Source organism: Anarrhichthys ocellatus, unplaced genomic scaffold, assembly GCF_004355925.1.
Source record: "Anarrhichthys ocellatus isolate YVR2014 unplaced genomic scaffold, GSC_Weel_1.0 scaffold18, whole genome shotgun sequence".
NCBI classification, from domain to species: Eukaryota; Metazoa; Chordata; class Actinopteri; order Perciformes; family Anarhichadidae; genus Anarrhichthys; species Anarrhichthys ocellatus.
Genome location: NW_022280048.1, coordinates 1,989,578 through 2,240,177, shown reverse-complemented (window position 1 = coordinate 2,240,177; position 250,600 = coordinate 1,989,578). Strand labels below are relative to the sequence as shown.

Below are 250,600 nucleotides of genomic sequence, written 5' to 3'. Positions count from 1 at the left end.
TCTCTCTCTCTCTCTCTCTCTCTCTCTCTCTCTCTCTCTCTCTCACTGTGTGCACCCACGCTGAATGTGTGCCAGCGCAACTGCAGCGCCAGCCCTCTTCTTCTTCTGCTGCTGGAAACCTAAATCTAGTGTTTTATCGCAAAGATGGAGGTGGCGGAGGAGAGAAAAGCGTATCTCCTTACTGTGGATGAGGACCACTGAAAAGGGCCAGAGAGAGCGCGAGAGGGAAGGAGAGAGAGAGAGAGAAAGAGAGAGAGAGAGAGAGAGAGAGAACGAGAAGAGGGAGGGGAGGGGGGGGGGGGGGGGGGACGTTTATCAAACTTGGTCTGACGTTGAATTATAATAAGAGCAGCCTCACGTCTTCCTCCTCACGTCACTGCAGAGTTGGTGTGTGAGGCGGTGCAGCCTTTGCTGGGTTTTGCGTGTGTGTGTGTGTGTGTGTGTGGTGCAAAGGCAGAGCAGCACACGCCAGCATCCTCTTAGTATGGACCGATAGTACACTGCTGACTTGTGAGTGAGTGTGTGTGTGTGTGTGTGTGCGTGTGTGTGTGTGTATACTGGCCCTGTAGGTCTCTATATATTTTTTCTTCTCAAATACATCTCGTCTCCCTCCCTGTTGTGATCAGATGTGTATCGCCGCACTCTTGTGGCGGTATAGTCCTGCACACCAGCAGCACAATCTTAGGCCGTCCCCTGCAGGTGTTTGAGGGCAGAGAGTGGGAGCTAATGAACTGATTTATCCCTGTTTAAACTCTGGTTGCCAAGTGTCCTGCCTAATGCTATATTAGAATCTTAATTGACTTACTTTTGTTGAACTACTCCGAGAACCATGATGATGTAGTGGTGTGTTTCTCAGTGGTAAAAAATAGTGGCATAAAATAGTTTTTCTCAGCTATACATGCAGCAAATAATCTACGACTTACTTCATCATTGAGATATAGGAGTATAGGTCCATTTCTTCCACTGACAAACTGGAAACAGAAGCTACTTTCTGTGGTAAAGGATCAGTGCAGTACATGTGATTTTCACTGTCTGCCAATTTACATACATTCAGGCACTGTGTCGTATTGTCGTCAGTCTGAAGGAAGTATTCTTTAAGCCAGCAGGACCCTGACTCACAAAAGACAAAACATGATGAGATGCCTGAATATATCATTAATTATCATACGATTAGTTGTTTGTCTTTAACAATTGGCTCAATCTGAGAGACAGTAGAGAGTCTACAAGGGCGGGATCACGTGCAGATGGATGTTTACAGCGAGTAGAGACTTAAACTGTTTGTGGTTTAACATGATCCATCCGATTATTAAACCATGAACATGACAAGGAAGTTGTGCTCCGCCATGGCAGTCATGACTTGCACGAGCGTAATTGGAAATCACAAACCTCAGCCGCAGTCATCTCCATCGCCTAACGAGTTGATTGCCAGGCAATCTGTAGTCTTAAAACTTAACAATGTCAGCGAACCGGCAGCTAATCTCAAACATGCTACTAAAGCAGGTCTGCCTGGTTTGGCTCTTTACTGCTTCTCATTTAGAAGGCTGCAGTTATGTTTACTTCTGTCTAGATCAATATAGATGGTAATGTCAGCAGCCTGTGCTAAAGACTGCATGTAGGGTTTTACCAAACCACACCGCTAGAGTGGCTTTACAGCTGATTTTCAGTTTTTGACATTTCATAGTGCTTTTTATGTGTAATTTAAAGCATTTTCTGTGCATCACGCTGCAGTACTGTACAATAATGTGATTTAAAAAGTTGTTGAACTCCATTTTCTTGAGGACGACCACTCTTCTGCCTGCAGTTCATTCTCTTTAATCATTTATCTATTTCAAGACATTAAAGTTAAATCACTTGACTCCCTTCACTATTGCTTACTCACTGTGGACGACTCTTACATCCCATTAGATTAACTGAGCAATACTCTATCAATTATGCTCACAAAGCGAGATTTGTTGGAACAAGAGTGTATGTGTGTATTATATATATATACAGTATATATATACACAATATATGTGTGCTGGAGTGGTAGAAATCATTGCAGCTTCCTATTTAGGCTGCTGAAAAGCCAGCACAGCAGAACAGATACATAGTATGTGCTTATTGATCTGGATGTGATTTGATGCTTGGCATACAACTCTCATCTTTCACAGGACACAGCGAGTAGTAACAACTGCACTATTATTAAGTTAAATTCCACGAGTGAAAACAATGTCTGGTTGGTATGACCTTTTCGCAGACATACACCGCTGTTTGTATGTCGGTTGTGGGTACGATCTCCCCGCCACTTGAAGAATGATCCAATCTGTTTCAGTCTGCTTAAATATGAACTCTGATTGTTTTTAATGAAATCAATGCAAAACACAAGATGTGTCGGTATAGCAGAAAGTGCAGCCAGCAGTAAACTGCTCTGTAGCAAGTTCCCCATGCTGTTGAACCAGATAAGGATTATACGGAAATGATCGGTGTGGTGAGAGGGGCTAAAACTTGTTTCACAATAAATGCAAAAAGAGTTTCTTTAAACCCCTCTTTTGACTTCGAAAAATAAAAACGCAACAACCTCACTACAACCTGCTAAATGTCCAACATTAAACCTAAATATCTTCGTGGAACATCTCATTAAACCCTGAAACAGAGACAGAACTGTTGTCCTCTACATATGGAAACACTTTGATCAACCGTGGCACAAGTCATAGTTAAAGCTAATAACAAAAGGAATACTAAAAGTTAGGACGACGGGAGTAGTCTCCCCAGCTACCCCCAAAAAAGTCAGACTCAGGGCCTGTGTGCACTTAGAGTCTTTTTCTGCCAGAGCCGGGGAGCTCATCATCCCAGCGTTCCATCAAAAAAGTGCCATGAGAACTTTTTGTTATGTTTCTAGACAACAATATCGTGGCAACAAAACACCACTCTAACCACCGACTAGCATCACCCCTTTTGCTTGTTGTTATTTGGTCTACTATCTATTTGTTTGACAATGTTTTTTTCACCATCAGCACCAACTGGAGAAGTCTAAATGAGCTTGTCTCCGCTAAATCTGACAGCCGTAACAGCAGAGCAAGGACGGGTGATCCGTCAGAGACGAGTACGGGGAAGAACGCACACGCTCACAAACACTCTGTTGTTGTGTGCCCGGCCCATCCGCTGCCACAAATGGTCTTATGGTCTTATGGTCTTTGTTATGATAGTGTCTTATGGCATATAAAGCTCATGATAGACAGACACGGCCAAAACAAGCTTCTCCTCAATTTTCTTCAATAACGTCAGCAGCATTTTTCAGCTTGAAGTGCTCAGAAGGGCTGCACAATAAAATGGTGCAGCGTCTTTTCTCTATAGGCTACAGCACACACTCGCTCATCATTGGAAACAATTAAAAGAAAACGCTGGTGCTCAGAAGAAAAAAAACCCGCTAACTTACCTTCAACCAAAACAAAAATAACAATACCCCCGATCATGAACATGTGTCACAGTCTGACACAAGCACATTTCTCGGCAGGGAAAGTAACCTAAAGGGAGAAATCACTAAACGTGTTCAGAATGAAGATTATTTAATTGCCTTTTTTTTTTTATTATACCTTCCTTAATGAGTTGGTTTGATGGTACAGCATTTCAGTAAGTGCTAGATAAGTCTTTAGGAGAGCATTCAGGTTACTGTCGCACTGCCTCCTCAGCTCACCTTGGGCATGCTTCCCACTCTCCATCGTGGCAAATGAGATCTGCTCGGGGAGTCTCTCACTCTCTGATACACAGCCTCTTTAGCAGGATTCAATTGAGTGTAAATGTCAGCAGGTCGTTCCAGAACTTCATATGGAGTTTAAGTAAAAATGGCATTTATGAGGCATCGACCATATGGTGGGTGCAATTAATAGCATGGTGTTGTTCTGGCACTAGTCCAAGAGGCTAACCATGTGAGCAATGTGATGACAAGCCACAAACCCCTGCACTGCTATAAGCGAATCTTAGGTTGGATTTAAAGTAGAATAATGTGTCTACTGTGACACCAACCACCGATATCACAGAACAAACCTGTTCAATCACTTGTCAATCTATCAACGTCTGTGAACTTAACCTTGTTTTATATATAGCGATGGCTTGTTATAACCCACGGAATTATGCACACCAGTTGTCGGCCTCAGGGAGCAGAATGGCCTAAATACAGACAGTGTAACACGTAGCACTGCTAACAGAGAGCACAAAGTTACCATCAGACACATCAGACATCCACTGTAATTAAGTTATCAAAAAGACAACTGATTGGAACTCGGTTGTAATTATTCTTTAAAAGTCAGTGTGAACGTTCCTCAAACAGATGGCAACATAAAAATGAAAACCTATCAGGCTCAAGTGTCTGTATCTCTACATTTCATCATTTCTGAAGCATTTAGCAAAGCTATAGGTGTGTATTTTCTGCTCCTTTTGTCTAACAGTTCATTAATTCATCTAATTAGCGCTTCAGGGATTGGAGCTCCCCCTGTTTGTTTAGTAAAAGTCCCTGCTTTAGTGTCATTACTCAGAGCTGGAACCTGTGAAATTGGATGTGGATCTTTGCAGCAACATGCGCAGCTCTGCATTTCACATTTAAGACGACATTAGGGCCAAAGCCTGCCGGGAGAATTGAAAAGTGCACAGCAGAAGTGCTTTGATGCATGCGCCGCCTCATTTTCCCGGGGCAGATAACGTAAATGAGGGTTGGCATTGGATAATTAAAGATGAGAGCTCCAGTTGTAAACAATGTCTTGAAAACCAAACAGTGAACTGTGTAAGTAGAGGCATTATTTATTCTTGGTCAGGGATCAAGAGGGAGCAAATACAATCTAATAAAGTGGGATGTACGTGTTGATCTACTGGATGCTCAGCAGATCAGACTGCAGCATACTTTGCGATCACAGTTTTCATTGGCCCACTATTATACAAAGAGAGATGACCTGAGGAAATAGTGTTCAGTGGATTAATTAGGATTAATAATACATGAGCCAGAGCCAAAACCAAAACCATGGACAGTATGCAACATGCCTGCAAAGCGGCTCCCAAGAGAGATTTTACGTGTAGCTCAACAATAAAGCAATGCGATGAAATAATGATATCGTACTTTATGTTATGGTTCCCAAGGTCAGGGGCCAGGCTGCAATAAGAAGTCTTAAGCTCCCCAGAAAGGTCAGGAGATTAAAAAAAAAAAAGAAGCAGGCTGAGTGCTATAAAAATGCGCGATAAAACCTTTCATGTTTCAGGCTTCCTGTAAATTGCTCATATTTATGGCTCAACATAGAGTTTCAGTTACAGTGAGTGCGCCGGGCCTCACAACATCTTACAGCACATCATCATTTTATCGCTCTTCTCTTGGAGATTGTCCGTTTGATCTTCACCGTTCAATATCTTATTTAATGATATACGTTTTCCTTCTCATCATGAGAGGCAGTTCTGATACCGTTATACAGTGGGTACGGAAAGTATTCAGAACCCTTTACATGTTTCACTCTTTGTTTCATTGCAGCTATTTGCTGAAATCAAAAAAGTTCATTTTATTTCTCATTAATGTACACTCAGCAACCCATCTTGACAGAAAAAAACAGAAATGTAGAAATTTTTGCAAATTTATTAAAAAAGAAAAACTGAAATATCACATGGTCATAAGTATTCAGACCCTTTGCTCAGTATTGAGTAGAAGCACCCTTTTGAGCTAGTACAGCCATGAGTCTTCTTGGGAATGATGCAACAAGTTTTTCACACCTGGATTTGGGGATCCTCTGCCATTCTTCCTTGCAGATCCTCTCCAGTTCCGTCAGGTTGGATGGTGAACGTTGGTGGACAGCCATTTTACCCACTGTATATAAATGTGCAAAATAAATGTGTTCATGAGCGGAACAGAGCAAACGCAGGGCTCCAGAGTGCGACTAATCATTAGCATTGGTCGCAGTGGGGCGCCTGACATTTAGCAGGTCTGTCCCTGCGTGTGTTTCTGTTTGTGAAACCGCGCCCTGTAGCACTACTCCTCCTAGAGCAACATCACAACCTTAAAACGTACCGGTAATTCAAAATTAAATTAACTATTGATTGGGGGGGTTTTTTATCAAGAAATATCCTGCAATGCCCGTTACACTTGTCCCCAGCCTAAAAGGCCCAGCCCGGAATTATCAGAGGCATCATCGTCAGAGGTAAAGGCTCCCCCACCTGTCTCCCCTGTGCACAGTAAGATGCCTAATCCTGACCAGGGGCGCTTGGTCCTTTCAAGTGGATAGGGGGAGCAAAAAGACACTGTACATTTAATAACAGACAACTTTACTGCTAATTTCTTCTCTACTTCCATATTCAACTGCTGTCTGCTCTGAGTTCATCCACCATCACACACTCTCTCCACCATACAGCTGCTAAGCATATAGTAGCCTTGACTATATTCACATGGTAAAGTGGACCAGGTCCAACATCTTCAGCGGAGATGGCCTGATCTGACTCCTAAACATGTATATGAACCTGTATTCCTGTTTACTATCATTTAGTTACATAATACACTTAAAAAGTATTGTTGTAGCGCCAAAAGGTGCAGTGAAAAAACTTGGGTTGCACCTAAATAATGTGCTGCTGCCCCTAAATGAAAAAGTTAGGCGCATTAGTGCAGCTAATGTTAAGTTAGTGTGGAGTCCTGAAATATCTTTTAGAAAGTGCAAGCTGACAAACCACGTGTGATAATGATGTGTCCAGAACCAGTGACACCAGTGTTACAGTGTTGAGTACAGAGGCTGCTGCTGGCAGAAGGAAGCCAACGTATAATATTTCTGTGGAGCAGCAGGGTGCAGATGTGTCCTACCATGACTCCAGTTTTAGCTGGCAGCTCGGGGCAATCGGTCCATTACAGCGTGTCCACAGCAGCAGACGATGTCTCTGTGTTTGTCCTTCAAGTGATAAATACAGAACCTCCTATAGATGGGTACCTGTGAATATAATGAATGTATAAATGATTGTACTGTCTGTTTCTTATCTTTTCCTTTTTTTCAGTTCTCTAGATCTCAGCTCTCTTGAGATAGAGGTAATAATAATAATACATTTTATTTGTATAGTGCTTTATTAAAAAGCACTCAAAGACACTTTACATGGTAAAAACAGAAACAATAAAAGCAATTATAATAAGAACAAAATAGATGACATAACAGTAAAGAACAACGTGAAAAAAGAAACATACATAACTGACTTTACAGGTTAAAAGCAGATTTAAATAGATAGACATCACTTTATATTCGGGGTTTACAAGATCTTCTAACACAACTTTACAAAACTTTTTCCTTTGAGGTTGTTTTCATTTCTTTTCCATTTTCTGTTGGTTTAGAAGACCAACTTTGGCAAGGATTGCATGTGTTAAATGGGCAATTTTGGTCAGAAAGAGACAAATCTGTGACTTATATAATTAATTGTTCATGTATCACTGCATACCTAAGAGTTTCTCTGTGTGACTATACACTCCTGGGGAAAAAATTGTGTGACAATTAAATCTTTAGCCGAGCTAGCGGCTCTGTGAGGCTGTGAAGCTAAATGTGGATGTCAGCGTGCTAACACGCTCACAATGGCAATACTAACGAGCTGATGTCTAGCAGGTGTAATGTTTATCATGAGTGCTAATGAGCACATGTATAGGTGTATATGCCTTCATAAAGTATTCAAGCCACATTTCGCTTTGCTGCATTCTTAAGTGTTGAAGCTTATTCAAACTGTGAATCTGTATACATACTGTATCTTGTATACACACTATTTAGGAGAATAAAAATGGGAGCTCTGCCATGGAAGCACTTATAGATAATTAACAGGATTTTAAAATCAATTTGAAATGTGCAGAGAGACAGCGTTGAGAGGCTTTAATTAAAAAAAAAGTCTTCGTAAGGAGACTTTGCTTGGAGGCTGATGGCAGAATTTCAAGCAAACTGAAGAGGAATTTAAAGGTGACGGTGCTACGCAAGTAGAAAGTGCATCAAAATAATCTAAACAGGCTGTGACAAAAGCATGAGCAGGAATGAGGAAATAAATAACTCTAATAAGATGTTGACTGAAGACGTGGCATGACTCACGAGATACTGTAGCCGATCACTCCCCAGCCATCGTCACCAAACTGGAGCAAATCTGCAACGAATAATGGGGCAAAATCATAAACTGCAAATGCACAAAGCTGACCCAGACTCAAGACTACACTCAGAGCTCATGCTCATTAAAAAAGCAATTCACAACTGAACATGTATCTGACTGAGATACTGTACTTCTGTATTACTTTTCAATTAAAGGCCAAAACTGTGATGAGCCAGGAAGGACCCATCAGCGACTGCATTCATGCCAAGTCAGAAGCTGATCTTGCTCTCCAACGCAGTGGGAATATTGGCTGCCACTAACAATTATTTTCACTATCGAATAATCTGCTGATTATCTTTTCAAATTTTTTTTTTTTATTATAATTTTCAACAGCCCAAGGTGACATGAGTCCAAAACCCCAAAGTTTTCATGCACGGAGGACGTGTGAGCATCAAATCCTCACATTTGAGAAGCTGGAACGAGCAAAAGTTTTTGCTTGAAATCAATTTTTTACATGACTATTTAACAACCAAATCGAATAATTGACTAATTTATTTTGAAAAGAAAAGTCATTTTCTTTCCGCTCTCTGTAACAACACAAGCTTTCTCTCCTAAGCAGTTGTCCCAGTGATGCTTGGGGAGTATGATGTCCTAGATTTATATTTGTTCTACGTTTGCTGCAAACTTTAAATCTCCACTCCCTTAAAACCACTCGCAAAGTATATAAATACTGATGCAGACAACACAATCTGTTACGATCTACTGCCAAGTTTATGCTTCACTCCCTAAAAGATCCTACTGCAGCTTCACATAACCCAGTTTAATGCTACCTGTTATGATGTATATGAGTCTGTCTCAAGGGCCACTGGGAGTAAAATGTATTTAGCTTTTTACTCGAAAACCTGCGTACGCTATGAATAGTTTTTCAATGAGATAATCTCATTAAAAAAAAGATGTAAAATCACTTTTGATGAGTTTATCTTCCATCTTATTTCCTAATACCTATTATTATAGTGTATCTGTTGAACAACGGGAAGCTAAATGCAATGTTTTTATGTAGAGGAATAAATTACAGCGCTTTGTAATCATCGGGCTCATTTCTTTAAGTCAAAAAGTTGAAAGGTGTTTATTGTTTGCAGATGGCAGAATTGATTCCGGCAAACTGCTATTTCCTTTCTTCTTTGCATGGTGAAAAACTGTGATAACGTAATTGAAAAGATTCTATTCCGCTGGGGTTAAAAGTCCACTTGTCCATTACTATATTGAGTATGTAATTAAACTGTCACATATTAATCCTCTCAAACGCAGCATCAACTGAAACAAATTATATTTTGTAGAACAAATTTCTCGCAAATGGAGAAAAGAGTGAAATGAAAGTCTTAAAATCGGGTCATTACGAAGTCCTATTTGAACAGCGTGTCAGTAACCAGAGGGAGCTAAGGTGCAGCAGCACAGAATATTAATGGACATTTGATTAAACATTCCTATATCTTTATGTGACTATCCCTCAGGCAAAGCGCTTACAGAACAAAACAAATGAGCCAATTATAATTATCTATGTTATGTTTTCTCCTTTTCTGCCTGATGTGATCTCAACAACAGATGTTTTAAAGGACAGAACTAACATTAGACTTTCTGCCCTTCGGCCGACTTTCCACTTGTGTTCTCCACGGTTGATATTCCCTCTAAATCTGTGGAGTAAACACAGGATACGTCATGTGATAATCTAATGTTTTCAGTGTTGTGGCAAATATTCAACGACAATTTTCAGAAAACAAATAGTGAAAATGGCTCGAGAGTGCTGCAGTCCCCCCCCCCCCATTCTGCTCATGCAAGTAGTGCCAGTAGAAGCTGATCCCAGTCTAAATTGCTTGTAATCTCATCCAACAGCAAAGCACTTTTTGAATGCAATGTTTACTGCCAACATTTCTCAATGCTCCAAATACAAAGTAACCGGGGACCTCTAACTGTATTTTAAATGCATAGTCGATGCTCAGAGAGGTTATTTAAGCATAAGCTCATTAAATACTAAACCAAAGTGGTGAACAGACGGCTACTGTGACACTGATGGAGATACTAAGATACTGATGCCTGATGAAGTGGACAAAATATGATGCTAATTGAAACCTACACAAATACAAGTACATTTTATATTTAGTGATTCACACTATTTTTGTTGTACAAGATAATCTAAGATATTTTTAGGTGGGCTGCAAGTCCGCAGGGTAAAAACAGGTAACATGTTAAAGGTTTTTGATATCTGAACTAGCAGATGAGCATGTTTATGGGTTATTAAAAAAAAAACTGTGGCATTAGTAAAAAAAAAAAAAAAGAAAAGGGCATGTCAAATAATTCTAACGTTTGTTGACCACATAAGTCAATATACAGTATATGTCAAGAATAAGGAATTGCACACCAATTCAAATCCTAATTTCTTAGCAGATCCAGGCCTGCATTGTTCCTGTGCAGGTGTTTCTCTTGACATGCGTTTCAAAAGCTTCGTTTGCGCACACAGTGACGTGCAGACAACTGCATCACTCCTTCCAAATGAGTCACCAATTACAACTTCAATGAAGTGATTCCACCTCAGCAAAAGTGTCATATGATCATGACGTTAATCAAGACTTTGCCGAATTGACTTTTTTTTCCATTTGAGTTTTTTGAGCAGCTAAAACACATGCAGACCAAGAGCCTTTTTTCTTTTGCCGCAGTATGTGAACAAAAGGTGAGACGTATCCTTTACAACAGATGCTCATTCATTCATGCGTCTGGTGAACACCGCCAACATTTCACCGCTGTGTTCCAAATTACACTGATCATCCCAAAGGGAAACTGCAATTACAGCCGCAAACAAGATGGCTGATTGGCACAGGTGGAGACCCCATCATGCATGGATGACACCATGTTTACCGGCGCTTTTTTTTTTTTTTTTTTCTTTTCAAGAAAAGAAACCATGTGCGGAATCTTGCTTTTGACCTTTTTCCATAGAAGAGGCCTGGCTTCCGGCTAATCTTTTTATTTATCTGAACATTTTGAAATGTTCACTGTACTCATATTCAGTGCAGTATAATGGTTATGGGTTTTTTATTCCATGAAAAAAATCTATAAATGATTCACTTCAATCACATTATATTATATACACTTGCATCACAACAAAAAAAAAAAACAGTAAAATTCTCTACTACTACTCTAGGAAAACAGTGTAAATACTGTTGCTGTAGTTTGAAGATTGGACACTTTAGTCCACTGCAACCCTCCACACAATGCCCCACATTGCCTGCAACTATAAATAGGGTTACTTGGCTGCCCTTCCTCACAAAGCTCCTCCGTGGCTCCTACCCTGTAGCATCGCCTGCCACAGCACCAGGCTCTGATGCACAGCATGCAGCGCTGGTGGTCGACACCCCTGACTTAATGGATCACATCAACCTCACGCACTGCTTCAAGTCGTGCTCTGACTGACCTCCGGCCTGCAAGAACTTTGCTGACTGAGGATGCGATGTTCTTTGTAGTTTGTAATCCTCTAATCTACACTGAAAGCAAACTGCACGCAGGAGTTAGCATTCCAGAGTGCTGGTAATGTTCTAAACAGCATATTTGAGGAACAGCTTTAATGTCCTTGAGAGAATATACAGTGGTAAAAATTGACCAATTTGGGGGGATTTTTGTCGCATATTCCAGTCACTGGCTGTAGCAAACTTGAATGAGGACTGGCCCCTAGAGGACTCGGCTTTGGGGACATTTGGCAAAGTGTGACAGAGAGTTTTTCGCAGGAAGAGGATTAAGTTTCAGACGTAGGGTGAAGTTTGACTTTGACTTTGGCCAGTTAGCAATTATGCAGAAGTTTGCCACATGAGCAGCACAGATAGAACACCTGAAGCAACAAGCTATGAAGTTGTGCCTTGAAATATCATCAACATAATCTAGCAATATAGGAAGCTGGTCATCTGGACCATGGAGAATAGTACCTGACCTCTGGCAGACGTTTCTCAATGTGGTGCGACACAGCTCTCTCTTTACAATCACATTTGTAATCATTTGGATTCTATTGTCTCATAAATATCCAACACAATAAAGTTTAGCAATAATAAGGCCATTCATAATTTCTTGAAAGTAAACCAACGACATAAAGTGAAAGGGCAAAATTATTTCCACAGCATCCGAACGGTGGAAAGAACCTGCAGGTGTGGGCGTTTTGTTTACACCAGAAAAAGAATCAGAACCGGGCTTTGACGCAGACACTTGATGACAGACAGATCACCGATGACAGCAATGTTCGGATTTGACACACTCTGACAGCACAGCATCAGCCTCAGAACCGGGGAGACGAGGGTTCATACACAAGCACACAACAATACTTTGCGATCTATCGATAGAAAGACAAACACTAATTGTTTTGTAGGCAACCCCCCCCCCCACCCCCCACGTTAGTGCTGCTTGGAGTCAGATATGTAAAAACACAGTTGGTTGGCACTCACTTGTTTGTTTGAACCACTCATTTTACATGCCATTAGATCTGAATTGTTAATAAAAATCCGTCTGGAGCTTATTGATTGGTTTTTATTACCTCATTTATTTCATGTCTTGTCTGGATTGCAATGCGCTACTAAATTATTTATGAGGTTAACCACGGTGTTCATTTGCTCTCTCCACACTGCTGAGGCAGTGAAGACGTATAAATGCATTTATTCAGGCTGTATATCGTGACATTCACTTTTGCAACATGCGTGGAACGGAGCAGAAAGGTTGCGTCGTCCTGAAAGTTTAACACCAGAATCCTGTCCTCATGCTTGTTTTGCCATTTATTTGGTTCTGGACAGGTTTACTGTTCAGATTGATTTAATAATTAAGTTAAGTTCAGATATTACAGTTAAGATTAATTTTCACTACATGTGCGCATAGCCGGCCACGCTTACTGCCATAGTTGCTGGTAAGAATCACCTGTATAACCAATAGAAATCACATTGTTCATTGCCCTCTTCAATTATATTGCAATGAATGAACTGCACTTTGATGCTGGAAATCACTGCATGCTCTGCTCTCACCTTTGACAACATCGCCCTCTGCTGGTTACGAACTGCACACGAGGACATGTGATTTGTTTAACGTAATTATTTTTCTTTCAGCAGTAGGCCTAACTGAAGATTTGCTATCATGATTAACAATTATTAATATTAGTTATATTGCCATGGCTTCTGATTTGACTGTAAGATATTGATGCATATGATATGATCTAAAGTACACAAAAACACCAATGGTCAAAGATGGAATACTACATTGTGATGGCACATTCCTTTAAAATGATCCATCATGACGCATTTAGGTTTAGACCATACATTCCTTCAGTGTGTCATCAATGATTGTATCAGAGGCTAAATATACAATACAAAATTGTGCTGTACTGCAAACTCTTAAGCAGCAGTTTTAAGCAATAGTGCAGTGCTGAAATCCAATAATCTAATTTGATGCATTCATCCTCTGCTTGCCGTGATGAATCACCTCTCCAGCAATGAGTGTGTCCCTGCAAATTCATTTTTGATGCGCTTGGAAAATACTAATAAAGTCCAGACGTTCCTACTCCATTTTTTTCTCTGCTCTCCCTCGGTTCTCCGTGAGCTGTTTTTACCTGGAGGCTTGAAACCTTGAACTATTGCAGAATTTATTAGCACTCGTGACAACATGACAAATAGCACAATTATCTGGTTCATCATAATGTTTACCATCATCCATCCTACAACTTCTGCATCATTCTAGAATGGACCACTCTAAAAGGATGAACATGTTGATTTCTTCAGCAGGAAATCTTACGTCTTCCAAATCTTCTGTGTGTTACATAAAGAGGGCAGAAGCGCCAATTGCATTAAACACTATTCACCATAACAAAGGGACCTTGCTACTGAAAATTAGCACCAAATAATGACTTGCTTCATCAATACCCAACAATTAGAGTATAAAATACTTTATTAAGTTGCACTGAAAAGTAAAATACATGTCTCTGCATAACAAAGAAATACTTCAGATAGACTTCAAAAAGGACAACATCAGAATTAGCCATGTTTGCTCAATACAGGTCTCTCTGCCCTCTATGTGTTTTTATTTGTACAAATACATATCAGACAGCCTACTACGTCTTATTGTCTTGTTCATAATTCATTTTGTATTTTTATAATTTATTATTGTATTTTCTTCTTTTTTTATTATCAACCATTTTATTTTACTGGTGAGGAGATTTAGCCGGAGCAAGAGTGAAAACCCGATAACGGCTGAAACACTAGATATTCTCATAAATATCTAAACCTTTCAGTCCACCGCAGTTTTTGACTTAAATTATCTGTCCATCAAAGTATTTCCAGTATTCTCTTTAATTAAAAGTCATCCTGGAGATATACTTTGAATCACTTGAATTTATATCCCTGTTAAATTCAAGCATACTGTGTCTACACTCGACAGCTATCACTCCTCTTGTACACCCAGCAGCAATGTGACATGCGTGGTTTTCTGATGATTGGCTCAAACAAATTGTTTCCACCGACTGTGTGTTGTTTTTTTTTTAACGCTGCCCACCTTCCGTTCAAATGTAAGGTGCGTTCACTGGCTCCACTGATTCATCATCACCAGGTATCAGCTGTGCGGTTGATGGTCCCACGCTGTCATTCTGTCCCTCTCTTCCTCCTCCGCAGAGTCCTCAGAGCTGTTTACCACAGCAGCACTAAGAGAATGGAGCTCCTCCAGAACAGACAGGAGTCTCCCTGACAGGATGCAGACGGGCCAGTGTTCACATTAGTCACGTCTGTGTGAATGTGAGGCTGTGTACTGATGCATGAGGAGTTAGGACACTGCTTACCGTCTGCAGGTACCCCAGAATGACTCCTCTCTGAGGGTCTTTTTCGATGTTCTCTGGCTGCTGCGTGAGCTCTTGTATACTCACTGGTCAACCCTCTCTCAGCAGTGACAGTGGCCTGCAACAGATTCGGGTCATAAGAGGTCGTCAGCAGACGTTTTTCTCAACTGTCTTCACGGCTTAAAGAAGTCTTACCAGCAGTGGTTGTGTGTCTTTCGCCGTCTCCTTCAGTTGTGTATTCTGGACTTCCCTCTTTGTGTGTTGTTGGGTTCCTGTCATTCTGTCCCGTTTCCTTGCCGCCTCTCTCTCAAACTGCCGCAAAGTCATAACTGCAAGAGACAATACAGACAGATTGAAAGCCGCAGGGAAATGCTGCTCGGTACTGTGTCAACAACTCCCATCATATCAGATCACAGTCTGCATTACAGATATGACTTCACCCCCTTATGTTAAGCTGCTGCCGGCTGAGGTAGCATGGTGCTAATCCCGCTACCTGCTTTGGTGTGCGCTCTCTTGGCAGTATTGACTTGAAGCTCCATCTCTCTCAGCTTCTCAGCACAGCAGTCCTCGATCTCAGACACTCTCTCCTGCAGGGCTGAAGGGGAGCAACAAAAGCACCATTCCTCAATACAGCCTCTCTCACACACTGAGGAACAGAATGAGATGCTGTATTTATATGCACCACAGGGTATGAACTGGATTGATTTGCAAATTTTCATTGACAAGCAAGACCACCACAGATCCAAGGTGATTGATTGAATTTCAGATTTCTCGATTATTGCGATGCAACCACATCAAGCGCCGCAGCACAGCAAGGTGGCAGTAGCCTAAAGGTCAGAAAAAGCTCCAGGGAAACATTTGTTCATGTTGTCGTTCGATAAAGTTCCCGCAATTTCAGCCCTGAAATGTAAAGGAAATAAAATCTAATAGTGCGGATTTGATGTCTGCATCATTAAAGCTGCTATAATCAATACTTCTACATTACCAACGGATCCCACGACGACATGTATATGAAAGGAGTAAATCATAATAACAAACCCACAGAGAAAATAACCACCGACTCTACAGTTCCCCTCTACTTTCAGGTCATTGTTTGTTTGTTTTTGGCCCACAACTTTACTGTTTTGGGTCACCAAACGGCAGACGGACACAGTTAGCGACTTGCTAGTGGAAATAGTGGAGCGTTTAGCAGCTAAAGAGACTGGTGGAAATCAAGTGGATAAGACAGACTTGTCCTTTAATGCAGGTTTATAGCTAAGAAGCTGCCAAGTGGCCCCTGAAAAAACAGTAATGGGAAAACTCAGTAACACTCCCTGATCAACTACAGCCAAGGTGCTCTTGAAAATGTCACTTAATCCCTAACTGCTCCGGTGAAGCTACCGAGGAGACCGGAGTGGCCAGGTGTGGCTATATGGAGACGGCAACGAAGGGCATTTCTGAAATAGATCAGGAGTGCTTAGTCTGCTTTCCGTGGATAAGTCGGAGCTGAAAAACACTCATGCGTCTTACAGCAGCCGATGCCTCACCGCGTTCGCTGTGCTCCTGCTGGCTGAGCAGCTCAGAGCGGAGTTTCTCCAGGTTGACCTCGCTCTCCTCCAGCTGGGCCTGGATCTGCTGCAGGCTGCGCTCGGCCTCCTCTCTGCCAGCAGAAGCCTGCTGCACCTCCACCCGGCTCTGCTCCTGCTGCTGCTGCCCCCGCCTCCTGAGTTTGCCTTCATCTGAGGGGGATGTACAAAAAGGTGAACTGAGACACATTCACTGCCAGGACACGGATATACCCGACAGATAATGTGGTATAATAAGGTGTTGGGAGTTGTAAGGGTGCTGCTCACACTGTTCTTTCAGATCAGCCAGAGCTTTCTGGATGAGCTCCGGGCTTCTTTTGAGCTCCTGTGTGAGCTCGTCTCTCTCCTCGCACACCGCACTGAGCTCTGTCTGAAGGTTTGTGATGCTGCAGGGCAACAAAGACAAGATGGCAGCGCAGATAACGGAGCAGAGAGTCAAGCGGAGCATTGGTGTATAACAACGGCAGCCCTAAAACGAATGACTTTGCATACAAATTGTGATGTATTGATGCAGTATATCAGAAAATTATTCTTATTCATAACGCAATATTGATTTCAACCACATTAACCTCCTCTTTAGCCAACCTAACGAAGCTGAAACTGATGTTTCCTGGTTGTATGTCTGTTTTGTAAAGCAATGAGCCTTTATTTGGACAGTGTAAACATTAAGCTTATAATAACAAGTCTTACTAATTCTCTGAATTAGTGCTGAAAGGGTTCTTGGATTCAATGAATATAATTCAATAATAATAATGAATGCTCACCAAATCTGACCAGTAATGATTCATTTTAAATCACTTCACACTAAAACATCTGCCGTTTAAAGCTTTAACAGTGCAAAGAGATGCTCGACTTGCTTCATGTCACAGTAGAACTAGAGGACATCGGGCTGTTGATCATAAGAGGTAAGCCCTTTTAAGAAATCACGTGGGCTCCGAGAATATGCTCATGGTGCATTTGGCTTTATTTTTTGCCATTACTGAGTAAATTAGTGGGGTCAATTCATTTAAAAAAAAAAAAAAAAAAAAGGTAATTGGCAGTTAGTTGCAGAATAATGAAACACCTCATTGCAAAACCTCTTTTAAAGCACACATAGTGACAAATACTGCTGCAGCTATTTAGAAATGATTTGCATTCAGCCTCATGTGAGTACTTTGATTAAAAGGCTATTTCTCTAATGTAGACACTAGGACATAAAAAGAAGGCGTTCTTGCATTGGGTAAAGAGTGTTTATGTGAAACCTCGTACCTGTCAGCAGTTTCCTCCGTCTGTTTACTGGCCTGCTTAGCTTTCTGCAGGGCCACCCTCCTCATGGTCAAACCTGAAAAAACAAAACCATTGTGACTTTATTTACAGGAAACATGCAATTCAAACTGAAGCACTGTGATTTCCCCCCCCCCTCCGTCAGCCTCCTCGTATGACTGCACCTTGTATTGTCTCCACTCGTCTTTTAGCAAACGTTAGCCTCTGGGTGAGAGTGTTGAGTCTTGCTTGAGCTGCGTCCATTTCTGCCACCTTGCTTTCAAATGCCAAACTAAACCTGTGAAGCACAAAAGAGATGTGTGAAAATGAAGCATCGACTGTAATTACACTTTCAACATTGACAAGAACAACAGCTGTGTTTTCCCCTTTTGCTCGTCTGATTTACCAGCTAATCCTGTCAGTTTTGAATTCAGATAAATGCGTTTACCTCCGAACTGCCTCCGTCAGGACTTTTCGTTCAGCCTCTTCTCTCTCGCTGTGGGACTTTAGCTGTGACTTTTCTCGTTGCGTCTGGGCCAAGTCCTGTTTCAATGTCTGGGAAGAAAATCACACGTAAGAAAAGCGCATCGTGACCAGCTGCTGTTCTTAAAACCGTCACCGGTCTTGGAACCCAGCAAAGTTTTCATATAGTCAGCAGCCTGCGCTGTGGTAAAAATGCATGAGGGTTCATCCAAACCCTAAGCAGCACCAAATTTATTGTGCATCATCGAAATTTCGGACAGCCGCGTAAATCACGTCACTTGCTCTCTGGTACTAACCTCCTTTCCCACCCTCTCCAGGTCCAGCTCAGCGATCCTGTCATCTAGACCGTGTTGGAGCACACTAGCGCGGTGCTGCTCCTGCTGGAGCTGCTGCTCAAGGAGTTTGACCTAAAAAAAAACACAGCACACCAGTACCACACTTTAAACACAATGGACATATTTCTTTTACCGTGGTATATAAATAGATGACGATTTTCATACTTTTGAAAGAACTTTATCCTTTTCTCCTCTTAGTTCAATGTCCTTGGAGCGAAGCTGGACGCACAACTTAAACACTTTGTCTCTCCAGAGCCGAAGCACTTGAAGGCCTTCAGATTCAGTCCTCACAAGCGGGTCTGTGGAGGCCTTCAGAAACACATTCATGTACAGTAAATGCACACACACCACTTCAGCAAATGCTTCATACGAGCATGGGGAATTATTGCACGCCAATTAGTCTGGTTTTCTAATGCTTTTTTTTTTTCTCCTTTCTTCCAACAGCTATATTAATAAACCATCAGAGAAGAGTTTTCAAGAAAGTCTGTGCGCTCAAATTCATCACCGTGCAACGAAAACTAAACAATATAAGATCTTTGACGATTATCGATCTCAAGTAATCTTCAAGTTTTTTATTCAAAACTAACCAAAACGCATGAAAAACACATTAAAAATGGGGAAAAACGAAATGTATAAGTCACCTGCAGAGTGCTACTGTACATTATATGATCGGTAGCTGCTTAGTCTACATAGGAAGCCTGCAAGCAGCAGTGCTACTGTTCATCATGTGTCATCAGCGTATGCATGTACGATGTATTAAGTGACACTCACCTTCTTCACTATTTTCTCTTCTTGGAGGGCGAGTATCTCACTCACAGAGTTAAACCTGACAGTCAAAAGCTCTGCGGTCGTCTGAAGAGCGGCTTTCTCTCTGTTCAACCTCTACAAAATGGATAATGTTATTTAACAAACATAAATGGGATGAATTGCTATACTGGGTATATTAACTCGTTTGATTATTCCTTTAACCTGATTTAAAGAACAAGAAATTCCATTTTTTTCCTGTGCAATTACTTCACAGTAGGCTGATTGCAATCAATACGGTTTGGATTGTATTCACCTGAACTGCCTCATTTAATTGTTCCTTCTCTCCTTTCTCCGGGGCAAGCTGGCCGATGTAATTTCTGAGGCTGTGCAGTGTAGCTGATTGTGTCTCAAAAGCTTGTCCCATTTGGCTGAAAAATAAACATCCCCCGCCAAAAAAAAAACACAGTGAATTTGACATCAGAGTGCAATGCATGTGTAGCTCTCCTCAGTTTTAGATTGAACGTGGCACCTTAAATGTTCTTTCAGCCCATCTCTCTCAGCAGATACCTCCACCAACGTGCTTTTCAGCTGCAGCACTTCTGTGGTCATCGATTGAAGTCTGTCCTGTAGTTCCCCGTTTGTGTTTCTCGCTGCACCCACCTCTGCACAATGGGAAGCATGCAACTGTAGCAGCTGAAAGTGAGGAAAGCCAAAGAACAGACATTTTAAGACACAAATAATGATACATTCTCTCATTGACATGGATTCTTGGATGCAGGGCCTTGAGCCGACATCACTTAAATCAGTATGTACAAAGTTTATGAATTTGCCACAGACCTGCACCTCGTGCTTCTTCTGCATTTCCTCCAATTGTACAGACAGTGTAAGAATCTGTGACCTGCCCGTTTGAGCCTTTAGGGTGAGCTCCTGGGCTTCCTCTTTGCTCCTCATTACATCTCTTCTCAGCTCGGTAATTTCTTCCCCAGACTCATTCTTTAGTCTTTCAAGCTGCAAGAAACACAACATGTTTAGAATATATTAAACTAATCATCTTAAACTTACACAATGAAAAGTGCCAGGTGACTGTAAGCTATTATTAAGACTACCAGACTGTACTAAAAACATCAGACTACAGCCTGCAAAAACGAGTTACACGATGCAAGTAATTCTCAGATGATCTCTGTCAACATCCGTGTTGAAAATGAAATGTTTTGTTTGTAAATCGAATTACCTGTGAGCTTATTTTCTCCTTCTGTGCACTGCTGTGAGTGAGCTCCCTCCTGATTTGGCTGAGTTCAGTCTTAGCCCGACATAGCTCTTCCCGCATTGCTTCCAATTCGTGGCTCGGTCTGTTGTACGAAGATGATGCCATGTTAAATTTATTCAAAATAAATGACTCATCATCGTTAATCTCCGAAATGATTAGTTACGAAATGTAAAATGACTCGATTGTGTAACATCTTCTACCTGTTCAGGGAGCTGTCTCTCATCTCTTCCCTGTGTCTCCCTGCAGTCTCCTTCAGCGCCTCCACCTGACCCTTTAACCTCTCAGCTTCGGCCTTGTGCTTCTCTGCCTCCAGACGCCACTCAGTCTCCCATCTGGACCACTGCTCTCTTCTCTCTGCACATCTGTGTTTGAGGGAATGGAGCTTTTTAGGCAAGTTACCCAACATGCCACTCAACTGTTGGACAATAATGGTATTTCTGAGTATATAAAATATATTGTGGGATACCTGACCCTAAGGTATGACTCGTGATCCACAGGGTTCCTTCCTCTTATGCGGTCTCCTTGTAACATCGTGATCCTCTGATTTTCCCTCCTCAGTTCCAAGATTTCCTGTTGGGCCTGTGTGATGGCGAGCCATGGATTGGTGGGACTGGGATCCCCTGGTTGTGATGAAGTTAGGCCTGGGTTTATCCAGGAGATGGGTGGCGGTGTCCCTGCGACTTGAACGCCTCTGTGTGCTCCAGCAGACTGCACACTGGATGCAAAATGCGATGGTGGTACCAGGTCCTCCTGGAGATTCCCTATAAAGCATGACATGTTTAAGTGTGTGTGCATGCCTCACCTGAGCTAAATGTGTAGTACTAGCGTCTCTGTGTCCTGGTTCGGTATTTTACGGCGTGACGCAATTTCCGGTCTTTTCGCAGTCATTTTCTTCGGCTATCGCCATCAAAGTGTAAGTAATATTAATTAATACATATTAAATAATATAATTTTAACAATTAAAACGATATTTAGTTCGAAATGTAATTAGTTAAACTTATGTTTATAACTTACACGATCATTTTTAAATCAGTATTTTAAGTGCATTTTTATTGAAATGTTAGCAAAAAAAACTGTCCGGACCAGGAAACAATTCCGCTATACCAATGTAATATTCATGTTTACTAGTTAACGTTAGTCTTTGCAGACTGGACTTTTGAGAAAGTTACCAAACCACATGACAACTTCCCTCTCCTAGCGTTAAATGCAACATACAGTATCCTTGTTGATAATTAACGTGGGTTGGAGAGCTGACAAGTGCAGACTAACTTAGCGGTAGTTAGTGTGAAGTTAGCTAGGTTAGCGTTACATTGTAGGCTAACGTTAGCTAGCATTATCTTGAACTCAACATCTGACTTCAGGTTAGGAGCAAATGTAACGTTAAACCAAAACTGCAGTGAGAAGAATAAACTTACTTGAAACCGTGGATGACGTAAAATCATCGGGAACTATAAACCTTTCTTTTCCGACATTATGTCTCTCCATGTTCAAAAGAGAAGCTGTCACTGGAAGACAAAACTTGTAAACAAGACAAGGTGCTCTTAGGTGCTGCTTTACGTTTATTATCCCGCTAAACAAGTTGATGGTGGTTGCCTTAGTTAGGTTACAACCACAGGTTACAACGGTTACTCTCTGCTTTAGGCTATTTCAGGAGGCAAACTTCTGATGCTCAATTTACACGTCGGTTAAACTGCAAATACCATGTTTATATCTATGAACTTAACGCCAATGAAATGATTTATCGCGCAAAACTGCCAAACATTACAAACGCGCAGTGCATCCTGGGAAAGTGGAATGTCTTGACATTATCCTCCCCGAGTATTGTCTTGCAGGATGTTATTTCCCTCAGGCTTCTCGTGTCTCGCTACCGTCACAAGAACCCTGCGTTGGCCTTCATCATACATATCGGCTGTCGCCCAGTTTGCGGGAGCGTGTCAAGTCCACTACATAACCAGGGTAACAGCTTAACTGAAAGACTGAACTCAGGACATTAAAAGTCCAAAAGCAAAGAGTATTGTTGCACAGGGGTGGAGCACGTGAGTTTGATTGACACACGGTATTCTACAATAGGAGGTGTGTGATGGGTATAATTTCACACATATGTCAAATTGTATGTCAAATTAACAATGGGGAATGTAGCACTTTATTCTTCTGAATGTGGTTCCATTAGGCATTTTACTAAGAGATATTATTGTGATGATTAGTGGGAAAGAGACTGTATAATTGCACCTAATGAAGTTATTGAAAGTAAGCCATTCCTTCTTTGCCTAGGACTTCCTCACCTCATGAACACCCAGGGGTATCTGACAACCAGACCATTTGTGCTTAATATTCCAGTCCTGCAGAAATGGGAGCACAGAGCATGCGGGGCAGCGAATAAGTGCAGCTTTAAATGGTAATTGGTTATAATTTGGTTATGTAACTGAATATGTTGTTTGAGGTGCATATATAAAGATCTTACCTCCAACTCTAAAATTAAAAGCATATGACAAATTTACATTTGCATATTTTGACAGATTTCTGTCCTGCAGTGATGCACATTTTGCGCACACTGCCTTTGTGCTGTAAATCTATAAACTGCAAACATGAGCTCACCTTCAAGCAAAGGAATGCATCTATTGCTTGTTGTACGATTCAGAAGACTATAATCACATGTTTTATATAGTTATATCTTTTATTTTACTCTGTTGCCTTCAGGAGTCACTTCTGTTTGTCTTGCTGTATATCCTCCTCTCCACAGCTGCCATGATCCACATTCCCCCTGGGGTTCATTAAAGTTTCATATATTATAATCTAATCTATTTATGGTGTATTCAATGAACAAAGACACATTTTAGTTTGATTAATTCACGTAAATTACCATATATATCGATACAACCTGACAAAACAATAACATAAAATAAATAAAGGATAGAGAGGTTGGCTATATAAATACCTCAACAAATAACTAAAGATATAAAAATGCAGGTACATTGCCAAGACAGATAACCAATGGCATCATGAAAGACTGGACCTTGTAATGTAGTGAAGGGATTGTTGGAGGAAAACAGTGGGAGTGCTGTGCATTATTTGGGCATATATTTTATCCTCTCAGCTCTCCAAAGACACTGCAGCAGTCCTGTAGAATAAAGCAGAGGAAAAGAAGGATCAGAGCCGCCGGGAATCCAGAAAACAAAGACAATACTGACCCTTTTCAGAGAGAGAGCAGAATTAAGATGCAGTTATGTTGCTTTGAACAATACTTAAGAGCTAATCAAGGCGGACCGTTACTGCCTATATAATCTGAATCAGCTTTATTGGCCATGTCTGCGTACGCATATGGGAATTTGACTCCGGTTTTTACATTGCTCTCAACGTTCATACACAGAATATACAAATAAAGAAAATTAAAGCGCTTAGAACACATGGCAGATAAAAGGAGCATTTTGATAAAGGCAGAACTCGAATTGAGACAGGTTTGTGAATTTTCAACAAAAATGCAAAAACAAAACGCTGCAACAGAAGCTCATTTAGGCCACTTGTAACAGCATTATTGTTTCAGTCACTATCCAGTACTCATGACCACACGAGGCCATGTCAGTAGAACATCTTTGAGGACAACTAAAAGTACTGCCCTGGCAGACTGATCCCTGACCACACACACTAGCTTTTTGTACATGTAGCGGGGCAAATATATGCAGAAAGTACATAAATGATGCCTGACAGACTAACAAGACTTTGCTATGCTCATGGGAACAGTCCTCTCAACAGTCCTGGCCATGTCAGTTAAGGTGTGAATCTTTTAATTATTACAGACAATGAAAATATATTTCTTATCCTCACTTAAGAGCAGTGGATATCCTGGCACACCGTGGCCACGGAAACTGCAACATCTTTGTCCCTAATCAAGCTGACTCAGCCCACACTTACTGGTTTAAGTGGAGAAACTGTCCATGACTGCAAATATGTGGACTGGAAATTGTGTCTTTAATTAAAATGTCTTCCTCTCAAAATGTGCTTGTTGAACTCTTCCCATGCCACAAGGGTAATACTGGTAAGTCCAGTACACACACAGAAATATGCCCTCATTAAAAAGCGTAGTGGATTCATAAAGGCCCTGCTAAAACCACAGGTGACCTGGAATGTATTATCCAATAAGACTAACTTGCTTAAAGGAAGCTAATCATCTCCATGCATTTACATAGGAGCTATATTTGTTTTAGAAACCCATTTTGTGAGTGTATCAAACAGATCTTGTTTCCTGAATGAGCGTCATGAGACAATGGGCTATTTGTCTCTGTAAAAGTGTTCCTTGCTTTGGTAACCCAGCTTGAAACAGACATCACGAGGCGGCATCGCTATACTGTAAAGACGATGCCTAAGCTCAAAGCACAGCAGTTCAGCCATCGCCACTGGGCATTATACAAAAAGCGTATGTGAGAAAAAAAAAAATCTTTGCTCTGTCAGCAACTGTCTGGACTTAACCTCATAGTGTTAGTAGATTTCTAGTGTTTGGTTGGGGCAGATTTCAGTGTGACTTTCACATTTTGATTCCAAGTGCAACTTAAGAATGCAACAGATGAGCTCAAATCCCTAAATAAAGAAATGTACTTTATATTAGCAGCTAGTAGGATGTAGAAAGGAGCACAGGAAGCAACAGAAACAACACAATCATCCCAATGCTTTTCAGATTCTAAGATAGATGTGTTTCATAGAGAGAGAAGCAACTTTCGCTTTCCTGCAATGGACTAATTTCCTGCCACTTGTGATCATTTTTGTCTCAAAGCAGTTCCCTTTTGTGGTTTAATAGGGATGGGCTTTCCATACCAGTACAATCTGCTTGTTAAACAAGTGTGGGTCTGATGCTTCAGAGCTGACATTGCAAGGCTCTTAGCAGTGCTTTTTATTCCCACAGTGATTAGAGAGCAGACTTTTCATTAGTAAATCCTCATTGTTTAGACCTTGCTACAAGGAGATGAGTTGATTATGAATCTAATTTGAAATACATTTCACTGCCTGTGGGAAAAACATATTGGAGGATGGTTTGCAATTTTTGTCTTATGGTTTGTTACAGTTTGCTTAAATGCCAATTAAATGAAGCCTAATATATTCCGAGTGGACATCTTCTCTCCACGCGGGCCTGCACACTTCTTCGCCTCACTTGCTTATCTGGTGAAAGGTATAGATGGGTTTTCGCTCGAGCACAAAGCGCGTGAGTACGTGAGCGCTGTCCGGTGTTACGGTGGTTACTTAATGGTTTCAAAATTGGGATTTTGTCGGTGTGTTGGAGGGTGAATTTAATGCACTGGCGTAACCCGGTGGTTGCCTAGTAACGCGCTGGCAGTGGGCGCCGTAGGGAGAGCTCTATGGTGGGCGCTCCATTAAAACCGTTGGCGCTCCTGACCTTGGCGTCGTATATGCGCAAAGCACACAAGACCGTGCAAAGCAGGAGATAAGAGTACAGATCCGTGTGTTTGATACCGAAACCGGAGGAAATAGATTCACACTCGGCACAGCCCCCCATTGTCTTATAGCGACACCGACGGGCATGGTATGGAGGAAATCTCGAGATGGAGCGCGCATCAGCCTCTGTAAAAGCAGGTGAGTTAACCTAATGATTGTGTGTTGTGTTGGTTTTTTTTTCCGAGGGACGAATCTTTGTTCAGATTGATTATACTTAAACTGATTGTTTCATTGAACGCGAGGCTATTGCCCGCTGATATACTGTGGTGCAGAATGTGTTGGCTCGCTATTATTTTAATTTTATCCAATATTACACCGTCCTAGACCCAGATTAAATAATCTTCACAGTCACAACGTGAGGCAGTACACACACACACACACACACACACTATAGCACTTTGTCGGTGCTATCTGGGCTGTGGCTTGTTTTTTTTTCTGTGGGTCTGGGTCTTTGCATCCATTTATAAAGGACTAACCATTATGTTGAGTGCTACCTGCAGGTTCCCTATAAGGTAGTCTCCTCTGCGTCAATCCCTGCTTCTCTTTATTGCACTGCTAAATTAGGGGGATTTGGGGAATCCACCGAAGCGGTTTTGATCCACACCAGTCGAAATACAAGGGCATTGGAGCCCAGCAGCCTATACTGTTGTCTGACATACTATAGGCTCCTTCTCAAATGCTTTCATGTCAAGGGCCCCCAGGCTACCAGAATGTAATCGATAAGATGTTGTCCCAGAGATTTTATTAGTGGTGAATTGGTGTTGAATTGTGTGCCTGTCGATGATGCAATGGCCGGAGAGAAACATGATTATATAGCAATCATTCTAATAGGTCTGTAACCACACCAATTAAAGGATTTGGTCCCAGAAAAAAATAATACTTTTGACCCAAACCACCTCTGTGATGTGTAAATATCTGTCTAAATAATATGTTATTATAATATGTTATGATTGTAAAACATCTTGGTTTTTGCACTTATCAATCAGTTACTGAGTTATTGCAAGCACTTAATTGGCAAGATATATTTCACCCATGTTTCTTACCTGTTGCTGGGCATGTTGCCAGTCTAAATTGCCCCAAAAACTTGCAGTGTATCAAACTCAACTGAGTGATGGCTCATTTTTATTACATGGCCCATTTGGTGTAAGCTATAAAGCTTTTATCCACATCTGTCCCATCGCAGACCACAAGTTGGAAAAAGAATACTCTGCAGCCCAGTTGAAGGCAGTATTCAGCTGCTTTGGCAGCCTGCAGAACAATCAGTAAAACTGAAGTATATCTAAAGATTATACCTCAGCTTTGCTCCGATTATTTAAATTAGAACTTTGTTTTAATGTCCAATAGCAAAACATCAACAAAAAAACACATTTATTGATACTAATATCATGAATACATGTGAAATTTAAAAGGAAATGCCCCTCATTTAATGAATTCATTATTAGATTCTTTGATCTACAGCAGCCCCAGTGACAGGGCTGCTTCGTAAGCTACAGACAACAAACACAGTGTCATTGGTGTTGCCCACTGTACTGTAACTGCTAATTTGATAATTGACGATTTCACAGCAGGTTTTGTGAACAGTGAGGATTCATACCTCCAAATGATTTATTATCATTGTCAGTTCCAAACTAGGAGATGTGCTCCGATTTATTAAAAATCTGGTTCTCTATCTTTTCCATTTGAATGTCTCGGGAGCCGTACATCATTGTCACATAACAGATAGGGGATTGAACAAGCCTTGTCCTTTTTCCGGCTATAAGAACATTCACAAGTGTTAATTAATACAGACGAAGCTGGCCTAGGGCAGCAATGTACAATATTTCTCAAAAGAACCAGTGTGATATTACTTTCATGTGTCTCAGTCTTTTTTTTATAAAAAGGACAACTATGATTGTGTCCATATCAGGAAATGTGTTACACCTAGGAAAGAGAGGATGAGCAGCCTTTATTTCTGTGTACTTCCTGGTGATGTAAAGAAAATATTGCAGGGAAAGAGAAAAGCCAATGAACCACATCTGTGCTTAATTAGTTTCTCATATTAGGAGGAACAAATTGTCCCCCTGTCTTCACAGATAGGTTTATCAGACTGACAGAGAGCTGTTTAGCTGCAGTCGTTGGCAATACTTGAGGCAGCGCTCGTCAATAGATTTGATTAGGTTAACAAGCTTGCTTTTGCCTTGCTCATTGACGAGCCAGTGAGAACCTGATGTCGAGCATATTATGCTGACTGCTATCCCAGACCATGAGGACTGAGACGGGATGCATTTTGGATAACAAAGTAGTTAATTGGAAGACGCACAACACAATTTGCTCTGTAGTTCTCCGTGGGTGAGCTTAGATTTGAGACCTTATTTGAATACAGTATGCACATGTGATTAGGGGTGAATGTTACTGAGACGTTTACACTTGTGAACCACTAACGAGACAAACTATCATCACACAGAAGCTCTGGCGACTGCCGTCGGGTTAGAAAACAGTTTATATGTTTGTATCTAAATAAATATTACTGGAGTAACGAACCAAAATCAAGGGATTTTTTTCACTTATAATAAAAGAAATCATTGTGGAATTAACAGGAATTTATTTATGACTGCAAATGGATTAAAAATCCTATATTTTATTAAAAGACTAAGCATTAGTGTTGGTCAAAAAAAGTGAGAAGTGGGGAAAAAATGGATTACAGAAGATGAAGACTACCGCAAATCAATTTCTCAATACGATGTCAAAGGATCCTTTTCTTCTGATATTGAACTCAACTGTTTTATGCTGCCTTTAAGCCTTCCTCAAGTCCGTCACTTAACCTTACTTGCTATATGAGGACGGGTTGGGGCTTGCGGTCCCATTAGACATGTTTGTTCTGGGACACTTCCATTATTCATCTTCAAGTTAGTGGTTGACAGTGTTGCTTACATGTAAGACACAAAAAGATACAAATATTGATAATGTGAGATATTTGGTGTTTTAGAAATACATTAAACACTGAAACATCAGAAGCCAGATATTCCTTAATCTTTCTTCAATGCTCATATTCATCTTTCTTTGCTGTTCACTTTGCCACTTTTACATTAGAAGAGGGGAGCTTAACACCTTTTATCTTGAGATGTTTTCGCAGCATTACTCCAACATAACAGCAGATGGATTTTTCAGATTCCTCCCATCTCCTCCCACACTGATACACAGAGATCAGTATTCAGTGATTTGTACATGTCAAAGCATAAATTTGCTCCTTTGAGACAGCAAATTGTCCCAAAATTATTAGCATCGATGCGTTACAGTGGATGTGGCATGCTGATTAAGCTTGTATAAAAGTGTGTATTTAGAGCCCCAAGGTACAGCAAGAAAACACTTTTATCACAACTTAGTCAATTCTTTCTGATCATCTTGTTTTCAGATTTGTGTGCACTGCAATGAAAAACGGAAGTGGGGGCGGTCCATACCTGGCTGTCGTGTATTTGGATTTGATAACCGTCGCAGCTGAAGGCGCAGTGAGTGATGTCTGTCTGAGAGGGTCGGTGCAGAGGGACTGAGCGGTCACTACATTGTGCATTTGTGCTGTGCAAGGGCACTGTCCTGCCCAGACCAGACCATGTGGCTAGCTACGTTTAGAGACCATCTGTTGCCCGCACACCTGCTACATCATCAAGGGACTGTAACCATCACCCACTGTGCTCTTCTTTGGTGGATATTATGTTCCTGCTGGTCATTCACCAAGGCAACAAGCCAGAAATTCTATCCGACCGTGACCACCCAGTTTGGGAAACTGCGAGGCCTCAGGGTTCCTGTGCCCAGCGAGGTGCTCCGGCCCGTTGATCAGTATCTGGGGGTCCCCTATGCTGCTCCGCCCGTGGGCGAGAAGCGCTTCATGCCCCCCGACCAGCCCTCCTCTTGGTCAGGTATCAAGAATGCTACCCACTTCATGCCTGTGTGCCCTCAGAACATCCACAACACCGTACCGGAGATCATGATGCCCATATGGTTCACCTATAACCTGGACACAGTAGCCACATACATTCAGGATCAGAGCGAGGACTGTTTATATCTAAACATCTACGCTCCGACAGAGGATGGTGAGTTGGTGTGGTAAAATGGACAACAATAACTACCCATTTCTACCAATCATTATTATCCATGTCGTCCTGTTATCATCATAAAGCATGTGTGCGACCACTTCTCATTTCATCGCTGCCACCAAGTGCTGATTTACCATCCAAAGCAATGCCATTGTTGTTTCACTTGTTGCAGTCATATTCCATATGAAATAACAGTCATTTCTCCATTAATAAGTAGGAATTTATTCATATATTGGTAGTTGTGGCAGCTGGAGATACCCTGAGGTCACTGAATGTGTATGGATACACACAGACTCACCGAACCAAAGAAATTATTTGCAGCATTTATTAAAAAGGATGAGCCCATAGCATATTTGGCTGTCACCGCTGAGGATCAAAGGTAATCCTGAAGAACCACTTTGCAGATCTAGTAAAGCTAGCAGTGCCAGCTTTCCATGTTTTGGGGGGAAAAAAATACTATTTCGAATAGAATATGTTCAGAATAGATTACCTCCCTCACAAGCATTCAGTATAACACAAAACATTCAGCATTCAAAGTTGGACCGTGTTCAGCTTTTGTATGTAACCTGCTGCTCTTTGGCAGACTTTTCCATGGTAGCGTAGCAACGGATAAACAGCCTGCTTGAGAGGTAGCTGTCCAAAATGGTGCAGACCATGTTTTATAAAGCTTCTGGTCTGAGTGCTGCTGCCGAAAGGCTTCCTTACCCACCACCCAAACAGGTTAATTAAATCTCACACTTGCATTCACATTTTAAAGGAAGGAACATAACCCATCGGGTTTATACAATTTTTATTTCTTTGGAGATTTTTTTCTTTCTTTATGTCATTGTTTATTTAAAATGCACCTCGGGCATTCTGTTACTTTATTATTTGTTTCACTGATGTGAAACCTGTGCTTTTTTCATTTTTATAGATCTCCAGTAGTGTGTTGCCAAATTAAAAAGTGGTTTATTGAGATTTCCACTATTTAATATTTGTTTTTGTGGCTTGTTACCTGCTCAGTCAGAGTTTATTAGTCATTGATCAATAAACCATATACCTCATATCTTCAGTAACTATCCTGCAGTGCTTAACCTGAAGAATCAACATGACAGTTTGTTTGAAAATATAATTGTACAGCGAGATACAATGAACCAAGAAAGATGTATTACTGCAGTCAAAGCTGAGGCAGCTGGATCAATATAACGACAGATAATAAACCATTCAAAGGAAACAGTGTGTCTCTGCATGTGTGTGGGCGCATACTCACACTGTCATTTCCTACAAATATCTAACAAGAATTGGTTTACTCGATGGAAACAGAATTACAAACACTGATTATTTTGTATCTCTACTCTAACTTATAATGTAATTGTGTCACACAGCTCTAGATTTTGCATCTACATTTAGTCAGAAAGCAATTGCAGGTAAAAGTGCAACATGCTGCATGTAAATGGGATGATCTTCTCTTTGCCTATAATGTCTGGATCTTTTGTCTCCTGATTCTGTCAGTTGGATTGGACCGTATATAAAAATAAGAGGCACAGTCAACCGTGATGTTTTCAATTTTGTACTTTTTTTTTTCCTCATGTGAATCCCAGGGAGCCAACACAAGAAAAAGGGGGCGGCTTTCTCACATGCTGAGACTCATATATCTGAAGGTATTTTTTTAAGAGCTCAAAGTCTTGATGCATGGATTCTTTCAGCTTGAGTTTGGTGGATGAAGTTACAATTCTTCGTCTTTCTTCTTGCCTGAAGAACAGTACGAGTTCTTTTTATCTGATTTATGATTACGTACCTTTTCTGTTACTGCACCTCGTGCCTTGAATTGAGCTTTCAGTAAGAGCTACATTGCTGCTGCCATCCACATTGATTGCATTATCTACTTATCTGTCTGATAGTCTCTTTTAAAGACAGTCGTTGGTCAATGTAACAAGTTGGTGTCCAAGCACGAAGCGTAGATTTTTTATTTTTATTGCAAAAATGAAGTTTCTATTTTAGCTCGTACTAGTAGATAACAAGAGCTCGGTGCAGTGTGGGACTTATAAGTCCAAGTCTACACATATGAAACGTTTTATTTTTGCTTGTGCATGCATATTATATGTGGAACTGTGAAATCACACCATTACAGAATATTCTTCTCCACTGACATCGAACCACAAGTCAAATCAATGGGTTTTCTTCTCTTTCTTCCTCTCATCAAAATATTTCCGATACGTTACCGAGGCAAAGCATGCTCGGTCGTGAGCTTACCTGCACTGTAAAATCTGGTGTTAATTACAGTTGACTCTTTGATTCATAAACCCCTCGTCAGAGTGTCCATGCATTTTCTAAATCTCATTACAGCTTCCAAACCACAAGCATATCACTGCATCGCACCTTTTCCAAGCTGTCTTTACTCATACCTCATACTGAAAAGTTGATATAACGTTTTTAATAACAGTGTTTCATTACTATTGCCTCGGCCGTTGTTTGCTCAGCATATCTGTGTGTGTGTGTTGCAGATATAAGGGACTCCGAAGCTCGACCTGTGATGGTTTACATCCATGGAGGCTCCTATATGGAGGGCACCGGGAACATGATGGACGGCAGCGTGCTGGCCAGTTATGGGAATGTTGTTGTCGTCACGCTCAACTACAGAATCGGAATATTAGGTGATGACAACAAGTCTGTGTGGTAAAATTTAATGGTATTTCAAATGGGGTATTTAGTTTAATGTGGGAGAATAAACATAATGCTCATTAATTCCCACTTGTGTTGCTGTTATAACCTATAAAAAGAAGACATGAGAGAAAAATACAAAGCAGTTCGAGAGAATATAGGCAACGGGGCTCTCGATAGCATGGCATAGCTTGATTTGCATAAATATGTTGTCCTCAGAGGAAAAGTGCTGCAAATACTTATCATGGTCTGTCCAAGCTGTTTGGACTCATTCTGAAAACACAATTTATCTTCTTTTAGATAGAAGTATCTAATCTGTGCAAGATCATCAGCCTTTGCAATTGTTGAAGGAAAAATGATTAAAACACAGTATGGAGCAATGCAGCGTTCACAAGCATTCGCAAGGTCAAGAGTTTCCCTTGCGTTTAACATTCAAAACACAGTACGTTGTTTAGATGAGACTAGACAAGGGAATAAGTAATAGCATCAATTGTAAGAGCACGGTGACCTCTCTGGTTTTATGAAATTCATGTAGAGAACTAGGCAAAAGATTTATGCACATTGAATTTTATGAAGTCACAAGCGAGGAGAGAATTCAGATTCGCAGAGCCTGATCACTTCCTGAGGGGCGCCGCTGCTTGGAGACTATTACGAGGAGTTGACTAAAGTAGTCAAGACACTGTGGGAGAGAGCGAAGGAATATTTGCACCTGAGGGGAAACGGTGTCAGCTCAGTCAGATGCCCTGCTGGGCTACAACTTTAGATCAAAGCTGTGACATACACTGTAGATCTCTACTTCAGAACTGGCTCTGATGTCTTTCTGTGTACTTCAGGCTTCCTCAGTACTGGTGACCAGGCAGCAAAAGGAAACTATGGACTCCTGGACCAGATTCAAGCTCTCCGTTGGATCAGTAAGAATATCGGTTACTTTGGAGGAGACCCGGGTCGCATCACAGTTTTTGGATCTGGAATCGGTGCTTCCTGCGTCAGTCTGCTAACTCTGTCCCACCACTCAGAAGGTAAGGACCACCGTCTCAGTTATCTCTGACTTTGATCAATACAGGTTTGCTCAGTTATTAATGCCATCACTTAAAAAAAGCAACGTCAAAATCCACAAACTTAACATTGCAATCATGTTCATTTCTTATCTTTGAAGATGCCAGTTACTTTTGGAACAATCATTTTTAATCTTTTTGGAATTTTGGTCTTTGTTTCAAGCTTGGCTCTAAATGGTCTGTCAGGGAGATGAAGTGTTATGACATGGTAGTGTAGGGTAAAGGGGGTATTTGTTAAGTAAGTGATTGCTTTTGTTTCCCTCTACTCAATCTAATCAGCCTAAAAGCTTTGCCTCTTAAAATGGGAAGCTCTTAAAGAAGCCTACTGGCATTCTAAAAGTTTCCCCCACGCCATCATGTTCACCTGTGTCCATCACTTTTTACCATTCTATCTGACTAATATTTACATCTTTCAGCGACCGTTTTGTTTTACCCTCATTTACTCAGCTACATATACAGTGTCTATAGTGGAAAGTTTCTAAGCTTTACTAAAAAATACAAAAAAACAATCAAACACCATCTTCCTTTTCATTGGCGTTCTGTATTTGCAAAGCCTTGATTGAAGACACTGTTTACCAAAGACAAGGCTGGTGTGAGAATGAAGCAGGACCAAAAAAAAGAGAGACCACATTCTTTAGATATTTTCTTAATTCATCTATTTGATCCCCCCCACACACACATTTATTGGCAATGCTTTATTTAATTGAAAATGTCACATTCTAGTCCAGCTTCAACTACAAATCCATGCTATCAACATTATTATTTTTGAAATGACAATATAAATCAACATGAATTCAATTAAAATACCTGTTTAAAGAGTATAAATTACCCACAGGAAACCGGTATTTGTTATCACTGACAAGGAAAACTGTTTTAATCTACTTTTCTTTTTAGTGGATGTCATGCCATTTGGTAAACACTTATCCAAAGCTCCTTGCAAGAATCAAAGGGGCGTATTTCAATATGGGTGGCCCACCCTCTTATCGTTGCTGTATTATTTCCCCGACCGTCGCATTGATGCTGGACAGAAACACAAGGGCACAAACTGTGTGTTTTCATCAATGCCAGGCAGGCTGCGGCAACTGTCCTTTGTGAGCTTTGTATTTGATGCCCTAGCTCGGCTGCAGCGAATGCACAAAGACCTCCGGCTGTCTTTGAAGTAGACTAGCTGCTGCCCTAAAAAAATTGAAATAAATGACAGCAAGGCAAGACAAAGTGACACTGTCCCCGCACTCTTTTTCAAGCGACGGCTATGCTTTAACCTCAGCAGAGTACTTTTTGACTTGGTACATATCACTTGTCATTTTTAGGTGGTAGATACAAAATCCCCAGAGACAGAGGTGACGCACTGCATATAAACAATTCAACAGAGCATTGTGTTTACTGCATCAACATTGAAGGATCAGGGTTACTGCATATTCATCTCCCCGCACAGTCCCTCCACTGCACACTTGGCATCAGAAGCCTATACGAAGCTATGCAGCTTGTTAGACACATAGTATTAACGATTATACGGTTGCAGTGCGCGTGCGAATAACTGGCGTCGAAAGCCTCCTCACTGAAACAATGCTGCCAATTGATCATTAATTTGACTTGTATTCACTGTCATCCGCATATAGTAATGACACCACGAGAAACAAATAAGGGGATCAACAGAGAGAAGCAAGTCTTTTTTTTAATCATTATAATAACAATGGAACGGGACAGCATCCTATTAGAAGCTCATTTCTTCCACCAGCTGCTTTACAGAGCAGCTTCTCATCAGCAAGGCTCAATCTGGCCTGTTCACTCTCTTTCACCCTTATGCTTTATCTCCCTGGCTAATATTCAAAGTACATCACAAGCGGGCTTGTTTGCTTTTATCTACCTAAATGTTGTGTGTCAACAAACCTTGGATTTAGTTACCAGCCGTGACAGCGACCGTGGTATTATTTTCACCATGTGTGTGTGTATGTGTCTGTGTGTGTCATCATTGAAAAAGTGGTCCTGGAGACACCTACTGTAGTGGGAACTACCACAACGGCGGTTTTGAGTAGGCCTACTTTGCCAGGTGTTGACAGATTTTGTCACTGTGATAGCATCGCAACCGTGCAAGGTGCCGTCACGAAACTTTACAAATGTGTTGTTGAGATCAATAGGGAGGATGAGTTTGAAAATGGGAGCGGTACAAGCAAAGGGGGCCGGAAGTAGGGGGTAGAAAGCGGGGCTCAATTTGGCGTCAAGGCTGGTGTGATATCTAGTTGTGATTAGCAATTTGTGCAAAATGGATCATGTCAAAAATGCCTTTAAGGTTGCTGAAAAAGAGAAAAAGAACACTAATACTAACCACTGTTCTCTGGGCTTCTGTTGTCTTCTGTGTCTTTCTGTTGTGAATTTTGTGTCCCAAGGTTTGTTCCACAGAGCCATCATCCAAAGCGGTTCAGCCCTGTCCAGCTGGGCTGTCAACTACCAACCAGTCAAGTACACCCGCATGCTGGCCGAGAGGGTCGGCTGCAACGTGCTGGACACTGTGGACATGGTCTCCTGCCTGCAGAAGAAGAGTGCAAGGGAGCTGGTGGAGCAAGACATCCAGCCCGCCCGATACCGCGTGGCTTTCGGTCCTGTCATTGACGGAGATGTCATCCCGGATGACCCGGAGATCCTGATGGAGCAGGGCGAGTTCCTCAACTATGATATAATGCTGGGTGTCAATCAGGGAGAAGGGCTGCGCTTTGTGGAGAACGTGATGGATCTGGAAGACGGCGTGTCTGGCAACGACTTTGACTTCGCAGTTTCAGACTTTGTGGACAGTCTGTATGGCTACCCGGAAGGGAAGGACACACTGAGGGAGACGATAAAATTCATGTACACAGACTGGGCCGACAAGGACAACCCGGAGACCAGGAGGAAGACCTTGGTGGCCCTCTTCACCGACCACCAGTGGGTGGAGCCCTCAGTAGTGACGGCTGACCTACACGCCCGCTATGGCTCGCCTACATACTTCTACGCCTTCTACCACCACTGCCAGAGCCTCATGAAGCCAGTGTGGTCAGACTCAGCGCACGGAGATGAGGTGCCTTATGTGTTTGGCATCCCCATGGTGGGCCCAACTGACCTGTTCCCCTGCAACTTCTCCAGGAACGACATCATGCTCAGCGCTGTGGTCATGACTTATTGGACCAACTTCGCCAAGAGCGGGTGAGTAAGAGCAAATCCAGGGACAAACCAAAGTACATGTTAACATTAATATGGCTTCTTTACATATAGTTGCAGTGCATTCAGTATCCCATTTTACAATCCTTTCGTGGCTTATGGTATAACATAGATGACCTTCCTTGTGCTGCAGACTTTATGTATGTTGAGATGTTCAACCTCTAACTTCGGCTACATTCGCCCTTCTGTAAGATTCAGCCTTAAGTAGTGCCGCCTAATTAAGTGCAGCCCGAACTCCCACTGCCATGTCGTCCAGCCTTTATCAACTGTTCTCCTTTGCTCGTTCACAAGAACACTCCCATGGAACGCGTTGCTACAGTTTTTATCAATTAATATGAATTCCTTAACATCGAAAGTCTATAAATAATCTTCATCTATCATTAATGGTCACTTCTTACTGTAAATTAGGTCTGCTTTACACTCATAACATTTGCACTCACTGGATATTTAATTGTGTACACTACCAGCAAAATGCTAAAAAATGTGGTGATGCTTAACTGCGCAGTCTCATTAAATGAGCACACACCATCTAATCTAATGGAAGCTGTGTCTTTTGAAATGCCATGTTGTCACTATTTTAAAGCTTCCTTATAGACTCTATACGCACTTCGGGCAGACTTCCGGAAGGTGATGGATCTCAAAGTGTACAGCTTAATTCACATAAATGTTCAAAGCAGTCACTCACTGTCTGACAAAAAGGTTACGTTGAAGAGAAAACTTGAGAAGGCTGTTAAGATGTACGCCATAAACCTCTGCAAACTTTACTGTGAGTTGTACTTTCTAGTAGGATTGGCAGAAATAATCAGTAAAGAAATATGTATATGGTTGTTTGCAATACTCAATAGTGTTACACTGGAACCAAATGTTGTTGCCTTTATTGAAGGTACTGTATAGATTTGAGTATGAAGTTACTGACTTTGGATTATCATCATTATCATTAGAAGCACTGACATTTCAAAGTATTTCCAGGATTGAAAGGAGATGTTTTCAGCTTATGAAGGTTTTCCAGTTTCCTTCCGTTGACCTGCACCAACAGTGACTCAGCATTTAAAAAACATGCTTGTGGAAGTGCAGCTTCTGCACCTACTGACAGCTTATTTTGCAATTTGTCAAACAGAGGCACAGGTTTGCGTGTCTGTGAAGATAAGTGAGTTGCACTGTAGTGGAGGACTCCGCTGCTGCTGCCCTGCTGGAGTCTTCCTGCATATTGAACGCACAGCAGCAACGAGTCTTAGCGGATGATGACGAGCAGTAGGAGGAAGCACAGCACAGGTCACTGTAGGCTGCTGTTTTTACTGTGTAGGAATGAGGGAATGCTGAGCCCTTGAGGAGAGATGGTGATATTACATTGTGTTGACATGTCGATGAAGTTCTTCTCCTTTTTTAAAATTTAACAAACAGGCCTTTTGTTTTGATTTGCATTTGTAATGGCAACATAGCATTTATACCAGCAAGGGCTGGGCTACGGGGTCGAAATCATTATCACAGTATGAATGAGGATATTTTCCCTATAATGATATGCATTATGGTATGGCAAATGTAAGCAAAATTTTAAATACCCAAACTAATGCTCAAAGCAAATAACTGTGTGTAAAACTAAAAACATCTTCTGCTCTAAATCATTCATTTGGACAAAAAGGTTTCAGGAGCGATATCTTGATAATTATCATTACAATATGATGATATTCTGGAAATTGATAATGCTGAATTATTGCCGAACCCAAATACTACCATTTAGCTTTCTTCCGTCGCATTTATTTCTTATGACTTAAGTTTTCTGTCTTAATGTGTCTGCAGGGATCCTAACAAACCAGTGCCACAGGACACCAAGTTCATCCACACCAAGGCCAATCGCTTCGAGGAGGTGGCCTGGTCTAAGTACGACCCCTACGACCAGCTGTACTTGCACATTGGCCTGAAGCCTCGTATCCGTGACCACTACCGCGCCACCAAGGTCGCCTTCTGGAAACACCTGGTGCCCCATCTCTACAACCTCCATGACATGTTCCATTACTCCTCCACCACCACCAAGGTCACCCCACTGGATTCCACCCAGTCCAACGGTAAGAAGTCGGGCAGCACCGGTCGTCCTCCCTTATCCACTGCCCACAAAGACGGCGAAGAGGGGAGGGAGATGGGCCCTCTCATCATGCCGAACCCGAGAGATTACTCCACAGAGCTCAGCGTCACCATTGCTGTGGGAGCGTCACTGCTCTTCCTCAACGTCCTGGCCTTCGCCGCTCTGTACTACCGCAAGGACAAGCGCAGTCGGCAGGACAGGTCCCAGCAGCCCAGTCCCCAGCGTGATAGCAAAGGCAACAATGTGAGCCACACCACCACTATAGACGAGACCCTGTCCCAGCAAAGGAACCAGTGTGAGGCCCTTCACAATCCTCTTCACGTCTCGCCCAGCATGGACTACTCACTGAGCCAGCGCCGTTCCCCTGACGACATCCCTCTGATGTCCCCCAACAACATCACCATGATCCCCAACTCCCTGATGGGCCTCTCCAACATGAGTCCATACAGCACCTTCCCAGCTGGTTACAGCTCTGCAGGCCTGCCCAGCACCCACTCTACCACTCGGGTATAGCCTGGCAGGAGTTGAGGGAAGGTGGGGAGGAGAAGCGTGACATACATAAAACATGGAAATGTAAAGCTATATTTAGGATGTGTAGGTAAAATAGGATTGAATATGTTCGTTCTGTCTTTTCCAAAGGTGTACAACCGCCAACATTCTGCCTTTGCTCTCTCATAATAGGAAGTCTAACTGCAGAGTCATTTTATAATACTCATTTTCAAAGGCAGACAAAAACAAAAAGCGCATTTCATTTTCCACTTTAGCTTTTTTGGAACTTTACCTAGCAAGAACTTAGTATAATGTTTCTACAGTTGGATTTGTATGGGAAGCTTTTTCTTACTCTGTGATATCTATTTTGATCTCGTGGAACGAAGTGACATTATAACTCGTGGTGGACAGAGATGAGATCTGGTAAAAGCTGAAAAGCCGTATTATTATTATTATTATTATTATCAAGCTATTTTATACATATTTCTCATGGTGCATTGCTTATTATGGAAATGTATTTTTACTGTAATTACTTTAAAATGCCTTGTAACTCGCTCACATTACTCTGGAATCATAACAACAATGGATGGAAATTTTACTCAAATACAGGTCCCACATGTGGAAAAAATGTCCAGTTTATCCAAAAATATTTCTATCTGGTAGTGCAACACTTCTGTGTGTGTGGGTGTGTGCTGAGAAGTGCGCTACAAAAATGTAAATTAGGCATTGTTTGAAATTAACCATTCAATTTGTAGTGTTGTATAATCTATTGTAGTCTATTTGAGTATCCTTGCTATATTTTTATTTCACGTGTCTACAATTTTGCTTTATGCATTGTAGGAATATAACTTCTGCTTTACTATAAAAAGAGAATTGCTTAAAATGTGCTTTCCCACTCCAACCAACTCATGGTTCTTTTGGCTTGGCTTCTTTGTACAGAATTATCTTAGATCAACATTTCATTGGTCGTTTGTTTAAGAATACTGTAAGGTCTTCAGAAAGATAACTGTAATTACATTGTAATTGTATGTATACCAACTCTATTATTCACATTTAAAGAAGAGTTTGATGAAACTTGCAGATTATTGCGCCTACTCCAAGTGGTTTGGACCCCGTGCGTACCAAGATATATCCAGGGGTCAGTCTTTACTGAATGGACATGATGGACATCAAGCTTTGAGATTTGATTTATTTGAACCTATCATAATGTTGTTTAATCTAAATGAGACGACTATTAAAAGATTTTTGGAACTAAAAATGAGTCTTGTCCAAAGTTGGGATATTAATGAGTCCTTAAAAGTCTACAGTGTTTAAAGGGATACTCATAACCGTGTGAAATGTAGACCAAAAGCTATACAGTGCCTGGGTCGGTGTTAGAGTTTGAGGTTAAATTAGCCCTCATTCATGCATCTTAAGTATGCTAATGCATGAGAATTAAACATCAAAGACTGTTTACAGTTCATGGAGAGTCCGACTGCATTTGTAAAATATGTTGCATCAAGCTGTGTGTGGATAAAAAAAACTCATGCTAGGTTCACACTGTGAGCAACAAAAGCAACAAAATGGCCAAGTGTGGCCGGCTACATTGTAGTAACAGCAGGCACTGGGAACTGGGTAACGGCTTTTTTTTTTTTTTTTTTTTTAGATGGAACAGAACAGGATAAAACAAAAACATATGATTGGTTGCCGCTTCATTGGACCGCCAAAAACATTTAGATCAGCTTGATTTGTGGCGCGTCACGCCGTGTCGGGCACCAGTTTGTAGCTTCATGTCACTGGCTTCCATTAAATTACTTGTTGAATGTCGCTGTGTCGCTCGAAGTGTGAACGAAACATTACAAATCTGAGCTGAAGACTACAACTTAGAAATCTGTGGGTTTTAAGGTTAGAAAGAAGGGAGCTTAGCAGACCTCTGGCACCTGCTCCTCGTCTCTGCATGACACTAGCAGTGACTCGAGGCTACATTAGCTGCAACTAGCACCCACACATTTTTCACTGAACTGTCTGCGGTCAAGTGGCATTGTTGGTAATGTAGGCACCAGGTTTTGAGAAAATGGAAGAATGCATGGAATAAAAAAAGATGTCTGATTCAGTTAACTGTCCATCACGAATCTGACAATGTTACCGGAGTGCAATGAGCGGAGCACTCTTTTAATGAATGAGGTTGGGGGGGGGGGGGGGGGGGGGGGGGTGGGGGTTTCTGGGAATAAAGTGAAGTTGGATCAGGTTTAGTTTAGGGTCCGGGTTAAAACGAGACTACGTAACTTTTGAAAAGAGCTGTTATACATTCTTCCTGTTACAAATTTAACTGATAAGCAATAAAATAAAACTTCGATCAATTCCATAAGGGTCTGGTATGGTCATATTAACTGCCTTTTCAAGGTATAATGTTATGTTACTAACATTACTAAGTTATATAGCCTTGTTTTAAGGCTATCAGAGAATGACTTCACTTTCCAAACCTCACTCTTTCTTTGCATGTTTTCATTGAGTTTCTCAGCCATAATTGCTCATCAGTTACAATCTCATGTTTACCTACCTCCAGCAATAGCACAGTCCTCTTTTTCCATTTTTCCTTAATCTTCCACTTGTGCCTCTAACTGCTGTTGCTCTGGTCCTCCTGCAGTTTTAGGGAAAATCTTTAAAAATGTTGGAACACACACAGCGCCTGGTTGCAGTTTCCCCAAGCTTCAAACACACAGCCAGCAGAGTCTGAGATAAGCTTGAAAGACAATCAAACACGCGAGCAAATAAACACCCTGTTGGAGAACACAGCTCAGTCCTCCCTTTGCTTCATCATGCCGTAAAACAAATAATTCAGGCACTCCCCGCGGGAGGTCATTGCCACTGAACTCACTTCTGACTGACGTGTTTTTGTCCTCCAAGTTCTTGTTTGTTTGTTTGGTGCCTGTTTGTTCGTTTTGTCACAAGATAACACACATTACCATAACAGGGATAGAAGGTGGTGCAATCAACACATGCGTATTACCACTTGCAGTGCGTAAATATTGGTAGATAAAAAATATCTATCACGCAGCAAACAATTATAAAAATGACTCAAAGATAGAGCACTGTGCCACATCACATATACGAACTGCACACACAGTCACATACATTGATGTATAGTACGCTCACAATGTAGTCACAATGCTGTCCATGGTGCTGATCATGATATAGGTACAATTTTCTATGTGATTATGCTAAACATATATTGATATATGCACCATGATAGCATTTGCTACTTGCTCGGAGAGAGTAATGTGCTAGTTCAAAATCAGTTCATGCATTAACTAATAACTGTTAGGCCGTCTCATTAAGAGTTACCCAATAATTCATCATCTGAGCTGCTCGCATCCCCGACCACCATCTGCATCAGTTTTTGTGGAATATAGTTCATTCATAAATTAATGAATCGCTCTCTTCATGCCACCGAAGCCACCAAGTCTCCAAAACGTGTCCTCCTAATCCCGTCCTTTAACTTGTCAAAATCATTGCTAATTCACATCTCAAAAGTAAAGCTGACAACCATTCTACACTCCCATGTACTGTACCGAGGTTAATTAATGCTACCCGTCTCTTTTCTCTCTCTCTCTCTCTCTCTCTCTCTCTCTCTCTCTCTCTCTCTCTCACATGTTTTTTCTCTGAGATTTCAAAGGCATCATTCCTCTCCGCTCTCTCACTTCCTGATCTCATTACTCCTTTTCTACATACTAATTACTTCATGTGTCATTATTCAGTTTTTCTTGGAGACAAAAGGCTACAGACTGTAAGCTCACACCAAGCAATTCACCAATCCACAAGGCTATTATTTTGTTAACAAATGTCACATCCCGGTCCCTTGTGTGAGTTAAGTTTTCTTATTTCTTCAGTATTTGTCTCATTTCCTGCTTTATTTCGGCACTTACTTGTCGTCTCTCTCGTTTCAGTGTCTTCACTTCCCGCCCTTGTGCGTTTCCCGCCTGTGTGATTAACTGCCCCGCCTTGATTGGCTTCACCTGCTCCTGATTACCCTTCCTCCCTTGTGTATTTAGTCCGTTCTCCCCTTTATCTGTTCTCTGTTCAACAGTTAGTCTCTAGTGTTTGATCTGTTTTGGGATTTTTGGACTTAGACTCAGCCTTATGATTTGGTACTTTGGCCTTATGCTGACTTATCCCCTGTTTACCAAACCCTGCTTCAGTAAACTGTTTTTACCTACGACTGATCTGTCCCCCGAGTCTGCTTTCGAGTCCTTTTGCCCATTGGTTTAATATTGACACCATCTTAAGAGGAGTGAATCCATGTTCAACAACAGATCAGTTGCTCAAATGTGATTATTTGCAAACAGAGATGATTGTTATTATCTGGCCCAATTGGTGGTATGATGGTTGTCTGTAGCTCCTTTGTGGTTTTTAACATTTATGTCCATTTTGTCATGGGCTTCAAATGGGGGAAGCAAAAATAGGATGAGGGACTTCTCCTAGAAAAAAAAATGGTGTTTTCTCCTGCTCCACACTGGCTCCTTTGTACTGAACCCGGCTTTGACATCAACTGGGTCAAACATGAGGGAGGGAGGGAAGGAGGGCAGCAGCTGGACCCGACCGTCAATGTCACCCTTGTTGGTCAACTTCATCGATGTCGGTCACCGGCGATACGATTTATTTCACTCTTTTGTCTGTGCGTACCTCTCATCACTGTGTGTTTCTCAGGACGCTGCTCTGAGGGCCCTGAGACCTGCTTGTTGTATCTTGCTGACATCTAGCATGTGCGTGTGCAGACAGACAACACATGCATGTTGACGATAAACAGATGAGCCAATAAGAGTTAATGAAATACAGCCTTCAAATCAACATGTGCAATAATTAAACACCTCTGAGGTTAAGACATGTAAAGATGTAAGGACAGCTGTGGTAGATCATTTGTGTTGTATATATAAATAAAGAAAACTGTGCAACTTTGCACTTAAAAATAGATTGGATGTATCAACTGATATCTTTGTAATCTTTGTGTGCATGCAAAAACTCCCATTTCTACTAAATTACCCATATTGTTTTGCGTAATCAAAAGAATTCAAGCAGCTCAAAAACAGTAAATATCACCAAATACCAAGAAACAAAACTCATAACAGAATTTATAACCCACTTTCTGGCCCCAGTTCTGAACCCATGGCTCCATAAATAATGACTGGCAGTTGAAATGGGACTTTGTGACTTTAAGATGTGAGTCGGGGAGATGTGGTCTATCTATTGTTGATGAGACAAAAGCGCGAGTCAGATTCATATAGGAGTGGCGGGGAATAACTTCTCATATCCTCATATCACAGTCACAAAGCGACCCAGCAAAACTTCAATAACCCCCACACTTCTCTCTGGACATGGGTGAGTGCACAGAATCTTTAATAACTCTTATCATCTATTATTAATGTGATTTGAAAATGTGAATTTCAATAACTTACTAATGTTGCATTTAATATATCATTTCTGTCCATGTTGCCCTTGTCCACTGTGGGCAAGATTTGCTGCAATTTAATCCTGTTTTTTCATTTTGAGATCCACAGATGGATCACTGATTCAGCACTGATTGTATTTAATATGCTGTAATTTAACATACAATGATGATTTCATAAGACTGAAAAGGAAGGCTCTGCTCAGGATTGCTTGCTTTTAAATAAAGACGGAACTCCCCGTTACCTCTTCTAACCCCTTTTAACCACAAACAATGAGTGGAATCAGAGTGGCTGACAGAGATGGGCATTGACTCTCAACATGCCAAGGCCATGCCAGGTCAAAGAGGTGAAAAGAGGTCAGAAACTCCCACATGTGTCATGGGTATAAATTAGTAGATTTCCATGAGAGCTGTGGACCCAAATAACCTCTGCTGACCATTTTTTTTTCTCACTCACAAACTATCGCTCAAGCTCAGAAGATTTTAGTAGCATTTTAAGTCGTGATTGGTGATCTGACATCTACTGTAAATGCCTTTTGCACTGAGTTGAAATAAAGGCCATGATGGCCTTTATCACTTTATCACTGTAGTCACTGTTGCAGGGCACAGCTGAAGCGTGGGCGTCTGCAGGCACTATCATTTTTGGGGCTCTAGCAGTCTTCCTTCCTGCTGTTACTATTTATACTTTTGTAGCAGTTTGTTGAACTCACAGCCTCTTCCAACTAAAATCCAACAATTTGTGAAATTGGCACGAGAGAGGATGGCGGTTTTATCTCAGACTAATAACTGCATGTGTGCTCTTATTTAATGTGTTTTATTGTAATGTTTGGTTTTGAAACCAAGACAATTTTCTCCCACGGGAGACAATAAAGTAACAATGAGCTGAAATGATCAGAATGTTTTATTGCACTAAAATAGTTTGGCCATCTAAGAATTTCAAAATGTGTAGCGACAAAACTAAGTGGAGTTGTTGTTATTGTTGTTGTTGTTGTTGCAGATATTCAAATTGACCCCCCCTCTCGTTCACTATGCTTCTACCCACTCTTTGAACACTTGAACCCAACCCCCGCCGGCATTGACACTCAGTGCCATGGTACCAGTCTCAGCCAGCTGTGGAGGGAGGATGGCCTGAGTAGTGATATTGACTATGGTGTAGAGACGGTCCTGGTGACCCTTCTGCCACCACATACTACTGTGTGTGTGTGTGTGTGTGTGAGTGTGTGTGTGTGTGTGTGTGTGTGTTTTGTGGCACCATGGTCTTTGTTTATTTAACATCGCTGCCCTTTGTTCCTCCCTGATCATGGCAAAGACAATGGATATTGTATCTGCAGCCACAAAGAGAAGCTCTTTCTTCAGGCCCCTGAAGTCAGAGTTTCGCCACCATCTCTCTCTCTCTCGCCTGGTGACGCCTGTGACCGCTGGACAAAGAGGGCAGGACCAGTGTTAGTAGGGGCCGAGCTGTGAGGTGCTGGTACCAGCAGAGGAGCTTTAACATACAGATGAAGTCAGCGCAGAGACTTATTTTCCTTTAGCAACAGCTTGTAGACAGCACTCTACATCACTGGTTGGCACTGGGATCTCTCTTGATTGTGGAGTACAGGATCAGAAGCAGCAAATGTTTCCGGTCAGGCAGCCTTGGCTTTGCAAAGCCTTAGGTGCTTCCCTCTATCCCATTTCTGCCAATGCATTTATTAACACTGGGGATATTTGCTACCTGCTTCAACAGAGAAGTGCATGAGGTTGTCGTGAAGTCAGTGGTGACTGCTTTTGTTTGGACGCTTAATTGGGAATCGCTGCTTGAACTCTTGTTTGTCACTAATTTTTTTTCTTTTTTCTGTTGCTTTCTTGCCTGTTGCCGGGGTCTTGGTGTATGCTCATGGATTTGCAGACAGAGCGAGTCCTTTTTCATAGCTCCCCCACAGGGTGAAAGAGTTCCCCACCGTGGCGTAGATGTGTTGTGTGGTTATATGTGCGGTGTGTGCCGCCTGTGTGCTGATATATTATGCCCCCTCAGGTTGTTATGATTGCTGTATCCGGTGCATTGGGGCAGTGCCCTACCCATCCCTGGTGGCCACCCTGCTGTGCTATGCCGGCATGGCGTTATTTTGTGGCTGTGGGCATGAAGCGTTGTCCCAGACCGAGGTCCTCGTCGAGACTTACTTCGCCCGCAACGTCCAAGACTTTGTGGTCATGGCCTCCTTGTGAGTGATGCTTCAATGAATTCTCTTTATTGTGACTTTTGGCCTCTGAAGAATGGTTTCTTTTTGCTGTTTGACCTGACGTCTCTCCCTGTGACTGTCCCAGTATCAAATACTTCCAGTACGTGATCTATGGCCTGGCATCGTTTTTCTTCCTCTATGGTATCCTGCTGCTGGCTGAGGGTTTCTACACCACGAGCGCGGTCAAGCAGACGTTTGGAGAATTCAGGAGCACCCACTGTGGCCGCTGCCTCAGCCTGACGGTGAGAACAAGGAGATGGGACGGGAGGGGGAGTAAAGAGGGAGGGTAAATATGATGTCATTGTTAAGATGCTGAATGCTGGTTTTATTCTCGCTCCTAAGTTGAATGAAATGTTCTTTATTTCAGCGATTTCTACACAGATTCATGACTTATGATTAATAGCTGAATTTAATGACAGCACATTCATCACACTAAAACCTGGGCTCCTATACGCCACATCTCTGTGACCTGACGTCCTGCACTTTCTTATTTTTCGACAGTTTATCATAGTGACGTACATCTTGGCTTTCATCTGGCTGGCAGTGTTTGCCTTCTCTGCTATCCCAGTCTTCTTCTTGTTCAACATGGAGCAGACCTGCCACAACATAAACATCCTGGCTGAAACAACCCCCAGCATTAATCAGCACGGCTGGATTTGCATGGATGCCAGGCAGTATGGTGCGTTGTCCTTATAATGACTGACTGGCACATTCTCCGCCTGACGAGAATGCTAATGTGTTCGTGAAAGCGAAGGAATTCATCATTGGGGAATGGATGCAAAACTGCTTGTTGAATAAGTTATGAAAATAATGAAGATAACTGCAGCTTTATCTAAATTTCTTCACGTCTGTGTCTCTGACATGCTGTATGCAAGCAGGAACTTAAATGCGTCATAACTCATCAAGATTCAGCAATTGCAAGAGACACTTACGTCATTGTCTTCATTTAAGGTCTGCTTCCTTGGAATGCAATGCCAGGCAAGGCTTGTGGAATGACCTTGGCATCTATTTGCAAAACCAGCGAAGTGAGTAGCCGAATTCAATATTTCCTTTCGCACAGTTTAGTCTTGTGTCAACATCCTCACGTTAAAATCAATGTGCAGAATCAGTGTAAATTCTACTCTGGAATATGAATGCATATTGTGTGGTGTGTTAGCAAATGATTTAATGCAATGCTTCTGAATGTAAACTAACCTGTGTTTGATATGTCTTACAGTTCTACGTCACCTATGACTTGTACATAGCTGCATTTGCTGGTGCCGGGGTCACTCTCTTGTCACTGGTGAGCAATTGCTTTGGCAATTTGCATGCTTTCTGGTCAGATTCAATATTTCATCTGAGATTGCTCTTGTTAACACTACCAGTTGAATCACATGTAAAGGGTCAGTTTGCCCAAATTTTTAGTTGGTTAAGTTTAAAGATATGTGTCTCTTAGATTATTGCAGCCCCAATGCAATTGAAGTTAATGAAATGTGTTTTGTGGTCGTCAAAGCATGCAATAATGACTTTCAGCTGCAACATCTCCTTCATGGGCCTTGCTATGAGCAGTTTTCAGTGGAAATACTTTCTTATTTTACATTTTATTTGTTGACTCATTTAATCCATTCATGTACTTTATTCTCTATGAGTTTCATCATACAATATTAATGAAAAAGACAAAGAACATGATATAAGCATCATTTATAAATCCAAAGGTATGGAAAGAAAAATTTCAAAGAAATAGTTCTAACAAAATATGCAGATTATCAGGAGTAAAAGTCAGTTTTCAATGTGGGTACAATAAGAAAATATCTATTGGGTGGGCAGCAGAAATATCAAAAATGAATTTGTCCAACCCTGGACAACTCCAAATCTGCATGGTTAGATACCCTTTGAGGCAAGTAAGAAAATATGTTTGTTTGTTTTTTGGGGTGAATCGACCCTTTAAAAAGGTCACATATGTTAAAATGTTTTTCCCTTTCTATTCTTCCTACCTCCATCTCAATGTTTTCCTTTGCAGTTTCTGTATCTGGCTGCCACCACCTACAATTACGCAGTCTTGCGGTTCCTGGGCAGGAAAGGCGTCCGCTAGGTGCAACACCTCGGTCCCAGTCAACAACATCCTCTGGCTATGAAATGGAGAATGTCAACACTGGACTTCCATCCATCCTCTGGGAAAAAGCATCCTCCGAACGTGGATCACCTGCTATAGTATTTCTTTAGACGTGTCTAATAACAGACAAATGTTTCTCATCGCTGTTTTGTATGAACAACAGACAGAGAGATGAAGATAATTCACATCCAGCAGCCTCGTCCTCAAGTCCTCCTCTCAGATGATTCTCTTAGCTTTGTTGTTCATTCCCCTCTCGCAGGTCGCGTCTCTCGTTGTTTTTGCGAAGCTAAATTGGTGCTGATGCTGTTGTCAGATTGTGATGTATGATGTTTCATGAATAATTAAGAGCAATGACAGCTTACCTTGCAAGTCATAACTGCATGCCTGCCATTCAGTGTTTACTGATGCAAAATGGTTCTGAGTGTGATTTTGCTGCTGCCTCATTATCTTGCGTATCTTGTGTAGCAACATTGTGTGAACTAAAGCAAGGGAGGCTGACTGTACCAAAGTTCTCTGCATGGGTTTGGTGTATCCTCTCATCTCTGTGCTTTCACTCACAACACATGTACTTTGCATTCACTCATACTGCATTTTTGCTTCGTTTAAATGCCACTGTGTAGGAGGGAAACAAAGACATGTATCCATTTTTTTCTGGATGTTTTTGGGTTGCTGCTTGAAATAAGCTGTTTTTATGTTGCTGAGGTGTTGATGCTTCAATAACCAGTGACTCATGTTTCAATTGTAGCCCTGCTACTTACTGAGCTGGGTTGTGTGTATGCTCATTTTTAATTAAGGCTGAATAAACAATTTTAATTGGAGGCAGTCATTTGTGATTATTTAAACATATACAGTATGTCACGATAGAAATCTTTCATGTTGATTGTATCTCATATAATCATCTTTGGCAATTACTACCAGATATAGTATGCCGCCACTTCTTTTCATAGAACAATTCTTACAATACATAATGTTCTAAAAAAAACTTTCAGGACAGAGTACAGGGTGAGGACAAACACAGTGAATTGCAGTACACTTTGAGTGTTCTCGAGCAACATATTCATCCCAGTTAGGTTTTGGTCTCGAGAGCTTCTGCAAAGCAGCCACCACAATGACCACTTGGTCATGCAAGAACATGGCGGTCATCAAATCTCCCAGGGCCTTTGCACACACACCACACTGCAAAAACATACTCAATATTAACATTATGCAATGACAATAGCCCGTCACTCAATAATAGACATGAACCATTTGTTTGGTAAGCGGCAGAACATACCTTCAGACAGTCAGGGTGGCAGGTCACCGCAGGTTCACTGAGGTAGATCTTGACTTTTCCATCCATTATTGTCTCACAGAATGAACAAACATTGCTTTTCGTGCTGTGGAGAGAAAGTGTTAAAAAGATTATCACCAATGTTAACCTTTGTGTATGAACTTTGCGTATGTATCATAACTTAGACAATGTCTGAATTTCTACATTGCTTATGCTGAGTTTGTGTGGATTGTGGATCCTCCTTGGACTTTTGAGACACGTCACAGCTACAAATAAATAGCCATAAGCAAACAGTAAAGAAGTGAAAACATGAAAACTAGAAAATATGTGCTGTGGTTCATTTTTATAAGAGCTTACTTACGTGTTGGTATCATCAGGGTGTTGGTTCAGCTTGGTCTCCTCAGTGTGGGATGGTTTTGGATCCTTCAGAGGCTCAGGAGCAGTTTCAGTTGTCGGTGGCTCCACATCTAATGCTTCCGACAGTTCAATGAGTCTGCAGGAGAACGTATCCTGAGCAGCTTCAGCGTCTGAAGATGTTACAGGTTCCACAGCATCCTTCATACTCAGCTCCACCACATGATCTGCTGCTCTCTCAGGTGTTGGCTCAACACTTTGCTCGACAACAGGGTTTTCAACAGGCTGGACTTCACACTTAACTACCTCTTCAGCTCCAGTCCTGAAAACCAGCTCTGCGGAGGCTGCAAACTCGACTGTAGACTCTTCAGGCTTAACTGCAGTTTCGGCTGCAGCTTTGGTAGGTGATTCAGATGCAGTATCTGCCACTAAGTCAGGGACTGGGTCCACACTCACTTGGAGAGCAGCATTCTCTCCTGCTGCACCTGTCACGTCAGGTGTCTCAGGTGATGACTCCACAGCAACCTCAGCTACAGCTTCAACACTTTCTTCTGCAGCATGTTCTGTAAGACCTTTCTCAGGAACAACAGAGGTTTCTGCAACCGGATCTTCCATATGAGCATCCACTGAGTCCTTGGCCTCATTGTGTTCTACGTTTGACTGGTCAACTGTTTTATCAGTTTGTTCTCCCTTGTTTTCGGGACTTGTGTTGGCAACTGTTTGCTCAACTGGCTCCACAGGAGACAATGCTTCTGGATTTTCCTCTGTTGAAGAAACTGGCTGTGGTTCACCATTTGGGATTTGTTCTGCAACATGAACTTCTGCAGAGGCGTCAGCAGCCCTGACATTTTGTTCAACATTTGACTTGTTTTCTGCAGTTGTGTTGGCAACTGTTTCTTCTGGATGTGCCTCATCCTTCTGGATACCTTCTTCTGTGGGTGCTTGGGGCCTGTAACAGAGGGAGTTACTTATTCCCAGCTGTGCAGAAAAGACATAGGAACAAAAATCCCTCGACTCAGCAGTTACACTCAATGTAGAGATACTCCAATACTAACTTTGCATCATCTGAGGTCTCCACTGTTGACCCCTCAGGCTGAGCATCTTCTTGGGGAGGAATAACTTCACCATTTCCCTGATTAGAAGAATCTCTAAAACATAGAGCAGAAAATAACAAACATATACAGTACATCTGGCACAAACATTCAATATTTGGGGTTTTAAATGTTCAGACTAAACTTAAGATAATAATGCAAACCTGAAAACAAGTTTGCATTTGTGGTTTCTCATTGTTTGCAGTCTATTTTCAATTAAAATTCAGAACATCCATACCCTTCAGATGGAGAGAACTGTGTATTTTTCGAGAGGAGGGCTTAGTGGCGAATCTGATCTAGGGTAAGATTTTGAAACACGCTTTGAAAAGAACCTTGGCATTTACAAGCATAAATCAGACAACATGCAGTAGCAAATTATATTTTGGTAATTAATGCTCCACAGTTAATGAAACATTTCATCAACTTTAAACTTTGGCTCAAAATTGCCAATCAAAGCCAAATGCTCCATATTGAGATGATGAAAAGCAGGGGATAATTTAAATGTACAATAATACGTCAGGTAACGTACACTTTCTTATGAATAAAGTGTCAAAAGATAAAACCTTATCAGTGAGGGAGGATAAGATGTAGACGTGGCAGTTTCAGAATATCACTCATTCTTCTTTTATATAAGTGACAGGTTCATCTATAACCTTCACATAAAAAAAATGTTGTGCAAAAAGACCGACCTGCATTACTTGATGGGCACAACAAATCACACAGGAGAAAAGGGGGGAAGCTACAATGATTGATGAAGTAAAACTGACAAATAGCCTTAAATGTCAACACAATGTTTACTAATCATGTAAATATCACCAAACATGTTGCACTGAAGTGAGGGGATGGAGCTGTTTTCTTGAACAAGGAATGTGATCCAATTACATGAATTAGGCAATTTGGTCCTGTTTGTGTATCTCATCTGTTGACATTGCTGATAATAGGCGAGATACACACACAATTGAACTGGATCAATTATGCTTGTGGTAGCAAAACATCTTGATAATGATGTAACTCTTGATAGATTGTACGGTCATGGTCTGAACACACTGAAAAAAAGGCTTGTGGACCTTTTAATTAATTATTAAGTGAGTGGAACTAATTATTCAAATACATTTGCATGGTGTTGTTAGGAAATGGTAATAGATAAAGACTTATCTTAATCTGGCAAGGAAAAGTACATAGATATTTTGATATTGAATGCTCTATATCTAATTTGGTAAGATGATGTTGAAATAAAAAATATTCAAAACCAACCAAAAGAGAAAAATACAACCATTTTGCAGTGATACAGAACTGTTTCTTTTGTGGAAAAACTTTGTCTTATTTTTTTTGTGGTTCTTTATTTGAGTGCTATTTGTAAATGTATCTGCATTGTGATGCAATTTATTGATTGTATCTGAAATCCGTACAATTGGACACTTATTTTTGTAACAGGAACTTGGAACCTTTATTTTGAAAGAAACCTTCCTTTAACTTCCGGTTATCTTCCTCAGGCTTGTGATGCTAGGCGGTTCATGCTAGGAAGGGAAGTGTGCAGTCCTTACTAAACATAACCGCCTAATTTAAACTTTCTAAAAGCGAGAGACATGTAGCGGCGACTCTAGTCTAAACACTGCAACTTGGTTTGTAATTTTAAGCGCAGATTTGTCTCAAAAACCATTAGGCTTCACACTATTGTAACGTAAGCTAGTTTATAACTGTAACGTAACGGTTCGCGAAGTCACACAACCAGCACAGGACGAGTCCCCCACTAACTAAAACACCCCAAGACCAGTAAGTCAGTTGGTATTCCAACAAGTTTACCTACGGAGAAAGTGCTTTGTGACAGATAGTTCAACTTCATTATTACTTAGTCTTAGTCAGTGCCTGTGTCAAATGACAGGAACCTGCAGTCAGTTAGTTAATTAGAGAAGTTAGCTACTAACACGCGAAGGAAACGTCATCATAGCTAATATTTCTCGGCTGGTGTTACACCACTAATTATCCGATTTGAAACAACTACCAAAGTGCAAGTACGTTTGCAGTCGATTAATGTGGAAACCGTAGAGACAGATCAGGTCGTAGGTAGAGAAATGAAAACTGTAGAATCTCGTTGTTTTTTTTGCAATAATAAATAATATTTTAAGAGATTTGAATCAGGATCTTATAAACTTCTTCATACACCATTTTTAGCAAATTCAAACTTGACTAGTCAGGTCTTTTACATCTACACCTTGACTTATGTGGTCTGGATGTAGGAAGTGCAGCAATAAAATGCATTTTTTGTTTTCACATATTAAACAGGGTGGAATGCTGATTGAACTTGTTTTCGATCGAGAGCTGGGTTGTGTATTCTGGATGGACAAAGAGGAGCACCGTGACCCCTTTTAATGCCCTCATGGGTTGACTAGAGATCCATCAACAAAGAGCCCATCACACGGCTGTTAATGCATGAGAATTTTAAGTGAACAAATAATCTGCTGAGGGATTGTATAACTTTAGTTTCATTCATATTCCCCTTTAATTAGTGAATCCAAATACAACTTCAGCCTTGTGCATCCATCTAAGTGGTGAACTTGAATGTTGGATGGAGATTCTTTTGCTCTGGTTCTTGAGCTTGTACACATTAACAGTTGGGACAGCGATCTTGTAAAATAAACTTGGATCAAAATAAGGAAGGAATGTAATCCCCTTTACCATTAAGGTTATTAAAACATAGTTTTTTGTAAGATAACTACATAAGTAGGCTGATTGTGTGTATCATATTTGTTGAATGTGTTATTCATGCTTGTGTTTCCTGTGCCATCCCAGAAAGAAATGCCATCGAGGAATCATCTTGACAAAGTCGGCAGGAAGAAGAAGAAGAAATGGACCGAGGAGGCCATGGAACGTGCGCTGATCGAGGTGAAGTCGGGAAGGTGTACGGTGAGACAGGCCGCCAAAGAGTTCGGCGTCCCTAAATCGTCACTGGGGGACAGAGTCAGTGGACGGGTGACACCAGGAAGTCGCAGCGGGCCGGCTCAGCTCATAACATCTGCAGACGAGGAGCTGTTGGTGGAGTTCTCTTTACACATGTCCAAGCATGGTTTCCCACTGACAAAGCAACAGCTGGTGTCCTTTGCCTCGTCCATTTATAAGCGGCAGCATCGGAGGGTGGCATTTTCTAAACTGGGCCAGACCTGGTGGCTCAATTTCCGAAAACGTCAAGAAAAGAACATCACCATTCAGCCAGCGGACAACGCTGTCCGTGGGAGGACAACGTGTGTGAGAAAAGAAGCAGTGGATCAGTTTTTACATTTGCTGAGCACTGTCATGGACACTCGCGGGCTCAGAGACAAGCCTCATCAAATCTTCAACTGCAATGAGACAGGATTTCAGCTGGGCAGGAAGAGGGTGATTCTCCCCAAATCTACCAGTCTGGGCTACAAGCCAACGCCAGGCTCGAGGGACCACATCTCCGTCCTGGCTTGCTTTAGCGCAGCTGGAGAGGAAATTCCCCCATTTATTATCTACTCAAAGGCCTACCCAGGGGGAGTATGTTACAAGACTCAAGGGCCTCCGAATGCCCTCTATGGGTGGTCAGACTCGGGGTATGTCAACTCTGACCTTTTCAAGAAATGGTTCCTCAAGCACTTCCTCCTGCACGCACCGAAGGGCCGTCCGCTGCTGCTGATTTTCGATGGTCACAGGTCTCCCCTGAACTTCGAGGTGGTGGAAATGGCTCGTAGCGAGGACGTCGTCCTCCTGTGCCTCCCGCCTCATTGCTCCCACATCCTGCAGCCGCTCGACGCCGGTCTCTTTGTTCTCCTGAAGCAGCGTTTTGCGGCACTCGTAGGTGACGGTTGCGCCACCGACACTCACTTCGCAGTCAGCAAAAAGGAGTTCTCGGGCGTGTTTAAAGAGACGTATCAGGTAGCGAAGGAGGAGGAGGGTGTAAGGATTGTGAAGGAAGGCTACAGGAAATGTGGCATCTACCCGCTGAACCACTTTGCCATCAACGAGGGTCATTTAATGGCGTCGCACAGCATGTGCCCAGCAGCTGGACCCTCCTTGTCCACATCAGCACAGGGACTGCACAATGTAGGAGAGCTCACAGCTGCTGGACCCTCCTCCTGACTCCTGACTCAGCAATCTGTACTTTTTGAGTGACTGCATAATTGAACAAAACCTGTGTAGTTCTGTCATTGGATACTGAATGGGGGTACACTCCAGCTTGAGTATTGAGCACTATCGGGGTCCCCAAGATAAATCTAAAGGAGTCAAATGTTTTTTTAATGCAACAAGAAAGACAAAATGAGGGAGATTCTCTCATCATTGTTTGTTTCTTGTAACATATCGGTAACTTTCACCTCTTCGGGCCTCTAAACATCATTCACATGAAACAAGCGGAGACGGAACATTCATGTCAAAGTCAAGGCCGTGACGTGTGGAGGTTTCTTCACGAGCCAAAAGAACTCCTGCTGTACGACAAAGTTACTCAAGCTCAAGAATACGGACAGTAAGTTCTGCTTGATTTCTATTTTAGTGGCGTAAGCGTTGGATTAGTGTGCGAGGTGAGCGCTGTGAGCTAGCTAGCTAACTCTGTTCTGGACTGATCGAAGTGGTTTAATGTGTGTTCAGCTGACATATTAAAGCATGAGAACAGATTAAACAGATTACATCTTAGCCACATTGTCAAATGTTATCTTGTTTGAGACGTAATTACAGGAACTAGGCCGTTGTGAAAACTTAATAAGAACAATGTTTTTTTAATACTGATAGAAGTTAATTCATTTGTGAATTATATTATTCCTTTGCTTGAGTATTCTGAATGTACTCGGCCCATTAAGTAGTTATAAAAGGAATGTACTGCCTGAATAACGAACTATTGAGGAAAGTTAAGCCTTTTTTTTTTATTATTTGGGGAGGGGTGTCTTCAGGTGATCTCAGGGAGAAAATAAATGTATTTTTTAAATATTTTTGCATCACAAATCTGTCCATAAGCTTAACAGGTAAACACTAAAGGGGTTTTTAGATGTGTGTGTGTGTGTGTCATGTACGTGTTCAAGTCAGGTGATGTAATGTCACTGCAATAGGTACAGCTGGCAACAATACACAGCGGGGAACACATCTTCATGTATTAGTAATTATGATAACTGTGTAAACAGTCAGTGAATGTTGCAGAACATATTTCGATCTATTTAAACAAAGTAAATTAATATGATCATTGAATGCCGCGTTACAGAAAATGATCCTCGCCTTTTTTTTCTGCTGAGCAAAACACTGAGGTTAGTATTTGACGCACTCGATCACTAAAAGTTGATGGCTGGTAAAATATTTATACGGCTCAAATTGTGATTAATGTTCTTATTATGTTCATTAGCCGAAAAGAACCCTTTTGGTATGGAAGAGCAAACATGCAGCTGTAAAGCAGTTCCTGTGGGCCTTTAGTAGGAATACTCAAGTAATAACTGTATTCAGATCAATGCTTCATCAAGCAACTAAAGCACTGGTCTGTATGGACGGAGCAGAGCTGCCCAGGGCTCAGTTAATCTTTATGTATGTAAATATCACACATAGTGGTTTATCACTGAAGCCGTTATACTTTTTTAATGCACTGACACAACAGAGTATTTCAGTTTAAGATGTTGCAGACTGCAGGACTAATATTCAAATATCATAATGTTTTGTTCAACCCCAAATAAGCTAGTTTGTTAATGACGTCTAGAAGATCTCATGCATTCAGTCATGATGGGGAAACAGAAGCTTTCTGAAGCTCTGGTGTTCACTGCTTTCAAACACTTGATACTGTCAGAAATGGCGACATCTTCTGGCCAACCCGTGGTATTGCATCGGTACGGATGGATTGACAGGTAGAAAAAAATGTTTTTACTGCTTTCATTTCTCCCGTTGTTGTGAATGCAATGTCGACAACACCTCGAAGAAAATCCGCACACTGCGTTAAACGCCCTCAGCTATTTTAACTATGCAACGTTTCGGTCGAACAGAGATCTTCGTCAGGCGTATTGCTCTGTAGCTCTGAGAGATCTAGATCTCAATTAATATTTATGTGAGCTTCTGATACAGTGTGCGGATCTCTTGTTTAATTCTCTCCTTTTTTAGATTGTTTTTGATCCAGTTCCTGTTGAAGTTTTTGTTGGGATGTGCGTACCCTACATACACCACCCTGTACATCTCTCTGATACTCACTCAAATTTCTTGGCTGTGGACAGGACGTATGAGTGTGTGACTGAAGAGGGTCCGGTCTCCACAGCACGGTCCGTCCTGCAAGACAGAAGAAGCTGTTGCACCATTTTTCTCTCAAGACAGTTCGTGCTTGTGATATAACAATTGGTAAATGCAGGAAAGCAAGATAGCATCAGATTTAGATTTGTAGCTTTTTTTTTTTAATTGAATTTACTTATAAATTATGACTTTGTTTTGAATGTTGCATCTTGATTTCTGAGAGTACCTCGCTTCTTCTTGCTTCTGCTTGGATTTATGGATCCAACAGCCGTCATTTTTCAGTGCATTCCGCACCCTGGTGGTTTGAAACACCGTGTTTCTGTTAACCTCTACAACACACACACACACACACTTTCTGTCAGAACTGGGTACCATGAATACATGCATAACTCTTTAAAAAAAAGGTTGAAATGTTTGATTGAAGTGTGACTTACCCTTTGACATGATGCTGGTGTTTTTTCAGATGTTCAACCTGATCAAAGTATTTAATGACATTTTTTCCAGGTTTGTTTTTAAGTTTCCATAGAAATAAAACAAAACGGTAATAGCAGTGTACACAAATGTAATATATTATATCTGCCTCTGTTGAGCCTTTTTTCCTGACTTCAGACACAACCCGTCACACCTGCATTCTGCAGCACAACTCACTCAGGATGTAAACATGACATCAAAGCATTTCTTATTTATGACCTAACCATTCTGAACAACTATGCTCCTTTGAATCTGAATTAAGGAGCATTGATAAGCATTGAAATTACATATTTACACTAAAGCTCACCACATTTGTTTAAAATGAAACCGGTTGAAAAATGTTCTACTAGAGTAAAGAAAGTCATCCTGACAGATTGTAATAATGTTATTCTCCATATTTGCCGAGGATCTTAACCTGCCCTGTGTGGACAGTGGTCCTGTCACACTGGGCATCTGGTCCGTATTCTCTTTGAGCTCCACTTAACATTTTGACCTCCACTTAGTGTTTTAATCTCCTGTGATGAATCTCGCAGGAGATGTGCCAGCACCAATTAGCCAGGTCAAATACATTATGCATAGAAAATTAAAGCAACTCTGGCTCCGTAATGAGCCCTTACCCCTGCATAGCCAGTGGGGAAAAAACAACTAGTGTGCAGCACATTCTTGCACCAAATTGTGCTCTCACCTGTTGAGGTCAGCGCTGTCAGAGCAGAGTGGTGTCGAGCTTCCTCCGGGTCTCTTGTCTCATACGGGCGAGCAGGTATGAAGATATTTCAACCTGAGCCCCCCCCCCCCCCCCCTTCTGTTGTTTTAGATTCCTCCCACTGATAGCACCTGGATGCTGTGCTATGCAGGTCGATCGAGGGGGTGGGTGGGTTGGTTTCCATGTAAATCAAGGGAGTGGGCAGACAGGTGACATTGTTTTTTAGTTCCGTGTTTCTTGAAATGTTACATCGCAGAGTTGCCAGATCCACACATTCACATTTAATTTCTAAGGTGTGAGACGACCTCTTTAAACCAACAATTTAGTGCTTAGTGCTTGTTTGTCTTTTTCATACTGTACTGTAAATGTGGCCAGAAATGAAACCTTGCAGCTCATGAAGAAATTTCCCAAGAAACCTTTTTAGTGTTGTTTCCTCTTGGCTCCAAAGAAAGATGTTCCTTCACAAACAGGCCGTTCCAGTTGGGGGAAATCATGAAATACTGATCTGAAGCTACATGGAATTTAATCTACTCAGCTGTCTTATCGTATCCAATCAAAAATGTGCAACTTTTCCAGAGAAACTAAAACAAATGTTAAGTAATTTGACATTGTAATCAACTGAAATGTTCACAGTGTGGTGTGTGGATTATTCACAGTATCTGGGACACTGTCTCTGTAGACAGACGTTTTTTAATGTTATTAAAAATAACATGGTAATATATAAAAAAAAACCTGCAGCCAAAATGATCGGCATGGCTTGATACATAGGTTAGTAAGAAAATATTTGGGTGAACGTATCCCTTAAACATAGTTAAAAAGCCAATAGAACTAGCACACTTTATCTTTTTTCCTCTCACACTAACTTACGCACACAAACACAGGTAGCTGCATAAATTCAGCATTGTGTCATCCCTTCTTTGATGCTGTGTCTCCGGTTGAAACATTTGCACTTGACAATGTCAAACAACACCTTTTAGAGACAAAATATTTGAGGAATCCAGCAGAGCTTCCTCTGTTGGTTTGCCTCCTTGAACCTCAGCCAACGTTATCGTCAGTAAAAATTCCTCCTGCACATTATCAAAACAAGATGAGTAGTAGTTGTAGGTGTATTGCTCAATGAAAATTGTGGTGGAGGAAACAGGAGGACATTCTGTCCTTAACTGCATTTTTGTGTCATTAAAACATATTCCATAAACAACAAAAGGGACAAAGTGAAAAGAGGAAATTTCAGTAAGTTTTAAAACCAAAAGGTATCTTTTGTTACTATCTAATTGGATGCTCTTCTATAAGTATTGTCACTACAAAGCCAAATACAAATTAAAATGTATCATGGCGTGTGTGCTTTGTCTTTGATGTTCAAGTATGTGTGTTCTGTTTCACCCTGCTGCAAGACCAATCTCCCCTTGGGGAAATTTACCGACAGCCTTGTTTTTCTGTGGCCATTTTGGCTTGGCTGCTTACATTGTCATGTATTTCCATTTTAGTTTTCAAAAAATGGCCTTCAAGAATTGATATTATAAGACTCATATGCCTACTACTTCAGCATTGTATAGCTTGCACATTATGATGAAATATAACCACAATGCAATCTTGAAAATCTGGCCATTATGGATGCAATGCAGCCATAACATGATATGTGACTTTCAAGGCATTCGAATTACTACAAATCAAAGGCAAGTTTAATTTTGATCATAATGTTTTGATGCATCTGATATGTTCTGCCTCCTGTATTCATCACTACAACGCTGCACATTTGTATGAAGGCACTTCACTTGTTCTTGCAAGCAAAGGTAGAGTATATGAAAAACATTCAGAAACTGTAGAATGTTTGTTCAATAAGACTTCTATTCTCTGATCACAGCGACAGTTGTGTTTGAATAATATTTAGATAAATATTTCAAAATAAAATATGAAGATTTAGTAGTCTTCTAATTCCCGAGTGTTCTTGAATGCATCTTTTCCACCATAGTTTCTACAGGAAGTGACGTCACACGCTGTGTCGGGTCTTCTTTTTGTCGTGTGGTAGCAGCAACGTAAGTGTTATTTCTCTAGAAATAATTGCTAAAATGCCGATGATTTGAATTTGAATTTTATTTAGATAAAACACCTTTTTGAAATAGTTCGTGTCTAATTGTACACACTAGGCAGGTGAGGCGAAGGAGCATTGTTTTCCTCAACAGCGTTGTCAAATCAGGCTAGCATGCTAGCAACTTATTAGTTAGCTGCACTGGCTAACTAGCTAGCTTGTTTTCTGTCCTTTATCAATAACTAGTAAACAACTTATTTGCCTAAAAACAGAGATCATATGATTCACAAAGACAACAGCCTAGATGTTAACCTTTTTCATCGTATCAGTTAAAACGTGTTTGGTAATTTCACTAACTTAGCTCATTCAGTTTCTCTCAACCATAATGAGTCATAAATGCTTATATTGTATACAACTACATCTACACAACCATATTACCTGTAACGTTCATTTATAAGATATTGAACACTTCCCCTGCAGACAAGATGTGGATGGTGGATTCTTAGCTAGACAATATACGTCCTCACTTTTAGGTTAAGACATTTGGAGTAGCATAAAATATGTTGTTGGTGTGCACTGTTCTGAACATCACTTGGTTTTCAGTTCACGTTTGTTCTCCTTCCATGTCCTACTACAGCAGAGCCATCAAAGATGACTACAGCTGCCAGACCAACGTTTGAGCCAGCGAGAGGAGGGAGAGGTAAAGGAGAAGGAGGAGGGGATCTGAGTGCCCTGTCTAAGCAGTACTCCAGTCGAGATCTTCCAGGTCACACCAAGATCAAGTACAGGTCAGTTAAGCGAGCACGAGTGGAATTGAGTCTTGGGTTGTAATCGGTGTGTTGCTGAGTTGCGCAGATTTACATCCAGTACGAGACTTTCTGAACTGTTTCATGCTGCACCTTCTGTCCACTCACTCTGAAGGTGGATGTATGCTGGAATCAAAAGATGTTTTTTTGTGTTGATAAAATGTTCTCCCGTCATAAGGCAACCTACCCAGGATAACCCAGAGGAGGTACGTGCCCGTGACTTCCGCAGGGAGCTGGAGGAGAAGGAGCGTGTAGTTGCACGTGAAAAGATCAGAGAAAGGGGACCAAGAGGTTGGTCTGTCCGTAGGGACTTGTTAAGCATCTTCTTTAGTTAATATTTCTGACCAATAGTTTAAACCCATGAAACACCAATTTTCCAGACCACACCACATCGTCATCATCTTCGTCATCATCTTCAAAGAGGCCCAGACTGGATCAGATCCCAGCAGCCAACCTCGACGCTGACGACCCTCTCACTGATGTAAGTGCTGGCACTGCACACTTGGGGGTGATTAGCACTCATCAAGCTCCCTCACCAATGTTGCTCGGTTGTTTTATAGGATGATGAGGACGAGGACTCTGATGACGACAGTGATGACGACGACACTGCTGCTCTTCTGGCAGAACTGGAGAAGATCAAGAAGGAGCGGGCTGAAGAGCAAGAACGCAAAGTAAACTATAATTTCAGATTGACGTGTTTGAACCCGGCTGACGGCAAAATCTGCAAATTAAGACATGGGTTTTGTTTGAGAGGAGGCAAATGCCTCATTTAGTGACTTTGTTTCTTCTCCCATCATAGGAGCGGGAGCAAAAGGCAGAGGAGGAGCGGATTCGCATGGAGAATATCTTGAGTGGCAATCCATTGATCAATTTGGCAGGGCAGCAGCAGCAGCAGCAGCAGCAGCAGCAACAACAGCAGATAACCCAGACTCTGAATACCTTCAGAGTAAAGAGAAGGTATCTTACAAACACAGATATGCCTGCACAACATGAGTGTCTCATTTGAAGAAAGAAGTTCCCTTTTACTTTCCTCTAACCAACAACATTCAATTTGTCATTGTCTTTCTAGGTGGGATGATGATGTTGTTTTCAAGAATTGCGCCAAAGGAGTAGACGATGCACGGAAGGAGAAACGCTTTGTCAATGACACACTTCGCTCTGAGTTCCACAAGAAATTTATGGAGAAATATGTAAAGTAAAGGACTGTCTGTTCATTTTGTTGTTGTTTTCCCGTCTCATCTCTTTGGTCTCCGCCCGACTGTTGCCCTCTGTCCCAAGAGTGATAGATGGTATTTAGATACATTCTGTACTCAAATGCATTAGTATTTGTACAGTCAACACATAAAAGGTTGTATATAAAGAGCTGGTGAGGACTGAAATTGTTAGATTCAACATCTGTGTCTTTCTGTATTTTTTTTTTAAATATTGATTTCAATAAACATCTTTAAGGCTGTGTTTAAAATGGCTCGCAGGAATTTATTTTAGAACAATGGATGTCATTGTGGGGAATTATTTTAAATTTTTTTATCACAGCTAAGTTATTCTCCCTTTTTCCCAATGGTATCTAGTTTTGGTACAGCTCTAACAGAATGGGTTTATATAAATCCAAACTTATGGACCTTAAAAATTTAACTGACTTCAACATGGTACAATATATTTATAAGAACCGTAGTTCAGAATCATTTCTTGGGAATTGTTTATACAAAACAAATTATTCTACACATCCACACAATTTAGAATCACATAATTTCTAATTCTCTAATGTCATCTGAGGGGCATGTTTGGATTTCATGTCTGCCATTAGTCTTAAAGCGAACCGTATATTCAATAGTCGTTTACAAAGTTTAATTGCTCACATTCAACATTTATTTGAATATGAATAACATATAAATGTTCAGGAATGAAGCAACATAAAACTATGTTGCAGTGAGTGCTGTCGTTGTTAAATTATTCCAGCAGCTGCAATCAGAAAAATAAAACTAAAACAATGAAGTTACCGAGATGTGGCATTTATGGGACAGGAAACTCGGAGAATGTGCAAAGACGTCCAAAGCAATGTACGTGCACGTATGTTTTTCCTCAAATAGTTCAAAAATATTATACTATGCACTTTTTTAATGCACAGCAATCTGTGGTATTCCTTATGAAATATACCCCACCGAACGTCTGTTACAGCTGTTTCAGAACGAGTCGTACACAACAAAAACGTCCAAAGAGCAGTGAAGGCGTCACGCAACACGCCGCCAGGGGGCGCTCCGTTCAACAATCGCTTCCTTGTGTCAGGGATTGGGAGGCTGCTGGGAAAACATGGCAGCTTCCTTTTGTTGGTGGGGATTTACTGAACTCCGAGGGGGGATTTAAACGCATTATTCGGTGGACAGACACATCTCCGGTCGCGTACACACCGCTAGAGTCATCCAAACACTTGAAGCAGGAGGAACATGGAGAAGAGTGGCAGCATCGACAGTTTGGGCTCGAAGCGCTCCTCTTCCCGACAGCCAAGTGTTGATTCATTGTCCAGGTAGCTGAACCCACCACAACACCGCGCTGTCTAAGCTAGCCTCAGCGAAAAGTTTTGAAAGTAACAGTAGGCTTCGTGTGTGTGTTTAAACGTGAGCTAACATGTCTAATCCTGATGCACCGTTCGTGACATTAGCCGTTCAGAAGTGACCCTTACACCACAGATCGTGTCGGTTGATGTGGTGAACATATTGAAACCACTGATGACTAATCTGGGTACCAATTAACGGCGGTTGTCATTGTCGGCTATTAGGATTTATAATGAGAAGGTGGAATACTCATTTGTACTGTGAGGTGTAAATGTAAGAAAATGTTTATTAGAAGATATCAGAGTCCAGAATAATGTATTTACATACTCAGTCTGACCAACAGTAACAGTTAACGGTGGTTACAATAATCGACTGAGGTGTTTTTGATTAATTACTTAAAGGCTAGGGCTACAAAACCTCTGAAAATATGAAAAGAAATGACACTGTCACTATTTCCTAGAGCCCTCTGTGACTCATACTAACTCAGTCTGACTAACAACTAAAACCCCCCAAGTTGAAAATACAACATTCATAACATTAGTTCAATCCTTTTTGTTATTTGGCCGGTTTATTTCATCAAATATTGGTTCCAGCACACATTAAAATGAGACGAGGCTGTGGTTCCACCATACTGAGACTGAAAGTATTTCCAGTATTTCATCACTTGTGTTTTGTTTTTTTTACCCGTCACCAGTACTTCCACCTCTCGCTCTGACCGGTCTGCCCAGGCCAAGCCACCCTTTGCCATGTCCTCCGAGTCTGTGGCCGCCTCTGCAGACCTCTCCCCAGAGTTCAGGGTGAGTAGCCTGCGCATAGTTCACTGACGTCCTGCTGCTTCATTATTTACTAATGACAGAGACTGAAGCGTGACTCTCGTCCTTTCTGCACCCCCTTTCAGGTTAAGCCCAAACCGGCTGCCAAGGTACGCCATGGCAATGCGTTACACACTACCCAACATAATAATTAATATGATTACTCCGCATATGTCATGGGTTCAGGTCAAGGGGCCGCTCCACTTTCAGCTCTAATTTGTATGGAATCTCTCCAGCAGGTGCTCAGAGATTCAGACAAAGAAGAGCCGCAGTTACTTCCAAATGAAACTGTGCAGGACATGGGTACGTTCTCTCTTCGCTGCATAAAGGAAAAGGTTTTTGTAATATATTCGATATAATGGCTAAATCTTTTTTTTCTTGTTTTATTTTATAGCCCAAGATGTGACCTATTTCTGTCCTTTCATTGGAGCACTGAGGGGAACAGTGATAGTTACCAACTACAGACTTTTCTTCAGATGCATGGACAGGGTATGCTTCATGGGTTTTCACAAAAAGCACTTGAAGCGCATTATTTTGAAGGATCACACTGTTTTTTTGTAATATATGTTGTTTGCTTCTAGGAGCCATCATTTGTGCTGGACCTGCCCCTTGGGGTGGTGAGTCGTGTGGAAAAGATTGGAAGTGCATCAAACCGTGGTGACCTGTCCTACGGGCTGGTTTGTAAGGTGAGTAAGGTGGAAATGTTCCGGAATCACTACACCTGGTTTACAGGTTGCAGAGCTAAGACAGCACAGTAGATGACAGTTATACGGTGCACAGGCTAAGGCATAGAGGGTGATCCTCCTCTCATCCCTGCTGTGCCAACAGCACTGACAGAAATCATAGTTAAGAAAGAGTGAGGGTATGAACACGCTCCGTGTCAGCAGTATCATGCAAACATACAGCTGTTGACCATGACCTGCTTCTCTGCCTCTCTGCAGGATATGCGTAATCTACGATTTGCACACAAGCAAATGGAGGACACACTGAGGAAGTCCATTTTTGAAGTGCTGGTGAAATTTGCGTTTCCTGTTTCCAACGGGCTGGTGAGTGATTGTCGGCCACGCTGTCGCTGTAGCTCTGCACTGTCTACTGGTGGATGAACTTCTCTCCCACTCTCCACAGCAAATATACGCCTATGAATATGGGCAAGTGTTCCCCGAGAACGGATGGAAGGTGTATGACGCTCTCTCGGAATACAAAAGACAGGTATTTTTAAAAAACAACATCGGATGCTTAGCTCAATGTCACAGAAAGCCTATTACATTGGTTGCTTGTGTGTTTTTTTTTAAAAGGGTATACCCAATGAAAGCTGGAGGATAACGAAAGTAAACGACCACTACGAGGTTTGTGACACTTACCCGTCGACTCTGGCGGTGCCCGTCAACATACCGGACGAAGAGCTGAAGCGAGTAGCTGCCTATCGAGCCAAGGGAAGGATGCCTGTGAGTGACCGGCCTTCCTCATGGATCTAACTGTTCCTCTCCTGTGCAGCTGGATTGTCGGACTGTCTGTGGTCTTATTCGGTCGTACGTACGTTGTTGTATAGGTGTTGTCGTGGATCCATCCAGAGAGCCAGGCGACAGTGGCGCGCTGCAGTCAGCCCATGGTCGGGGTGAACGGGAAGCGCAGCAAAGAGGACGAGAAGTACCTCCAGGCGATCATGGACGCTAATGCTCAGTCGCATAAACTCTTCATCTTTGATGCAAGGCCTAGCGTCAACGCCGCTGCGAACAAGGTTTATTACATGTGTTTAAAAAAGGAAACCCAGGCTCTCCATTGTTAAGTGGATGAACCATCGCATCACCAACACTGTCTCCACTTTTTCTCTCTCTCTCTTTTTCAGATGAAAGGCGGCGGTTATGAAAGCGAGGACGCGTATCAGAATGCTGAGCTGGTGTTCTTGGATATTCACAATATCCACGTGATGAGAGAGTCGCTCCGTAAGCTGAAGGACGTGGTCTACCCCAACATTGAGGACTCCCACTGGCTCTCCAACCTGGAGTCCACTCATTGGCTTGAGCACATCAAGGTGAGCATATACTGACGCATCACTGTGATTGCAAACTTGGAAAGGAATGACTTGGAAGATGAGCCATCTCCCAGGCTAAATTGTTTGTGTGTGTTTGTAGCTGATCCTGGCAGGAGCGCTGCGCATTGCAGACAAGGTGGAGTCTGGGAAAACGTCCGTGGTGGTGCACTGTAGCGATGGTTGGGACCGCACGGGCCAGCTCACCTCCTTGGCCATGCTCATGCTGGACAGTTACTACCGCACCGTCCGCGGCTTCGAGGTGCTGCTTGAGAAAGAGTGGCTCAGCTTTGGTCACCGCTTCCAGCTGGTAAACACGTTTTCACGCACTCATCGAGTTTAGTAGATCACGTGAGTGGCCGTCCCAGTTCCGTCACCAATTGTGCTTTTCCTCTTCTTTTAGCGTGTCGGTCATGGCGACAAGAACCACACAGACGCGGACCGCTCGCCTGTTTTCATTCAGTTCATCGACTGTGTCTGGCAGTTGACTCGCCAGGTAGGCAATAACTGGTGCTGATATGTGGAAGAATAAAAAAATATCCTCCGAATAAGACTTTGTTTCAAGGACACTAATGAAGCTGTTTTCATTGAAGTTTCCTGCGGCGTTTGAGTTTAACGAATACTTCCTGGTAACCATCCTGGACCACCTCTACAGCTGCCTGTTTGGGACCTTCTTGTGCAACAGCGAACAGCAGAGGTTGAAGGAGGTAAGAGCATTTTGTTTCACACGGCATTTGATTTTACTGTTGCAAAAATGAGACGTTTTAAAGTCGAGCACAGGACCGAGTGGAACGTCTGGTACTGTGCATTCGGTGTCATGACAGCCACACCTTTTTTTTTTTATTTTACAGGAGATTCCCAAGAGGACAGTGTCGTTGTGGTCATATATAAATAGCCAGCTGGAGGAGTTTACCAATCCGTTGTATGTGAACTACTCCAACCATGTGCTGTTCCCCGTAGTCGGCTTACGCCACCTGGAGCTCTGGGTTGGCTACTACATCCGCTGGAACCCTCGCATGAGGCCTCAGGTATGTTGAGAAACCCGTCTTTACTTGCCTTCAGTGTTTTCAAGCGTAATTGTTTGCACTCCATACATGCTCCATTTTAGTTGTTGAACTCCACACATTGTTTTCGATGTCTTTTTTTTTTTTGCCAGGAACCTGTTCATCAGCGCCACAAGGAGCTGCTGGTGAAGCGGGCGGAGCTGCAAAAGAGGGTGGACGAGTTACAGCGCGAGGTGACCAATCGCTCAGCCTCCTCTTCCTCTGAGCGTGCGGGCTCCCCCACACGCTCCATTACCCCGGTGCAAACCTTCGTCTGACACAACTTTGACAGCGCAGACGGTCGCAGGAGCTGAATCCTACCCGAGAGAAGTTGCCATACAGCAGTAGTCCGTTGGCCACACCTGGCGCCACAAAGGACCCGTGTGCCAAACCGGCGTTAATACACTACCACCAAAAGCCTGATGCGTTTCCACCTCTCACAGGTCATGTAGTGTCCCAGACTGCTTTACTACAGCTATATTGTACCCTTCCTCCAGGGTTGAGAGGACATGTAACCAGAATAGTGAGAACACCTACAATCAAGTGTTGATCATTTTTGAAGTACACTAAAATATTCCTTGGGTAAAATATGTATGCCTTATACACTTCATAAGGAACACTCCCTTCATTCTTCGACACTGCAATATTTTAGATATTGAAAGTAGTACCGCTGAAGCATTTGTGAAGATGTACATCGCTGCAAAAAATGATTTTGTGCTCTAGTACTAAAAACGACTAAATGGCTCGGGGGTTGTTGAATATTCAAAATGTAGCCAAAGGGCTGTAACGTTAGCTTCTTCTAATGTTAAAGAACATATAGACGGAGCGCATTAAACAAGTTGTCGGGTTGTCTTCTCAAGTCAGTGCTTTTAGATGGTTGTGACCAAATATCCATGTTTTTTTGTTTTTTTCCATGTATACAAAATGTGTCATGTATGACATTCCTCTCAGTTTTGTTTTTCTAACTAGATATTTATTGTCGTTAGTTAGTCCGGACTGTATTTATGGTTCACAAACACACGCTGTCTCGTTGTCATAAATTGATTAGAGATGTTCCCATGCAATATTAATAAGCTACACAGAATATGCAACCAGTTGATTTGTCCCAGTTAATAGTCGACTACTGAGTAAGAAATGTACACACATTAACATTTTACAAACGCTTTTTAAAGCTATTATCAGACTTTTTTTTTTATAGGCAGCAGAATGTGTAACAACTAATAATTTGCTTTTGGATGTTTTTCTAATGTAATGAATATCTGTGCCTTGCTCTGAATGACTGAATGGGAGAAAAGAAAAAAGTGTGCACAAGTTTTTTTTTAATTGCCAAGAGGAAACAGTAAATACAGTTAGTTAGCCTTTTCACTGTGTATGTCAATACTTGCAATAAAACCCAAAATTAAATTTCAAGGAGTCAGTCTGGTTTGTTACATTAGTGTTCCGTGAACAAAAGACCCTCCAGTTTATTTCTTGCCTTTACCTACTAGTGTTTCAAATCATAGCAGAGCCCCAATGGCATTAATTATCTCTTGTTATGATTATGGTCTTTCCATAAGATATAAGAAAAAGTAAACTTTTATCATAATTTAAGTCTGGCATTTACAGTGTGAATGTGCTTCAGGGTAAATGAAACTGCAGAGGCTCTGAAAACAGTATTCATAATCAAGCTTCACTCTTATACCTAAATATTAGATGACTCGCCATGAATTAGCTTTAAGGCATCTTTTACTTATTAACAGGCTTATTATTCTCTTGATATTAGCTTTTTAGTCATGCCCATTACTTAAAATTAATTTAGATTGCCACTTAGATTGCATTGCTCCCTCTTTAAAAACGTATAGTTAATCTACTACAATAGTTTTTCCACATGATTGAAGGTAGGCTGCTGTGCTGTATGCACTTCATTGCTTCAAAACTTGTTACACAAGTGTCAAAGTGTATTAATATGTTTGTTTTTGGAGGAAACACTATTTGCATATGTTCATCGGCTTCTTACAAGTTTTCATTGTGATGCAGCAAGGCTAATTCTATTTATTTACCTGGCTGTTAATGAACAAGAAACTGATTCCAAGGAGTCACACAAGGACATGAGAGAGGAGAAACGAGGAGACAGTAAGTTGGACTGATTCGGGGGACAGGAAAGAGACCGGAACTGGAGCTGATGGGTCTATCTCATCTCTCCATCCATCATGGCAGCTGAGGTAAAGTAAAGTAAGGTTTACCTGCTCCTAATTTTACCATTACAACTTCTGATACCACACCAAATGTTAAAGCTGTATTTTATTAAGTGTTTTGTTTTTAAATAATAAAATGGAACTTAATGTCACTGCTGCACCGAATTACACCTGAAACCAGGTTATCCAGGACCCCCTCAATGGATTCACTACAGAAAACAATTGGACCTGATAGAAACTACTCAACCCGCAAATAACCTCACTCTGACAATGTTTATGGAAATGTGAGATCTAATCAGTTGGAATAAGCACTGAGTCACACATGACCTATGTTGGTATGATGCTGAATATCATATAGTTTGTGATATCTTGTTGGGTCAAACTGATATTTACAGATGCTCTGCCATACACTGTACACTGTAATAATCTGAAACCTATATATTCTAAATTATATATATTTCCAGTATAAACTCCACCTACCTTATGGACATAAAGTATCCTGTTTCCAGATTCCATATTTATTCAAGCACCCTTGCACTCTGCATCATTTGTATCACTTTTATCTCCATTTCATGGGCATTGTGTTTCATGTTAATATATATATATTTTGTATATTTGTTTGTACATAGTAGTACATAGTAGTAGTATGTTTATGCTTAACTTTGTTGTCCTTGTTTTTGTTTATTTCTGTGTATGTACGTTGAAATTCCTTGTATGCATTACGCATACATGGCCAACAAGGCTGATTGTGAATGAACAGTACATGTATCCATCATGTACAGAATGAACAGTTACTTGTGACGGCACAGCCCCTGTAAGAGTCCCACTGATAGTTTGTTTCAGAGCCTGAATTGTGATTATCTTGTGACTCTCTAGAGCCCCGGGACCTTCACAGTCACACTGCTGCAGCGTGGTTGACTACACCGGGATGAGTTCAGTTTATAGCCATCTACAAACATTTTGTCGAAAATTGATAATTAGCAGACTTCCAACGAGTAGCGATGATTTCCATTTGAGATGATGCAACCTGTCATTACTGACTCAACAGTGACACTTAAATATATCTTCAGACGGTGGAATAATAGCAATGATGCCCAGTGCTATTGTAGTCCTGATGTTACTATTAAACTAGTTATAAAATGCTCTGATTAATGACATGACCATACAGTATGTGGAGCGTGTCGGGTGAATCCAGACATGTGATTGGCTCTGCGCATTTCAAAATGTGAATCCCGCGGACGGATGTTGTGTCGCGATAGGTTTCCTTTCTTCTTCTGCTGGAGCCGTCGACCTCTTCCGGTTACATGACGACGACGGCGTCGATACAAAAAAGAGAGAAGGAAAACAGGAAAATACCTTTCTAGGCGAGAACAGCGGAAACTTCATTTAAATAGACAGATACGTGTGGACGGGTTGCTTGTGTGACGGCATAACTAATGATTGATCGGAAGTTGGTCTGGTTGGATGACGTATGAGCGGTGAAAGATCACAAATATTTGGAGTTTATTGTTCTTCGCCTGCTGCCTCAAGCTAAGCTACTTCTGTGTTGCTCTACGCTACCTAGCCGAGCTAGCTAACGTTAGCTAACACTGGACGCCAACACTGTGTGTGCTAAATTAGCGAACGGCTTGAGAGGAAATAGCGCCGTTAATCCGTTCAGTTTGCAGCTGGACTCCGCTAACCTCTTCTAGCTCGGTGACATCAGTTGGAGGAGAATGGCAACGTCGGCTCTGTACGCCTGTACGAAGTGTAACCAGCGGTACCCCTTCGAGGAGCTGTCGCAGGGCCAGCAGCTGTGCAAGGTACCTGTGTGTGTGTGTGTGTGTGTGTGAGTGTGAGAGAGAGAGATCGAGGATGACCGCCAACGAGACACAACAACAATCCCGAGTGTGGATGTTTGCTCGAGTGTTATTTCCGACTTGGTGTGTTGGTGGTGTTACAAGTTAAGCGAGATCAGATTATGTAACATCCTTCCAACCTGGAAGCGCTAATGCTGTGACTGTAATCTTGTTTAGATCATCCCCGCGACAATCCTGTTTATGAGATGAGTAATAACACAATCATAGTTCATCTTTACCTGCTGAACTTTAATTCTCGGGGCATTGAATTAATTATACTTGTGAGAATTACTGTCTGTGTGTGCACATACTTGTTGCTCTCGCAGACATTTTTTTTTCTGTCAGAGGAATGTGTTGTGGTGGCCTAATGTTCCCACCTTTCTTTACTTAACTGTGTGCACTGATTAATGTTTTTTTATTTTTTTTTTTAGAAACAATGGACAGTGTTATCATTTTGTACACTTCCTTCAAGCACTAAAGTCGTTTCCCTGAATATTCAGAGAACTTCTGTTTGCACAAGATAGTTAAAGCACAAGGTCAACGTGTGAATACTATAAAGTAATCAGTTAGATTTCTCTTTCTTTTATTTTAATATGTAAGAAAGCCACCCACAGTTATCCAACAATGGCTCTGGTAAACGGTGCCCTACTGCAATAACGTGTTGGGTTGACTAAATAAAGTTACAATACAAAATCATTTACAGTACACTTTAGTCTCTCGTATGCACCCACATAGTCAGGTGTTGGTTTCACAGATGTTGTCGCCAAGAGATGTTGCGTAACAAACGTCAAGGTGTGTTGCCAAACACAGCGAGTTGCGTCAGTCTCGTCTTCTGGTGTGTTCATTGTTTTTGCACAGATTCATTTTCGCACTCGTGAGAACATTTCTTTGATTTGTCGCCATAGGAGTGTCGCATCGCACATCCAATAGTGAAGTGCACATTCTGCAGATCTGAGTTTCAGCAGGAAAGGTGAGATAATGTGCTACTTGTGATGAATTTCAGTGCTTATTTGTGGCGTTAATAGTTGAATGTCTTTGCATTTTTTTGCATTTATTTTGGGCCGTAAAACCCCACGTTTTATTCTTTACAGTAAAACCAATACAATCTGCAAGAAGTGTGCTCAGAACGTCAAACAGTTTGGAACGGTGAGTAACAGGTTTCTTAAGCGCCTTGAACTCCAGTTGTATTCCTCTAGTTGCACTGAGTGTACATTTATTATTTTCATGTGTGAATACACTTTTAACATTGTTGTCGTTTTTTGTCCGTCTTTACAGCCCAAACCCTGCCAGTACTGTAACATCATTGCAGCTTTTATCGGGACAAAGTGCCAGCGTTGTACTAACTCAGAGAAGAAATATGGACCTCCACAGACCTGTGAGCAGTGCAAACAGCAGTGTGCTTTTGACCGTAAGGAGGAGGGCAGGAGAAAGGTATGAACCCTATATACCTACAGTCTACTTTGACAGTGAATGCGTAACAGAATTTCTTATAAACTACTGACTCCTACTTGTCTCGCAGGTGGACGGGAAACTGCTGTGCTGGCTCTGTACTCTGTCCTACCGCCGTGTCCTGCAGAAGACCAAGGAGCAGAGGAAGGGCTTCGGCTCCTCCAACTCCTCATCCCTGAATGAGAAAGACCACCACTCCAGACCTCACCATCACCACCACCACCACCAACACAGACACAGCACCTCCCATCACAAGTACGTCCTCTGTTGTGTAACTGTTGAGAATAGTGAAACAATGTAAGTGTGGTTGCTGCCACTACATGGTTAAATTGGGTCCAGCCAACTGACGGCTTACTTATCTTTTGCAGACTGAGTGGGAGTTTGAGTCCTGAGCAGGAGCAGGGACTGTGGAAGCAGAGGTGACACTTTCCTTCTCATTTGAACTGCATAATATATCAGAAAACAATGTATTGATTTAGTTTTTAGGCCCAAGATGTACATTGTCATTTTCTTCGCAGCCATAAATCGTCTTCAATCCAGAAGGAGACTCCAAAGAAGAAACCAAAACTGGAGATGAAGCCATCCAACGGGGACAGGTATGATAAGTGTTGTAATTGTTTGGGGAAAGCATTAAAGAGATTCGAAGTGGGGTTTTACAAAGTACTTATACGTAGTCAGTGTATCACCTACAGTAGATGGCCGTCGAAGCAAAGCAATGTACTGTTGTGGACGGGGGAAGCAACAAAATGTATTTTAGTCACCTAAAAGAAAGGCTCATCTAAACAACAACATCCTGCCTATGTTTTTCCTTCCACTTGTGCCGGTACTGGCCTCATGCTCTTTCCTTTCTCCCAGTAGCAGTTCCATCACCCAGTCGATGGATTCCGGAGGAACCGACAACTTCATTCTCATCAGCCAGCTGAAAGAGGAAGTGATGTCGATGAAGAGACTTCTGCAGCAAAGGGATCAAACCATTCTCGAGAAGGAGCGAAAGGTAGGTCATGAGCCTCGCCCGACCTCCTGCGCCAATGAGCCAAAGTCACATCACTGCCGATTGCTTTTTTTTGGTTCATGTATTGATTATTACATTTCCCTCCAGCTCACAGAGATCAAAGCAGACTTTCAATACCAGGAATCCAACATGAGAGTCAAGATGAACCAAATGGATAAATCGCACAAAGAGTCTATGGAGCACCAACAGGTGTGAAACTATCGCCGCACAAGTGACATGTCACAAAAACACTCGCCAACGTCAGTCCATTCTTCAGTGTCAATGCCACACTTGGTCTCTATTCACATTTTTCTAGGTTCTTGTTGATTCATTTAATCTTTTTTTCTATTTTCCACCATCTTAAAACTACCTTCAGCTATCCTCAAAAAACGTTAACACTGTATTCAGTATATCAGTTTGTAATTGCACTTTGGTGCATTGATAAATATATTTATATATATACTTTATACTTGTTTTTATACTTATTGTTTTGCATCTAAAGAGGTCATATGGGTTTGAAGAGGTTGACAGAGTCTCAATGTTCTGATGTGCAGGAGGTGTGATAACATAATCCTCACTAAAGCGTGTCTTATATTTTAGTCCTGTCCATTAAATCTCATCAGTTCAAGTACCAGCTTTATTTATCTCCCTCTGAGAGCCAAGTAGAAATAACAAAGCAAAACCAGTCCCACCTGAATTTCCATTCCCGAGATTATTATTGTTTCAAGTACGTCTTTAATTTGTTCTTAAACCCCTATTTTATTCTTATTATTTGGATATTAAAACATCACGATTGGAAATGTAAAAGTGTCTCCCGTGTACTCGACAGAACAATGCGTGGGAGTACACATCACATTCTTTGTCATTTTGCCAACCAGTCTGTTATTGGTAATATTGTTGGAAGCTATCAAACATCAGTTTGTCCTGCACACCGGTTCAATCTAAATACTTTCATACAATATCATTTTAGTTTATAGGCATATATATATATATATATATATATATATATATATATATATGACATTACATATGACATTACATGGAGGGCATGTTGGAGAAACACTGCATGCTGATCTTATCTGTTTCATATAGGGGTGTGCATTGCACCGGGTTAAATAGCTATCACTATTGGGAATGAATTGCTTAGATTTGCTAATCAGACCCATGTTGTGTCTGTGTGTCATATATGTGCCCGGGATGATTCACTTGTTGCATAAGTGTGCCTGTTGTTATGCATACGATCTGCAGTTGCGCCATTTCCTGTCAAACTCTGGTGGTGGTGTTATTTTGTTATGCTGTTTTTATAAGTGTGACTCTGGCTGCTGACGTGTTTGGTGCACCAAAGGTGTTTTTATCAGTACAGTCCAAACAGTTGAAGGTAGCCCATGTTGAGCAAAACCCTTTAGCTTGTAGCACCAGACGAATGATGAGTACATAAGTAATAATAGTAAATGCTTTGACACCACTGTGTCCTAAAGCCAGCAAGTGTGTTTGCTGCCATAAAAATCAAAATCCAGATTTCAGGTAAACTGCCATGTAAATGTGCAGTGTGATTTCCTAAATGCCTCCACTAAGGTGTTTAAAAAGATACTAACTCTCTATTGTTTGTTTCCACAGGGCAAGAACAGGGAGTTGATGAAACAAGTGGCAGCCCTCTCCAAAGGAAAGAAGTTTGACCGGACAGGGAGTTCTCTGCTGTTGCCCTAACAATAGGCCGACCGACGGGTAACGGCACAGAGCGGCTTCATTGTTTTCACTGTGAAAGTCTCCCTCCTGTGTTTCCTCATTGCCATTAACATCGATAACTTCTTAACTGATAAAGCCAGCGACCATGTTGCACATGGAGGTCAATTGTTGAATCGAAAGAAACCCTTCTCTAAATGTCAGCATATTTTAGATATTTTATGGCGACTTTTCCACTGGCTCATAGGATGTGACTTTGGAGTGGAGTGGAGTGGAGGACAGAGCCCTCGTTTTTAACACTGCCGGGCCAAAACAAAAAAAAGCATGGTGTGCATATGTGGAAAGCATTCTGTCAACTCAAATGTATCCACTTACTTTTTATGGATGTAATGCAATTTATTTATTCAACTGTGTTTCTTAGCTTTTTTTATTTCCTCACAACATACTCAGAGAATATCCCACATTTTAGGGTTTTTTTTCTCTTCAATAGCAATTAGTTATATTTTTCTAAATTTATGCGATCGTGGAAGAAAAAATAAAGTTCTCCTCAATGGAGACGCTGCGAAACTTTACAATGTATGCAAACTGGGGAAGGGGGACCACTGAGCTGCTGCTCAACAGTAGAGACCCCCCCCCCCCCCCCCCCTCAGTAACGATTCATAAAACAACCAATGAACACTTAAAAAGTCTGTCTGACGGAGAGACACCTCTTGGCTGCCCTCTTTCTCACTGTGTGACAGCTGTAGTGCTTTGCTGTTTCTCTTTAGTGGAACAATTGTAATACATGCATGATTTTACTGCCAGACACCGGGTGGCATTGTGGTCAGACTTCTTTTGCCCCCCTCTCCCTTTTATTCGTTTTTTAAGAATCACTTGTAAATGTATTACTGGGGTCAGCCATTGTATTTAAACTATTGCTTGTATCTGTTTTAGTGAGTACAGTATGTGTATGGTAAGGCCAGTTGAAATTAACATGTCTGTAGAAGATGCTTTTTAAAGGAACTCACCTATCAACTTGCATTATTGGGCTGGTTTCATACTGTGGTGTCCAGGATCACTTTTGTACTTTTTCCAAACCAAGTGTTTTAAACCTATTAAACTGGCTAAACTGTTTCTGTGTTAGCTTCTTTTTTTCTTACCATAATAGTGTTTAACTTTTCAAAAGTCAGTTAGGTCCCCACAACCTAATTTGGAGAATTGATGACATAATCTGTGAGGTAAAATAATGTTTTAGCCTGTTTTACCACTAAAGGTTGTCCACTACGTATTGCACTTTATACTATTGGTATTTTACAATCCATCCTGTCATGGGAATGATGTTTGTTTGAAGAGTGTAAAAAAAATCCCCCCTGATAAAAGTCAGATTTTGGGATTCATACTTAAACCTGCTGACCAAAGGGAACTGGAGTGGATGGGATGAAGCAAGTACTGAGATGCATACAGGCTCCATAATAGAAGCCCAATCAAGAGGAGGCCAGCATAAGAAACAGAATGTGTCTATTCATATGAACAATGCATGTAGGTTAATAACAACATTGAACATGAACGGTTTGCAAATACAAGGAAGGCATCCAGCAGTACTGCTAGTATATAATAGTCTAATAGAAAGGCACCTGCGCTCTGTTATGCATACTTGCATAACGACTGCCACATATTTATTTCTGGATAATGAAGATTCCGCTTCATTTTGCCAAACACAACAGTTAACCACGTTACAGGGGGTGCCTGAACGCCTCACCCTGTACATCCGGGTGATTAGGTCGTTCCGCCAAGTAAATAGCTAGCTAGCTTAGCTAGCGGTGCCTGTTCCACAAATAAAAACAAAAGTTTTTTACTGAAGCTGGCTGTGTAAAGACTGAACTAAATGCATTTTTGTGATTTCTTTTACCCCACATTGATGGTACAGGCACACGTAGAAATGATCTTCACATGGATATGAGTTAGTTAACGCTAACGTTAGCTACGTTGCAAGTTATTTTGTCCAGCTAACATTAGCTAGCCTACTGTTAGCTTGTAGCATTCACTAGATACAGCAAGCTGGCCGAATCCTAATTTCACCAAATTTGAAGTTCGGGAACGAGAGGTAAGTGCATATATGGCATTTCCAATATTTTGTTTTCATCATATTGCTGGCGATATAGCTAACGTTAACGAGCGCAACTAGCTAACGTTGTAACGTTACTTTATTGTAGCATCAGGTTAATCTGATACAAAGCTTCAGCGCAAAATTGGAAGTTAAGCACTTTGTTGTTATTTATTGTATTAAGAATAGCATCATCACAAGTATTAAAATAAGAGCATGATTGGCATACGCCTACTGAAAAGAAAACAAATAGACATTTGTACGTGCAACGTCGCAGCACATCAGTTGCGCATATTTAAGACGTAGATGTTTACAAATACATGTCAAAATCAGTCAAAAGATAATGCATCTCTCTTGTTGTCCATTTAGTATGTCGGACTCAGACAGTGACGAGGACCAAGACCGGCCTTTCTCTCTGACTGGCTTCCTCTTTGGAAACATCAACGAAGATGGACAGCTGGAGGATGACAGTGTTCTGGACAGTGTGGGTGTTTCAAGGATTTCTACTTCAATAAAGAGCATATCATTTGAACTAAGTTTATTAAATGAATGGTGGACATTTTATATGATATATCATTTTCATTATTAACTTTTAGATCTTAGTTATTTTGTATTTTTTTTTTACTGCTTATTGCAACTTTCTGTTGTGTTTCTCCTCACCCAGGAGTCCAAAAAGCATTTGGCTGGTTTGGGCTCACTGGGCCTGGGCTCACTTATTACAGAGATCACTGCCAATGAAGAGGATGATCCAGAGGAAAGCAGAGAGACTGTTAATGTGGACGAAGACGGTTGGTTTAACTTTTAAAAATGAACTTTTTTTATTATTAATTTAGCTAGGAACAGGCTGTAATGACAGCCTTTCAACATTTCTCCTCTTCCAGGTTGGGTAAAAAGTACAGAAGATGCCGTTGATTATTCTGACATCAGTGAGGTTGCTGAGGATGAGACAAAGAAGTACCATCAGGCCATGGGGTCTCTGCAGCCCAGCAGGAATACAGGTGATCAACTAACAGCGCCTTAGAGTCATATTACTGTTTGATTGTTGTTAGACTCAAGTCAAAATTATACGTCTAACTTTGTTTTTATTTCTTTATTGACATTATTTCTTAAGATGTATAAAATTGATCTCATCTTTATGAATAAAATTATTTTCTATTAAAATACTTGGTTATTTTTTCCATCATATAGCTTTTACCACAATTTTCATTCAACCCGACAAAGGATTTGAAAGTGGTTTTGGACTGTTAAATGACAAATATTTTTCAACATTTTCAAATTCTTTAGACTTAGATGATGACGATGACTATGACGCTGACTGCGAGGATATTGACTCAAAGCTCATGCCTCCTCCGCCACCACCAAGTCTTCCTACAGCTGCTAAGAAAGAGGAGCCGTCCGCTCAGAGCACAACCGGTAAGGACATGTTCACTCATAATGATTGTGTGTGGCTTGTCTTCTTCCACAGAGGTTTAAGCTGCAACTCTGGAGTCTGTAAGCAGGTGAATTTGCTAAGGGTAGTTCATGTTATTGTGAGTTTTAGATTGTCTCTGAAGAACATATAGTGCACTTGATCAGATGGTAAACTCAATAGCAATCCAGATTAGGTTCAAATGTTTGTATCTCAAATATCTCAAGTGAAGTTTGATAGTCTCTGATGCTGATGTGACCTGTCACTATCTCTCCACACAGTTGGGGAAGAGGGTGATGGCATCATCCTGCCCTCCATCATCGCGCCATCCTCTACGGCTGAAAAGGTTGACTTCAGCAGCTCCTCAGACTCCGAGTCAGAAACTGACCGTCCCTGCCAGGGTTTGGGGGCTGGAGGCCCCCCAGATATGCTCAACCTCCCTCTTGCTGGCATCATGGAGAAAGATGCTGCCAAAGCACTGCCGGGTGTTACAGAGCTCTTCCCAGAGTTCAGGCCTGGAAGGGTAAAGCGTCTTTACAGCCACTGTCTACTGAGATTCATCATTACACATCCTAAAAGTTTATTTTATAATCATAATTTGTGTTCACTGACACCCGCTGTCTGCCGGATGTACTTCCAGGTGCTTAGATTCTTACGGCTGTTCGGTCCTGGAAAGAACATGCCATCCGTTTGGAGGAGTGCCCGCAGGAAGAAGAAGCGGAAGCACCGCGACCATCAGCCGGGGACACCTCCTCCAGAGGGAGAGCCAACAGAGCAAAGCCAGGAGCAGAAGTCCGGATGGCTTTATGAGTATGCACCACCTCCTCCCCCAGAGCAGTGTCTCTCCGACGATGAGGTAAAACGTCCAGTGTTGCGGGGTATTGAATGCGCTAATGTCAGCTGGTAGCAAGTTATCACTTTATCCAGCACTGAACATGCATTTCTGTGCCACCGCCCAGATAACAATGATGGCTCCAGTAGAATCCAAGTTCTCACAAACGTGTGGCGACGGGGACAAGGAGGCAGAGTCTCGACCTAAAGTAGCAGAATGGAGGTATGGTCCAGCGCAGCTCTGGTACGACATGATAGGCGTCTCCGAGGATGGAAGCAACTTCAACTACGGCTTCAAGCTGAAAGAAGAGCAGACCAGTGAGCCTCAGCAGCAGGACAGGCCTGAAAAAAGAACAAATACTGCTCATGAGGTACGCAGTGGATGTCCGCAGCCTTAACATGAAAATCATACTTGTTGTTTTACTTATATTGTGTATGCTATATCTCTAGTTTCCGAGGCGGATGGACGACGACAATGAAGACAGCGACGATGGCGATAAGGAACGATCAGCCCTTGAGAATGAGCTCTTCCTGATGGTCACGCAGCTTAAATGGGAGGACGATATTATCTGGAACGGGGAAGACGTAAAACACAAGGGCACAAAGACTCAGAGAGCCAGCCTAGCAGGATGGCTGCCCTCTAGCATGACCCGCAATGCTAATGCTTACAATGCACAGCAGGGTAAGACACACAACAAATACAGAAGTAGCTCTTGCGTGTGATGCAAAGGCTGTAATATTTCATGTGTGTTAAAGCAATATAATAGTATATTTAATTTGACAGGTCTCACAAGAAGTAATTCTCAGTTGGTGCCACCTCCGCCTCCACCCATGCCCAAAATTTCGTCAATCTCTGGCTCTAAGCGGGAAAAAACCATCCACGATAGTCAAGGTGAGTTTTTGAGAATTTAGGTCACAATACAAATAATAGATTCCCCAGACCTTTTTATCCTCATTCGTGCTTGTTTCTCCGCAGCCTATCATGAAGAAGACTGTCCGTGGTTCTCCATTTTCCCAATTGACAACGAGGAGTTAGTGTACGGTCGTTGGGAAGACAACATTATCTGGGATGACCAGGAGATGGATCGCATGCTCATGCCACCTGTTCTTACACTGGATCCCAATGATGAAAATATCATCCTCGGTATATTCAGAATTCCCGTCCGATTAGGCTTCATAATCACAATAACAAGGAGAAAGCAAAATATCTGTTATATGCATACATGTTTCATACATTTGTGTGTAATTTATATCATCTTAACAGAGCATCCACTATTAGTTTGTCAGTAAATCCTGTAAACCAGTGTACGATGTCGTCGGTGCACCGAGGCAGATGGTCTGCTTATTTTTGACAAACGGCTGTCTCTTGTAGAAATCCCGAATGAAAAGGAGGAAATGACTTCCCACTCCCCGTCAAAAGAGAATAAGAAGGAAACGGCAATCAAAAAGAGCCGCATCCTGCTGGGGAAGACTGGGGTGATAAAAGATGAGCCGCAGCAGGTAAGCTGCCTCTTCAGGGCACGCAAAGGCGCACATTTGATTATGTGAAATGGAAGATTACACGGTCTGCTTCTACAGTGGAGATGTGAGTCATTTGAAACAGAAAATGGTAAAATAAGAAAGCTCAAGGCTACATAATTACGGATGAAATGAAAGTGACCGAATACTTACACCTGAGGCTGCAGATTTCTTGCAAAGTGCCATTTATTTGTAAGCTGTAAGGACAATGGTCTGCTCACATTTCAGTAAAAAACAAAATAGTACGGGTTTAAAGGACATTACTTTTAGTGGGCAATGTGGTTTCTCTCATCTCAGAACATGTCGCAGCCTGAAGTGAAGGACCCCTGGAACCTCTCCAATGATGAGTTCTACTATCCTAAACAGCAGGGCCTGAGGGGGACGTTCGGTGGCAACATCATTCAGGTAAGCAGCAAAAATACAGATAAAGCCCACTGCACATGAGCAACATGGATATGCGTTAAATTTTATTTTCTACTGAATATCAACCATATAAAGTAGACTCCTAACCTGTGAAATAAGCTCAAAACAACTGAAATGTAGAAATGTTATAGTTTAAGTACATTTTGTGTCTTTAACAGCACTCCATCCCGGCGCTGGAGCTGAGGCAGCCCTTCTTCCCCACTCACATGGGGCCCATGAAATTGCGCCAGTTTCATCGCCCGACTCTGAAGAAGTACTCATTTGGAGCTTTGGCTCAGCCAGGTCCCCACGCTGTCCAGCCACTGCTCAAACACATTAAGAAGAAGGCCAAGGTGGAGCCCTGTTCAACACAAGCACTACTACTCTGTGAACACTCACATGACCTTTCTAGTGTTTTGCAAATTTTTGTACGCGAGTGAATTATCGAGTGCATATGTTTTTTTTGTATAGATGCGAGAGCAGGAGCGGCAAGCGTCAGGAGGAGGAGACATGTTCTTCATGAGAACCCCGCAGGACTTGACGGGTAAAGATGGAGATCTGATCCTGGCAGAGTACAGTGAAGAATACGCCCCTCTCATCATGCAAGTTGGCTTGGCCACGAAGATCAAAAACTACTACAAAAGGGTGAGTCCAGCCTTTGTTTTCCGCTCCTGACTTTGCATTTTGTTAGCCAAGACATTTTGATCATCATATTCATTTCAATTTGCAGAATTGTTTGGTATTTCTTCATGGTGTTAATTTCAGATAATGGCAGACTCCATATTGTCTACTTTGTTGGATAGTAGTAGCATTATGACGTTGTTCCTTTTGTCCTTCAGAAACCTGGAAAGGATCCCGGAGCACCGGACTGTAAATATGGAGAGACCGTATACTGCCACACGTCCCCTTTCCTGGGCTCTCTTCATCCTGGACAGCTGCTCCAGGTCAGCACCTTCCCACTCAAATATTCAGCACTCAAATTAGGTAAATATATGAAGCATCACTGCTCTGTCATCATGCCAAACAATATGATGGTATGTCTCCTTTTCTTGTAGGCATTTGAAAACAACCTCTTCCGTGCTCCAATCTACCTGCACAAGATGCCAGAGACGGATTTCTTGGTTCTACGAACTCGACACGGCTTCTACATTAGAGAGCTAGTGGACATGGTCGTAGTTGGTCAGCAGTGCCCCTTATTCGAGGTTCCAGGGCCCAACTCCAAACGAGCCAACACTCACATCAGAGACTTCCTGCAGGTATATATTTATTTGCCTGAACTCTCCCAGAAACGTGAGCTGCTGCTGTTGCAAATGGTGAAGTGTCACGTCTGTATTCTGCAGGTGTTCATTTACCGCTTGTTCTGGAAGAGCAAGGACCGGCCCCGCAGAATCCGCATGGAGGATATAAAGAAAGCTTTTCCCTCGCACTCCGAGAGCAGCATCAGGAAACGGCTAAAACTCTGTGCGGACTTCAAACGTACAGGTAGCCCACGCTCATTCATTACCCCTGTGCGCCCACCATTCAGTGATCATCATCTTTTGTTGGACTAACCCAGTGTGTTGTGTCAGGGCAATGTTGAGGTTATACAGATGTGTACTGTGCATGAGCTCGGGAGTGTGTGTGCCTTGAATTGACAGACAGGAATGTGGACAGGAAAAGAGCTTTTTACACCAACTATGGAGTTTACTCTGAAGGTAAGATGTAGTTAAAGGACAGTATAAGGACACAGGGTGCAAATGCTTAGTATTTACAATCAGCAAGTCATGGTTTTCTACAATGTCTAACATACACATACCTACAATGGAAACTCTGACATTTTTGCTTATGATACTGCCTACTGTGTTTCGAGAGGTTGCAGATGCGAGGAAATGTCTAACAGTGTCCCGTCCTCGTGCCAGGTATGGACTCTAACTGGTGGGTGCTGAAGCCTGACTTCAGATTGCCCACAGAGGAGGAGATCAGGGCCATGGTGTCTCCAGAGCAGTGCTGCGCTTACTACAGCATGCTGGTGGCAGAGCAGAGACTCAAGGTAACAGTATCTGCCTCTTAACAACTTCAGATGGTGAAAGGGATAGTTCGGAGAACTAAAGCCGCTCTCCACGCTCTCTTCAAAGCTCTTTTACAGTAGTTTTACCTGCAGAACGTGGTAGTTTGTTTGTGTTATTGTGGGACTTTGATGAATCCACTAAAGTCACACTAAGACAAACAAACTATTCTAAATGTAGCGTACACTTAAAACGTTTCAGATGTCAGCAGTACATCACTTTTCTTCCGAGCTGGTATTTCTGTCTGCTTTTAAACTAGAGGCATGCCGACAGCCATCCACTGTTAGTGACACACTGACTATGGATCAGTAGCTCATACAACCCCACTTTAAAACATCCAGTCTACCCCTTTCACACAAGCGACTGCTGTGGCATGGCTTCACTACAAGTTATTTTACACCTTTTAGGATGCTGGATATGGTGAGAAGTCCTTCTTTGCTCCAGAGGAGGAGAACGAAGAGGACTTTCAAATGAAGATTGACGACGAGGTATGTGCCTCCTCATAATCAAGTTAAGTGCGTATGACTTGAGAAAGACTTTTCAGATTTACACGATGCTGATCCTGTGTAACTCATCTTAGGTGCGGACCGCTCCTTGGAACACAACGAGAGCCTTCATTTCTGCCATGAAGGGGAAATGCCTGTTGGAGGTTACAGGCGTGGCGGATCCTACAGGCTGTGGAGAGGGTTTCTCCTACGTCAAAGTGCCCAACAAGCCCACTCAACAGAAGGTCTGACTGTCTAAAAGCAACACATTTGCCACCCCATGTTCTGCGTTGTGTAAATACATAGAGGGTGAAAACTTTGAACCTGTGCGGTGTTTCAGGATGACAAAGAGCCACAGCCTGCCAAGAAGACGGTGACGGGGACGGACGCTGACCTGAGGAGACTCTCTCTGAAGAATGCCAAGCAGCTGCTGCGCAAGTTTGGTGTTCCAGAGGAAGAGGTAAGACCGTGGCTGAGGCAAGGACAGCCTAGTGGTCTACAATAAACATTTGGTTGTCTATGCTCTTTTATTCACTCTAACTGGAAAACCTGCAAAAACTCTGCTCGGGTGTTTCCTTTCAGGCTTGTTAATGTCATTGCACGTCTGTATGTGTGTTAGATCAAGAAGCTCTCGCGTTGGGAGGTGATTGACGTGGTGAGAACCATGTCCACAGAGCAGGCGCGTTCGGGCGAGGGACCCATGAGCAAATTTGCTAGAGGCTCTCGTTTCTCCGTCGCGGAACACCAGGAGCGCTACAAGGAAGAGTGCCAGAGGATCTTTGACCTGCAGAACAAGTGAGACTCTTATTCAGGGTTATATGTGTTCTTCGGGATTCTGTCCGAGCACACCTTGAGTCCTTTTCCTTGTTGCACCCTCGTCACAGAGTGCTGGAGTCGACAGAGGTGCTGTCCACCGACACAGACAGCAGCTCGGCGGAGGACAGTGACTTTGAGGAGATGGGGAAGAACATCGAGAACATGCTGCAGAACAAGAAGACCAGCTCCCAGCTTTCCCGAGAGAGGGAGGAGCAGGAGAGGAAAGAGCTGCACAGGATGCTGATGGGCGAGGAGAGCGATCGTGACCATAAGGGACGCAAGGAGCGGCGGAAAGGCTTGTGTGAGTCTACGTTTCTGAAAGTCGGATATCTTTATGGTGCTCTGAGGACATGTCTGCATTAGCTTTGTGAGGTTGAAAAATGTCTCTAAACTTTACTTCCCTTCACTCTACAGCCAGCTCCTTATCCACCAGCTCCCACAAGGACGATGACACGTCCTCCGTCACCAGCCTAAACTCGGCGGCCACAGGGCGCCGTCTCAAGATCTATCGCACCTTCAGGGACGAGGACGGCAAGGAATATGTCCGATGTGAGACCGTACGCAAGGCTTCCGTCATCGACGCCTACACCAGGATCAGAACCACCAAGGATGAAGATTTCATGTGGGTCTCACCAATCAAACTGTGTTCTTTCACGTCTCAGTGTGTATTTGATCCATGTCACCATGTCAGGCTAAGATTATTCACATCTAAGGATGTTGTAGTTTTTTGAAATATCGTAGAAATGACCCTTATTTAGGCCACCGCCATCATCACAACTGAACCAGCGAATGTGAAACGAATGTGTATCGTTGCGGTTACAGACGAAAGTTTGCCCTCTTCGACGAGCAGCACAGAGAAGAGATGAGGAAGGAGCGCCGGCGTATTCAGGAGCAGCTGAGGAGGCTAAAGAGAAACCAAGAGAAAGACAAGATCAAGGGACCCCCGGAGAAGAAGGCCAAGAAGGTGAAGGAGAGACCAGACCTCAAGGTCAAAGTAAGCTCACCGATTCAGTACTCTTCTCTTTTACTTTCCTTTTCCTCACCAGCTAAATGCAAACCAGTGGCTTTCCATTGGTGTAGATAATGTGTACGTTCTTCTTCTATTACGATCATACACCACATGCAGATTAATTGTCGTGTTCCTTAATGTCTTTTTCCTAGTTAAAGTGCGGCGCATGTGGAGCCATCGGACACATGAGAACCAACAAGTTCTGCCCGTTGTACTATCAGACCAACGCCCCGCCTTCTAACCCAGTTGCTATGACAGAGGAGCAGGAGGAGGAGCTGGAAAAGACCGTCATCCACAACGACAACGAGGAACTGATCAAGGTGGAGGGCACCAAGATCGTGCTGGGCAAGCAGCTCATTGAGAGGTAACTGATCATTTTCTAAATTTGGGTCTATGGGGCAGCAAGAGACGGTGCTTATAGATGAATGGTCCGTAGCCTCCACCCACTGCAGTTCATGACATTTCTTCTCTCCTGCAGTGCTGATGAGGTGCGCCGAAAATCTTTAGTGCTCAAGTTCCCCAAGCAACAGCTCCCACCAAAGAAGAAGAGACGCGTGGGCAACGCTGTGCACTGCGACTACCTCAATGTAGGCAATGTTGCACAGCTTCTCTTAAAACATGTTGTACTCGGCGTGCCTTTACCTGATCCTTCTGCTTTTGCTTCATAACATTCACAGAAACCACACAAGGCCATCCACCGCAGGCGCACGGACCCCATGGTGACATTGTCCTCCGTGCTGGAGAGCATCATCAATGACATGCGGGATCACCCCAACGTAAGATCTGCAGGCACCCACCTCAACAACATTTCATTGTGTCCAGTCACCTGCTTTACTGCCCCATTTGTTTACTTCTTCTGCCTCTTCTATGTAGACGTATCCATTCCACACACCAGTGAATGCCAAGGTTGTGAAGGACTACTATAAGATCATCACGCGGCCCATGGACCTGCAGACGCTGAGGGAGAATGTACGTAAGCGGATGTACCCATCAAGGGACGAGTTCCGTGAAGCCGTGGAAGTTGTCGTCAAAAACAGCGCCACCTACAACGGTAAGTTATACGAACGTGTTTAACCTCCTCTCTCGAAAAAACAGACTTAAGTCTTACTCTGGTTTCAGTTAGACTTTCATTTTAAACCCACGTCAAAGTGTTATAAGGCGGCTCTCTGTTTTTGTTGCACTAGGGGCAAAACATCCAATAACGCAGGTAGCGCAGTCCATGCTGGACCTGTGTGATGCTAAACTGAAAGAGGTGAGTGTTAAATATTTTGTCCTATTTAATCATCTTCCTGCCCTTTTTGCCAATTTTCCTATTCACTATTAAACCTGTGTGTGTGTGTGTGTGTGTGTGCATGTGCGTGTGCGTGCGCAGAAAGAAGACAGGCTGGTGAGGCTGGAGAAAGCCATCAACCCCTTGCTGGATGATGACGATCAGGTGGCCTTCTCCTTCATCCTCGACAACATTGTGACCCAGAAAATGATGGTAGTTCCCGATGTGAGTCCACACCCGCTTGTCATTTTCTTACCCCTCATCAATATGGGAGCACTGATCAGTTCACATGCAGGAAAACGTTAACAATCTCATCCCTTAACTCCTCCCCCTCACTATAGTCATGGCCGTTTCACCATCCCGTCAACAAGAAGTTTGTGCCCGATTATTATAAGGTGATTGTATGCCCCATGGATCTTGAGAGCATTCGCAAGGTGAGAGTCATACAAATTGTACTCATTTGATATTTTGAATATCAGCAATACTCGTTTTTTTTTTACAGAAACTGAGCCTCTTTTGTGTGTTTTTATTTCATGGTTCAACAGTACATCTCCAAACACAAATACCAGAACCGAGATGTGTTCCTGTCAGACGTCAGTTACATCCACGCCAACAGCATCAAGTACAATGGTAATTGTGTTAACGTCGCTGTTTTTGTGACCGTCGCTAGTTCAGTAAAGATGTCGTCTGAAGCACCGTTACACACACATCTCTCTGCGTGCCCTCCACAGGTGCAGAAAGTCCTTACACCAAGACAGCCCTGGATATTGTCAATGTGTGCAAGCAAACCTTGGCAGAGGTATGTTGAGTCTTTGCCTTTTAAAATGTAGATTTATAATAAACCTTTTCCCCTCTAATGAATAGTTTACCCTCCTGTTTTGCACACACACCCTATTATTGTAGAAAATAATTAAATATATTCAATATAAGCATAGTGTAGAATCATACATCACTGCGTTATTCCTGTACATCTTTTATTAAATTGCTGCCAAATTGTTTCAATCGCCTGTTTCTGTGCCTCCAGTATGATGAGCACTTGACCCAGTTGGAGAAGGACATCTCTACCGCTAAAGAGGCCGCTCTAGATGCAGCCGACTTGGAGTGTCTGGACCCAATGACTCCGGGGCCGTACACACCGCAGGTAGGAGAGCATTCAGGGCCCAGTTTTGTTTTACTTGCTCGGTAAATGGTGGTTTCCTGGGTATCTTGTTACCTCGACAAAAGACTTAAGGCCTCCACCTGTGTGTAAAGTGCCACTTCAGGTAGTCTGAACGTTTCTCCGTGCCGTTTAGTCTCCTTTCCACTCCTTGTAGTTCTCCTAGCCCTTGTATTCCTTCACTCGTTCTCTGCACTAACTCTCCTTTCCAGACTTTCACGTTTCATCTTTCTACTCTAGTTTCTTCACCGTAGTGTCTCTTTTCTCCCACCCTGTTTTTCTCCTTCGTTCCTGCCGTCTTGCCCCCGTCTCTCCCTTTGTGTGTGCGCGCCGCTCTGTGTGGCGTTGGCCAGCCGGCTGATCTGTTTGACAGCGGGGCCTCAGGGAGTCTGCCCAGAGAGACCAGCAGCCTTTTCTCTGAGGGACCTCTAGTGGTTGCTCCAGAGAAGAGAGGGGGGCAGGTACGGAGAGAGACAGAAATAAGGCTCGCAACCACATGCCACCTCTCCTCAAACTACCCTCAGAGCACCCAGCTAGATCACAGGCTTCTGTTGTACCTCAAGTTAAAGTTGTTCCTCACACCAGACAATCACAGATAACATTACAGCATAAAAGTGAGTGTAGTTATTTTGCTTCTTGGCTCTGTCTTTTGGCAAGAGATGTCAAGACTTTTATCGTACTGCCCCCTCAGGGTCGCCACGGCAGAAGACCCGGGGAGGAAGAGTCAGATGTGGACATTGAAGGCTTTGAGGAGGAGGATGATGATGGCAAACCCAAAACTCCTGCTCCTGTAAGAAAGACAGATTTATGAAAAAGATTATTAGATGATTGTGAGGTCACTGCGGCTGTGCATTTATGCACAGATGAAAACTAGTACCAACTAGCGAACACAACGGCACGACCAATTTCAGGTCATGCCATTGTGTGGCCTAAAATTCTCATTTTACAAACTTTAAGAACATACTTACGATTCTCCTGTTTTCTTGATTTTAGTTGGATGGCCTGGTTGCGTTGAAGTGGGGTGTTCTTTTAATTCATCGTGGATTTATTTAATCCTCACACTGTTTTATAAGAAACAGTTGTCAAATCTTTCCACACCTTTATCTTCTCAAACATTCTCCTGTACTATTTGATTGTACAATTCTTTGTAATGTTTGTTGTTCCATATTTGTAATTTTATGTATTGTGTACTTCTTACTTAGTTAACTATGACAAATCTTGTCTGTCCTGTCTTTGTAGGCAGAGGATGCGGATGGAGACCTAGAGGATGAAGATGATGAGGAGGACATGCTGCTGCCGCCTCGCAGACGGATGCACGACCAGGAGGAGGAGGAGGAAGAGGAAGAGGACGGAATATCTAACCGCCCACCTCAAGCCAGCGTGCTGTACCAGGACCTGCTCATGTCTGACGGAGAGGACGACGCCAGTGAAGAGGAGGGCGACAACCCTTTCTCCTGTAAGTCCAGCTGCAGGGATGCGGTCGGCTGCAGAAAATGTTCACAGCTACACATAAGAATGAAGCAATATATACCAAAAAATAAGCAAAAGGATTCACATCAACACAAGAAGATGTTAAGAAGAATGCATGAATGTAGAATACAAGATGACAGCATTATTGTGCTGCAAATATTCACTTAATGGCAAAAACATTGTAAAATGTGTAAATCTGATGTTCTTTCTATGTGATATAACTGACAGTGAGCAAACATTGATCATTAGTCTTTTGTGTTGTGTGTCCCCTCCAGCCATACAACTGTCGGAGAGTGGTAGCGACTCTGACAGAGAACTGGATGTACGACCTGCACCTCCACAGAGAGTGCAAGAGACGGCCCGCATGGGCATGGAGCAAGACGAGAGCATGATGTCATATGAAGTGGAAGGGCCTGATGAGCCTCACATGGAAGACAGCAACATCAGGTACAACTGGCCCAGGAGCCAATATACTATATATATTTATATAAAGCTTCTTTCTCACTAGACAAAAACACCCATTAACATCCATAATGAAACCGCAATGGTGCCTCGCCGATCGTCAGAGAACATCATTCATTCAAACTCAACAGAAACAAAATATAAGTCTCCAGCAATCACCAACTCTGGTTGGAGAGTTCGAAAGAAGTTTTCAGTCCTGGTGGTACCAGAAAATGCAGTTTAAATACTACAGCAAATATTCCTTGAGCAGCTACACAGACCCATTCATCAGTAGATTGTACTTAATGTGAAGCCGCAGCAGCAGGAAATCATCCCATTGTATTAGCAGTGACTTGATAGAGCTTTAATACGCCGTTAAGAGTGGAACAGTAAACAATGAGGCTGACATCAATGAGAAAAAAGAAAACACAAACCGTGAGGCTGGATTGCAATTATTGTTTCCTATGAATCCCAAATGTGTAGGTAGGTGATTTGTATCCAGCGTGTGAATCACAGACTCCACCACTAACAATAAAACTACTCTAGAGAGAGTTAATTATAGAATGTAAATATATTGAATGGCTGTTGCTTAAAAATGCCCAAAACAGGATTTGATGTTGTAACTTAAAACACATTCTGGGCTTCCTGTTTGACTTCCCTCTCTTCTGTCTCAGTTACGGTAGCTACGAGGAGACCGAGAGCCGGAGTCAGTTGCAGCCCATTAGCATGGGAAACGGAGAAGACTACGCCATCAGCGAGGAAGAGGAGGAAGATGAGGAAGATGAAGCACGGCGGAGAGGCCCAGCTGTTCTCTCCAAGGTCCAGCTCAGTGAAGACGAGGAGAGCGAAGAATTCCGATCTATAGGGGGAGACAGCGACATGGACTCTGACATCTAGTTCAATTTTCTTTTTTTATCCACAGTATTTAGAAAACATTGTTAATAATCTCAGTTTTAAAATGCAAAAGGAAAACATATTGTACATAGTTATTTTGTAAATGACTGTTAATGCTTAAAGCTCTGTTGTGACACACAGCACATTGTAAATCTCAGTTTGCCTTTTATATGTTGAATCAAGTACCGCGATGTTTTTTGACATGGAAGTATGTGTACAGATGTTTTGTACTGTTTTAACTCATGCATATCCTGCACTCATAAGTAGTTCAGCAAGTCTGCCTTCCCTATCCCACTTCCTGATTGAAAAATAGAATAAACACCCTGAATGATAACAGACAGCTCTTTCTTTAAAACAAACAACATAAAATCATATAGTTAGAGATCATAAAACATGTTTTTCTTTCTCTGTTGAGATTTACCATCGGTGAGAAGATTAGTTTATTAAAACATGAAAGCAAATTGAAACAGATGCTTTGTGTGCAGGTGAGCTAACAAACTACGATTAAAGATTAGAGGTTAAAACATGACTGCGTTGGGTATTTAGGATTTTTATTGAGTTTGGTTTGTGGTTGAAAATCATGCCCAATATTCTGACATGACATCACAGGACAAAGCACAGGTGTACGTAATAGTGTAATGAGTGGCTGCATTTCATTTAGATGAACAGTGATGTTATTGGGTACACACGAGCTTTTCTTGTGCTGATTATCATCACTTTCTTATAAACTAATAGCAAACGGTAAGTGTAGCAGATGTTTCTTTTCCAGTGTTTTCATGAGTTTGAAGTAGTTTTATGGATCACTGAATCAATTCATAATCAAAACTCAAACATGTTCATAAACATTATGAACAGCAGAGGGTACTCAAACACCAAACTGCACTGCTGGTATACAGACTATCAAATCTCTGTTGTAATAGTATTCTGCACTGAACACATTTGAGTATTATAAGTTACAAGTTGTCACATGTATCATCTGAACTAACCCACTCTGATTTCTTTACCAATTCCCCTGAATAAACATCTGTACAATGACATCATTGAACATTTCATTTGTGCTGCATGTTAATGGATCTCATTCAGGCACAAATAGCAGACGAAAGATCAAAGAAAGCTGAACAAATACGGACTTTTGATGGGTTTGCTATGAATCAAAGAAAGGTTTATGACTACAGCAAAGTGAACAGCATGTCACATCAACACGTGATGCTGAATGTGTAATTAGGAAGGAACCAAACACACACCTCTGTCTTTTTCTTAGTAACGAGCACGCTTCCTATTGTGCAGAAGTCACCTGTTTCGTTTTATTTTTATGATGGCAAACTGCACACTTCCTGTTGTGACAACAGCCTATTCTGCAAGCCACCGCTGTGAAGCAAAGTTTTGACTGCACTTCCACATTCAAATCAGCAATCGAAATCTGCAAAAGTCACTTTTATGACCCACACTGTTAATCTTTGAGTTCTCAAATTGTGCCAATATGCTTGCAAAGCTACTGGCGTCTTATGATTGCTGATAGTACAGAGAATTAATTTTCACTCCCATTATTTCAGAGTATCTCAGATGGGTGGATTTGTCTGCACAACAGGCAAAGATCTCCTGACATTTTTACATTCTTCAACATTTACAATAGTCAACATTACTTTTTGTTCAAGCACTGTCGCAGGTGCTCTTGGCAATTTAAATTCCAGCCCTGCAGGATCTGTCAGGTGTTGCCCACAGCTACACATTCTGCCGTCTTAATCTGCAATCTGTTTCAGACGATGATGATTCAGATCCCAGCCCATCTGATCAGCCTTCGCCCAGAGGAACATGCCTTGCTATAAACGACTCTGATAAAGACATTAATCACAATTTAAAGCTATTTATAGGATTATGCGGGCAAGTGAATATGCCATAAAATGTCTTAATGTTTTAATTCTAGCAGATCATTATAGTACTATCACAAATTCACTGGTGACACATTTCACCTTTGAGTGAAAGGAACATTTCTGCCCCAAGCTACGCTGGTTGATCGGTCAGTTGAGGCAAAAACACGTCCATGAACAGGCAGGTACCCCTTAGCCGGGTGAGGGATCCTGCTGGGGCTGAGGGACTGAGACCTCAGCACGGCCGTGGTCCTGTCGGAGGAGACTCTCACTGAGTTCAACAACCTGTTGTGGTTCATGGGCGCTGCAGATTGTGATGGAGACCAGCAAGTCGACCCATTATTGACAGATGATGCTCCTGAGAAAACAATTTAGGATCAATTTGTACTTCTAGCACTGACATATAAGGTGTTCAAATTATAATTTTCTTGGTATTCTCTTTTTGTTTAATGTTAGGAAACAGACCGGATGGTGGGTAAGGGACTGGGTCAGCAGATTGGCAGTCGTCAGTGTCTAGACTTCGGCTGTTCCTAACAGCCTGGAGGGAGCGGAGGCTGGTCCTCATGGGCGACCTGGTCCTGCCTGGTGATGTTGCTGCAAAACACATCAGGGTCATGTCCAGTTCACACACACAATTTTAATTGCAAGTACTGTTGATGTGCTGCTAATTAAAAAAAAACAACTTTTACATTTAATATCATGTGTTTGAAAGTGATTTATCTATTTCTACTGACGAACAGAAAGTTCACTCTTCCTCACATTATAAGATATAGATAAAACATAAATAAACGTATCATCAATGTCTGTAGCTGTCAGACCAAACACTACAGATAAAGTAGAAGAACTGCTGTGAACCTTGATTCTGAGCGAGTTTCAGCAGCTTGAACTGGGTGACTTGCTGGTGAAGTCTGGCCAGTTTGGGACTTTGGCAGCCCTGCTTAGCTGCTGATGTTGGTGACTGGCGAGGGGAAGAGCTCAGTGACGGTTGACCAGGCTGCCAACAAGAGGAGGATGAAGCCTCATTTGTATTTCCTGGAGTAAAGTCCCCAATACTTTCAACAGTGTTGTTAGAATAAGACGGAAACATCACTGAGGACTCGGGGCTTCTCCCGGCAGGCGTTGAAACATAGTCCTGTCTTAAACCTGAAAAACATGGACCACGGTTATCTCAATCCATCTTTCACTGAGCACTATGCAGTGTACACTGGATCATTGAAAACATTCCTCTCTACTCACTGGCTTCCTGTAGACGAGCCATAATGTGGACATCTGTGATGTTCTGCAGTCTGTAGCTTGTGGTTATGGAGTCATCTGTGCAGATTGATAAATATATAACAAGTGCTTCTAAATATCTGATATTAAAGATTTGTTTTAGGGGAGGGGGGTGAACATAAAGGTTGTCATAATGTAGAAGTTATTTGGCTTTAAGAAGTATATTTCTACAGGAAGTTGAGTAAAGCTTGCATTATCATATTACCTGGCCTGTCAGAGACATTGTGTGTTGTGCTGACAGATGTTTTGTCCGTAAAGGAGCCGATATTATGATGGAAAACTGCAGGAGCTCTGTAGAACTGACAGATTGATCCTGACAATACAGAGGGTGGGAGTTAGGGAAACCTGTGACCAAACCAATCACGCTCAGAGGAATCTGTGAGTGAGTCTGTGCTGCTTGCTTACTTTGATCCAGCCTATTTATAAGTGAGCGACAGGCCGCCTCCATCTCAGGACTGGGGTTATCCAGGACATGTCGGCACCATCTGAGAGCAGACTCACTTCTCTCCACAAACACCTGTTTCTTTGAAGACTCATACAACCTGTGAGGAACACTTCGCTCGCTATGAACATATCTCACGCCTGCACTATGGAAAGAACAGACGGAAATTCTTCTTTCTAGCCCAAAGTCACACTCTCAGACATTATTTCTGTGGATCTGATGGCACCTACCAGCTCTCTTCATCCCGCACATCGTCCTCTACATCAAGGAGCTCCACCGAGTCCAAAGCAGACTCTTCCTCCTCTGGCTCTTCCCTGTCCCAGAGGTCTTTTTGACAGTTATAGTTGTACAACATCCCATCTGTGGCACAGCAAGGCAAAAGTGAATTACACCCTGACTTCAAATTATTGAGTCTTATTCTAGCGTCCATGGCAAATGACCGACTGTTACAACTCTTGACTCTTGCTCGCTCTGCGTCTTTCCATATGCTGCAGTATGGATCTGAATTGTCCTCCAGCCTGACAGAGCTGCCTCTCAACTCACTGCAGAGAAGATGACGGTTTGCACTTGCGTCAAACCCCACTGGTGGCTGATTGGAAAAATACGAGCTCCAATCGCCTGTCAATTGGTTTTGGAGATCCATTTTTCTCAATGAAATCAATCCTCTTCTCACTTCTTCAAGCTCTCGTCCAGTTATGTTTCTATTCCGCCTCACTCCTCCATAATGAGAATGTTGGCTGGTGCCAAACTAGGATCCGATCAAAGTGGGCTAAATCTTCATCGTCAACAATGTGATTCTTTAAAGTTCCAACTATGGTCATTTTGCTCTGCACCAGCAGCAACAGTGTCGCTTCGCTACACTATCCATCGACCCAGATTTGTTGAGTAGGGCTGTTAAGTATAGACACCCAACAGATTGGATGGATTTAGAGAAGCATCAGGAGCTTATGTGGATTAAAGAGTCCACGAGTTGCTCCTAAGAAAGAAAAAGAGCCACTCAACATCACACCATCAAAACTATTGTGGACAACAGGCTATTAAAAAACCTTGGTTGAGTCATGTAAAATGTCTCCCTCTGTAGTGTTAATTGGTAGATTAGATGTGTTTTCTCCTCGATACGGCCCTGACTATATCAGTTTATGTTCATTTTGGTGGGAGGAGCTATTGTTTCCTGTGCAGCGGATCTCATATGAAATGCTATTGCTGAATGTCTGAGGTTGATTGTTCTCAAATGTGAGCCAACCTGACTCACTCATCACACCCAAGGAAGTCGTACTGAGAAGTGTGGTCAGAAATGTTTCTCTCTCTCTCTCTCACACACACACACACACACACACACACACACACACACACACACACACAAACAAGCAGATTAACACAAGATGTTGAGCTTCCCTTTCAGCCATGTGAAACCTAAAACTCTCCTCCTTTCTCGCCCACACCCCATCAAGTGCAATGCTGCTCTGGTTTTGTTTTGTTTTCAGTAACCACAAACATAAAGTTATATTGAATCCATTGACACTAAACTAACTGACTGCTGGACAACTGCAGAATGTTGAGCATCTATAAAGTTCATGTACTTTTCACACACGAAGTCTGGCATTTCAGGCGACTATTAAAGCAGCAAAATCATGAAACAATGGCACAGGGCAGAGGGAACAATTGTGCCTGATTAACTCAAGTGTTCATTCACCTACTGTTTAGAACTAATAATAATGGTCAAGAATGAACTTTTAGGTATAGCGTTATGTACCTGTTCATGACCTCAAAGTAGGTCTATTTTTAAAGTAACATTATACCTGGTAGAATACTAATGTTGTTGATTCTGTTGGTGGTGTGACCCAGGGTCCATAAAGATTTCCTACTATTACATACTTTTATGATACAACAAAACATTACACTTAATATTATTTTCATAATAAAATGTATGATTTAGTTTCAAAATAAATGGAAGACAGCCCTCCTAAACATGTCTGAGTCAACTCTGTCGTCATCTCACACAAAGCAACGCAGGTAAGGGAGGAGGTGTCTCCTCACCCTCCCTCCCTGCCTGCTCGTGCTGCACTTGCGCCCTGCCTCCCCCGACATTCACCGCCTCTAGTGTCCTCGCCGCCCACCGGCCTGCTTCCTCATCTCGTCATCGCTGACGTCTCCCTGCCGGGCAAACACCGACTGTACTTCTTAAACTGCCACTAAAGAAACCACAGCATCATGGAGCGCTTCTCAGAGGACTCCCCCTTGTAAAACACAAAAAGAATGGATTAACGAGTGGCAAATAAACCAGTAAAGTAAAGTACTGCCCGGGCCGGCCGGGAGAAATGCAGGACGAAAACGGAAAAGCGGCGCTCGGGAGCCCCGCTGTACACAGTGCGGCCACAGCGCAGGTAGGAGCGGAGGTCCTCAAAAAACATATCAACTCTGTGTGTATTAAGACTCGTCTCGTGTTTGACTGTGGGACTCCATTGCGGGGGAATCTATGTTACCCTCCAGGGGTCCTATAGGGGTGTAGGTTACAGGTCGTCTCAGGGCAGGTAAGGTGTATTTAGAATAAGAAGCGGTCCAACCAGTCCGCCCACATCGCGCGCTCACCTTTCAGGCTAGTCTTCCTGCACCGATACAGTCACACTGTAGACTGTACTCAGCAGCAGATGTGTTTGCCCAGACTCTTCTCAAGTCTTTACACAACAGACACACTTGCATTTAACACTATAAGGCATGTTGGCATTCTGGATTTGAGTTTTCTCTCGGGCTTTGTGCCAATTAGATTTATAATGCTGACCCAAACCTCATTGGCAGTATTTGCGTTCCTCCTACAAGATTCAGGAGTTTGTCATTTTTTATTTTATTTATTTTTTGCAATTATAGAAAGTCCTCAGTAAAAGGAATTTTTCATTTTTTTTTTTTTTTTTAGAGCTGCAACGATCAGTTGTTTAATGAGTTAGTAGGGATGCAACAATCTGACTTTTTCCAGTCCCGATACCGATGGCGATACCTGGGCTTTGGGCCTCGGATCGGCTGGTGTTTAATCAATAAACTGTGTCCCTCACTGTGTGGAAGTGACTGAATAATTACTATATGTAAGGCATCAGGCTTGACGTAAACATTGCTTTCCTAATATAACAAATAATCAATGAATTGAATTCAAATTCCAGTTTATAATCTGTATATTATTCAAACATATCAGTGAATTGATTGGCCCCATTGTCACCGATACCCGATCCAGCTGTTTGCGTCAGTATCGGCCTGATTGGTTTTGGTGCATCCCTATTGGTTAGTTAATATACAGAAAAGTAATAACCAACAATTTATATCATCGATTAATTGTTGCAGTTGTTTTTCAAGCATTAGTACCAAACATTATAGTTCCAGCTTCTCAAATAAGTACAAGTCTGTGTTATATGTTTTGTAAGCTGTTTAGCACAGCCTTTGATGCTGTTCGTTGAATCATATTCAGCCCTCTTGGTTTTCTCTTGTTACTGCAATTGATTTGACACATTCCTCCTTTAAGTCATCTTGTCAACACAACTGCATGATGCAGCATTTTAACTTCCTGTGTCCTACTTTGATGTCTCTATGCCTCCATATGTCACACATGTTAACATTTTCTTTTTGTGCATTTGAAAAATTGGGATAGAAACAAATCTCAGAAAGACATCACAACTTGGATGACTAAAAACGTATGCATTACTTTTGATGAAACTATGGTTATTGTATTTGTGTCATTGGCGTAATTGATTAACTATCTGTAAACACTTAACAATGATGGTAACAGCACATAAAGCAGAAGTCCAGCCGTTATCTGTCAATCAGACTTCCTCCCTGAGTCCTGACATAAGAAAATAGTTCCTCTCTTCTTTAGAGATGGACGACCTGCGGGAAGGAAGAGGAAGAAGTAATCTAGTTGATGTCATACTTACATTCTAACCAGTAAATGTTTGGTGTTTTTACTTGGTAATGTACTCAAACAATAATAAATCATTCAAATCCTCATTGATTCATTTCCCGTTGCTTGATTTATTTTATTTACTCTAGAATTCAGTCCACTTGAACGGGTATACCGTCACTGAAAATGGCCACAACGCGACAGCTACGCCTTCACCTCAGCCAGAGTGTGACTCCAGAGCCCCGAGTCCTGTTCACGCTCCAGTGATTATCCCGAGGGAGCAGTGGGGAGGGAAGTACGAGTTCCTGCTCTCCTGTATCGGGTACTGCGTGGGACTGGGCAACGTGTGGCGGTTCCCGTACCTTTGTTATCGCAATGGAGGAGGTGAGCAGTCTACAAGCACGTTCACTGCCCTCTGAAGTCTCAAATGCTTTAAATTCCGTATGTCTGTAATGATTTGTTACACCCATTTAGGCAAGAGGCCCTCTCTGCCCTGCCCTTGGGTGTGCACTGTCTTCCTAATCATGCCGGCCAACTTTCCACACTCAGTCTAGAGCTCTCCATGGCAGCCCAAAACATTTGCTAATCCTTCAGGTTTTCCTAGATTACACCCCAGACACAGGGTCCGCCTGTCTAACCCAGCCCAGTGCGCTGTGCATCCCTTTCTGAAACATGTTGGAGCTTGACTAACAGTAAAGCTGAATAACATCGGCCTGTGAAGCGCCACCTAGACGGATGGTGTTGTTAGCGAACCTGCCTCTACAGCCCGTCTTATATGTTGCTGCACTAAACAAGCCATTGCTGTGGATGTCTCCCCAAGCACCGCCCTTCCTCAACCTGCCGTATTTTGTATTCTTTCGCAGGCGTGTTTCTCATCCCCTACTTCATTATGCTGTTCGTCACGGGTGTTCCACTGTTCCTCATGGAGCTAAGTTTAGGCCAGTACGGAGCGGCCGGCCCCATCACTGTGTGGAAATGCTGCCCTCTGCTCAAAGGTAACACCCCTCCTGTATCATCATGCTTTTGAACCCATGTATTCACCCCACTTACAGACGCTGTAATTCAGTGGCACAACCTTGAAGCCTTTTGGAGATAATCATGTCATGGTGGTGACTCGATGTAATTAGTAAGATGGTGTTAAATGTAATAGAAATATTGCATCACAGTTCTACATTAACTATCCTGGAATCTTGATCCTCCAGTTTGAAGTGAGCAGGATCTCAAGTTGACGTCAATATGCCCGTGACACCAGTCAGCTCAGGCTAACGTATAGTCAAGGAAAATAACTGGCTGAGTCACATCACGTCATCGCCTCACTAAAATGCATCATGTGGCCCTAACAATGCCTGAGAGCTCTGCAGCTGCTAAAGATAGACATCTGATAAAGAACTCTCTTAGAACCAGAAATAGTGCCAGAAAGTTTTTTTTTATCATAAGCAGTATTTTTATTTTCAACTGGAAGGAGTGATACACTCTGAGGTGTTCATTAAATATATATTTTTTTGTTTCTTCTACCACTTTATACAACAGGGGCTTCATAGCTACATGTATACTGAAACGGTATCCTTACATGAGAGTGCATATCCATATTTTTTCTGAGATATTAAAGGCTGCGTCTCTCCCTGTAGGTATTGGCATTGGGATGCTCTGTGTGTCCACGCTGGTGTGTCTATACTATAACATCATTATAGCGTGGACGTTTTACTACCTGGCCAGCTCGCTCCAGAGCCCTCTGCCCTGGTCCTGTGACGCTGTAGTCAATGTGGGTCTCTGTGGAAACGCCACCACAGGTAACAGCTCCACCGGTCACAGACTCAGCCCCACAGAAAAATTCTGGAAGTAAGTTCTTATTTGTGGAAAAGCCTCCTCTACAGGTTTATGCAAGCTGTTGTGAAACAAATGACCCATGCAGCTTCATGTTTATTTATATGTAGTGTTATTTTATATTTCACATTTGTCCACTGCTTTTTGACAGAGTTGTAAATAGCTCTAGCATGCTGTGTACACGCCCTGATCAAATACTACAAACACACGTGTTCTTTACAATGAATGGACTCTTTCAAACTGGTTATTTTGTCACCTTTTCAGCTGTTAGTACTCAGGACTTTGCAGCAACCCCCTATATGATGCCTGGAAATATACTGTATTTCATCACACAGTCATAACACCTACACTGTATATATATTTCAAACTTCCAATTTGCCAATTTAAATCCTTGTGTTTTTATAACAACAGTTGTCAGGCCTTATGACCTTAATAGTTAAGTATCACAGTTACTCCTCATATCTCTGAATACATTTAGCAGCCACAGTACCTCAAAGGTCTGTTTCAAGTAAAGGTAAGGGTCTATTGATGTATGGCAAACAAACCAAATGGTTCATACAGAGGCAAGGTACAATATCTAGGGCAGTTTGTTGACCCCATCAGATGTAGCGGCACAAAGAGAACAGAAACCACAGGCTTGTTGGTAGAGCATCTCAAGTGAATTGCGTTTGAATGCTTCTAACGACAGAAATACCTGACTTCATGGCTATCCCTCTCCTCCCCTCATAGTGTATCATAGTCCGTAAAGCACTGTGTAATACATGACGGTGTTCATGAATATATATGTAGAAATCTGCCAAGTAATGGATAATATAGAGTGCTATGAACAATGGTCTTTTTCTTCAGACAGATGCCTTCACTCCCACTCAGTTATTAATAAGTCCAGCTTAACGACCGGGCCCTGTTCACTGCGCGTCAGTCAATGCGTTACAATGTGTGGCAATAGGTATGGTAAGAGGTGTGCTGTTTTACATGTTTGTGCTTGACTTGTGTGTCTTGCAGCGAGCAGGTGCTGGGTGTGGTAAACAGCGAGGGCCTCCACGACCCGGGCCCTGTCCGGTGGCAGCTGGCCCTGTGCCTCCTGGCTGCCTGGGTCATCATCTTCCTGTGTATACTGAAGGGCATCCGCAGCTCTGGCAAGGTGAATCAACACAAAGTTGTTATTGTCAGCTCCCACAAAACACACACTCACACACACACACACACACACACACGATCCTGCCCTTTTGCTGCCATATCGTGTCTAATGTGTCTGTGCTGTCTGTGTTTTCAGGTGGTTTATGTAACGGCTACCTTCCCGTACGTTGTGCTCATTGTTTTGATCATCAGAGGTGCTACACTGGAGGGCTCTCTTCAGGGCATTGCCTTCTACCTCACACCAGACTGGAGCCGATTAGCCAACGCACAGGTACTTCTGATGGTAGACGGGCACATATGAGGCTGAACAGTGACAAGGATTTGTTTATAAAGAACTAGATATTTTCGTTGTTTAACGCATATTTCTGTCTGATGCATTGCAGGTGTGGAATGACGCGGCCTCACAGGTCTTTTACTCCTTAGGTATTGGCGTTGGAGGGCTGCTTTCTATGGCCTCCTACAATAAGTTTGACAACAATGTCATCAGGTGAGTTTGTACTCTGACGTACCATTTGCTCTGTTGTTGCGGTCATGACGGGTTCAGTCTCTTAATTGTGGTTCGTTCGACTTTCAGGGACACTTTGATTATCACCGGAGGAAACTGCGGCACCAGCTTCTTTGCAGGTTTTGCCATATTCTCAATCCTGGGTCACATGGCATGGAAGAAGGGAGTGCCCGTCGGGGAGGTGGCAGATTCAGGTAGTTAATTACTTAAAATAATTTCATGCATTTTGTATTAAACTTCTGTGTTACGCATATATCGCCTGCTTGACCTTGATGTATTCCTATTTGCCGTCAGGTCCTGGGTTGGCCTTCGTTGCTTACCCAGAGGCCCTTGCTCTGCTGCCAGGCTCTGTGTTCTGGTCCATTATGTTCTTCCTCATGCTCTTTATGCTGGGGATCGACACGCTGGTAAGGCCACATACCACACGCAAAGACATTAGCAGAAATAAAGATGTACGAGTCCCCGTATGTTTCAAACCTTCTGCTCTGCTGCTTTCACAGTTTGGCAACATGGAGGGCATCACTACGGCTGTGCTGGATGAGTTCCCGCACCTCAGAGCAAACATGCTGCACAAGTCTTTGTTCTTGGCCGCTCTGTGTTTTTGCTTCTACCTAATGGGTCTCCTGTTAGTGACTAATGTGAGTGTGCTACGCTGGAGTAAGTGATGCATGAAGCTTTAAATGCATCTTCTCTGTGATGCCTCTCCCAATTCACCTTTGCTGTCTGTGTCTTCATAGGGAGGGATTTATTGGTTCACTCTCATTGACTCCTTCAGCACTAGTTTCGGCCTCATCATCATCACCCTCTTCATGTGCATTGGCATCTCCTTCTTCTACGGTAGCCCATCACACACCACGAACCTTCTCATCAAACACCTCTAACACCACATCATCGCTCCGAGTGCCCTTCTATTCTTTTATTTATTGTATCAGTGTCCACCATTTTGTCAACACATTGAACACATGATCCGTTATGCTCTGTTGTCCTGATGATATCTTCCAGGGTTCCTAACACGCAACTCTTAATGAACATTTCTGTTAGGAATCAACCAGTTCTGTCAGGACATCATTGATATGATCTGCCCCTGCCCTGGCTGGTGCATCAAAGTGCTGTTTTACTTCAAAGCATGCTGGGTTTTCTTCACTCCATTTCTTCTGCTGGTGAGTAAGCGCATGAGTATTAATTGTGATATTTGTTGGTAGTAGATGCAGGAACAATGTGACATCCACATTGGTTATCCATGATTAGTATGACAAATGCTTTTCACAATCTATCTATTAAGACATCATAAATGCAGTTGGCGTATTGTGTTATCTGATCTCTATTTCTAAAATCCAAATGCACTGACATTAATAGGTTTTGTATAACATTTTCAAAATCAAGGTTCTTTTGCTAAAGTAAGAATTATGACTAAATCAAAGCGATGACCTTTACTAAAGCTCATATTCTAGCCTTACTGTATTGTTGGTTTGCGTCAGTTGCGCAATCCATGTTACGTCACTCCCTCTAATATTTCTGCCGCTCTAGAAGCAGGATTACCATTTACAGCAATGCTACTTGATATAGAAATACCTTTTTGATGCAACCTATAAATGTACTGTATTGTTTCACTCACAGTCAACGAGTAATTTGATAAGGGGTGAGACCCTGTGCTGTAAAAACATCCCATTAAATGACTAAAGAGTTTATCGTTAACACAGTTACGATAACTCAATTACCAACTGCTACAAAAGTTCCACCAAGAAAACTTAAATAGCATCACTACGTTGAAATGAAGCCAACTGTGCTGGAATCTCCACAATAGCAGTTGTGAATAATTCAAGAGGAGAAACTGACATTCAATCTGAGTCGCCCCCCCCCCCCCCCCCCCCCCCCTCTGTAGCATTTCTCTGTTGGCCTTCTCATTCACTCTTCTGCTGCCATTGTGGCTTTTTTGTTTGGATGACAACATTCCTCTGCTCACCCTGTGCCTTTTCCCCTTGCGGCTGTAGTTCATCCTTACCTACATCTTCATTGAGATGTACAACACATCACTCCACTACGGGTCCTATGTGTATCCACGCTGGGGTAAAGCGCTGGGAGTGTGCATGGGTGCGACCTGCTGCCTACAGATCCCCATCTGGGCCATTGTGGCCATCGGCAAGGAAACTGGAACACTGAAAGAGGTCCGTAGCAGCACTATGTCATTCTGTCACTGGGAGGTCCGGTTGCACCTCTGCCATGATCACACCTACTGTCACTGTCACTGCTTGTATCCGTTTAAACATACAGTGCAACGCTGGTAGGTGATGAAATGACCTGTGTTGGAGGGTTTATGACCGCCGTCTCTTGCCTCTCTTTTGCAGCGTTTCCAGAAATCGATTCGACCGCTGAACTCCTGGAGGGTGAACAACTTGAACAACAGCAATAGAGCAGAGGAGCACTTGGAGCCCGAGAGGGTGGAGGCTCCGTTCACCGTCACGCTCACGGATATGGACTTTACTGCGATGAACTGGGAGATGGGAAGCCAGCCGTGACAGCACAAAGAGCTGTGATGAACAAACTACGTTGTCAGGAGAAAGAAGAATTTATGATTTTTTATGTTATTGGCGCCAGCTAGGCTCTGGTTGCCGTGTCTGAACAGACTGTGTGTCCTGCAGGGCAGTGTGGATTTTTGCTTTATTTATACTATTATGTATGTTGGAATTATATTTTTGTAACTTTTGTTTTTACAATGTGTAGAATGTACGGTTACAACTGTAAAGTTTGGATCATCTTTATCTTAGATGGTATAATAGGACTCTATCAGGACATTTGGATGTAATGATCCTGAAGGGTATCTGTTGGTTATATTTATTATCATAGTAGCATTGTACAATGAATTTTCACTGACGGCAGTCAACAGCAGCTGGAGGGACCAGACATCATATCCTCATGTACAAAGAGGAGGGGCAAAAAAGTGCAGTGTCTCTGGACTGTTACCTTCAACAACCACGATGGACGTGGAAAGGTGACCACAAAACATGGGCCTGCCAGAATAAATGCTGCACCGAGTCAGGAATATTTTTAAAAAGGAATGATTAAAGGAACTATTAGGTACTGTCCATGCTTCCATACGCCTTCGCTGAACATCTGGATTTCAAATTGCCAGTTCCTGCAGAAAATGCAGCCATCGGTTGACTTTGTTGCTCAGGATACATCGATTTGATCACATTTAAAACTACCTTCTATGTTATTAATGTAGACAGGCTTTTAAGTGGGACTGTCTAGCTATCCTTTGTTTTCCTTCAAAAATAAATTGATGGAGTCAGTGAGTATCTACAGAAGGTTTTTGTTTTTTCTATGTTTACGGGAACTTGGCTTTGACAGTTCTTCATTGTCAATTTCCCCTCTGCTATAAGCACAAAGCCCTCCTTTAATCATTGTTTAGCATTGGTTACATGTATTACTTGGAGGGACACTCATTGGTTGAATGTATTACCCATTTCGAGGACATGATTATTGCCATTGTATCAATCTTTCTTACATTTCTCACAAGTTTCTGAAGGCGCAAATGTTACTCTGATTTGAGGACCTGCTTCCAGAAGAAATCAACATCAGATTAAATGTTATTTATTTTGCAAATTACCCAAACTATTTAATTTATAAATGTTATTAGACCCTATGTTAGAAAAGCCCAATGATATTAAACTTGGGACATAAAGAAAATAATATGATAAAAAGATAAGATAATCCTTTATTAGTCCCGCAGCGAGGAAATTTACAGGATTACAGCAGCATATAGTATAATGCAAATAAGACAAACAATATCAAAACAAGTATTATAGATAAGTAATGAAAATAATATGAAGAATTACAAAAACACCTCACCCAGATGAGACTTGGATCATCAGTTGCATGAAGGTGTTTATCTTTTGAAGTGTCACCAGATAAAACTGCTTTCTAGGGCATATGCGCTCTCTTTTGTGTCTTGTTGCAAATAAGTGGACGATGACTGACAAAAGAAACCTGTCGTATCTGCAATACCTGCATTTTTAAAACGCTTTCAGTCACATGGAACTTTTGATTTGTGTGTATTTATAATAAGCATCATTGTTTTCTCTCTCAGAGCTTATTTAAAGCAGGATCACTACTTTTAAACCTTCGATTAACATGTTAATATCCTTTGTTTTAGGATTGTATGATCACGCCATGAAACTCCTCTAATTTTAGTAAATCTCTTTGCCTTCATACACATTGTTGCCATTCTCTTGCATATTGATATGCACAATGATTAAATATTCCTTTTTTGTGACTTTTGGATATTTTTCTTTCAAAGATGTCTAATAAAAACTAGTTGTGAGATGATCGTATGACGTCAAGATCAGTTTTATTTATTTTACATTGAGTTTGCAGAGTTCCCTATATAATATTAGTTTTGAAACAATACACTAATGGTGATCATACGGTGGCCTGCTGGTGAAAGGATACAGACAACAAATACTCTCAGGGAAAAATTGGCTATTTTAAATGGAATTCAATTGAGGCAACAAAGAGGATGTTTTCTTTGTCTGTGACCCAAAGTGTGACCAAACCTTACAATTATTTGAAAAAAAAATAGTAACACTAGTGATTATTACCACAAGAGGGAAATGGTTGCACAAAGATTAAGGTGCAGAGTAGGCACATTTAATCCAATGTGTTTTAAAGAACTGATTGAAGCCTACTTGACAATGCTGATATGAATGTTCCCTTGATAAATGAAGAAAGTTAAAACATCAGTGCATAATAACATGTAGAAGGAAGTGAAAACAAACAACAAAATAAAATGGGGGCGCAGGGGCAGTAGAATAGACATGTACGTTCTACATCATCAAATAATAACTATACCTACATTTAATTAGCTGAAATTACCGCCTACTTTCCATTTACAGTATGGGTAGTGGTTATGGCGGGATAAATGCTAATGAGCGGATGTTGCGTAGATATTTTCCCGCGTTTTCATCTGGTGGGTTTGGGTTCGTTCGATTGCGGTGTGTCACGTGATCCATGTGAAAGGACACTCACAGGGAGTTTAAGAAAAGTATAACGCTATAACCCGGTTATCTAATAAAACTGTCGACAGTGCCCGGTTTAAACAGACTCATACGAGCATATACACTCAGTGGGCTGGTCAGTATACACGGAGTAGTAAACACTGACGGGTTGTGCGTCTAAAACCTGAGACTCTGGCGGCCCCGACACACCGCGGCGCACAGCTGTGAACAAAACGAACATCCACTTCAAAACGCTTTCAGGAAGTCAGTTAAGTTTTGTTGTATTGTTGCCACGGAGCTCCCGCACTGGGCTTTAAACTCAGAAAACCTCATCTACTGCCTTCAGAACATAATTCCCTTTTTAATAAATATATTACCTATAAGGTGACCGTGCACCAAGATGCCACCTAAGAAGCGCAACTCTCAGACACAGAGCAAGGAGGTGAAAAGTGCTGAAAGTGTCTCTCCAGACAAGAAGGAGGGTCCAGAGTTATCATTTAAAAAGTAAGACGTTATTTTTTGCCGCATTACAATCTCAGCAGTCAGTGAATTAACGTGTGTTGTTTGCTGTGTAACGTATGTTTACACTGAACCCCGGTGTTTAGCTAGTTTGAGCTAGTTTGCTAACGTTAGCTTGGCAAGTGGCTGACTAGCTAGCTTATTTGAACTAAGTCAGGCCTGTAACGTCATTTAGAGCTAATACTAGTGAGCTTTAACGTCTCGAGTACAACTAGCGTTATCTAGTCTCGTGTAGAATGAGCTGTAATGCTGTTACAACATGCATCTCTGAGTCTGACACACACGTTGGCTAACGGAGGAATTGTTTTGATGTCCTGTAAACGGTGCTGTGTTCTCCATGATGTTGACGTATGGCCTCCATCCTCCAGACACAGAGACAAGGATGCTGAGTTTGTGACCCTGTGTAAGAGCCTTCACGTGACGGACCTGGTGTGTGACCGTGCCTGGGCGCTGTGGAAAACCGTTCAAGAGTCTATGGATGAAATCGCTGTATGTATTTATAAGTTATGAGTCAGTTCATTTGCAATGTTGTGATCCTGTTGACTGTCCTGCTGGAACAAAGGAAATGGCATGAGTGGAAATTGAGAACACAAGTGTCTCTTTTTGAACACACCTCACTTTTCTCACTTCACTCTGTTTATACTGCCTGATCAAAATGAAATGCCCACTTTGGCATCCAGGCCACAACCATTGAAATGACCATGCCCTCACTCATTTTTTCAAAGGTGCAATGCATTTCTTTCAGATGCATTGCACATAATAAGCATTGTCACAAGAGAGATCTGTTATTATCTTTGTTAGTGTTGCCAACGTGCCAGTTTATACTGTTCTGGTGATGTGGCACAGTGTGTAGTGTGTGATGCTCTTGGCATGTGGTGGTTGGACAAAACGCTCTTTCTGCAATTCTTAAAGGGAAAAATCAAGCTTGTCTTTAGCAGACAGTCCAAATGCTATTTCAGTTTTATTTCTTACCTTCTGTGAAAGGACATTTAAACTATAACAAAGGTGGACAGAAGAACATACATGCCTTGTTATCTATTGGATTTATGTTTCAAATATAGTATTAGCGTTCCCTTCCAGGATAACAGTGATTCAAATAATATTGCATGTTGTATATAAATTGTAAACATTGTCTGTGGTTTTCATTTTATTTCAGGACAGTCAGAAAAGGGTCTGGGGGGCGTGTCTGTTTGTGTCGAGGACAGAGGTGGACGTCGCCTGTTTCACATTAACTCAGGTTCTGAAAGCAGTCCGTCTGAAGTGAGTACTGCTGATGCATGATGCACGTTATTGGCAAATACTCTCACACATCAATGCATGTGGTATGAGTCATTTGAACAGACATGGCTGCTCTTTGGACCATGGTTCATATACAAGCTTTGTTAGAAAGAAATTCAGATTTTATTTTATTGTTGAGTTCCATGCATTTTTATTTTCTATGTCTCACACGTATGAACTTGTTTTTTTGTAGTGTAAAGCAGTTTGTGTCTCTGGTGAGGAAGTTGGATGTGAACCTGGACACCATAAGCACCAAGGTGAACTCAGCACTCACACGACTGGAGAAGAAGTACGACGTGTCACTGGCTCTCTACCAGCGGTTTGAGAAGTGAGTGAACTCATCAACACAGCACAGGTTCTTCACTCACGTCGACCAGTTTAGGGCAAAATCATAATCGATGACAACATTTCTTTTGTTTCAGAACGTGCAAGAATATCTTTGCTTCGGCTTCTGATGATCAGTAAGTTGGAGACTTCTTTAACCACATGTGTGAAATGTGCCTGTCACTTGTTTTAGTGCTTGTTATAGAAGATAGGATGCAGCTTCATGACTAATGTTTCAGTGTCTCTTTTCCAAGGCAGAGGGAGACCATGCGGCGCTGCTGGACAATGTTTCTTTTAGCGAAAGGTAAGTTAAAGGATACATTTTGTTACATTTCAACCTGGACCCAAACTAACTGACTAATAGGGACAACACTTTCTGAAACTAGTCCAGTATTGAGCGAGAACACTTCAGATGGCAGCTGCTACTGGCCTTCAATGTAATCCTATTGGGGCAAGCTGGCGCAGTACTTTATGTCTATTAACAAACAGTGCTTGTTTTTGGCATTGCAGACATTTTCAGTGACAACATTATGAAAAGAGTCTCGCTCAAGGAGAAGTCTTGCGAGGTGGCGTGCTGCTGTTGGAGTTATTTAAAAGATTTTCAATCTCACGGCTAAATATTTAAAGTATTTCGACAACGTGGATGAAGACTTCTCCTATAGCGGGACTTTGATACAGTAACAAACAGACCGGATCAAGTGAAGGGACAGAAAAAAACTTTTATTTCTCTGTAGGGTCCATTACATGAAGTCGTCAGAAACTGAAAATAACAATCACGTTTAGTGTTCGTAACATTACGCTGATGCTGCTCACTTGCTCTTTATGCCTCGTTTTGCGGCGGCTGGTTTACAGCGTTGTCCCCCATCAGTCACTTGGACACAAAAACATGGGAAATAGGGTCCAGGTTAAAAAACAGCAAAGTTACACTTCGAGCCTTTAGACATATTAACAACAACAAGTAGGATCAAGCTGTTAACACACTTGATGGAACATATTCCATGTTACTCCATCTTCTACTTTCCATCCTTCCTTCCTCTGGTGCTCGGCCGTAGAGCTCAAATTAATGTTTTTCCTCACGGTTGCAGTTCAGTTGTTTCTGGTCTGCAACGGTGGTATTGTGAGGCTGCTTCTCATGTGCTGCGTCTCTGCTGCTTGCAGGAAGGGCCTTGCAGATGGAGGATGACCTGGTCATATCATTCCAGTTGCTGCTTTGTACGCTGGAGTTATTCATCAAGCGTTGTCCTCCAGACCTTCTGCAACCTCTTTACAGTAAGCTCCCGTGTCAAAGTTAGGATGCAAAAGTTTAAGCCAAGCCTGATTGTTGCCTTACACATAAAAAAACAATGATGAATGGAAACCGTTATCTCAATATTCTGTGCCATGAAAGGATTTATTGTGTGTGACTCTCAGAGATTTTCTAATTCCGTGACTGTTTGTCTCTCAGAATCAGCCATCAGCAAATTTCAGAGCCCTCCGACACGAACATCTCGCCGCAGCCAGAGCAAAGCCAAACCCCGTCCTCTGGAGCCAGAGGTGGATTTGCCGCTCCTCAAAACCTTGTGCAAAGACAACGAATGCAATGTAGAAGAGGTCTGAGCCCCCTTTTTGTTACAGTGCTTACAGTCATCGCACAAACACATTTTTTTGCCCTCTGCCCTTTTGTTTATTTGGCCTCATTTGTTTATGCAAACCGTATTTGCAGGTGAAGAACGTATACCAGACCAGCTTCTCTGCTTTCCTGGACTCACTGGATCTTTCCAGATCTCCAGACTTCCCTCAGGTAGGGGCGGACACCTGCTCTCCTGTTTGGCTTCACTGTCTGCACTTCACCCACTGTTTCCATTAGTTGCCTCTTCCTGCTTGCTATTCCTATTTTTGAATTTTTGAGTGTCTGACAGCTGTTGGTTGTTCCCTTTACTGCTCATGCATGTTTGGTTTCGCATACAAGGTGTCAGCGAAATGTGTGCTCAAGCAGAGGATCCATAGTGGTGTCTCAGGGTGGTATATTGCAGAGGCAGCTATGAAAACAGAGGACACAGGATGCTACTGTTTGCCGACACTGACACATGTTTCGAAGAAGGATACTAGACATATTTATTTTACCCGATTAAAGGACAGCTGGTGTTATGCATTATTTACAGAGGTGTCTTGTGTACATAATCTACTCAGTTAATTGATCTGACCTGTGAGGGGACTGGGGAAAAAAAACAAAAACGTATTACGTTAATTAGATTTTGGGCCTGAGTCTTAAACTGAATCTGCAGGAAAGTTGTAGCGTTGCTTCATTTCAGAGATGTTAATCTTTTTCAGATTGGGATGTGATTAGATACAGACAGGCTCTGGCACTGGTGACATAAACAGCTCATGTAGGAAGGGCACCATGCACTGCTTTTGTTTGAGTACAATTTAGCATTTAGCACTTTTGGATTAAGATCAGATTTGATGGAGAACTCTTCAGTCTCTGTTGAACATCCCTGCATGTACAGTTGTGTAAAGGAGGCACAATGGGTAACCTGTAATTTTCCTCACAGGCGAAAGACCTCAACCAACAATACGAAGAACACTACCTCAAGAGTAGAGACATCGATGGGCGGCTGTTTTTTGACGGAGATGAGACTATTCTTGCTCCTAAAGTCGAGATGTAATTTCCTCTTTTCTTCACAATTCAGTGTTTTGATGTCGGTCGGGCTAATCTGTTAAAAATAATGCACAGACAAGTGTTTTATAAGCTGCTCCTGTTTTCAGATCACAGGTGGAGAGAACCCCGAAGAAGAACCTGTCAGATGAAGACGCACTCATTCCTCCCCAGACTCCAATCAGGTGAGCAGTTACTCACCTGTTTATTGTTCACAATCATAACGGAGGAGAAGGACTCGGTACAACATTTCTCACCTGAGACTGTGTACACACTGTGGGCTGCTCAGCTGTCAACTGGTGCATTTGGAAGTTATTGAAGTGAATGATCGTAGTTTTTAAGGTCTGAAAAAAGTGTTTCGGATGAAAATTTGTTTTTTTTTTCCAGCTTTTTTTATATGCAAAGTACCCAAAAATTTAAATATAAAAACTAGAAGATGTACTACATTTGTCACAGTAGGAGTGACAAGATCAAGCTAAACCCACAGTTTTAAATAACTGTTTCCAAAATATAAAATACCACATCACCTATACAGATGATGTGAAATTCTTAATTGTGTTTTGTTTTGTCTCATCAGAGCTGCCATGACTTCCATTCAGCAGCTGAGGGGCGATCTCACCTCCAGTGGCGATCAGCCATCTACTAACCTGGCTATGTACTTCAAAGTAAGTCTCTACAAGTGTTGCTGCGGATTAAAATGTCCCATGAGAGTGCACCGTAGCACCTTAATTTGACGTATTTCCCGTTTTCCCTCTTTCTTGCGATCAGAACTGCACCGTGGACCCGACGCAGGATGTGCTGAAGCGTTTGGAGACACTCGGACAGGCGTTCAGCCGGCGGTTTGGGGAGGCGGTCGGCCCGCGCTGTGTCGTACTTGGTTGGCAGGTATGAACGAACACCGAAGAAGACGACGAGCAACAATGGCGATACTCACTCTGCTCATATTGTGTCTGACTTGTATATTTCTTTTGTCTTTCAGAGATTCAAACTCGGTGTCAGACTGTATTACAAAATCATGGAGGCAATGCTGAAATCGGTACTTGTTAGATTATTTATTTATTTTTCAACAGTTTTATTCAATGATGTCACATTTTTTTATTTATAAACTCTGGATTATTTAAACGTAACAGTAAATACATCAAAATATCTGAATAGGAAGCAACTCTCATGAACTGTAGATGCCATAAACCTCTGAAATAACTCACTCATGTGGTTTTACTTCCCAATTTGTAGGAAGAGAAGCGACTGTCTGTACAAAATTTCAGGTATGTTGTTTTTTTCAGTTTTCATTCATTTTAATCACAGTTTAGTCAGTCAATGGTGTTGTTGTATTTACTTGTGCGTGCTGTTTGTTGTTTTAATTGTAAGGGAAACTTAAATTAGTAGTGAAGTGTGATTTGCTGTCAGCTAAGTCATGTGATTTCCATTCCAGTAAACTCCTCAATGACTCCACATTCCACACGTCACTGTTGGCCTGCGCTTTGGAGGTGGTGATGGCGACGTATGGAGGTGTGTCCTGTAATTTTCTTAGGAGTTAATAACAGACGCAGTCACAAACTAACTCTGAAATAACTGTTTTATTTACAGTCGTCCGTTATACAGGTCAACACTTCCTGTAGATGTGCAGTAAGTTGTTATAATGCTGTTGTCTCCTCCTGATCAGAGAGCAGTTTTAAGACCGGAGGATACAACCACAGTGGTGCCGGTGACCCAGTTGAAACCGACTTGTGCTTCCCCTGGATACTGGATGTGGTCGAGCTGCCCGCCTTTGACTTCTACAAAGTCATCGAGAGTTTCATCAAGGCCGAGCCCACTCTGAGCAAAGACATCGTCAAACACCTGGAGACCTGCGAGAACCTCATCATGGAGAGAATCGCCTGGAGGACGGTCAGTTTTATCTCTCATCGCTACGACAGTGTGCCGGTACTAGTGTCACGGCACGTCAAAGAGGTTCATGCATACACAACATAACAACTCACAGACACTAAAAATACACACGTTCTATAGCACGAGAAAAAAGATCAGCAGTTTTTTTGATGTAGTAATTATTACGACAGTTACATATATGATATATAAGATCAACATATAAACTACTCAATAATGTAAAACAACACGTTTTTGACCGTAACTCAAGAATGCACATGCTAATTATGACAATTTCCCACAAATGTCTAAGAGGATAAAGTGATGACATTTGGGACAGACATGAATATAAACTGCAACTTGATTGGTTGACTGAGGCTGTAGTTCTAGTCCTAAAAGGAGGCAGGTTCCTCACAAATTCATATAAATAAATGTCATTTCAATATTTCACAAACACATTGAAGTTGTACTGATGAATTATACTGAACAAAATGATTAAGCGGACAGTGTGCTTCTTAGCATGGTGCTGAACCCCTGGCTGGTGCGCTAAAATTAACAATAATACAGATAACTTATTTACACATGCGGAGTTCTCTTCAGTTTAACTTTCAAAGAAGTGCGCACAGTATGGGTTATGGGATACTGTATATGAATATACAAAGTCCTGGTCAATTGTATGGAATTTGTTCCATGAAGTAGTCCAGTGCTCTTAATATAATGATAAAGAAACAATCCGTGTCACTGGCTGCCACTGCCTCTACTACCGGGCGCCTCCCTGTGCACCAGGCTGCTGGAGAAGTAGTAGACGAGCGGGTTGAGGCAGCAATTGGAGCTCGCTAGCGATAACACCACGGGGTGCACCGCCTTGGTCACCTTGGCCAGGCCACAGTGGTGCAGCAGCCCCACGTGTGTGAGGGTGTATCCCAGCAGGTTGATGTGATAGGGGACGAAGCACAGCAGGAAGATGCCTAACACCCAGTAGATAATTGTGAGGGTGTGCCGACGGCCGCGGTGTCTCGGCCTGCGGAGCACGCTCAGGATTCTGCAGTAGCTGCAGAGAAGTAGCACGGCGGGCAGCAGAAATGAGCCCAGGACTAAGCCCAGGGCTGCCAGGATGACGGCGCGGTGGCGCCGCGAGGACGCGTCCAGCAGACAGGGTTGGTGTTGGCGAGCGGCTGCAAAGCGCAGCAGAGGCAGACCCACGCTGAGCCCCAGCACCAGGCACCAGATCCCCCCGCTTACCAGCTGTGCAACACGCAGCCTGCGGAGCGTTGAGGCCAGCGGGTGCACGACAGCGAAGTACCGGTCCACAGCGATGCACACCAGGAAGAAGATGCCCCCGTACAGGCTGATGTATTTGAGGATGAAAGTGAGGTGGCAGTATGCCGCTCCCTGAGTCCAACTAGACGGGTCTCCTGTCTTTGAGGACAAGGCTCTGGCCTTTTGGTGGTAGTAGTAGATTCTCAGCGGCAGAGAGATTACAAAAAACAAGTCGGCAGCCGACAGGCTGAGCATGTAAATGGCGGTGCTGTTCATGGTGCGGGGGGATACACACAGTCTGCGCAGAACCAGGCTGTTGGTGGCCAACCCCAGCAGGAAGATGATGCCGTAGGACACTTGGTAGAAGGTGAAGCGGTAGCTGGTGTCCACAGTGCAGTTAGACAGAGGAGAGAAGGGCGTGGCTGGCACATCAGTCATATTCCACAGCTCCATGTCCCAAGATAATGTGCTTCCTTTAAATCACTGCATCGCTCTCACATCTGGAGGAAATTAGTTTGGTTGAAGGGAATATAAGATGGGAGGAAGGAACAGGTTCAGTGTCTTCTGCTGGAGTTGAACTTGTGGAAAGTAAAAAGTTAATAAACTCAAGATGCCTGCTGTTTTATGGAATGTAAATTTGCTGAGGTGACATAAACACACGACTACGGCTAACATAGCTCAATTTATATTTGATATGCAAGACGATATGTCAATGAGGTTTTAACTGCCACTTCCTGCTCTCATAAAACAAGCAAACATTTGGTTTCATTACATGCAGAGTGGGGAAAAGGAATCGCCTCGCCTTGTAAAACTGTGGCCCCTGCAGTAAATTCACATTTAGTGAAGTTTATAAAGTGTTGATTTAACTTGATTGTCATTTTTTGGCTGTAGTTTTGTGGCGGGTAAGTAACTATCCAGTTAAGCACCTGTCAGACAATAACTTCAATTATTAAGGACAGTCTGATGTTAAGTATTCTTTACCAATTGTTGATGTTTGTCATCAGGATTTGTGGGACTTTTTCCTCCCTTTTACATCATTATACTTTTTTTTGTGACAAACTCAGCAGGAATTTCGGCCTTTAAACAACTCCACACACTGAAGACACCAAATGAACATTGAGTTGAAACAATACCACTGACTGAGGAATTACTAGAGCGCTCCCACTGTTCTCCAAACACTAATGCTCTGAAGACACTTTGCCTTTGAACATTCATTTCAAAAATACAATTACAACACAAAATACAAGAACGCTGATCCTCACTATACTCTTACTTTCAGTCAGCATTCAGCTTGTCCTTTTCTGTTCTCTTTTTTTTATTCTCTTAAATTTATTTGAGAAGACATTTTATTTCAATGACATGATAAGGAATTGAAAACTTTTTTTTTTTTTTTCAAACTGTTCTAAACTATCGTGTGCTTTGGTGATCTGAACACAACTTCTGTATAATCATTCAGTCATCACATAACCCTTAATTGTAAAAGCACAAGAAATTCTCAAATATTGCATAAAATGAACATTATTCCATATCTTGTCTTCAGATAAACCTGAATGATAATATCTTCATACAGTCTGTTACTGGCTCCATGTGTTGCTCTACTGTGTGTGTAAAACTCAAACAGAAAACATCATCACTCACCGGTCTGAGTTTCTCATCGATGGCAGTGTGACGGAGCTGGTGTCCAGCAGCAGGATGACTTGTTAGGAGGCTGTAACGGTGCAACATGCTACCGGAGCCGTTCACGCCTACACTCACACACAGGTCAGGGTCACTAGGTTGGCTCGAGGATAGACAGTCATCTGGTCTTAACCAACTAGCTGTCACATTCAACTTAATTTGGTCATCTTACAGTTGGCCACAGATTGTTTCATTATCGTCATGTTTATGGCTGCTTGTTAAAAACCCGGACAAGGGATTGGAGTTGATCATTAACTACACAGGTAGAGGAATAATTCACTGAAAGAAGGCGCTGTAATAATCACACGGCCGTGTATATCGTGTGTGTCGGCCTCGAGTCACAATGAATACAAATGATTAGAATGTATGTTCTGTCAAAATGTTAGTCTTTGCACCTGAGAGAAGAAGTAATTCATCTGTTCTCCACTTTAGATCTTTGACAATCAAATTGGGATGTTTGAATAATTATATATTTATAATACATATTACGACTTCGCTACACACCACTTGGCCCTCGTGAGACAAATTTGGAATTAGATATAAATAACAAATGAAGGACACGGCATGTCTTGATCGAGAACTAATTTATTCTCCTGCGCTCATAAAAAATACATCTTATGTTATGGTCACTATTATCGTTTATTATTGATATATTACAAGGTTTTTTGATTATCAAGTCAGCTTTGAGTCATAATGATATTTTCTGCTCAAAAGCATTAATCCAGCACAAATATTTGATTAGTGTTGGATAGACAAAGTCCAGCTGCATCTTGATTAGAAGCCCGTTCCTCTGTATTGCATTTCGTAGCGTTAGAAGCCCATCGCAAGGGCGAGACTCAAGTAACGGCTAATTGTTTTACTTGTCTCGAGGGTGCCAGTTTTGAGTTGTGCTCGGTTTTGTAAACATACTCGTCCCTCATGGGGCATGTTGTTGCTCGCCTGCTTATGTTTCACAATCCGGTGCCGTAACGAGTCCGCCCTCGTCAGCGCGGATCCTCGGGCTCGGCCTCTCAGCAGGAATGCAGCAGCGTTCGGTCTTGCAGCATGCAGCTTTTACAAGACTGAACACAATCAAGCTGCAGAATATCTCACTGCGAGATGTGTGTCTTCACTTTACCTGTTAGTCCGTAGGAAACCGATTTAGATTATTCTCATCCAACTGCAGTAACGTTCGATGTTTTTCTCTGTAATTCCTCGTTTTTCAGCTACAACATTTTTCACAGATACGTCCACTTATTTAGATAAGGCCACTGGCAGTGTTACTGCAGCGTTGGCCGGTGCAATGCATCTGTCAAATATTGACCACACCTGTAATCTACATTTTAAAACGCATTGACGTCTTGTGCATTCATGGCACAGTACCTGTAGCTCTGTTGTTGGCACCTGTATGACGAATCAGTCCAGACAGATGTTTTGGTATCACCCAAAGAACAACAGGCCCCCTGCTAATGTCAAATATTTCACAACGAGTAGTGAATTTCAAATCAAAAACCTTTTAATTTAACAACTTTTATTTGCTTTCAGTAGAACAGGTAAAGCTGTTATTGAACATTCTGCCACAGCTACTTAGACCCTGCACAGTACACTACATAACACATTGTTGTAATACTTGTTCAGCATTGCCAAAGCCTTTCTGAGTGAGAATCTCTACAATTACAATGTCTCACAAAGGCCGATGCTCACTCGCAGCACCGTGCACGGCTTCGACACCCGTCATCGCCACTAATACACATAAACTCATGAGAATAAAGAGTTTTCAAACTTTGTGAGTGGTGAATTAGCACCTTGATAAAGGGTCTTTAGGCTGCAACACACTTTAAATGTTTCCTCTTTGACGTGTCCCACTCTTCTGTTGACTGTAAACAGATCAGTGTCCTAAGTCTCGGTGGTGTCAAGCGCACGAGAGAGTGACTCCTTAGTAACCATTGTTCATGTGTTATGATCTTCAAGGCCACTCTGCTTCCACCTACGTCCTCAGATTCAAATCGAATTTCCACCAGCAATCAGTGAATCATTAATCATGTCCCATAAACACAGTCGCCGCTAGATCGTAGACTCGTTGTCGAGCGTTTTCGTTCTGAGATTGGTCAGGGTCAGGTGTTTGGGTGTCGTGTTCGGACTGCTTTGTGCGCTGTCCACCTGTAGCCTGTCGAATAGCTTGGCGTGCCACACGGTGGACTTGCGCTTAAAGGAGCTCTGAATGGTCTCTGAAGTGAAATAGTAAATGACTGGATCAAAGCAGCAGTTGGTCACTGCCAAGCACAGAGCGATGGGGTAGATGGTTCTGACCACATCTTCTGCGTCGCACCCCTTTAGGACGTTGGTGCGGACCATGGCGTAGAAGATGAGATTGACGTTGTAGGGAATGAAACAGAAGCAGAAGATGAGCAGATGCACGACGATCATCCTCAGGATTTTCTTCTTGTTGAGGTACCCTCCGCGGCTGATGGTTTGGGGTTTACTCAGCGTCCGTAGCACCATGACCGAGCAGAACACATTGACCATCAGGGGGATGATGAAGCCCACGGTCTCAATAAACACCACCACCTTGGACAGCTCAGCCCTCCACTGGGTTTTAGAGTAGTTTTCAAAGCAGTAGTTTGAGGAGGCTTCGACATTTGTGAGGGAGGTGGTGTTCAAAAGGAACCCAGTGGGTATACTTCCGGAAAGAACCATCACCCATACTGCGCAGCAGGCCAGTTTGGCATTCCTCTTAGTACGTATAGCTTGGGACCTGAACGGGTGCACGATGGCCAGGAAACGGTCGACGCTGATGCAGGTGAGGAAGAGGATGCTGCCGTACATGTTGGTGTAGAACAGGGCCACGGAGATCTTGCAGAGCACCCTTCCAAATAGCCACTTGCCTTTGATGAAGTAAGCGATCCGAAAGGGCAGACTCAGGACAAAGAGAGAGTCTGAAACGACGAGGTTTATCATGTATGTCGTGGTCTCGTTACGCAGCTTCAGTGTACAGCCAAAAATGTACACAGACACCGTGTTGAATAAGAGTCCAACCACAAACACCACGCTGAAAACCGAGCTATACAGAGGGTACTTGAAGTCATCAGTCTTGTTGCAATTATTTGGAGTGATGTTAAAAGTTTGGTTCGTGCTGTTCAACATTTTTAAACCGGGTTGATACGTCTGTAACGTATACAGAGTTCAAAGGTTCCCCTCACCCGGTTGCTTGTGTCAGTCACAAAAATCCATGTGCAGCTTGTTAATCCAACCATGTGGGACTATTATCCTTTCATTTAGGTTGAGTAAACACTGAAGAGTCCCCAGGTTGTGTGGTTCTTGTTATGAAAATACTGGAAAAGTATACAGCAACTCCACAAAATACCTGTATTAGTATCCAAAGTCCCTCCTTTCCGTACAAGAAGGCTGTCCTGCACATCCAGTAATCCTCGTTGAAATGAAGTTTTCAGTCTTTTCCAGTTGAGAAGTTTATCCCCTTTGAGGGAAGAGTCATGTGCCTCTCTTCAACTCCGCGAGCAGTCGAGTGGTTCTTCCCTTCTTGTGTTTCCTGTCTGTTCTTGCAGCAGCCCTGGGGGGAGGGGGAAGGGAGGAGGCGGAGGGAGTGGGAGCGCGCGCACGTTGATTGTTACTTTAATGCTCCAGGGGTTTTACTCTGCCCCTGCCTGATTGTAATACAGGGATAGTGTAGCGGGCTGCAAGTCAGGCTCCAACACAAAGAACTCACCGGACTGTTGGAACACAGAGGGAGGAGCCTCCACCGGGGGCCAAAGTCCTCCTACCGCTCCTTTGTGTTTTTGCACTTACTTGTTATTTGAATAATGACACAATCAGAAGTTACATTGGTTTTTATTGGTATCCTCAGAAATATAGCGTGTTTAGATCAACCTCCCATCACCTTAGACGTGTTAAACATGAATACACCTCATGAAACAGTGCAGTGGTGGCATTCATTACACGTCTCTGAATGCTGTTGGGACAATCAGATATCAAGTGTACCCTTTTGAAAGGTGGCGTCAGCCGGGCGTGGCGTGTGTGACACGAAGACTTTCCTATTAGCAAGTCCGTACCTGCAGTCAATGTGTAGTAAACCACACCCACTTCCTTGTATGATCTCATCACAGATGTGTGTACATGCTGAGATTCCCATACACCACTGGTCTGCCTGAATAGAAGTCTTGAGTTTAAATGTGTTTTTTACAAGTGACGAGGATAATTGTGTGTGTGTGTAGGTGGGGATTTTTCTGTGTTTATGTATATTGGGATTAATGATTAATTTCAGATTAAGGGGATTTCTGTGGCAATCGCTATAATCAGATAGGATACTATAGGGAGTGGCATTGGATCACAATTAAATGAGAAACCGCTGTAACATCAGCCCATAGTTATAATTTGACAGTTGGGTGTTTGCAAAGGAAATTAGCTGTGTGAAATGTTATACAAAAAATGTTCCTATACAGTATATATGTCACACTCTGGAGGAAACACCAAACAGATGGGCTGTTCATGACGTTATTGACATAGTATATACATATATGTTGATATAAATAAATGACTTCATCTGTGGATGTATTCTCTTTTAAACAACTTATTCATTATAAAAATCACGCTTGCGTCTCCGCAGGACTCGCCGCTGTTTGAGCTGCTGAAGCAGGAGCACGGAGGCGGAGCAGCAGATCAGGTGGAGACCCCGGCCAGTTTCAGCCAACCACTGCAGCACAACCACACCGCAGCTGACCTGTGAGTCTGACGTCCCACAGTCTGTTAGTCTGTGTTTCTGTATGCAGCAGCTAAGTGACCGTCTACTCGCCTTTTTTAGCCGTTGTGAAACCCCGGTGAGTCACAAGTGAAAGAGCTCGTCTCTGTGATGAAGCAATAGCTCAGCAACGTGGTATTTAATAAAACGACATCTGTTAATTTCCATGGCTTTATGAGCCGTCCCTATCTGTGGCTTTGAACCGGTTCTCCTACCTCATTCTAAATGAATGAACTGATTTGTGGTGTAAATGTAACCGGAAATTTCCTTTGTTCACTTTAATGTTGACTGTGTAACTGACGGGGCCCCAATGGGTTTCTCCATTGTCCTTACAGATACCTGTCCCCCATGCGTCCAGGCCTCCGTGTCTTGCCCCCCGAGTCTCCGCCCACGCCCGGCTCTCAGGCTTCCTCTCAGCCTTCGGCCCAGCCTGCCGGCCAGACTCCGCGGCTCCCGAAGTCCAACTCGCTCAGCCTCTTCTATAAAAAATGTAAGATCCCGGTCACATTGTTTATTTCGGTTTATTTAAGTTTTCCTCAAGGCATGCCACTTATGTATAATAACAGATGTGTGGATAAACACGGCCAGCCCCACTTTGCAAAAATAAGTAATATTAAAAACAAAAACTTTTTTGTCAGGGATGGATTTCCAATTTGACTTCATGATAAACTGGGACTAAAATAGTACCACGAGTCATTACATTTGCTTGAAGAAAGTATTCAAAGATGACAACGAGTATTTATTCTGCTTGCTCTGTTCAGAACTCAAGTCCTTCAGGGTTTCTTTTCTGTGGTGTCCCTCTCTCTGTAGTGTACCGGCTGGCCTACACCAGGCTGCAGATCCTCTGCTCCTACCTGCTGTCCTCCCACCCTGAACTGGAGCCCATCATATGGACCCTGTTCCAGCACACGCTGCAGCATGAGCACGAGCTGATGAGAGACCGTCACCTCGACCAGGTAACAATACACCGCTCCCTGTCATTCACTCAGTCATCCACTCGTATGGCCTTGCTCTTTGTCTTCACTCCATTTGTCTCTCGGCATCTCAAACTGCTTGTCGTTGTTCTTGTAGCTGATGATGTCGGCCATGTATGCCATCTGTAAAGTGAAGAGTGTTGATCTGCGCTTCAAGACCATTGTCACGGCGTACAAGAACATGCCCAACACCAACCAGGAGGTGACGCCTTCTAAGACTTAAAACTCTTGTTCTCATCCTTCAGGCTGTTTGTTTTGCTGTTGTAATGGCACTGCGTGTTTAATTATTTTGAACGTGTTTTTGTATCGCAGACCTTTAAGCATGTGTTGATCACCGAGGGCCACTATGACTCCATCATCGTCTTCTACAACCAAGTGTTCATGCAGAAGCTGAAAACCAACATCCTGCAGTATGCGTCTACCAGGGTGAGACCCCGTTTGACTTTTTATACAATCGCAATTGGATAAATGCGCACGTGACTAAACCCTCTCACTGTTGCTGTTTTGTTTTTGGTAGCCACCCACCCTCTCTCCAATCCCACAAATCCCACGAAGCCCTTACAAGTTCCCCAATTCACCTCTACGTGTGCCTGGGAGCAACAACGTGTACATCTCCCCTCTGAAAAGCTCACGCATGTCCCCGGGTATCATGACTCCTCGCTCCAGGTGAGTTCTGGGAAACCTTCACCTGTGAAGTAGCATGATCCTTTACATTGTTTTTGATGGTGGGAAGAAAAAGCATATTTGCACTTTTTTTTTCTCATTGGTGTTCTTTGCCTTCACAGAATGCTGGTATCGATTGGTGAATCTTTCGGGGTACGAGCCTCTTTTTGTTTGCGTTGTTGCATATCAAAGGATACTCTAGAATTACAGTGACTCTTTCCCTTAGCTCACTCTTGTCGTTTCCGTTTTGTTTTCATCTGCAGCTGTCCAATCGGTTCCAGAAGATCAACCAGATGGTGAACAGCGGCGAGCGCTCCTTCAAGAGGGCTCTGGATCTCGGCTCGGCTCCGAAGCCTCTGAAGAGGTTACGCTTCGATGTGGACGGGCAAGATGAAGCCGACGGCAGGTTGGTCATAAATATGGTGTTATATTTAGCGTAGCGTACCAGCGCCCGGATTTATTGCACATTTATACTTGTATACTCCAATTATGCTCATATATTTTTAATTTGCAGCAAATCTGGAGGAGATTCTACACTGATACAGAAGCTTGCAGAGATGAGTAAGTGGAAATCTTACTAAGTTCCGCTTTTATCTTTCGATATTCCCAATTCTTCTTCTTCTTCATGTTTCCTTACTGTCCATTGTACAGCTTGTAGATGTACGTTGCTCTAACATAACGATGATTTTGTTTCATGAAGGCTCCACTCGGAGTCGCATGCAGGAGCAGAAGATGAAGGAGGACGCAGAATCAAAGAAGGAGTAACTCTAAAGCCTACTGAACTGACCTGCACTGTTTATCACGACGTGAACGCGACGCTTTTGTTCACGCACAAAGTGAAACACGAGTTTCTCTTCACATTTAGCATTGGATTTAGTTTGTATTTAACTTTGAGGAGTAACATGTGAATATAGAGGACTTTCTCCTCTCTTTTTGTTGATGTGTGTTTTACCTGAATAATGATTGATGTCATTGAAGATTTAGTATGTTTGGTTTTAAGAGTGATATTAATTTGTGGGTGTTAAAGACATTTTTTATTTTGTTTTGCTCTTGTTGGATGTCCATTGCTGCTTTCCTTGTTAAATACTTGGTTGACTGTTTTACCACCATCAGCACCTTCATATGTTGACCTTTTTTCTTTTGTGACATTCTTTTAAAATGTTTCAAATCATGACGCAACATTTCAGTTGTTCAATCATGATCTCTCCTCTGAAAAAGGAATAAATGTCAGCGTCGGAGGGAAATCGTCTTTTCGCAGTTTTACTTTTAAAGTGATATTTGACTCGGGAACTTGCTCGGAGCGTCTTGGAAAAGTGAGAATTATAAAACAAAAAGAAATAGCAAAGGAAAATGATATAGCATATAATTTGCACTCAACCGAAATTCATGTAGTTTCATAGGATTTGGTTGACGGGTAATGTTTCTCTGTGTGTAGAAACTTTTGTTATACTTTTGAGGGTTGAGACTGTTCATCAAATGCAATTAAAAGACTGTTTTTCATGTTCTCACATTTTTGTACGGATAAGTTAGTTAATGTTTGGAGCCGGGAGGTTTAGCTTACAGCGATGAACGCGCACCACATAGAGCATTAATATCTCAACTTTACTCCAGAAAAGTGTACCACGGTCAGATACATTGCTAGATATGTCAATTAGCAGAGTTTTTTTTTTTTTTTTTTTTTTATTGAAATGTGTTTATATTGTACTTTATTGAAGTAGTTCCTTGAAAACGTAGTAAATATTTCTTTTGAAAAACTGATTTTGTTTTTGTATTCCTTTGCATAGACGTAACTACATGTTATATCATCGTCTATGTTAATCAGTTGCCTTTGAGGCCAACAGTGATCGATGCCAGCTGACGAAGTGTTGTTGTCATGTTGAGTTATGCTGTTTGTTTTGTTTTTAAAGAGGGCTGTTATGTGTTATTCCAGCTTTATATACTATGTAATGCTGTCAGTTTTTCTTTGGAGAAAAATACAATTTGAGTGTTGGTGATGAAACAGAAACACGACCAAGTTGAGTTCTCTTTTCTCACGGTTTACGGCCACATTTGTCATTTCCTGTTGTCGAGCTAGTGTCAGCGACCTGTTTCCCATCTGAAGGTTAAGTTAACTTAGGACTTTTAAATACTCTTCTCCTTCAAGTTGATTCATTATATATAAATGAAAAAAATCAATGTCAGTTCAGACCGTCACCAAGCAGAACAATATCACTGAATACTTCAGCTGTGATTACGATCCAATAACAGATATAGGTCTTGCTTTATCACTTCATGTATCTCAATAAGAATTGCAGTCGCAGCAAAGAGCTTTACGCCGACACTGGTCCTTTTCCTCCCTCTGCTGTGCACAGTTATGCTCACAAGAGTCAGTAGCCAGTCAGGCGTTACTTCCACACACGATTACAGATCATTACAAGGACTGATCAACACGTCACTGTTGGATTAACTCTTGAGTTATATGGTCATCTTTGGCTATGGTTGACTAAAAATTGACATTTGTTCCAAAATTGCGTCATAGAAAATGTATTTTGGCCACATCCAGAAAATAGTGAGAAATGCCTTCACAACCCAGAGCCCAAAGTGACACCTTCACAACGCCTCTTACGTCCAATGAGTCGTACAAAGTATTTAAAATTAATTCAAATAATTGAAAGGAGGAGCATCAAATCTTGACATTTGAGAAGATGGAACCATGAAAAATGGCGTTACTATTGTCAAGATAGTTGCCAATAAATTATCGATTCCTCTGCCAATCGTTTCAGCTTGTATATTTGAATATGTTGCGTGTGCAAAAGTGTAATAATACTATTTTAATAGTGGACCTCCTTAAAGAGAACTGCATGAAATAATCAGTTCATCTTTTACTTGCGGCTCCTTGTTTTTCCTTCGGCTGTGAACTCCCTCCAGCTTCTCAGGGGGAAACGATGACAGCTGCTACCTGTTCAGTATAACGGCTACCTTAATTGTACGATGGCACTGTTTCCAATGGAGAGACGAGAGTTAATTCCTGTTTGAACGCAGCAACAGTTTGGTGTGGGCGCAGCCAGGCATGAAACACTTTGAACTGGCAACGTTTTTAATTGGCCTGGCCCCCATGGGGGATGGAAGTGTGTTATTGAGTTTGTGGGTGCTGATTCCATGCAGTCAGCCGGTAGCACACATGATCGCGGGACACCAAAGTCCTCAGTTCTCTCTCTTATTGGAGCTGCTAGTGCAATCTACCGATTTCATCTTCATCTCTGAAGCTCAAAATAGCTGCCAAAAAATATTATTAATGTCTCCAGAGAAAGTGATTGTCCTTTTGCTTTAGGATCACTGCTGCTTATCAGGGATGGAAAACCTCACGGTAAGCAAAGTCTTTGTTTGTAGAATTTGTCATTCCGTAGATTCAAGTTTTATAACAAAAATGTTGTATATTTTATTAATGAAAGTTGTTTTCCTTGATGTCATAAAATGCATCCCATCGTGCACTCATTTGTAGAATGTGCCACGCTTTTATTTTGTATACGTCCTTTAATTTTCTCACAAAACCACATTATTTTGTCCAGGCTTGAATTTTCTCTTATGAAATCTAACTGGTAGTTAACCTTTTCTCTCTGTTATCTGACATTAATTAAAATGTGGTGAATGGACATCTAATACCGCTGTTGACTGTCCCGCCCCGTCCCTCAGCCTGAACAATGGCGCGAGATCATGAACAGGAAGATGCGGTTCCCTCCGGAGCTCATCAGTGCCATTCATGAGGGGAAAATAGAGCTGCTGTGTGGACTGCTGAAGACCGGCGACGGCATCATCCGCCAGCTGGATGAGTCTGAGGATCGCCAGTGGAGGGAGGCCCTCAACCTGTCCATCCGCCTGGGCAACGAGGGCTGCATGGACGCCCTCCTGCAGGGGGTCAAGTTTGACTTCCGGCAGATTCACGAGGCCCTGCTCGTCGCTGTGGACACCAACCAGCCCAGAGTGGTGAAGCGCCTGCTGGACCGCCTGGACCAGGAGAAAGGCAACAAGATGGACGTGCGCTCCTTCTCTCAGGCCATCTTTGACCACTCTATTGACAACTCCCAGTTTGCCCCTGGTGTGACTCCTCTGACGTTAGCCTGCCAGAAAGACCTGTATGACATAGTGAGCATGCTCACCCAAAAAGGTCACATCATCCCGTGGCCACATAAGATATCCTGTGCCTGTCTGGAGTGTCGTAACGGCCGGCAGTACGACCTCCTGAAGTTCTCCTTGTCTCGTATCAACACCTATCGTGGCATCGCCAGCCGTGCCTACCTGTCCATTACCTCTGAGGATGCCATGTTTAGAGCTTTCAGCCTCAGCAGAGAGCTCCGTAAACTCTCGCAGAAAGAGCCGGAGTTCAAGGTCTGGTGAGATTCGAGATGTGCCCACTTACTGTTCACCTTCTGTGTCGTTCCTTGTTCACTCTGCTGTGGTGCCTCTCTTCCTGCAGCCTCAGTATCTGGGCCTGGAGGAGCTCTGTCAGGAGTTTGCCGTTGAGTTGCTGGGCATGTGTCGCAACCAGAGCGAGGTGACCACCATTCTGAACAGCTGTGGGGACGAGAGCCAGGACTCCTTAGAGGAGCAGGCCTTTGAGGATGGAATCCCCAATCTGTCCCGTCTGCGTCTTGCTGTCAACTACAACCAGAAGCAGGTAGCTGGATGCAGGAACTACTGCCATTCAAAAGAAGACAATGAACTTGATGTCTCACCCTCTGTGTGTGTGTTTTTGTGCAGTTTGTGGCCCACCCAATCTGCCAGCAGGTGCTGTCATCTATCTGGTGTGGGAACCTGGCAGGCTGGAGAGGCAGCAGGACGGCCTGGAAGCTGTTTGTCTCTGTGGGGATCTTTGTCACCATGCCCGTCCTCTGCCTCGTCTACTGGATCGCACCAAAGTCAAAGGTCACATCAAACGAAAATGTTCTAAACGTAGAGATGCATGTTCTGAAAAAAAGTGTCACAGACGTGTCATGGGAGACAATCAATTAAGAAAACAGGATGAACACTTTGTGTCTTGACCCTGACAGGTCCTCGTCTTTTGTGTTTTCACCAGGTAGGGAAGATATTAAAGACTCCTGTGATCAAGTTTCTCCTCCACGCTGCCTCCTATATGTGGTTTCTCATCACGTTACTCGGAGAATCTATAACAATGGAGATTTATCGAGGCAAATTTGCATCCCGGCATCAGAACATCCTGCACAGCTCCTTCCACATGGTGTGGGTGGTCGGTGGGTTCCCCCTCTCCTTTCTGACTCTCCTCCATAACGCTCAGATAGAAAACTCAAGCTTCATACCCTGCTGTCTCATGTAGGATTCTTCTGGTACGAGTGTAAGGAAGTGTGGATCGAGGGGCTGCGGAGTTACTTCCAGGACTGGTGGAACTGCCTGGATGTGATGGTGCTCAGCATGTACCTGTCGTCCTTCACGTTACGTGTGCTTATAATGCTCAAAGGTCACGTCCTCTGCCAGGATTATGACGGCAAAGAGGAGTGCGTCTACTTCACTCAGACTGGTGAGGAAATGATCACATCATTCAAACCAAATAGTTGTCTGTGGTCTCAAAAGTACTCAATGCTGAACGGGCCTGTTTGGTTGTGTAAAAAATCATCCCGCAGTGCGCGAGGACTGGCATCAGGAGGACCCCCAGCTGATTGCGGAGGTGCTGTTTGCAGTGACCAGTATGTTGAGCTTCACACGGCTGGCGTACATCCTGCCAGCACACGAGTCTCTGGGGACTCTGCAGATCTCCATAGCGAAGATGATTGATGACATGATGAGGTAAGAGCACTTTTCATCTGGCCTCCTGTATTATCAATCACTGGAAGAGAATTCAGAGCACATGATGGGAGTAAATGATAATGTTTTTCTTTTTTAGATTTATGTTTATTTTGATGATCATTGGAACAGCCTTCCTCTGTGGCATCAACAATGTCTATGTTCCTTATGTCATCTCTCCACATCTTGGCAGGTAAGAATATGGAATCTGCTGAAAATGAGAATATATACAGTATACATCAATGTTGTTAGTGGAAAACAAAAGGTATGAATAGAGTCTCGTCGTGCTCTGCTGCAGGTTTAATGAGACGTTCCACTTCTTATTCTGGACCATGTTTGGCGTGGCCAACCAGGACTACGTGGACATGCCACAGTTTATGTTGGCAGAGTTTGTCGGAAGGGTTCTGTACGGCATCTTCACGCTCGTCATCGTCATCGTCCTGCTCAACATGCTTATTGCCATGATCACCAACTCCTTTCAGAAAATTGAGGTAAAGAGATATTTTTATGTCACTACTGCAAAAAAAAAACAACAAAGACTGGACCTGACATCTCAACATATGTATTTCAGGACGATGCAGATGTTGAGTGGAAATTTGCCAGATCGAAGCTGTACCTCAGTTACTTCAGAGAGGGCCTCACCATTCCTGTGCCCTTCAACATCATCCCCTCACCCAAAGCTGTTTTTTACATCTTACAGTGAGCTCTTAAAAAGCTTCAACTTGCAAAGTCACCACATTGTGTATCCAAATCTTTATTTATTTATCTAAAATAATTGTGTTCCAGGGGCATCTTTAGACAAATCTGCTGCTGCTGCACTTGTAATTCTGAGGACAAATATCCCGATATAGCCTCTATGGTAAGTGTGTGTTTAATGATCACATGCAGGAGTTAGTGTGACTGGAGTAAAAAGTAAATAATCTTCTACACACTGTGTACTGAAATGTGTGATGTTGTGTGTTTTAAGACCAATATTAAGGGATCTGAAGACAGCCAGTTGCCTTACCGCCAGCAGGTGATCAGAGCTCTGGTGCAACGCTACATTGAATCGGCACGCAGGGAGTTCGAGGAGACCAAGAGGAAAGGTAAGCATAACTTTGACACAAACAGTCAGTCAGTAATGCATCGAAAGTCTTGTTTGCTCACAAACCTGGCCTGTTGCATGTCGCAAAGCACAATCTCCTAATACTACCTTAATTACCTTAATAAAACCTTAAAGTCAATCCTTAAGTTAACTGGAACAGTCTGGCTGCAGCATTTTGTATAACTGAAAGGTGTGAATGTGCTTTATTGTTTATGAAAATAGACATATGGATAACTTTTACTAAGTCAGAGATAATAGAAATTATCAAATTTTTAAAAACCATTCAAAGTTGTTAAAGATAGGACTGAACTACCTGCTTGACATGATGATCAAAAATGATATTGGAATCAAAGATAACTCCTAACTTTCTATCATTAGGCTTTAAAGAAGGTGCTAAGTTAGCATCTGTGTCACTAAAGACGAGATGTCTAGTGACCCAAATAATAATATTTAAATAGTTTCTTCATTGAGTTGGAGGAAGTTATTTGACATCCAGCATTTAATATCTTTGAGACTTTAGGTTGTTACAGAAGTCAGTCTGTTGGTGGATCCTGGTTTTATAGACACTTGGAGTTGTGTGTCGTCAGTATAACAATGGACTGAGAGCTTATGATTGTGAATTAATCTGCCAAATGGAAGCATTTAAAATACAGCTCTGCCTTCCTTCATTTTCAATATTACTGGCTAACATTATGAATTATAGAAATGTTATGCGTACCAGTGGTCTGGAATAATATATTAGGACTGCGATACGGTTTGATGTTCAAACATGAATTGCTTGTGCATTATTCGCCTGCATGCTGTATTCTCTTCCCCTCAGATATCGGTAATCGGATCACTTTGCTGACCAAAACGGTCACCAGGATGCATGGTGATATGAAAGTGGTCAACCAGGTTTTGATGGACGATGGACACACTGCAAGCAACGCATTGACCAAAGATGGCTCCTCCTTTCTGGGGAAATACATCATTGGTGCCAAGAACAATTTCAGAGGTTTTAACAGCAGACAAGATGAGAGAAATGCATCACTTAAAGTGACAGTGCACCATGGAGAAGAAGGTGTCGATAAAGAAAAGCTTGACTCGGATACAAAACAAGAGTCAGACGCACAACAGAGTCAGGTGAGCGAATGTAGAGCAGAGGGATCAAAGCAGGTAACAGATTGCGATGTGCTGAAAATGGAGGAAGGCAGAATTCAAATAGAGCTAGGAGATAAGAAGGAAACGGAGAAAAAAGAGCTGGTGGAGGCAGACAAAAGTGAAGTGAAAGAGGAAGTGGTGGCAGGGAGACATTTTGATCATGTAGAAGAAAAGCAAAAAGCAGAGGCTCCACAGGATGAGGCAGAAAAAAGAAGAGAGGGAGAGATACTCAGAGTGGTGAAGGTGTGTGGAAAACACACAGAGACGACCTCCCAACAAGCTGAGAGCATCAAAGTCAACGAGGAAAAGACGGATGCAAAGAGAGTAGTAAACAAGTTCAGAGACACTGAGCTGCAAGAACAACCAGTGGAGGCAAAATGGATGAAGGGTAGAATGTTTGAGGAAGATGTAGCAGAGAAGTCTGGTTCCAGGGAGAGCAATGCAAAACCTGGAGCCAAGAAAACCATTCCCTCGCCAACAGGCAGCAGCAGCTCCAAGGACACAGGCTTTGGTTCCCAAGAAGGGGAGGGATCGATGGACGGGACGCTAGTGAGACCGTAATCGTAGTCGTCTCCCATTTAAAGGACCACGCTGACTTTTTCAGCGTTTGGCTCTTTGGTAATATTATTCAATATCTGATGAGAGGTAAATGTTCCATGTTTTTGGGAAAAATAGTCTTGCATATATAACCGCCTGTAAAACAGGAGATTTTCCTTTTTATACTTTGGTTTTTGTACTTATTAAACAAACATTTGACATACTTTAGAGGTGTTGGTAAGTTTAGTTTTTTCCCCTGATCCCAGTTAACCACCTAATTAGCTGCTCGCTGTAGCTTCATATTTAATGAACAGGCATGAGAGTAGGATCAATCTTCTCATCAAGCTTTACGCCAGAACGCCAAAAAGGATATTTTCCAAATTGTAGAAAAATTCCTTTAATTAAATCATTCATTCAAAGATCTATTAGGCTACAAATTCGATTTTTTCATTTAGGGAATGAATGTTCTCGTATTTATTTGCTGAGACAGAGATCATGTTGTTACAATCTTTTCATCACATGAGAGAATTTGAAATTTAAATACAGAGCCTGTAAATTGCTAAATGAGCTAAAACAGCACATTGAATTAAAAATGGCTCACTTCCTGTTAGGCTTCGGGCATACCTCTAAGAGGCTTTTTTGTGCGTCTCTTCATGTTACACTTGCCTAACAAATTTCGTATTTGTATGTTCAATGTAGGGCTCAATTTTAGCAACTTTGTTTTGTGCTGTCCCTCCTCACTGCCATCTTTCAAACTGTACTGTTTAGGAAACTCTGTTGGTCATTTTTGGTTTCTCTTAACATTCAAATATCAGAAGAAAGTAGCCTTGTGTTCAATTAACTTACTTTGTAACATAATTAAAACACTTGAAATCCCATTTATTTCCGTGTCTCTGTATTTTAGTGTGGGGGGGAACATTAACTCTGTGCAGACTGAGGTTATAAAGTAGTGCTGCCTTATTGTTTCTTTAGTAGGCGGCAGACCAACACCCTGCTACAGTGTGACAGATCAGGTGTCAGCTTGCTTTACACATACTGCTCCCGTGAGGTCGCATGCATGAACACAGCAGTTCATTAATTCTTCACCTGCAGCATCGACCCGTCCCAAGACACAACCCATCAAGAGTCTTCCTACGGAAAAAACACCTTGGCTTGTAGCTCTTTGTTGCCATCATCAGTTTCATTTTTTGGTGTTGTGAGCCTGGGTCCTGATCTGCCTGCTTCACCACAGATAATTAAAACACACTTTATGTCATTTGACAGAAAAGCCTTCAAGATCTTTAAAAATACGACTAACATGCACAGGCATGTTCGCCTCGCTAAACTAATCATAATCTCCATCCTGTTAGAGCGTCCCTGGAGACAGAAGAGTCTATCCCCCTGCCGCTCACTTCCTAATAAACAAGACTCAAAGAACAGCAGGCTGGCTACTTTCTATCTGAATGCAGATATTTTACTTTTGTAAATGTAATGCTGAATTACTGTTTTTGCCTCAATAAATGCAGGATTCATATGTATAATAGCAGTATATGCTCAGGTTCTGAGGTGGAACGAAAGCTTCATATATTCTCAACAATAGTGTAATAATAAATAATGAGACTTCAATTATGACCATTTTACAAGTTTAATTTCCTACACACATAAAATACAAACATGAAATTCATTAACATATTATAAAAATGTATTGATAAAAAGAAACACAAAGGGAAAATATTAATTATTTGTCGCCTATTAATTCTGTACAAAAATTTAACAACACAATTGATGAAATCTGTGAAAATATTACAATAGACAGCAAATATTTGTGACTTAAAGACCGTGTCATATGTAAAACCCTGGTTACAATATCATATACAAAAATAAAAAGAACATGGTGTTTCCTAAAATATATCTTTAATTGGGAAGCTGGTGATTAAGGGGAAGTGAGTTTATCTGAGGGGACCACACTTCACTTAGGAATCACACATCAGGCAATCATCTTTGTTCGCTAAGGAACACACCACGGCAGCAACGTTATTCTCTTTGGTCTCCTCGTCGGTCTTGGTTGACTGGGCTTCCTTTAATTTCTCCTTGTTGAGGGTGAACTGGATGGGGTTGGCAGCAGGCTTCGTCCGCAGGTAGTACATGCCGGTTTTCAGGCCCTGCAGAGAAAAGAAGACCGGCATTAGGACGTTGTTTCTTCTCACTTTAATACAGCATCCATCACACCTGTAGTGCCTCAGTCCTAACTTACCAACTTCCAACCACAGAAGTGCATGCTGGTCAGTTTGCTGTAGTTTGGCTCGGCAATATGGATGTTTAGGGACTGGCTCTGGTCAATGTAGGCCCCACGATCTGCTGCCATCTTGAGGACAGTCTTCTGGGAGATTTCCCACACGGTTTTATACAGCTGCTTCAGATCATCGGGGATCTCTTCAATATCCTGTGGAGGGTAGACAAGTCAGATGCTGCAGATCACCAAAACATTTTAGTGACATTTAGAGCGATGTCACTGAATAATTTAATCAGCAGGTAGCAACTACCCTACTTCTTACTTGATTTATTACCTCAGCAAATATTTAAAACATGAGTTTATGGTCTCATAACTATGTTTTAATCAGTGTATAATCACCTGAAACTAAGAATCGTGTTTTTGTTAGCTTAGATCTACATAGCGTGCATGTCTGCTGCCACAGACTCTACCATCTTACGACCCCGCTATGTTTCTATAGCAGCCCAGAACGGACAAACTTAATTCTAGCTCTAGCGAGAGCCTTTGTGTTTTTACGTCATCTGAAGGTAGGGATGTGTGCCGAAACTCCGTCTTAAACGGGTCCCGGTGCTAAATTATTAAAGGATACTCGAGTTGACATAAAAGCCGATAATTTATCAATACATCTGTGCAACAAGCACGAACATGTAAATGAAAACTAGTATAAATAGAATCCTTAAGATACCTTTCCGTACCTGAAGACCACCATAGTTCTCCAACACACTTGGAAAGGGAGGAGTACGCTGAGGGGTATTTAGTTGGGTGCAATCTACAACTCACCACTAGATGCCACTAAATCTCACACACTGTTCCTTTAAGTGTGATCCTTTACCTGGATAGACCCATTCTGAGCAATCAGCTGGTTCTTCATTTTATCACTCCACAGTCCTCTGTCTGTGAGGTCCTTCAGCAGGTGAGGATTCACGATCTATCGAAGACGCAGAAAAGACACTTAGCACCATTTCCCTTTATGGACACACAACTTCTGAGACGTAAAGAAGTGCTGACCTGAAACTCTCCCGAGAGCACCCTGCGGGTGTAGATGTTGCTGGTGTAGGGCTCAATGGACTCGTTGTTTCCCAGGATCTGGGCGGTGGAAGCTGTGGGCATTGGGGCCAAGAGCAGACTGTTCCTCACACCGTGCCTTAGGACACACGGGGGGGGAAGCAGGGATGAGCCACAATCTCCACATACAGTACAGCAGATCTACCAACAAGGAAGACATTCAGGTAGACCTACTTGGCAATTTGCGCCTTCAATGTTTCCCAGTCACAGAGATCTGTTGGGGTTTTATCCCACATGTCATACTGAAGGATCTGGAAAACAAAATGAGTGACAAACTGAGCCCAAACTACCAAACCGTATCCCAGGATGGAGTCGAGACATTGTGAGAACTACTCACTCCCTTGCTGACAGGGGAGCCAGAGTAGGTTTCGTACGTGCCGAGCTGCGCTGCCAGCTCACAGCTGGCCTCCAGGGCGGCGTAGTAAATGGTCTCAAAGATCTGAATGTTGAGCAACTGGGCCTCTGGGCTTTCAAAGGGATAACGCATGAGGATGAAGGCATCAGCCAGACCCTGCACACCAATTCCAATCGGCCTGTGACGCTTGTTAGACCTCTCAGCCTGTAAAGCAGGACAGAGGAGCCATTCGTTAACAGAGCACATGAGACTCGGTTGTAGAGAAGCAACACTTGACAAGAGAGCATACCTCAATCACGGGGTAATAGTTGATGTCAATAATCTTGTTCAGGTTCTTGACAATGACTTTGGTGACAGATGCAAGCTTTTTGAAGTCAAAGGTCCTTTCTGGGGTGACATACATGTTGAGGGCAATAGATGCCAGATTACACACTGCCACCTGAGTTGAAGGAAGAACGAAACAAATGAGCATTAAGAAAAAATGTAACAGCTAATGTGAATATTGCAGAAACGTCTCCCGCCGCTCACCTCATCTTTGCTTGTGTACTCTACGATCTCCGTGCACAGATTGCTGGATTTTATGGTGCCCAGATTCTGTTGGTTGCTCTTCCTGTTGCAGGCGTCCTTGTAGAGCATGTATGGCGTACCAGTTTCTGTCTGAGACTCAATGATGGCGTGCCACAGCTGCTGAGCCTTCACCACGCGCTTAACCCTGCCCTCCTTCTCATACCTGAGGACAAACCGGACACATGGGACCGGTTAGTCAGCCCTAAGAAGTGAGCCGTTTGTTAGAAACAGAGGTTGGTGTGCCGGTCTTACCGAGTGTAAAGCTGCTCGAACTCCTCTCCCCAGCATTCCTCTAACCCAGGACTATCACTGGGACACATTAGAGACCAGTCCTACAAGAGCAGGAGAGGAACAATGAGACTTCCATCCTGTAATGTTCAAGGAGCTTCAAACTATCACAGCCACCAGAAAACATGCACTGTATTACAGAACATATAGCTTCATTCAAACTGTAACCGATGTGAGATGTGAGTCAGGGAGGTTGTTCCCTCGGCTATTCACCTGATTGCTCTCCACTCGTTTCATAAACAGGTCAGGGATCCACATGGCGAAGAACAGGTCTCTGGCTCTCTGCTCCTCTTTACCGGTGTTCTTCTTCAACTCCAAGAAGTCGAACACATCGAAGTGCCACGGCTCCAGGTACACAGCGAAGGCCCCGGGTCTCTGAACAAGCAAACGCAGAGGGCAAGGTGATGAAACCTGCTCCCAGAGGTCTCTCCAGAGCAACAACGCCAAGCTCCATTACAGTGTGGGCTGCAAATCTCTACCTTGTTCCCACCCTGGTCAACGTAACGTGCTGTGTTGTTGTAGACTCGAAGCATAGGAACCAGCCCATTGGAAATGCCATTAGTCTGAAAAACCAGAATCACCGTAAGTCATACAAAAATAACAACAACAAAAAACAAAGCTCCTCTATATCTGTTTGATTTGAATCCCCGCAGTGTGCATTTAACTCACCCCAGCTATATAGCTGCCCGTTGCTCTGATACAGCTAACGGCCAATCCAATACCTCCAGCTGTCTTGGAGATGAGGGCACACTGCTTCAGCGTGTCGTAAATACCCTCGATGCTGTCCTCTTTCATGGCGAGCAAGAAACAACTACAAAGAACACAAACGCATTAGATTAGAGAGGGAAACAAAAGAACGCATCAGAGATTTGTTCGACTTGGCTTACGTTACCTTGACAGCTGTGGCCTGTTGGTGCCAGCATTGAACAGAGTAGGGGAGGCGTGGGTGAACCACTTCTCTGACAGCAGGTTGTAGGTTTCAATGGCTGCATCAATGTCTCCTTGATGAATCCCGACAGCCACTCTCATTAGCATGTGCTGGGGCCTCTCAGCAACTACAGAAAAAAAATACGAGATTTAGCAAATAAACAATTTCAAGTATCCCCAAAACACATTTCTTGCGTCTCTGCGCACATAAACACGCTTCTCAAGAAGCTACAGGGAAATCAACTGTCACCTTTGCCGTTAATCTTCAACAAATACGACCGCTCAAGAGTCTATTGGAGCAAAAGGGCCGAATTAGGTTTATGATTCAAGAATCTGCTCGAGATGTTGAATGTAAAATGAAATAAATTACCTTAAAACCAAAGAAGTTGTAGGAGAAGTCTCTGTCGTAAATGATGGCTGAGTTGAGGCGCTGCAAAAGACAAGATATATTATGTTAAAAAATGCTTAACATAGTTACAATGACTTTAAATTAAAAAGAAACATGAACAAAATGCCACAGCATGTGACTTACACCCTTGTTTTCCAGTACAACGGCATGCATCTCCTTGGAGATCATAGGCGAGTGGCGTTTATTTAAGGGGTTCACATAGTTGTAGAGGTCCTCCATCACATCTACACAAGCAAAGAGAGTTCCCAATACCAGAATATCAGTACTCATAATTTAAACACTTTAGCAATGTACAACCAATCATGTCAGGGTTTCTCGTAAAGAGGGAATCGCTATACCACAATGTGCAGCATCATCATTTACCGTAAGATTGGCTAAATTAATGTATAGTGCATTAATGGTGCTATTTTTTATTTTAAATGCAAAGTCATATTTATAAACACATTTATTACATACGCAAAAATCACACATCTTGCATCAGAGCGTCGTATTTTCTATGGTAACTTCAAACTTGTACTCACCACTGAATACTTTCTTGGTTTCTTTGTGGAGATTGGAAACGGCAATCCGTGCAGCCAGGAGTGCATAGTCCGGGTGTTTGGTGGTGAGGGTGGCAGCGGTCTCTGCTGCCAGAGTGTCCAGCTCCACGATGGTGACTCCACTGTACAGACCCTGGATCACCTTCATTGTAATCTGGGTCTGCAGAAGCAGAAACAGAGAAAAAGGGCATGTGGTAGAATATCACTGAATTGGAGAGTGGCTCGTTTACTTTACTTGATGTTTCTTTTCTTTTTGAACTTGATGGTTAGCTTTAGAGTGGTTTGAACTCACAGGGTCCACAAAGTCACAGTTGAGTCCATAGCAAAGCTTCTGAATGCGAGATGTGATTTTATCAAAAGTAACTCCCTCCTGGCGTCCATCTGAAATATAAAAAAAAATAATTTGTTATTATTTAAACTTATTCAGGCAATTTCTGAGGATAGTTGATGAATATAACTAGTAAACACACAAGAACTATCCGTGCCCTAGCTGTTGTATTGATCCCCTCTCCTGATCAATTATCTCAGATGAAGCGCGCGCTCAACACCTGTCAGTTATTGACCAACGTTGCTACTTCGCGCCAATACCAGAGATGCCAAACAAGATTAAAATAATACTCTCCTTACACATTCATTAAAGAGGAAAGTTGTCAAAGCCTTTACTATAAAAAAGAGGGAGGGGGTAAACATCAAAGGCTAGAGAACAATGGAAGTGAAATTAAATTTAAAGTCTCGGTTGTGACGGTGTTGTTTCTATTTTTTTAAATATATATATGCGAAACGTTATTCAAAATAAAGGTTGGCAACCAACCTGCAAACTAAGACAGATAAAGTGTCAGCTTTTGTCCTCTCATAACTCAAGTCTTTGTTTGGTGTGAAAACACACCTCACAAAGAAACATAAAACACTCTTTAACATGACAGAAACTGAGCTGAACACTAATGTGCAGTATTTCTTTGGAGTATTAACATGTATCGCATCTTTAAAACATTCAAGTATTTTTCCAGGACCTCGACATCCCCGGCACCGTAATTTACTCGAGTATTCGCGAGTAAAGTTACACTACTTAAAACGTGAAGCTACTATACCTCTCTTAATGACATGCATGTTGGCAACAAAGCAGCTGCTTTCCTCAGACAGCAGTTGTTAATGTTATCTTCTCAGCCTCCAAACAAATAAAACGGCTGTGGTATAACGTTAGTTGTTGTAGCAGGTTATTACACTGAGCACAATTGAATCACACAGTTGAATCTTAAACGGAGGGCGCCAACGACCCACGAGCCAGTTACACGACGGCGTGTCAGCGGCTCAGCCAATCAGAGGAGACTCAGACTTTTGAACCAATCACATCACGATCAGTGATATTTACTTCTTACGTAGTTTCCGGGTAAATCTGGCGGGATATTGGATACTTCAAAACAACAGATTTGATAGCATGTAAGTATCCTCTCTTATTGCAGCAGCAGAATACGGTTTGCTTCATATGTGCTGTGTGTGGCAAAATACAAATCTCCAACAACCACATATGAGTGTCACATAAGTTATAAACGAGGTGTGACTCACAGAATCATGTGTATTTCCCTCCTTACATGATTACACTCATACATTTTAAGATATCAATACTCTGCAATATAAGCAAAATAGCAAGAATATACATAATGTGTAATATTCAATAAAGGTATTAGAGCAGTACACCTGGTGTTACAGCCATTACAGCTATAATAATCAATTTTACGTCCTGCACCATTTAAGAAATGTAAAAAAATAAAAATAAAATGACATGAAACAATAAACACAGCAAATAGGACAGCATGAGTAGCATACTCATCGCACTGATATTGATATTCATTTGTTTAACCCCCTCACAAGTACAGTTTGATGTATTCAGGTTTTGTAAAAATCTGATTATTTATGACTATCCAACACTAATTACAACTTGCAAGTTATAGCTTGACGAGACACATCGACTAACAAATACAGAAAGTCACAGCTTTACTATTACTACATTATTCCCGAGTTTTATTTTGAAGAAAGAAAACCTAAAGAAGACCGGATGTGAACCTCTTAGGTTTGTTGCTAATGCTAATGGCCCGGAACGGTAAAGCAGCACTCCGAAGATGGCCGGAGTGTTTGAGGTGGAGGTTGATGGTGTAGAGCACGACCATGGGTTACAACACCACAACCATGGGTTACAGCATCACGATGAACCGCACCAGGTGAGAGCTGTAAGCTACAGCGAGGCATTGTGACAGATTCAAGAGACGACAGTGACTTAATACTGGAGTTCTAGCTGCAGGGTTTATTCCCGGGTTTAGCGTAACGTAAGCAGCTAGCTACTGTTCAGCGATCTGTAACCAAGCACATGCATGGCGTCTAGATATCAATGTGTTGTCCATGGTACGTAACTGAGGGTGCTTTGTTCGACAAAAACAGCAGTGCAAGCGAGTAACGCCCCGAGAGCGTTAGCTATCCTAAGCTAGCTAGCCGGCTAACGTTCAAATCCTGCAACTCAACTTCGTAGCTTTAATTTGTTCAAAGTAGCTCAGGCGCTGTTGTTTGAAAATAAAGTTAGCATTTATTTAGATATTTTTCACACCCGTATATTCACTGCTACGCTCTGAAATGAGCTCCACAAATAAAGCTGATGTGGCTGACAGGGTCAAAGGTCACGTGGTGCCGTGTCTGTGCTAAGGGCCAAGAGGTTTGTATCGGTGTCAAGACAGGGGGGGGCACCAAACCACTCCCTGCGGGGTTTCAATCTTCTGGTCAAACCAAACCTGGATGTTAAACTGATGTCAGTGTAAAAGAAACTCCATAAAGTGAACTGAAACGAATTAAAAGTTATGACAGTCGGTCATGAGTAGGTGTAGTTACCTGGCTGGCGTCACAATAGGCTGACAAATTACACATCACATCCTAATGTTGGGTTCACTTGTTTAAGGGTTTGAATGGAAAACTGTAACTAGTGAACTTGATGTGTCTTGATGATTGATGTTGTTTTGCCTCTTGTTGTGTAAAGTGGTTAGAGTGCCTACAAGTACTCAAATAAGTATTTGTCAATCAAGTGTAAAGAGACTTTTGCATATGTTGAAATTTTAAAAAGAGGCAAATGATGACTCAAACAGGAACTTGCCTCACACGTAGCAGCAGGATGTGTGATTTGAATAAGAAATAGTTGTGAACCTGTAGCTGGATACCTGTTTTGGCAGATAGGCAGCTTTAATAACAAGAGAACATTGCATCGGTTATGGCTGGCAGCTGTTCATTTCATTCAGGTTAAAGTAGCCAAACAAGCCCAACTTCTTGGGAGGGACTGACCTGCTAAATGCATGTGGTGAGTTCTGATAACTTAACTGGTAAATATAGATATTTGGGAGGGTTGTGTGTACGACGCAGCTGTGACGCACACCCATCTTGTATCGCTGCTCAAAACTTAAATGTTTCAATTCAGTTAGTTATTACATAATGCTGTGTAATTGGTAAGCAATGTAAGGAATAGGGGTTTAGAATTGGGCGAGAGGTGACGCTCGACACAATGGTTTGGTGTTATTATATTATTGTTTCTGTGTTGTAATGGTCATTATTTTGTCTCATTTCCTTTCTTTAGTTTGATGTGTCCAAGCTTTCACCAGAAGAAAAGTGGAGGTTCGTATCTTTGCCACACCTTTAATGGATGATGCATTTATTTTTGTAACGTATTATAATATGATTATTTTCTCTCTGAGATGCATTTGAATAGATGGACCATTAATCTGTACAACAAAATTCAGTTTTTGCAGAGTAACATTTGCAGGCATTTTCATTTGTTAATACACAAGGTTTTTGGTAAAGAAAATAACTCTTTATATCCCAATCGAGAACTTTAGGTATTAAAGTTGACATGTTTCAACCAGTTCAGATTACCATTACACCTTTAAGGGCACACCCTCCTGCATTGTTGTGGGAAAAAAACAACAAACTGCTCCTAGATACGTAACATTAGTTGAGTATATTTTTTTGTTTCCACAGGGTGGAGCATGCAAAAATGCATGCCAAACACAAAGGTCACGAGGCCATGCACGCAGAGATGGTGCTGATCCTCATCGTCACACTTGTCGTCGCACAGCTAGTCCTCGTGCAATGGAAACAGAGACATCCAAAGTCATACAATGTAAGACACATAAATCCACTTGTTTGAGATGTCTATGTGAAGTTTGGAAATGCCATCATGTAAAGACTCATAATTAAGGGGGGGGAACACACACTAGCACAGTGTTTGTTTTCTGTCCGTGAGTCAACACATGGTGTATCGTATAAATGGATATCAATACTCATTTCCTCAATTCAGGATGAATTTGTTTTTTTTCCTTCTTGTCCCAATCTATCCAAATATGAAATGGTGCCAATAGCGTCCACTTGTGATTGTTTAAACATTTCCGAGGATCACCTTCCAAAGAAAAATATAGGATTTAATAAGAATAGGTGAAAAAATATGGTGGGCTATGAATGTGTCGGCTGTAATGACCAAAATACATCATCTGCTTACCCTCACCCATAACTGCCTGCCATGATGAATCAAACTTCATTGTATTCAGGGTCATATTTCCTCATCAGTAGCGCCGCAGCCCACAAGATGGCGCTCTGCAGCCCACCAATGTTGTCTTTGTGAACAGCTGTTCTAACGTGTGTGTGCTCTGCTGTCTTGTAGCTGGTGACTCTGTTCCAGATGTGGGTAGTTCCTCTCTACTTTACTACCAAACTGCACTGGTGGAGGTTCCTGACCACGTGGTTTATCTTCTCTGTCATCACAGCGTACATCTCTTTCCGTGCCACTCGCAAGCCACTAGCCTGCACCACGCCGAGGTATAACGTCGTTTACACATAATCCAGAGCTGTAAATTGAACTATCCATGACACACTCTTCACATATTCCTTCTCTTTGGCGACTGTAGGTTGGTGTATAAGTGGTTCCTCCTCCTCTACAAGATCAGCTATGCCACGGGAATAGTTGGCTATAGTGTCGTCATGTTTACACTTTTTGGTATAAACCTAATATTCAGGTATGTATTGTTCGTTCCATGTTATTTCAGTGGCGCTAAATGAACCATAACCAAACATTTCGGTGGATATTGACTTACACCATTGAAACTATAACCCTTCAAAACTGCAGGCTGCTGTTGACGGGAGTAGTCATCGTTTCCATCTTGCCATTTTAGGATGTATAAAGTTCAGTTTCTTCCTTCCTGCTTATCTTTAATATCCCTTTTGATCATCACTGCTCCTGCAACATCCACCAGTTATCTGAATCCCTAATTGATAAGTGCTTTACTCGTTTCATTCTCTATTAGAAGTATTGTCTTTTTAACCACGAAAGCACTGCTATGATCCAGCACGTACCAGGATGATAGAATTAGACTAAAAAGAAGAAATGACACTCTTTGACTGCCTGTTTCATGGTGTTTACATAAAGGCTGAGCTTAGGTGTACGTGTTTAAAGGTAAACTGGTTGTATGAGAAGTAAAGTATGATAAGTTTAAAACACATCGTCACTGTAACATGCTGTCATTCTCAATGACATACAAACATGCGTAGCTATCATAGAAACTTCCCTTTAGACAAGGAAAGGGCAAATGTCTATTTTCTTTGTTCCCAATGGTCAGAGGAATTAGAGCTTTATGTTTTATGCTGACACAGGAAGTGTTAAAAAAAAGCCTAATATGGTAGTACTCTCACTGAAGCCTCAGGGCTGTGTTTACAGGTTATGTAGCTACTAGGCGGTTATTCATTTACTGACAAAGAAACTAACAAAGTCTATTTTAGCTGCATTAGTTTAGTGAAGCTGCACCTTCTAATTGGTTAAAAACGGATTCTATATTGACGGTTTTCAAACTAAATGAAGAGGTATATACGTATGCACAATTTTTCACAGTTAATTCAAAATGAGGACCTTTCCTGATCATAATCCAAAATGGACTAACAGGAAAGTAGCGAAACGCTTCCTATTCGATGGTCCAACAATTTTCCACTTCCTACATGGAAATGCCCCCTAACTTGAATACTTCCTTGCATTTAGATTTCTCAATTTCCTGCAACAGCTGATCATCAAAACAGATTTTTTTTTTTTAGCTTTTATATGCACAGACAAATGTGTAAAAAGGTGTTTTGGTTGATTCAAAATATTTTAGCTTTACACCAACATTCAAGAACTTAAAGCGAATGAATGGTATCTTCCAAAAATGTAATTTTTTACTGTACACTGAAAATATAAAGCAGACATATCACCTGAGGCCGGATCCCTTCATTCAGTGCCATTTCTGTCCAGGATAAAACCAGAGGACGCGATGGACTTTGGCGTTTCACTGCTGTTCTACGGGCTGTACTACGGGGTCCTGGGGAGGGACTTTGCAGAGATGTGTGCAGACTTCATGGCTTCAACTGTTGGGGTAAGTAGACAGATTGCAGACCCTGTTTCTTTGGAGATAACTGCTGTAAAATATGTAATTTGGGCTGATATCTCTTTTTCTGTTTTGTTTCAGTATTACAGTGCATCTGGCATGCCAACCAAGCACCTCTCTGACAATATCTGTGCTGTGTGCGGTCAGCCCATCCTTGTCGATGTCAGTGAGGAGGGGATTATAGAGAACACGTATAGGTTATCCTGCAACCATGTGTATCCTTCCCTGTGGGACGTAGACATATTTTTATGATGCTATCTTTTTTTTTTATCAGTGAAAGAGAAGTTGAGCTAAACGAGTATTGCATGTCTATAAAATGCGTAGTCATCTTTGTTCGTTTGTGTCGGAACTGTATTGTGTACTGTATTAGCTGCTTAAAGGGGAATTGGCAGGCGTTATCTAACTTGACCTTTATGTCAGACTGTTCATCTAAATTTGTATTACTTCCCCATGGTAGTCTCCTGCTGGGCGTGTCCACTGTAAATAACATACAACCGTTTACAGATTAGCATAGAGAATTTCATGCTGCGAGTGAGAACTATATAGAGCCCAAATCATACATTTGCAGGCTGCTATAATTGGCTGATATGCCAATTAAAGGCTGATAGGAAAAATATATTTCAGTAGGATATTGTAGGCCGCAGGTTGGTCATTTCGCAGCTGGATTTAAGTTATTCGCAGCTTGGATTTAAGTTATTCCATGAAAGTTGAATTTCAAATCAAATCCTGTTTATTTGTCACATGCATTTCAGTAGCTGTAGTGAAAGGCTTTTGTGCCTAGCTTTAGAAAGCAACTTACTAATAATATAAGATATAATAGAATATTATACAAAGAAATGCAAGAAAAAGCATAATTTGCAAATAAGTGCCTTGTTTGCTTGGTCAGTTCCTGTTTTCTTTCTGTCCTTAGAAGGTGCTAATATAGTTTTCCTGCTTTTTTTTTTTTCCATTTAATTTTTTTGCATATTAACGATCAAACAGGTTGATGCACAATGGCTACTATATTAATACATTTTCACATTTCAAATGCTGCCCAAAAGTACGTGTTTTCAAAGCAATGCCATTTAAGCCAGCATTTGAACTGATGCTCTACAATACAGTGCCGAGCCTTAACTCCACATCCAGGTTCCATGAGTTTTGCATAAGGGGCTGGTGCATCGTCGGAAAGAAGCAGATGTGCCCGTACTGCAAAGAGAAGGTGGATCTGAAGAGGATGTTCAGTAACCCGTATCCTTTTTAATCATTTTATCTTGTTTCTGTGCTGCATTATCTCACTGTTTGTTTGTGAGTATCTTAACGATTCCTGAGTTAATTGTTGTAATTTTAGAAATCGCATATAGTAATGTGCACGTATAGACTGAATAGAGGATAGAACTCATTTAAATTGGGCCAGCGTTCAGGAACCCTAGTCATGCCAAGTTACAGGAGACATCTTTCTTGTAACGGGAGGGAGTTTTGTAGTCATTGTAGACTAGTTGGAACGAGATATGGAACATTTATAAGTTGTGCACCAAGTTCCTGTTCCTTTTTGTGGCTCAGAGTTTACGCTTCAGACAACGGTGCCACTCTATGTAAAAACCCTGAAAGTGGCTTCTACCTCCTCTTGGCCGTGTGCCATCAGCTGCATGTTTATGAAGGCTTTTTGTATTGGCACCCTTTTATTAACAGGTATTGATTGCTGTTGAGTCCTTAACCCATTTTGTTTCAGTTGGGAGAGGCCACACGTCATGTATGGACAACTTTTAGACTGGCTCCGGTACTTGGTGGCCTGGCAGCCTGTTATTATTGGATTTGTGCAAGGCATCAACTACGTCCTCGGTCTGGAGTGACCTGCGACTGTCACAACATGGACACACACCCCATACGGAGATGATATGCACTGGCTCAAAAGACTGAGTGCCTAACATCGAACTAAAACACCAATTAAAATTGTCTATACTTTTTTTGTATATATTTATAGGCACATACTCTCTGTATTTACAGTTCTTTTGAATTTTATTGGTAACCTGAATTTGGATGTCTTATCAATTTCCCAGGATTTGCTTCACACAGCGTTACACCTTGATGATTGGTTTGTGCAACTTCTGGCCTAGTAAAGTGGTTCTAAAAATCATTAGAGAGGTGCTTTTTACTGATTTATGTCTTAAGTGTTTGTTAATTATTAGTTCAACGGTCATGCTGGAGGTTTTCATCCTCATGTCTGATGACTCTCGCACACGAGTAATAAAGATTGAATGGAAATCAACGCAAGTAATTGCTCCCTGGGCCTCCAAAGTACATTTACAGTGTCCACAGATGGGGTACATCTTGCCGCTGTGTATCTTATGTAATCACTCGTACGGACTCAAGTGACAACAGTGAGTTTCCTATGTGCAGCCAGTCATGCATCGTCGTCATGGGGGAAAAAAAAAAAGTGCTATTTGTAGTTGAACAGAGAATTCCTCATAGAGCAGTTGATAAAAAGGAACTGTTACAGGATTTCAAAATGACCTCACTGTCTTCGTGGACTCTTCTATACCAACAGATTTACTTTGACCCTTGTGCTATATCTGTGTCACTAAGTTTCTATGAGTGGAGGAATGTCACTGTCCAAACGAGCTCTTCTGTTTTCATTCCCACAGTTCACCGTTTGTATTTAAATTGTAAGTCCACAAAAAACAACTCGCCTGTGGTTGTATCTTGCCTTGTTGATAGTTCTGGGTTTTCGGCAGCTTTTCTTCTTGGGAACTACTTTCTACAAAAGAAATGGTTCCTGTAAAACGTGTGTGTTCTGTAGATTATTCTAGATGCCTGGAGTGACATGTTGCTGTTTTTTTTTTAAAGGTAATTTTTTAATGCTGAGCACTACTAACTAGATTGAACTCACCTTTGTTATATTGTGGTGGTGGCTGAAATCGCAGAGATGTCCCAAAGCCTGCCTTCTAAAACCCAAACTATCTGCATAGGCTAAATACCACTAGACGTAAGTAAAAAAATATATAGTTATTAAATATTGGTGAACATAAACTGTTCTGAAATTGGGGCGAACCAGGAAGCACAAACCAAAGCTGATACACCAGTTAGTAACTTAACTAAAACTATTGACTGTTCAAACTACAAATGGTTGGAAGAGGTAAACAAAAACATTGTAGAATGATCCTTTAACTCGGTGAGCGTTGATGATTCCAGTCTTATTTTCATATGATCTGTTCAAGCCAAGGCCCCAAGGCCCCCTTTATATGTCTTTTCTAACCAAAGATGCTGAAAGGTGGTTGTATTTTTTTTGTGTGCAGGTACACATGCCAACTCAAACAGAAAAGGGACTGTACAACGAGGCTAACATGATCATTTTGTTTTGTTGATCGGTTAATAAATGTCACATGGTTTGGATCGTCTGTATCTTTCTTTGCATCCTTGAGGTTTATTTTTCACTTAAAGTCAAGTTGTTGTCCACTGAATGACATATATATGTACATATAGAGGGAGAGAGAGAATTTGAATCACAAGACAGAGCTGTAAATTAGTCAGCATGTTTGATTTAAGTAACCAGTGTGTGTCAACGAACATGCACAGACTAGTTTTGAGGAAACCCCCACGTACTAAATTTGAGTGGGCGTAGGGAAGTGAATTATGTTTGTGTGTGTATATATAGTGGATCCAAACAGCAGTCAACGGCAGAAAGCTCTCACTGGACGAGTCGATATGAAGCCGTCTTCGGTTGTCAAAGGTAATGATACTCGGTAATACCAAACAGTCATTTTCACTGTACTGTGGGATTGGTTGTGAATATGTTGTATCTCTGCACCAGCTTTCGGATATCTGTGTCTGCTGGTTGCAGATGGATTTCCAGGTACAGTACATGTTGTGGGTGACTGATTTATTTTAATGTAATGGTTTTTTGCTAACTTAAATTTGCTCTTCAGTTCCTCAGGATGAATCTCCAAAGATCATCGGGCCACATCGCGTCAAAGTGAAAGCTCATCCAGGTAACACTTGTGCACATCACCACCATGTGTTTTGGTATTGACAGCTGACAGAATCTGTTCTTGGGTATTATTTCGTGAAGCTCTTTGTGTGTGATGGGTCTGGTTGTATTCTGACTCACAGGGGAGCAGCTGTTTCTTCACTGTGAAGCGTTTACAAACTGTAAGGATGTGACGCTCATCTACTGGCTCGTCAACGGCTCTTTCCCCGAAGACCTGCTCAGCAGCGGCAGAATATTAGAGTCAGAGGAGTGAGTATTAAGAGTTTTTACTTTCATGGAAGTCACCCTAACAGAGCATAGTTTTAGCCATTTAAGTGCATTTATCAACACACAATTTGAGTGCATTTCCTTTCAAAGTTCTGCTGTTAGAAAGCAGGACAAAGCAATGATTGATGTAACATCCCGGAACCGACCTGCAGCCGAGCTGTGACGACCCGTGTCTGTTTTAGATCGACTTTGGATAACGGTGCGATCCTACAGAGGAGTTTGATGTTGAAGAATGTCACGTCGGAGGACCTCAAATCCACCTTCACCTGCGTTGTGACGAACGCCTCCGGAATGGTCCAAAAGAACATAGTGTTAGTGGCAAGAGGAAAAAGGAGAAGACACTGAATTGTGGGATGCTCTGTGCCACGTTTCACTTGCCAATTAACTCATATTTTACAAGAATCAAATGGATCTGTGAATGTACTATCATTGTACTGTTTCATGGGAGAACTGTGCCAATCAAATGAAGAAATGTAACAAACTTGAGGTGCGTTTGGTTCCAGAGTAGTACGTTGTTTCTTCTCAGATTGTTTCCCATCAATGATGCCAAAAGTGACTCATTGTGATACTCTGGGAAGGAAGCACTTTATAGGCGAAAGCAAACACAAACTGGAGCACATTGTTTCTTTCTCCTAATATAAATTTGACGCAGCATTTTGAGGATAGTCCTCCTTATCCAAGGAAACAATGTCCAGAGGCAACATTTAATGTTGAACTGAATGCACCTTAAATTAATGTATTTTAGATGACTAAAGAATAAATATAGAATATTTTATTTCTAGGGTATTTACTATGTTTGTGTATCATTCCAGTGTCTGCCATCTTATATGTGTAAACTTTTGAAACGTATAAAAATATGCTCCACGATGAGACAAAGTATGATGGAATCCTGTGGTTGTTTCCCTCAAGATTTATTGTTAGTTGTTTTCAACGGTTATCAGCAACCGGTACTTTCAGCGATGAGAGAAATTAGAGTAGCGATACTTTTTAGCTATGTAGGATTCTCAGCTCTTCAATGTGAATATACTGCATTACACACATAAATGATAAACAATATCAAGCACAAGCTGGCAACACAATTAACAAATGAATAATGATCACAAAAAAATATTTGATTGTATAAAAACAGGAAAAAAAATGGAACTCTCAAAATAAGGCCCCTTATTATTGTTAAGCGTCTTTAACACACCTTGAATCTGCATTCTCTTGAAAGATTCTGTCTCCACGTCTTTGGTACATCCGTGTAACTTAAGTAGCGATTAGCTTCATTAGTGTATATGTTGGTTGAATAGGAGAGAACCGTGTTTCTCCGTCAGGCACATGTCGAACAGTTTTCCTCCATCTGGAGTTCATTGGAAGCCTTGATGGTTATTTTGAATCAAAATTTAATTTTGCACATAGATCAGCGTTTTAAAAGAGTCTGCTCAAACGGATGTGGTCTCTGAGGCTCACGACTTCAGCTCTTCCAGGCAGCGCGTCAAGTTGCCGTTCCTGCCGGGGTACTGATTTTCTCTGATCCTCTTCTCGATGAGCGCAGTAGTGTCTTCAACGACCGTTGGCCACTTTACAGTAGACGTGCAGAATGGCTCGAGGAGTCCCAGGTTGGTCTTGAGACCCATTCCAAGCAGGAAACGTAGGAAAATGTCATATTTCCCATCGTCATATCGCAGGCTGCTGTCCACGGCGCTCTTGTACAGCTCTATCGCCGTGTGCCCCTTGAATATCCCCTTGAACCGGTCTTTCAGCTGCTGCTCAAAAATGTTCTTCCCCTGGTTCGTAAAGTAGAGAAACACATAAAGGGCCGCCAGGTACTCTTGCATGGTAGGGTGGATAAAGCTGATGACTTTCTCGTGACACAAGACAAGTGGACTCCTCATGTATTGTGTGCAGAGGCCACTGTTAATCACCACCTCCTCGTCATTGACTCCAGTCTCTTCCCAGTCGTACTTTGAGATCTTGAACTTGCCTCCTTCCAGCATGTCGAAGGCCAACTTTCCAACTTTCATGAGGAAGTCCCTCTCTTTGTTTAGGCTACGATTTGGAGCCCTAAATGCGCGACGCGGTCGGATGAGTGCAAGCAGCAGCTTGGTGTACATGTAGGTGATGTTCCTGGGTGGCTCTGCCTGCGTCGCCCGATTCCTAAAAATGGGCTGGAACTCATCTGCCACCAGTGAGCAGAACAAGGGCAGGTGGCACATGATGCGGAGGGTTTTGGAGGAGTTGATGTACGCAATAACTCGAGCTGCTTGATCCGGGTCCGTGAACCTCTTCTGAAAGTACTCGTCCTTTTGAGGGTCGAGGAAACCGCGCACGTCTATCTCATCGTAGTGCGTATCGTAAGGGATGCAGTGCCTTACCTGCGACCGAGAGAAGACCAGCAACAGGCTGCGGAAGAGCAGCCTCTCTCTGAGGAGGTTGACCACGATGACGTTCAGGGTGGTAGGATCTTTGAGGTCCCTGAGGATGGAAGTGTTTTGAAAGTCGAGCTCCCCGTTGTACTCATCCAGACCGTCAAAGATGAACATTATTTTGCCGTCGTCGCAACTGTAATCTTCATCCCTCAGTTTCTTGGTTGCTGGGTAGAGTGTTTGTAATATTTCCACCACGGAGATCTTAGAGTTCTCAAACTGTTTGAGTTCTCTGAACGACAAAGGAAACAAGAAGGACACGTGCAGGTGGGACTTCTCTTCAATCCAATCGAGGACTAACCTTCTGACTGCCATAGACTTCCCTGACCCGGCAACTCCTGTGACCAGCATAAACTTAAAGTGTTTGTGCTTCAGCCTTTCAGCGCTAAAAATGTCCTTGGTAGAAAGCAGTTTCTCTTTTTTATGGTTGCTGTCGAGCTTTTCTATGGTCACGACCTCGTGTTCAATATTTGGGCCATTGTCACATGTTGAGCTTATGTAAAGATCGGTAAAGACGTCGTCAAAGGGTCTCCTCTCTCCCTGCGGGTCAGCATCCTCACGCACTTCGCCGAATTTCTTCTTCAAATTCTCGCATAAATCATGACGTACTTCATCTGGAAAACAAAGAAAAATGTGCATCTCAATATGTAAGATTCTCTCCTTTCTTCCAAACGCACTTTGATCATTATCTCCTCTGCGTTGTGTAAATGTATCAATCCCTTTTCTGGAGATTAAATGATCAGACATTCAGACATACAAGAGCCTACTTACTTTTGATGCACAAAGTCTCGAGGTAATCAATCATCTTTGTTTGCCCAATGTCCTGAAGAAGGGTTTTGGTGATCTGCAAAGAGAACTCCAGGTTGAAACACTCGAGCAAGCGGTCCACAAGGTCCACCATGTCCAAGCCTTGGGGATGAGTGTTGAATGAGTGCGAGTAATGCTTCCACAGCAGCATCTTGAAGTACCTGATGTCTGCCTCAGACAGCTTCCCAAGGGTTTTAGAAATAGCCTGATTCCAAAGAAAGGATTCAATTCAATGCTGCCGTTTTCAACAAGAGGATGTCTTCTATATAATTTATTTAAAACTGATGGAGACAAGAGGGGAAAAGCAAACTAACCTTGAAAGTGAAGGCCACCGTCAGGGAAGGATGCCTAGTCTCATTTGGGTCTTGGAATAACTCAGGTTTGACAGGAAGCTCTGAGACGGTATCATCTTTGCATTTAAGCCTGGTGTGCAGTGGAGAGATTTAAAAAACACATTTTACTGTCAGTTCAGTGTGTAATCAAACACTTTAACATGTCAAAGTGATCATGACATGGGTTCGTTTCTTACTTGGGGATCATCTTTTCACAATCGTCACTGTCCAATGAGTAGCAGCTAGAGTAAGAATCTGCTCTGTTCAGCTGAACCCTAAAACCAGGAAGGATGACAAGAGGGCGTAAACTACTTTCAATTCAACTACAAGATTGATTGCAGTTTTCCAACTTTAAAAAGAAAGTGACAACAAGGTGCGGTATATTGAAAGGAACATACTACAAGCAGGAATGAATGCATTCATTTATAGACTTTAATTAAGCTTTGAATACTTCGTCTTGTTTGTACCTTGTGGGGGATCCATCTTCGTCACTCATGTGGATGGAGTCGTCCTCACTCGTCATTGATCTGTACCCCAGAGCTGGAGAAGAGGCCTGGTCCACATACTGCCTAAAAAAAGGAGAGTAGATACATTTATCACATTAAATTCAGCTATATTACATCAGCTATATTACCCCTATATTTAACTGCTGAGCTGCCACACCACCCTTGTTGTTACACATAATAAGGTGTAAGTAATATCTGTTTCACTTTGTACTGTACCATCTGTAGAAAGCAAATGATAGTATATGGGTAGTTGCTTCACTACCCTACAGTGAGTGCGAGAGAGGGCCCTTAGGGCTTGTAAAAATCTCCCTACCAGTGGCTGGTATCCATTGGACTCGGCCCCAGGTCCAGAGAGGGTCTTCTCTCAGGGATGTAGAAGAGCTCGTCGCCTTCATCAGACATACTCCGTCCTCTGCCGGACACTGCATCCCCGAGGGAAGAGCCTGACGGCATGGCCATCGCCTCCAATTCACTGTCGTCCATCATGTCATAGCAAACAACTAAGCAAACAACTAAGATTAGGGAGATCCCTTCTTGTTTTCCCAGGGATGGTCTCGGGGAGCTAACCTGCCTGTACCTGCAGAAGAACATGGGACAATGCAATATATCAGTTCTCAAATTCTCCATCAGTATATAGTAAGGAACTTTACACCAAACCAGATTTTCAGGTTTCTATACTGATAGATGCTTATTCAGTTTCTGCACTACGTTATAACACCACATTTAACTTGTAACAAGCACATTACATTCAATGTAACAGAAATGTCCTTTCAAAATAAAATAAATTACAATTTCAAATGTTACTCCCAGGTCGGTAACCACTGTAATAACCTAGCTTTAGGTCTGAAGGACATACGTGGCGTTAAAGAGGGATTTATTACCCCTGGGTTCATTTCACTTCCTCATTTTAACTTGAAAGTGCTGTATTGGGAAGCTAAAATTAAAAGTTAGACGCTTGTAAGTCTCTGGTTCGCTCTGGAGAAAAGTGCGTCTACCTTCATCGTATGTCTCATGTATTCACATGTTTTAAACTGAGGCTATATATCGTCCAGTCTGACCGACGGATCATGTTAATATAAGCAGCTTTAGCTAGCATAAATGGCCTGGTTTGACTTTTGGTCATGGCTATAGCCAATTATTTAAACTTCACTCTTCCGAATTGACTTCTCCACACGTGACATGTCAGTGTCAGACTATGTCAACGGGATTTTAAGATGCGTTTATGATTCAAGGTGAACGTTAATTCTGAATTTAGGAATGAAAAATACGTTGACAGCCCAGCGACAAACTGTCACAACAGGAGGGCTCAACCCAGGGATAAGGCAAGTTGTTGTTTTTTACGCTCAATAACATTACTTTCATAATGGCCCAAAGCGTTAAAATAAACGCAAAGGTATTTACATAAATACATTATTGCTACTTTCTGGTTTATGCCAAAAAATAACCTTAACTTACCCTCGTTTTAGTTCACTTCAGGAAATCAACATTTCTTCTTCTCCTATCGCCTGAGTAGCGAAACAATACAAGGCAGACACTCTCGCCACCTGGAGGCCGGAAGTGTGAACAACATGCACTCTTCTTATACAGTCTATGACGCAGCTGAACAGTGTAAACAGCGTGTAAATGTGTTTTTCCCGCTTTCTGTTCATCATCTCATGAATAGAAAGTCATACAATAGTTGTAGAAGTTGTTATGAAAAAACTGGCTGGTACCTTCTATGTTTGTGATGGCAAACATGTTAAATACTCAGAACAGTAGCCTATATGTGAAAACACTAAACAGAGGGTGCATGGCTGGCCAACTCAGGCCTAATTGCTGACTAAAAGAACTTGAACAGCTTCTAAAGCGTTCAGCATTGCACTCTTATAACATTGTTCATCTCACAATAAACAAAATAAATAAAGTTTTTAAAAAAAAGATCATAATCGATTTAGCTGAACCAGAGTTTTTGTCTACTTTACTCAACTCGTCTTGCTACATTTGACCCACAATACAGCTCGACTGCTGACAGTAGCGGCCTATGATAGCAACTAAAGCTAAGTTTATTATGTTTCCCCGAGTCACTAGCCTCACGTAGAGGTGAGGAGCAGGCCACAGAGGCCAGGTAAGGTCACCTCTTTCTAACTACACCCCCAGCTTGTTTTTTAAATTTTCAAACCTGTAGTCTTCTGCCCCACCAACGCTGACTCAGCTGGCATCACTTGAACCAACTCTGTCACCACAAATTGCTTTATACAATTTTTTTTTTTTTAGATGTCCAGTAGCACTCCCAAACCGACTCAATGTGTTGAACTGGCGGAGTTCTCCTTCAACTTTCTTTGTAATTGAAGTCTGTGTGGCAATTCATAAAGATATCTTTATTACAATCACTTCAACTATGTCAAAATCTGTTCAACATTAGCTAATGAGGAGAATGTATGTTTTTTTTTAATGCAATCCATTGGATATTTATTGCATATACCTTGACAAGACAAATCTTTTCATCTTAAGGTATGACACTGCTGTGATGCTGATACTGTGTATCAAATGCGTACTGTGAGTGTCTGTGTGCACGGCCAATGCTCGAATGTCCTTCTGGTTGGCATTTACTGCAAAATATGATTCATAAAAGTAAAAAAAAGCAGCAGCTGGTGTTTTATTAGAGCTGCCTGTGGTTGTGTTTCATAATTGTATATGTTACTTTCAAATTATAGGTGGAATCAAGTTATATTTTCAACTTCGCACTGCTGGCTTCCTTTCTTATTTATTTATGATTATTGATTATGTTGAATGTCAGTTCTAGCACTGCTGGGGTGATTGACAGTTTTCTTAATTGTATCACGTTATGCTATTTTGTTGCTTTTTTCCCTGAGAGTTTAAAATTGCAATGCAGCCTATAAGGCTTTTCATCATTTATTTGTGCTGTGTAAGAATCATATAGTTATTCTGTAAGTGTGCATGCGCTCATCAGTGTAGGCCTATTTATTTCTGATCTGGTATGAGAATCAGTTGAGATGTAGGCCTAGTCTTCGCTGTACGAGTGTCCACGCAGTGACTAGCCTTACACCCTAAGGCTGTTTACCAATACAAGGAAAAAAGCGAGGCGCATGTCAGCTTCCTTGTCTCGTTAGTGACCGCTACACTGCGCTTTGTGTGATGGAGGCGTGAGCAGCGACAAAGACGGCAGGAGGAAACAGTGGAGTGTATGAGGGATGATTAGTGCCCAAAGGATTTTAGGAGAAAGAAAAGAATCGTTCTCAGGATAGCCATTGTGTTGGATTTATTAGTGGGCCAAAGCCATTTTGAGGCTGTCAGACATGAGCGGGTTTTGTTCCTTTTATTTAAACATGACATTTTCTAAATGTTTGCATAGAAATGGGATCAAGGTTTCAAACTAGACTATCACAGAGTTTTAATGAACAAAAGATTGTGATATGGACTTAAGTCCCCGCGGCAAATCTGAAATTGGCCAAAAAAGCCTACTACCATCAATATCCACACAAACACAGAGATTGGAAATGTACTGCATAAACATATTTGTAGACATGAAAACAACCTGCTTGGGTGCAGCCTCAGACTGACCTGAATGCTTCTGCCATTGCCATGGTAATCAATGTCAAAATGCATTTGTTTTATATATATAGCCTGCATTACTCCAGTAATCTAGAATAGCCCACGAAATAAGGAATAATAATCACATTATTTGTTATGCATCAGCATTGATTATTATGAGTTATTCTTAGACTAGTGTGCTGTTTGTTGTGTGTAGAGGGTGTGTGTGTGTGTGTGTGTGTGTGTTGTTTCAGCGCTGTCCCGGCCACTGAAATGCAGTGAAGGAGATTGATAGATGGTCTCAGCATTGCCAAGTCTTTTTTTTTTTTGATGTTGGCATAGGCTACAGTCTATTAGTTCATTCATCTGTTCTACAATTTATTCATTTGTTCTACAAATTAATGAAATTGTTTTCATGGGCATTGCTGTCATTTATTAGATACGATTATCTCACCTTTTTTTTTTTTTTTTAGCAGTTTTAGCTTAAATAAATAGGAAAATCCTTGAAGTCCAATTTATATCCTCATCTCTCAGACAATAATGGCAAAGTAAAGTACACTATCAGTAAATAATGGCCTCAAGTTTGAGGAAAGTACAGCTTGTGTTGTTGCTGTCATCGTCGCCCCGGCATTTAAATGCATGTGCTTACCTGACTTCAAGCCCGATGGCCTGATGACGTAAAAGGGCTCAGGAGACTCGGGTGGAAATAAATAAAATAACATTTAGTTTGGCACTCCTGACTGAACTGTATCTCTTACTGCCTGACAAAGGGATGAGTGAGAGGTGACTGACTGTGTGAGAGAGATTGCTACAGTGAGCCGGCCTGTAACTTTTGGTGACGCAATTTCCGCAACGTATATAACGCAAACATATTCGAATATTCCTCGCTGAAGCTTCGAAGCACCAACAACGTTATTCGGGACAGCCAGTGCAACCACATTTGAATCTGATCGAACCAATTAAGAGCTATGGGTGCATGCATGTTGGGCCCATGGACGGCCTGTAAAACCACGGGCTCTGGTACAACTGCATTGCCATTTCCACAACGGGCGTGGTGCCTATATGTTGGATGAGATGTGTGATTGCCCACATCGACAGTAGGGAGGAGAGTTTTATTTCTTAAATGATGTAGAAGTATACCAATGAACAGATATGTATTCCTACCACTACACTGTGGTTAGATGGACAGTGATACCGAATGATTAAAAAAAACAACCCCTCAATTACAGTATTTTTCTTTTAATAAAAGTCAGCACTGTCCCAATATCTGCTTCTTCATGTAAGTGTTGCCACTCAGCCACTCTTTACATGAACTCCTCTCTTATTCTCACCATTAATTCCCATCTCCTGCCTTTTTTTTTTTTGGTGTGTGGCACTAATCACCCGTCATACATACTTCGCACGGTGAGGGATGTGACTCCATGTCTGAGGGAGGATGCTCAGAGCGAACCCAACCTTTCCAGACCCCAGTATGAAGTGACAGTCTGTGCGTTGTTCTCCCCTGCTCTGGATGGTACTGGGATATATTTTGGAAGGGGGGTCGGGCAGCAGCGACCAACCGGCATTACCGCCACTGAGCCTGACATGAATCACAAGTAAAAGAGCTCTTTCAAGCGAGCAAACAGCTCAGGAATGTGCAAGTCTGCCGGGCTGCACTCAGCGTTCTCTAAGCGATATTTTGGATGTTTTGGACCTACCTCGTTTTGTTTATAAACTCAGCAGCGAAGACTACAGACTGTCCTTTAATTATACGTAAATTTCTATTGTTTTTTTCTTTATTTTGCAAAACATTTTTGAGGGTGGGGGGTTGGATTTGTTGTGGGTGTGTTTTTTTTCTTTTGTCAAGCGTGAACAAGACAAACTTCTACCATGGCACTGGTTATGGAGCCCGTGAGCAAGTGGAGCTCCAGTCAAGTGGTTGACTGGATGAAAGGTAAGGCTTCAGGCACGACGGTAGCCAAATAGAAAACTGATACCGCCAAACTGCGATGTTGCAATGAACAGTGTTGCGCTGCGTGCATCAACGCATTTCAACACAGATTCACTCCAGATGCCAAAAAGGAGAACAAAACACCTGCTGAGCCTCGGGTTTTTGCCTCATCGCCATGCGGCTGCTAAAGGCTTATAATTACAGCCTCAAATCATTTGATCGATTCCCCCCCCCTAGCCTGTTACAATGTGGAGACGATTTGTCCTTTCAGACCAGCATGTTCTCCAGAGCCTAACACATTCAAATAGCTCAACACGGATTAGAACCCCTATTGTGTCATGTGGGGGGTTATTGTTGACGCGGGAGGCTGGGAAACATATAGCGGAGATCCCAGTAATTACACACGAATTATAACCCTTCTCACGGGATCTGGGGTCAGACTCTGTATTTCAAGTTGCCAAGCTTTAGCCTATGTGTGCAATGTATAGAACAAGAGCTTTCATGGCTTTACAAAGTCAGAGTTTAAAGCCATCTGTGCCAAATGCTGATCCACAGATGTTCTCAGTCATGGTGAAGAAGTCCCGGCTGACGACTATATAAGCTGAAATAGTTTTAAAACCTCACTGTGCATCGAAACCCAAGGCGATGCTCCATTTAGCTCTCACTTCACGTTATGCATTTATTCAGGCATAAGAGCATTTTATGGGGTAAATCTGAACATATCTTCACATTTGGGTAACAACCTGCAGACAAACGAGGTGCAGATGCATATGACGCACAGATAGGATCCATGTTTGTTAATGAAGCACTATTAAGGCCAACTGCAATCCGAGAGAGAGAGAGAGAGAGAGAGAGAGAGAGAGAGAGAGAGAGAGAGGGATGTTTTGACTAAACTGAACTTCAGATAAGGGAGGCTTGGGCTGGATTTAAGTTGGAAAGCCTCATATGTAGTTGTCAAAATCAATTCACCATTAATAAGATTTGGTAGCTGTGTTGGATTAAAAAAAAGTTCCTCAGAGGAAAATTGTTTGCTCAAGACAGACCAGCACTGAGTCAGGGTGCAGCGAAGTCAATAGATTTGCTGCTTTTTGTCTGTTTGCATTATAAAATTAATTACCGCTGGCGGTCTGTTGCTATGAAATATGTAGTACACGGTGTAGGTGGAGGAGATGGTGAACTCGGTAAGAGGATGCTCTCCAAGTCTGTGTATTTGTCTGTCAATGCATTAATTGTTTCAGTAATATGTGTTTTGCAGAGCCACGTGCTCACGTGTCAGGCCACTGCCCTACAGAGATGCTCCAGATGAAACACATACAGCTTTACTGCCTCAACACACACACACACACACACACACACACACACGCACGCACGCTGTTGGTCATAATTCTAAGTCTGTCGGCCTTTTTCTGCTGCCTCAGACATATTATGATTGCATGGATCAGGCCTCTCTCAGTATGAGTTGTGTGTTACAACTACCTGGATGTGATGCTGCCTTTTAAACAGGGTGTTTTTGTGAGTGTGCTGGCAGAGCGAAGACAGTGTATAGCTTCATGGAGGATTCAAACACACACAGCGGCGATAGGATGTGGAGAAAAGCAGAGACTGAACGGCCACAACAGTTCAAACGAGATCTCAGATGACCAGTAAATAAGCTTGTAGCGCAATTGAGAAATATAGAGAGCAAGAAGCAAATATTGGATATGAGAGAGGGCTCTTCAGTGTCCCACATCTGACAAGTGGAGCAGAGACAAATGTGTGCCCAGAGCCCAGTAATGGTAATTTAAAGTGAGGGACAGAGCGGCGCTGAGAGACACTGAGGGAGAGGAAACGGAGAGGGGGTTTCATTTTTGTCTCACATCCATTCTCAGCTCCTGACGACTGGCAGCGTTTGCCGTTAGCACTCGCAGGTTCCATTATTAGCATACCGCTCCCTGATGTCACTGGAGGCCAAATAGGGGCACCCTGTGACCTTCCCACAATCCACATCTACACCACCCCCCCCCCCCCCGCTAGTGTTTTGTGTGAGCAAAACGCCCTATTCCCAGCTGTGACAAAGCTTTGATGAAGAGATTTCCTTCACAATAGAGAAAAGAATTCCAGCTTTGACTGAAAATGTGTTGTTAAACAAGTGCGCTACCACGCACAAACACATATGAACATCTTCGGTATTGTTTTTATGATTTGTGTGTGTTTTGAGGCACGGATTTAAAGCAGGCTTAGTATAATCTCTCTACTCTTCCTGGCAGTATGTATTCTCGTGATTCATGTTTTGTGAAGTACATCAGCTTTATATTTGTTCTCTTTCAGTCTGTCTTGCACAGAGTGTCAGCCACTGGCAGTGATCAATGAAGAGTCAGATGAACAGGAATCCATTTTAACAACGCTAACAGCCCATAATATCTCTCCTGCCTCACATTACCAGTGGATTATCTAGAATGGAGATCACGATGTGTCAGTGCTGCGTTTTTAATTTCTCCTCAGCGTGCCTCATAATCTGACCCCGTACATGACGTGGACAGGAAAATTGATGGAGCGGAGATTACTTAGTACAGTCAGCGAAGTGTAGTCCATCTATTACATGATGCTGCTGTCATAGGACACGAAACAAGATGGCATTTCAGTTTTAGTCTTTTTGTGTCTTGAGTTCTTTAAATTATAGTAATAACCTTTTATTTATACGCATCAAAATAGTGCTACATCATGCTTTTCAAACCATGTAAAAATGTAAAATATTATGAGAGTTTATTGCTGATGAACTCAGCAGATGGCTATGTCGGCTATGTCTCGTGCTACCACCATTTTTTGGAAAGCATCATGTCCTCTCTTCTCTCCGTATTTCTTTATTTGGTCCTGCGGTCAGGGAGAATCCCTGCCAAAATCCTGCTTCATGGTTTCTATGGCAATGTGGGGAATACTTCATTGACATAATGAGTCTCAATTAACTTGGTAAAGAGGCCGATTAGTTAAGCCTTTAAATTGTATGCAAAACCATGAAACTCCCTATGTTTCCTCTCCACCGTTTAGCTGCCAGCTAAACCCGATCAGAATGCTTGATCGGGTTTAGGCACAGCGCTGAGACACATGTATATGATTGGTCCGCAGCGATGAGAACACCAGATGAGCAAAGAGTTGTGTGTGTGTGTGTGTGTGTGTGTGCCTCTCTTACTGAGAAGATGGAAACAGACCGAGTGTATAGAAAAAGCCTCACAAAGGCTACTCTCTCTGTTTCCAATGGTAAAAGGACAGCCAGTTAGCATTCAGAGCACTTACTGGTGACATTCAGCCGACACACACTATGTACGTCTATAAATGAGTTGCAGCTGAAATTATTACACAATTCATCGCTTTGGAAATCAACAGAAAATGACTCGGCAACTATTTTTTTAAGCGACAAAATGCCAGGCTCTCTGGTCTTCTATAGTGAAATGAATATCTTTGGGGTGTTGGACGGATGGATAAAACAAGCAATTTGGAGACATACTTTGAGCTCTACGAAATTATCGATGGACATCTTTCACTACTTTCAGATATTTTATGGATCAAGCAATTCATCAGTTAATTGAGAAAATAATCAGCAAATTAATTGTTAATAAAAATAATAAAAAGCTGCCCCGAAATAATTTTTTCAGATAGTGTGTGTGTGCTAGATATAAAAGAGAAATAAACAGTAGATACAATTCTAGAGTCAAGAAACCTCTTATGAAATATTTACAGAGCAAAATGTATTTGCTGTTAAATTATTTGGAGCAGCACACAATGTACATGCTTTCAACATCATTTTTTGTCATTAGCTCCGTGGTAGGAAGACAGAGCGTGGACACAATGTCATTAACACCTATAGAAAATGCTCTCCAATGCAATTCTTCCAAAATAACCTGTGTGCAGATTACATGCAATCTATGAAGATGGGTTCATTTAATTTCATGGTAAATCTTTCGTTTGCTTTGTGACGCCGTTGTTTTGGATTTAATTCTTTTGATAAAGTATGTCTACCCCCTACTGCGAGACAGTGCTAAACCTCTGTTGATGAGTTGAAATTCGTTGATGGAGCTGAAAAATCAATTTGTTTTAGTCTCCTGCACTTCATCGACTGCGTCACTGAAATACTTCACACCTGCTGCATCAGTGAAAGATGTAACACAAGCTGAGCACAGACACGAAGCCCCTGTTTAGTTGAAAGCTTTTTCTAGTTTAAAGCTGCAACGGCACCTCAGGACTGTTGAGGAGGAGGAATCTGTCAGATTTCTGGCTTGACGCAGACGGTTTCACACTTAAGACTCAACAAAATACAACCTGTGCTCAAGTTTTACAGATTTGCAGCACATATTCTGGCAAGAAAAGCGATATCAAGCCCTATTAGAACACGTAAGGTAAATAAATGTTTCATAAGATATCAGAAAGTCTGATACTGCCAGCAAACAAATGTTTCATGTTGTCGAGCTGTACAGAAAGTTTCCCTGTCGTCCCTCAGGCCTGGACGACTGCCTGCAGCAGTACATCAAGACCTTCGAGAGAGAGAAAGTAGGGGGGGACCAGCTGCTGCGTATCACCCACCAGGAGCTGGAGGATTTGGGAGTGTCCAGAATCGGCCACCAGGAGCTCATACTGGAAGCTGTAGACTTACTTTGTGCTCTGGTGAGTCCAAGCTTCCCACGCTGTCTTCCTACTACTCTGTACTGTCACCTCAAAGAGTTTCAGACCTCTGCTGTTGGATGAAGTTTCTGTTGCGCCTTTGGTGCCGTCTCAGCTTTTCAAATACTTTAAAATTCACTGGATTTCCCCCAAGATAGAAAATAAGGTTGTTTTTTAGTCCTTTTGGATATGTAACATTTCAACGGATAGTTATTAATGCGTAACATTATCTCTCATAAAGTCTGTTTTATCAGTTAACAAAATAAATGGGTGAATAGGGGAGTTTTGATTGGGAAAGTGCTTTAGTCCTCAAGTTTCAAACATCACAGCAAATCTACCAGAGGTAATAATCTGGTATCCTCTACAGGCAAATCCTACATCTGTCATTAGTGCTGACATGGATTACAGCCTCCTCCTGGAGTGATTTGTGCTCTTAGTCTCACAAGAGACTAAGAGCTGTGATTATCGGGCTAATGTGCTGTTGAAGAAGTGAAAGCCTGATATTTCATACAGCTTGTAAAACTCACTCCATCCTCCTCAATCCTGTGTTAACTTTTGATGCAGGTCAGCAGTATCACAATGACATAAGATAAACCAATGACGATGTAACTTCCTGTTCAGAGTCTCCTCCTCCAGTGAAACCCAGTAGTTTCTGGTAGAATAATGTAGAACACTCAATCTCAAGAATCAAGAGTATCTTTGTTTTCTCCCAGAGGAGAGCCGTAACCAAAATTCTAGAGATCTTTTGTCTATGAAAATATATTCCTTTCCAAACTTTGATTTTTAAATACATTAACTGTAGTATAATCAGGCCTTACATTTGCAGGTTCAGGGAAAGACTTTTCTTTCATTTCTTTTTTCAATTAGTCGTTGGTATGTTGCGTTATGCCTTCTTATAGTTTGGGATGTTTGTTAGTTGATTTAGGCCTCTGTCAGCTCATAAAAGTTCAAAATTCATACTTCATCTAATAAGGGCTCTAACTAATCTGCAGATTATTTTGTCAATTAATCATTTGGTGCATAAAATGTCAGAAAATAGGGGGAAATATCTAACAATGTTATAGAGCTGAAGTGTTTACAATGATATAAAACAGCATCAGATCCTCAAATTGGAGAAGGGGGAACTATAAGACAATATTTTGTATGAGAAGTTAATAACATTCCAGTTAAGGAATTTTATTTTTCACAGCTTTTAACAAGTGCAATTTAATTAAAGCAAATGTAAAGCTCTCTGTTGTATTTGAGGGATATTTTGTTAATTGGTTGTAGGTGTGTCATCCACCTGTGCTCGGCTTAATAATTTCTGAAGACTCTCTGAATTTGATCTATTCAGACTTTTTTTCCTATATATTATTTATTATATTTATCTGCACACTGAGGGGACAATCGGAGAGTAAACATGGATGTCAATACCGAGAATTAATAACCTATTTGCTGCCTCTGTCAAAATGCACATCCATGGTGGTGTTAAAGGTGAACAGCTAGACAGAGGAACTGGAAAAGGAGAAGATGGTAGAGAATGTATGAGAAGTAGGAATGAAGGAGAGCGGGTGGAACAGAGATGAAGATGGGTACTTGTTGGCCCTAGAGACACAGAGAGAGACTGGATGGAGATTTAGTGGACTGAGGTCACAGATGCAATCTGAATCTAAAGTCCTCTCATCCTGCATCGCTGCACGGGGGGGCCTTGCTTCAGCCCCAAAGCTCCTTATGTAACTGGGATTTAGTTTAAAGTCTCTCAGGCCCTGCTTTATTGAATATGATTAGCGGCCCTCCTGCCGCGCTCTCCCCTCCCAAGAAACTCTGACGTGACAGACACCCACAGGCCTCCACGTGCATTAGGCGACGTACGGAGTGATGAGAGTTCTGCTATCCCTCGACACGCAACGTGACAGATGGAGGGGAGCAGGCCGGATGGGTCAGTGGTTTCATTCCTCTTTGCGTTTGTAACATCCTCTATTGTGTGACAAGGTGGGTCTTTTTATTCACAGAGCGATGTCATGACAACACTCAGTTTCAGTCTCCACACTGGAGAAATTCTTGCGTTGCGTCACAGTTAAAACAAACACTGACAAACTGCTCAAACAGAGTGAGCTTACTTTCCTTTCTCCTCTAGAATTATGGGCTGGAGACTGAGAATCTAAAGACTCTTTCTCATAAGCTGAACGCATCTGCCAAGAACCTGCAGAACTTCATCACAGACCGGCGGCGCAGCGGGCATTACGATGGCCGAGCCACCCACAAGCTGCCCAACGACTTTCTTACCTCCGTGGTGGACCTGATTGCTGCAGCCAAAAGCCTTCTGGCGTGGCTGGACAGGTAAGATTTGCAAAAAGGTGCCCCTGTAATACATTTAATCATGTTAAACCCACATGTTCATGCAATGTTCATGTACACACATTCACGCACGTTTTCCCTGTAGATCTTGACGTTGGGAGGTTACGTAGCAGCACTAGTTGTGCCTAATATAGTCTCACATTTTGCACCTCTTTGAAAGCCCTGAAGGTAATCTCAGATGCATACTTATGCATTTTCAATTAGATGTGATGGAGTATTAGAATTTTATATGTTCTTTACATTTTACAAAATGACTTGCAGCAGAATCTATGAATACTAGCTTCAAAATGGAATGAGACCGTCTTATTTATCTGGCATCACGCGTTTGATCATGTAGTGTGTTTTGGGAATTCTAGTGTGTTTTTAACACATACAGACCAGTTTTTAACGTTATGTCTGTGACCAATCAGCTGACAAGAAAAGATGAGTAAAGGCCTTATATAAGTAGACTTTGACAGGGTGGCAAAGAAGGCACTGAGCAAGTCTATTTATATGTTGCTTTATCCCTTTGCTTCTCTCTGGGATTGTGCCAGTGTGTGTGTGTGTGTGTGTGTTTTGCATCCGTTTGTGCGCGTGTGTGTGTGTTTGTTTGATGAATTTGGAAGTTCAAAGCAGACGGCATTTAACAGAAATAACAAAGTAAACTGCTGTTTCTTTTCCCATTTAGAAAAGTCCTAATCCACAGCGTCTATTCTAATTAAAATTCAATATCCACTGTTTCCTTTTCGTGTTTGAATGCATCGTTGTAGACAACATTACGGGTTTGGGGTTTAAATAGGACTCTGGTGTCATGTTTAATGTTTTCTGGAGTACAGAGAAGAAAATGTGTAGATTAAAATATACCAGTCATTTTTAGGCTGTGTACAGTATGTGTTACAGTCACAATGATCGATCAGCTCATAATGGCATCTATACTAACCATTTAATGTTGTTTATTATTATTGTTTTTATACGTGAATGCTATACTGTACACACAAAGAACATTCATATTATTCTCTGAAATCTGACTTAGGTCTTAATGCGTGTGTATGTGTGCTGATGCACACGACGGTGTGTATGTAAATGTTCCCACACATTTACCAAAGACTTAGTCTCAAAGGAAGAATGATCTAATGGTTCATTCCAGGTGCTCCTTCTTTTTCAGGTCCCCATTTGCTGCAGTGGCAGATTACTCCGTGACACGAAACAACGTGATCCAGCTGTGTCTTGAGCTCACTACGATTGTGCAACAGGTATATAAGTCGTGTAGTTTAAGTTAAAGTTTTCATTCTATTTCAATTTCTAGATCAAAATACCTCCAATAGACAAGAGTAACCTGATTTCCCACATAAAAGTATAATGGTGATGCCAACATGCATTACTCCTTGTTTCAGTCTTAAAGTGTGCATGTATATATGTATATACTGTATATGTGCATATGTTTTGTTAGAAGCTGAAGGTTCAGTAAATAATTAGTTTTATGCTTGATACAGAAAAAGCTGAAGCATCATCTCACTTAATTCTTTGTATACACATCCAATCCAGAGCCTTGAATACCTTAACAGCTCCTATTCTTTTTTTTTTTTTTTCTCCAAACACTGCATCCATATACATATTCAAACATGAGAAAATATTAAAGGTTTAAACTACAGCAGATATACAACAGTTCTGCAACTGTTAAAATCTTTAACTTGAATAATTTCATAAAACTACTTCAGGTTAGCTGATCACTAATATGGGAATTAGAACTCTATTCTGTTTACGCACAAAGGTTCTAGTTTTAAGAATTACTGTCAGTGCTCATATACATATTCATGTTGTTTACCCATCATATATGCTGTCATTTAAAGCATCGCCTCATACAGCTACAGTTGAAATGCATGTTCAGATATTTTCAAAACTAAAGACACATCAGATCAGATGAAATGTTGGAAATCTATCACAGATTAGATATTAATATCGGTGTATTCATGTTTGGCCTGTACATGATGACAAACGCAACCAGCCCTGTACGACCCTGAAAGATCAGTAAATAATGAGAGAAGTGATGCTTAATAGGTTTTAGGACTGTCTCTTAGGAGAATAATGTCTACAGAAAAATGTAAGTGGGAAAAATTGAAGGTGGGAGTGAAAGAGGGCGATAGGGAAAGAGTTGAGTGCCGAGAGAGGAAGACTGGCAGAGAGAGAGAGAGAGACATGCCTCCGCATTGGTGATTCATTTGTTTTGTGTTTGTGCATGCCTGTGTGGGAGTGTTGGGGGGTTATAGGTGCCGAGCTGCTCGGTTTTGCTTATATCCACCTACAGCAGAAATGCCAATAATAACTCCATTTTGACACATTCTCTTGAGGTAACAGTGCTCTCTGAATGTTCCCCAGGACTGCTCTGTGTACGAAACGGAAAACAAAATCCTAAATGTGGTGAGTTGCTGACTTGATCACACTGGCTCGAAATGAAAATTAAGCTATAATGAGCTCACTTTAAGGTTGTACTCATCCCTAATATGTCCTCCCCAGTGTAAAACTCTGTCCGAAGTGTGCGACCACATTATCTCTCTGTCCTCGGATCCCATGGTGTCCCAGGCTGCACATTTGGAGGTTGTGCAGCTGGCTAACATAAAATCCACTGAAGGACTGGTAAGGCTGAGTCTTCTCTGTCAGACTCCTTTTTTGTGAGTTTCTTATTGGTCATCCTACCCAGTATGTCATTAGAGAATGTCTACAGGCTGCTTAATTACATAGTAATTACAAAAAAATAACTAAACAATTCCCTGACAATATTGATATAATAGGAAATTCAATAACTGAGCAATTAGTCAGTAATTGGGATTAAGAAATAGGTTTAGCTAGAACCTCACACACACAGACTCTCTTTCATCGTAAACACAACAATATGTAAAAAGCCTGCAAGCCCAAAACCCCACTACACATGTGGCACTTCACAAAAACTAGCTTTCAATATACTTTTCCATCACACAGTATGGTTTAGTATACTGAAAATATCAAGATGTTAAATTGTTTTCCAGGTTTGACGAAATGAACACAGGAAAAAGCTACAAAAAAAAGTAAAGTACAAAACTACTAAAAATGCTGGATGATGGTGAAACCTACTAATTACAGAAATCACAACAGCATGACTTCTGACAGTTCAGTGACGTCTGTTTGATCCAAATATGGCATGTGCAAATTATCTTGCAGCATGTATCTCACTCAATGCAAAAAAAATGTTATTTCAGTTGCTCAATCACTAATACTAACCTTGCCTGAATTGTTCCTTCCAGTTATATCGCAGTTATTTTAAACTCTTTCCTCTGTAGGTATTTTGGGACCATGAAGGGACCAGGCTATTTATTTAAAGGGTTGGTTGACCCAAATTACAAAAGATTACCTCTCGAGCCATGCAAATAGTTTTAATGCCCATATTTTCAGATATCCAAAATATCTAGATAAATAAGAAATATTAACAGTAATGTATTGTTGGTGAATTTCATTTGTGGTGCTCACAGAATTAAAAAGTTGCAGTACAAACTGTGTTGCTGGGGTTCATACAAAGACCCTGCTGTTGACGGTTTTTATCTGGCTACTCAGAGTATGCGGTACGAGTATCCGATAAGACGAGTGGTTGTTGAATTTTTAAATTAGCACTTTATACATCAGTCGTAGCATCATTTCACATTTCTAAACAGTATGAATATTAAAGTAAAACATGAAAACCGTGTGCTGCTAGTATCTTATTCGGCTCATTGTAGCTGTCCCAAAACTGGGTTTAGCTGAGCTTGTGGGCATATGAGTCAGCTTATAAAAAAGCAACATAAAAAGATGACATTGTCCGTGTTAAAATGAACAAAATACAAAATGCTTAACTTGCAGATTATATGCAACGAATGACTGTGCATTTACCTTGGGGACAAACTATAGGTAGACCTACCGTGTAAAGTAGCAGAGAAGACACTTATTTTTGCCGCCACTGTATAACCATCAGCACTTGGTCGGACTCCATCTTCGCTCTGACCTACACTCAGGCACGAGCGCCCTGCTTGGGGCCACAATAAAAGCCCCACCCCCACACAAATGCTAGCAGGGGGCATGGAAGTTCTCTCATCCGTTCAGTAAAACCTGAACACAACAGTGGGCCAAGTGGCCTAAAAATAAACCTCTTATACTCATCTTGAAGACTGGCATGCTGCTTCTGTGTATCTGTGTGTGAGTGCACATTTGTACTCATGCACATCTGTGTGTCGGGGTGTGTGTGTATGTATAAGGCCCTTTAGACCCCTTTTAGTGAAAACTTTGAGTTTTAGCTTTTCTGCAACATATGAACAGTATTTGTAGATAAATAATCCCCCATGTTTGATTCAATCTGCTTGAAGGAGCATTTGAGTGAGACCTACTACATGACAGCAGTTCAGACCGTGCCGTGTACGCATGGTATGTAAGGACCTTGCTGCTGTCATTTGAACATTTGTCCAATTAGGCAAATCTGAGCTCAATATGAAAAAATCATTGAGATAAATCCAAACTCCTACCCGTTCTGTACTACGAGCAGATTAAAACAAATGTTAAGATTTGCAATAATGTTATGTGGCTGCGTCAAGATGCATTCGGTTAAAAGAGCCTCATGTTAAAGTTTGCTTTGTGATGTAAAATTATTGCTATCTCCCCACAGGGCATGTATATCAAATCAACATATGATGGTCTGCATGTAATCACCGGGACAACAGAAGGAGTAAGTACAAGCCTCTTTGTGTTTACGTCTGTTGTTGATCTTGGCCTCGCTGCCCATTTGCTCGTGGTGTAATATGTAGAGTCAGGTGTGTCACTTGCATCACAGTAAGCTCTGTCATGACAGTGAAATGGAGCCGCAGTTACTGACTCTGCCTCTCCGTCTATCCATCAGTCTCTGGCTGACCGCTGTAAGAAAATCCATGCTGGAGATGAAGTCATTCAGGTCAATCATCAGACAGTGGTAAGACCACTTTTCTCACATTTGCCATTTGAAAATGATTTTCATGTGCATTTTGCATTTGTTAATGCAAATGTCTGTCCAATTAATATGTTTGTTTTGTACATACCTTCCTCAGGTTGTGTATATGCAGTGAATGTGCATGTGGTTCCTTTATACATATTCATATCTGTGTTGCAGTACATCCTCAGTGAGCCACCGTAGAGCTACCAGAACTGTTCTTGTATAAGTGGCTGGCTCTAGGGCCTCTTGTAGGTTGTTTTTGAGGATGTGGATATTTCACTCTGACTGGATATGTTTCTTTTCCCGTCACAGGATCACTTGGATGGTCAGTTGAAATTGTTGAGCTCATTCTCACAAGAGCCCTTCAGTCAATCAGGAGGTTCCTGCTTAGGGCCCTTAACAAACTGTTAACACCATTTTCACTGTGATTTCTGTTAGTGGCGTTTAAACTCCCAAACACTCGTAATGCAACCACACAGGTGTTTTCTTTATTGATTAGACTCTCCTCAGGACAAGACTGTGCTTGATTGATCCTCCTCACATTTCAAGTAGTTGTGTTGCAGTTGTTGGAGAGGGACAGCTCACAAACTGTGTGTTCCATGTTTTTTGGGGCCTTGGCTGGTGCCATTCGTGGTTGTCTCCTTAAATCCCTGGGCCACCAGGGCACCCAGAGTTTATCCTTATTTTGAAAAAGCTGTTTAGGGACCTCATATCATTCTCAGCTGTGCCCAGCTTCAACCTGATCAGAGCACTAACCAGCCAATATAATTTGCTTTTCACTGTTTTTTTTTGTAAGAGATAAAACTGCAAAAATCTTTTGTTGCTTTTGTACATAGCATTGTAAAAATTCAGTGGTGCACAATTTAAATATAGCACCCTTTGTCTAAACTAATTGCTACTTGTGTGTGCAACAGCAAGATGTATGATAATTACGCGGTTCAAGTCAGGTTCATTTCAGTCAGTCAACGAACCCACAGAATGCAGCCATTTTTTAATAGAGAATAAGTGCAAATACAGAGTTGATTTTGTTGTCAAGCCTCTTTCATCTCACTGTGAAGCGCAGTTTAAAGGCTGCCAGAAAGCGAGAGCAGGGAGGACTCAGTGTATGCTTCTCATGGGGAACCAGAAGAAATACCTTTTTCATAGCAGACAATTTAACCTGTCATAGCAGGAAGAGCACAGGTGTAATTAATAGCATTAATGACAAGTCAGGAGGCCATGTATGCACAATTCCAGGAACAATATTATTAATGTTATTAACTATACATGTGCATTTCTAAAAGCAAATTGCTTTCTTTGATTGATTTGCAGCAGCGTTTCAAATTTGCAGCGTGATTGACATCAGTCGGCACGTCTTGTACCATCTAATGTTTATTCATATTTGTTATTTTCTCGTTTATAAGGTGGGGAAGGAAACAGTATAAAGTGAAGATTATTATGTTGTAGTTACTGTATATTATTAGTATGTGGTATGGTACTGGGACAAAGTGGATGCTGGTGGCAGGTGTTGGTGAAGGAACAATGTCTTGGTGCGGCTGTTGCATAAGTGAGCATCAGCTGAGTGAGTTTGACAGCTTAAGTGGGTGATGGCAATATGTAAACTCAGTTGACGTGTCTGCTGATCCGAAAACTGTACTGCTACCGACTGCCATAACCAGCTTAAACATTGCTAATACATTTAATTGAGTGTGGTCCATAGTTAAGAACAAATCCATGGCGGTTGATTGTTCATGAACATCCCATTAGAGGAGGCATTAGCCACGCTGAAACCAAACCGCATTGAACTAGATGCGTCTGTGGTGGGAGGATTCTTTGCACCATCTCTTTACACACGAACTTCATAAACCAGAGGAGGAAAGTACAGGAAAGGTTTTAACAGTAGAGCAAGCAAAAACATCTTCAGGTCTGAGAGATGGTGCAACAAACATCAAGGTTTAAAAAAACCCCACAATATAAAGAGAAGAGATGCTTGAAACAGTTCAGGGATCTATAATTAAAGCAGCTGGGAGAAGTTCAGCAGACAGACAGAACAAAGTTCACTGGATTTTAGTACCCTTTTCCATGAGATGCAGACGTTACCAAGGCTGCGAAAGCAAAGGAGTTACACCAACCAAAAGAAAGTAATGAGGGGAAAATCTTTGAATTTGAAACGTTGACAGTGTAACACATCTAGGATAAGCTAAAGAAATGACAATTTATTTGGTGCTATTGAGCACAAGATTGGAAGGCTGTAAAAAAAAAACGATGACAGCATGTCAGACATAAATAACTTGAGGCAGCGAGAATAGATTGAATTTCTGGTGCAGGTCAATAAATGGTGAAGGCTTCAGACACATAAAAATGGACAGTAAATTTTAACACGGGAGTGTTCCAAGAGTCCCCTAAAGGATATGAGACAAAAAGAAGGAACCAATGGCATGACAGTTTATGAGAAACACCTTAAAGCACAATATTTCTATATCAAGGCAAAGCAGTAGATAATTGAAAAAAAGTAAGAAAACATGGGGTTTACTTCTTCAAATATACACGTTTATTTTTTTTTTGGCCCGACACAGTTTATCATAGAATAAAGCAGGCTTTGGAGTATACAAGTATCTGTTTCAGCCTGTCTGTCTCTTTAATGCACTTTCTGTGTGAAGAATTTCTGTGTAGTGGCTGTCAAGGTGAAAAATTACTTGGAAAGGAACAAAGTGATTGCTAGGTCAGTGCCTGAAAAGTGCCGGGTTTCTCAGGCTGCTTGGAAAACACAAGATGTACAGAAAGTCAGTGCAGTCAGCCAAGCAAGAGAGGATATCTCCTCCTCAAACTGGACCTGGCATATTTGGTTCAGCTGCAGACTGTGCTTCTCTGGGCGGGATGCTTCTTGTGCCAAATGTCATTAAAACTTGGTTAAAGACTATTTACAAGGCTTGCAGCTGTTCATAACTTACCGCATCATGACAGCGCCTGCGGATTGATATCACGGGAGGTGTACAAGATGCCCTTTGGCATCCTACTTTGCATTTGACATCTTCATCAACATGAGTCTCAGAGGCTGTGCCTCAGTTACCAACCATCAGAATGCACGTGTATAATTAAAATAACGACCACAACAGCACAGAAGTGGGTTAGGCGTTTCCAAATCACGTGAGAAAGGATCACCCAAGTATGAAGAAGACCAACTGGACTGACTGGATGTTCAATGAATCCCTGTTCTAGTCACTAACTAGTTGTTCATGTTGAAATATCAGCTCATTATTTCTGTAGTTTTGAGTAATGGGGATGCCTGTGTGTTGGGGAAACCCTCATCACGCTATTGTTGTTTGCTAGGTGGGCTGGCAGCTGAAGAACTTGGTGAACTTGCTGCGTGGCGACCCTGCAGGTGTCACCCTGACGCTGAAGAAACGCCCACAGAGCACGCTCACATCAACCCCGGCACTGCTCAAGAACATGAGATGGAAGCCGTTGGCTCTGCAAGTACGATGACTGATTTCAACCTCTGCAGATATGTTTGTGTGTAGATATGTATTTGTATGTGTATATCTCTGTGTGTATGTTAAGAATACGACTGCACAGACTCTAGACACGCATAAACCCAAATGTAGGAGTGCAAAGTGAGGATGGGGTTAAATTAAATTAGCGCTTTTACAACAGGGTGCAATCTAATACAACATTCCTGAAAAAGACATTAACTTTGTAAAAACCTTACCTTTTTCATAGAGATGTTGTTGCTATGGGGTTTGCAATGTATTGCACAGGTATTGCTTTTATTGCGTCCTCCTCCCTTATCTACCACAACCTGCTACTAATTGGTTGGAGGTTCCAGCATCATTCATTCACAAGTTGACATTTCAGACCTCAGTGGCATCTGTTGTCCTACTTCGGCCAAACCAACCCCATTTTTAGGACACTGTGCTCGAGCCAGAATGGGTGGAAATGAGAGGGATGTGTATTAATGTAGCCCAGCCTTTCTTTGAGTCCTAGGCCAGAGAAAATGTTTTCTTCCCCCTGAGGCCCTGAAGCACAGTCCTGCTCAGCCTCCTCCCCCTTCACATCACATCCTCATTCTTCTTCTTCTCCACCTAAATCGAATTTGCTCTCCTGCTGGCATTTTTAAGGACAGAAAGGTTTGGGGGAAAAAAAAGAACCTAGAATGTTTTCTGCCCTGAGTTGCGACTAAAATGAACAATGTCAAGGTAGTCTGTTAAGTTACTGAAAAGAACGCTGTGCTGTGGAAGCCCTGCAGTATCACTGACACACATAACGGTCTTATGATGGAGCACATCTCTGATTTGTCAGCTGTGAGTTACGCAAGATATTAGCATAGTTTAAGCAGTGACAAGTTAGTCATTTAACAAGCATTTCACTCATTTAATAAGCTTGTTAATATATTTTTTATCACTGCGAAAGGCATCTTGTGATTGAATTACTTCTCTCTGACTATTCAAGTTAAGTTGATGACTAGAGGGTGACATAAAGGATATCAGTTACATATTTTGTTATGAAGGCGTCATGAATAAACAAGGAGCAATCTATCTCCATGTACTATTTAACAGACAACGTAGGCTAGGACCAGGTTTTCCTTGACCTGAATGTGAGGGACAACTACACTGCACACCAACCCGTCGTCTTGTGTGCACTAGAGAACTAGAGCATCAGAAACGTACAGCAGGCTGCTCATTTCACGGTTGAGATGCTCAGCACCACAGCCTGAACCGAACAAATGGTCCCTGACTGACTGACTGACTGACTGACTGGACTGCTGTGAACTCCAAATTGTCTATGTGTCAATCCCTGTAACTGTTCCTGTGTCTCCCTGTCTGCCTGTCTCTCTCACTCTTTTGTACATGCTCACACACACACACACACACACACACACACACACACAGCCAATCTTCCCTCAGAGCCCCAGCAGCAGTGTCGCCACGCCCACCAGCACTTTAAGTACGCCATCTAGGAGGAGCAGCTGTGCTCTGCAGGACCTCTACATCCCGCCTCCTCCTGAAGAGCCCTACACCCCCAGGTGAACTCACACTTACACATAAAACACACAGTTCACCAGTAGCGCGTGTTTTACCAAATTAAGGGACCCTGTGGAGTTTTTCACCACTAGTGGAGCTGTGGAGCAATGCTATTAAAAGTGTTTTAATTGTGTCAGGCGCAAGGACGCACGCACCTGAACGAGCACACCCACATACACATCCCTGCCATCGGTTTCGTGTTACTCCTTTGACAGTTGGTGGCGGTAAAACACAAAGAAGTGTAGCATTGCACTCACAAATGCATTGAAGACAAAGGCAGATACCGTAGCTAGCAAACAATGCCAGAGTTAAAAAAAAAAAAAAAAAGATTGCCAAAAGGCTCTGCAAGTGTTTTTGAGGAGAGAAATGCATTCGACATGTTTTCACGTCTCATGGATACACGGCCCACTTAGGCGAGAAACACTGAATGTAAACATAACAACTAACTAAGAAAAACCCCACGGGGTACCTGTCACTGAGAGCGTGCTGATGTTAGCAGTTATCTCAAAGCACCAGCTGGTAGCGTGGCGGTAGACTCCTATTTAGTCTTGTTGTAATGTAATTTATTCACTGACTGTAAATTATATATACTGTATATATATATATATATATATACATACATACATATTTTCTTCTATAATTTATTACATATCTGTGATCTTGTTTTAAAAATATACATATGAAAGAATGGGCTTGGGGCTGAGAGCCACAGACAGGCCAGACAAGTGAGAAAATATTGAGGGATGGACTAACACATTATTGGTTTCCATGCTTTTCACCATATATTCTGTTGGTGGCATTGCTATTTCTTTTCTCTAATATTAGTCAAGATCTTCACTGACATTAAAATGACTTCCTGCTTTCCGTTACCACAGAGATGACAAGAGCAACCTGTCGGGTGACGATCCTCAATCGGACGTCCTTATCGCCGAGGGATCTGAGTCACCAAACTCCTACCTGGACCAGGAGTGTCAGCGGCAATTTCCTCTGGTGGAGGAAGATGCGATACTGTACTGTTACGAGTACGACCAGAACCAAGAGGTGTCATCAGTCCGCAGGGGGAGCACTCCCACCTATGGTAAGACCTTGGTCTCATCTAAAGACTCTGCTGTAATCGTGAGAGCCAAGAGCTCAAAGCCCTGTGAATGTGACGTCTGTATGCTTTCGAGATGTTTTTGAGACGTCTACAGCTGTTTGATGTGTGTGTGTGTGTGTGTGGGCTGCTGTGTAATATTGACGTTCCCCGCGCCTCCTTGCTCCAGGCAGGCTTAGGCCCATCTCAATGCCGATGGAGTACAACTGGGTGGGAGACAACGAAGACCTGGCCAAGCTGAAGAGAGAGAGCAGGAGAGGTGAGTGGGAGGCAGTGGGAGAGAGAAAAAGAAAGGGGGGGGGGGAGAAAGGAGGGAGACAGAGAGGGACAGAGGGAGCTGAAGTGAGTGGGTGGATATCTCATAATATCCTCACCCTCTCACATCTCTGAGCCAGAAAGTAGAAGGATCAGCTTGCCCGTCAAAACCGATAACATGCTGGATATCAGTTCGTGCCTCGATCTCCTCCATGTGTTCACAATCTGTTACTGCTCCTTTTTTTCCCGTCATCCCTCTCTTTCTCGCTCTCAGCTTTGCCGTTTCCCTCTGGTTTGGATATAAAAAGTACACCGTTGCTTTGGCAACTGTGGAAATATATCCCGAGATTTTCACATTTTGTTGGTGACTGTCGAGCTCGGTGGTAAATTGAGTGGGAGGAGACTGGATTGCTTTATTTCAGTCCCAAAGAAAGACTTGAGAGATGCGTTTGTTGCCTCTAGGGACGTTGTCGATTCAGTATGTTGCTCCTTTGGGCTTTTCAAAAGAAGTGATGATGCTATATTTATCTACAACAGACACTATTTGGAAGTTTTGAGGTCTTCCTGCCTGACAACAGCCTTCCTCTTTAGGAAGTCTTTTGAAACGTCAGCATTCACTGATCTCAAAGGGAGAGATCTAGATGACAGGCAAACTGACTGGTCTTTGATCAGATTACATAAAGAAAACAACATAAAAGTTCATAGTCAATGTAAAATTACTTGACTAGGTTAATAACTGACAAACGAGCTTACTAAAATGATGCAGCGTCTTGTAATTTAGACACATTCAGTGGAACTGTACAGGCATTTAGTATGTAAGTTAGTGTAAGTAAAATGGCATACATTGTGTGTAGCACTGAGTTTGCCTCTGTTGTGTCCTTGCAGAGAATTCCCTGCTGCGTTTTGCGAGTGAAGATAAAACCCCGGGGGAGGACTTCCTGCTGGGACGCAGCCTGAGTCAGAACAGGAGGAAGACTGAGCGCGGAGCCAGCCCCACCCATTACACGCTCGTCCCCGCCCTCCAGATGGAAGTCTCCCTGTCCACATCCAGCTCTGACTCTGCATCCCTCTACCATGTCAGTCCCTTATGTCTGTGAAAATTCATATTGTTGTTGTTGTAAGCTAGTGTGGAAGCGGGAGCTTTTAGCAACCGTGGGATCAGCATGTCATCATTCCTGTTTACTTTGCAGGTGTTTGAGCGATCCTCTCTGATGTCGAGGTCAAAGAAGAAGAGTAAAGGTATGAGCATTTATTTAAAGTGTTTTACTTGAGTGCTCACATGCACTCAAACCCAAACATGCTTCTCTGGGAGTGTTTTCTGACCCCCTCGTCTGTTCTGCTCCCCTGCTGGCGCCTGCAGCTGGAAGTCCTATGTCTTCAATCAGTAAGCGGCGGATTTCCTGCAGAGACTTGGGTCAGGGCGACTGTGAGGGCTGGCTGTGGAAAAAGAAAGACGCTAAAACCTATTTCTCACAGAAGTGGAAGAAGTACTGGTTTATCCTGAAAGACGCATGCCTGTACTGGTACATGAACGAGGAGGTGAATATGATGAATTTCACAAAAGAGAAATTCACAGCATTCAGCCCTTATCTGTGATGTGGCACTGTGAATTAACTCTGTGTTTGCTCCTCACAGGATGAGAAGGCGGAGGGCTTTGTCAGCCTCCCGGAGTTCAAGATTGATCGCGCCACTGAATGCAGACGGAAGTAGTGAGTACTGACCAGAGATCAAGCATTGCTTTTCCATTTAGCCTCAAAATTGGATAAAACTAGATACAAATTTGTTGAATACCACTCACAAAGCTGACAGCAGAGACTTCATGTTGCATATTAAGATACAATGCTACAAATGTATTGTCTGTGCAGAGGTAACCTTGTGCAAATTGTTTTTTGGCAGGAAAAACATTGGCATATATATTGAATAATTTAGCGAATTGACCATGCAAAACGGACAATTTCAGAGGACGTCTGACTCACAAACACAAATTGTGCACATTGCACCAGTAACATTTTAATGTTAACACATTTATGGCTTTATTATAATTTTTGTATTGGATATTAATTTAAATCTGAGATCATGAATAGAAATATGTAATATAATAGTGCATGCAGAAGACTGAAATTACCAGTACGTAGTACAATAATATTATGAAATATATCTGTAACAAATTAGACACCTAAAAGTGTGTAGATCACATTTTATCAGTGATAATTTAACTGATTCATGCTTTTTGGACCTGAGGTTAGTATCTACAGGGATGGCTGATCATTTGTTGAGATTGAATGTTGATGGAGTAGGTTTAGTAATGTGGAGAAGTTATAACGTCGATGAAAGAGTGAGACACAGATTTGTTTTTATGTTCTCCAGCTAAAGCAAAGAAAGGTAACTTGACCTAAATTCCTTTGCTACATGAGAAAGGAAGGCTAGAGATATAAATGTGCCCCACTGATTCAACTTCTTAACAAAAACAAGTTTAGCTTTCGTTCAGTGTTACTCACAAAAACACATTGCGTGTATCCTTGAGCTCTAACAAATGGGATGAAGACATTTCTTTCCACATCAAACATTTACAAATCTGATTTTTAAAGTATTTTCAATGCAGTGTGCACAAGACCAACTAAACAGACACCCACTCATAGCAAAACAGCTCCATAGCACTATTAGAGATAATAAATACAAATTTAAAAAAAACTCCATGAGAACCTTTAAGCTTTAAGATTTGAAATGAAATATTTAGATCATCAGTAGCTAAATCTGATCTGGTTTAAGGATCTTGCTTTTAAAGAAACCCAAAATATCTTTTTGCAAAATCTCACATAGACAGTTCAGTTAATGAATGTGCTTCTTTATACAATATACTTTGTGGCAAATAACTGTTAGCACATTTAATGCATTTGTTGTTCACTAATGGGTTAAAATCAAATTCAGAGGTTATAAAAATCATCATAAAGGCATTGTGTTTCATGAACATGGCTTTGTATATATATCTTAATCATGAAACTCAGTCCTGGATTGTTTTGCATGCACGCTAATTTAAACTGCCTCAGACTTACTAACAGCTCACAAAAATAAGCAGAGCAGTTTATCTAATGATGCAAAGTCTTGCTGTTTTTGTGTCAGTCTGAATGTGTATATGTGTGTGTGTGTGTGTGTGTGTGTGTGTGTGAGAGACTGGGTGCCTGTTTACCTCGGCGGTCTTTTGTATTGATATGTTAATTTGCGCTATACGTCCCCGTTCTTGTGCTGACATATGATTAAAAATACCCTTGGTTCCCTTTCAGTGCTTTCAAGGCTTGCCATCCGAAGATAAAGACGTTCTACTTTGCAGCGGAAAATGTAGACGACATGTCGCGGTGAGTTAATGAGGCTGTGATAGTCGTGCTGTAAACTCCCCCGATCCCACATCTGCAACCACATTTATACCCCTGCTTGGCCGGGAAATTGAATCCCCCTACAGGACTGCCCACGCTCCTTGAACAGAGCAGTTTTATGAGGGTGATTGGTCAAACAGGGAGACGCATACAACCGTTATTTTCCCCCACAGGTGGCTGAGTCGTCTCAGTATGGCAGTGGCAGGCTACTCGGAGCAGGAGAAAATTCGCCAGGACCAAGGTGAGATTAGTCACAGGCTGTTCACTGTGAATCTCCGGCTGTTACATGTTGCTGGTAAACACTTATTATAAACACTGAGATTGAGGAATCACATTTAATAAGTAATGACGTACGCATGAATAATAATTTTGCCTAGTCTCCTCTTGGCGAGGTTTTAATTCCATATCACAGGTTCACAGCAGTCATTTTCTATCACAATGTATCTGATCCTTCAGCCCCATCTTATACATGCTGCAAATATGAGAATTCAATAAATACGTTTTATTTTTACATTATTGCCAGAGGTTTTTTAACACCTCTTTCCAGCTTCACTTCACTTTGGTATCCGATTCAAGTTTCTCTGTTTTGTGCTGAATATAAATGCTAATTTTAGGGGCTGAAGGCGTTCTTGTTATTTTCATATTCTGCTGTTATTTGGTTTGTCACGCGAATGGACCGGAAATGATGTAACCAACCTTTGTGCTATTCAGAGGAGCCTACGTAGAAACTTTGCCAAGGTGGGGGCGGGTGAGATCAGGTTTGTCGTTGGTTTTATGAAGAGGGGGGCTTCTTCCTTCCCAGACAAGTTGCTAAATTAGACTCTCAACACCTCCAGAGGACTGAACAGGAAGTGCTCTTGAGTCATCCGTCTCCATATTCAGCCTCAACAGTTAGACCTGAACACCTACACTGCAGCTACACCTGTCAGAACACTGATTCATGGGACATGAATTTACGCAACAGTTTATAAAGCTATCATAAATTGTACGCATGTATTATTTGTATCGACGACAAACTACGAGAAACTTTCGACTACGAGATACAAAGTCTCATAAGCCATGGCGAACCTCAGTCTCTCTAAACTACCAGCTACTGAAGTCCGGGTGTGAAGATTCTGATACAGGTGTGAGTGTAACTGCTTTGTTTTGACAAAAGTGTATTTGCATTGCTCTGCATTTAAAGAGCTTGATTTTGATTCTGCAATAGAGATTTAAAAAAAACAAAAAAAACATGACACAATCTTTGTTCATGACAGATTACTGGAGTGAGAGTGATCATGAGGACATGGAGATGCCTTCGATGCCCAAACAGGACAGTCCGCCACCACCTTATGACACCTACCCCAGAGCATCCTCAGTGAGTCTAGCAGCCCGTAGTTTAGTAGATGTGGCAAACCTCTCTTTTTTTTCTTGCTAACCGTCTGTTTTTGTTTAGGTGAGTCCCTACCTGGAACCGAAACGTGGCCACCTCTCCTCCTCCGACACTTTCCAGTCCCGCTCCTCTCATGATGACTTTCACTCTAAGCCTCAGGACGGTAGCAGCAGCAGCAGCAACAACGGCGTCTCCTCCGGCCAGAAGACGAGCAGCCACCGAAACTCATGGCAGGAACAGATGGAAAACAACGCAAGGATGCACTACCTCCAGACGTTTCCGGTGGAGGAGACCCTGCTATCTGAGGACAGAGACCAACTGGCGATGGAGTACCGCAGGCAGTCCACCCTGCCCACACAGCGCAGCCTGCTGCAAGAACAGTACAGAGCCCTGCCTCTGCCCCACAGGTCCAGCATCGATTCAGATGCAGGAGGGAAACCCCGCAGCTTCACGCTACCCAGGGACAGCGGGCTCCATGCTATCTTGGCCGCCACCACAGCTGCATCGGATCAGAGAGAGCCCCATCACTACCAGCTGGACCGGGCCAGAGGCAGTGGTCAGACACACGGCATCTCTGTTTTACATCTTTTCACATGAACCTCAAGCATAGACCTTTAAGATTATAACAAGGTTTAAGAATATAATATATTACATCCAAGTAGAACTGAAACAGGTAGCTGATCCATTGAAACATTTTGATAATCAATTCCCAAAAAACATTATGGGAAACTGTGATGGAAATTTTTAACCAACAGGATACATTGATTAATTGCCAAAAATAACCAACAGACAAATAATAGAAAAATAATGATTAGTCGCAACCCTACATTTGTTTGTGCGTATGTGTAACTCAAGGTTTACTCCTGCAGTTGCCACAGAATACCTGGAAAGAATGTAAAGTAGCTCAGCTAATTAGAAAAATTTGAAATTATGATTTGTCAAAAAACCTTTATTCACATATTTGTGTTCAAGAGGAAACTGCCACACAAATAGGATTCCATATTGGCTGACATTTATTATGAACCAACTGCACAGGACATGCTTCCCACCAAGCTGAGCCACTTACTAGTAGCTTAACACCACGAGCTGCGATTGAGACTGCGTGAAAAAAAACTAGTAAGCTGCAAGTGAGCAGAGAAGTCGAAAGAAGTAATAGATAAACTGTTGAAATGTCCGGCTTCTGCCACCCCAAGTGGTACTGAAGCGAATACAAACTTGACTGAAAATTCAAAACTAGGACAATTTCCGGATCACTATGTCTTGCATGGAAAAATAAGTGGCAATATATTTTTTTATATCAACAACAGTGTTAGGCAACAGCCTGTTTAAAATGAGATAAAATCAGTACATTTGGAACAAGATGTTGGGTGTCAATGAAGGGGTACTAGAGCTAATCTGACAGGGCTGTGGGGATACATCTCACAGATAAGGGTGGGAACCACTGCAGTAGGCCATTAGAGGAGATCAAGGTGTCGCACACTTAACAATATAACTGAGATCACCCTGAAATGTGGGGACCTCTCCTACACTGTCACACTGTTACATGCAGATCAGTCTTTTCTTCTGCAGTGTTGAGCAAGCGTTCTTATCTGTCGTCAGTTATTTTATTGAAGCTGCTTACAGGCAGTCAGAGTCAGCAAATGTCAGAGGTTGAATACTCGCTATTATCGCTTTATTGGATTGATTTTGAAGCCAGCCCATTTGCCTTCCCTCAAAGACCTCCAGGGCAGGTTGTCTAAGTGAGATGAATTTTAGCATCTTATTTGATAGTGATTTATCTTGGCAGTTCACTCCTCTCTCACACACTCACTCTTTCTCTCTCTCTCTCTCTCTCTCTCTCTCTTTCTTGCTCGATCGAGATGTCATTGTGCCTCTCGGCAATGTTTGAATGGTGAAGCGAGGAGGAATCCTTTCAGCCCATGTTAATGTTGAATTCTGAACAGGATAAAGCAACGCGCCTAAGGGTCCTTTCTTCTTGTCCTCATTTATCTATCGCTCTATCGTTTGCTCTCTCCATCACTGCCTGTAAAGACAAGAAAGAAAAACAAAACAGGCGGCAAATAAAGCATGATACATTTCAAAGCACAGCCCCAGAGCTTCAGAACGTATCACCCTGCTTCCCAAACACAAAATAGAGTGATGACTACCTGGCACTAGTGTAGTGTTAGTATCATGCCAGCAGAGGGCAGTGTATGTAAACGGGAGACAAGAGGGGCCCTTGTAGTTTATTAGAATGATGTACAAGCTGTGCACTTCTCCCTAAAAATCTTATAAGGAAGAGCTGAAAAGTACTTCCTGTGAGTCTGTAAAGACGACCATATATATATATATATATATATATATATATATATATATATATATATTATCTGATTAAACAGGAGAGGACACAGATTACTTTCCTATACTGCTTGCAAAAAGTTGTTCATTTTAGAAGGACCTTTAATATAATGTTTAAAACTGTTTTGTTTATTTTGATTCTGCTTAAATTCTGATTGATTTGATGTCTCAGTATGTTGAGATCACTTATTTTCACGGAGTAAACTGAAGGATAACCTGAATTACAGAAAACAAAATACACTAGACTGGATGTATTTGACCGGTGGTCGGACAAAATATTCAAATTGAAGTTGTCCCTTTGGTTCTTGGTAATTGTGACGGTAATTTACACAACTTTCCTTTCATCAAGAAAATAATTGGCAGATTCAACCAAATTACCAGTAGTTGCAGCGCAGTCTTTGGTGATTAGACTCCATCGTGATGTAGTGTATTAAAGAGGGTAGTGATGCTGTGGTTAGATCAGGAATATTCCTACCTGGAGTCTAGACACTGGTGTTTGTGGTGGTGAAGGGAGTTGCTGAAGATCTGATGATGAGATAAGGAGCAGGATCGGCCCAGGATACGATGGCGACTCGAGGTGAATGGGGTGGAGGACAGTCGCATCGCTTCATACTTTGACATAAATTTGAACGATGTGAGCAATGAGCAACGATGTGATTGGCTTAGGGAGATTGTGGCAGAATCTGGGTGGTTAACTTCAGAGTGAACGCCTGTAATCAGCTGATAGAGTAGAAGCCAAAGAGAGGGAGAGACCAAGAGATTTGTGAATGAGTGAGTTTGAATGAATTTGGCTCATCTTCACATAGTGGAGCGGTGCCACATTCACTGCTGAGATTATTTTGTTAAAGGTTATACCACTGAAGTGTGTTTGTTTGGTTTTAAAAAGAGGAGATAATTCAGAAAAAGTCTCTGTATGCAGGTTGTTAACTTATAATTTGCTGTAAAAAAATAAAACAAAATTGAAATCTCATCCTTGACTTCAGTTCAAAGTAAAATCTTTGTGATGATTGCTTGTCCTTCTTACCAGGCCATGGACGGGACTGCAGGATGCAGTCTGACTCTCTGGGAGACTTGTACAGGGCTCTGGAGCAGAGCAGTCTGTCCACATCGGCTGACCACAGATCAGTCAACCGCCTGGAGTACAAGCGCTCATTTGTCCGCCGAGTAAATGACCCGTTGCTCAATGACAAGCTTCATCGTCTCCGGATCCTCAACAGCTCCCTTAAGGTAACATTTTTTTAGCATTTGTGTCTCTCCATACATGTGTGATTTATTGGCTAATTTCTAATTGATACCTTCTCTTTATTACAGAATGTCCCTCTTCAAGACACAAACCGGTCTTTGGGTTTTTTAGGGTAAACTGTGAGGATCAGTGTGCTAATTAAACCTCAAACCAATCGCCTCTGCCTGTGCCTCACACTGCTGGCATCCCTTAGCTGGAGCTAAAAGGCACCAAAAAACCTCCCTTTACCCGCTCGGCTCTGCATCTCCTTTCCTTTTACAGCTCCTTCAACCTTGCTCACCGTGCAGGAGCATAAAGACTTGTTGTCCCGCTCCAATTTTAAAGATGAGGGCTCTTACAATGATAAAATAACAGGGTTTACGACTGGCAAATAAGCACTTTGTGTCCGTGTCAAAGACGTGTCGGAGAGCTTTGTAATCCATAGCTCACATGCATGGCCGCCTCCCCTCGCTTCTGTTGATTCGTTTTGAACTTTATGCTGGAGTTGTGTACAGCCGCTCTGTAACGTCTGACGGAGGAATTAAAAGCAAAGCTATTTTGGATGTACACAACATTTTGTTATGCATGTGTGTATGATTTAAGGGTGTGTTTGTTCTATGAGTGTACAGGGTGTTAAGCATATATGCATATTTAATATTACATTACTGCAACAACAGTGACTACACAATGTTTTGGGGTACTTATACAAATTGTAAATCAAGTGCTGTGCCTCAGTGATTGTGAATGTACATTGTACTTTTCCAAGAGAGATGAGAGAAGATGTAGAAAGCAAGCTATTCCTCAAAACAGGAGCACAAATAAATGCTTGGCAATAATGAACTAGTATTGTAAATTACAAAGGAATGATCAGAATAGTTGTCTATTTTTGTATGCATGCCGTCTACCTAATTGTTTGTAAAACAGTTTTGTATTTCAAAGTGCGTTCGGTCTGGAGAGTACTGGTGTCGACCCTTTCCTTCACCGCGTTGTGTTTTTGACACTTATTTTACAATTTGCCCCTTAAAATTGCAAGAAGATGATTTTTTTTAAGTGTTAAGAGGAGTAACTGTATTTATTAAGTGTTTAATGTACAAGCATGCTTTGTATAACTAAAACACATTACCATGCCATTGGAAATTGACTGACATTGCACAAGTGTGACATATTGTAGCTATGTTACTTTTTTATTGAATAAAGTATGGCAAGGGCACACTGAAGTAAGACCCGTTGTTAAATGTTTTGTCTCATAATCACATTTACTATTTTTAGACAAAGGATATTAATAGTGTGCAATATAATACACATGCAATCAGTGTATATGAAGCCCCAAGCTCTCCTATTCTGTAGGATATGATGATTCACAAAGAATTACACAGAAGAGGATCAACACAGGAAACAGTGTAAGTATGTACACAAATATCCATTATGGAATCTCATATTTACAAAAAGTAAACCTGTTGGAGTGAAACGGGAATAAATTGTTCCACTTCAACTGGTTTAAGATGCTGAAAGGTGACTTAAAAACAGTGGATAATTTGCTGCAGTGCTGTAATATAAGGTTCACTCCAGAGACAATAATAATAACTGAATCATGCGAGGCATACACATATAACTAACACAAAGAGAAGACATGTTTACCTTGTCATGGCCTGTATGATGGCCTCTGCCTCTAAGACATTTACACACGTCTTCAAGGCGGAAACAGCACATGCAGCACAACATTGCCTTTGAATTAGTGCATTTAGATGTTAGAAAGGTTAACTTAAGTTCTGGATGATAGACAGTGGTTCTGGTTACCAGGATTATGTGTGTGGGAAGATTCAGTGTGAGAGGAAGAGCTGTAAGCTACAGTAACTTTTATGTTTTTATGTTTTTACACATGCCTTTGTTGACAACCAATAGTTTGCACAAAGCATGATGAGAAATCACATAAAACAGTTGCATACATATGAGCATCCTGATTATTGTAAGGTGTCCTAGAGTGTCTTTATTTTTCTACGTAAAGAGCTCTATTTTTTTCTGTTGAATCTTTACATTCTCTGCACATTCTCCCATAAATAGACAACATAGAATACAACACATGGGGCACAGGGAATTAGCTAATTTCACAGCCACATTCTCATTTCTCTATAGATGACACTATACCATATTGATATTGTCATCTTGTCTTGTGATACCGTACATAATGGTACATCAAGGTGTACAGCAAGGTGTTCCACATATTCATCCTCAGTCGGCTTTTAAAGTAAGATTCTTCACACTTTTCCTGTAAAACCCACAAATAATATTCAGTAATATTATATTATATTGTTATTGTATTCATCGGCACACAGTATTGGGCACATACATATTTGTTTTTCGTGTTTGTGTGGCGAAAGATTATAATTTTATTGAAATCAACCTATTACATTACTCATGTGGACAAGTAAATGCACATGCATGTTGGGTTATATATACATGTATATATATATATATATATATATATATATATAAATTGTATATATATAAAACCCGAAAAAAACACTGCACTACATACGTATTGTTTCTGATCTAATGTGATGGAGCAACATGGAGAGACAGACTATTGCATCTGGTTGCAAGACAGCACACTTTTATGACTATTCTGACCTATAATCCTCTGTGGATGTGAGAAACAGGGTCAAAGTTCAAGGTGCAATGTTGTGATAAAGTAGTGTGTCCCAATTGAGTGCATACTGCATGCAACAGTAAGTACTTTGTAAGGGCAGCTGCAGTTTGTACTACAAGTAAAAATAAAAAGTTTGGGATGTGTAACGGAGCCAATATTTTTGTTATTAAACAAAACAAAAGCAAAAGACTGATATAATCTAAAGAAATATTTCCCCCATGATGTTGCAGGTACTTGGTACATTCCGATTGGCCACTTCCTGTATTTAAGAGCTCTGCTTTAGAGGGCATGTTGTTTGCTCCGGCCAGATGTCCCTCCAGCAGCACCATCAGTACTGGTAACTCAAATAAATTGAAATTAGAAAAACCTCAACTAAAGTGTTACTGTGCAGAAGTTGTGAGCGCTACAAATAGAAACTAAAGTGCCAAAATTACAATGATGTGTGAAACAAAAGCTATGCGTTATCTATCTGTTCACCAGTGGTGGGCCGTCAGGGCCAGCAAAGCCTTCTCTGCTGGCCTAAACAGAATCACAAAGTTATAGCTATTTTATAATTTAATCATTTTTCACAAATACACTACATGTTTTATAATTTTTTTCCCCATTAGCTTATTTTCTCATTGCACAGCTCCTGTCTTCCTCTGTTGCTCTGCTTCCAGCCTGCAGCACTGCTTCCAGCACAGCTTGTTTTAAAAAGAGCTTTTATCCAATCAGATTCAGCCCCTATGTCTCTATGTAAGGAGAGGCCAGATGCCCGCTAGAGAGCCTTTGCAGTTTAAGTGAATGGGGACGATATTGTTGATTGTCATAGTCTTCAACCAATCAGATCTTTAGTTTGACATGTTGGGCGTATTCTTTGACGTGTCAAGTTTACCCCATTAACACAATCAGCTTGTTATGTCACTTCAAATGTAGGCCCTGGAATGATGCCCTTCAGCCCTCTGACATTGTGTACTGCAGGACACTCTGGGCGCAGAGAGGTAAAACCCTGATCAGAGATTCTGATCACAGGCCAATAAGCCTTCAGTTTTTTTCTATAATCCTGCACAGAAGGTCATCCAAACAGGCGGAAATCCTCATGTATAGTCAATTTTCAATTCATTTTCTCACTCACTGTCACTACTTTCAAGCTCCGGTCTAACACAAATACAAAAGTAACCATAATGTTGAACAAATATTGAATACTTTGTCCGTATTTTTGAGTGCAATCATATAATTTGGGTGTTTTACAATATTTTGACAGCAGCTACTGTCTACTTGAATCCAGTCCCAGTGCTGTAAATTGTTGGTTGTAGGTATTATCCACATGTCATATTTGAAATCGATTTATTGAATCTGAGTGACGAGTGAATACTAGGCTTCGAAAATAATTTGACAATGTGTGTTTTCTCTTTTTCCTCTCTTCCCTCCCTGTCTGAATTTCAATTGCCACTCCACTTGGCTCTGAATTACGTTTGGGATTTGTGCAGTTTATTGTTGCTTCATTCATTATTTTATAATATGAACAATGTTAAATGGTCAGGAAATGTATGTTAGCTTCCCCTTCAGTTTGTTGGTGTGATATGTTTTCTGAGACAGCTGGAGCTGCTGCAAAGGTTACTGCAGACTATTTAGACTTGTTCAGTGACAAACATGCAACAACCTTGAAAACTTGGCAGTACCTGATGCCAACAGTGCATGAGCCTGTGTTAAACTTCCTGGTCCATAATGCTTTATGGCAGGCGTTGTCAGACTTAACAAATTAGGCTTTAACTATAGGACAGGTAAAGGTCTAATTTTACTGAAGTATGAATACAGCATAAATAAAAGACATGCCTTGTGCTGAAACTGTTTTTGCAGTTTTAAAGCAATAACCCTTTCATTGTTGAACAACTGGATGCTCAAAGAAAATATAGTTTTCATTATGTCTTTCCTCTTCAAACACACATATATTCTTATGATATTCAGATTTGTTTCTGTTGACATTAATTACAAAACAAACTGGTACAGTGCACAATTTTAATTAACACATGAATGCAGTGCAACAAATGATAAGAAAATGTTATGAGAAATGACTCAGGGACGACAAGGGATTCCAACTGTTTGTGTTAGGTCTGCCAGTCTTCACCTTAATTTAAAACTGTCTGCCTCTTCTTATTAAAGGTCTAAAAAAAGCTTTTGACAATATAATGTTAAACTTACTAGAAGACAAAGTAAGGGGAGGGTCGATAATGTGTGTGCACAATCATGTATTATAAATGCGACAAAGTAAATGCAATCCTGTCCAATGAAAAATGATATACTGTACACATATTTCATTTATTTCTGACACAGAAGTGTTTACTACCATAAATATCAGTTAACACAATAGTATATCATATATTCAAGTGTTTACAAATATGGCTTTTCATCACTTCCAAATCTGAACCACGGCTTTGAGTCACAAGATGTTTAATTCAGTTTATCTTTAGCATCATAAAAGTAAAGGTAAAGACTCCAAGGCAACAAAAAAGGTTAAGGGAACACAGATGGCCTTGGGAGAGTAACCACTTCATGAAAACCATTACTAAGAAATGTTGTTACACATTTTAATATGAAAGAGTTTTGCCCTCAGTATAGCGTCTGAAGCACTAATATGTGTATGTATTTAAGCTACAACCGCCTTTGCTAAGTTTGTTGGCAGGATCTTGTATCTAACAAACAGATTCAGTATATGAACTCTTACTATTTGAGTACCGAGTCCATACAGCACCGGGTTGGCAATAGATGGAATGATGACAAAGTACAGGGACATGAAGATTCGTGTCTCAAAAGAAACACGAATCATGTCAAATCTAGTTTGGATCATTTCAAATAATAAACCGATGGTGTAGATTAGCAAAGACAACAAATGTGGGATACATGTTTTAAGAGCATTTCTCTGGGACTCTCTTGATAAATTCATACACACTCGTGAAATTTTCACATAAGAGAAAGCAATCATCACTACCTGAGGCACAATAAACAACGGGAGAATTACAAGTCCCACCGTACTTATGTACAATTGGCTATCATTTGAACATGAATTTTTGACTAGCTCCATGTTCACACAGTATAATTTTTGCATGACTTTTCCACAAAAGCTCAGCTGCAAGGTTAGTGAGTAAAAACATGCAAACACAATGAGTGGGTATAGACCTGCTAATGCAACAAGCTTGGCTACCTTGGAATTAGACATGATGCTGTGGTAATGTAGTGGGAAACAGATGGCAGCATATCTGTCATAACCCATAACAGCTAAAATTAAAAACTCAGCAGCTGCGTATGTGTGTAGGAAATAGACTTGAGCCATACACCACTTCACAATTACTTCATGCGTCTCGGACATGAGCACAACCATAATTGCAGGTAACAACGAAGTACTGCCATATATTTCATTGATGGATAACATACATGTGAACACATTCATAGGTTGATGCAACGCTTTGTTTTGGTGTATGACAGTAATGAGCAGTGAATTCAAAATGATAGTAATAGAGTAGAGCAGGAGGAACATAGTGAACAGCCCATGTTTGTAGTTTTCCATGACAGTGTATGCAGTCATTGTGAATGTTAGAACTGTTGTATTGTCCATGTTTCAATTTTGAAAAGACAGACGTGTTGAAATTTAACACAATTTCACTTGCCAGAAGATTATGACACGCATTTTGTGGACAGAAAAAGTATTTTGAAAATGGTATTAATGAGTGGTTGGCAGCAAACATCACCTAATTTAAACCAAACTTGACAGTTTTTATGAAGAATTTGAGCCTAAAATCACCAGGCAAGCAAACATTTGTTAACCAATGTAATTAGAAACTGCAATAAGTACTTGCTTAGTAATTAGTAACTGGTTCAGAAACAAACAGTTAGTCTTCTCTCTCTCTCTTGAGTTACCTGCATGACCGTCATCTCTACGCAGCGTGTGCAGCTTAAAGTTTGGGCTGCCTTTAAACATTGCTCACAGTAGACCAGTGGCGTGTTATTCATTTGTTACCACAGTTACCAAAGTGCCCGTTGTACAGCAGTCCACCTCGCCTGTGTTTGTGTATGTGTGTAAATCGGCCATTACTTGTGGCCTATAACACTTTTCTGATGCTACCCAGAGGCGAAATACCTATTTCCATGTTTAATCCAAGAAAAAAACTCACAACTCAACCTTTACCAGACAATCAGAGAGTGGCATCAAGTTCTGCTAAAGTAGCAGTACCCAAAATTGTCCACAGACCAAAAGGGGTCCGAAAAGAAAAGAAAAACTAGAGGCAAACATTAGGGCACAGCACGGCCTCAAAGATGGCTGCCGCTGCAGTCATACTCCAAGTGAGAAGGCTGTGCTTTCTGCAAAACATGTGAAAGCACACACTAGACACAATCAATGCAGGTATTTTCCCAATCACCTGTGAGTGGGAAGTCAGAAAGCTTCAAGTTGCATCGGAGGTTAACCGGGACAAAAAATAGTTCAGTTAAAGAGTACAGCTGCCATCCCAACAAATGCAGCACTGATGGCGATAAACCTGAATTCCTCCACTGATGCCGTTAAGGAAGAGCTTCACCAGAACTAATATCTGGCCTTTCCGTCCATTCAGGCAAGACAAGGCCTCCCAAAACTAGAGGACTGAGTCAGGCAGTTGTGAGACTTTGCACTACAAAGCATTTCACAATGTGTTTAAGTTACAAAAATGACTGCTAGACATTCATGCCTGACTCTGTAGCAGAAAAGAAAAGTGTGGCGTCAAAGTGATGTTTATTTATGTGCAACAGCCCTTTGCAGTCCTGAATATCAGCACCGTGTGTTCAAATGTCATATTTTGTTGTAGTACTTTTGTTTTACTGTGTTCCAAATGTTAACATTTCCCTAAAATTCGAAACTTTTCTGTGTGACCTCTACCAATCAGATAAATCAATATATAATCTACCGCTAATTCAAATACCACAAATGCCTTAAGAATGTATTTTTTCAGCAGCGATGATGTCAGCCATAAGTGCATAAACACACTCATTAGAGGTTATTTGTCCAAAGCAATTAGACAACATTGTTTTGCCACATGTCAGGTGAGACCTCTTTGGACAGCACCTTGAGAATAGAGACGAGGGATGAGAGGAAAAACACTAATGACTTCCCTTGGGAGAACACTGATGCAACACTGATGAAACTATCCGAGGGATCGTGACCTTGGAGCTAATGCAAATCGCACCGATAATTTGTTCAGACATTTATTTCTGTGTATCTTTTCAAATCCCGATCATACTTACACCTGAAATTTTGTGGTGACAAATTGATTTCATTTACATTTACTGGTGGCTGTGGCTCAGGAGGAAGAGCGGGTTGGCAATTTATTGGAAGATCGGCGGTTGGATCCCTAGTTTCTCCAGACGCATGACAAAGTGTACTTGGGCAAGATACTGTACCCAATACTGAACCCCAAATTGCTCCCGGAGTGTGTGTGTATGTGTGAATGCGTATTTGTTTACACCCTGTTGAACATGTGGCACCTGGTATGGTAACCTTAGATGGTAGCCAAACCTTGTAGACTAGTATTTTACTTGTGATATACAACTCCATTCAGATGCAGCTCCTCTACTTCACTGGTGATCCTAAACAGCAACAATATTAGTGGAAGCAGTGGTATTCTGGATTGGGTTTGATAATACAATCAAGTGGCAGTGTGAGGTGTAAGGGATTGCTAGTGGTTTTGTTGGGTTCGGTTTGTTTCTAACCAAAAGTACTGTGTCTCAACACTGAGGCAGTAATTGCTGCTCAAAATCAGACTTCATCATAACTTGATTAACTAAATGCGTCACTATGTTAATGGTAAATTTGCGACCCTCAAAGGAGGCCTCAAACTAACCATTGGCTAAATTAAAGGCCACAGTCCTCAAGTTGGCAAACTCAAGCGGCCAATCTTGATGTCAGCACCTTGAGTTAGTGGTGGACAACTGTTTGACATGGTCAGAGCAATTAGTTAGTGGGCTCACCCTTGCATGCACACCCTGTACCATGAATAATCCACTGACAAGGAAGGTGGTGGCCTGTGTTATGGGGGCCTTGCAGGGTTGAACATCCAGGGCGTTGGCGATGGTGAGGAAGTTGACGGCTACAAGGTGCATCATATACTGTAAGTGTCGTTAGTTGCTGTCTTCAAAGGAATGGCGCGTCTTAACTGAACCCAAGTAGCTTTGGCTTTCTCCAGCACCCTTGCTTCTTGAGTCCTCTTGTCTCCAATGGTGCAGTTCTCATCTCTTTTGTTTATTGCAGTTAATTTGCGTTAACATGTACACACAGACAGAAACTGAACATATTTGATGATGATGATTCTTTCTGGGAAGGTTTCACATGCTGAACCTGAAATTTAGATGCTAATGCTGTTTACAAAATGCTCTCCTCTACACACGCGCTCTCCTCCACAAAAACAGATTCTACTTCACTGAAGTTGTAAGTGGAGCCTACGTCCTAAATCTCAAAAAGCAATGAGGGTTAAATATCTGCATGGGTTTTAAATCAGATGGAAAACAACCAGCTTCTTGGGAACGTCTGTCTCTTGTCACATGACAAACATGTGGTCACGAGTTTGGCACAGTGCTGCAAGTTTCTTAAATGTGATTAAGAAAAGCATGCTCTCTTTAGGAGTCTTGTAACTCTGTAATATAAAAACCAAGTGACCAGTATGCTGCTTCAAATTATCTTCACTCCACCCCACTGACCAAAATACAAGCGGACCTGGGCCTGATCCTCATTTTGGAGCAACAGTATCAGACCCAAGGATGTCTTGTTATCACGTGGTTGTTTTGGCGCTCTTGGTTGTGTTGCTGCTTAACGGTAAGTCTTAATGAAACATCTTTGCACGTTTTTTGTTGCCCTAATCTGCATGTTTACGCTTCCAGAGATTATTGATCATTTTACTGCAAAATGATTTGATATTACACATAGCTTCGATGTTTCCCATCATTACAGTTGTGGAGAATGAGGCTGCATCCTTTCCTTGGTCTTGCCCCAGTCTAAGTGGAGTGTGTAGAAAGGTTTGCCTCCCAACAGAACTCTTCTTTGGACCTCTGGGCTGTGGAAAAGGCTTCTTGTAAGTTTCGATGTTCAGATGCAAAATGTTAATATATATATTTGCTGATGCTGATTGTAATATGTTGTTACTTGTTTATTCCCAGGTGCTGTGTGTCTCATTTTCTATGAGAGCTGAATGCCTTGAGATAGGAATGAATGCCTGGTCCCTCTTTGCAGTCCTGAAAAATGTCATTCTGCCACTCTAGCAGACTTGTAAACCATCAAGATGAGACTGACAGATGCCGCTGTTGTAAATGATCATATTTAGATTTTAACGCTGATGTAACAGGGTGGACTTTGGAATATTAAATTAACTGCTTGTAGTTTTTTTGTTGCTTTTAATGCAGTTGAAATGGCTGAGGTGGAGTAAAAAATGACATTCAATTTCCTTGCTTGTTTTGTATTTTTTACATGTAACTTTAGTTTACTTGTCTGAATAATAGAAAACAAAGGTGATGCATGTTTTTTTGGAAGAAGAACTCAAGGATGCACAAGAGACAATAAGAGACTCGTTAGAGCTGCATTCTTTACAGGCCAATGGCTCAGAGTGCATTTCAATCCCTGCTGTGCAAAAGGACCAGTGGTTGATCTTTATCATTCACCATCAGTTCATGATCTTAGATGTAATCCAACAATATAACTCTGACTTCAGTCGAGTTCACTCGCTACTCTAATTGCATTCGCAAAATAGTCCATAAGAGGTTTTGATGAAAGCAACCATAACCATCCATGTTCGTTGAGTTGTATTGCTAAAGAAGGATTGCAGAAAAGCCCTAAAAGGAGGAAGAAAAATAATTGTGTGACTTTTATAAGTCCACATGACATTTCTATTTGTATTCCATAAGAATGTATTACATAATGCCATTGCATAAATGCAAATTCATTCTTGCATCATTTAGTGACATGATTATGAAAGGGTGCAGTGGGACCCTATGGGTCAGGGTCTGTACTAACTAGCTCTGGGAGCTGACTCTCACTCTCACTTTCTTAGTGTGGATGTAGCCTCAGGGGAGGTTTATAACTCCTAAAGGCAAGTACGTAGCTCTTTGCTGGGAGGTTTGAGAGGAAGCAAATTATGTGATTTTCACATTTTCATCACATTTAGGCTACCCACAAACTCAGCTGGGGGTAAATGTCGACAAACCTGATAGATTAAAGCTTTTCAGACAGCACATCGTTTTTCACTTTACTGTTCACTTTGCTGAGACAAAGACACTACCCTTATAATGAAGCACATGGGGAAAATGTTCAGTCACTCAAAGGTTTTAGACTTTAATCTTTTGACAAAGCATTCATGGAAAAGATAAAAATGATTGAGGATTTCCTGACTTTTAATATGCTACAGAAGTTTGATCAAATATTCCCCTAACCAACGCTTTGGTATCATATATGTTATTGGTTCCTCAAAGATGACTCCCTTTCTGGTTGTGCTCCTGACCTTCCCTCTACCGCCGCCGTGAGACCAAAATGTCCACTTATAAACCAGCAATATCAAATTCAAATGGATAGATTTATAAGCTATGGGACAAAGTACAATATATATGAATATGTAACGATGTGTCATTGCTTATGAACTATCTGCATCCATACAACTAATGGGGCCCTATTTAGCATGTGGAACTGCAGGTCATGACATTTTTGTTGTTAAAGCCATCAAAGGTTGGTTTTTTTTCCCCATAAAAGTAATTTGTGCTCAAAGTGCTCGACCATCTCTCACGGCAGTGCTGCCCTTCACCAAGACAGGATGGTTTTTGATTAAGATGTAAACTCCATTTTTGTTTATTTGATCCACTCCATATCGATGTTTTGTGGCCATAACTCCTCCCACTCTCTGTAGTGATTTAAAAAAGAGGCCACACTCTTGTATTAAGGACACATCTGACTTAAATGAGTTGAGAAAGGATAAAATAGTCTAGGCTCTAACTGTCAACTTCACCCTGGGACAAAATCATATAAAACAGGTGTTTGTGGTTTAATTTGTATCAGTTTAGAGGTACTTGACGGGAAAAGGTTTTCACCTTACAGCAATGATGGCCGTCCATATCAAATCCATCACTTTACTGTACAGCTGCTTTACATAATCAGACTTCTGCAATTGAATTTGATTGATATTGAAATATTGATAATTTACTATTACCAATAATCAAAATGTATGTAATTTACCTAACATGTATGCGACATGACTGAGATTTATATTCAATGTTTTGAGTGTGGTGCAGCGTTCCTGGAGATACTGCAATACCAGGTCGATGGGCAGAGTGGACGGAGCAAGCCCCTGTTCAATCTCCCTGTTCCAACATCTATCTAGTATATGGTCTCCAGGTCGGGGATGTATCAAATATTAAACTTTATTGAACAAAAGTGCAAAACAAAGCACAGCACAAGGATACAATTCCCGTTACAAGAATAGAATATGGCCGGATGCACGATGCGAACAAACAAGAGGGCATAAACAAAGGTAATCCTGCCTTGTTTGCAAACACATTCTTACTCCCAACACGTCAAATACTGACGCTTGGTCACTGTCCCTAAGCTTCACACTGTGAAGCTCTAGTTACCCCTCTAGCGTCAGCTTTGGACATGTCAGGGACCGAGTGCAACAGTTTCCACTAATTACATTGTGTCTTTATAAAATCAATTTCCGTATTCAGGCAACAAAAGCACTTAGTTAGGTTTGGTAAAAAGCATCATTGAACTTAAATAACTTACAACTCGGGTGACCACCGATTCATATGGCAATATGTCACTTTTACTTTTACTTTTGCTCAGGACACACACTGTTGTCTCTTGGACGGAAGCCCTGTGTTTGTGTTTGACCCATTCACCTCCCCTCCCAACCACTCTGTGTGGACTAACTTTCTTTTTATACTAGATCAGTTGCTCTGAGCATCTGTATTTGATGAGTTGGGAGTAAGACCAGGTTGTGCATGCAGTGATCATGGACACGACTGGACAGAGATTCACACCGTCTATCCTGCTCCAGTGTCAGCCTTGTGATAGCCGAGGATCTGTCAGAAACAATCAATGCTCCTAAAAAATGTTTAGTGTTTTGCTTTGATTTATTTTTTACCCTGATGCAAGTCTTTTAATGTTTTGAGAGCTTCTTTCAGACTAATGCAATCTGCTGCATGCCGTCCGAATACTGTGCACCGATCGAAAATGTGAAAAGAAACTTTGAATCATAAAATAACAACATACTGAGCTGTAGCAAACTCTAGTGGAGAACAGAGTGAACTGCTCTCAGCAGCCAGTAGTCAGCAGGGTAAGAAATCTGTACTGTACGTAGAACACATCACACATCCAGCTTTGTTTATTGTTTGGGATGTATACAGTACTTGGGGGGAAATGCTTTGGTTCATATTCCAGTATCTTTGTATTTCTATATTTAAATATAAAAAAACAGATTACAAAAATATTTTACAAAAGAATACTGCATATATGTAGTAAGTGTAACTCTTTAACGTACAACAGACATAAGTCCCCGATAAGGCAATTATACTAGTGTTTTACATACAATATACATATTTTTCGTCTTATGTCAGTGCGTGTTTTTGGATTTGTGTGTAGAGTTCTGAGAATGTGAGGTGTGCTTTTAGAAAATGTGTGTACACAATTGAGAAAAACTGTAAAAGACAGAAAAAAAGATAACCAAACAAAACTGTAGGAGCCAAGTATAGCCTGTGTCATTTTGTACACCTTTTTTGGTCACTTACGGTAATTGAGTCACGTGGTGTTGGGGACAACAATGAGGATATCAGCTGTTCAGTAGTTTAGTTTTGTGAATGGAAGGTGAGAGAGGGAGCCCTCAGAGGGATGTTTCATTAAGGTTGTTTCATGAAGACGCTCAGAACTGATCAGAGCTTGAATTCATCAAAACGTCTGAAAGGAGGAAATGAATCCCAACTGGACAAAAGTTGTGGGAGTGACACATTCTTCTTTTAGGATGGCGAGTTCAAAAAGTTGATCAACTTTCCTAACTTGTGAAGTGACTCATACCTCAGCTGAAGTTACTCAGAGCTGCAGAGAAGTTTGAACCTGTCAGCAGCTGCTGATGGAGCTCACACTGATGTTTTGGAAACACGTAAATACTTTAAACTTATTCAAAGATCTTTTGGACAAAAAGCAGAATAATATTATTAATTGATGCCAAAATTGGAGACACTTAGAGCTGCTTGGTAGCTGAATGGTCACAGCACATGCTGCTTAACTGCGAAGTGTTAGGTTCAATTCCATATTTAGACCTTTTATTGTACATGTTTTTTTCTTTAAAAGAAGACAACTGTCCTCATAAATCCATATAAGGGATTGTTACCCCTTAAAAACCTTAAACCATAATCCATCAAAAATGGTCAAATAAATGTATTACAATATGTCAAATTATATTTGATACAGAAGGAAAAGACAAACTGTGCAGGATGGTGTCAAACCCATAACCTTCAGACTTTGAATCAGTCCGTCTACTTGCTGAGCTATGAAGAAGCACTGAGAAGAATGTTTGAGTGTGAACATGTTTGAGTGTGAACAAGTTTGAGTGTGAATGTGTTTCAGTCTGTAAACTTTGTTTCTCTGCAGGATGATGAAGGTGAATTTTCTTCAGTGGTTAAGGAAACCAACCGGCGACATCAGGAAGTGGAATTGACTTTGCATCAATTTAAACTTGCAAATTTCATCCAGGAGGAGCATGTAAATCCAGATGGTCAATCCAGCCTAATTGACAATTATTCATTTTTTGCTATAGTTACTTAAAGTTTATTCCACTGTCCCCACAGGAATTCTATCAGGGGCCCTATCACCTGTCGATGCTGGTGTGTAGACAGGAGCCTGAATGATTGGATGATCTGTTTATTTGAATGCAGTGAAACTGGTCTGTCCCTGTCTGCGTGCGTTTCTATGTAATACAAATAGAGATGGACCATGGAAAGCCAAGAGCACGCACTGTGCATGGCTTTCTCGGGAGAACATGAAGCCTCGCGGGCACTCAGTTCGTTGCTGTTCATTCTTGTGGCCGCTGGTGGCGCTGTGGGCCAGTATGCTGGCGAGTCAATCTGCCATCAGAACACGAAGAAGAGCCTGGGAGCAAGAAGCAACAACAAACAAACCTAACAGCAAGCTAACGCATCTGATTACACAGGCAAAGTGTGTCCTTTGCGGTGGACACACATATTGTTGGTTCATACTTACTGCGTATGATACAAAGAAGACGTAACTGCTCTTTGCTCGTACTAGCCAAACGTCAGCTAGCAGTAATCCTCCCTGCCTTCGTCGTTCTTGAGTGGGATGATAGGGTCATCGAGAAAGTAGCGCGATGCTTTAAGTAATAACACATTTAACGTTGATCATTTTTCCACGGTGGCATGTGAGACGACTGGGTTTAACGTTACATCACAATCTTCACGGTGCCGACATTCGCAGGAGACCAAGGTATGTCGCTAACAAAGTTACACACAATAACACTAGCCCGATAACTTTTGTTATGCTCTTTTGTTCTTTTGTATTTTGCGTGGGACGTTGACAATACTCGAGGTTATAACGGTAACGAACCTGAACGTCAATGACAGCCCAGCGCTTCAGACAAGCTCCTTCAACGTAACTATTAATAGCTTAATCGCCTGCCAGGAGTAGCAGTAACGTTAGCTCAGTGATGTTTCTCAGGACGTGTGAAGAAAACATTAGCTCGCTAATGCTACATAACTAGCATTACAAGAAAAGCAACCGCAGCAGATTATTCCTCCACTAACGTCACGTAGGCAGTTGCAACAACATTTGGTGTTGCGTTAATTAAACATACGAACAGTAGATTTCAGCGTGTTTTTATGTTAGTAACTTTAAAAACAAGAGGCAGGACTTTGGGTTGATTGCTGTCTAGTGCCACGAAGTGCTCTAGTGCTCCATACAGGACAGGCCCTAGAACACGTGAACTATAATCTCTGTGTTAACACCTTGCCTACCAGGATTGCGTTTATTTTACCTGCTAAAAATAGCAGTGATGACAAGATCGGGGGTGAAACTGTTTATTTCACTCTATTGTGTTGGTCATCCTTTATAGTTTTTTCCAGATCTAATTGTAAAAGTAAACAAAGAGATTCCCTATTTAGTTTTTTGAGCAATTGGCTTTGTTGACAATCTGTATTTGTGTCTCTTACGCGCTGCTGCGTTATTGAGCAGAATCGTTTCTTCAGTGTTATTGATTCCAATAACAGGTTAACAACAAGCATCCAGACGCGTTGGTTGGTTCAAGACTTCATTTTAAGAGTAAACCCATATCAGCTTAGCACCAAGATAAACAAATGTTTAAACGTTTCCACGTGACCACAACCACTCGAATGATTTGTTATACCAACTGCAGATAAGAAAAATAAAGGTATTGTTTTGCAGATGATCAAACCTGTGCAGACTATAGTTAAAAGAGCTCGAGAGGACATTAGTATTCTCACAAAGTAACAGCATTGCATTCACTTTTAAAAGTACGTGGCTTAGGTTTGCTCTGCTACTCCATGACAATAGAGCGAGGAGCCAGTTTACGGTTCCCTTTTTAACATAACCATTGGCTTATTTCCAAAGGTTTACCACCTGAAGTGTCTATTTGCATTATCATGTTAATGCCAGGCTGTAACCCAACTACTAGGTCAGCTTCAACCTGAAGCATTCCCCCCCTGGTTGTGACGGATTACTCACTCTAGATTGCGATGTGTTACTGTTCTATCTTTGTCACAGTTTAGTGCAACTGTAAGCGACCGAGGATGGCTCACCATGGTGTGTGGTGCGCAGGAGCTCGACTGAGTGTCCTTGTCGTGGTTTTCTGCAGCGTACTGGTTCCCTCACCCACACAGGCCTATATCTATGCTGTAAGTAATCTTCAAGCTTTAACTATAAATATGATTCCTTCGATTCCACTGGAGTTTATGTGAGTTCTTATGTATTTGTTGTTGTTTTTTGCAGCATTATAGCAATATGACCTCCATGCTGTTTGAGGACCTGCCTGCCTTTTTTGGTTCCCCTCTTCCTAAGGATGGACTAATGGTGAGAGCAGAGTATTGGAGAAAGGGTGCATATATGAAAACACAGGTCATAGTCCTTAAAATGACTTTTTTTGTGTGTGTGTAAAAGGGAGTTTTGATGGTGTCCCGTCCACTTAATGGCTGTACAGCAATAGACCCTCCTCCTCCACTGCCACCGTCCTTTGATGCCAACACCACCAAATTGATCGCTCTCATCAGACGCTACGACTGCAATTTTGACATAAAGGTCAGTAATATTTGAAGATGTTTTCGTGTCCGTGAAGCGAACTGCTCTAATGTGAGGAACTGATTTTCAGATCTTGCACGCACAGCGAGCTGGATACAATGCTGTGATAGTTCACAACATGTACTCGGACAAGCTGCTCAATATGAACTACAGCAATGGTACGTCTCTTTTTATAAATTGTACATATTTTAAAAAAATCTTACATAATCACACCACATCGCACTGAAATGGCAACATTTTAAATATTTTTTCTTTATTTTCCAGAGACTATTGCAGAGGAGATTGACATCCCATCTGTATTCACCAGCTACTATGCCTCCCAAATTCTCAGGAATTTCATAATTCCAGAACAAGGGTAAGTAAAAACCATTCCAACGTTTTTTTTTTCTTATTTGTTTTTTATTTAGCATTAAATGTTTAGGACCAATGCATGATGTACTGACCTTTTCGGTGCTTATGGTAATGTTGGTTTCTGCAGGGCCTACGTGATCCTCAAGCCGGAGTTTGCTTTTCCACTCTCGTACTACCTAATTCCCTTCACTGGAGTAGTTGGCATGATCATGATTGTGATGTGTGTCGTCTTGGTAAGTATGCATAGATGTGACCGCTTCTTACTTACTTACTTACTCACTGTGACCAGTGGTGTCTTACGGGAACTCAAAAAAACAAACCCATCCGTGCACGTTGAGTATCAGTGTAATTCTCGCGTCATCAGCAACACTGTCTTTTTGTTTTGTTCAGATTATACGATGTGTGCAGTACAGAAAAAGGATGAGGAAAAATCGTTTGTCCAAGGAACAACTGAAGCGGATTCCAATCCACAGGTTCTGTAAAGGTAAGAAGATTGCAACGTTTTACTACATTGTTTTTAGGAACATTAAGGCCCAACTGCTGTGATTAAAGTTTTGTTTGGGAATTTTATTTCTGTGATCTGTGGATCTTTTTACTTGCAGGACGGGTTCTTGTTCCAAAATGTCCCTCAAGATTCGAAATAGATAATGTGTCCCTTAAATTTGAATTATTAAAGTTGTTGACAATGTTTCTCCTCTATTGTAGGGGATGACTATGATGTGTGTGCAATCTGTCTGGATGATTATGAAGAAGGAGACAAGCTGCGAGTTTTACCTTGTTCACATGGTAAATATTTGATGTGGTCTTATCATGTTATTGTGTATGTTACAGTGCAAATGTGCATTGTGTACATCTGCCACACTTGCAGCTGCAAGCTTTTGTACTATTTGAACACAATGTACATGAATGTGCCCTTTCTTGCTGGTCAACATTTGTTCCCCTAGCTAGTTTATCTTCAAAAGTACAATATTGTACTCCAAGTGATCAAAATGTTCATACAGCATAAAAATTACCAATTTTCCTACTGCACTGCAGACCTTGTTGCTCACTGCCACTCTTTCTGCTTTGTCAGCCTACCACTGCAAGTGTGTGGACCCGTGGCTCACGCAGACCAAGAAGACCTGTCCTGTGTGCAAACAGCGCGTCACTCGGAACCCCACGGAGCACTCCGAGTCCGAGTCTGAGGGGGAAACCGGAGGACGTGGGGAGGAAGAACGAGGGGAGGGCGGAGCAGACACGGAGCGCACTCCTCTGCTTCGACCTTCCAACCCAGGGTCTCCCTCGGGGACCCCAGGGGCCTATTCAGCCACCACTACCGCCCAGTGCCTCGCCTCCCCCATACTCTGCGACTCACCCATCCTGGGTTATGAAGGCTACCACTCCACCCCGGAGGACACGGACTCAGAAAGTGATGACGCTGCTTTGGGAGAGTACAGGCTTCACACTGATGACGACGACACCGCTCAGCTCATTGGTAGGGACGGAGTGGAGGTCTGATGGCTGGAACATGGCTGCAGTGAGATTACTTAGTTTTACCTGAAGGGGGTCTTTGTGTCATCAGGCGTGCTGTCACACTGTGCGTTTAAATAGTTTGCAGATTTGTGGTTAGCTAGACATTTATTGTAACAGATTCTTTTACCCAGAAACCAGAGGAGGTCTGTTTGTTAGTGTCAAAGCACATGACGCCCTTGCATTGGTGAGTTTTACCAAAACCCTCATCTATACACACACTCTCACTCCTGGACTCCTTTATCTGACTGTAGACCTTCTTTTTTTTTTTTTTTAATGCATGTTTTAATCCGTAACTTGACCACGCCACGTGACCCAAACACTAGCGCTGCACACAAAGAATGGGCCACTGGAATCTAATGTTTGGTATAAATAAGAGTGTGAGCTTCAGCCTGTGTCACTAAACAGAATGAATACTGTGCTCACACTTGTGTACGGCTGTGGTGAGGTTAGTGCAGTTTGAAGGTTCTCTGTTGTCTTAATCCCAATAGTTTTATGTCTGACAGCCCTTTTTTCTTTCATCAGCTTTGTATCTTTTCCTAACAAGGATGTGCATGTGGAGGGAAAATGTTTGTCTTTATTTGATCTTTTATTGCCCGTAACTCTCTTTTGACATTTTTAAAGCTATATTTCAGTTCTTTGACGTGTCCGATTTTTCTCAAATTCCATAGTTAATATCGCAATACTAGAATATTGCAAAGATGTTATACATTTCTGCTGCTTTGTAAATTCTTATTGATGACTATGTGTGATCAGTTTAAGGAAAATATGTTTAGCTTTTTCCAGTTTGTCAAGTTGAACAAACTCAGGTTTTTAGTAACAAATTGAAGGTCAGTCCGTATTGTAAATTCATAACAAAATGATAATTAACAGGGTTTGGTCTTTTAAATAGTTTTAGTCATTTGAACCAGTAAGATGTAGCTTGATTCATATTTAATGGCTGTTTTTCCATTTTTATATAGACGGAATCATAACGTTTTGAGTCGTGGGACCCTGCAAGTGTTTTTAGGAAAAATGAGCATTGCCTTACATTGGCCTTCTTGTACATGTGTATGTTGAATATTTGGAAGTTGAAGGGAAAGATTTCACACTCCTTTTGTTTTCCTCTTGTCTTGCTATAGAATTTAATGCTGCTGGTTAGAAAGCTTTGATTTTGTTCCCTTGTCGGTAAATGTGCTCCACTTTTCTTTTTGTAGCGACGAACAGGACAGCGACGGCCTGTGTTTCCAGATGTTTAGTGCTCGTAGTAACACAGATAGCCAGCTCAGACATGTTTGATTTGCACCTCAATATTTACACGTGCTCATCAGCTGTCACACAAGATATGTTTTGTTTCTCTATTTCATGAAATGACCTGGATGGAGTTCACACTGTTGAATTATATAAAGAGCTGTTAAAAAAAAAAAAAACGTTCAAGCCAAACTGTTTCGCTGCTCCAAATAAATGTTGATACCTTGATCTAACATCGTAAATATACCGAGATTTTTGTTTTCACTGTTGATTACCGTGCAGGGTGTGGACATTTTTAAGCACAGTACAAACTAACCCACACTCTCTATTCGCCTCAATGGGATGATACAGATGTGATCAGTGTTTCCTCTGCGTTCATTTGTCTTTGCTCCACCGCAGTCAGAGAAATTGATCATTTTAATTTAGGGTAACCGTCCACTATGATAAGAATTTGACATTTTTAAGAATTGTTTTATCAATTAGAAAATGTATAACCTCAACTTAATCTATACCACATCGGACCAAAGCTATCCGTCCAAACACCACAACTGCATATGATAACGGAGGAAACACTGCACACGATGCAACCTTCTGTTGATTGTTTCAATAAGCTGCATTTAGTGTTAGAGGGGCATCAGTAGGACTCTGAAGTCATAACATTCCGTCTTTATATTTTTCTGAGGATTGATTAAAATACTAAACACTGTCAACATTTGATTGGGACTTGTTAGCAATACTCTGTCTTTAAAATAGAACAGTTTTTCCTCTATTTTTATTATTTGTACTGTGTGTTTCTTTTCTCTTTTTTGCTCTATATGTCTCAATTTTAGAGACGAATGAAAAAATACAATCCCCAAACTAATTATTCTATTCTTCTTTTAGAATGGGCCTACTAGTGTATCACACATAAATACAAATTGTACAGCCGAGTATGATTTTCATGTATAAAGCAGGTTGGAGAATCGGATGTCTGAACACAGTCTGTTTTACTGCATTTAATGTGTGATTTGTGGAAGATTAAATGATATTGAAACGGGACTGTGTTGACACTTTTTTCTTTAGGTGAGCGAAATAAAAAGTAAGTCACACTTTCCTTCCAGTGGCCTACATGATCATTTAGGTTTATTATAAAGTACATTTTACTAAATGGGTATGTTGTGCGCACATCTTCTACCTTTGTTAAATATTTATAAATAGATATAATAGCTGAAATGAATAAAGTATAATTCCAATACATACTGTTCTGATTATAGAATGAAATACTCTCCATTAAGATTAATAAAGATATACGGCTTTAGATAGTTTCAATATCTTCTTCGCCTTCTGACCCCAGTGTGCTGAGCCGTAAGTTGCAGGAGGTTTCGTTAGTAATAACCAAAAGACTAAGCTTTTGTAAATCCATGACTCACCTCGGAAAATGTTCTGGTAATTGCAGGTCTTTGGTTGTACTGGCATGTGCCTAATTAGCATTGAGCATGGACACCCTGCTGATTTCAGAGTCTTTCAGGTTCTTTTACTCTGATCAGTGAATCCAGTTAACCTTATGATCTTAAATATGTCTTTGTTATTTCCAAATGAACCAATATGTTAATACCATGGGTGGTGAGTCCTAGGCCACATGTCTGCTTTGGGTTAATCAAATACATTTCAATGTCATTTTCACAATGGCAGCATTAATTAAAGTTTACTTTCAAATCTCCACATTATTTCTCATTTTCACAAGTTCTCTGTTTAAAGTCAGAATGTCTTAAATCAATAGAAAAAGAGCTCGTATCAATAATACTTTTGTCTTTTCAGAGCTGTTTTGCTGGCGTGGTCCATAAGTAGTCGCCTGTCTTTAGTTGTAACAGTGATTAAGACTTCCCACAGTTGATGAATTCAATCATTTTAATCCCTCCTAACAAGCTTCATGTCTTTTCATTTTCAACATTTCATGTGCCTTTAATCACGTCACCTGCTGCTTTGAAGAAAAGACAATTCATGTGTGAGCTGAATAAACCTTCTCTAGATACGGTATGTGTGAGTAGGTTAGGCATTGGCTGGATTATGGCCTGTATAGGCTAGTGTGTTTCTTTAAATTTGTTCCATGCAAGCTGAGAAATGAATATTGGGACACCAGACACGTGGACATGGATTGTGATCGACTGAAGCAAAAGAACCTATAAAGAGTTATTCTTCAGTTTGCTTTTGGCGTGTTGCGTTTTGGGTTTAAAGCATTAGAAATATTTGGACCTTCTCTCTTTGCACTGACAAATGCAGTCGTAAGAAAAGATGGCTGGATCCCTGCCGTCATGCTCCTCTGTGCTGGCATCGTCTTTCTTGCTGTTCTTGACTGTATCTTCATTCGTGCTGCTTGATTCCAGAGAAGCTCCTCAAGACTACAATGAGGTAAGGTTCACACTTTTAGTTTGATCCATCCCTTTAATTTGCCTTTGCCACCTGACTCTCATCACTGAAAATGCAATCATAGTGATTTATTAAATATACCATAACAACTGATATTACATTTTGATAAGGACTTCTTGTTTTGTAATCAGTTTGAAATGGTGAATCATTCATTTTTTTTTTTTTTTTACAAATGTGAGATATAATTTGTCTTTATTAAAAGTTTTTTAATGTCAAATGACAAAGCACATTGTCACCAAGTTTAAATTGTCAAGTATTGCCCTTTGTTATTCCTAAAATGTATCTTCAATAGAGCAAGTAATAATTGTTTTCATGTTCATAGTTTTTTTCGGATAGTTCTTACCAACCACACCATATCTCCAGTCCTTTGGAGGACAGTGGGGGACCCGGAGGAGACTTTGCATTTGGATCCAGGGATGGCCAAACATTCCCACAACAAGTGGAATCTACTCGAATGTGGCCACGACTATTGCTGGATTATATGAGGCACCATTCAAAATTCAGAGGAAGGACAAAGAAAACCACGAAAAAATGATGTGTTTAGCAGTTTATTGGATTATGAAAGTAAAATAAAATAGTATAAGAGTTGAATCTATTAAAATATTGTGTGAATACCAAATCCTTCACTCTTGTTTTTTCTTTTACGCGTGTTCCACAATACCACTCACCTGCTGTTAATATTTAATCTGGAAGATAATAATGTTATGCACATAAAACAAGGGGTTCAAAATGACCTGAAGAGATTCTTCCAGAAGGTGATTCTAATATAAGATGTGGGAGACAGAGGGCTTCGGCAGTCTGAGTTTGATAAATTAAGTGTGAGTCTTCCAAAATTATACAATTCTATATCACGTGATGCAGCTCAGCCAATCAAATATGTGTATTCTGACAAGTTTCCTGACTTGAGTGAGATGTACACACACCGTGACACACGGGGGATAGACGAGGACATGTGAGCAAAGCAGGACTATTTAAGTGTGAGATGTGAAAGTCAAATCATAGGACGATTTCCAAAAGAGAAGAATGGCCAGAGAGACCAGAGTCATTAGACTGACTGGACAGACCCATATAGGTGAATTCTTACCACATTAATTTCTCTTTTTAGAAGATGAGAAAAAATATAATATTGTGGATTTTTCACTTCACCCAGAATGAACTGAGTTTAAAGCTGCAGGGCAATTCAGTGAAAATAATTTTTCTAAAATGAATTTCGGTACGTAATACATTTTTTAATCCAGCCATTATTTTACTTGAAATGAGAAGAACATTTATTTATGTATTTCTATGTATTATTTATAATCCATCCAGTTAAATTTGAAAAGTGAGAATAATAATTGATGTGTACTTTCTTTATTTGATTTGGCAGTTGTTTACTACACAGAGACATTACTACTACTAGACTTCTTGAATATAGATATACCCAAATTATATATATATGTGGGTTGGTTCATATATTTGAACAGTGAAGACATATATGTGATTATTGATATGAATACATACATCTTATGCACACATCTGTGATTTACATTAAAATACAATTATTAGCTTCAACATCTTAGACCGCACTGACACCAGTGAGTCAGATATTAGAAACACAACATTGTCCACAAAAAAAGAATAATAATTACATTTGATGAAATCGTGAAGCCATTAAAAAACCGCTTATTGGGTTAAAAATGTTTAATCAGTGTAAACATATTAATTCCCAGAGGAAACAGTGAATTATTATGTAATACTTGCAGACAGTGTGGAATAACGTTACTTTAAGGGGGAAGTTAATAACATTCTGATCCACACTTCATACCAGTTGGTGGCGCTAATGCGCCATTTTGTTGTTTGATTTCCGCCGCTTACACATGTAGAAGAAGACAAGGAACGGGGAAAGTGGGGGAAGAACACGCACATCACTCCAGGAAATAATAATTTTAAGGTATCAATGTGCTCGTTTGTATTGTGTAAAGGTTGGTTAAACTAACAGAGGAGTTGTCGTTCTCGTCTTTAGAAAACGAATAAACGAAGAGTCTCTTGCATAAAACAGATGAGGATGTTTATTTTCTAGTTAGCTAACGTAGCCTGTTAGCTAACCCGCACTACAACAACTTCTCCCTTTGTTTCGACGTGGGACTCTACACCTTTATCCGCACATGTGTAGCAGCTTTCTATCTCATAGTCGTTGGTAATTTGGATGTCAAACTCCATCTGTAAATGTTGTTGTGTAAGACACAGACTTAAAACCAACGTTAGCCGTGTGGGCCTTAATGTCTTCACCTTCTAGCTTTTGTTTCTCCCAATTAAAAATCAATTCCTCCACAGCCGTGTACATGATCAGATCAGCGAATGGTCACATGTTTAGTGTGTGTGTAAGTTAACGTTAGCTTTTGCGACTAAGCTCACAGTCATGTTAACAACAACCCTACCAGACCAAATCGTGACTTAAATGAACTTTCCCCCCCTCTCTTGGAGATGGGAGACAGTGACGATGAGTACGATCGCAGGAGACGGGACAAATTCAGACGGGAGAGAAGTGACTACGACCGTTCAAGAGAGAGAGAAGACAGACGCAGAGATGACTGGAACGACAGGTAAGACGGAGAGATGTGGGGATTCAGCTAAAGCCCATGTAGACATCTCAACTCCAACTAATTTCAAAATGCAACTAAATGGTGGCTCTCTGGTGCCCTCTCACACTGAGAATATTTGTTTGATTTGAATGTTTCTGTCCTGTTTCCTGAAATGAATCTTCCAGAGAGTGGGATAGGGGCAGGGAACGACGCAGCCGCGGAGAGTACCGGGATTATGACAGGGGGCGCCGGGAGAGATTCACCCCACCCAGACACGACATGAGTCCCCAGCAGAAACGCATGAGAAGAGACTGGTGAGATTACCTGCAACACAAAAATTAAGTCTTTGCAACTGTTACCTGCTGTTCTTACGGTCTTTTATCTGTCCCTGGCAGGGACGATCATGGCGGAGAACCTTACCGTGGGGGGTACGATTTGGGTTATGGTGGAGGTGGAGGTGGAGGTGGTGGTGGTGGTGGAGGAGGAGGAGGAGGAGGAGGAGGAGGAGGAGGAGGGGGGCCCAGCTATGGCCCACCACAGCACTGGGGTCATCCTGACCTGCACCTCATGCAGCCTCATCATGGCATCCCTATTCAGGCGAGGTGAGTAATGGAATCAGGGGTTGAGGGAGTTAAATGTTGTTTTACACGTATTTAGGGGTTCAATATCAAACTTTTTGATAATTCCTGCAACCATGTTATGTATGTCTGTTCGTGAATGTTAATGACATTTTAACAAAACACAACAGCCTGAAGAAAACGGAGATTTGACAGTAAGACAGTACGTTTTTCACCTCAAACTGTTTGAAGTACAGAAGTTAGAATGAAAGACGAGCGAGAAAATACATTCAGCAAAATGTTTTCTGTTCTCTCATCACACAAGTTAATGCATAGAATATGAAAAGCTACTACTTCTGTTTGCCCGCTCAAAACTCCATCCGACTTGTGTCTCTTTTCCATCAGGCTCGGTAACATCCATGACATGGATCTGGGTCCGCCCCCTCCCATAATGAAGAGCTTTAAAGAGTTCCTGTTGTCCTTGGATGATTCAGTGGAGGAGACTGAGGCGGTCAAACGCTACAATGAGTACAAGATCGACTTCCGCCGGCAGCAGATGCAGGACTTCTTTTTGGCTCATAAAGATGAAGAGTGGTACGAAATCAGTTGCCTTTACTAATAATGAATATTAGTAGCTTTAAATGTAGCCGCGTTATCGTCATGCTTATCAAGGAAGTATACTGTAGTCATTCTGTGATTGTCATCATCAAAGTTTACATCATTATTGCATTAGATATAATTGTTTTTCTGATAACAATCTAGTACTATGGCCCTGGTCCAAGGGTTGGTGTATCATCGGGGAATTGAGGTACTTGTATTTATTTGGTGACGCACAAGTCGAATAGTTGCTGTAACAAGAGAACATTACCCCCCCACTTGACCCTTTTTGGCATGTTTCAGTTGCCCAGGGACAGTTCCACCCATGTAGTTGGACCAGGCTAACAATAGATTGTTACCAATCACTTTTGTCACACTTGCAGTTTAAAAAAGAAGAAAATCAACCCAAATGCAACCTTCGTGCACATATAATTGTTTAGTTTGATTATAAATGCATTGTAAGAGGTTGAACAGAGGGTATCGTGGGTGTTTCGAGAACCTTTGTTTGACTAAATGAAGTCCTACATAAAGTACATCTACAGCAGTGTAACAACCCTGCTATTCACAGTCATGTAACTGAAATATTTACCTACGTTTTTTGTTCAGTTACATGTAGCTTTGACCTAAAAGTCATCCTCATTGTTTGGGTGGATTTTCTTTTTCCTCATTAGTGATTTAACTAAGCTTTCCCAGATACACAGTTTTAAAATGCCTGTTAATGCTTATTACACTTATTTCACAGGTATCATGCAAAAAATATTCTGTTTTGCCATAACCCATTTTTCTTCCCTTCCCACTACTACGTTGACGACGGTTTTTCGAAGATGAGAAAAAGTGCAACTCATCCGCAAGAATCGGTGTTAGACAGCGAGGGCAGGCACTGCGCACAATGCAGTTGCTCTTAGACACACAGTACCAGGCATTTCAGATAGACAGTCAAGTAGTCTTTCGCGCACGGAGATTTTTTTTTTTTTTCTTTTATGCTTTTTTTCCACGCTACTTTCTTTTTCTGTTCGGATCAAATCGAATCCCAAAACCAAATTTGTGTGCATACAGACACACCATTTGGGTGAAGTGGAGCGCATTTTCACAGAAGAGACCCCCCCTCTCAGTATTTATTTGTTAATAAACTGGCAGAGCAAAAGGTAACTGTAGTCCACTCAATGATCAACATTTTTGATGTGAAATGCTGAATGTGAATGCTTCATTTCATAATCTCTCTGTTGTGTTTTCCCCTTATTTTTTGGTGAGTTAATCTAGTCAAATGTACAATAATTAGCTATAATAATCACTAATAATCATGCATACACTGAATGACCTAACACAAGGACTAGGCAATACAGAAATCACAATCTTCATTATGATCTGTGTAGATATTTAAATTCCCAACAAACTCAATTATAAATGCTTTTTTTTCTTGAACATCTGGTAAAAAAAACGAAATTATAATGTGCATATAAATCATATTTCTGGAATCTTATGACACAGCTGCAATATAGATGTATAATATGCATTTTTGTTCTCTAACTTTTGCACCTCGTTCATCCCAACCCCCGTCATCTCCTCCCAACTTTTTTGTGGACCCCGACTCTGGACACAGGTTCAGGTCCAAGTATCACCCCGACGAGGCCAGCCGGCTGAAGGCAGAGGCCCAGAGTGCCCTGCACAACCGCCTCAATGTCTTCACGTTCCTGATGGAGAACAGCTGGTTTGATAATGTCTCCCTGGACATTGAACAGACCCCAGTCATCATCAAGGTTCTGGATGCAGGTGAGACTGTAATAACTGACTAATCCCTAATGAAAAGGCCCCCCCCCCCCCCCGTCATCAGTTTTAACATAAGCCTTATACCCTCTTGCTTGCCTTCAGCTGTGATAAAGATGGAGGGAGGGACAGATCATGATCTTCGCATCTTGGACCTGCCATCTGAAGAGGAGGAAGAAAGGGAGAAGTCGGCGTCTGTTGCAGGGGCAGGCGCCGAACCTCCGAAGAGAGAAGACCTCAAATCCTTGGACGGCGATCGCAAGCCTTCAGTAGAGAAAGAGAAAAATGAGAAGGTATGTTCTGTTCTCTGTGAGTCTCCGCCAGGCGGTCGAGGTTTCTGTGTTGATGACGGTGAACTGTGCCACAGGAGGAGAGCGACGCGGCCGGCACAGAAAGAGCTGCTGCAGCAGAAGGGGAGGGTGTGAAAGAGGAGGCAGAGAAAGAAGCCGCCAAAGAAGAGCTGCCTGAACCCAAGAAAGTGAGTGTTGCTTCCATTATTAAAATGATTTGCGAACCAGAGAAAGAAGCTAACCAAATAGCTCCGATCGTTCTCTTATTCATTCATCAGCCGAGAAGAAAGAGAAAGCGCAGCGGAGACAGCGATGATGAAGCCAGTGCCTCGGAGAGCGACTCCGACTCGGATTCAGACTCAAATTCCAACTGCTCTGATAAACCCGTGAAGAAGGAAGAGGTGGAAGACAAGGATGACGAAGAGGAGGAAGAGGAGGAAGAGGAGGGTGAAGGTGAGGAGTCAAATTCACAGTGTCTGATTTTTCTCCCCAGGTGGACTGTACAGTGTCTACGTTCCCAGTATTTGCAATTCATTTTTTTTCTCCTACCAATCTACTCTCTCCCATCTGGTGCTGAAGAGGAGAAACCAAAGGAGAATGCTGAAGCAGACAACAAAGAAGAAAAGAAACCCAAAGATGACTCTCCCAGGCCGCGGCCTCTCCACAGGACCTGCTCTCTGTTCATGAGGAGCATCGCTCCCACTATTTCAAAGGCGGAGATTATTGCTGTGAGTTGAACACAGATGGCAGATGGTTGGTTTTAATGGACCGGGACGTGTAGAATCACTGAGGGCGCTCAATAATTTGTGTCTTTGTTTGAACTCAATATGCTTTTATGTTTTGTTTTTTTCCCTCTCTCAGCTTTGCCGCCGTTACCCTGGCTTTCTGCGTGTGTGCTTGTCTGACCCCCATCCAGAGCGCAGGTCGGTTAAAACAAACAAACAACAAACACATTCTTTTAACTTCTTGATCTGAAAATGATGTTTGTCGGATTCATTTACTCGCACATTGTGTGAAGCAAAGGACTGCACCATGATTGCGCAATAATGGTGGAATGAACCTTGTGCTGTTGCAGGTTTTTCAGACGCTGCTGGGTGACGTTTGACCGCAGCGTCAACATCAAAGAGGTTTGCTGGAACCTCCAGAACATTCGAGTAAGTGTGCCGGGCTCAGATATTGACGCTACGGTCTTCAAGAGACGGTAAAATGCAGCATAGCATGTGTTGCAGAGAGTGTCAAATAACTTGCAGCAGGTTTTGTGTTTTCTGAACTCTAAACTCATCTCAAAATGTTGGAGTTAATGGAGCCTTGGATAGTCCTTTGCACCTGTTTGTATTACTAATCTCCTAAATAGCAGTTGCGGCTGTTAAACCTCTGTTTTGCTCTCTTACCTTTTAACAGCTGCGTGACTGTGAACTGGCACCAGGGGTGAACAGGGACCTGGCTCGGAGGGTGCGTAATATCAACGGCATCTCTCAGCACAAGCAGGTGCTCCGCAACGACATCAAGCTGGCTGCCAAACTCATTCACGCCTTGGACGAGAAAGGAGACCTGTGGAGCATCAAGTCCCAGGAAGAGAGGCGCAGAGAGCGCGCAGAGGTACGCCGCTGGTCGGCAATTACAATCTGAATAGATCGGTTCGCGAATGATCCTGCTGTAACTGAATCGTACGCGTATGTGTGCTGAAACAGCTGCCGGCTCAGAACCCCATCTTGAAGAACATCACAGATTACCTGATAGAGGAGGTGAGCGCTGAGGAGGAGGAGCTCCTGGGCTCAGGGAGCGGGATGGGTTCTGAGGAGAGCACCAAGGAAGGCAACCCGGCGGAGACGACTGTGGAGAGGGATGACAAGCTAGCCAAGGTTTGACCCTCGCAGTTATGAGTACAGTTGCATTGTACAATGCATTGTATGTCACCTGTACATTTACGGCCCTCTTTTGAGAGCAGATTGTGTTATTTGCGTAGTATGTCTGTCATTCAGATGGCTGGCTAACTACGGAATAAGATCTATAATTTTATGTTTCTCCGGCATCTGCTTTGTTCCAGGTTTTGGATCGTCTGATCTTGTACCTGCGTGTCGTGCATTCAATCGACTACTACAACACCTGTGAATACCCCAGTGAGGATGAAATGCCCAACCGCTGTGGCATGATCCATGTACGTGGACCCATCCCTCCTAACCGCATCGCACATGGAGAAGGTCAGCGTGTTTCCCCTTGTTTGTGTGGGAAGAGTGAAAGTAAATATTATACGAAGAATGTGTGTTCCTTTGGAGTTGAAATGCATATTTCTTTACTGTACTTTTGTTTTTGTTTTTCTACAGTGCAACAATGGCAGAAGATGATGGAGGAGAAGCTGAGTCCTTTGTTCAGTTTAAAAGAAATCCTGTCTGAGGACGAGGCAGGGAAGATGGGCCGCAAGGACCCCGAGGAGGAGGTTGAGAAGTTTGTGAATGCCAACACGCAAGAGTTGGGGAAGGACAAATGGCTCTGCCCGCTAAGTGGCAAGAAATTTAAGGTGAGTGCTTGTTAAACATGTTGAGGTGTTATTATCTGATTTTGACTAAATCTCCTCAAAGGTTTGACATGTTTTAATTCATATACTGCATTATTTTGCTGCTTCATTGTTAATGTGTATTTTTTTTTTTTGCATTTCAAATGAATGTCAAGGGCCCCGAGTTCGTACGAAAGCACATCCTGAACAAACATGGGGACAAAATTGACGAAGTGAAAAAGGAAGTGGTGTTCTTCAATAATTTCCTGATGGACGCCAAGAGACCGTCGCTGCCTGAGATGAAACTTCCTCCTCTTCCAGGCCCAGGTCAAGAACAACTCACACAGTCCTAATCAAGATTTTAGTACTTCAACAAAGACTGACTGAATATATGAATCGTTTCACTGGGGTGCACCGGGGCTTAAATAATCAATCACATTTTCTCCACAACAATATGAACTCTTTTTTTTCTGATTTTGTCTACAGGTTTGCTTTCTCCCAGCATGCCATTTCCTCCTCAAGGTCCTCAGGGTCCAATGGGCTTTGGACAGCCTCGTCCACCACTGATGGGCTACGGTGGTATGTTCTCTGTCTGTTCTTCTGTTCAGTGGAAATGTTTGTCAATCAGACCACTCCTTTTGGGTTGATTCTGAGTCCTCCTTTCCAACAGGCGGACCTCCTTACCCTCCCAACCAATATGGAGGAGGCAGAGGCAATTATGACAACTTCCGCGGACAAGGTGGCTACCTGGGGAAGCCACGCAACCTCAGGTGAGACCACTGTACGTGTGATCTTTATTATGCTATGAGCTGTCTCTATTTTTTGCGTTTGGAGAATATTGAACCTCTTTTTTTTTATGATCATTTCTTGTCTTTTTTCCTCGGGTCTTTGTTTGTCTCTTGCACCCTCAACCACCTCAGAATGTCCCGCGGTGATCCACGCAACATCGTCGAGTACCGTGACCTGGATGCTCCAGATGACATGGACTTCTTTTAGAAGGTTCACTTGGTCCTTTCCGTCGTCTCTCTCTTCCAGTGTTGTGTTCTTTTTCTTTGTTTTTTGTAGTGGTTAGAATTTTTCTTTTCTTAAATATTTTATTTTGTGATAACTGTGCAACCAGAGAACAAACGTCCGCTGTAAATTGTTTCCTCAATAAAGTTGTGATCAAACTACATTAATATGCATTTAATGATACATCAAATAAGATTGTGTGATTGGAGCAACAAAATGACACAGAAAAGCAGCGAGTCCGACTTTAAAGGACAAGATAGGAGTTTATATCTGACAGAATGTGCTTTTTTGTTCATGATTTTCTTTGTGGCTCGTGTCTCCAGAACCCAACCCTTTTGGTTCACAGATGTAAAATGTCGCCCTCTACTGGGTGAACCATTGACTTACACGTGTGCGTGTGTGCTGGCCATCTCATTTTAAACAGCTGCCAACTAAAAGATACCTGCAGAAGCCTTGCAGTGGTACAAGGAATATTCAATATTCCTTTAAGCAAGGATAAAAATACCGCCATGTATGATTAATCCAATTACAAATGAAATGGGAAAGTTGTCATTCTGAAGTTGGTCCTGTCATGCTATCTAGTCTCACTTTTGTTAGGATCTCATTAACACAATTTAATAATGAACCAGCGGGGTTACTTGGAGCAAACATGCTAATACAATTCAACACAAGCAAGGATTTTTTATTTCACGCATGTCTTTTCATCGCACATTGTCAGCGATTGTAAAATCACATTAGAAATGCACTACACTTTTAAATACGTTGTGAAATTCATGACAGAATAGCGTAACAAGATACCAATGTTTCAGTGCTTTGTGAACACACAATCCCACACACTGGGAGTCTTGATTATTTAAGGCACATGTTCATGTTAAATATTTTCAAATGGAGTAGAGTATGAACAAAGAAAGCTGCAGGATCCATCGATTGTTGAAGATGAAGTTCATCATTAAAGACAGCTTCACAGTTCATTTGGAAGGGAAATGTCTAAATAATCTGGAGCTTGTGACTTTCAGCAAGTCCACAGCTGACCTTGTGTTCATGGAATAACTTGGACAGGCACTCCATGTAAAGCCTGTGATAGTGGTCGACCTCCTCCTCAGTGGGTGTGACGCGCTGTGGCACTGAGATTGGACTTCCCACTGGAAGAAGCGGAGAGTTAGAATACAACGGGCAGAGCACAGGAAGTTGGGCTCACCTGCAGTATAAAGAAACACTCACCAACGGTGGTGATTGGAATCCTGTAGGGCAGGAATGCAAAGCGCTCGCCAATGAACAGACACGGGGCGAAACCCATAATCTTTTTAAACAGGTCCTGTAACCTCCGACCTAGACTGCCTTCTGAGAAAACCACCTGCCGGAAGAGATCATTCTCCCCAAATGAGTAAACAGGCACCAGATCAGCCCTGTGGAAGATCATCAGAGGTTATATCGGTGTGTCCGGTGAGTATATCGACATCCACTTGAAGCTCTTATGTTATGTGCTCTCACCCAAACTCAAGAGCCACCCTGACAAATCCCTTTCTCTGCCTCATTACCACCGCGTTGACTCCAGGAGAGGACGCCAGAGACTCGGCAGCGCCCCCTATCACAATCACCAATGCATTTCCCTTGCCTCTCTTTGAGAGGACGTGGCCAAGGCTTGGTTTGCTGACTGGACAAAGACCTGATCAGACAAAGTAAGACGGTAACAATCACATGTAGATATTGTTTTGTCTTCCATTTGCAGTCTCAATTGTATTTCACAAAGGTTTGAAATGGCCAATGTCAATAGTTCAGTTCGTTCGTTGAACATTGGTATAAATACCTGTAAACAAGGCGTACTCCCGAAAGAGCGGTACCCTGAAAAGTCCTGCCAGTATCGCCAGGGTGGCTCGCACCCCAGGAAACACCTCGGTGAAGCCACAGCTTTCTGTGCTGAAGCAGGTAAAGGCCCCAAGACTCATGATACCATGCGGATGACAACCTAAGATGTAGTTTTTGTTTGGATTCAGCTCGGCCGTCTTCACCAGCTGAACAAGGAAAATGAAGGAGTTGATCACAATCAATCTCTGCTGTTGGCCATGAAACCAAACCTATTTTCACTGAATGTTAAGTCATTATTGCAAGATTTAAAAAAATAAAAACAACACATGCTCATTACAAAGGTGCCATTTATGTGATTCTGCCTTAAAAGAATCGCAGCAGACGATTGCAAGAATACTTTTGTTTTTCGAAACAGTCATGCTGCTGGCCAGCCACATTGAGTCACTGTCCCGTGGTGTTCCAACCAAATTTAATCAAATCAGATGATGAGAACACCAAATGTGTTGGATACAAAGGGATACTTACTTTGATTGGGAAAAAATCTCTGAGGTGCTCCCAGACCCTCCACCGCCTCACAAATGTGTTTTTCCTGCCCCCTGATGGAGACGTTAGAAATGTCAGACTACACTAACTGTTCACAGTGGGCCTCATATTCTTATTGTCGTAGGATACTGTTTTTTGCACTTAGTATACAAAAAAAAGAATCAACATAGGCTGTGACTCCAGACTACACTACAAAATGTCAAACTGAAAACAGTGTTTACGGTGTATACACAACGCAACACACAAAGGAAATGGAGGAACAACTGAAACAAATGCATCATGGGAAAATAGTTCATGTATGGGATTCTTCCATTTTTGTGGGTGCTTGAGTGACGTATTTTCTTTTACCTCTTTCAGGGGTTTGCCAGTCCACCACCATCCATATGAAGTACAGAGTGGGGAGCGGCCACAGTGAGGTAAACATAAGGCACACCATCAAGATAATACAGGCCACTGCTGTAGTGGTGTTGTGCCGTGTTGGACAGTACCAGAGTCCATGTGTTGGAGGCACAAGAGACGTCTTAGATTAGCGCAGATACAAATGAATACATTGTTGTTTTACAGATTCAGTTGTGAATTAATAGGTGAGCTAATGTAACTATAGCAACAATGATCATTTGACATAATTTCTCATGTTGTGTTATACAAAACTCAAAAACAGTAAGTGTAGTTGGATCTTACCTAAGGTGAGAAAGGATATCACCCATTGCAGAGTACTCACTGCCTCTAAGAATTCCTTCCACTGAGTTTTCTCTTTAGTCATTCCTGCAACCTGGAGGCAATCGATAACATTTAAACTGTACTTTCATTCAATAAATCATATACTTTATGCCTGTGGAAATTGAAGTTGCTTTATCCAAGATAATAATGATAAAGTCCACCTTGTTGTAGAGATCAGATTGCATGAGAAATGAGCTGCTTTTGCTCTAAACTCCCTTTAGAGAACTCAGTCTTAAAAACTTGTTACGCAGGTAGCAGCCTGCATAACTGAAATAACTTACTCATGAATAAGCTGACAGCTGAACCTGTACAGTTTTAATTTGTTCACAAATAAAACATCAGACCACAAAACACTTTGCCTAAAAGTCATCAAGACAGCATAAAACTACTTTTATGACCATACTGCTCAGCACAAAGCTTAATACTTTACCTTGCTGGAGTTTATTCCCAGGTTTATTTGAATAGATGCAGATTCAACAGTTGAGGTAAAGGTCCACATGCAGGATGCACTTTGACCAGATCATGTAAAGCTGCTGATAACAAATCCACTCCCCCGAAGCAAGCAATGTCCGAGATAAACATTACGTTATTACTTTATAAGTTTTATAGTTGGATACTTTATTATTTGCTTCTGCGTAACATCTCCTGGAAATGCACTTATTTCATGGTCATGTCGGTGTTGTGTGTCTCTTTCGTTGTTGGTCACTCTAGTGGCCAAAAACATTATGTGTCAATCTCTTCTGATGGTATTATTGAACTTAATAATACAAAAAAAAAAAAAAATGCAAATATAAAAGTAGACTCGGCTATTTATCTTTTCATGAAGTAACACAAATTTCTCTTTTGCAAAAATGCTGCTCTTACTTTTTTTTTTCAGTGCTTGTGCACAAACATGTATGGAGACGCAGCCAACCCACACATTGTGAAATAAGATAACCCAGTCAGTTTTATGGGCTGTCTGTATCGAAAGATGTGATTCAACAAATCTTTCAGATTTGGCTCCCCTTCCTATGTCACATGCAGGCTCATTAGAATACACTGCCTCCCCCCAATCTTACTATCTCCACCCACACCTTGACAACTACCTTTGCTGAGATGCACCATATTTTTCTCTTAAGCCAGTCAGAGCAGAGATAAAATATATTTTTTTCATGTAAACATGTTTTAGTAGAAACCCAAATTACAACTGAGCCTGAAAATCAGCATTATATGTCCCCTTTAAGCTACTGTTAGTGGAGCTTTGCTGGGAGTTATGAGACGTCACCAAACTCTGTGAACCAATGAGAATGGCAGCAGTGGAAGTTGTCCCGCCCTAACAGGTAAAACAAATGCACCAGCAGGGCGAGGGAGATGTCAATCACGTGGAGTCTGTACATGCTCACACAGTCCTCAGTAGAGGTTTAATCAGGCAATGTAAGTGAAAGCACCTATGGGGGTGAACTATGGATGTGTAGGGACTTCAACATTTAATCCCACCCCCCCCATGTGTGTGTTGAATGGTAACAACATTTTTTTACTTTGAAATGAGATGGTACAGTAGTATATTCTAATTCATTTTAGAATTTACATTTAGACAGGTACTTCGAGGATGTTTTAGCTTTTCAGAAAGACAATTGCTTTTTTTCCCTACAGCTATAAAACTAAGTGGCTAATATAAGTATATTGTTGAGGTACTTGCAGTATACTTGAGTATATCCATTTTCTGCTACTTTATACTTCTACTTCACTACAACTCAGGACAAATTGTACTTTTTAAACTCCACTACATTTATTTGATAACTTCGGGTAGTAGTTACTTTGCAGATTCATATTACAAAATCTAAGCAACAAATCAATTCTGATGTATTGTTATGGATAAAGTCTTTATTGAACCCTTATTGGGGAAATTCACAAGCTACATGTACATAATGAAAAATAAGCTTCATCTGTACCAGCTGCAACATTCGAGTAATTAACATATTAATGCGTCCATAATTATAATTCAATAATATAATATACATATTTATGAAATGGCCCATTCTTCATAATGAGTGCTGTTGCTTTAAGTGTATTTTGATGCTTTTGTACTTTCATTTTGAAGAAAGGACTCTACTTGTAACACAGTATTTCTACATTGTGGTGTTGCTGCTTCCACTAAAACATCATGAGTACTCATTCCACCACTGCTTGGGTATTCAGTTATCTGCTCCAAATTACTTTGACCAATGTCTGAAGACAGTTTAATCAATCGCTGAAATATTTCGGCGTTGAGATGACCCCTCACAGACAAACTTTGACCGCTGTGCAGCTCTGTCTGTGGCGTTGACAGTCCAAAGATTATACAGATATAGCCTCTATGATTAGAGAGGCCTGTGCTTCACCTTTACCGTCTCCCATGGACTTTAGGGGGCGTGTCAGTCTCATACAGGCCATGTGTTTGGCTAGTTAGTCATGTGACACCTCCATCCCCAAAAACACCACATTTGTATGTCGATAGTTACAATTTCCCCTACCCCAAAGTCAAGGAAAATACATTAAAATACTAAATTGAGACTATGTTTTCCTTTGTACAGTCTGTCTCTGCAAGCTTTAATTGAACTGGTCATCTAGATCCAGTCCAAACAAAATACAACACCAATGTTAATACGAAGGCTTAGCCTACTTTAAATGTCTGTGGGTTTATTGCGAGCTTATTTTACACTTATACAATTGTATCTCCCACTACATCACTAAAACGCTTCTATAATATTCCCATACTTGTTACATTTCATATATTGTTTGTCCTCGTGTATGCTGATAACATGGTCTAGGTTTATTATAGTTGCAAAATCGTCCGCTACTTTATCAAGAATCCATCCGGACATTTAATGAGCCTGCTGCTGAATCCTTCTGCTAAATATGAGCCGTGAAGGGAATTTTCATTTCGGTCCTCCGATAACAGCCAGAAGATAACAGCCTCTCGTCGCAGTTGGACTCAAAGCCACCTCGGATGCTGCTTTTTCTCTCTCTCTCTCCCTCTCTCTCTCTCCCTCTCTCTCTCTATAAACAACCACTGGTCTGCTTTCAGGAAGTACTGTATGAATATTAATATGGATGCAAACACTCAGTGCGGATGCCCAGCGCTTGAACCAACACAGGCGCGCTGATCTCTGCGCATTTTTTTGTTTTTGTTTTCACGGTTTTTCTTTTCTTCCAATTTTTCCGTTCACGCCTGAACTGAAAGCATGTTAGTTTGGCGGAGGTCACGCTGGAGCCCTTTTTGAAGCGCACGGGGATGGCGTGTCACCTGCGTGTTTTGCAGAGGATCCTTTTGTAACGTCGCATTGAACTGCATCATGGATTTCGATCAGATCTCACACCGGCCAGGCTACACCGAGCCTCGATAGTAGAGGGCTACAGCGCGCTGCTTGTCACAAAAAAATGGAAGACCTTTCACGTCAAGAAAAGGCGTCAGTACGGTGATATGCGTCTGAATAGCTGATTTTTCCTTTCCACGTCAATTGACACATCTGGGAAAGGATTTTTTTCCCTCCCCTCCCCGTCTACCAAGACAGCTGTGTCATCAACAACCGGCGTGGTGTTGTTGTTGTCTGGTTTTTACGAGCCCGGGCAACTGGATATCGGCACAGTCTGCCTCTGCGCCAGCCATATAGGCTACCCCGTAAACAAGGTAGGTCTCTTCGATAATATGGTGTTTTTGCTCTATAAATGATCGGATCAGTCGCTTACATCATCTAGCCTGTATGTAGACAGCTGTCACAGTCTCAATGCACTGTCTGCTTAATTAGCAGCGGGGAAGATGGTGCTGTATTGCGGAGGGGGGACGCACGGGGCCTGATGGCATTTCACGGGTGAATTTCAATAAACACAAGGTTGACAGCGAGCCGCTGCGTGCTCACAAGCCAAATTATTCAACCTTGAAAGGCTCACAGCCCATGACGGTGGATATAAGGCCCGTGTTTTAGCCCCAAATCCGAAAGAGATGGCGAGACCTGCCGCGCAGCGCAACCCACAGCCCGCGTTTAAGTTCAGTCGTGACAAGACCTTATAAATATTTCACCAAAAAAACAAGCCATCAGCTGACTGGTGATGCTGGAGCATGCACGGCGTTATTCATCACACACCAAAACAGAGCCTCCATCTGCAAGGCCATGATGGAAAACATCTGCATGTTTACGGATGATAAGGCTATATAGCAGGGTGGTGTGATGCGCGCGTGTGTGTGTGTGCGTGTGTGTGTGAGTGAGAGAATGGGCGGCAGTTAATGTGATTGTGAATACACTTGGGGTGAGTGTGTGCGTGTGTGTGTGTGTGTGTGTGTGTGTGTGTGTGTGTGTGTGTGTTTGTTTGTGCGCAGCCAGGTGAGGATGTGTTGGCGAGTCTTTGAGGTGCGGGAGCGGCAGGCTTCTGGATGAGGGGAGGGAGCCTCGAGCATCACATGTGGTTTTAGAGTAGGCAAAAAACAAAACATCCACTGATAGCCTACCCGATAAACTGCCGCAGTATCCAACCTTAGAGCCTCCGGATCCAAAAGGGTCGAGGGGTCGTGAATTAAACGTGGAATTAAGTCAATACTATTTTTCCCCCTTTTTTTCCGGGCGTGACTGCCACTCAAAACGAGCATTTTTTTCTTCTTCTTCTCCGCCCCCCTTAGAGAAATACCAATAAAGAGTAGTTGTAAGGCTGCGAATATGAACACGTTTGTTCTAGTTATTTCTCTACCTGACTGGCTTTAATCTCTCTTCCAATGTTACTTAGAATAATCAGAGAAGGTTACTTGACTTGGCTGGAGATGGACATTTTACTTTGAAAGAACAAGTCATGTCAGTTAGTAAGGCTGTCTTTGAAACTGTAAAAGGATTGGGTAAAAGGAATAGTACCGATATTCCTGTGCAAATAGTATGATGGGTTTTCTTTAGGGAGGATGCTCCAGCACGTTGGATATTTCACCACCTGCCTGACATTGAACTGGAATATAAATTTCAGTCTATTGACCTTGGAGCTTAATGGCTTCAAGTCTTGCTTATGGGCGAACAGATACAGGTAAACAGGATCGGATATGTGACGGTCTCTTGTGCTGTTTGGTTTATGCACTCCTTGGTACGAACAGAGGAGAGCGGGGATGGTTCAGAGCAGCTGTGTATTCGGGGTCAGTGAGTGCAGGCTGTGAGCCACACATACTGTGCAGTGTGTCTTGAATGCAGAGAGAAAACCGGGGCTCGTTAACTGCCGTTGCTCGCTTGGTGATCCCTAATTCAGTCCAGAAATGTGATTACATCAAGGAATGGCAGCTCTTATGTGGCAGCTCAGTCAGTGTGGAAACAAATGAATATGTTTCTTTACTAAAAAAAAGAAAATTATAAAAAAAAAAACACACCACAAACTTTGGGTTGGAGTTAGTGGATTTAGGCAGAGCTTGTGATTTATTTATAGAAAGAATCATAACTGACCACTGTTTCCAATAAAGGAGAAAGGATTCTGAATGCATTTGAGCTTTTCTCCATGAAGTGGATGATTCAGTTGCTCTGATCGGCAGTGTGCATCATGTCTGATTCCAAAAAGGATGAGTAATTCAGCTTGGAGTAGAATACACAAGCATACTGGACCCAGAGAGGGCGAAGGAAGGCCCTCACAGGGCCAGAGAGGAGAGGGACCGCCGGGAAGCAAGGGACTGATGGACGTGCGACAGACGGGGCAGATGCTGACATTTCAAGCCCATCTCTCTAGTCGAGTGGATACCCCTGTCAGGATGAGCAGTAATGGAATTTCTTTCGTTGTTGCTGTGGGATTCTTGGAGCACCCAACAGATTGTTTTCCTAGCGTTTGAGCCGGAGCAGCTTAGTAGGTTGGTAAAAGTAATATAAATGGCTACTACTGGCCTCTCATGCAGGTGTTTCAAAATCAATACCACAGTACAGGTGTTTCACTGGCTTCAGTGTGCGTTGTTGTTTCTTTAAAGGGCGAGCAGGTGCTTCTTCCACCTGTGGTTTCACCATCTTGATCCTCTCAGCTCCATCAGAGGGAGACGGCATCAGAAATGACGTAGGAAGACTGTTACCACGGCAGCGCGAGAGCATTGTGAGTGACTGCTATCAGTTGAAAAATGAAGGATTTATAAACTGTGTCTCTGGCTTTGTGCGTACACAGTCCTCAGTGATCGTCAAGACATTTCTGGTTATTTGGTCTGGGAAGTAATTCATTTTGTTTACTATGAGAGGACTTTAAAGTTAAAGTTTGCCCCCCAGTGGTTCTGGATTGAATCCTGCCACCGTGCTCTATCCCAACACTCTGCTTCACTTGCCCTGTGTGCTTACCTGATGAGTAAATAACACTCCAGTAAATGTGATTGAACAGGCCAGTAGAGCAGAAAGGATTAGTCACTTAATTGAATTGTTTATTGACAGAAAAATGATCTGCAACTATTTCGGTAAGACATTTGAAGACGTCACTTTGGGTTAGGGTTAGCTGCAGCCCAACAGCCAGTGCACGCTCTTCTTGACAACATGACTGGTTTCTGTTTAAAATCTGTACTGGTATCGTTGTAACTCAATATGTCTGTTTACATCTGTGTCTGCTCGGAGATGATGGGAAACTGGTGAAGTTTGTATTATTCCTCTTTGCATATGTAGAAGTTGGCTGCTAGTGCTATCTTACAATTCTATATTTTATGGAGACGATGGTTGAGTGCCATGACATGTTTTTTTTTTTTTTAAATCAGCAGGCTAGTTCATCTATTGATAAAGCACTAGACTCTTCTTTTTTTCTTGCTATTAAAATTTCCTTGTGTACAAAACATATAGCACTTCTAATTAGAAAGGGTGTTCGCAAAACTGGGGTATGTTCTGGTTTCACAGAGCTGAGAATATTGCATTCAAAGGTGGAAAAGTGTCAAAGTGGCGCTGCGAGACCTGCATGGGACATGCTGTAAAAGACTGAAATTTAAAACAGCGGATATCTCCCATTTAGTCACATGTTAGACTGGATCCTACACTTCCCATCATGCACCTTAATAACATATCTTTGTTAGATGCTACCTTACCGGTAAACCTCATGCTAACAGGCTGTAACGCAGGCTGTATGTCATGGATTTATGCAAGATCAAGTTTTGATAAACCGGGTGACATCATCAGGGTATTGTTTTGTGAGACTTGACAAAGCTCCTCAAAAAGACACTTGTTTTCACAGAATGAAAAATGTTGGAGTGCCATACACTGTAATCCTAAACCATCACAAATGTAGGTCAAATTGATTTAATTACCTCGACTACCTTTTTTTGTATCATTACCAAGAATGTCTCACAATGTGTATTTGTGAATGAGTTCCCATCAACATGAAGCCCCGTGTTTCTTGTGGATCAAATCAACCTTTTCATGCACTTGAGGCAGTCACAGTGTTGAGTTATAAATAAAATGCATATGTAAAGGTTCTCTCTAGCGTCTCCTTAGCGGTGACGCTAGAGAGAACTGGGTACAAATCCTGCCTTGGACATTGTTAGATGTCATCCCCCTTTGTCTTCTGTCTCTCCTGGCTCGTTACTCAAACATGCTGTCCAGTAAAGAGAGGGAGAACAAAACAATTGAATCCCATTAGTCTTTCTCAGCTGCATCTCCCTCTCTCAACTCCTCTCTAAACAGATATCATGAAGGCATACAGATTGCCTGCTCGCCTTGGAAAAATCGTTGTCATTTCTTTGTCTGATAGCTTTCTATTTTTTTACGTGATGCACTGGATACAGGGGCTAAAGAAAAAATAATCATGGCAATATTTTAAATAGACATCCCCTGCACCCACTTGCTCAACACATGACCACAGACTTTATTTGGGACGCATGTTGTTGGCTCGCTGGGTGCTTCCTACATGCGTGTCCCTTGTCTGACCGGAGGAAGTCTGCTGTGTGTGTGTGTGTGTGTGGACCAAATCAAACACTCCCTTCTAAATGCTTTCTTTCTGGATTGTAAGCATCTTACAGCATCCAGTCTTCATTGCAGTGTGTAGTCAAGAGTAATGATGCGTGGTAATGATTTCCTTTAGGCAACTCATCTTTGTTCATTTTCCCTCCGTTTTCCTCTCATTAAACCTTTCAAAGACATTTGCATGGTACCGTGCAAAAATAAATAAAGTTAGGAGCCAACAGTTACTTCTCTCTTGTTGGCACAGAGGTCCCAGTCTCCAGCCATGTTAATCACCACCTATTTATCTGTTTGTACCCAGGATCTTCCACATGGATACACACAAGTATCTGAGACAGAAAGCCAATATGTTAATATATGTTTGTGTGCCATTTGTATTCTTTTTTTATCAAGAAGCCCTGAGCAAAGTCATTTCAGCATCATTATGTGAAACAGTAATTGGCAAGATATGGAATTACTAGCGGAGCACGCTGTGGCTCTATTTTGAATTATACATGTTTCAGCATCCATAGCGGGTCCAAAGTGGTTTCTTGTGTGAATGTCCCTTTTTTCTCATTAGTGTGCTGCATTTATGCCAAAGACCTCCAGAAGACCTTGAATAATGCTCATTAAATCATTAGGAGACAGTAACATGTCATTTTTTTTCTGGCAGCATGTGTGTTGCAAAAATGTATTCTCCACAAACATTGTTGTCCTAACATGCCACTGCATACACGGATGTGAAAATGATGTGCAGCATAATGGTAGAAAGTATCTCACAGCGGTAATTCATTGTCTGAGACATTCGTAAAGGTCACCGGCAAAAACTCAGGCTTTGACAACCGTGTGTGAAATAGGTGAGTGTACACAGTGACTTCAGAAATGCAAATCTGAAAGCAGGGCGAACTAAGTGTGTGTTGTAAATGTCAGAGCAATCTTCATTTTTTACTGAAAAGAATCCTAGCTGATTGACTAGGTGGCAGCAAAAGGAACTCCAACATCTTTGTTTGGGATTTACCTGTGTTTTATCTCTATAGCATACTATATGTGGCGCGTCTACCCAATTTCTGTTTAGCAAGTATTTTTGTTGCATTTTGTCAAATTAAAAGCCCTGTAATAGGTTTCAAAATTGGGTAAATTAAGTTGAAATGTGAATGATTTCTTTCAAAATGGCCATTTTTCAACACAATTACAGACAAATTACCATTGCCATTTTAGAGCCCTGTGCCGAGAACATTGGTGCATCAGAAACAATTACGTGGTTTCAGTCGGCAGGTGAGACTGTACAAGTGTTACACTCTCGTTTCTGGATGGGAGCCACTTGGGCCAAAGAAAGTCTCTCCAACAGCCACTCACAATTATCTGTTTAAAGGCAGTGATATTATTCCATCTGCTATTTTGAGAAGTTGAACATATAAGAAAACACCGCCTGAATCATACATCTACCGTCACCTGCCGTTTGTCCCAGTTAGTGCCTTTTCATTCTATCACTGTCAGTGGAAAAGGCAGGAATCGAAATTGCTCAAGTGAGACCCTGAGCTGAAAACCTGCCACTCACACCTGTAAGGCCAACGAGCCTGTACATTTTTACCACTGTCTTGCTTTTCAGCTTTCGAGTACAGACCCTCGAAATGCTCTCAGACATGTCTGACTTACTGATTTTCAACAACTCTTGAAAAGTGACTAATGTGATTTTATTCACACATAAAAAAAAAAAATTTAAAAAAAATAAAAAACAACCTCCAGAGACGACAGTGTGTATGCTGTACCAGTGAGTAGTCACTTAAACTCTTTATTTTCCCAAACAAGTGCATCAAAATCTATTCTTCTGAGTTACTGTCATGGTGAACAATGTGGGGTGCAAGCAACTGGGCCACAAGAGACATGATTTGTATGTAATGAGATGAATGAGTGGGAGAGCTGTGTGTGTGGGCATGTGTGTTAGTGCGTGCGTGCGTGCGTGCGTGCGTGCAACCTACGCTATGACTCGCTTATCGGGAGATTGTGAGCACAAGGAGTAGGATGATTCAGATGTTGGAAGACCACTTGTGGCCTATACCTGGCTTTGCTAATCACACCAACGCTGCCGTTACTGCTGCTGCTCCATTTTTCGCTCAGAGGAAAGGCAGCTCCGCAAGTTTATTATAATCTACAGGACTTATTGGGACAAGTCTGGTGTTATTTGATTAGATTTTTCTTTACATCATTTGATGTTTAAATAGCAATTGCCAGAGACTCCTTGTCCATTTTTCCGTCCTCTGCCTCTCCTTAAATATTGCTCTGCAAACGAGACTAAAATATGGCATTTTACAATGGACTAGCTCTTTTGAGAGAGGAGTCAAGCCCACTACAAGCTGCTTGGAGGCAAATCATATGTCTAGTTTAACATTGATGTTCAGCTGATGCCTGTTTTGCTCTGGGCTAGTGGGCTTTGCTTAATTGTTGCTGAATAGTTTATGAGGTTTGTCTTGTTGGGGCAGGTACAGCCTGAAGCGCCGAGGGCGATGGTGTTTTTAGCTTCTTTTTTATTTATTTATCGGTGAATCAAACAATTCAAAACGGTTTAAATTTGATCGGTGGTCGGCAAGCACATGTAGTGAAGTCTGGCTGCTCTGGATCATAAAACAGCTTCAGCTTTGGTTGAAGCAGGTTTGTTTTGGCTCAGAGAGATCATCCATGTTGTTGTGTAGAGCATCAGAGTGGACAAGACACTTCTTTCTTCCTTAAGAGATACAAACATCTTGTACTGAGGAAAGGTTTTGTGTTAAACATGCACCATTACTTAAATCTGACGGTCGGATATTTTTAATAAACATCAATAAATGTGTATATATATATATATATATTTTAAAAAAAGTATTCAAACAGACTAACAAACAGGGAGGCAGGCAATATTGCTGGGTAATCCACATCTAAAAGAAGTGGGATCTGGGTGAGAGAGGGATGCTCGCTCAGTCAAGCGTGTGCAGCTGCAGAGTGGAGCTCTTCCCCTCGTGCACGAGCGCGAGCATGAGCATGTAGGGGTTTTTTCAGTTCTCACTCTTTTCCCTGCAGCGCTATACCTCACAGTCTGGGTTTCAGCAGCCAAATACAAAGAGCAAACAAAATAGAGACTTTCTCTTTGTATATGAAGTGATCTCTCTCTATCTCTTTTTGTGATGTGATGGACACAAGAGTTTTGCTTCTGTACCAGTGCTGGATAATGTCTCTGAAAAGCAGATTATCTTAAAGGAAACCCTGCAGGAACATTTGAACACAGTGATTTTGCTCTCTTTGGTCACACCGTGTACAGTGACAGTGCTCATGCTGAGAGTGGCTTTATTCTGATTTCATCAATCTTCATTTCTTCTTTTTGTTTCTCTCCGGATGGCGCTTCTTTTTCCCCGTGATATGTTGTGCTATATTCACAACGTATTGAACCCTATACAAGTGCAAAAGACAGGAAGTAAACTACAGAGACTCAATGAAAACGTGCCCAGTGGTGTATAAGGGCTTTCGGATCCTGTAAGCCGTGTTCATGTATGCTAAGTGCAGTGGGTCACCTTGGTTACTGCAGATTCTAGCAAAAGACGATGAAGGCAAGGGCAAGCTGAGGTGGGAAATGGGGATCGGGAGGTCACCCACTGACCGTCTCTTTTTGACCAGAGAGCTAATGATGAGTGTTGCATTTTTTATTTACTTGGGTAGCAGATTGCACTCTGTAACTGCAGCTTTTCACATTTTGAACTGTTCACGAGCCACACATTGTACAGGTGTTTACCTATGTGCACATACACACCGACAATAATAGATTCATTTGTCGGCAGGAAAGGTGCAAAGTTGAGACAAACACTGAGCATCTCCGCAAGTTTGTTGTGGCTCAAGGCTGTGTCTTGGTAGCACGGGGCAAGGGGGAACAGGGAATGCTTTTTTGTCGGGTATTTTTGGTTGCATGTCCATGAAAAATTTAGCGGTCACTCAGGTTGTACAACGCTAAGGAGGAGGAATCCAATGAGTGCGAAGTGTCTCGGGCACGTATATTTGAGTGAGTCTATTTGGGTTTTTGACCCCTACAAAAAATTGTGTAACATGCCGTTGAGGTTTGATTTATTCCACATGACCATACCTAAATAATACTGAGGGTATTTCTTGTTTTATTTCATGACCAAAACATCAGAAAGAGGTCAAGAGAAAAATTCAGCAAAATTCCTCTACGCCTCTCATGTGCCTTCCATCCCTGGCCTGGAGAGATACATCAGCCTCTACATCTTCCTCCTCCTCCTCCTCCTCCTGTCCATTCTCATCAGCCACAGGCATTTCCCTGCACAATGCAATATTGTAGAGCGTTCAGCACACAACAGCAGCACATGAAGACAAGAAGACAAGTTGTGGCGATGCTCTAGCAGTAAAGAGCCCCACATAACCCAAGGATGAAAAAAGTGACTTTTAGTTTAGTGATGCACAATGAGGGAATTATTTGAATAATCTCATTTTCTTTCTTACCACAGACACACTTCAGAAATACATATTAATTCGGTTCAAAGTACAAAAAAAGAAGAAGAAATCTGCTCCCAGTTTTTTTTTTTTTTCTTCTTCCATATTTTCACACAATGCCTTTTTGCCGGCTGAACATATGAAAATATCCAGTATATGAACAATTTTTAGGAGATTAGAGGAGCGGCCCAGAGCAGGCGATAGTGAGGAAAACGACACAAGCCTCCTGTAGTAACAATTACAAACAAATTTACCTCAGGTGACTGTTTTGTTGTTAGGGAGGGTAAGATGGATGTTGTCCGAACTAGTGTGTAAAAGCTCACAAAGCAATAGATGTTGCTTGAAAGGGTTTTGCGGACAGCAGGTCGATCTGGCAGAGTGCAAGCTTTCCAAGGATTTTGGTTTCAAGGCTGACACGTCTCAATATCTGCATGTGCAATAAGGCTGTCAGAGGTTTGCAACATCCTGTGTGCCTGACAGCATCACTTTCAAACTGTTTACCTGCTCTTCGGGAGGAGGTGCATGTGCCAAAGGTATGTTTGATGAAGTTTGCATGGCCAAACTCAGCACTTCACATGGACACGCAAAACAGACAAGGTCGTCAAACAGTACTTTGACATCTAATATGTTTTTAAAAACCTGTGGTGGATACGTGGATCATGTCACTTTACCGTTACCAACAATAGCTGAACTCCCCACTAGTCTGAAGATGTTATAAAAGGTTTGAGTGTGTCAGTGGTCCCCTGCTCAGATGGGATATCCTGCCCAAAGTAGAACACCTATGCCAGATGTCAATCGTGTGAAACAGCATTAATTATCTGCCATCACGTTTTTAGGACGGTATCTCTCTTTGCAAGTTAAGCTTCTGTGAACAGAAAGTCATCTGGTTATTGATTTCTGCATGCTTGTTTGCACTTTGTCGGAGAGGAATGGTTAGATATTTATGCTTAATCTCGTACTTGCAGATGAGACGATCAATATCACTCACAGGTCGGTACTGTAAATATGAAGCCAGAGCCAGCAGCCTCGTATGTCAGCTGGCTCTGTTTAGAGGTGAGAAAATCCAGCCACTCTAAAGCTCACTTCATTAACACGTCATATTTAGTTTATTTAATCTGTACAATAAACTCGTCTTGTAACTATGAGCCAGGCAACCAGCAGAGGCTCCAGGAAGTTGTTCAACTTGGCCAAGAAATAGTCCGGCACCACTTCAGTTTTAGTACAGGCGACACATAAGAGATATAAAGTGTCGATCAGTGAGTGCTGGGAGGCAGATTGTGTTACCTTTTGAAAGAACCAGGCTGTTTCCACCTGCTTCCAGTGCTTAGCTAAGCTAACAGGCTGCTCGCTTTAGCTTCAAATCCTCGGTACTGACATGAGAGTGGTATCAATCTTCTCATCTTTCTCTGGGCATGAAAGTGTATTTCCCAAAAGATTAAACCATTGCTTCAATATGTAATTCAGTCACATCAATTGTTTGTAAACATTACTTTTCCCTGCAGCTTATAAGCGTAGATATTATATCTTTGTTATTAATTACATTTAATGGATATACTGTATATCATTAGCACAGCCAGACTACTATCACCCATGATCACAGTCACCACCCAAGATGTTGCCTGTAGAGGCTTGAAACAAATCAGCTGTGCATTTGAATGTGAAAAAGTAAATGGCAACCAGATGTTCGTAAGAAGGAAGGAAATGAATCCTCAGCGGACCTTATTTCCCGGCACTGGCCAATATTTATCTTCTGAAAGCTGCTTTTGCTTTGCCAACCGTTAAGTGGTGATGAAATGACGTCTCTTGTCACGTCACGCAAGCCTCTGCTCCATAGGTATGTTTGATAGAGGAAAATGCAGATCATAAAGAAGTGGCTGGTAACGTTTTACCAAATGGGTTATGTACTCATTATCTTTTTCAGACCACCCAGCATATGTAGAGGTTGGTGTTTGACAAGAAAACCGTGAGCATTTGTTCTCAGATTAGTCTCTCGAGGGGAACCAGGTGTGATTTCATGAGGTTCCTGTTTTAGTGTTACAGTCTTAGTTTTTTATTATCCAAGCTCACATTAATGTCAAGCTCACTTCAAGGCCCTCTTTCCCGCTGAGATAGGCGATAAAATATTCCTGCATCTATACCTGATTTCCATGCTTAATAACTGGCTTCCCATATCCAGACTTGCTGAAGCAAGAGGAGAAAAAAATGATTCAAATCAACCTTGAAAGCATTTTTAAAGCAATCAATAAAAAAATGTCATGTTGTTCCTTTCACTCTATTCGTCAGCTTTCCTATTTTGGACGGAGTACTTCTTGTGTGTGAGGTGCAGCGAGTGTGCAGCGTGTAGCTCGGCGCGTCAGGATGCAGAACGCTTGTATGGTTGCTATTGGAAACAGATGCTATCTCCATTTAAGGATACATGAGATATGTTGTTACTGGGGGATCAGGTACGAATGAAGCCGCAGTGAAGTTCAACCCTGGGATCATCACGTATGACGAGGCCGACGTCCTTCTTTGTTGCATATTCAGTAGCTAAGGAAGAGATGCATGGCTGACAGTGTTGCTAGGAGACCACACACAGCGACTAGTGTGAGAGGCTTGATTTCACCTCCCTCCCCCATTCTTGTAGTCTGGCTGCCTTTCACTGTTTCTCTATCTTCTCTTCCTCGCCTCCATTTGCTTATTCCCTTCAACCCTTCCTCCATATTTCCTTCCATCAGCCTGTCTCCAGTTTTACGTTTTCTGCCTAATCATGTTTGTCTTCAGCCCGGTTGATCCCTCAGCGACTCTATTTATTGGCTTCCCCTATTTTTCACCCCCCTCCCCCCCCCCCCCCCCCCCCCGCCTCTCTCTCCCGCTGCCTCGATCTCTCCTCCTCTCTTGCTGCTTATTCTTGTCCTGAGTGTTTCGCTCCTGCTTCCTCTCTGCCTCTCTCGTCCTCTCTCTCCCTGTTTGTTTCTGAACTGCAGCATTGTGTCTGGCTGAAGTGCGGTGACTGGTGTGCCGTGCGGCTGTGTACATGGATGCGCAGATATGGCTGAAACATGAATGAAACGCAGGCATATGTACCGTATCTTGTGTTTTTAAAAGTACAGATCCCACATCATTGATAGATATGAGTCGTAAACCTCTGTGGACACACAAAACTTTCCTGATTTCTCCCTTACTTACTGTCACATACTAAGTTACAAAGTAGTAGTATAGTAATAGTAGTATAGTTCAGCCTTGAAGGGATGCATTCCCAATCGTCCTAGTACTGGGTGTGCAGACGAAAGATGATGACTTCTATAATAAACAAGATGTTCTGTACTATCTGCCCCTTGAATATTCTTCTCTTCAATCAGCTTTGCAAATGCAAATGTATCTTATGAATGCTTTTTCTGTAATCAAAAAAGGAGGAAGTTTGGTGTTTGTAATAATATCTGGTTTCAAATCACTTTGTTTGCGGATGTCTGCGAAACAAAAGAGGATAAACTCCTCCAAAGTGATTACATGTGTATTTTTAATACACACTTCGTAGAGATATTACTCCGATGTGTTAAGGCCGGGCCGATGCTGTGTTGTGTCCCTCCACCCTGCAGCGTTACGGCCTCGCTCACAGCGAGGTGCAGCAACACTACGGGGCCACTTGCTGAGGTGGAGGCTGGAGGGCAGAGGGTTGCAGCAAAAAAACGCTCCAGAAGTGTTAAATTCAGTGGCAGTGGAGACAAAAAGATTTCAGACCGAAGACACCGTTGCACAAAGCAAAACCTTAACTTTCACTCTGAACTTTACTCTTTCTTACACCCAGAGACTTCAAATGTTTTGCATTTTTCCAATTTTCTGTCGATAATGATCTGAATTCTGGGTCATCCGTAACCCACACTCAGCTGCTTAGCATTTGCAATTACCGCTTCACACCCTTTGCGTGCTCGTGTGTTAAAGCATGTATGGAGGATTTAAATATGTGTGATCTGCTTGCTTATATGCATGAATGAGTAGTCTGCAGCGTTGCATGCAGATCCACTTAAATGAATCGTGGCTCCATCTGCCTCCTGGATCTAACGAGAGGAATCCAAGCGGCATCTGACCCTACAGATGCTCCTTAAACAACTTGCTAACTGCTCTGAATTTGTTTGGGATCTAAAGTGACCTCGGGCATTGTTCACAGCCAACCTATATGAGTGCACTGCATGTGATGTTTGAAGCCCAGTCTGATTAGACAAACCTGTGTGCCGATGAAGGATGACGTTCTCCTGGATCTTTTAGCTCGGCTAATTGCACACCAACCCACAGCCTGTAATGCGGCAATTGCAGGGCTGCCCGCTCCGCTGGCAGATCCTCGAAAACCCAAATCAAAGCTCCAGTTAACAAAAGCCCAACCTACAGTCGCAGCTTCCTAACCTAATTAACATTGAGTCAGCAAGCATGGCAGCAGCAGCGGTCGGGGTTGTGTTGAGGGCCGTGGGATACAAGAATAGCAGTAGCCACGCTGACACACTGGATGACACACTGGGCCGTGACAAAAGCATCACACACAGCTACTCGGCTCAACATGCCGCCTGGACCAGGTGACGGTGCCTGATGCGCCCACTGTGTTTTTTCTTTTTGTCGTTATAGGGAGAGATGGTTGAGATACTGTTCTTACAGTAAAGATGCTGTGCAGTTGGTGGTGATTGCGGTTTAACTGGTCCTGAATATGTACAGAATTTGAAGAGCATGGAAAGTGTAAATGTCGTGTATTTTTCCCTGCCCTTTTCATGCTGCTTGCATCTTTAATCAATTAAGAGTTCATTAAACTGGATTCACTTTCATTGTAACATGTTGAAAACATGTGACATTTGTTTTATGATATTTAACTGTTTCTTGCATTTACAAATTACAAACCAACAATTTCGGAAACGCAATATATGAAGCTTAACTTAATGCATCTCATACGAAGTGACTGAGCCAGTTGTGTGCACCAACAATGCTGTTCAACTCAAACTCAGGCAAACTTGATGCCAGAAGCACCAATGATAATGCTGTTCACCACCAAAAGAAACAGTCATACTCTGTTGCTATTTATGATGGAAAAACACTGGAAACATGCATCAGCTGACAGCTGCGCTTTTCTTAGCCAATTGCGTTGCGCACTCACATTCTCCAACGTGAAAACACCGTTGGTCCCTCAGATATCTGCCCCACAACAGGCCTGACTTCTCTTGGTGAGCGTGAGTATGAAGCTGTGCATGCACCACATATGACAAACCCCATTACTGTCTGGCTAGCAGACAGGCTTAGCTAGGCCATCCCGGGGCCTGCAGCCAGAGACGCTCTGCAGCTGAGTTACCATGCTTACTCAAATATTCATAACTGGATAATGAAAGTATAAATAGTTTTCATGTGATACACTAGAGGTTGGGGGTAAACAAAATTGCAACCGCCATCATCATGCATCAGTGTGTCTCTGCTCTGAAGGCTGCCTGTTGGAGTAATGGGCAGGATTGTTCGTGGTGAGCATGACAAGCTATGACTTCCGAAAAAGTTCTGCCAGTAATTTGGGTTTGATTATTTGGGTTTCATTGTGCGTCGCCACATCTCGAAGTAATCCCCGTCAATCTTGTCAGCTTGCAAGTAGGCTCGGAAGCTGTGAAACATGTTGTTTTAATGATTAATGAGCTCAAACATTGCTCTTGTTTCTTCTTGTTTAGGGGAATTGGAGGAGGCTGCCTGCGACATACATCCTGTTCTCCCGAGTCTTCTTCTATACCATGAGCTCTGGCTCTGCCCAGGATGTGGCAGTCGAGCATTTCCTGCGTGACATAGAGAGGCGAAGCAAGCGGCTACACTGCGCTGTGATAGGCTGCGAGGAGGAGCGACCCCGCAGCGACATGAACCTGCTGTATCGTAAGAGCCGCTTGGACTGGAGGCAGAGGGACCAAGAGGGAAGTAAAAAGAGGTGAGAGGATGAGCTCACAGGAGCTTTGCATATATGGGATTACATTAGGGTTCAGTTCAGTAGGGATATAAACCTCTTAGCCAGCATGAATGAGTTTAGTTTCAAAATCTTAATTCCAAGCACAGTTCATGAAGTCACAGGGGTTCGCCTGAAGAGTCTTGGACAAATTTGCATAGCAGAACTTCATAATGAACTTAATATGTTCTGTAGATGAGATAAACTATAATGCCACCTGAAATGTCACAGGGCGAAAGGTGGCCAAAACTTATGAAAAAGAAAATTAAGTTGTTGCCTAGTTTGTCTTCATTCACGTGGGATTATTTTGCCTCCACATACTTTCATCAGAGGTTTTAACCTGTAAGCTTTAGAGAGCATTTGTTTTCATTCACATGTGTCATACGCAAGTCGGTCATTCACCCCTTTAAGTTTTTTTTTTTTAGTTTTCTTCTGAAGCGAGAAGAATTCAAAGATGAAAGTTTGGTTGATGAATCAAAGAAGACAGAAACAGTGTGTAGCTTGCCAAAAACATATATATGTCATGTACACAATCATGTACAGTTCAAACTAAGCAGTGAATTGGAAAACCTTGCCTGTTGTGATGTGTATGGAAGAGTAACAATAGGGAGTTTGGTCGTTGAAGCTCAGCCTGCCAGCAGCGGTGGAAAGGAAGGAAAAACATTTATTCAAGCACTGTACCGAAGTACAGTTTTTGATGTACTAGTATAGCACTTAAGTACTTCCAATTCATGCTACTGTTTAGTTGTACTCCACTATAATCCATTTATCTACCATTTATCTACAGCTAAAATGGACTAAACCAGTGGTTCCTAATATTGTTAGCTGTGAACCCCAACAGAAGTGCTTAACTTGGGCTCCTTTGTCGTGTTTCAGATGCCTACGAGTTCCGAGCAGTTCTGCCAAGAAATGTCTCTCTAAACTTCTCAGATAGTTCAATGTGATCAATTGTTCAAGGCCCAAAAAGGTCACATTATCCAGTATGTCACAAAAAGCTATGAAGGTTAGAGAAAAAAAATCAACCTAAATTCATGTAGCTTCATTAATCATATTTCACCCCCTCACATTTATCTTGTGACCCTCTGGAGCTGGCCTGACACACGGGTTGGGAATCACAGAACTAAACTGCCTCTGTCCAACAACCCAACCTCCACCAGCCACAACATTAAAATGCTACTTAAACACGGACACATTCATTTTAACAATCTAATCTTTTATACTTTAATCCGATGACATATCTGTACTTTAACTTAAAATGGAGATTGTTGTATTGGTAGTTAGAATCTGAATACTACGACATGCCAGCACTGTTTCAGTGGGATTTAAAAGTGTGTGTGTGTGTGTGTGGTGTGTGGTGTGTGTGTGAGTGTGTTCAGGGCTCTAATTTCTCCACCATTACAACACAGTTAGCTGTTGATGCATCAGATCCAGCTTCTCTCTTCGGACGTCTTCCAGCAGAAGTGAAAAGTAATCACAACACAGACTATAATGTCAATAATATGAATAACAGTAATAATGATGATAATAACAATTCATCTTGTGTGATTTTTGGAATTTATTTAAACTGCATTATATATAGACATGCTGAAAGACCGCCAAGCATCAAAACAAACAAATTCAATGAAAATAGAAGACTCTACAAAAGTGGGCAGACAACAGCGTCACACTCTGAATGCCGGTTTGGTCGTGACAGTATTGTTTTGAAAAGAGCCCATAAGTGAGTGATCTCGTGTTTATGATGTGTGTTTCGGAGACCGAGTAGAGATGTACCACTAAAATGTGAGTCACCTATAATTCACCAAGTTCGCAGAGGAGAGGGGGAACATCAAGGACAACAACTCAGTTCGTTTAGAAGCGTCGTCCACCTCTTTCTGACTCACAGCAGTAATTGGAGGCCCTCGTGTTGGCAGCAAAGATCAACGCCATGGCAGCATCAGGCCAGTGGAGGTGTAGGGCAGCAAGTAGGACAGCGGAACATGATGAGCGATGAAAGCAGAGCCTGAGCTTTTGCCAGAGCAGCAGAGGTGAGAAGCAGGACATGACCAGTGATGATTGTGAACAGGGCAGGGTCAGGGGATGAAACCACACAGGGAGGAAAGGATGGAAACCAAATGGACTGGAGGCAGGACGGGCACCGACTGCAGAGCTGATGGGAGTGAGGGAGGCAGGGGGAGAGGAGGAGGGACATGGGAAAAAGTATGAAGGGCACTGGTAGACAGTTTGAGATCTCAAGGCCCTCAGGAGAGACATCACATTTTATAAAGCAGAGACGGCTGTGGAGAAAGTGAATTGTAAATAGGTGAGTTTCAATATGATTTTTAAAAATAGAGTTTCTTATGCCGACAGACTTTTTCCCCTCGCGACAAAAACCCCGACGCCTGCTGAGGTTTTATTTATTCTTGCACAAAATGATGAGGCCAGTGTGATGGACTGGTGTGGGTGTACCAATGTGTATGCAGATATATGAAGGACTAAACACAGCCCTGCAAATCCCTTTAAAGCAATTCACTCATTGATATTCAGTCAGACAATTTGACAAAGAGGGATGAATATGAGACAAATGCAAAGATTATCAAATGTTTGTAAATGACAAAGGGATTTATAATGTGAATCAAATCATGGATAGATTATTGTTTTAGTAAACAATGGAATTTGAAAAATAAGTTGGCTGTACAGTTAATTAAAGGTTAATAAAGGGTGGAATAATGGAAGATACAGACACAAAAAAACAATAAAAAACATGTTTGCATTCACCAGTTTCTTTATTTAGATTTCACTTACGTTGCACACAGAGGTCTTGTTATGGAAACATTTTTGCTTTAAATGAATCATTAATGTAATCTTTTTAAGTTTCTGGAATGAAATTAATTAAATGTTTCTAAACTGTTTCATGACCACTTGGTCTGTCTTGGTTCTCCATATGTAGTCCAAAGCCAACTGTCAGTCTTCTCAGTGTTTAAGAGGAGCTCTCTGTTGGCTTTACAGGCTTGAAGTGAGGAGCTCAAATGTATTTGTGGTGAGTGACAGAGTGTCTCTGAGTTTTGTATTATTATTATTTGACAGGGGAAAATGCAGATCTGAGACGGTGCAGCTTCTTCCTGAGAATAAGGACAACACAGACAAAGTGTGTCTCTGGGCCCAGAGTCATGACTTCAGTTTTCTCTGTGAAGCTCTTCCTGTATGGATGTGTGAATTTACTGACGCCTGGTCGTGTCCCACTGTCTGAATGTAACTCACGCTGAGCTCACCTGATGTCCTAATGATTACGGGACCATGTGGAATAGATAACGCTTATTTTTGGGGCATTGTTTGATTGAAACAAAGGTAAGATTTTAAACAGAGACACTACAAGAGCATCTCTACAATCAAAATCTTTATTTTGATATAAATATATTTTCAGTTGCATCAACTCATTGACCTGAATCTGAATCACTGTTGAATTGCCAACGATATATTGAGATAAACAGGGAATCAGTCCAAGATTCATATCCCTGTGACGTCCCTTTTATAGACACATCAAACCCAGAGAAGAGAGGCCTTTGTTGTCCCTAACATCTTAAGCGCATGGTTCAAAGCAGTTCAGGCCTAAAAAAAAAAAAACATGTTCTGAATGATTTCAGCTCATTCAGTTTTGTTATGAGCACAATTTATTTCAGCTGTCATGGCAACCAAATGTGAATGTATTCCTCATTGTGTCCTCATAAACAAAGAAAACCAGTCTTTGTCACTTGAGTAAAACACTTGAAAGTAGAAGTCAAAGAAGACTGGATTTCAGGCAGACAAAGACAAGTATTTTCTCTTAGCGGACGCTTCAATAAGTCGTTGTCTGTGTGGTTGTTCACTGTGGATAAGCAGTGACGATAAAGATAAAATGGGAAACTTATTTTAGTTTGGTTGCTATAGGGGCACCTACTGGGGCGCCTGTGTGTGTGTGTGTGTGTGTGTGTGTGTGTGTGTGTCACAGGCTGGCAACTACTACAATCATACTCTTAGAAGTATCAGTAGACTTGTGCTTTATTGTTTTGAGTCACACCAAAAGGCAGTTTCACTTTTTATGTAATCTTGAGAAATCATATTCGTTGAAAACCACACTAGAGACGGCCCATAACTTAAGGCAATCAATTAAAGTGTCGTGTATTGTGTCAAATATGTCAGTACGGTGCAACAGAATGAGGAAAGCTACACACTCGGTGTCTGCTGCTCAACCTTAACTCATCAGAAACTTTAACGACACACAACTTAACTGCTCTGATTTGCCCTCAAACCAGATTGGATGTTTTTTTTGTTTTTTTTTAACAGATAATCTCATTCAGCTGTTTAAACATAACCCACTCTTAAACTCTGCCCCAAAAAAGGTAAATTAGAAATAGGACGGTAGCTGCTAGGGGCAGAATGATCTCAACTGGATTTCTTCAGTAGAAGCTTTATTACCACAGTCTTAAAAGCTTTTGGGAATATCTCGCACTCTGAGGAGGAGGAGGAGGTATTCAAGGGTCGGTCCAAAGATAAATCTACCAAAGGTGTCTTTCAAAAGGCGACAGATCAGCAGCGATAAGCATTGGCATTTTTGCTCTTGAGTGAACTGTCACACTTGTTAGAAATGATTTGGAGATACCTCAGATTCATGCAGACAGATAAAATCCCAATTTGGACATTGGACAAAGCAAGACAGAAGGAGAAAAACTCCTTGAAATGTTAATTGTTACTGATTAACCTCTATTTATGATTAAAAAAGCAATTGGATCATACCAGTAATTAACAAGAGCTACTACACTGTCCTGAATTATCAAGGCTCGATTCATTGTATGGTACAGTTAAACAGTGCACCAGAGCCAAATACGCTCTTCTTACTGTAGACAATAAGGAATTAAAGGAATGGTTTAACATTTTAGGAAAATATCATCTGTATAAAGCAACCTGGTAAATAATAACAAATCACAGTTATTTAATTCAGCATATTTGCACTCTGCACCATTGCACTAATATATTATTGTTTACAATTTACAGAAACAGTCCGACTTATAGACGTGAATTTAGTTGTTCATTTTTTGTATTGTTTATATATATATATATATATATATATATTTGTCATCTTTAGCCTACTGGTACATTATGTACCTAACAGCTAAATGTTTAAATGTACTCTTGTTCAGCTTATATTTATGTTATTTGTCAAACTTCTGATTTAAGTGCCAGTTGATTAGGCACACAAAGAAAGAGAAGCAAATAGAGAAGTGAGAGTCCAGATACTTTTTGTACAGCTGAGGGTTTGGTCTTGGTTTGAAGAGAGCTTCTTCTGCTTTATGAAGAAGAAAAAAACAGAAGGAGCTGCTCAACCTCTGCTCTGGGCTAATTTTGGCCCTGTAGTATCTGTGCCGATTGTGAGGAGTCACAAGTAAATCTCCACAGGCCTTCAAGGGCACAGACATTCTTGTGCAGATGCAAGCACACATTGTTGCCGCAACACACACACACACATAAAAAACACATATTCAGACACACACGTGCGCTGCCTCACACTGATATTTGATGGGGAAGCAAATAGGAGCCTCTGTGTTCTCGGTGATGAGCAGCATCAGTTCTGCTTCTGCTGCTTGCAATGTTGACGACAAATCGTAAGCTCCAATTGTCGTCTCCTGCGCTTCGCTGCCTCACCGGGATGGCAACTGATCTAAAAGAGAGCACTGCGTGACCCGTAGTCATGTCTCGCCATTATGTACTATAATGAATCACTTACACACAGAATAATGGTGCATTTGAGCTGTTTAATTACACACTCAGAAACACAATTTAGCAAAGCCTCAAACGTGTACACACAGATGTGGATATCCAGATGTGCTCCCTGTGGCTAAGTTCTGATCAACACAAACCTGGAATAAGAATCAGCCTGTTGTAGCTGTGATTTCTTCCCGCATTGCTGCAGTACATTCTCATCTCTTTATCCTCCTTGTGGTGTTTCCACCATGTGTGGAGGCTTTTTTTTCCTCTCCTGTGACATTTTGTGTAGGTACAGTAGCTTCACAGTAGTCTTGTTCATGAAAAGTATATGTTGCACAAGGAAAAGTAATTCAACCTTGTTTGATTGTAGTTAGCTTAAAGGCCAGGGACGTATCTTGTGTTGCTGTGAGGTGAGGCAGCACAACACCCCTGGAGACACCACACCATTGCAGCATCTATCTCCAATGCAGAGAAAGGGTTATCAGAAGCCATTTTGTAAGGCTTTGGGCGAACTCAGCTCACAGTTTTAGCTCAACAACTTGAAGCGCTGACACTGATGCCTGAACTGTGCTTGACTTCAAACTGTCAGCAAATTTAGTTTACAGTTTAAAAATATTTTACCTAATTTGAGGTTCTGTGGTGTATTTATGATGCTCTACAAAAAGTTTTAAAATATGTTTTGTTTTTTGGAATCTGTAAAAAAGGCCAACGCACAACAATAAAAGATAATAATAAGCATCTGGATCTCATGGTGGTAATGGAAAGAAAGGTACATAATACATTTTACATTCAATTAAAGTATTTCACAGTTCGCCAAAAGAAAGAATGCAATTCCACCATTACTTTGTCTGATTTTCCTCTTTGTCAGTTTCATTTGTTTGTTGCACAGGAGCTCGTATTATTGATGATTTCAAAGACAAACTATCAAATACATGAAAGTCACAACTGTTCCCATGGAAACAGATTAAATGCTTTTTGCATGAGAGCAGACGTGGGCTGAGGATATAACGATATAAAGAAAAAGGGAATTCCAGCAGTGCAGTGTACACTTCGAGTACTTTGTTTTTGACAGGGGAATTGATTTCCTAATTGAATGTGTTTGAGGAGGAAGCAGATGTGGAGGAATTCAGATGGAAAGATATGTGCATGCGAAAGATGGAGCCTCCAGGGCTTTCCCTTTGCAGTGAAAGCCCTGCAGGCGTTTCTTTATTGCAAAGGCAATCTTTGAAGACCAAAGAGAGAGAGTGAGGAAAGAGGGAGGTCACTATAAAGGCTGGTACATTAATGTTTTTGCACTTAACTATGATTTCTTCATGCTTCAATATTTTCCCCAACCCCATTTCCAAACTGCAGCTCCAATCAAAACGACCCCTCAGCCACTGTTGGCAAAGTCAGAGACTTGGCTTCTTTCCGCCGGCACTTCCGGATGGGTTTCATGACCATGCCGGCCTCCCAGGACCTGTCCCCTCACTCTTGTGCCTCCGCCATGGCGCCGCGCTCGCAGTCCTGCCACGCTGTAGGTGCTGGGGATACAGGTCTGGAAAACGGAGATTACTCTGACACTCAATCCCATCACTGTGGCCGCTGCCCCCCAACCAAACCCAAACGGCACCCCAACACTCGCCTCAGCGGCTCGTCCACTGACGGCAGAGGACCTTTTGACATGCCGCCATCTCTCGCGTCCTCTCACTCACAGACCAAACACTCAGAGAAGAAAAATGGTAAGAAGTGTATTTTCAGGTGCATATTCCACAGAAAAAGATGATCTTGTATCTTCACATGCATTTTTATTTCTCCAACAGCCATGAAGAAGTCTGACTCTGGAGACCTCGGAGGAAAGAAGGTGCCTCCTTTAAAGCCCAAGAGAAGTCCAAGCACCCAGCTTTCCTTTGACCCTCTCCCTCCACGTGTGCCTCCTTCTGCCACATCCTTGCCTTTCCAGGCAGCAGACTCACAGATTCAGACAAGGGACGGGGACGATGAGCCGGTCTATATAGAGATGGTGGGCCAAGTGTTCACTAGAGACACCCAGACAGCCACCCCCCATCCTGTCACACCTGTGGCCACCACGCCTGACTCTGACTCAGACCAGAGTGAGGCCATCTATGAGGAGATGAAATACCCGCAGCAAGAGAACAGAGAGTCCCAGAGACACCATCCTACCAAACATGAGAAACTGAAAACCTCTAAACACTTCCATGTCACCCCTTCCTCCTCCAACAGCGCCTCCTCTCTGCCACGCCCCTCCTCTTCCTCTCCTTCCTACTCCAAATCCAAAGCTACCGTGTCGATCTCCCATTCGTCTCCTCTGCCTTCCTCTGCATCCTCCACCCCTGTCCCCCAGGTCCTCTCCACCAGTCCGCACACTCCACGAGCTCCTACTCCCTACCTGCTTCAAGGGACTAAATCTGAGTCCGAGTCCAACACGAAGATCCCAGCCCCTTTCCCCAATCTTCTACAACACCGGCCTCCGCTGCTTGCCTTCCCACAGCCAGCAGCAGCCTCCAGCGGGGTCGGGGTGCAAAACAAGTCTGCGTCTGCTAAAATGGGAACTCAAACATCCAGCGTGACAACTCAAGCTAGCACCTCCTCCTCAACTTGTTCGAATGTTCCCTCGTCACTGTCAGGCTCCAAGGAGTCGTCAGGAGGAAGTGCATCCCAGCAGGACAAACACAGCAGGGACGCCCAGTTGGGCCCTGCTCCCGGACTGAGAGCCAGGAGCCACTCCACACCTCTGCCGCCCTCCTCCAAATCCACCTCCCCTTTCTCCCATCACCACCACCACCCTCACCATCGCCCCTCGCACTACCACCACTATCGCAAGCCAGAGAGAGGAGACTCTCCCGCTCCACTCAAGAGCAGTTCTCAGAACCAGGCCACAGTCCAGACCCAAACCTCAAGTACAGGCAGGGAGGGCAAGTCTGTTAGCTTCCTCTTGAAGTCTGATAAAGGGGAGAGGGATAAGGACAGGGACAGGGACAAGGACAGGGACAGGGACCGAGACAAAGATAGGGACAGAGACAGGGACAGAGACAGGGACCGGGATAGGGGTAGGGACAGGGACAGAGATAGGGATAGGGATAAAGACAGGGACAGGGAAAGAGAAAGAGACAGAGACAGGGACAGAGAAAGAGAAAGAGACAGAGACAGGGATCGAGATAGGGACGGAGGGCCCTACTCCTTACAGTTGGATCACATCCCCTCTACGTCTAAAAGCAGCACCAGCTCAACCCCTACGCCATTATCCTCATCCCAGCGTCCTCATTCACGCCCCCATCTTCGCTCTCACACTCCTCACAGCCTGCCAGCGTACAAGCCTCCCTCCTCGGACAGCCCCTTGCTGTGGACCTACCCCTCCGGTGGCTTCCGGAGACCGCCGGCTTACGAGAGCTTGCGAGGAAGCTCTCACACGGCGTCCCTGCAACAGCCCTCGAGTCTTACTGGTTTAGGTGAGGGGTCAATGAAGAGCAACGGAGGGTCTTCCTCCCTCCATTCTAAAGTTGGCTTCATGCCCTGGGACAGCAGTGCCAGCTTAGCTGCAGATGAGGGATCTTACTGGCCTATGCAGAGGAAATTGTCCTTCAGCCATGGGAGCAGAGAGACAGAGAGTAAGTCAGAAGTCATTTTGAAGACAGAATGTTGATCCTGTGTTGAAAAGAAATCAGGCTTTTGAAGGAATGTTACGTTAAATACCCTTTCATTCTGTTCCTTCCCATGTCTCAGAGGACGAGGGGCGCGCGTGGAATGGCAGTGCTGATGCCCTACTAAGGATGGATAAGGAGGACCTTGGCATGGGGTCTCGAGGAGGCCACTCCGGCATCCCAGTCCACTTCAGCGGTGCCACCAGCAGGGCGCTCGGTCACAGTGAGTCCCTGGCTGGTGTGGACAGCAGCCCGGGTTTCAGAGCCCTGCCCAGAGTTGGTCTGCCTCTTCCCTGCCAGACTTTCCCTGCCTGTCGCAATGGAGGTTAGTAAACACTTAGTGTTCATAATCTTTTAGTCATACCCTCTAACCACAACATCCTATTTCGAAAGGAATGGCAGCGGATTAACATGGGGATTCTCCTGCTGGCTCTGCTGTGGTGTAGCTCTTAAACTTGGAAGAATCAGAGACTACATCCTCTCCTCTCCTCCGACTGTCACAGAAAGCTAACAGCTCTGCCTCCATTGCATCCTCTTGCACTGAAGTTAGCCTTGAAGCTCTGTCTCTCTTTGTCAGCCTCTTTTCATCCGCACTCAAGGCCTTTCCCTCGAAACAAAGGCTTGCTGCTTACCTTGAGAATCAGTGCAATACTTACCTTGAAGCAGAGCCAATAAAATAAGTGTTCCATAAACAGGCCCACATCTCTGCACACATGCATTAATGGCCCCATTTTTATGGCGTTTACAATGCACATTGTGACAAAAATGATTGTATTAAACACTTAATAAATAAATGGTGTTGAGTTGCATGAGCTAAGTATATGGACAGACAGAGTGCCATTTGTGCCGGTGAAGTAAAGTGATATTACAGGATAATGCAGTCAGAGAGAGACAGAGTGCAAACCCTACCCGTGCTGTCTGCAATCACATTTCAGTTTCATTTAATTACATCACATATCACTTTAGTTAGTGTTACACTTGTTTTTTGACAATGCAAATATTTTGGCAGAAAATTCAATCAGGATCATATTGTGCTTAAGTCTGGATAAACAATAATTGTTGAATAGTGGAAATTACAGATCACCACTTAAATTTAATTATGTTTTCATGTTTGCAATAAATTGAATGGAAATCTGTTTACAAGATCATATGAGGTATCCAGCTGACAGTCGAACGTTGACAGAGTGATACAGCAACACATGTCAGTGTAAATGTCCTCCATTGTTCATCAGTATAAGGTTAGTTTACAATGTTCTGGTAGCTTAAAGTATAATGAGCACACAATGTACAAAAGCTATGTCTCAACTCACATGAGTGTAGTTCGACATTCACAGCATGTGTGTTATAATGAAAAGTTGTATCCCTGTGTTCTCATTAGCAGGCACACAGTGTAAATTATTATTATTTATTTATTTTTTTTTACAGAAGTGGGGCGGCTGGGCCGCTCCTCCTCTGCTGCTGGAGTGAGACAGGTGGGTGGAGGAGACGTACAGAGACAGAGCAGCCTACCAGCACGAGAAGCCCTGAATAAGGTTAATATATAACGTTAGACTCTTATTAACTTCATTCATGGTAGATTTGGGAGTAACATTAATATTGGTCTCATTATTGCTTCCCCTCCTGCTAGAGACAGTGCTTCTGCAGATCTATTTATAGCTGGTAGATATGCCCACTGAGCAGAATAAGGCTCTGGCCTACCTCAAAAGAATAAGAGCTGCAAAGGTATATGACGTAGGCTGATATGTAATCAGAAAATGAGAGAGAATAGTGGATGAGAGAAAATGCTGTACTATGTTTTGGAGTGATGAGCTGCAGTCTTCCAGCAGCACATTTTGCCCAGATTCTGGCTGCATAGCAAGTGCTGACGCAGTTTGAGTGTGCTGCAGCGCCTGTCTTCATGCGGCTGGTTGACCCTCCCTCAGCCTGTAATAGATGAAGCAGCGCTGCATCCTCGTGGCTGTCCAGAGGAACTGCAGTTTTATTCTACATGTGCTAGGATTGGTTGCACTGCAGATAACACTGCAGTGACAATGCAGGTTTTATAGAAATTGAAATACTATAATATCAAAAAATACTACATGAATTCACTTATATTTTCTATTGTGTTCAGCTGC

At 41.9% G+C, this 250,600-nt stretch overlaps 26 protein-coding genes and 1 non-coding gene across 42 annotated transcripts in view; 16 read left to right on the top strand and 11 right to left on the bottom strand.

Moving 5' to 3' along the window:
- The window catches only part of gria3a (glutamate receptor, ionotropic, AMPA 3a), a 61,053-nt gene extending 60,992 nt beyond the window's left edge, over positions 1–61 (bottom strand). The window contains exon 1 of the mRNA XM_031857137.1: positions 45–61. The gene's annotated coding sequence lies outside the window, so the exon portion shown is untranslated. The remainder of the gene's footprint in view (positions 1–44) is intronic.
- A 14,603-nt stretch (positions 62–14,664) lies between these two features.
- On the bottom strand, positions 14,665–22,680 carry cchcr1 (coiled-coil alpha-helical rod protein 1). Its single transcript, XM_031857395.1, has 19 exons — positions 21,939–22,680; positions 20,990–21,284; positions 20,724–20,885; positions 20,488–20,605; positions 20,094–20,264; positions 19,786–19,949; positions 19,570–19,684; positions 19,281–19,391; positions 18,675–18,818; positions 18,471–18,581; positions 18,140–18,246; positions 17,877–17,989; positions 17,698–17,770; positions 16,717–16,835; positions 16,411–16,602; positions 15,378–15,479; positions 15,080–15,213; positions 14,888–15,002; positions 14,665–14,792 (listed from the first exon to the last, which is right to left on the bottom strand). Exons 1-19 carry the CDS (start codon positions 22,006–22,008, stop codon positions 14,665–14,667), a joined length of 2,544 nt encoding a protein of 847 aa, XP_031713255.1. The 5' UTR covers positions 22,009–22,680.
- A 2,949-nt stretch (positions 22,681–25,629) lies between these two features.
- LOC116388933 (neuroligin-3-like) lies at positions 25,630–40,749 on the top strand. Of its 2 annotated transcripts, XM_031857269.1 has the most exons (7): positions 25,630–26,103; positions 29,357–30,032; positions 31,616–31,675; positions 32,519–32,668; positions 33,509–33,694; positions 36,118–36,907; positions 38,720–40,749. In XM_031857269.1, exons 2-7 carry the CDS (start codon positions 29,552–29,554, stop codon positions 39,513–39,515), a joined length of 2,463 nt encoding a protein of 820 aa, XP_031713129.1. In that variant the 5' UTR covers positions 25,630–26,103; positions 29,357–29,551; the 3' UTR covers positions 39,516–40,749. The 2 variants fall into 2 exon arrangements, with proteins under 2 accessions (XP_031713129.1, XP_031713130.1); XM_031857270.1 differs by lacking the exon at positions 31,616–31,675 and having other exon boundaries at positions 25,631–26,103.
- Positions 40,750–44,738: 3,989 nt separating this feature from the next.
- plp1b (proteolipid protein 1b) lies at positions 44,739–50,042 on the top strand. 2 transcript variants are annotated; one of them, XM_031857233.1, is made up of 7 exons: positions 44,739–44,846; positions 46,928–47,114; positions 47,218–47,374; positions 47,634–47,811; positions 48,084–48,157; positions 48,349–48,414; positions 49,132–50,042. In XM_031857233.1, the coding sequence occupies exons 1-7, from the start codon at positions 44,843–44,845 to the stop codon at positions 49,201–49,203; spliced, it is 738 nt and encodes a 245-aa protein (XP_031713093.1). In that variant the 5' UTR covers positions 44,739–44,842; the 3' UTR covers positions 49,204–50,042. The 2 variants fall into 2 exon arrangements, with proteins under 2 accessions (XP_031713093.1, XP_031713092.1); XM_031857232.1 differs by lacking the exon at positions 44,739–44,846 and adding an exon at positions 46,289–46,568.
- A 154-nt stretch (positions 50,043–50,196) lies between these two features.
- Positions 50,197–58,688, bottom strand: LOC116389009 (zinc finger protein 185). Its single transcript, XM_031857394.1, has 7 exons — positions 58,578–58,688; positions 58,370–58,472; positions 58,108–58,182; positions 51,904–51,996; positions 50,856–51,797; positions 50,498–50,600; positions 50,197–50,400 (listed from the first exon to the last, which is right to left on the bottom strand). The coding sequence occupies exons 1-7, from the start codon at positions 58,585–58,587 to the stop codon at positions 50,197–50,199; spliced, it is 1,530 nt and encodes a 509-aa protein (XP_031713254.1). The 5' UTR covers positions 58,588–58,688.
- On the top strand, positions 53,434–61,283 carry LOC116388908 (uncharacterized). Of its 2 annotated transcripts, none has more exons than XR_004213087.1 (2): positions 53,434–56,416; positions 58,131–61,283. XR_004213087.1 is itself a non-coding variant. In XM_031857231.1 (2 exons), exon 2 carries the CDS (start codon positions 54,736–54,738, stop codon positions 56,032–56,034), a length of 1,299 nt encoding a protein of 432 aa, XP_031713091.1. In that variant the 5' UTR covers positions 53,434–53,712; positions 54,730–54,735; the 3' UTR covers positions 56,035–61,283. The 2 variants fall into 2 exon arrangements, 1 of the variants encoding a protein (XP_031713091.1); XM_031857231.1 differs by having other exon boundaries at positions 53,434–53,712; positions 54,730–61,283.
- Positions 61,274–63,611, top strand: cwc15 (CWC15 spliceosome associated protein). Its single transcript, XM_031857234.1, has 7 exons — positions 61,274–61,350; positions 61,981–62,131; positions 62,328–62,440; positions 62,530–62,630; positions 62,710–62,820; positions 62,949–63,106; positions 63,219–63,611. The coding sequence occupies exons 2-7, from the start codon at positions 61,995–61,997 to the stop codon at positions 63,346–63,348; spliced, it is 750 nt and encodes a 249-aa protein (XP_031713094.1). The 5' UTR covers positions 61,274–61,350; positions 61,981–61,994; the 3' UTR covers positions 63,349–63,611.
- Positions 63,612–64,444: 833 nt separating this feature from the next.
- mtmr2 (myotubularin related protein 2) lies at positions 64,445–69,986 on the top strand. 2 transcript variants are annotated; one of them, XM_031857219.1, is made up of 16 exons: positions 64,445–64,670; positions 65,393–65,495; positions 65,597–65,620; positions 65,750–65,813; positions 65,905–65,999; positions 66,092–66,196; positions 66,452–66,556; positions 66,636–66,719; positions 66,806–66,955; positions 67,060–67,248; positions 67,357–67,542; positions 67,643–67,849; positions 67,943–68,035; positions 68,133–68,246; positions 68,391–68,567; positions 68,696–69,986. In XM_031857219.1, exons 1-16 carry the CDS (start codon positions 64,591–64,593, stop codon positions 68,858–68,860), a joined length of 1,941 nt encoding a protein of 646 aa, XP_031713079.1. In that variant the 5' UTR covers positions 64,445–64,590; the 3' UTR covers positions 68,861–69,986. The 2 variants fall into 2 exon arrangements, with proteins under 2 accessions (XP_031713079.1, XP_031713078.1); XM_031857218.1 differs by having other exon boundaries at positions 65,747–65,813.
- Positions 69,987–72,047: 2,061 nt separating this feature from the next.
- Positions 72,048–77,830, top strand: fam76b (family with sequence similarity 76 member B). Its single transcript, XM_031856875.1, has 10 exons — positions 72,048–72,558; positions 73,500–73,564; positions 73,686–73,740; positions 73,870–74,025; positions 74,114–74,298; positions 74,412–74,462; positions 74,562–74,639; positions 74,902–75,037; positions 75,143–75,244; positions 76,652–77,830. The coding sequence occupies exons 1-10, from the start codon at positions 72,472–72,474 to the stop codon at positions 76,739–76,741; spliced, it is 1,005 nt and encodes a 334-aa protein (XP_031712735.1). The 5' UTR covers positions 72,048–72,471; the 3' UTR covers positions 76,742–77,830.
- Positions 77,831–78,448: 618 nt separating this feature from the next.
- On the top strand, positions 78,449–93,782 carry taf1 (TAF1 RNA polymerase II, TATA box binding protein (TBP)-associated factor). Of its 3 annotated transcripts, XM_031857371.1 has the most exons (41): positions 78,449–78,800; positions 79,170–79,284; positions 79,465–79,588; positions 79,682–79,798; positions 80,085–80,213; positions 80,490–80,731; positions 80,849–81,064; positions 81,168–81,410; positions 81,490–81,721; positions 81,824–81,931; positions 82,016–82,183; positions 82,412–82,539; positions 82,855–82,962; positions 83,139–83,312; positions 83,431–83,604; positions 83,799–83,903; positions 84,015–84,215; positions 84,300–84,441; positions 84,858–84,988; positions 85,412–85,492; positions 85,585–85,734; positions 85,830–85,949; positions 86,109–86,284; positions 86,374–86,606; positions 86,720–86,927; positions 87,128–87,299; positions 87,467–87,678; positions 87,793–87,901; positions 87,992–88,090; positions 88,188–88,365; positions 88,499–88,566; positions 88,687–88,809; positions 88,926–89,018; positions 89,130–89,214; positions 89,316–89,383; positions 89,609–89,725; positions 90,094–90,201; positions 90,432–90,530; positions 90,980–91,196; positions 91,486–91,657; positions 92,326–93,782. In XM_031857371.1, the coding sequence occupies exons 2-41, from the start codon at positions 79,171–79,173 to the stop codon at positions 92,546–92,548; spliced, it is 5,967 nt and encodes a 1,988-aa protein (XP_031713231.1). In that variant the 5' UTR covers positions 78,449–78,800; position 79,170; the 3' UTR covers positions 92,549–93,782. The 3 variants fall into 3 exon arrangements, with proteins under 3 accessions (XP_031713231.1, XP_031713232.1, XP_031713233.1); XM_031857372.1 differs by lacking the exon at positions 90,094–90,201; XM_031857373.1 differs by lacking the exons at positions 90,094–90,201; positions 90,432–90,530 and having other exon boundaries at positions 78,450–78,800; positions 92,326–93,781.
- A 729-nt stretch (positions 93,783–94,511) lies between these two features.
- Positions 94,512–96,770, bottom strand: LOC116388995 (SLAIN motif-containing protein-like). The gene is made up of 8 exons (XM_031857374.1): positions 96,358–96,770; positions 96,091–96,239; positions 95,891–95,998; positions 95,650–95,724; positions 95,504–95,556; positions 95,269–95,407; positions 94,879–95,007; positions 94,512–94,717 (listed from the first exon to the last, which is right to left on the bottom strand). The coding sequence occupies exons 1-8, from the start codon at positions 96,768–96,770 to the stop codon at positions 94,512–94,514; spliced, it is 1,272 nt and encodes a 423-aa protein (XP_031713234.1).
- Positions 96,771–98,347: 1,577 nt separating this feature from the next.
- On the top strand, positions 98,348–107,777 carry slc6a7 (solute carrier family 6 member 7). Its single transcript, XM_031857572.1, has 14 exons — positions 98,348–98,511; positions 100,160–100,394; positions 100,874–101,005; positions 101,639–101,849; positions 102,837–102,975; positions 103,108–103,242; positions 103,355–103,458; positions 103,546–103,670; positions 103,771–103,883; positions 103,977–104,114; positions 104,214–104,313; positions 104,518–104,636; positions 105,468–105,641; positions 105,822–107,777. Exons 1-14 carry the CDS (start codon positions 98,446–98,448, stop codon positions 105,990–105,992), a joined length of 1,962 nt encoding a protein of 653 aa, XP_031713432.1. The 5' UTR covers positions 98,348–98,445; the 3' UTR covers positions 105,993–107,777.
- Positions 107,778–108,730: 953 nt separating this feature from the next.
- Positions 108,731–126,400, top strand: rb1 (retinoblastoma 1). Of its 2 annotated transcripts, none has more exons than XM_031857249.1 (27): positions 108,731–108,974; positions 109,358–109,478; positions 110,146–110,249; positions 110,461–110,595; positions 110,690–110,728; positions 110,846–110,895; positions 111,750–111,860; positions 112,036–112,181; positions 112,294–112,371; positions 113,123–113,232; positions 113,337–113,411; positions 113,804–113,891; positions 113,995–114,111; positions 114,206–114,262; positions 114,460–114,491; positions 114,659–114,735; positions 114,890–115,113; positions 122,627–122,742; positions 123,094–123,248; positions 123,569–123,714; positions 123,830–123,934; positions 124,045–124,158; positions 124,250–124,398; positions 124,518–124,548; positions 124,659–124,801; positions 124,910–124,956; positions 125,096–126,400. In XM_031857249.1, exons 1-27 carry the CDS (start codon positions 108,871–108,873, stop codon positions 125,158–125,160), a joined length of 2,739 nt encoding a protein of 912 aa, XP_031713109.1. In that variant the 5' UTR covers positions 108,731–108,870; the 3' UTR covers positions 125,161–126,400. The 2 variants fall into 2 exon arrangements, with proteins under 2 accessions (XP_031713109.1, XP_031713108.1); XM_031857248.1 differs by having other exon boundaries at positions 110,831–110,895.
- On the bottom strand, positions 115,807–117,079 carry LOC116388921 (lysophosphatidic acid receptor 6). Its single transcript, XM_031857251.1, has one exon. It carries the CDS (start codon positions 116,800–116,802, stop codon positions 115,828–115,830), a length of 975 nt encoding a protein of 324 aa, XP_031713111.1. The 5' UTR covers positions 116,803–117,079; the 3' UTR covers positions 115,807–115,827.
- Positions 117,423–121,592, bottom strand: LOC116388920 (lysophosphatidic acid receptor 6-like). Its single transcript, XM_031857250.1, has one exon. It carries the CDS (start codon positions 121,147–121,149, stop codon positions 120,070–120,072), a length of 1,080 nt encoding a protein of 359 aa, XP_031713110.1. The 5' UTR covers positions 121,150–121,592; the 3' UTR covers positions 117,423–120,069.
- A 1,326-nt stretch (positions 126,401–127,726) lies between the features above and the next one.
- LOC116388877 (short transient receptor potential channel 2-like) lies at positions 127,727–133,835 on the top strand. Its single transcript, XM_031857163.1, has 14 exons — positions 127,727–127,741; positions 128,068–128,760; positions 128,849–129,049; positions 129,133–129,297; positions 129,449–129,623; positions 129,707–129,907; positions 130,011–130,173; positions 130,271–130,363; positions 130,469–130,661; positions 130,742–130,869; positions 130,957–131,029; positions 131,138–131,255; positions 132,075–132,680; positions 132,762–133,835. The coding sequence occupies exons 1-14, from the start codon at positions 127,727–127,729 to the stop codon at positions 132,953–132,955; spliced, it is 3,018 nt and encodes a 1,005-aa protein (XP_031713023.1). The 3' UTR covers positions 132,956–133,835.
- A 670-nt stretch (positions 133,836–134,505) lies between these two features.
- Positions 134,506–140,495, bottom strand: LOC116388878 (ribonucleoside-diphosphate reductase large subunit-like). Its single transcript, XM_031857164.1, has 19 exons — positions 140,421–140,495; positions 139,625–139,713; positions 139,315–139,492; positions 138,917–139,017; positions 138,755–138,814; positions 138,635–138,674; positions 138,350–138,512; positions 138,127–138,268; positions 137,937–138,020; positions 137,671–137,832; positions 137,422–137,501; positions 137,131–137,332; positions 136,892–137,041; positions 136,585–136,806; positions 136,422–136,498; positions 136,191–136,326; positions 136,015–136,110; positions 135,165–135,353; positions 134,506–135,072 (listed from the first exon to the last, which is right to left on the bottom strand). The coding sequence occupies exons 1-19, from the start codon at positions 140,437–140,439 to the stop codon at positions 134,884–134,886; spliced, it is 2,379 nt and encodes a 792-aa protein (XP_031713024.1). The 5' UTR covers positions 140,440–140,495; the 3' UTR covers positions 134,506–134,883.
- Positions 140,496–141,434: 939 nt separating this feature from the next.
- rnf121 (ring finger protein 121) lies at positions 141,435–149,135 on the top strand. Its single transcript, XM_031857346.1, has 9 exons — positions 141,435–141,548; positions 142,940–142,977; positions 143,341–143,482; positions 144,020–144,174; positions 144,264–144,371; positions 145,634–145,754; positions 145,848–145,981; positions 146,892–146,993; positions 147,475–149,135. The coding sequence occupies exons 1-9, from the start codon at positions 141,450–141,452 to the stop codon at positions 147,593–147,595; spliced, it is 1,020 nt and encodes a 339-aa protein (XP_031713206.1). The 5' UTR covers positions 141,435–141,449; the 3' UTR covers positions 147,596–149,135.
- A 90-nt stretch (positions 149,136–149,225) lies between these two features.
- LOC116388980 (interleukin-18-binding protein-like) lies at positions 149,226–151,469 on the top strand. 2 transcript variants are annotated; one of them, XM_031857347.1, is made up of 5 exons: positions 149,226–149,472; positions 149,554–149,595; positions 149,669–149,731; positions 149,853–149,979; positions 150,180–151,469. In XM_031857347.1, the coding sequence occupies exons 1-5, from the start codon at positions 149,376–149,378 to the stop codon at positions 150,340–150,342; spliced, it is 492 nt and encodes a 163-aa protein (XP_031713207.1). In that variant the 5' UTR covers positions 149,226–149,375; the 3' UTR covers positions 150,343–151,469. The 2 variants fall into 2 exon arrangements, with proteins under 2 accessions (XP_031713207.1, XP_031713209.1); XM_031857349.1 differs by lacking the exon at positions 149,554–149,595.
- On the bottom strand, positions 150,893–155,590 carry nlrc3l1 (NLR family, CARD domain containing 3-like 1). Of its 2 annotated transcripts, XM_031857345.1 has the most exons (7): positions 155,506–155,590; positions 154,364–154,627; positions 154,012–154,113; positions 153,742–153,819; positions 153,527–153,635; positions 153,177–153,417; positions 150,893–153,019 (listed from the first exon to the last, which is right to left on the bottom strand). In XM_031857345.1, exons 2-7 carry the CDS (start codon positions 154,534–154,536, stop codon positions 151,446–151,448), a joined length of 2,277 nt encoding a protein of 758 aa, XP_031713205.1. In that variant the 5' UTR covers positions 154,537–154,627; positions 155,506–155,590; the 3' UTR covers positions 150,893–151,445. The 2 variants fall into 2 exon arrangements, with proteins under 2 accessions (XP_031713205.1, XP_031713204.1); XM_031857344.1 differs by lacking the exon at positions 155,506–155,590 and having other exon boundaries at positions 154,364–155,481.
- Positions 155,591–159,017: 3,427 nt separating this feature from the next.
- Positions 159,018–187,465, top strand: LOC116388881 (connector enhancer of kinase suppressor of ras 2-like). 4 transcript variants are annotated; one of them, XM_031857167.1, is made up of 22 exons: positions 159,018–159,514; positions 163,983–164,146; positions 166,260–166,462; positions 167,625–167,712; positions 168,836–168,877; positions 168,974–169,093; positions 171,123–171,182; positions 171,354–171,422; positions 174,732–174,878; positions 176,291–176,424; positions 177,298–177,500; positions 177,685–177,774; positions 178,656–178,846; positions 178,961–179,009; positions 179,131–179,309; positions 179,406–179,479; positions 181,052–181,123; positions 181,315–181,382; positions 182,398–182,498; positions 182,577–183,069; positions 185,878–186,077; positions 186,162–187,464. In XM_031857167.1, exons 1-22 carry the CDS (start codon positions 159,451–159,453, stop codon positions 186,207–186,209), a joined length of 2,859 nt encoding a protein of 952 aa, XP_031713027.1. In that variant the 5' UTR covers positions 159,018–159,450; the 3' UTR covers positions 186,210–187,464. The 4 variants fall into 4 exon arrangements, with proteins under 4 accessions (XP_031713027.1, XP_031713026.1, XP_031713028.1 ...); XM_031857166.1 differs by having other exon boundaries at positions 167,607–167,712; XM_031857168.1 differs by lacking the exon at positions 177,685–177,774 and having other exon boundaries at positions 167,607–167,712; positions 186,162–187,465.
- Positions 187,466–191,345: 3,880 nt separating this feature from the next.
- On the bottom strand, positions 191,346–192,311 carry LOC116389121 (olfactory receptor 52D1-like). The gene has a single exon (XM_031857571.1). The coding sequence runs from the start codon at positions 192,309–192,311 to the stop codon at positions 191,346–191,348; it is 966 nt and encodes a 321-aa protein (XP_031713431.1).
- Positions 192,312–197,978: 5,667 nt separating this feature from the next.
- LOC116389133 (U2 spliceosomal RNA) lies at positions 197,979–198,143 on the bottom strand. Its single transcript, XR_004213099.1, has one exon. It is a non-coding gene; the product is annotated as a U2 spliceosomal RNA (small nuclear RNA).
- A 2,671-nt stretch (positions 198,144–200,814) lies between these two features.
- Positions 200,815–207,143, top strand: rnf167 (ring finger protein 167). Its single transcript, XM_031856862.1, has 10 exons — positions 200,815–201,191; positions 202,485–202,615; positions 202,710–202,790; positions 202,878–203,015; positions 203,086–203,173; positions 203,280–203,370; positions 203,494–203,599; positions 203,757–203,850; positions 204,072–204,152; positions 204,439–207,143. The coding sequence occupies exons 2-10, from the start codon at positions 202,511–202,513 to the stop codon at positions 204,861–204,863; spliced, it is 1,209 nt and encodes a 402-aa protein (XP_031712722.1). The 5' UTR covers positions 200,815–201,191; positions 202,485–202,510; the 3' UTR covers positions 204,864–207,143.
- Positions 207,144–210,374: 3,231 nt separating this feature from the next.
- srrt (serrate RNA effector molecule homolog (Arabidopsis)) lies at positions 210,375–217,948 on the top strand. 2 transcript variants are annotated; one of them, XM_031857382.1, is made up of 20 exons: positions 210,375–210,441; positions 210,975–211,093; positions 211,258–211,386; positions 211,468–211,674; positions 212,035–212,223; positions 213,827–213,996; positions 214,096–214,283; positions 214,358–214,468; positions 214,559–214,733; positions 214,860–215,008; positions 215,142–215,203; positions 215,356–215,434; positions 215,682–215,879; positions 215,972–216,142; positions 216,328–216,481; positions 216,605–216,798; positions 216,951–217,101; positions 217,261–217,353; positions 217,445–217,544; positions 217,695–217,948. In XM_031857382.1, exons 2-20 carry the CDS (start codon positions 210,975–210,977, stop codon positions 217,768–217,770), a joined length of 2,715 nt encoding a protein of 904 aa, XP_031713242.1. In that variant the 5' UTR covers positions 210,375–210,441; the 3' UTR covers positions 217,771–217,948. The 2 variants fall into 2 exon arrangements, with proteins under 2 accessions (XP_031713242.1, XP_031713243.1); XM_031857383.1 differs by having other exon boundaries at positions 217,445–217,555; positions 217,695–217,786.
- Positions 217,949–218,446: 498 nt separating this feature from the next.
- Positions 218,447–221,343, bottom strand: mogat3b (monoacylglycerol O-acyltransferase 3b). 2 transcript variants are annotated; one of them, XM_031857384.1, is made up of 7 exons: positions 220,816–221,326; positions 220,483–220,590; positions 220,117–220,187; positions 219,593–219,797; positions 219,277–219,451; positions 219,007–219,191; positions 218,447–218,927 (listed from the first exon to the last, which is right to left on the bottom strand). In XM_031857384.1, exons 1-7 carry the CDS (start codon positions 220,895–220,897, stop codon positions 218,773–218,775), a joined length of 981 nt encoding a protein of 326 aa, XP_031713244.1. In that variant the 5' UTR covers positions 220,898–221,326; the 3' UTR covers positions 218,447–218,772. The 2 variants fall into 2 exon arrangements, with proteins under 2 accessions (XP_031713244.1, XP_031713245.1); XM_031857385.1 differs by having other exon boundaries at positions 218,886–219,191; positions 220,816–220,906; positions 221,285–221,343.
- A 2,311-nt stretch (positions 221,344–223,654) lies between these two features.
- nyap1 (neuronal tyrosine phosphorylated phosphoinositide-3-kinase adaptor 1) overlaps positions 223,655–250,600 on the top strand; it is a 29,654-nt gene continuing 2,708 nt past the window's right edge. The window contains exons 1-7 of one of the 2 annotated variants that reach the window (XM_031856939.1): positions 223,655–224,503; positions 238,865–239,112; positions 246,199–246,566; positions 246,648–248,453; positions 248,569–248,811; positions 249,912–250,018; positions 250,597–250,600. The exon at positions 250,597–250,600 is cut by the window's right edge and continues 2,708 nt beyond it. In XM_031856939.1, the coding sequence (XP_031712799.1) occupies positions 238,925–239,112; positions 246,199–246,566; positions 246,648–248,453; positions 248,569–248,811; positions 249,912–250,018; positions 250,597–250,600 (2,716 nt within the window). In that variant the 5' untranslated portion in view covers positions 223,655–224,503; positions 238,865–238,924. Of the gene's footprint in view, positions 226,912–238,864; positions 239,113–246,198; positions 246,567–246,647; positions 248,454–248,568; positions 248,812–249,911; positions 250,019–250,596 lie in introns of both variants that reach the window. The other variant, XM_031856940.1, reaches the window with a different exon arrangement.

Bases quoted from the DNA above. Each gene is read 5' to 3' on its own strand.
- LOC116388920 (XM_031857250.1), bottom strand. From the start codon at position 121,149: ATGTTGAACAGCACGAACCAAACTTTTAACATCACTCCAAATAATTGC.
- LOC116388980 (XM_031857347.1), top strand. From the start codon at position 149,376: ATGTTTGTGTGTGTATATATAGTGGATCCAAACAGCAGTCAACGGCAG. The intron at 149,732-149,852 runs GTAACACTTGTG...TCTGACTCACAG, and splicing joins CAAAGTGAAAGCTCATCCAG to GGGAGCAGCTGTTTCTTCAC. The intron at 149,980-150,179 runs GTGAGTATTAAG...TGTCTGTTTTAG, and splicing joins AGAATATTAGAGTCAGAGGA to ATCGACTTTGGATAACGGTG.
- rb1 (XM_031857248.1), top strand. From the start codon at position 108,871: ATGCCACCTAAGAAGCGCAACTCTCAGACACAGAGCAAGGAGGTGAAA. The intron at 123,935-124,044 runs GTGACGCCTTCT...TTTGTATCGCAG, and splicing joins TGCCCAACACCAACCAGGAG to ACCTTTAAGCATGTGTTGAT. The intron at 124,159-124,249 runs GTGAGACCCCGT...TGTTTTTGGTAG, and splicing joins TGCAGTATGCGTCTACCAGG to CCACCCACCCTCTCTCCAAT.
- mogat3b (XM_031857384.1), bottom strand. From the start codon at position 220,897: ATGACTAAAGAGAAAACTCAGTGGAAGGAATTCTTAGAGGCAGTGAGT. The intron at 220,591-220,815 runs GTAAGATCCAAC...ACACCACTACAG, and splicing joins GATATCCTTTCTCACCTTAG to CAGTGGCCTGTATTATCTTG. The intron at 218,928-219,006 runs GTGAGTGTTTCT...CGCTTCTTCCAG, and splicing joins GATTCCAATCACCACCGTTG to TGGGAAGTCCAATCTCAGTG.
- rnf121 (XM_031857346.1), top strand. From the start codon at position 141,450: ATGGCCGGAGTGTTTGAGGTGGAGGTTGATGGTGTAGAGCACGACCAT. The intron at 143,483-144,019 runs GTAAGACACATA...GCTGTCTTGTAG, and splicing joins GACATCCAAAGTCATACAAT to CTGGTGACTCTGTTCCAGAT. The intron at 144,372-145,633 runs GTATGTATTGTT...ATTTCTGTCCAG, and splicing joins GGTATAAACCTAATATTCAG to GATAAAACCAGAGGACGCGA.
- cwc15 (XM_031857234.1), top strand. From the start codon at position 61,995: ATGACTACAGCTGCCAGACCAACGTTTGAGCCAGCGAGAGGAGGGAGA. The intron at 62,132-62,327 runs GTCAGTTAAGCG...TCCCGTCATAAG, and splicing joins CACACCAAGATCAAGTACAG to GCAACCTACCCAGGATAACC. The intron at 62,821-62,948 runs GTAAACTATAAT...CTCCCATCATAG, and splicing joins CTGAAGAGCAAGAACGCAAA to GAGCGGGAGCAAAAGGCAGA.
- LOC116389121 (XM_031857571.1), bottom strand. From the start codon at position 192,311: ATGGACAATACAACAGTTCTAACATTCACAATGACTGCATACACTGTC.
- LOC116388921 (XM_031857251.1), bottom strand. From the start codon at position 116,802: ATGGAGCTGTGGAATATGACTGATGTGCCAGCCACGCCCTTCTCTCCT.
- LOC116388877 (XM_031857163.1), top strand. The intron at 128,761-128,848 runs GTCTGGTGAGAT...CTCTTCCTGCAG, and splicing joins AGAAAGAGCCGGAGTTCAAG to CCTCAGTATCTGGGCCTGGA. The intron at 130,174-130,270 runs GTAAGAGCACTT...TTTCTTTTTTAG, and splicing joins ATGATTGATGACATGATGAG to ATTTATGTTTATTTTGATGA.
- LOC116388908 (XM_031857231.1), top strand. From the start codon at position 54,736: ATGCCATCGAGGAATCATCTTGACAAAGTCGGCAGGAAGAAGAAGAAG.
- LOC116388933 (XM_031857269.1), top strand. From the start codon at position 29,552: ATGTGGCTAGCTACGTTTAGAGACCATCTGTTGCCCGCACACCTGCTA. The intron at 30,033-31,615 runs GTGAGTTGGTGT...TGTGAATCCCAG, and splicing joins CTACGCTCCGACAGAGGATG to GGAGCCAACACAAGAAAAAG. The intron at 32,669-33,508 runs GTGATGACAACA...TGTGTACTTCAG, and splicing joins CTACAGAATCGGAATATTAG to GCTTCCTCAGTACTGGTGAC.
- rnf167 (XM_031856862.1), top strand. From the start codon at position 202,511: ATGGCTCACCATGGTGTGTGGTGCGCAGGAGCTCGACTGAGTGTCCTT. The intron at 203,174-203,279 runs GTACGTCTCTTT...TTTATTTTCCAG, and splicing joins CAATATGAACTACAGCAATG to AGACTATTGCAGAGGAGATT. The intron at 203,371-203,493 runs GTAAGTAAAAAC...TGGTTTCTGCAG, and splicing joins TTCATAATTCCAGAACAAGG to GGCCTACGTGATCCTCAAGC.
- taf1 (XM_031857371.1), top strand. From the start codon at position 79,171: ATGTCGGACTCAGACAGTGACGAGGACCAAGACCGGCCTTTCTCTCTG. The intron at 84,442-84,857 runs GTAGCCCACGCT...TCCTCGTGCCAG, and splicing joins TGCGGACTTCAAACGTACAG to GTATGGACTCTAACTGGTGG. The intron at 89,384-89,608 runs GTATGTTGAGTC...CTGTGCCTCCAG, and splicing joins GCAAGCAAACCTTGGCAGAG to TATGATGAGCACTTGACCCA.
- plp1b (XM_031857232.1), top strand. From the start codon at position 46,529: ATGTTTCCGGTCAGGCAGCCTTGGCTTTGCAAAGCCTTAG. The intron at 47,375-47,633 runs GTGAGAACAAGG...ATTTTTCGACAG, and splicing joins GCCGCTGCCTCAGCCTGACG to TTTATCATAGTGACGTACAT. The intron at 48,158-48,348 runs GTGAGTAGCCGA...TATGTCTTACAG, and splicing joins CTATTTGCAAAACCAGCGAA to TTCTACGTCACCTATGACTT.
- LOC116389009 (XM_031857394.1), bottom strand. The intron at 51,798-51,903 runs GTTAGTATTGGA...CCTCTGTTACAG, and splicing joins GAGACCTCAGATGATGCAAA to GCCCCAAGCACCCACAGAAG. The intron at 50,601-50,855 runs GTAAGTAAGCTC...TTCTCTCCACAG, and splicing joins CACCCTGATGATACCAACAC to CACGAAAAGCAATGTTTGTT.
- nlrc3l1 (XM_031857344.1), bottom strand. From the start codon at position 154,677: ATGGAGAATTTGAGAACTGATATATTGCATTGTCCCATGTTCTTCTGC. The intron at 154,114-154,363 runs GTAGGGAGATTT...TCCTTTTTTTAG, and splicing joins CCAATGGATACCAGCCACTG to GCAGTATGTGGACCAGGCCT. The intron at 153,820-154,011 runs GTACAAACAAGA...TCCTGGTTTTAG, and splicing joins GAAGATGGATCCCCCACAAG to GGTTCAGCTGAACAGAGCAG.
- LOC116388995 (XM_031857374.1), bottom strand. From the start codon at position 96,770: ATGGATCTCCAAAACCAATTGACAGGCGATTGGAGCTCGTATTTTTCC. The intron at 95,999-96,090 runs GTAAGCAAGCAG...CTGTATTGTCAG, and splicing joins TATAAATAGGCTGGATCAAA to GATCAATCTGTCAGTTCTAC. The intron at 95,557-95,649 runs GTGAGTAGAGAG...CATGTTTTTCAG, and splicing joins GGCTCGTCTACAGGAAGCCA to GTTTAAGACAGGACTATGTT.
- slc6a7 (XM_031857572.1), top strand. From the start codon at position 98,446: ATGCAGGACGAAAACGGAAAAGCGGCGCTCGGGAGCCCCGCTGTACAC. The intron at 103,459-103,545 runs GTGAGTTTGTAC...TTCGACTTTCAG, and splicing joins TTTGACAACAATGTCATCAG to GGACACTTTGATTATCACCG. The intron at 103,884-103,976 runs GTAAGGCCACAT...CTGCTTTCACAG, and splicing joins TGCTGGGGATCGACACGCTG to TTTGGCAACATGGAGGGCAT.
- mtmr2 (XM_031857218.1), top strand. From the start codon at position 64,591: ATGGAGAAGAGTGGCAGCATCGACAGTTTGGGCTCGAAGCGCTCCTCT. The intron at 65,814-65,904 runs GTACGTTCTCTC...TTTATTTTATAG, and splicing joins TGAAACTGTGCAGGACATGG to CCCAAGATGTGACCTATTTC. The intron at 67,850-67,942 runs GTAAACACGTTT...CTCTTCTTTTAG, and splicing joins TTGGTCACCGCTTCCAGCTG to CGTGTCGGTCATGGCGACAA.
- LOC116388881 (XM_031857166.1), top strand. From the start codon at position 159,451: ATGGCACTGGTTATGGAGCCCGTGAGCAAGTGGAGCTCCAGTCAAGTG. The intron at 181,124-181,314 runs GTGAGTTAATGA...TTTCCCCCACAG, and splicing joins AATGTAGACGACATGTCGCG to GTGGCTGAGTCGTCTCAGTA. The intron at 181,383-182,397 runs GTGAGATTAGTC...TGTTCATGACAG, and splicing joins GAAAATTCGCCAGGACCAAG to ATTACTGGAGTGAGAGTGAT.
- fam76b (XM_031856875.1), top strand. From the start codon at position 72,472: ATGGCAACGTCGGCTCTGTACGCCTGTACGAAGTGTAACCAGCGGTAC. The intron at 72,559-73,499 runs GTACCTGTGTGT...TTGTCGCCATAG, and splicing joins AGGGCCAGCAGCTGTGCAAG to GAGTGTCGCATCGCACATCC. The intron at 74,463-74,561 runs GTGACACTTTCC...TTTTCTTCGCAG, and splicing joins CAGGGACTGTGGAAGCAGAG to CCATAAATCGTCTTCAATCC.
- srrt (XM_031857382.1), top strand. From the start codon at position 210,975: ATGGGAGACAGTGACGATGAGTACGATCGCAGGAGACGGGACAAATTC. The intron at 215,880-215,971 runs GTACGCCGCTGG...GTGCTGAAACAG, and splicing joins GGCGCAGAGAGCGCGCAGAG to CTGCCGGCTCAGAACCCCAT. The intron at 216,143-216,327 runs GTTTGACCCTCG...GCTTTGTTCCAG, and splicing joins GGGATGACAAGCTAGCCAAG to GTTTTGGATCGTCTGATCTT.
- LOC116388878 (XM_031857164.1), bottom strand. The intron at 138,513-138,634 runs GTGACAGTTGAT...TTTTTTCTGTAG, and splicing joins GTTGAAGATTAACGGCAAAG to TTGCTGAGAGGCCCCAGCAC. The intron at 136,499-136,584 runs GTGAGTAGTTCT...TTTGTTTTCCAG, and splicing joins GCTCCCCTGTCAGCAAGGGA to ATCCTTCAGTATGACATGTG.
- cchcr1 (XM_031857395.1), bottom strand. From the start codon at position 22,008: ATGGAGAGACATAATGTCGGAAAAGAAAGGTTTATAGTTCCCGATGAT. The intron at 21,285-21,938 runs GTAAGTTTATTC...CATGCTTTATAG, and splicing joins TACGTCATCCACGGTTTCAA to GGAATCTCCAGGAGGACCTG. The intron at 19,950-20,093 runs GTCTGTGGCAAA...CCTCACTTTCAG, and splicing joins AGAAGAAGCACGAGGTGCAG to CTGCTACAGTTGCATGCTTC.